We start from the raw sequence: 288358 nt of genomic DNA on the forward strand, positions 1-288358 counted from the left end.
CTAAAAAAATGAACGTTCAAATCAGTTTTTTTGAAATAGCATAAAATACAATTTTATACATTTAAGATTACACATATAGGCTTTATTAATGCATCAATTTTTAAAACACAACCTCCAACCTAGGCTAGATTCTAGTTCATAATTACATTCCCATTGGAGATGCATAAAAGGAGATAGTTATGCTTGTATTCTCAAACATATTATGATAATTTGTAATCTTATAGGTGTGTTACATGTGTGTTATATATTGTGATTGTGAGTTATAATTGTGAGTTTCTAGATTACTATCTTTAGCTAATCAAATCCACTTTCTTAGAGCATGAATAGGCCTAATGGTTAAGAGCATGTGTTTCCTCCTAAGAGGCCACAGGTTCAAAAACTAGAAGGGGTTAGAGTAGGTATGCCTTCGTAGACAATAATCAAATCATTGCATGGAGGTGGGTCTCTTGTCCCACAAACAAGGGGGGCCTCATTCACCAATTTGGTGTATGGCTTGGCTATGACCTTAAAATTGGATAATAATAATAATTAGGATATAGATTGTTAGAAATTCATAATCTATAAGGGTGAAAGCATGGAGCTGGCTTGCACTTTTTGGCAAGAGATGGCACGTTTGGGTGGAAAAAATGATTGCTCGATTGAGCCCTTTTTAAGCGATCAATCGAGCCGTTTGAGCACTTAAACAATGTAACCCAATGTTATTTAGGAGCTCGATTTAGCCATGTCTTTGTGGCAATCAAATGAAGGAGATTGGGTTCTGGATTTATTTTCTGGCTCAGTTAAGTTTTATTATATGGAATTGAATTTTCAATATGTTATTTATTGATTTATATGTCATTGTACTAATTTACTTCATTATTTATTTTGTGCTTAATAATTATGTACAACACTAACATGTTGCCTTCAAAAAGGAAGAAATTGCATTGCCATTGAAAAAGATCCAATATAGTGCAATTTTATTTAGCAAAGAATTGATGCTCTTCAATTTCTTCCAGATTCAATGAAAGAAATTGGGTTGAAGAAAGGGGACTTTAGTGAATCACGTGTTGTGAAAAAGGCAAAGGAACCCCAACCACCATTACACAGAATGATTGGAAAGGCATACATTGGGATATTAGCAGACATCAAAGATCCATTAGAGGAGGAAAATGAGCAAAAAGAAGCAGAAAATATTGTGGAAAAAGACAATGATGAAACTCCAGAGGACTAAGAGTTTGGATTATGTGACATTGTTGATTCAATTTAAGTTATGCTTGGAAATGAAGCTCATTTTTGGAAACTATTAATTAGTTATACTTGTAATGTTTTGACTTTGACATTTTATGAGAAGAATAAGCACTCAATTAAGGTTGTTATGTGTTCAATATTTGTATTATATGATTTTCGCATTCATTTTTATGTTAATCATTATTTTTTGAAAGAGAACAGTGATTATTATTATTTTTTGACATGAAATTCGTAAAAAAAAACTATTATTTAACCATTTTTAGTTAAAATTTTCCTATAAAAATTGTGATTTTGACATGTCATCTCTAGCAAAAAATTATCAAAACGTGTAGTTTTTTAGTTATATTTATGTTAAAAATGGTTTTTTTTTGTCAATTGTTAAAAATTATTGTTTTTTGAGACAATTATTTAATTTGAATTGAAATATTAATTAACGATGTATAAATATGTAGAATATCGAAAATTCAAAATATTGACCTTCTTCTTTAAAGAAAAACAATAAAACCTCATTACAAAAAAAAAAAAAAATGAAAACAAGAATATATGAAGAAGACCACTTCAAAAACTATTAAATTTAGAAAATAATTATTTACATTTCATACATTAGAAAATTTAAAGTCAAAAAATAGGTCTTTTAAAAAAATGGCCTGATGCAGAATTACCACTTTCTAAAATCAGCATGAAAATCACTACCATTCTAAAACGTAAAGTACATAAAAAAATTTAAAGTGCCAAAAACTATGCTCTAAAAAAGACGTGTGTTCTGCGTCACCCCTTTTCAAAATCGAGTCACTTTTTTGTTATCTCTACAAAACGAGTAACAGTATGAGTTCTCGTTTCAAAGTTTACATTGTTCCTCATCAATCCAAGGTTAAACGCCAGCTTTTAGGATTTCCTCCTTATGTCGTGACGCATCCACCTACTCCTTCAGTGCTTTAACCCGTTGCACCCTCGCAAGCCACTGGGTGAGGACCATTGTCTGCACAGTTCCTCGGACACTGTCATACTGTTATTGGATTTCTCATGCCTCTGTCTCTAAGCGCAGGATGTTGGGGTCCTCTTGCAGAGTTGTGAAGACCTCAAGTGATTCTTCCAACATGCTAGTGCAATCTCGCACTGCACCTCCGATTTCCTCCAATCCTATTGTGATAGCGCTAGCACATTGTTCTCTAACTTCCAAGGGAGTGGATGGTTGCGCCTTTAACCGCAGCTCGGTGATCTGAAGATTCAGCTCCAGCTGAACCTTTCTCGTTTCTTCCCTGGCCTCGTGGACTCCTGATACTAACTTTTGGATCATCACCTCCGCTGGTAGATCTGCTAGGATGGCCAGCTCTAGGACGCCTCGGTAAGTGTCGCCTATCACTTGCACCAGTTGTTCATTTTGCGACACCAATTCATCGCACTGCAAGTTGACTTATTCCATATTTATCTTTTTCTCACTAAGGACTTGGAGCACGTGGCTCTCCCTAGCACGCAGCTCTGTTGTTATCCCATCCTGCAATAGATATAATGTCTCGCAAGGAAGGGTATCTATGTTAACACTGAGCCCTTTCATCGTGCTAACAGAAAACCTGTCGGCCTCATTTGATGTCACTATAGCCCCTTCCGGTAACACTATTGTGTTCATCCGTGCGCGCAACATTTGCTCTACTGCCATGGATCCGACTGCGAGGTTGGTCGAAAGGGTACCAACCTGAGGGGGGCGCGCCTGTAATTCCTACAACTCCACTCTGAAGGCCCCCAACACAATCTGGTGCTCCTTCATGAAATCATGGAGAGCCTCATTTGTGACATCGGACACCATCTCGCCGATGTCATGCAGATCACCCTTGGTTAGGGTGATCGAGTCAATGGAAAATTTCCAACCCTGACCTTATTCTGCGATCCTGTCCGTTTTGCTGAGTGTTGAGCTGTGTGGACATGGTTCATAGATCCATGCCTCCTTCTTCTATTTATGCTTCCTCTGCTGCGTTTGGTGTACAGTCGTGACGAGCTTATTTTCCCTCTATTGGAAAATTCGGCTCTTTGCGGTCCCGAGCTGGGAGGCTGCAACAACTGTTGTGGGCATGCCCATCCACAACACTCATCTAAATCACAGTTAAAATCTCCAAAAAACAAAGATACATTCTATCTGAAAATGCAGGAAAAAGATGTGGTGCCTACCTGGAACAAACGGATTCACAAACAAGCTCCTGAATCTCCTCTAATCGATCGCCGAAAATCGCAAGTCCATAAGGGTGAAATTTCTTCACTCCAAGGTAAAAGTAAAAGGTGACTTGTTTTTTACCAATTGGCCCTTTTATAAGCTCTTTTTTTGGCAAATTAGGGTTTTAGGTTAGGGGTTTAGGTCTATTTTTTAAATATTTTATGCCTATTTATGTCAAAAACAGATATTACACTTATTTTTTGTGCAGCGACAGGTTCCAAATCCTCTGGTGATGATGATTTACGAGTTGTATTTTATACTTTTTCGGACTCGGTACATACATGAAAAAGTCACTTTTGGAGTCATCTTTAAGCTCTTTTCTCACTCTCGAAACATGAAAATATTATCGAGTTCTTGTCACTTTGAACTCATTAAAGGCTGCAAAGCGTCATCTACCCAGTATAAGTTTACCCCTTGTACAGACTACGATAGATTACTTACAAAAAATGTATACGTTGATTAATCATGGTCAATAGGTTCCCTTGCGTATTATTTTCTACCTTTTCAGATTCGAGGGACAAATTTACGAAAAGGGACCTTTGGAGTTTTCTTCTCCATGTCTTTTTCAAACTCTCTAAATATGAAAAAGACTTCAAGTTTTACCTATGTCGGACTTGTTAAACCTTGACGACATTGGACTTGTCATCATGACGAAACCGAGATTCTCCTTCCTAGGGCTCGTTAAAATTTACTAGGTTGGATTTATCAGAAGGACAAACTTATATTACAAGCATATGCTATCCCCTTCAAGCTTATGTTTCAAAAATAATTGGGGTACTCGCTAGAAATGGTGGGGGAAAATTTGGAAGTATTTCTTTGGTTGTATTAATTATTACGGAAACTTGTCGCTCTTGAACATCAACACTCTTTCTACTTTGTGTCAAGTTTGGATATCCTCACTTTATCATTGGCCTTCTGGGTTTTGGGTTATCCATTTTGCCTCATTCCATTTGATCCTTGATGTATCATCATGACCTTTGATCCCTTGGTACCAAAAAGCTACCAAACTCCGAAGTCGTGTCGCCAATATGTTCAAGAGCTTAATCCTTCTCTAATTTGTATCCTTACACACCTTCCTCAGATTCTCTATCTCATCCACATTCATCTTGTTCCTTTGTCTTGCTTTGATGATGTGGGAAAACATTATGGCCCTCCTTAGACTGATCACTTCCTGTTGACTTCAGCTCATTATCCAGGAAGTTGATCTAGAGACTCCTTTTTGGTACCTTGGAGCTTGCCTGCCTTAATGGCAAGTTATTCACATTCGACAACAGGATTTCATTATAGGCCTTCGATCAGGTGATTTCACGGGTGTTCAACTTCATATCATTCTTCACACTTTGTAGATTGTACTAGCAGTACCTTGAGAACCATTGACATTACTAGTGGTCTCTCTTACGCTTGTTAATGATTTACATCATTGACCAGTAATCAAGCAATTTTCTAGTATGCTCAACTTCAGCACATCTATTCGCATATTATAATTTGTACCGTGATCGGATTGAGATTCAAGACCCTGGGCTCAGATTACACAAGTACAAGTTGCGCGGATTGATTCATGATTGTATACATGACTCTTTTGATCGGATGATTGCGACCATACCTGAGTCTTTTATATGGTCCATCTGATTGGATGGTTGTGTCCATACCACAAAACGTTTATGCTTATCTTCTGGATAGCTACGCCCATGCCTTATGCACATGTATTTCCTTTCACTATGTACTCATGTATTAGAGATATCAATTGTACTTGTGTTTGCAGGTTCTCTGTGATGGTGTTATGTTTCAGTGATTCTACCTCAGGTTCCTCTTCTATTGAAATCAAACCAGGTGGAAGAATTTCACCGTCTAGTCTATAAAAGATTTCTAGTTGTTGTTGAGGTAAAGAGGAGGTCTCGACAGTTACGGATGTCTGAGGATCTACCGGTCAATCTTCTTCCGGTAAGGTAACAACTTCTGATTGTTCCACCTCAAGATCCGAATGCTCTGGTAAAAGAACAAGTTCAGGTTGGGCTTCGTGAACAACTTCTGGTTCAAAAGTAACTTCTAATGGAACAGTGATGGTTTCAGGATCCAGTTTTGGTTGAACAGATTTAGGTTCACAATTAATTTCTTGTTGAACAACTTCGGATTAAGAATCAACTTGTTTTTGAACAACTTGGGTTACTGTTTCACTAGATTTAGTTCTAGTTTCCTCAGGAAATTGTGGAGATTCCACTTCAGTAACATATGTAATAGTAACCATAGGAGTAATTGGGGTCACAGTACTTACTGATATAGGTGTTTTCAGTAATTCAGATAAAGAACCAGATGCTTGTGAAGTATTGGATCTATTCAAATGAGATTGCTTTGACTGAATAGGTGTAGCTTCGGGTGGTAAAGGCGATTTACTTGCTGCTCTCTGTGAATGACGGGGTAAGGGTTGATTTTCCTCCATGATTTCTGATTGATTTTATTAGCACCCATTAGATTTTTAGAATGGGTATCCAATCTTGTTTCCACAAGGAAGAAAACAGGGGAGATTAGACTATGTGTGGACTTAAGAAATATGAACCAAGTCTCCCTTAAAGATCACTACCCACTGCCAAAAATGGACCACATTCTACAAAGAGTAGTGGGGTCTTCAAGAATTTCTTTGCTAGATGGCTTTTCAGGTTTTAATCAAATACTTGTTCACCCGGATGACCAAGACAAGACAGCCTTTACAACACCGTGGGGAACATTTAAGTATGTGAAGATGCCTTTCGGACTAAAGAATGCAGGTGCTACCTTTCAAAGAGCCATGGACATTGCATTTGCCAAGGAAATCCATGATTTCCTAGTGTTTTACCTTGATGACCTTACTCCTTTCTCAAAATCTGATCAAGAACATCTAAAACATTTGAGGCAAATGTTCCTAACATGTAGGAAATATGGCATTTCCTTGAACCCCAAGAAGTCTTTCTTTGGCCTTGAAGAAGGAAAGTTACTAGTCCATATCATTTCAAAAGATGGGATTAGAATTTATCCTAAAAGAATTCAAGCCATCCTTCAAATCCCTTATCCAAGAAACATCAAAGAGTTGCAAGCATTCCTAGGAAAGATCAATTTCCTAAGGAGATTTATCCCAAAATTGGCCGAGCTGATAAGAATGCTAAATAAAATGTTAAAGAAGGATTCGAAGGTAAAATGGACTTTAGAGGCCAAGTAAGCCTTTGAGGGCATAAAATCTGCCTTAACACAAGCCCCGGTCCTCACAAGTCCTCAATTTGATAAAGATTTCATCATTTTTCATTTGCATCTGAACACACCATTGTTGTTGTCCTTTTGCAGAAAGATAATCAAGGAAATGAAAATCCAATTGCATTTTTCAGCCGAGCCCTTAGAGATGCACCCTTGAAGTACCAAATTATGGAGAAGCAAGCATATGCCCTTGTTAAAGCAATCAAAGATTTTAGAATTTACATTTTATATTCACATGTGATTGCTTATGTACCAAATGTTGTTGTAAAAGACATATTAACTCAAGAGGGCATAGAAGGCAAAAGGGGCAAATGGATTGCCAATATCCTTGAGTATGACATTGAGATAAAACCCATCAAGCTGATAAAGGGACAAGGTTTATCCAAACTGATGTCCGAAACTAATTTTCAAGCCTTAGACATTAATCAACTGGACAATGAACAGGAGCTGGCGACTCCATAGACCAGTCAAGCTTTTTTGCAATCCCCATGGTATGCTGATATGTGTTTTATATTGTTAAACATGTGTGCTCCTCCAGGGTTGTCCAGAACCAAAAAAAGATTTTTAAAGATGAAAGCATCAAAGTTTTGTGTCTTATATAGTGCCCTATTTTGGAAAAATCATGAAGGAATATTGCTGAATTGTCTAACTATGAATGAAACTGACAGTGTCATGAAAGAATTCCATGCAGGGGACTGTGGAGGGCACTTATATTGGAAGTCCACTGCTGATAAGATACTAAGGGGTGGTTTCTATTGGCCCTCCTTGTTTGCTGATGTGAGAAAGTTTGTTGTTTCATGCCACAAATGCCAAATCTTTGAAGGCAAAAGAAAGCTCCTGCCCTTGCCCCTTAAGCCCATGTCAACCAAGAAGCCTTTTCAACAATAGGGTCTTGACTTCATTGGAGAAATCCATCCATCCTCTTCTGGCCAACATAAGTGGATTATAACAGCCACAGATTACTTTACCAAGTGGATTGAAGCCATCCCATGTAGGCAAGTCGATGACTCCACCATCATCCAATTCCTTGAAACCAACATTTTGCCCAGATTTGGTTGTCCTGAGAAAATCATTACAGATAACGCTGCTGCCTTCAAATCCAAGAAAATGATCAGTTTTTGCCACAAATTCCACATTACCTTAGGTCACTCCATAGCCTATTACCCTCAAGGTAATGGCTTGGCCGAATCATCCAACAAGAGTCTGATTAACATCATTAAGAAAGTCTTGGAGGAGAACAAGAAGAACTGGCACAAAAAGATTGTAAATGCCCTTTGGGCAAACAGATTGTCAACCAAGAGGTCCATAGGGATGAGCCCATATGAGTTAATCTATGGCATGGAGGCCAAATTCCCTTCATCTATGGGAATCCCTGTTATCAAATTGCTATAAGAGATGCAGGCAGAGCCAAATGATATCCAAAGAAGAATAAAACAAACCATCCATTTGCAGCAAACAAGAGAGCAAGTGTACGACAGAGCTCAGATTTTACAAGAGAAGCTTAAGAAAATGTTTGACAAAAGAACCAAGGCTGAAGATTTCTACATAGGCAACAAAGTCTTAAGATGGGATTCAAGAAGAGAGGACAAAGGAAATCATGGAAAGTTTGATTTCCTATGGAAAGGCCCCTTTATTATTTCTGTTGTTCAAGGCAATAACACATATTTTCTGAAGAGTTTGGATGGCAGCATAGCTGAAGAAGGCCCTGTCAATGGCCGAATGCTAAAGCACTCTCATGATCCCATTTGTTGAATACAACACAGTTCTGTATACTATCTGTACATTAATATTAATATTTTCAGCACTTTTTCTTATAAACAGGCCAATAAGAGGGAATAATGTAGCAAATTTTGAAGGAAAGATCAAAGAAAGTTCTATTTCAGATCTTTGTTTTTGAAATAATTACAAAGAAGTGCTCAAGCGGATTTCAATATGATTACAAGCACCCAAAAGGCAAGAAGCGGAGCTGGAATTTTTCTGCAATTCAGCTCAAAAGAATACTGCATATCAGCTTATGACAATTCAGTCAAAGGCATTGACAAGAAGGAAATTTTCAGTTTACAGCAACAAGTAAAGATCAAGGCATTCTAACCTGTTGTTCTTGGCTTTTCATCTTGAAAAACCATCCCCAAGTGGAGCCATTGTTAGCCTCCTATTGCAAATAGGTTTCATATTTCATGATTGACTATTTTACATGCCAAATATGTCATCTTCTCATACTGCAAGGTTCCATATTTCCAAGAAGTTCCATTTTGAAGAATCATACCATTTTTGAAGAGTTTTACAGATAAGGGAAAGCCAAACAGCTTAATCTTGGCTTCCCTAGGTTTAAATTGCTTGTTTCAGAAGATAGAGAATGAATATTTGTCCAAACAGCTTAAATTTGGCAGATGAGTAGCTAGGTAGAGAAATGAAGGAGCCCAACTGCTTAATCTGGGCCCTTGGAAGAGATAAGGGTACATTTAGATAGAAGGGCAGTCAAAAGAAAAGAAGATAATCAGGGTCTGCAAGTCCAGGTGCACCCATGCAAAAAGAAGAAAAAATGCTAGGTAAGTAGGCTGGGTAAGTAGTTTTATGGTTGTAGAATCAAGCTATGTGATCCATTTCATGTTTTCAAGTGTTATATCTATTCAGATCACAGTTGTGAGGCAATTTTTCATTTGGAGGAACTCAAGCGAGGCATGTCTAACTCCCCCTTCTTCTTATTCCCCAAATCACTCACTAACATCCCCTTGAGGACCTTGGGATCTGCCCAACCAATCCTGTTACCACTTCATTTTTTGTAAAATACTAAGTCAAGCTTTGACTTTCTTCAGTGAAAAGAAGCCACATTTCTTGTGTAAAAATCACTTCTCCATAGTCCATTCACTTCCTATGTCTAAAAGTTTCAGTTCACAAACTTAGCCTCTCCCCTACACTTCACCTCACAAATTCATATTAACTTCTAACATTATTATGTAAATCCCTATCTATTTTCCCTTCTCCTTACTAAAAATCACTAAATAGCTCCCCTATGTACATATCCCCTCCCTCTGGTTGAAAGATAACCTTGACTATGCTTGGGAATCGCTAAGTTTGCCTGAAACTTAGCCAGAACCCTCAGGTTGCCTCTCAAACCATCTTCTAAAAATGCATTAGGACTCATTCCTATGCATAAAATTCCCCTCCAAATGTATAAAATCCATCTTTGGCCATGTTTTACCTTTCCCAAGGCATAAACCCCTTTTTTGGCCATAAACCCTTCTCAAAACACATAAAACCCTTCTCAAGTGCCTTTGAACTCCTCCAAAGCGTGAAATTCCTTTTTAGGTTATCGGACCCCTTCCGAGGCCTCAAAAAACTCGTATTTCCCAAAGTTTTGACCCCCCCGCACATAAATATTAATTTAATATTCACGTGGGCCCCCGCACATAAACCTGCCGCCACCTCCGCACTCCGTCAGCCCTCCGATCCGCCCTCCCAGATCCGACGGCTCTCGGCGATTTCGGAACCGCCCTGACATCCGACGGTTAGCCTCCGATGGGCTAGCGGTTTTCCCCACCGTACAGAAGACAGGTGTCCGCCCTTGATTGCATCGGAGCTCCTCTGACATTTACCACCCTCGTACAGAAGGCGGTCCGACGAAACCACAAACCGCCTTCTGTCTATCCGCCCCTGATGTCAGCGCTACGTCACCTCTGCGTCAACCCTCCACTGCTACGTGTCACTGCCACTGCATCACCCTAGCGTACTGCCACGTCACCCGGCCACGTCACCCTGCCACGTCACTACCGTACCGGGACCCACCGCTGACGTCATCACCAAAAAAGGCGCGAAGCGCGAAAATCGCAGCACAGGATGCCCGGAATGAAAAATTGAGGCAGTTTTTGATGCGCGATTAGCGTATCGCTAAGAAAAAATGATCAAAATGGAAGGCTACCTATTGCTCGGCTACCAGCAGGCCCAAAAATTAGCAAATTGACAGGATTTCTTCATGCAGGTTCATAAAAGGGGCGATTTGACAATTTCAAGAGTATCAGAGGAAAGATGAAGCCCAGATTAAATTAAAGAGTATCAGTGAAGCGGTAAAGAGTATCAGATTGGCAATACTAAAGCAGGTGAACATTAAAGGCCCCCAGGCAAAGTCAAAGAAAGCGGTGAAGCCATTTAAGGCTTTCAGATCACAGTTAATGCACATCAAAGCCACTCAAGAGCAGGGGATCAAAGCCCAAAGCACAGTTATGGCTAAATGAACAGCACAGAGCCATAAGGACACCATATTAACTCATTTTGATACAACTGCCTCCAGCGCAGCTCAAAGATATTTTCTTGCATTAATTTCAGGACAAGATTAGGTTAAAGAACTCATTTCCCTCAGACCTGTTTAAGGTCTGCTGTAATAGATATTTTTAGATATTTTCCCTATATAAACCACCCTAATTCATTGTTTAAAGGGTTGGTTGGTTGATATTCCTCATTCTGGACTTGCGCTGTATTTTTGAGAAGCTCTGTAATCAAAGACTGCTGGAATGCTTTGGATGAAGAACTGATTGTTGTGTTATTAATGGTTAAAGAGTGACTGTGGAATTCCTGTGCTACTACATGGCTCAATAAGTTTTCCTACCTCTGTTTACAGTTTTCATATGTTTATGCACCATTGTGTTACCATCTAAATAGCAAGAAAAAAGAATAGCTTAGGTTTTGCTTGACTGCACCCTATGCTCAGTTTTTGTTATTTCTATATGTTTTCTTCAGAAAGGGTTATGAATATGCATACTTAAATGATCATGTTCACCATGTTTCTTTCACATATGATTGTTTTTTAGGAATTCTTAACTGCTCCTAGACAAACTGTCATCCACCTTCCCTCTCTGTTAGCTAATGAAAGATTCTTAATTGCCTTTCATTTCTGACCTTCATCCCATCTTTATTCCAGCCTGATATTGTTCTATGTGTAGCTATCCTACTCTATATTCCTCTTGTGACCAAGAAAACGCAACAGCAAGCCCTAATCCATGACTCCATGCCCAATGGTTTGAACTTCTCTCACTATGCATCCCAACTCTGCTTGAAAACATCTCCTTCCCACCAAAATCAAAACAAAACCCTTGTACACCATAACTAGCCTAAAATCAACCCAAAACAAAGTTAAATCATAAAGAGAGAGCCCTCTCTGACTGCAGGTAGGCTAAGGCCTGCAGCCCAAATATTGGTTTGTGGTTACCTCGGCCGTATCCCTTAAGGAGCCAAGGGACAACCTGAGTGATAACATAATCATCAAAAGCAATCTAAATAACAAAGCAAGATTTAAATCTAAATAGCAGATTTTATTCTAAGAATGCAGCAAAAACACATAAAGATAAACAAAGGAGGTATTGGGCACTTGAGATGGGCCCAACCCCAAGAGCTACAGCCCCCTAAGAGAGATTTAGAGCTGGTACAAAGTTGGATTCATCTTTATTGAACAAGAAATAATAGTTACATCAAAAACTGTCCACAAGGGAAAGCTTACAAATGTGCTGAAATGCAGAGCTAAACTAGTGCCTAAAAAATGACTAAAATCGAACTACAAACTAGCTAACTTCTGCCTACAAAGTGACTAATTGAGATGAGGCCCTAAGCCCTCTTATTTATACAAATTGAGGACCCCAACAGCCCTCCTAAACTTTAGGAACTCGGCTGCCAAAACTTGTAGTTAACAACACTTTTACTAGCACTTGCTCGGCTGCCTTTGTGATAATTGATTTGGTGGCCCTTGAACTCCGAGCTGATGGTGGAGAATTCGAGGTAAGGGCCCATAAATGAAGGGGACACCTTCCTATAAATCCTCTCCCTTGTTCTTCCACGAATTTGGCTGCCAAGTGCTCATTAAAACCTTTGATTTTGTCTCAAAATGGACTAAAAATCTGCACAAAGCACCCATTAGACTTGTTGGCATAATGACTAACCCAATTCACTCTATTAAACTTGTTACTGCTCCTCTTATAAACTTGTTACTGCTCCTGGAATGTTCGTGTTTTTCACAACAACAACTTTCAATTTTTTCTCTCTTCAAACTTTTCCAACCTGAATTTGCTTCTTAGTTTTTTGAAAAGAAATCAATTTTTTTTTTTTTTTTTTACAGATCAGAGAACAAATAACATAGTTTTTTCTTTCAGAAAGTGGACAGTGTTGCAAATTCATTCTTTCACATAGGCCTAGTTCTGATGGTTGCATCTCTCTTTTCAGAAGAATGTGAGAAAGAAAAAAACATATTTTGGATGCAGAGCAGGAAAACGGAGAGACTATGAATAACCCAAAGAAGGAAAAAAACACGAGCAGTCTTTTAAGCTTCACTTCCTTTCTTTCAACCCAATATTGTGTCTTTAATCCTCCACCTTATATAAATATCATATGCAGAGCAGTTTCCTGAGCCTCCCTCTTTTCAAGCTCCAAACTTGATGAAGAAAAACTCGGGCTTCTCTGCTTCGGAAGGATATACCGTACTTCCTGTAGAACGCCTATGCGCCCCTGAGCGAGCCTAATACGCAGCAGAATCTCGAAGACAGGTGGAAAAAACCGATGGAGGATGACTAGTTAATCATTTGGTGCATACTTCAGTTGAGGATGTTGCAAGCGCAAATGAACAACAGTTTGTGAGTTTCAACCGAGCATTTAATTGCTGCGTGATTTGTGGTGAGGTGGCAAAAATGTGTGTTGGCCCATGCAGACGACAATGTTGTCACGAAACATCCTGTTTCCTACCTGTGATCACTCCAGCGATTATGTTCAAGGTCAAACAGTCACCATTACCTGTTTCCCGATTTCCTCCTGAGATGGCTGAGCGCACGTGTCTCATTCACCCATCGAGTGTTGTTGAACTGGGTTAGGATGGCCAGTTAGCTGGCCACCGATTTTTTAATCCCAACCATCTCATTGCTCATGCAGTTTCCAAATTACATTCATGCAATCAGAGGAATGAGTTTTAGTCACGTACCTGGAAGTCGAATGGTTGTTGTGAGGTGTTGTGGCCTTTCATTTGCTGCATGCACTGGTTTTTGTGGTTCCATGGTGGCTTGGTTGTTGATTCATGGCTATTTTTTCTTGTGCAGGTATCCTCTGGCCGGATCCATGCTGTAGGAGCTGGCTTCACGTTCAGATCTGCACCCTTAAGCTGTTGCTGCTGAATTTTCACAGGACCGAAACTTGTTTTCGCCATTGCTCCCGAACGATAGATTGGATCGATTTGAAACTTGCTGAGCATGTTCCTATCATCATTATGCACCTCCCTTAGCAAAATTGCGATCAACAGATGCACAGATTTCGAGAAAAATGGAAAATGGCTGAAAATTACAAAGATCAATTTCCTGGAAACCGTGCATCGGAATCGGCTGAAACTGCTTGGGTAGGCTACTATCACCCATGTGCACCTCCCCATGAAACAGGTTTTGAAACGGATGCACAGATATGGAGAAAATGCAAAAATGGTTGAAGGTGATGGAGGCTGGTTTCTTGGAAATCGTGCACTGGAATTGGCTGAAATTGCTCGGGCATGTTGCCATTGTCCCTATAGAACTCCCCCTATAACAATTTTGCAAATGGATGCATGGTTTTCAAGCTAGGGAAAAAAACAAATTCTGTTCTATGTATTTTTTCTCCAAAGCATTCTGCAAGTTTTTGCATGGTAGAAAAAATGAGTTTGGGCTGTGATGCAGGCATGGAGACGATGGAGGAGGAGTTTGAAGATAGCAGGAGGACTTCTGAACCCTTGAGGAAGCTAGCATGTTCGCCAAACTACCTTTTTGAAATCCATTTCTAACTTCCTTTAATTTCTACAAGAACTTCCTATAGAAGCACAATGAGGTGGAAAAAATGATGGAGAAAGGTGAGGGATGGAAACAGGGGTGCTTGCAGGCCTAACCAACAGATTCCAACCATCAGATTCCCTTTTAAAATTGAATTTGGTTCGTTCGAAGGTTCTACATGATGTTTCAGAACTTCCTGTAGAAACGCTTGGAACTTCCTGTAGAAAAGCCTGGAACTTCCTGTAGAAAGCCAAATCCTGACCTAAATGTGACCAAATCCTAGGAGAGGTGAGTGGCCATGTAGGGAGTGCCTGAAGGGATGTCCTAAAACCTGGTACAGACTCCTGTCCTCGTTTTTCACGCCCCTCTTTTCCTACAAAGTATTCACTGCAACCTGCAATTTTTCACAGAGATTAGTCCTGCTTTCTTTTTTCTTTTTTCCTTTTTCTTTTTTTTTTTCTTTTTTTTTTTGAAAACAACTAGGGCGCCTCATGGAGGTTTTAACCATAATTACCTGCCTTGGGCGCCTCCAATGGAGGTTTTCACCCAGGGATCTTATTCTCTTTTTCTTTTCTCTTTTTTTCTTCTTTTTTTCAACCCATTGACTGCCTCATGGAGGTTTTCAATCAATGATCCAATCTAAGGCGCCTCCGAGGAGGTTTTCACCTTAGATTTTTCCTCTTATTTCCATTTTTTCATTTTTTCTTTTTTTCTATTTTTTCTACCCTACCCTACTTGAAAAACAAAATTCTTTTCAAGTATAAGAATACTTCCAATGGAGCCATCTGCACATCGAGATTAGAGACAAGATGATGTGGAGGCTCAAAATGCATGCTTTGATAGCTATTAAAATTTCAGAGACCAAATGATTTGACTTTGAAGGGATCAAACATAGCTGAAGAAGAGAGTACTGCTGCAACTTAGTGACCGTCTGAAACCATATCTCAATATAGCTATGATATCCTTGGTCCTTTTGCTGATCTGGATCATGTTTCATGTCACCTTCTACCATGACTTTCTCATCTTCCTCTTTTTGTTGATCTTTCTCTTGAATACATGGAAGATTTGATGGTAACCATGAGGAAACTCTCTCGATCTCTGATTCTGATGTCTTCTCTTCATCAAGTGCAGCCCATGGTGCTTTGATCTCCTCTTTTGAATCTTCTTTTGCCTTTGGTCCTTCAATGTTGTCAATATAATCTCTGCTTTGCAACACTCTTCCTGAGCTATGGTGAAGATCATTGAGCTCAAGAGGAGTCATTTGGACATGTTGTGTTTCAGCATTGCAATTGTGTTGAGTTGCTCCAATGGGCAGGTTTGGGAATGGTGGTACGGGTAGTTGAGTGGGGGTGTATATTTGAGATGGATGCGGATGGGGTTGTGTTTGGGCAGGTGGTGGAGTAGGAGGCGATGGTTGTGGTTGAGCAGGTGGTGGAGGCAAAGGAGCAGGATGAGAGTTGTATTGGGGCCTCCACCCCTGATGAGGTGCACTCCACTGAGGCTGTGGCTGAGCATAAGAGTGAAATGAATGAGCAACTGGTTGGGCATAATATGGAGATGGATCCGACCAAGGAGGGGGTGTGGACCAGGAAGGATGAGCAGGGGGACCCCAAGAAGGCATGGAAGTGGCAGGATAGGGGTCGTAATAGGTCTGGGATGTCCTTTGCATTCCCTGCTGGTGAGGTATGGGTCCATGTGGCCTCCTTTGGTTCAGATAATAGAGTGGTTCAATGGCTCCTTTTGCCCTCTGATATACAGCTTTAAGTCCAGGTAAGGAAGGGCACTGATTCGTAGGATGGTATTCTTCAGAGACAAAACACACTTCTAGGGAGTGCATTGGACATTCGTCCCTAGGATGCTTTCTAGTGCACCTAGGACAAAAGATGTCCAAAGCCCTGTTGGCTTCCTCTTGCTTCCTTTGGATCTGCAAGGTATCCAGTTGCATGGAAAAAAACTGCCTCATCTCGCTCTTGAAATATTCCATCTGATTTGAAAACTCGTTTTTGGATAAGGTACTGCTCCCAACATTTATGTTTGCAGTGATTTGCTCCAGAGGAATGTTTTCTTCTTCTTCTCTCCTAGAGGTTCTTCAAATATGTCTTGTTGTCCACCTAGGGGTTCTTCTTAATCACAACCATCGAAGAAGAGAGAAGGTTGGCTGTGTGAAGCAGTGGGGGTGTTGTGCAAACATTTTTCTGACTTATCTCTAGTCCTACAAGGCATAAAATGAAATCTTTCTGGTTGATTTTTGTTTTTTTTTCTGTTTGTACCTACAAAAACTAAAATAGATTGAATTGCAACTAACTATCTTGCTGAAATGAAAATGCGGAATTGAAATGAAAGCAGGAAAGGACTAATCTATTTTGCTCAAATGAAATTGCAGGAATGAAATGCTAGTCTACGCTTACAGAATCGAAATGTTAATCTACGCTTGCAGAAATGAAATTGCAGAATTGAAATGCTAATCTATGAAAGCGGGAAATGCTAATCTACGTTTGCATAAACGAAATTGCATAATGGAAATGAAATAAACTACTTAGCAGAAGGTTGTAGTAGAAAATATAAGAAAAGCAGCAATCACCAATACTCTGACGCTTCTCGGCAACAGCGCCAAAAAGAGTGGTGAGCCCCAGCATTGCAGCAATAATGTTGGAACTCTCTTCTTTAATTTTATCAACCCGGTAGTTTGTAACAAACTTGGAAGCGACGGTGCTATATGCACAAGTACTAGCTCTTGCCGCGGCTGTCACTTGATTAGCTGGCACAAGCCCGCTAGGAGCTTAAGCCAACTTCTATGAGCTCTTAGAAGAAGCTTTTTAACTGATGGACGAAATCTAACTCAAAGAAGGCTAATCTACTTGCAGAAAGAAACTGGAAAGCTGAAAGGAAATGTAAACCCTAGCAAACCCTAATTTTACCAACTAGCCCTACTGATGCAAGAAAGATGATGCAAGCTACTGAAAGAGATGTCATTGACTTCTAGCAAGGTAAGATGCATGTGTCTAAGCTACTTCTACAGTAACATCTGAACTGAAAGAAAAAAACAAAAAAAAAAAAAACAAAAACAAAAACAAAAACAAAAACAAAAAACAAAAAACAAAAACAAAAAACAAAAAAAAAAAAAAAAACAAAAAACAAAAAACAAAAAAAAAAACAAAAAAAAACAAAAAAAACAAAAAAAAAAAAAACAAAAAACAAAAAACAAAAAACAAAACAAAAAAACAAAACAAAACTTTTTGTATTTTTGAATAAGTTGTCAGAATTATCATGCATGTGCTTTAATTGTTTTTTATTGTGCAGAGGTGGATTGGCGAGAGGAAATGCTTGGAGGAGGTCAGGAAGGTTCAGAGAGGGCCTAAAGAGTCCCTAACACCCTTCCAGAGAGTTTCACAGAGTTTGGCTATCAAGAAACCTTATTCGTGAGCTTCTACAAGAAGTCTGCAGGGGTTCTACTGGATGTTCTGAACTTTCTACACAATGTTCTGTAATTTTCCACAAGATATTCAGAAATGGGATTTTAGAGGATGGATGGAGGAAGAAAGATGAAGGAGTGGGTATGGAGGTGAGATAGGGGTGTGAGGATGTCCAGGACTTGGTGAATGAGGCTGAAGAGTGGCAAGGATGGTTGGAGTTGGTTCAAAGATAAGAGAAGCAATGTTGTGTGAGAGTATAGGAACTAGGGCAGAGTGTGAAAACGTACCAAATGAGAGGCAAGAATCTAAGTTAGGGGATGGAGCAGATGGGATTGATGGAGTACAGGTGAATGGAGAGGTATTACAGGCGCTCTGCACGTTATCTTTCTAATTAGACAAATGAAGACTTGGAAAATCAAGAAGCTAATTACTTTGACCTAATCTGACCTAGATAACAGCAAATAAATGGAACAGAAGTTTATTTGCACTGAAACCATGTATACCAACTATGCAGCAAAGCAATCAAGACTCTGAACATGTAACCAACTCCTACAAATAAAAATCGAACACTAATACTTGCATGGCGAAGCAAATACTGTGTTTTTGTTGGCAGCAAGGTCACCTTGATCCCAACTCTTGATCCCACTGAGGGAGAGGTGAAATCAGAGGTGCTTGATGGCATTTTTCTGAAGCTCTTCCCTGTTAATAACCTATCAACTCAATCTAAACATAAAAAGCCTTTTTAATCATCAAAAGCAATCTAAATAACAAAGCAAGATTTAAATCTAAATAGCATATTTTATTCTAAGAATGCAACAAAAACACATAAAGATAAACAAAGGAGGTATTGGGCACTTGAGATGGGCCCAACCCCAAGAGCTACAGCCCCCTAAGAGAGATTTCGGGCTGGTGCAAAGCTGGATTCATCTTTATTGAACAAGAAATAATAGTTACATCAAAAACTGTCCACAAGGAAAAGCTTACAAATGTGTTGAAATGCAGAGCTAAACTAGTGCCTAAAAAATGACTAAAATCGAACTACAAACTAGCTAACTTCTGCCTATAAAGTGACTAACTGAAATGAGGCCCTAAGCCCTCTTATTTATACACATTGAGGACCACAACAGCCCTCCTAAACTTTAGGAATTCGGCTACCAAAACTTGTAGTTAACAGCACTTTTACTAGCACTTGATCGGCTGCCCTTGTGATAATTGATTTGGTGGCCCTTGAACTCCGAGCTGATGGTGGAGAATTCGAGGTAAGGGCCCATAAATAAACGGGACACCTTCCTACAAATCCTCTCCCTTTTTCTTCCATGAATTTGGTTGCCAAGTGCTCATTAAAACCTTTGATTTTGTCTCAAAATGGACTAAAAATCTTCACAAAGCACCCATTAGACTTGTTGGCATAAGGACTAACCCAATTCACTATATTAGCATAAATATAATCAAAAACGTGCAATAAACTAATGAGAATGGTGGATTAAGTCGAATTAGGAGGTTGAATGAGCCCATATAATTATCCATTTTTGGGACTCATCACCAATATCAGACAGTTAATGGGTTTCACCCATAGTAATCATTCCTAAGAAAAATGGAAAATAGAGAGTATGCATTGATTACTGGGAATTGAATAAAGCAACTTTGGAAGATCACTTTCCACTTCCTTTCATAGATCAAGTTTTAGATATATTAGTAGGGAAGAAATATTTCTCATTTTTGGATGGTTTTAGTGGGTATAATCAGATTCAAGTAGCACCTGAAGATCAAGACAAAACCACATTTACTTGTCCATGGGGGACTTATTCTTATCGAACTTCCTTTTGGATTATGCAATGCTCCAAGAACATTCCAAAAAGCAGTACTAGGAATTTTCTCTAGTCTTTTTCATGATTGTGTGGAAGTATATATGGATGATTTCACAGTTTATGGAGATTCTTTTGAAGAAGCACTTAAAATTTTAAAAAAAGTTCACATAAGATGCAAAGAAGAAAATCTTTCATTAAGTCATGAAAAGTGTTTTATGATTTTTGATGATGGAATTGTTTTAGGTCACCATATTTCAGGAAATGGAATTAAGGTAGACTCATCTAAGGTAGAAGTTATTTCCAAATTATCAATCCCTAGTTGTCAATGAGATGTTATAAGTTTTCTTGGTTTTATTGGATATTATAGAAGATTCATAGAAAACTTCACAAAGATTTCATCTCCACGCTTCAAATTACTCACCAACAACTGTGAATTTAGTTGGAACTCTGATTGTGAGAAGGCTTTTGAAACTTTGAAAAAGAAGATCTCTAAAGCACCTATCTTAAAAATAACTAATTGGAAATTTCCCTTTTATATATCAATTGATGCTTCAGATACAGCTTTAGGAGTTGTGTCAGGACAAAAATACCTCACTCCTTATGTCATTTATTATACCAGTAAAAATTTAACTCCTATAGAGTTAAATTATACTTTAACTGAGAAGGAGGTTTTAGTTGTCATTCATGTCATTAATAAATTTAGACATTGCATTACTGGCTATCAATCTTTCGTTCATACAAACCATTCTTCCATTAGACATTTAATGAATAAACCAGTTACTACTGGTAGAGAAACAAGATGGCTATTACTATTACAATATTTCAATATCACCATTCTGGACCGACCTGGAAAACAAAACACAATTGTTGACTTTTTATCTAGAATAAAAAATGATAACAATGATATACCTGTAGAGGATAAGTTTCCTAATGAATATATTTTTGCAGAGTCTACTAAATCACCTTGGTTTGTGGATATTACCAATTATTTAGTTTCAAGAAAGTTACCCTTCTATTTGTTTCCTAGAGAAATGAGAAGAATAATCCAATCAAGTGCATCGTATTCATGGATAAATGAAGAATTATACAAGACAGGACTAGATCTCATCATCTGAAGGTGTGTAAGAGAAGATGAAATACCTAAAATACTTAAAGCATGCCATGATGAACCATGTGGGGGTCATTTTGCTGACAAAAGAATTGCTTATAAAGTCCTTCTCTTAGGATATTATTGGCCTTCCCTTTTTAAGGATGCCAATGAATATGTTAAGAGGTGTGATAGTTGTCAAAGAATGGGGAAACATGTTCCTTTAGACGAAATGCCACTACAACCTCAGGTACTCATCGAACCTTTTGAAAAATGGGCTTTGTATTTTTTTGGACCAATTAATCCATCTTCAAAACAATATATATATATATATATATATATATATTCTTGTATGTAGTGATTATGTTACTAAATGGGTAGAAGCTAAACCACTTTATTTTGTTACTAAAAATGTTGTAGTTTCATTTCTTTTTGAGGATATTTTTACTCGTTTTGGTGTCCCAAGAGAAATTGTAACAGACCAAGGAAAGCAATTTACATCGATAGTAGTGCAAAAGATAGTGGAAGAATATAAAATCAAGCATCAGAAGTCTACTCCATATCATCCACAAGCAAATGGACAAGTAGAGTCTACCAATAAAGTGAGTGAAGCAATCCTTACCAAGACAGTTCACTTGCATAGAAAAGAATAGGAAGAAAATATTCCAGAAGCTTTATGGGCCTACCGTACCACATGGAGAAACACTACAGGACATACTCCCTATGAACTTGTTTATGGGAAGCAGGTTCTATTTCCAATTGAGGTCCACATTTAGACCTACAAAACAACAGTAAAGTTGGGACTTGACTTATCAGAAGCACAAAAGCAAAGAATGGGACAAATCAATGAGATTGATTAAATAAGGCATGATGCTATCCAGAAGACTAGTTTAGTCCAACAACATAGATCCAGATGGCATGATAAATACATCAAAGAAAGAAAATTTCAGCCAGGAGACTGGGCATTACTCTTTGATTCAAAGTTCAAAAGTTCCCAAGGAAATTTTAAACTCACTAGCTTGGGCATTATGAGATTGAAAATGTTGTTGATAATTGCGCAGTCAGAATTAGGACTATTGATGAAGAAAAAGTTCCTCTCCTAGTGAATGGGCATCGACTCAAGATCTATCACAAGCCAATGACAAAAGAGGAATTTGTAAATATTTTCCAAGACAACTCTGATTTGAAGTTGGTTAAGAAGAATTCTTCTTCTTCTCCACCTTAGAATTTTCTTTTTCATATATATATTAAAAATAAAAAATAATAATAATAATAAAATAAATATGTATAAACATGAAAACCAACAATTGTTGGCATGTTTATGCAGAAAATTCAAGATGAAAACCAAGAATTCTTGGCATCTTAAATTTTCTTTGTATTCCATTTTCTAGAATCCCATTTTCTTTTATCCCTCTCTTTTCAAAAAGAATAAATAGCTACAGAATCATTGATTTTCTGCAGCTCTGATGACTTTCTGCAGCCAATGTGACAGACACCTATGATCATGCAATTGAAGGAATGATTGACTCCCTCCACTGCAAGGTACCTAAAGACAGAATAAAAAGCAACCAAAGGTTAGCAAGCAAATAACTCAAAGGTATGCATTTCTTTAATTTAATAATAGGGATTAAAACATTACATATATGAATTATAAGACATAGTACTACCGAAAAATCAAAATCATTATTGTAAGGAGTTGGTTGTGTGATGTCAAATATTGCATAAATTTCCATTCACTTACAGTCATCATCACTCATATCCTGATCCATTGAATTGGTCGCCCAAAACATAAGCATAAATAATCTTAACGGTTAGATTATGCTTCATTCCATTATATCCTCACTAGCTACAATTTCATTGTTCCATCACTCACACTCTTGACCTCTCCGCTCTAAAAACCCTACCAAGCTATCCAACCCTACTAAGCCATCCTACCTTGTCAAACAAAGCAGTTGTAAAACAAAGCTTCTCAACCATGGGTGTGATAGCCAGAACAGGGCCGACAGGAAAGAAATTTTTAGAAGGGTATCCACAAACAAAAGAATTACTGTAGAAAGCACAGTGGCTCGAATTTATAGAGAAATTTGATGGCTTTTATAGATAATTGACCAAATCCTTCGCAATAAAATTCACAATGACACAGTCATTTATTGCTGAAGCCACTAGACTGTCACAGATTGGAGAGAAATGGTTCAAGAACAGAGTTATAGAAACAGAGGACTAGAAGGTTTTCCTAAAGAAACCAAGCATGGACACCACCATTTTTAAGAAGAGCATCCCAAGAACAACATTAAAAATTAAGTGGAGAAACCTACTTCTAATAATTCAAAAATTTGTTACCTACGAAGGAAGGTTTGGGTGTATGTTTTTCAATCATATTCGGATGCTAACGGATTTCCTTGAAGAAAATGAGATAAACCTTCCATACTTCTTGCTAAATAGTCTTAGAAAGATGTTAGGAAATGTACATAGGAGAATTTAGTTTATAGATAATACAATGTATCACCATGGTCTGGTCAAAATACTTGTTGAATTTCATCTCCAAAACATAGGTGATAATTGGGAGAGCCTTTTAGTTAGAAATCACTTTCAAGAAAAATCTCAAGGGCAGCTAAATAGCAGCGGACCTAAAAGGGGAAGGAGAAGAAAAATTAATAAGACACAGGAACAAGAACCACAACAGCGACAAAAATTGTCAGAAGATGACATTCCACTTGCAGAAGTTTTAGAGAAAATAAACAAAATGAATGTTAGAAGAAAGAAAGCCAGAAAAGAAACTAAGGTTTCATCATAGGCAAAGAAGCCTAAAACATAAAGGAAGAAAACACAAAAGACCCCTAGCATAGCCTTAAGAAGGCGTACCAGATTCAACTCAGCAAAAGGACTACCCTCAAAGAGCACAGAGCATGCCAGTATAGAAATAGAAGAAAACTCAAAAGTCGAAGAAGAAGATATAGGAACTCCTCCAAGAGTTTCATCTCCAAGGTTTTGTCACCAAGGGTTTCACCACTGAGGGTTTCATCACCAACTGTCACATCACCTCCTTAGAGTCCAAGACGAAGAACGCCAGAGATTGATCCGGTGCAGCAGGAGATCTATGATTATATTGAATCCTTGGAGAAAAGGGACACAGCAAGAACATCAATTCCAAATAAAGAGGAAGAAGAAAGCCAGTTTAATGAGCCATAAGAACCTCCAGTAGTCAATATATTGAAACAATAAATCTTTGAACTGGAGACATTAATTAGATATATCAAAAATGAAAATCAAGCCTTGAAAGCACAAAACAAAATTCAAATAGCCAAAAGTGACAATCGCCTCTTACATCTAAGTTTGTGGTTTACTAAGAACAAGAAACTGAAGAAGAAAAACAAGGCTTTAAAGAAACAGGTTATCAATTTGAAGTACAAGATCCTCATGAGGAAACCAAGGATGGCAATTACTCGAAAGAAAGTGAAAATGATGAAGTTGGATGTACTGGCAAATGTGTCCAAGCAAATATAGTAGTTCAAGATATCAATTTTATAATTTGTATGAGGACATACAAAATCTTCAGTGTGGGGGAATGTAGAGTTCCATGATTGTTTTGTTTTGACACTCTTTTTCCACCATTTTCCTCTTTTTCATCATCACTATCAACTCAATAAGGCAGTAAATCATAGATTTTGATAAGGTAATAACTCTTACATGTCTTATTTCTCATATGCGTTAATGTTCTTGATTGTTATAATAAAGAGTGCATTAGCTACATAATTAACATGATTCTGCAAGCATTTTGTAAATCTGCAGCTACCTCCATGGTTCGCGGGGTTCTGGTGCGCTAATGAAACAATTAAGCATATGGATAGTTGAGGATTGATCCCCTCATGGATCTCCTCCTACTCGCTCGAGCCAGTTCATCAAAGGGACCGCACAACAACACAGTCAAAGATACAGGTCAACACGTAGTAGCAAAGTGTCCAAGCACAACACGTTTTCTCAATTTGCTTTCGAAATAGAAAATTGACGAATAACGCTTTTCTTATTTAAGTTTCATATTTGAATTAGGATTGAACATCGAACCTGTAGGCATAGAAGTATCAACAGATTGAGCATGCATTTTATATAAATATGTATCCTCTGTAAACGATAACGGAGAGGAAGTATTAAGTTAATTACTGAATAAATTGTGAACCAGACCTTCGCTTTTGCATTAATTTGAAGTTACTTTTCTGATTCAATGCATATGTGATTGTGAATCCTACCTACTGGATGCGGAGGGCCCCTACAAACAGTCAAGTTTTTTAATTTATTTTCATTTCGTTGCTTTATGTTTGTTTCGTTCATCACTGCATTTTAGTTTAATTACTTCATTGTTTTCATTATTTTGTATAAACTCAGTCATCTCGTTTATCATTTTGCATTTCGTTTGTATTTATAGTGTTTCAAATAGTCTAGTTCTTCAATGCTTTTTCGCTTCATTACATTCAATCTCTTCATGCTTTTTAGAGTTAGAATTTATATCACTCTGCAATTTGTAATTAGAAATTTCCTTCATGCTCTTTAAACTCATAATTGTATATATTTCATAGACAAGCTTTTGGATTTCAATACTTTGTTTTCATAGCAGCAAAGTGTTTATATAGATTCATAATTTTAGGATGAATAACATAAGACATTTTAGAATGATAACCAATTAGATAATATTTGATATATTGATCTAACAATAGCTTAACTCTCATTCATTCTAACAGTAGCTTAACTTTCAAGTATTAATTTGTAGAAATATAACTCTAATGGAAATCTAGATAAACAATGAAAATCTCAAAACAAACATAACCATCATCTTACTAAATGAAAGAATAGGCTTCTAGCATATATAGTGCACCTGCACTTCATAAGTTTACCAACTCCGGTCGATAATTTATGCTTGCAATTTAAGAACATTAAATTGACCAAACACACCTTGGAGGCCTTTGATGGCAGAGGCTCCCGTCCTTATGGTATTCTCACAAGTTTGCCCATTACCTTGGAAGGGAAGACCATCGAGTTAGAAGTAGAAGTTGTAGATGCCAATATGAATTACAACCTTCTGCTTGGGCAAAGTTGGACCCATGCCATGTTTTGTGTGGTCTCCTCTTTGTTTCAGGTACTCCATTTTCCTCATGAAGTAAAAATTGTCACCGTTGATCAATTGTCCTTTTTCTTTTCTGGTGCTTCATATGGCAATGTCCCATATGTGGGAAATATCGATATTCCATATGGGAGTGCGGAGGGAGTTCTTTTCAAAGATTCTACTTTAATGGGAACTTTTTCTCTCCCACCTCTGCATGTCGCCTCGATCAACATGATGTCTATCTCCAATGACGCGGGGATCATCCCTACTCCGGATCAGGTTGATTATTTTGGTGATGTTATGCCACTAATTCCTTTAGAACAAGCTTATCAAGAAATTGTATTTGCTTCAGCGACTACTTCATAAAGTAATACCATTCTCAGCATGCACCTGGATACGTATTCACAATCTCCTTGGCTTGGTTCTTGGGATTCTCCGGAACCCTTGAACAAGATATTCCCCACCGAAGAGAGCATTTTTGAGGTTATGTCTCTTGACGAAACTCTTTGGAATGATGCCCATCACCGTTCCTCATTTCTTCCAAGTCTAAATGAGATTCCTTCGTGTCTTGAAGCTTTTGTTTCTCATAACCCAACGCATGCACTTCAAACACCTATTCTGGTGCATGAAGTTTTGTTCGAAGGTAATATGGGAAATATTAATGCAACCATGCCCATTGACATTTCAATTAACCCCGGAATTGTTGAGAACATTCACATTGGGGTTTCATGTTCTCTTGATGAGATCAAGGTTTACACTGACCTTTTTAAATAATTTTGCAACTTCGCTTGGTCGTGTGAGGAAATGCCTGGTATTGATCCAGTTATTGTGGTGCACGAAATACCCACCTATCCTGATGCGAAGCCCGTTCATCAACGGCTCCGTCCCGTGCATCCCAAAATGGTTGTTGCTATTAAGGGAGAAGTTGAAAAACTTCTAAAGGCTAGTTTCATTTACCCTGTCCCATTGATAGATTGGGTCTCTAATATCATACATGTTACTAAAAAGCAGGGAACAACCTGAGTTTGTGTTGATTACCGTAACATCAATCGCGCGTGCCCTAAAGATAACTATCCCACTCCTTTTATTGATCAAATCATTGATGAGTGCACTGGGAGTGAGATATTCTCTTTTATGGATGGTTTTTCTGGATACAACCAGATTAATATATTACCCGCTAATCAGCACAAGACTGCTTTCATATGTCCATGGGGGACTTTTGCTTATAACAAGCTCCCTTTCAGTCTCAAAAACGTTGGTGCTACCTTCTAGAGAGCAATGTCATATGCCTTTCATGATATTAAGCACACAGTTCAACCTTATCTAGACGACTTACCCGCTCCAATGATAATTTTAGGGGCGAATGTTCGCCCTTTGGCGAAATTAAGGGGTTTTAAATTTTTAGTGGGCGAATATTTTGTATCATAGTACATTTTTACAAATCACCTCAAATAGCCCACCTTATTTTAAGGGAGAGGGTAAAAAAGGTAAATTTAGCCCTTGAAATTAGGACTTACAACCTTCCATTCGCCCATTTTCAAGAATAGGTTTTATTTAAGTGAATCCATTTGCCCATTTTCAAGAATAGGTTTTATTTAAGTGAATCCTATGGGCCAAATACCATATTTATAAAAGAGGTATGGTAAATTAAAAAAAATATAAATAAATGAGAGGTATGGTAAATAAATAAAACATTTTTTATATTTACTCCATAAGTCACCTTCTATACATGTAAGGGTGTAAACAAATAAAAATATAAGTAAAGTGGAGGTATGGTAAATAAATAAAACGTTTTTTTATACTTACTCAAAAGGTATGGTAAATAAATAAAAATATAAATAAACTAGACGTATCGTAAATAAATAAAACCTCTTTTATATTTAGTCCATAACCCTCGTTCTATTTATGAAGGCTCAAGAAAGAGGTTTTATTTAAGTGAATCCTATGGGCCAAATACCATATTTGTAAAAGAGGTATGGTAAATTAATAAAAATATAAATAAACGAGAGGTATGGTAAACAAATAAAACATTTTTTTATATTTACTCCATAAGTCACCTTATATTTACGAACACTCAAAAAATGGGTTATATTTAGGTGAAACCTATGGCCAAAATACCATGGGACAAATACCATGGACTAATTGTTATTAATACAATGCAAAAAACCATTATTAACCCTAATATTAGAATTAATAAAAATAAATATGGCACATGGTATTGACCCATGGTATTCACCAAAATGGCACATGGTATTGACCCATGGTATTCACCTGGAATGTAGCCTATTTAAATGGGGGAATTAAACCAACATGTAGCCTATGCTAAGATTCACTAGGACGTTACAAAGTTTTATTATTTAGTGAAAGACTCGCCAAGATCTTACAAGATTTTATAATTGAGTAAAATATTCGCCATGCCTGGTGAGAGATTCGCCAAAAAATTATATATACATATTATATTATTGATAAAATCGCCTTCCATTTTTCCTATATACCATGGAGATTCGCCCATTTATTATATTTATAAATTTAGGGGGGGTTCTTAAAATTTTCCCTGACCCGCTCATTCTGTTGAGCATAGTGACCATCTAGACCACCTTTCGAGCGATTTTTCTGCGTTGTCAACACTATAATATCCATTTCAATCCGCATAAATGTGTCTTCTGCGTAAAATCTGGTAACTCTTGGGTTTTGTTGTGTCAAAATAAGGCATATGAATAGATCCCCTAAAAGTTGAGGCTATTTTAAATTTATCACCTCCTTCATCACTTCATCACTGCATCGATTGCAGAGTTTGCAAGGGAAGGCCAATTTTCTTCATCGCTTTGTCCCTAATTATGCTAAGCTTGCCAAAGGTTTACTCACTTTCTTAAGAAGGGGATCCCATTCATTTGGGATGAAATTGCCCAGAAGTATTTCGATGCTCTAAAGCAAACGCTCATCGGTGCTCCTTTATTGCATCCCCTTGACTACCACCGCGATTATTTCTTGTACTTGGCCACAGTTGAAAGTACCAATGCTATGGTGTTGGTCAAGGAAAATGATGATGGCAATGAACATGTGGTTTATTATTTGAGTCAAAATATTATTGACACATAAACTCAATATGCTCATGTCGAGAAACTTACCTTGGCAGCAATCCATGTTGTTCAACAATTTCACCATTAAATTCTTCTACGAAAGACCACGGTGATTTATAAATCTAACCCCATAACTTATTTTCTGACTTGTCAATTGCTTGGGGGAAAATACTCTAAATGGATTTTTATCTTGCAAGAGTTTGATTTGGAGTTCACTACCGCCAAATCAAAGAAATCACTCATTTTTTTTCGAATTGATTTATGCCCTTCCTTCTGTAAACACCTCCACTGATTTTACTGAGCAGATTCCTGATGAAACTTTGTTTCTCATCAGCACTCTCAACCCGTGGTATGGAGATATCATTGTTTATCTTTAGACCCAAACTTTCTGATCCAAGTTGTCTCGATCTCACCGACGCTGCATCCAGCATCAATCTCAACCTTATCGGATTATTGGTGATACGTTGTACTGAGTTGGTGTTGATTCTGTTCTTCACAGATGTCTAACACTTGAAGAGGTTGAATGAGTCTTGAATGACTGCCACTCTGGGGAATGTGGTGGTCACATTCCCGGCTATGACACTGCTCAGAAGATCCTTCCCGCCGATTATTTATGGCCTTCTATCTTCAAAGATTGCATTTTAGCAGTTCAAAAGTGCCATGAATGCCAGATTTATAACCACAAATAGTGCCCCCCGCTAGCACCCTTACACCTAGTCATTACCATTGGCCCATTCGCTAAACGGGGAATCAATTTCATGACATGTAACCCTCGCTTGGCCATGGGGCATGGATATATCATCGTCTTCGTCGACTATTTTACTAAATTGGCTGAGGAAATGCCCACATATAATGTTGACGGTATCACTGTTGTTCAGTTCCTCTTTAGCCATTTCATAGCCTGTTTTGGCGTCCCTTAAGCCATTATCACTAACCATGGATCACATTTTCGTTAGTACATAATGGCATGACTTACTGCTCAGTTGGGTCGTCACCATGATAACTCAACTCCTTACTACCCACAGGCCAATGGCCAAGTTGAAGCGATTAATAAAGTCTTGATTACTATGCTTCAACGTACCATTGGGAAGCATAAAAAGGATTGGCATCTCATGTTATTCTCGGCTCTTTGGGCTTACCGAACTTCAGCTAAGACAACCACTGGTTTCACTCCATTTCAGTTGGTATATGGTTTAGAGGTGACACTCCCGATCGAGTGTGAAATTCCTTCGTTAAAACTAGCTATCGAGTTACTCCCCGATACCTCACCTGAAGAGGAGCGGTTACTTTATCTCGAGAGGCTTGATGAGACCCGTCATATTGTTGCGATGGTGATCAAAGCACAAAAAAAACGAGTTAAAGCTCATTATGATCAAATTATTTCTCCACAAGTTTTTGCTGAAGGTGACTTGGTCTTATTGTATGACCAAGCCAATGATAAGTTGGGAGTTGGGAAGTTCGAACCTATGTGGCATGGGTCATACATCGTTAAACGTGTCTTGCAAAAAGGCGCATATGAGATGGTTGACTACGAAGGTAATGCGTTATCACAGCCCTGCAACAAGATTTATCTAAAAAAGTATTATGCATGAGTTTCTTGTAATTACTTTTGTAAATTAGTGTGTGAATTCATTGGCCTGAAGTTTTGATTTTTTTGGTGTGATTGTTTGCTTTGTAGACATGTTTCCTCCGCTTACCTTGTGTTCCACTTAGTTTGCAGATGTCGTCAAACCATTATGTTGGTTTTACTCATGGTGCTTATAGTAGCACACAGAACTTATCTTTTGCAGCTTGAGCACAATTCGCCCCTGATGGCGAGTTGATCGATTTACAAGGTATTTCCCTGGGATGAACAACTAATAATATTGTCGAGTACAATGCACTTATTGAACTGTGATCAGAAGCAGTTGCTCTCGGTATTAAAAATTTGGTTGTCAAGTTGGATTCACAACTCATTGTGCTACAATTGAATAGTCATTACTTAGTAATAAATCCACAAATTTTGCGTATCTACCTACGTGTTCAATTACTGGAAAGAAATTTTGTTTATATCACATATCAACACATTCCACGAAATTTGAATACATTAACACATGCATTAGCAACTTATGTTCTAGATGGACATTTGCGTAACTTATGAAACCGATCACATGAACACATAAGTAAAAGATAGAAACACACACACACACACACACAAATATATATATCGAGTCTATCAAAGTTTGTTCATCAAAATCTCAAAAAATAAGTGTTCTAGGACACATGGCTTTCAAAGCCTACAAATAGTGTAGAACAACATGAATAGAAAAGGTTTTTCGCCCACATGGTGCTCGTGATAGCATGAAACCACTTTGATCACTTGACCTAATAGCCGACACAATCTCGCAGACACTCCTACTATATTCCTCTGGTATCGAAATGGCACATCATCTATAGTCGCATATTCTGGGATCCCTCAAGTAATCACTTCCAGATTTCGTTCCATTTCTACCATAGTCCTTCCTCGTATGGACCGTCTTCTATCTGACGTGTTACTTGTCGTGCTATTGGTGACATGCCAGGAGGCCTTTACGGTCCTACATCTGCATAATTATCACAAGTAAAATCTCATATACACTTTAAACAAACAAAAAAAATCATAAAACTTGAAAAAAATCCAAGAAATGAGTTTTACCTACATCAGTCCATTGTTCACCCAGTGGTAGAGGTAGATTTGGATCTCCTCTGGATTATGTGCCTACATAGTTATAGTCATCCATGATTATCAGTTGTTGGTGCAGCCAACCAAAGAACGATGGAGGGAAATGCATCCGCTGGCCTCCTCCTCGAGGCATGATCTCACTCCATCTAAGCAACCTCGAATCTTACGAAGCTGGATCTGCCACCTCTACCCATTGGAATTGAAATAGGCGCACACGCTCCAAAAAGAAAGTGACCAAAATAGATTCAAATCCAAACTGCTTCAAGTTTCCCAACTTGTCTTTGGTCAGTGTCTCTTCATGTTGACCAGCAGTCCGTCGCACCAATTGAATAATGTTGGAGCAAGGTAATCCACTGCGTACTGGAATTGTGATTTCGAGATCTCGTGCAAATCCTGCACCCCAAATATACAAGCCATGGTGTGTAGAATTGCCCTCAAGGGAAGATTGTTGATGGTTGTTATCTTCACCTTCCCGCTCACAGTTGTCTCTGCACCTGGGCAATGCCTTCTGATTAACGTATTGGTGCTCTCCCCTCTAGCACAGGCTCCAAAGGGTTGGACCCTCTCCCCTCTTCTAGACAATCCAGTAATGAAGTAGATGTCAGCTACTTCCAACTCTAGTTTTTGATCTCCAATGATGAAGATCTACCGGTCAACATCCCATAGACTTATCAGATAGTGTAGCAGCTCATTTTGAGCTATGAGTCCTGGGGTTCAAAAGAATTTCAATAAACCACATTCCCTCAAAGCATTGACACATTCAACGCTTTGGCCAGCTTGGTGATCTTCTGCCTCGTGGCCCCTTTCCTTCCATTCAATGACCATGTTGTCGAAATCTCCTGCAAACATACCATAAACAATGATTAGATGCCTTTTCAAGTATTAAAATCTAAAAAAAAATTGATCAAAAGAAAGGATTTCCCTTTCGATTTTCTGCCATGCATCTAGCGTGACTGTTTTAATTATTTTCAAGAGCCTTTTCGATTCAGGGGCAATCATTGCAGATCCGATGAGGAGACTCGCATTGGTCACCCCCAATTTAAAAAAATTGAAATCCTCCCCTTGACCAACAAAAAATCCTATGAAATGGCATGAAATTAGAATGAAAAGAAAGAGAAAAGGAATATCTCTTACCTGCAACTAACGGTTCGTGAAATGGTGCCCTGGATCTCCCACATTGCTTGCCCGAAGAATCAAGGAAAATAGGGTAAAATGCACTCTCCATTTTACTCCAAGTGAAATGGTGAAAATGTTTTTTACTTTTGGTCCTTTTATAAGTTTCTAAACACATTTTTTCTTATATTTTATTATTTTCCTCGATAGCAGTGATGTGTGGTTGTCTTTGTGCAGTTACAAGCACTTTTTGGTGGTTACAGTAATCATTTTTTACCGATTCAACGTGTTTTTCTTTTTATAAGTTTCTAAACACATTTTTGCATATATTTTATTATTTTCCTCGATATCAGCAATGTGTGGTTGCCTTTGTGAAGTTATAGGCTATTTTTGGTGGTTATAGTGATCATTTTTTTACCGATTCAACGAGTTTGTGTTTTATCTCTTTTTTCGGATTCGTTAAAAATAAACGAAAAAGGAAATCCCCTCGAGTCATCTTTAAGCTCTTTTCTAACTCTTGAAATATGAAAAGATCGTTGAGTACTTGTCTTTTCGAACTTATTAAATTAAATGAATTGACATCGTCTCAGTATATGTTAACCCCTTTCTCGAGCTGAGATTGACTATTTATGAAAAAGGCACACCTTGGTTGACATGGTCAAGAGGTTCTCTCGAATATTTTTTTTTACCTTTTCAGGTTCGAGATACAAATTATGAAAAGGGACATGATGGAGTTTTCTTTTTTGTCTCTTTTCCAAACTCTCTAAATATGAAAAAGACACTGAGTTATTTTTCCATCGGACTCGTAAAATTAGACGATGAAAGACTTTTCACCATGACGAGATGAGTTTCTCCTTCCTAGGACTTGTAAAATTTATTAGGATGGATTCATTCGAAGAATGAACTTATATTACAAGCATATGTTATCCCCTTCAAGCTTGTGATCAAAATAATTGGGGTACTCACTAGAAATAGTGGGGAAAAATGAAAGTCAAACATCTATTGTATAGGTAGCATGTCGCTCTTAAACATGACACTCATTTGTTTTTTGTGTTAGGTTTGGGATATCCTCACTTAGTCACTTGTCTTTTCGGGTTTGGATGATCCATTTTGCCTCTCATCTGACTATTCCATTTCATCATCATGACCCTTGGTCTTATGTTGAGTCAAATGCTGCCACACTCCAGAGTCGCGTCGTCGATATGTTTAAGAGAAGTCCTATCTGCAGTTTGTTACCTATACATTATCTGAACTTTTGCTACAGTCTTGGTTCATATTCATTCATTCCACTTTATTCCTTGTTTCGTGTTGATGATGGGGGAATCATCATGGCCCTCCTTCGACGGGTCACTTCCCGACGACTTCAGCCCATTATCCAGGAAGATGACTTAGGGACCCCCTTTTAGTACCTTAGAGCTTGCATCCCTTAATGGAAATTTCTTCGCACCCGACGACAGGTTTTCATCATTGGCCTTTGATCGGATGATTCCACGAGTGTTTGACTTCAGCTTCATTTTTACATTCATGAATTGTACTATCGTACCTTGAGAGCCATTGTCATTATTGGTGGTTTCTCTCGTGCCTGTTAATGGTCCACATCATTGGCCGGTAATCAGGTGGTTTTCTAGCATGTTCGACTTCGACACATTCATTCGCATGTTAGAATTCGTACTTTGATCAGGTTGGGATGGAGCGCAAAAACCTAAGTTTTGTCTGATATAACTCAAGTTACATGGAGTTATGCATTATTCATGATTGTACACATGTTTCATCTATACGGATGGCTACAACCATACCATGGGACTTTATATATATGATGATGATGATCCTTTTATATCGGGTGGCTGCTTCCATACCTTGGATCTTAGACTTCCAGACTATCATTTTCATTCAGATGGTTGCGCCCATGCCATGGATATTTTCACATAGTCCTTTCAATTTGAGTGGTTGCGTCCATACCGTAGATACATGTTTTGATATCAAATATGTATATGTATATGCATCCTTGATTTACAAGTCTCCTGACAGTGTTTGTTCTCGTCCTTACAAAAGCTCGTAAAGCATCTCAACCATCACTCCATGTTCTGCCTTCATGCTTTAGGGGGCATTTGTTACACAATTTTGTCACGGCTCCTGCACTTCCTTGTGTCATACCCTGAAGTTCCTAAAACTTGGCAATTATTAAGTGTACCCATCCTGATATGCAGTCAAGATCCTCCCTAAAACGTTGATGGAAACATGCCTTGAGCCTTCCCTAAGGAAGTGAGCTCTAAAATCTTAATTTCAAGACCAACGCGACTGTGACACCGGTAACTAGTGTTGATGGCGAGTTGCACTATACTAGCCTCGCATTGCCAACACTCTCTTTACTTGGATACTCACGCTGACCCCTAAAAGGCAAGTTTTCCCAAAGAGGACAAGAAGCTTCGTGATCTAAAGGCTTCCAGAGCGAGGAGTTGGAGTTTGTTCATTGAGGATGTGGTCTAATTTCCCAATATTTCCCTTTTATCTTATCCCTATGAGCTACCTCCTTGAGATGAGGGCCTTCCCCTATCTTTGGAGAGATCCTGACTCCCTCTCCCTACCTATATATTCATCCTCTCCCATTCCCAAATGGTTAGTCTCTAATTATTTTCACCCTTATGCTGAGATAGTGCCTACAAGCTACTCATTTGCCTTGGAGAATGAGTGATTGGAGAGCTTGAGCTTGGACTTGGACATTCACTCAAGGAGAGCTTATTGACATCAAGGCTTGGTTGTATGCTTCCTCCTTTCTTTCATTAATATAGACAATTGTTGGTCCACTTTCCATAAATGTTTGTGTTAGTGCATCATTTATATTAATTCTCCTTGACCTGTTAGGTGCATTACTTTCAATTATTCTTGTTGCACTTTTATGTTTCTTGTGTCTTTGATCTCTTGTGTAGGTATCAAACTCTGTGAGAAGTAGAGTTGAACCTGAGGAGCGAGCGATCGAGATATTCAACAAAGGAGTGTGTTATAGCATCAGATCACGATAGGTTTCCTTCCTCTTCTCTCATTTCAATTGTAATTTAGGAAAGTGTCTTGTAGATTGTCACATAGGTTTCTAGTCCCACTCATTGGGCTAGAGGGATCATCTCCGTCTGCATAGAGGATTTGCCTAGACAATAATGCCTTTTTGCTTAAGAAACATGTTCATGATGCTAATCATGTTGTTGATTGGTTTGTGATACTATTGGAACCTGAGAGAGAGTTCCAACCCTAGCCACTATGCATTCTAGACCAGAGGTAGACCACGCTTTGAAATTGAGCAATAGAGCAGGTTAAGGTGTGGTGGAGGTACTTTGGACCTAAAAAGCTACCTAGGAGATGGAAGAGAAAATGAGGGTGTTGTACCCATTTTTATTTAATGCATAAGTGTATGTAAGAGTTGTATATAAAGCTTGTATTTATTTTTTTTATTTTTTATAACAAATAAGTGTTCCCCTTAAGGGGGTGAGGTTTGTAACACCCTTCTCATACATCCCTAACATTTTCAATGTATAAAAATATAAATAATTTTTTTATTGTCTACAACTAATGGACAAGGGACATGGATCCACGGTCTGAGGGGAGGGTGGAGTGGTGTTGGGCTGACATAACCTCCCACACACCTCTGGTGTAGGACATTGTCTAGCCTCCATAGATTTTATAGAGTTAGATTGAATTTTTCCATTGTTTGATTCTTGCTTAATTATGGAAAAAGGAAATGTTTTTCTCCCCAACTAATAGCCATGGACATCTTGATTTGAGTCACCACTCAACTTCTTGGTTGTGTATCACTTTTCGGTGCATGAAGTATCCCTCTCTTTCTCGATGGATCATATGGGAAGTGACTTGATCAATTTCAATTTGTATTTGAATGTATTTTAAGGATTCCTTGTAGGAAATTAACTATTTTTGAGAGGGGGCGGTTGGCAATGCTTTGTCCATGATTTGAGGATGATTTTGGTGAGTTTGTTTTTTTGCTCCCATATATAGGTGGGGGATCCTTTAATGCAGGTGGATCAAACCTAGTTTATCACACTTATCAATTCCTCATTTTAAATCTAGAGAGGTTTAAAATCGAAGTGGATTTGCCCATGATTTTGTTTTTACAAAATTTCCAGAGTGATGGATCAATGATTAAAGGTTAACTAAGGAATAATATCAGAGGAAACAAGAATCAAATCAAGGAGGAAGGAATGATGAACAAGAAATTAGTCCAACCCATCTACAATACTTCTCGAGTTGAGCCTTTTATTAGACCACATGTATATCTCAACTTGAGGATTGACATCAAGAAGAGCCCCGTTGGATATGATGTCTTCCATTTATTCATGGAAAGAGACATGAACTCTAGAACCCACGTTTTTCTAACTGGTGTAGAGTTATTTTGAAGTCACTTCGAATGATTTTCCTCTCAGAAGGGAGTTCCAACACATTTGATCTTCTATATAACACCAGAAGAAATATAATTTTCACGTAGCAAGACTCTTTTAATGAATGTGTGGAGCTTGAAGCGTGCAATTTATTGTGTGGACCAGAAGTTTGAACGCCTGAGGAAGAGAATTTTGCATATAGAGTTGAGAGAGAGAAAATATTCATAGAGAGCGTGAAGAGAAGCAATATGTTTGTGTTTTTATTGCTGCAGATGGGAGACATGAGTGATTTTTTGCAATATGTTTGTGTTTTTATTGCTGCAGATGGGAGACATGAGTGATTTTTAAAAAGTGTAGATATGTTGAGATTGACAATCTATTGTCTAAAGTCAGCAATTCCAGAAGATTCAAGGAGCGTGGTAGGAAATGGAGACTAGAGAGCGAGTTAATTATTAAATCTAGAAAACCTTCGTAACACCGGATCTGATTGAGGTTGATTTGTTGGGTTTAAGCTGCAGCGAGATGTTCGAGAATGATTGGTTGTGGAATATGGATTGAGTTGTGCATGGATGGATCTGCGCATATAACTAATGCCACCTGCATGCAACCTTTAAGTGATGAAGAAGGGTTTCCTATGTTGACATTTTTTTATGATCTTTCCATTTTATCAAGAAGCGGTCTACTGATGTGTTGCTATTGAAGACCTTTGATCGAATATTTGCAAAGAGCTACAAATTCAGGTTCCAATTTTATGGAAACAACTGGAGCAGCGTAAGAGCGCAGAGACATCATCCCTCTTTGAAGAACTGTAATGTTGTAGGAGCGTGGTGATATAAGAAGGTCATCCTTTCTCGATCCCACATTAGTCCTTTGTTTATAGGCGACTCTACAAGAAGTCCAATTTGACTTTTATATTATCTTTGGTTTAAGGGAATCAGCGTTGGCCGTAAATTGTTGGATATCCCTTCTGGTGCTTTCGATCTCCCACCTGAGTTCTCATAAAATCTGGAACCGCACTCACAATCCTCAAACACGTTGGATATGATGTTGTGATTGACGCACTGAGTCCTCTATTAACAACTAGTATCCGGAAGACCAAAATTCCCTTGGGGACTGGACCTCTATTTCAACAACTGACTGGCTCTTCAAATGTAACGTTCCACCAAAATTCCCTTGGGGACTGGACCTCTATTTCAACAACTGACTGGCTCTTCAAATGTAACATTCCACCAAAATTCCCTTGGGGACTGGACCTCTATTTCAACAACTGACTGGCTCTTCAAATGTAACATTCCACTTTGATGGAGCAGATTGGGATTCAGTTGTCTATAATGAGACTTTTTGGAAGCCTTTCGGATGGGTTTTTCCGGTCAAAATCCGGCAGCAATTTATTGGAATCGCAAGAATCGCAAGTTTGATAGTTAGTTTCTGCACAATCAAAGCGTCCCAGGGGTTTTCAGGGTGCTGAATCCAAATATACAGTTAAAAAATCATTTTAACTGCAACAAATCAAGATTTAACGTTAATTTCTTCAGCCGGATTCCATCACCGGAATCTCCAAAAAATAGCATTATAGACAACTCCTCCTATTGGGATTTGCCAACAGAATCTACGGTGATGGGAGTGGCACAATCTGTGGAGTGAATCGCAATCAATAATTGGTAATATTCAGCAGCAGAACTTCCAAATACTCCATGATAATTGGTATCACTCTATGTTTTAAATCTACATAAGCATATGTGAATTTTCATTTATTATTTTCAATTTGAATTTTCGTTGAGGCAAACACCAGTAACTAGAACCTCAAGCGTGAGGCAAACTCTGTGTGAAGAGATTTGAAAGGTTGTGTGAAGAGCCCATCTGCCATGGCACTGTAGGAGAACAACGATTGTAGGGAGAATCATTTATTGTTGTTTCAACAACCCACCTTCCTCTTTCCGGAACCAATTCAGAACTTCGTTGAAAGAGTGGTTTGAGTTTTTTCCTCCATGGTTCAGTCCATTGAGATTATAAAGTCAAGGGATATAATTCGTTGCATAAGTTCTTAAATGATTTTTTTTTCACATATGAAGTTTAGATTTGGAGGTATATGACTTAAATATTTGCTTTAGTGGGAGACATAGTGAAAAGTGCTTTTTAATATTTTTTATTACTTTGAACACTTTTATGAATTACAATATATTTACCTTGGAGTGATAAGGTATATTTTTTGATATTTGGAGTGATAATTGATTTGTCATATGGAGTGATAAGTGAGGAAGATCATTGTTTTTTTTCTCTTGGAAAAATTGCAATTTTCATTAATAACAGAAAATTACATATTGTAGATGCATTCTACATATGTTGTATGAGTGGTTGTTGCCTGTCAACAAAGAGAGTATAAAAAATGTGGATCTATGTTCTCCATGCAGGGAGAATAAAGCTTCTGTAGTGTTCAAAATAAAGATAAAAAAAGCTCCACGCAGGGAGTATTTATATCGGTCATGTATGTACATCTGATAACTTAATACAAATACTATAAACAAGTAAATAAAATGGCTCCTTCAGAGCCAGTTATGCAGTAAAATCCATGTATGGACAATGATAGTACTGGTAATGTACACTGTCCCTCTGCTCCAGGATCAGCCATGAGCCACGAGGCTGGTTCGCCGCTTCCTTGGAAAGCTGGTCGGCAGTTTGGTTCCTTTCCCTGTAGATATGGTGACAAACAAAGTGGTCAAAGTGTGTAATGAGTCTATGAGCTTCTTCCAGAATGGGCCTCAAAGAGTATGCAGTGCAGATTGATTTATTGTTTATCCAATTGCATACAATTTTTGAATCCCCAAAAATTTGGATGTTCCTGCAATGTTTTTCCAGAGCAAAGTGTATGAGATGTTTTAGAGTGAGCGGTTTGGCAAAATTGTTGGTTCCCCATCCGAGTCCCATTTGTATTTTATAAAAATGAGAGTCTGTAAGGTATAGTAATCCTAAGTGAGGAAGATCATTGTTGTAATTTGAAGTAATGCTTTTACTTTGAGGGGGTCTGAAAAGTCATTTTGTTAGTTGAAGCAAGTCCAATTTATGAATAGTTTAATTGAGTGAAGTCCACAATTTTTAAAATAAATGTAAGAGTCCAAATTTGTGTCTATTTAAAGTTGAGAATCATTGAGAGAAGATAAGTTGAGAGTTCAATAAATGTTTGTAAGGGTGCATTCTTGGTTGAACCTAGCACCCAAACCTTGATTGAATCATTAAGTCGGAATTGATAGGGGCTTGAGTTCTTTCAAAGTCAGATAGTAAGTCATTTGAACTTGTCATTACATTTTAAAATCATTAACTTGGGTGCATTTTAGGTAGTATCCAACACCCTAAACTTGTCAAGTAAGCATCAAATTGAAAGAAGCAAAGTTCAAATCTAAGATCAAGCGAGTGTGAAAATCAAGCAAGTTTTAAAATCAAGTGAGAGTGAGTTCAAGTGAGCGATTTCAAATGGAACAAAGTATCTAATTGTTAGAGTTTCAGAACAATCTAATACTATCCATTGTTGAGGAAACAATGAAAATCAACAAAGCAACTCTTGTTGATATTAAGAGGCATCTAAATCAAGCACATGAGACAATTGAGTTTCTTCGACTAGAGTCACAACCACAACGTGATGAGTTATTGCAGAAGAGTCATGTTTTTAAGCCATTCAACAACACAACTTCAAATGATGAAGATGATTCCAAGCCACTAAGAGATACAACTTAAAGTGTAGAAGTTGTACATTATCAAGTTCAACCTTCTTGTTCCAAGGCAACCATCAAACCATGGGAGGAAATCCAATGCAACAAAAATCGACGTGGTTTAGGATATGACAAAGATGACAACAACTTGCATATTCCTAATTATTCAAAACCAATCAAGTTCATTAGTGGAGGATTTCTTGATTAAGAAACATCATAAATCAATGAGAAAGTTGAAGAAAAACCAAAATGTCAACATTGTCAAAGAACAAGTCATACGGAAAATCATTGTTTTGATCTCCATCCTTGTCACCATTGTGGTGAGAAGAATCACTCGTCAGAGAGATGTTGCAAACAAAACAAACCAACGAAATTGAAGATTCATTATGCATGGATTGATCCTTGGGGGGTGGATGTCAATAGTAAAACAATTTTATATGTTTTACCATAGAATTCAATATCACATGAAGACAATTATTACATCAATAGTGAAAAGATGGTACTCTCATGCACCTCAAAGGGGGAGTACAATAGTGAAACTCTGTTAAATCTGAAGGGGGGGGAGTTCAAAACAAATGCATATGGTTATGGTCTTTCCTTTTAGTTGACAAAGGGGGGAATTGATGATGAAATTGAAATTGAATTGATGATGATGGTTGTCAGACTGACAGTTTCTATGACAACACAATTTTCCAAGGGGAATTAAAATTTGTCAATGGACAAATGATTGGGATGTTGATTGAGATCAAATGTGGGCATTTCACTTGGATGGTCATTGGACCCAACAAAGGATAGATAGATCCTTTTTTAATTTAGCTTAGAATTAGATTGAGTTGTCAAGCATTTTCAGGGATGTGTCAAACTTGTAATTGATTCACTTCTTTTGGTTCGCTCTCTTCATATTGGAGTTTTCGACATCTAGTTTTGGTAGTTTTTAAGAAGGTTGTTTCATTGAGCCTCAACTCAGCAGTTTCAGCATGAAGACTTGGAGATGGTACCAGGTCTTACTCTAGACTTATGATTGAGGGGGGGAATGTTAGCCTCATACTCTCAATCAATAAGTCCAAAATAATAAAATTATGAAACTTAGAAAATATAATTCCTACTTGTCTTTGATGTGCTCATCAATTCTAAAATGAGTGTGTTCCTTATACTTGGGAGTTTGTTGAGGTCTAGTTGGTTGAGATATTCTCTCTAACTAATTATCCTCCTAGATGTTGTTAGTGTCAGTATCTTCATCCCTCCATCAGTGATCAAATTCTCTCGTTGCATTGCATGTTAGGTGTCTCATCTGATTAATTACATTCCATTAGGGTCATGGATCATTTGATGGTAGTGGCATTTTTTACATTTTTTCCCTCATGTTCTTTACCTGCTGGCCCATTTTCATACATCTAGATCATCTGCAATCATTTTTTGTCTTTAAATCTGCAAAAGTCATTTTTAGGGTTTTAGGTCTAGGGTTTCGTCAATAAGGTCTTGAAAATGCTTAATAATGGTCAGCAGGCACATGAGGAGGTCAAATAAAGTCTCAGCAACAATAGTTTCCATAATCACATGCTCAGTGATTGATTTTAATCTTTTTTATGTTTCATGTACTAAATTTCATGTAATTTCATTTTCTCTATATGTAATAATTTCATAGGCAGCCCTGGTCACCTTGCCAAGCCTATGCTACTCTAGTTCCTGCAAAAGAAACAAAATGCCAAAGTATTTAGTCCATCAAAGGCAAAAAGTAAAGCAAACTGTCCAAAATAGAGTTTTAAAAAACAAGTGAAAATCAAACATTAGCAAAGTGGGTTTTCTTGAGTGAAAAATTAAAAGCCATTGCTATATAAAGTGTATTCATGTCAAAGAGGTTCATTTGAATGCCAAAAGTGAAGGAGAGCAAGTCCATTTGTGTTTTCAAAAGCCAAGGGAGTGATTTTGCATTTAAAGGGTGAAAATAGCAGGCGCGGCGCACACAGAGCCCACTCCATGTTGAAATTTTGTATTGGCGCAACACACCGAGCCAACGCGGTGCACAGGTCTACAACGCCCGAACTTCACACACAGCTTCCTCCAAACTCTCAAAATCGCTAATTCCTCATGGCACAAGTAAGTTGACACTTAAATATGCCTAATACATGAGTTTGCTTCAGCCTTCTTGGTGATTCAATAGGGACATATTGGAACCCTAGTTACTTGCACTCCTTGTTAAAAAAAAAAAAAAAAAAAAAAAAAAAAAAAAAAACACTACCTAGGGTTTACAAATTGTTGTTTTTGCTGCTAAATCCCACCTCTATCATTCTTACTCCCTCACTCCCTCACTTCATTTTCTCCCCGCCTTTTCATTCATATTTACCTATTCCCTATTCCCCATATCCCTAAAACTACTAACCCTAATCCCTAACCTCATTACCCCAAACCCTAATTGCTATCCCTAAACCCTAAATACCATTCCTGAAACCCTTTCATTTCCCAAAAAACCCTACCAGTAGCATCCCCAACCCCTCATACACAGTCCCCTCGCAGTCTCTCATCAAATCATATCTTTAGCAGCAAATTCCTATTGTCACTCTAAAATCTCTTCATACTCATCTAAGAAAACTCAAGCATTGGCAAACATGGAGTCAGATTCTTCCTATGACAGAAATGAGGAAACAGTCAATGACTCTTCTAGAGAAATTCATGCACCAAGGAGACCTCATAAGAGTGGAAAACATAACCGGGAGGAGCCTACTTCACTTGCTGAGCTGTTGGCTTGTCCTCTTGCTATCACATGCTTCCAACACCAATCTTGTTATCAGTTTTGTGAGATGGTGGAAAGAGTCAAATACCACCATGAGCTTGCCAGATTGTTTGTACTCCATCTTCACAATGGCCAAGTCAATTTGGCAGGTGTGACATTCACCTTGACACCTAAGACTATAGCTCAAGCAACTGGTATTCCAAATGTAGGTGAGCAGTGGAATAAGGGGCAGCTGGTAGACAGAGATCATTATGAGCCTTATATCAAGGTTGGTTTTCAGAGACATGTCAGTAGGCATTCAGGTACCTACATGACACATATGCTCCCTTGATGAAACTCGTAATCACTTATTTCAGCTGTGAGGGCATATTTTCTCGTCTGTACACCTATCATATCAGATTGTTGATGCACTTCACTAGGGTGAGGATGATGAACCTCCCCTATTTCATTTGCCGGAATATTGAGAAGATGACCACACTAGTGCAAAGGAAGCCTCCTCATCAGCAGTATAACAGCATCTATCACTTTGCACTAATCAAAATTGTGGTTTTGCATCAGCTCAGTTTACTGAATGTTTCATGGGAGGATTTCATTTCACATGAGGTCTTCACAGGTCCACAAGTGCCCCCATCAGTTTTTCATGAGGCAGGAGAGCCTTCACATCAGCAAGAGGTGCATGAGACACAAACCACCAGTGTGCCAGTGTTTGTCACTTACCAAAAGGGCACAAGAAGATTGTTTGCAGCAGCAAAACGAGTACTATCTCCACCAGGGGTGGAAGGGGTCTCATTTCCTCCATCAGTAAAGCAGGTACAGGACAAGGGTAAGCAGCCATTACATGATGAGGGACCTTCAGAAGGTCAAGAGGCAGATTTCATTCTTATTCAGGATGATGACACTGATTTGAGCTCAAAGCTCAAAGAGATCATTCGGGAGCAGCAAGATGACATTCATGACTTGTCTCTCAACCTGGAAAGAGCCAAGTGGATAATCAACTATTTGAAGTAGAGAAACAAATAGTTAGAGGATCATCAAACCATCATGGAGCTCCAAAACATAAGGACAAACCGACAAGCTGCCAAGACGAGGAAAACCAAGTTGACACCACTGGAACAAGAAATTGAAGCTGATCGTGAATGGCTTGAGAGGATAAACATACACTTGGAAAAGATGCTAGAGAAGGCCAACAAAGAGAAAAACATGTTAAGGCACATGGCCTATCACTACTTGGCGAGAAACAAAAGTTGCAAAGCAAGAATCAGGACTTTAAAGGCCAAGTTGAGGAAAGCATTGAGGAAGAGAAAAGAGCAAGATAGATTTCAGATCTTGGCTGAGGCTTCCTTAGCCCAACACAACACTTGATGAAGGAAACTCAGCCCAAATTTCAAGAAATTTGGGAAAATTTTTGCAAATTTTGAATTTTTGGACTAAAAAACAGGTTTTTCTGCCTAGTGTGTCGCGCCACGTGGCCCGCGCTTTTGCTAGGAACCTCATTTCAAGGAAAACTCAGCATTTTTGGATTCCTCGGGCAAAAATATGAATGCCCTCACATGGCCAAGAAATTTTGACAAGTTTTGAGATTCCAAAAGGTTCAAAAACACCTCAAAAGTGACCTTTCTACCCCTTTTTGGCCACACGGGAAGCAATGTTGGGAGAACTCATTTTTGGAGGAGCAAATGGAGACCAAATTCAGAAATTCGACTTGTTCTGGAAAGTAGACAGGTGGACCGTTCCAACAAGCCCACTTGGAGTAAATTTGGTGCACGAGAAGGCCTCCAAAATCAGTTGCAAAGTAGCGCAGCGCACAAGGTTAGGAGCGCGAAGCACAGGATGAAATTTTGTCATTTTGGCCAAAAAACTCTGTTTTTCGCCTAGTTTTTTCTCAGTTTGACTTTTCTCTCTCTAATAGTCAAACTAATTATTTAATTTGATAAATTATGTAAATATTCTAAAATTTCACTCATGGAGGTAGATACATCATGAAAAGGTAGTTTGCAACTGAATGAATCAGTTTCCTAGGTTTTAGAGGCAAGTTGTTCCATTGCCTACTTTTCAGTTCTTAGTTTAGATCTTGTTGAAACAGCTCCTAAACTCATGAATTTGACCCCTAAAGCCTAGCATGAGTTGTTTGTTGCCTATATCTAGTAGTTTTTCAGTCATTGGTAAAGGTTGGACTCTTATGAATGCTTTGAGCATTATTGTACATTCATTTCAGCAGTTTGGCAAAGGAATAGACCAGGGTTTGTAGCACTTTATGGGATTCTTGTGGCAACTTGATTTGGTATTGTGTTTCCTTCTGTAATTGCAAGTTTAAATGTGTTTATGTATGCCATCATCTCTCTCTGTTCATCTTAACTAAATGAATCAAGGATAAAGGTATAATTCATTGATGTTGCAGTGCTCTACCTAGGTTTTGTTTAGTTATTTATGTTTTCAGCTGTTTGAAGAGGATCCCTAAGACTTTCATGCCCTCTCCAACTCCTCACCAGTCTACAAGCTCTCCATCTCACTCAATTTGAAGTGCTAAACCATTTGCCTATCTCGCCCCATAGAGATCTCTGCAAGACTATGTCCATTCCTCGAACCCAAATCTGCCTTTCACATTTGAGCCAACAAACCAACATCAAATTCAATCAAACTTTTCTGAGCATATACTTAGCCTAAAATCAGTCTTTACATTAGTCATCTCAAACCTCATTGATCATATTTTCCTGAGATTGACAAGGAGAGAGCCCTCTCCCAACCTGGTAGGGCTAGCTGCCAGGTTAAGCGTGGTTTGATGTTACCTTAGATCCTGCCTTTCTCAGCCTGAGGTAGATTTAGGCCCTAACAGATGTGTGGTTGAGATATTCACTCAACTAAGAGATTGCATGTCCAATATATATTAATTATCTCGAGACATAGCTTGATGTATTTATATTGTATCATCATTCTTTGTGAATATACATTCAGGCTTACGACCTTTTCCGCCAAAGTTTTTGTCCCTTTGATATTTTTTTCTTTTTCTTTTAAAGACTTTTTTTTTTGTTCTGATCCTGATCCCTGCCCATTCTAGGAGACAATATTTATTAAATCTCGTGGGTGGGACGAGATCCTCCCTTAGAGGAGGTCCTATTGGTTTGGGTCTTCGATCTGGTTCCAGATCCAAAGGTGTATATGGTGCTCTGTTTACCTAGATCTTTCTCTTGTTTTTTCGAGTGTTCCCTATTGACTCTCGATGAAGGGAAACCTCTTCTCTTGGACATTGTGGAAGAGTTGACCCTAGAATCAGAAGATGAGTGAGGGTTATGTAGAAATTGTGGAGTAGATTTTAAAATTATCATGAACTTTTAATCAAAATCACAAGACAAAATCCTACTCTACTACTCCGCGAAAGTCAATTCACAATTTAGAACATCAATCACAAACATGCAATGAGAAAGAACACACATGCACACAATATTTTTCCAGTGGAAAGCAATATGCTAAAAACCCCTATGCCTACTTGCATTAATCTGATGAATAGATATGTATTACAATTGCTTTGCTCAACTGAGCACGACCTACAAGTGGATAACCTATCTCTCTACTAACTGAAAAACTATGATCTAGACTTAGTCAATTTCTGCCTCTGCTTTAGCTCCTATTTCCTTAAAGCAGTTCCTTGAGAAATTAGTCCCCTATTATTTAGGAAATTCCTCAAATTGATTGCGCAATTCCCAAGATTGATAATTTGACTCCATGCAACACCTGTACACTCAAAACTAGTCTATAATTGATGTTACATTGCCTTGGAATATCCACCACAACATGGAAACTCGAATTCTCTGCATGCACTTGCTATTTTGGGCTAATTGATCAGTTAACTAGATGATCATTGAGTTAGACTGAAGTCTCATTGCACAACTGACCTTCCACTAGTTCTCCCTGTTAGGGTCCTATAATTTATAGGATCACAAGGTGATTCAAGATTTTTCCCATTTATTCCAATATGTAAATAATATTGCATTTGCAAGTAATTTCTGATATATATATATATATATATATATGAAAAGAAGATATATATAAAAAAAAAAAATAACAAAAGAAAAGAAAGACAAAAATAGAATAAAAAATGATAATAAAAGAACCCCAGACAAAAAAAAATGTGGAAGTGATGCTAGCTGAAGTGCCACTAATAGTACAATAATTTTTTAACAATAAATTCATAAGGTTGTGTGTAGCGTGTTCAACATGCCACAATCATTTTTCTTGTTTGAAACATACTGCTTAATCATGTTCAAGCAATTTTCAATTTATGTCAATTAGATTAGAATGAATAATTTAGTCAAACAGTGTAATATTGGCTAAGATTAGATTAGGTAAGTTAGATGAAGAAATTAATCCAATAGTCTAATCTAGATTAATAGAAATTGTTAGGTTAGGTTAGGAAGAAGATTGAAAGTTGATGAAATCAAAGTTACTTGTATATGGCTAAGATGTCAACATTGGGTATGATTTGTCCAAAGTTCGAAACCTTATTGTAAAAATTATGTGCATGACAAGACATTTTGTTGTTGGTATTTAAAGGTGTGCATCTCCCCGATCCATATCACAACGCCTTTTGATCGGACGGTTGTCGCGTCTTTTCGTCCCCTCCCCCCCCCACCATGTCTCCCTTTATTGGCAAGGGGGTCTGAAAAAGCGGTTTCCCCATTGGGCCCCATCGCTACGCGTCCCTCTCAGACTATCTCGCATCCCTCCCTCACTTACCGCTTACTGCTCATACCCCCCTCTGAAAACCACTCATCCTCAAACCCTCTTCCGCCAATGGTCCCATGTCCTTTTCCACCTATCGCTTGGCTCCACATCGACTGACCGTTACAACACTCTCGTTGTGACTTCCTCCCATTGCTATTTCTTTCCATTGCAAAGTAATTGCTTCCCTAAACAACTGTTTCATTTAACGGTCCCACTCCATGCAAACTTATAAATCCATGCACTCACCCTCGATCACTTTCTTTCCTAATTCTCACATTCTCTCAGTAGTATTAATTTGATCTTTGTTTTCCCTCATCCACAATCCATTGCTTAGAGAGTAATAACCTGCAATTTATTTTTCCCGGGAAATTAGCGCTGTCATCCTCTGCAATTAAACCTTGTTATCACAATGGCCCCCAAAACCAAAATTGATGCCACTTGTTGGAATTAATGCTTCCATGTCATGTGTAATTGTCATTGTGAGTCCCTAGGCGTCAGTCTAGAAGCTGTTGATTCTTATGTAATGAGTTGGAGTCATTATCTAGAGGTGTGGAAATAAGTGTGTAATTTCCTATATATGTAACTGTTGTAATGAATAATAAGACAGTGTGAGATTTTTATTGTGCAAAATCACTCTTTGTGCTATTTTTCTAACATGGTATAAGAGCCTGTTTTGGCCTAACTCCCTCAAGGGAGGGCCAGGAAAATGTGGGAGAATCTAGAGCATTATTTTTCATGTGTGTGTATTAGTATAGATCTGTGTGTTGTGCAAGTATAGTTTGTTATGTGGAGTGATTGTTGTGCTCTACCTGTCAGTGACCAATTGGATCCCAAACCATCGCGGAATTTCTGATGATAAGAAGTAAAGACATAAGCAAATTATGTGTGTAATAGTCACTAACAAGAAGAAGACAAAGGACGAGAGAGGGTGTAATATGGGTTTGTCAGTGTTGATCAGTTCTTTATCGGCACGACTGGGTTAGCTGGTGCATAGAAGATTGTGAAGACTCTTATCATAGCCAGATCCAGTTGCTTCACAAATATCATTCCAATGCTTGTTCCTAGTAGACAAGTAATGCAGGCGAATCTAGTTTTAGGATTTTTTTAAGTCCGAGTGTGATGGTGGATATTCAATGAATCATGTATGGATTTATGTAGAGGAGAAATACGCATATGACCAGAAGGTTCAACAGGATATGAGCTATACAGTAAAATCTAATTGTGTTTTGTTGCATGTGAATTCTGTGAACTGTGTGACCGAGAGTGGCAGCGCTTCAAAGTGCAATGTTGGTTGAATACTATGATTAAAGAAAATTCTTGGTCATCTACACAAGCGATTGGTGAGGTTCCCACAAATTCATCAAGTGTTTGTTTGATCAGTTGAGTTTCAGGAGCATAATATCCTCTGGTCCCTCTTATGAAACCCAAACATGTTGAAATGTGATGCTATGTTGTCGCAGAGCCAGAAGATTCTCAATTGCCTAAGAAAAACCCCCCTTATCCCTCTTTTATTTTCCCCCAAAGAACCAGACAGGTCATCTCTGTCTTGTCTTGTCTACCTGGATATTTCTCAGATGAATGGGTAGATGAGACTATTTTAGGTTTTCTATCCATCCTTTCTTCAAAAGAAGGACCTTCAATCATCTTTGACTATAGTCTCTTTCTTGCTGATATCATACATGAACAATTCCTTTAGTTTTTAACTGAAGGAATCTTCAGATATTCTTCTATTCTCATGCATATGTTTCTTTTCTTCCAGACAGACAGGTTTCCTTTTGCAGTCTAGAAACTCAATCAGCAAGGCGAGCCTCAGTCCATAATCTTTTGGACTTCAATTATCAGAAATAATTCACAGGAGTATAGGTTTAAAGACTTTATTGACTAGTTCATATATCCAACAACTTGTTTGCTAAGCAACCAACAAATTCTCAGGATCAATGAAGACATTCAAAAGGTGTTGCATCTCAGTGAGCAGGTGAAAACAGGTGATTGGTATTTATACCAAAATTATACAAAGATCAGGGTTTATGGCTCTGAGCTACCACCCTATAAACTACCAAAATACCTTCCTATGAGGATATTTTCCTTAGAATACATCAAGCAAATAATCCAATCAGATAACATTCACTTTGTGGCAGCCAAGAAGAAGTCACAGTTCAGAATCAAAACACAGATAGGGCCATTTATCTGTAATAGTAGAGTAGCAGGATGGGAAGCAGACCTCCTTCTAAAACATATGAAATTTCCCCTCAGTTTCACATGGTCTTAGGACCCCTTTGGGATAATTTCTAAGTTGAGGGTGGAGCAGAAGACAACCCTTATGTACATACCCAGAGACCAGAAATTGAGAAATATATGAATCAATAGGATTGGGAAGAGAACACATTGCAGGAGGCCGAGGAGTAGGTGTTCTCAGGAACCACTTCAGGGACTCCTATCCCTAAATAGAAAATTAAGAAAAGACACAAAGAAGATGATTCTTCTCCAGTCACAGAAGTCTCAGCAAAGGAGTGCAAGATTTATTCCAAGAAAACAAAGACAAGCTCCAAGGTAGATTCACACCAGGGGAGGAAACACAAGGTACTATTATACTCATTGGCCCTCATATTTTAAAGTTTGGCAACATCACCACTGATTCTCCATCATCCTCAACCACTAAAGAGAATCCAACCACAACACCTCATACAACTGGGTCATTTGCAGAACAGAGACAACTGGACATATTTCAAAGGTAAAAAGAAATCAAACAGAGGAATGAAACCCTCAATGACAACATTTATAATCAATTCAGGAAGCAGCCTTTCTCAATTCAACACAGGCTCATTTCAGCCTATGATATAGAGAAAGGGAGAATGCATATGGCATTCTTGCAAGCTCAAGTACCTCAACCTAAATCAACAATCGATTTCAAGTAGACCACCTTCGAATTTGAGGCAAAATATGTCCATCCTTTGGACCAGATGGACATGCATAGGAAAACAGGAGAGATGGTGTATTCAACATTCACACGAACTTCAATTATTGCTTCTAAGCTGCAGGTATCTTTGAGAAATGTTCAATCACAGCTCATATTAGAAAAAAAAATCCTCTCTAGCCAAAGATAAAAGAACCAAATATTTAGAGGAGATGGTGATTAAAGCGGGTTATGATCCTAGTAATTCAAAGGTTATTGAAGAGATCATTAACAAGAAGAACAATGATATATCATCCCTGAGGAAGCAATTGAAGTTGCCTGCCACTGAAGATCCTCACGCAAAGAAATTAGGAGAAACAAAGATACAAAAAGAGGAAATGATGAAGATATTGGTGGAACAGAGTGCACAGATTAAAGAGATGGAGGCAGAGATGGATAAACTGATCAAGGAAAAGATGAAGAATGCAGTTGGGGGAACACAACCTTTGGAGGCTATACCCCTCATAGTCTCAATGCTAGCTACAACATCTTCATCAACTGTCCCTACAACTGGATCCAGAGATGCATCAGAAAAGATGGTTAGAGCTATGGAGGACATGAAAATAAGAGACAAGGAGATTGAAAGTCTGAGAGCACAGGTACAACTTCTACAGGAACATCAACGCAAATCAAATGATTCTCTAATAGCATAAGTGTAGAAGTCAAATTTATTAACTGTCAAGTTACAAAGATTAGAGCAGTAGAATCAGATTGGCAAGACTTTGGGTGAAGCCAAAGAAATAATATGGAAGGACATTCAACAATCAATAAATCAAATGTGGCCTAGCATTTAAATCATTTTTGAACAACAGGAACTAATTCAGAAGTCAATGGAAGCCATTGTAGAGACTAAGAATGAGTTAGGTGATAAGCCGAAAGAAGCAAATGATATTATAAAATTCCTCAATTCAAAGAATAAATACGAGTTGGAAGAATTGCTGATTGAGGATAGAACAGAGACAATTTTGGAAGTTAAGAAAGTTTTGGTCAAAAGGAATCTTATGCAGCAGCTTGAAAAGAAGTCCTCGGTACTATAGATTGGTGTCCATAGGTTTCTCAAAAAAATTGAAACACTACAAAACAAAGGAATGCCACGACTACTAGTTTTAAATGATAAATTAATAACTCTATCATATTATAGCCAGAAATTGTTAGAGAAGGTTAAAGACATTGCAAAATTTGCATCGATACAGGGAACTCTTATAGGCAAAGCATTGTTGGAAGCATTAGGACATGATCTGGAGATTCAACATGAGGTGAAACACCTTTTCCTCACCAAACCTACCTTTCCAAATATACTGAGGTAGATGAAGTTTACAAAAAAATGTTACAAGTATCTATCCCAGGCGAAGAAATATGAGAGCATTTGTTCGATTTACTGGGTAACAAATATGCTTCATTGTAGAGCTCAACATCAACAACACAACAAGATTTGAAGGGCCAGATGTTCAGAATTTACACAAAGACAGTGCCAACACTTCAAGCAGTTTCAATTTTCCTAAATGATTGTAACAGTTAGATAGATTCTGTTTAGGAAGTCCTTAAATATATCCTGGTCAATTATGACATGATTTTTTTTAAATATTTTTATAAATACCCCTCATTTCAAATGAGAATGGGCTGGTAATTGTGGATTATTATTGTTTTGTACTCAAACGAAAAGCTATTGTAGTTTATGGAATATCAATGGACCTTTTTAGTAATAAAGGAAGCTATTCACAGGATTCTTGCTTTTAGTTGTTTGGTGAAGTGCATCTACCGTCCATTGTTCATTTTCTTTGTCTTTCATGCTTATGTCTTCTTATTCTTAATTGTTAAACAGAAAGTATAAGTACAAAATTTGTCTCTCGTCACTCTGTACTCGGTGTTAACAATTCTTAATGTTTCTCAGCTGATGCTAAGTAAAGGAATTATTCGTTGCTCTTTTACTTGATTGAATATTTTCTTTTCTTCTTTCCATCTCATTCATATTAAAGATCCAATAGGTGGGCTACCTTGACCTAAGAACACTTCCCTTAAAAGTTGTTTTAGATCCATCATTAAACAGATGACTCCATAGCCCAATGGTGATCTGACCAATTTATCAACCAAACCCTCATTTAAAACAACCAAGTCAGCACCTTAATAACTAGCCTAAAATCCTTAATCAAAACAAAGTTTAAATTGACACAAAGAGCCCCCTCTGAAGCTCGTAGGGCTAGATCCCAACTTCCAAAGTCGACGGTAGTTACCTCTGTGATTTTCTTTTGCAACCTCGGAAATACAGAGTGATAACATAGTGGCGACCATACTAGGGAGATCTGAACATTTCTTGATTAAAAAAATATTTCCCCTAGTAAAAGAAACATTATTTCAAAATTTAAAGATTTATATTTATGAAATGAATGTTTCGAGGTTGTAGGTTTGTAAATATTTCTTTGAGTTTTTGGTTTGTAATCATATTAGTTTGGTCTAAATATTTGTCTTAGCTTTGGATTGAAATTATATTAGTTTTGTGTGATATAAGAGTTGGCTCCTAAATGAGTTTTTACTAGAGCACACCCAAATCCTAACCCTGCTGAGTTTATAGATGACCCAGAAAATTTGGTGAGAAAGAGAAGTTTTGCAAAAAGTGCAGGTAGTAACAACCCTATGCCTAGGGTTAATTCACTGCATGAGAAATTGATTGCTATACGGGATGTTGAATTTGATATACCTTTTGAACTTAGTTTGTTTAGGACAAAGTCTGAAAGTTTTACAGATGAAACTGTAATTGACCACTCTATCTTACAACCATATATTCCTGAAACTCAGCCTGCTGAACCTGACCTTGATCAACAAACTCTCCAGAATTTTGACAAATTGCAAGGCTTAGTACCAATACTTGATCAAGCTATTGGTGAAGCTTATGTTCAACAATCAGTAGAACTCTCTGCTTTGATTGTTGTTGCCTCATCAATATCTTCTCAATATGTTCATCATCTTCTCAATCTGTTCATCTTGACTCTACCAACCCTATTATTTATGTAGTTTCCACCACCTTACCATCACTTCACAAACAATCACTCATTCTATTTAAGGAATTCCTACATCCAAATCTCCTATAAGTTCTTCTATTATACAACCTCCCAAACAAATCATGGCAAGTCGATATGCTCCTTTGGTTTTACCAGGACAATTGAATGTTATGCCCCAAGACTATCAAAATAAAATTCCTCAATTTGATTCCACTGGTGCAATTACTGCCCAACAACATGTAGATAGAATGAATGATATTTTTGATCTGCAAGAAGTAGATGATTCTGATGTTAAAATGAGACTTTTTTCCCAAAGTTTAGGTGGTGAGGTTAAAAAATGGTTTAAAGGTTTAACTACAGGAAGTATAGCTGATCTTGATGCCTTTCATCAATCTTTTCTAAACAGATGGGAAATTAAGAAAAATCCCCTTCAACTTTTGAATGAATACAAAAGAATGAAAAGAAAACCTAATGAAATTGTTGAGGAATATTGTGAGAGGTTTAACAAGGTCTACAATGCAATTCCCAATGCTATTAGACCTTCACCTGGTCTAGCCCTTATTGATTTCCCTGAAGGATTTGATGTGGATATGGAATATCAATTGAGAGAGAGAGATCCAACCACCTTAGAATAAATGCAAGCCATTGCCATCAAGGTTGAAGCTAATTTATTAGCCAAAAAGGAAAAACTTAAATCTGAACGAAGAGTCACTATCAAGGAAGAACCTTCTTCCTCTTCATCTGATCATAAAATTGACAATTTAGTTAGAACAATGGAAAGAATGATGGAAAGGGTGAGCATAGCTGACAAAACTCCTCCAAGAGATAATCAACCTGGTCCACAAATCAGAAATCCCAACTTTAGAAGAAATACACCTCAAATTAAACATAGAGAACAAAGGGGTACATACCAAGAAATCATACCTCCTTTTCAAGAAAATTATACAGATGGTGAAGGAGAAATACTTGGAGACCCTGATGAAGCCCAGATTAATTTGATGGGAGTAAATGATAATGATTCTATGTTTTTCACTCAAGAGGAACAAGACCTTTTTCAATTTCCTGAACATAAAGTAGATCTAGATGAATCAGAAGAATACAAGTTAGGTTTTGAAAATGCAATCATGGAAGTCCATAGGCAGTACAACTTGAGAAATAGAAAAACCAATGATAGTACTACTAAAAAGGCCACTTTTTTTAGGTAGAAAATAAACTGATATTTCTGCTCAAGGAAATTTTGAGAATTTATTGAAAAAGAATGCAGAAACCCAGACACAAAAGATACCACCCATTGTTTCTAGAGTAACTCAAATTGATACTCCTACTACCAGCCAACAAAGGGATCCTTTTCAAAAGGATACAACTGAAAAACAAGATTTAAACAAAATTAGAACATCATTTAGTCTTGAGCACGAGTTGACAAAACTGAAGGTATCCATACCTCTAAAAGAATTAATGAATAAGGATTCATATATATCACAAGTGCTAAAGGTTTTCAATGTAGGAGAAGGTTCAGACATAGTTAATGTTTCAGATGATCAACCAGAAATATTGTTTGGGCCTGAAGTTGATGGGAAACCTCAAGAAGGAGTTGTACCTCCCTTCTACATCAGCTTAAACATACATGATAAAACTCTACACAATGCAATGCTTGACTCAAGGGCTTCCCACAATCTTATGCCTAGAGTTATTATGGAGAAATTAGGGTTGGACATAACTAGACCATATAAAGATCTGTATTCTTTTGATTCCAGCAGAGTAAAGTGCCTAGGTCTCATCAAGGACTTGTGTGTCAATTTAGCACAAATACCAGCCAAGAGTTTGGTAATGGATATAGTGGTTGCTAACATACCTCCCAAATACAACATGTTACTTTCTCGCTCATGGGGAGCCAAACTGCAAGGAACTCTTCAAATGGATATGACCTATGCTACTATCCCAGTGTTTGGTCAACCAAGAAGATTATATAAGGAAACCCTCATGAAATTCATGTTAGCAGTCAGGATAAACCACACAATTATCCTCTGTATTCAGTACACTCAGATCTAGATTCTTTCATTATGTATAATGATGGAGACATAAATGAACAAAATGCAAATTCACAAACTGATTTATGCAAAATTGAGGAATCTAATTATGAGGCGCTAGAAGATAAAAAATCAGATGAACCCATATGGAATTTAGATTTTGATGGAGCTATTAGTAAAGAAGGTTTTGGAGCAGGTGTCTGGATTTCAAACTTCAATATCAATTATATTGAGGGTCATTCATATAAACTTAACTTTCAATGCACAAACAATATAGCTAAATATGAAGCCCTCCTCCTAGGCTTGCAATTGTTGAAGAAGTTAGGTGCTCGGAGAATTTTCATTCGTGGAGATTCATAATTAATAATAAAACAGATTAAAGGGGAATACTCAGCTAAACACCCCAGATTAAGGGCTTACAGAAATGTTGTCCTTGATTTTTTATAGATTTTTCTAGAGTGTGACTTGTCTTTGATCCCTAGAGGGCAGAACATCCTAGTTGATGGTCTGGCTACGTCAGCCAGCACCTGCAAAATGCCTTATCGTCCCAGCCATCAATACACGGTGCAGGTAAAAAACAGACCAGTTGTTCCAGATAATATCAGATACTGGTAGGTTTTTGGAAACGATAAACAGATTGAAAATTTTCTTCAATCAAAAGAGGAATTTGAGTGTGCAAACATAGAAGTAGACCTTGAAGTAGATAAAAATGTAGATAAATGAATTAGATCATGAACTAGATGAGCTAGAAATATTGAAATTAAAATGCAATGTTTTTCCTAGAGGCTTAGTTCCCTTAGAAGAATTGTTTGATTTCAATGATGTAGCCAAAAAAACCAAAAATAGAACCCACGGGAGCTGAGGTTGAAGACTGTAATATAGGAACTGAGAAAGAACCAAGAATTGTAAAATTGTCCAAATCTTTGCCTCCTGCTGAAAAGCATAAATATATAGACTTGTTCAGAGAATTTAGTGATGTGTTTGCATGGAGTTATGAAGACCTTAAATCTTATGACACTAGCATAATACAACATAAAATTCCTGTAAAAGAAGATCATAAACCTTTCAAACAAAACTGAGGAAGATAAACCTAGTATTGATGCCTTTAATTGAGAAAGAATTCAAAAAGATGTATGATGCTAAGATCGTAATTCCCCTAAGGTACTCTAACCGGGTGTCAAACTTAGTTCCAACTAGAAAGAAAACAGGAGAAATCAGACTCTGTGTGGATTTTAGAAACATTAATAAAGTTTCACTTAAAGACAACTACTGGTCAACGTTGTGAGTCCTCAAATTCTGCTTGCTTCACAAGAGTATTTGATGAAGACATGAAGCAAGACTTGTTCACCATTATGGATATGGTGAGAGAAATGTATGAGGATGGAAGGAAGAGCAACATACTTAGAGAGCAATTGAATTTTGTGGAGGAAGAGAAGCAGTTGCTTTCTGACAAATTGCAGGAAATGGAGAGGCAACTTCATATTGCAAATATGAACCTAAAAAGGATGCATGAGTTGGAGTCACAACTCTTTGTTGCCAAATAAACCTTAGTCAAGTATAAGCTTGAAGAAGAGGTAGATAGTTCCTGTTTGTCTTCAAATTCTTCTAAGAATGCTTGTATTGGTTCTTTTGAAAAACATACCAAAGGCATAGATTCCAAGCTAATGTCTAAGATGGGCTATGAAGGAAAGGGCTTGGGCAAACATGCGCAAGGTGTTGTTGAGCCAATAATGTTTGAGGAAAGGCCTAAGTATTTGGGTCTTGGCTATGGACAGTCTTATGGAGAAAGTTCCAAAGCTACCACGAAGGCCATTGAAACAACTCCAAGAAGGAGTTGCATTGCAGGTCTTCTACATCAAGAGTGTGAAGATTGTATTCAAGAGGAATGCAATAGCTTGAAACATCATTTGCAGGATGTAGGTGTTCAGAAGCACACACTTGAACCAGAGAGTTGTGGAAACTTTAAAAACCTTGAAGAGATTGATGGTGTTCCAAAGGGAGCCACTTCTTCATTTGATTCACCTCCTCATGAAGGCAATAAAGGTGAAAGAGAAAGGTATAAATATGGTTCTAGACATATTCCTTTTGATTATGTTTAGCATGATAAATTTCCATGTAAGCATTGGAAAAGTGTTGCATGTTCCTTTTGTGGTTTAGATAACCATAATGTTTCTAGATGTGGGAAGAGAATGGCCACATACAGGAAAATTTTGAAGGAAAGGAAGCAAGAAGCCAAAGGTCCATTGGACAAGGCAAATCATGTTGTCAAGAGGATGCACATGCAGTGCACTCACTGCCATAAGCAAGGGCATCTTGCTGCAAAGTGTTGGACTCTGAATCTAGCAATGCTTCGACGAAACTTGAAGAAGGTGGAAAGAGAAGATGGCAGAAATGGAAAGGAAGTTTCCATGGATGATGTGTTTCAGGATGATTCACATGTTGATGTTGATGTGTAGACAAAGGAAAGACCTTTGAAGTGGGTTGGTAAGAAATGGTTAGAGTTCTTATCCAATTAAGATTGCATGTCTTTTGAAAAAGCATCTATTTGCATTTCTTTGTTAATGGAATGCAAGTTGCAATATTTTACCAAGAAGGTGAATGGAAAAAGGTTGAGTAGGAGATTCACTTTATTGCTACAACATTATATTTCATTTCAGCTTCGAAAGTACAGTGTGCTTAAGAGAAAGTTGAAGGATGAAATGCATGCATAAGCTTGATGTGCATGAACACAGGGATGTTGATGATTTCCTTGTATTTGAACATGTATGTGTAATTAACTTGCAGGGTTGATTGCTTTGTTGTAAACATGCATGTAATATTGACTTGAGAAAAGTTAACTTGGTCTCCAAGATGGAGATGATGATGAAGTGTTTCATCTTTTGAAAAAGAGTACTAGAGGTATTTTTCTACATGCTTGACTTGAAGAGTCATTTGTTTTAAAGGCATGTGTTTGTGGGCTTGTTATCTAGTCCATCATTTGTATGCAGATGTAAGACATGGAGGTGTTCACAAGATGTGAGATCTATTTTTTTTGTTGAAACAAGAGTTTTAGGCCATCGAGTTGTTGTCTGTATTTTTGTTGTTGTTGACAACTTGTCAAACATGTACAAACAAAAATTCTGTGAAGCAGATGTCACTTCACATTTGTTTGAGCCAACTTGGATCAATGATCAAGGCAGAGAAGTTCAAACTACCTCATGTGACCATCTCAATAGGAGTTCTGCATGAAGTTAAGGAGGAAAACGGTTCTTCCCAAGAGGGCTAGCACATCCAGGAAGGAGAGTGGTCAAAGGCTTTAGTTCAAAGGCACTATGAAAGGCAAGTGTATGGAGGCTAAAAGAAGAGAGTGTTGTTACTCTCATTTACTGTTCATATCAGTATGTCAGTCTTTTGGAGACCAAAAGTTCTTTTAGTGGGAAGGCATGATCCAAAATGGATCTTGGATCGACTTCTAAGTCTAAAGTGTTCCTCACTGAGGAAAATGAAAGTCCAAAGATGCTCTTGGAAATAGCCCCATTGTGTATATCTTTTCATTCTGAATCTATTGCAACTTGAATGGGCTAAAATGGACTTCAGATGAAGAAGTTATCGCAAAAATAAGTTTGTCTTTGTCCTTTGAAAAGGAGGCAAATTCTTATATAAATGGGACTTAAGGGAAAATGTGTTTTTTAACATTAAAACCCTTAGAACCCATCGCATCGCATTCTTCATTGCATCACAATAAACAAAGGGAAAGGACTTAAAACAGATGCAAAGGCCTTCGGCGGACCGGACGGATTTATAAATCAAATAGGCAAACCTTTTGAGTTCCGAAAGGAAGGGGCTGTAAGCGGTATTTCAGGCAGGCCTCAAGCGGTACGCAGTATTGGATGGGTTTCACTTGAATCCATATATTGGCCGACGCATGGCACGGCGCGGAGAGAGTAAACCGCTTTTTCGGGCGATTAATCCCCATGCAAGTTACGCACCCGAAACAGACTGTCAGCTGTTGGATTAGCGGTCGCGGATTAATGGTCAAGATCTGATCAGCGGATCGACGATCGGCATGACCAAAGGAAAGAACCCCCGGGCCGTTACCAATATGATATGTCTATTGAGATATAGTGAAGGGGCCAATAGTGATCGGCAATATCGGCGAACCCCCGATACAAAGGCCAATGCACTGCAATATGCGACTTGCGATAAAGGGCGGACCCAATGGAATTTATAAGCGATATTCCATAATATTTGAAATCCTGAAATTCAGATTTTCAATGTATTTCCCATCTAAATGGGTTTTTGGCCATTTGGACATGCGACGATGTGATTGCAATATTGCGATGGATGGCAGACTCGAAAGGGATTATAGACCCGATTTCATAGATTTTGAAATCCGAGAATTCGAGATTTCTGTGTATTCCCATGTATTGAGGTTTTTAGACCTCCCACCTAAGCGATAGCGATAAGCGATATTTGGACGGACCCGATAGGTTTATAGGGCCGATTCCATAATATTTGAAGTCTGGGCTAAAGGCCCATGATGTGTTTTACGTGCGTTTCCTGTGTATTTCCATTATTTGGCTGACACGACCAAAGGAAGGCAAAACAATCAGATTCCCCCATCTCGACGATTCTTTTCCATTTGTAAACAGATTCTTGTGAGGAAATAGTTGGGTTCTTCAATGATGGAGGACTGTAACCTACGCATGATAAAAACACAAAGAGCACAGTGAAGAAGGTAGCTGAAGGTTGCTGAGGGAGCTCGAGGACTGAAAAGGGTCGCTGGAAGGTTGCCGAAGAGTCGCTTGGAGGTCAAGTGAATTACAGAGGCACGCAAAGGCCGAGAGAGTGCTCAGAGAAGCTAGAGAGCCAGAACCGAGAACCAGAGCCACAAGCCAGAGCCAGAGCCGAGAGCCAGAGCTAGAGCCAGAAAGCCGGAGAGCTTCATATCCAGGGATAAGATGGTGTTCTAAGCCCATTGTGTTTAGTGTAAACCAGTGGAGTTGAGCATGGAGCTTGTAAAAGGACTTTGCCATAATCTTAGAGAGCCTAGTCGAGTTGACTAGAGCTCAAGGAGACGTAGCCCAAGAGTTTTGGGTGAACTCCATATTATATTGTTGTTATGTGTGATTGCTTGTTGCTGCATTGTATTTGTTGCTTTATTTGTTGTTATATGTTTTATATCAGTTCAAGCAAATAAACTTAAGGCACATAAACAATTTAAAGACAAACACAAGCATACACCTATTTTCAAGCACTTTTTAATTCCACAATTGGTTAATCATGAGTCTTGGGAATATATAAGCTTTGGAAGTGGGAGAGGTTCTTGTACGCCTGCTAAGACGCCTTTAGGCCCCATTTTCAGATCAGGTGGTATCGGAGCCTGAGATTGATTAACCCCACCTTCAAAGAAGGTTATATCAGAATGCTTGATTGACAGAGCAAATATTGTTTGTCTAAAAGGTGTTTGGGCAGTCAAGGATTGATTGTATGCTTGGTTGCAGACTGACTATTGTTTGAGTTTACAGAGGCGAAGGGAAAGCTATTGAGAGCTCAGTCCAGGAGAGGACAAAAAGGAAGAAGGGTTGAAGGCATTCTTCTTATCCCAAAGGACCTCAAGGCAATCCTTGAAGCACAAGAGGTTTGTTGCAAAAGGTTGATGAATAAGCTCTTTGTTAATCTTGTTTGAAGTTCTTTTGTTCATTGGCATAATGAAAACTTCTACAAGTGAGTCCTCAAATTATGCTTGCTTCACAAGAGTCTTTGATGAAGACACGAAGCAAGAATTGTTCACCATGATGGATATGATGAGAGAAATGTATGAATATGGAAGGAAGAGTAGCATACTTAGAGAGCAGTTGAATTCCGTGGAGGAAGAGAAGCAATTGCTTTCTGACAAATTGTAGGAAATGGAGAGGCAACTTCATATTGCAAATATGAACTTGAAAAGGATGCATGAGTTGAAGTCACAGCTCTTTGTTGCCAAAGGAGCCTTATTCAAGTATCAACTTGAAGAAGAGGTAAATAGTTCTTGTCTGTCTTCAAATTATTCTAAGAATGCTTGTATTGGTTCTTTTGAAAAACATACCAGAGGCATAGGTTCCAAGCTAATGTCTAAGATGGGCTATGAAGGAAAGGGCCTGGGCAAACATGCACAAGGTATTGTTGAACCAATAATGGTTGAGGAAAGGCCTAAGTATTTGGGTCTTGGCTATGGACAGTCTTATGGAGAAAGTTCCAAAGCTGCCATGAAGGCCATTGAAACAGCTCCAAGAAGAAGTTTCATTGCAGGTCTTCTACCTCAAGAGTGTGAATATTGTATTCAGGAGGAATGCAATAGCTTGAAACATCATTTGCAGGATGTAGGTGTTCAGAAGCACACACTTGAACCAGAGAGTTGTGGAAACTCTTACAGACTTGAAGAGATTGATGGTGTTCCAAAGGGAGCCACTTCTTCATTTGATTCACCTCCTCAAGAAGGCTATAAAGGTGAAAGAGAAAGGTATAAATCTGGTTCTTATCATATTCCTTTTGATTATGTAAAGCATAATAAATTTCCATGTAAGCATTGGAAAAGAGTTGCGTGTTCCTTTTGTGGTTTGGATAACCATAACATTTCTAGATGTGGGAATAGAATGGCCATATACAGGAAAATTTTGAAGGAAAGGAAGCAAGAAGCCAAAGGTCCATTGGACAAGGCAAATCATGCTGTCAAGAGGATGCACATGCAGTGCACTTATTGGCATAAGGAGGGGCATATTGCTGCAAAGTGTTGGACTCTGAATCCAGCAATGCTTCCATGAAACTTGAAGAAGGTGGAAAGAGAAGATGGTAGAAATGGAAAGGAAGTTTCCATGGATGATGTGTTTCAGGATGATTCACATGTTGATGCTGATGTGCAAACAAAGGAAAGACCTTTGAAGTGGGTTGGTAAGAAATGGTTAGAGTTCTTATCCAATTAAGACTGCATGTCTTTTGAAAAAGCATCTATTTGCATTTCTTTGTTAATGGAATGCAAGTTCCAGGATTTTACCAAGAAGGTGAATGGAAAAAGGTTGAGTAGGAGACTCACTTTATTGTTGCAACATTATATTTCATTTCAGCTTCGAAAGTACAGTGTGCTTAAGCGAAAGTTGAAGGATGAAATGCATGCATAAGCTTGATGTGCATGAACACATGGACGCTGATGATTTCCTTGTATTTGAACATGTATGTGTAATTAACTTGCAGCGTTGATTGCTTTGTTGTAAACATGCATGTAATATTGACTTGCGAAAAGTTGATGTGGTCTCCCAAATGGAGATGACGATGAAGTGTTTCATCTTTTGAAAAGAATCCTTGAGATCTTTTCCACATGCTTGACTTGAAGGGTCATTGTTTTAAAGGCATGTTTTGTGGGCTTGTTATCTAGTCCATCATTTTTATGCAGATTTAGGACATGGACGTGTTCACAAGATGTGAAAATCTATTTCTTTTGTTGAAGCAGGAGTTTAGGCCATCGAGTTGTTGTTTGTATTTCTGTTGTTGTTAACAGTTGTTGTTGACAACTTGTCAAACAGGTACAAATGAAAATTTTGTGAAGCAGATGTAGCTTCACATTTGTTTGAGCCACCTTGGATCAATGATCAAGGCAGAGAAGTTCAAAATACCTTATGTGACCATCTCAGCAGGAGTTTCGCATGAAGTCAAGGAGGAAAACAATTCTTCCCAAGAGGGCCAGCACATCCAGGAAGGAGAGTGGTCAAAGGCTTTGGTTCAAAGGCACTATGCAAGGCAAGTGTATGGAGGCTTAAAGAAGAGGGTGTTGTTACTCTAATTTACTGTTCATATTAGTATGTCAGTCTTTTGGAGACCAAAAGTTCTTTTAGTGGGAAGGCGTGATCCAAAATGGATGTTGGATAGACTTCTAAGTCTAAAGTGTTCCTCACAGAGGAAAATGAAAGTCCAAGGATGCTCTTGGAAATAGCCCCATTGCGTAGATCTTTTCATTCTGAATCTACTGCAACTTGAATGGGCTAAAATGGACTTCGGATGAAGAAGTTATCGCAAAAAGAAGTTTGTCTTTGTCCTTTAAAAAGGAGGCAAATTCTTATATAAATGGGACTTAAGGGAAAATGTGTTTTTTAACATAAAAACCCTTAGAACCCATCACATCGCATTCTTCATCGCATCGCAATAAACAAAGGGAAAGGACTTAAAATAGGCGCAAAGGCCTTCGGCGGACCTGACAGATTTATAAATCAAACAGGCAAACCTTTTGAGTTCCGAAAGGAAGGGGCAGTAAGCGGTATTTCGGGTGGGCCTCAGGCGGTAAGCGGTATTGGACGGGCTCCACCCAAATCCATACATTGGCCGACACGTGGCACGACAGAGGAGAGAGGAAACCGCTTTTTCGGGTGGTTAATCCCCATGCAAGTTACGCACCCAAAACAGACTATCAGCCGTTGGATTAGTGGTCGCGGATCAATGATCAGGATCTGATCGGCAGATCGGCGATCGGCATGACCAAAGGAAAGAACCCCCGGGCCGTTACCAATGTGATATGTCGATTGCGATATAGCGACGAGGTCGATAGTGATCGGCGATATCGGCGATCGGCGAACCCCTGATACAAAGGGCCAATGCACTGCGATATGCCGATATGCGACTTGCGATAAAGGGCGAACCTGATGGAATTTATAAGTGCGATTCCATGCGACAATGCGATTGCGATATTGTGATGGATGGCGGACCCGAAAGGGATTGTAGACCCGATTTCATAGATTTTGAAATCCGAGAATTCAGGATTTCTGTGTATTCCCGTGTATTTAGGTTTTTAGACCTCCTGCCTAAGCGATATTTAGACGGATCCGATAGGTTCATAGGGTCAATTACATAGTATTTAAAGTCTGGGCTAAAGGCCCATGATGTGTTTTGCGTGTGTTTCTTGTGTATTTCCGTTATTTGGCTGGCACGACGAGAGGAAGGCAAAACGATCTGATTCCCCTACGCCGACGATTCTTTTCCATTTGTAAAAGGATTCTTGTGAGGAAACAGTCGGATTCTTCAATGATGGAGGACTGTAACCAATGCATGATAAAAACAAAAAGAGCACAGGTGTTGAAGGGAGTTGAAGGTTGCTGAGGGAGATGGAGGACTGAAAAGGGTCGCTGGAAGGTTGTCAAAGAGTCACTTGGAGGTCAAGCGAATTACAGAGGCACACAGAGGCCGAGAGAGAGCTTAGAGAGGCCAGAGAGCCAGAGCCGAGAGCCAGAGCCAAAGCCACGATCCAGAGCCAAGAGCGAGAGCCAGAAAGCCGGAGAGCTTCAGAGCTAGGGATAAGATGGTGTTCTAAGCCCATTGTGTTTAGTGTAAACCAGTGGAGCTGAGCGTGGAGCTTGTAAAAGGACTTTGCCATAATCCTAGAGAGCCTAGTCGAGTTGACTAGAGCTCAAGGAGACGTAGCCCAAAAGTTTTGGGTGAACTCCATATTATATTGTTGTTATGTGTGATTTCTTGTTGCTGCATTGTATTTGCTGCTTTATTTGTTGTTATATGTTTAATATTAGTTCAAGCAAATAAACTTAAGGCACATAAACAGTTTAAAGGCAGACACAAGCATACACCTATTTTCAAGCACTTTTTAATTCCGCAATTGGTTAATGATAAGGCCTTGGGAATATATAAGCTTTGGAAGTGGGAGAGGTTCTTGTAAGCCTGACAATAAGCTTTTAGGCCCCATTTTCAGTTCAGTCAACGATGTTCTTGGTATCTCAAGGAGAATGCCATCCCCAGCTAAAGCCTATGTTAGGGTCCTATAATTTATAGGATGACAAGGTGATTCAAGATTTTTCCCATTTATTCCATTATGTAAATAATATTACATTTGCAAATAATTTCCATATATATATATATATATATATATGAAAAGAGGGTATAAATAAAATAACAAAAGAAAAGAAAGACAAAAATAGAATAAAAAGATGATGATAAAAGAACCCCACAAAATAAATAAATGTGAAAGTGATGCTAGTTGAAGTGCCACTGATAATACAATATTTTTTGAAGAATAAATTCATAAGGTTGTGTGCAGCTTGTTCAACATGCCACAATCCTTTTTCTTGTTTGAAACATACCACTTAATCATTTTCAAACAATTTTCAATTTATGTCAATTAGATTAGAATGAATAATTTACCAAATAGTGTAATCTTGGCTAAAATTAGATGAGGTAAGTTAGATGAAGAAATTAATCCAACAGTCTAATTTGGATTAATACAAATTGTTAGGTTAGTTTAGGTAGAAGATTGAAAGTTGATGAAATCAAAGTTACTTGCAGATGGCTAAGTTGTCAACATTGGGTATGATTTTTCCAAGGTTCAAAACCTTATTGTAAAAATTATGTGCACGACAAGATATTTTATCAATTGTATTTAAAGGTGCAAATCTCCTTGATCCAGATCATAATGCCTTTTGATCGGACGACTCCCACGCCTTTTCGCCACCCCCCCCATGTCTCCCTTTATCGGCGAGGGGTGGCGGGGTGTGGGTCCAAAAAAGCGATTTCCCTGCATAGCCCCGCTGCTACGTGTCCCTCTCACACTATTTCACACCCCTCCCTCGCTTACCGCTCATACCCCCTTCAAAAACCACTCATCCTCACACCCGCTCCCGCCAACGATCTCGTGTCCTTTTCCACCTATCACTCAGCTCCACATTGACTAACCGTTACAACACTCTCGTTGCCACTTCCTCAAGTTGCCATTTCTTTCCGTTGCAGAGTAATTGCTCCCCTAAACAATCGTTTCATCTAACGGTCCCGCTCCATGCAAACCCATAAATATGCGCACTCGCCCTCGATCACTTTATTTCCTAATTCTCACATTCTCTTAGCAATATTAATCTGATCTTTGTTTTCCCTCATCCACAATCCATTGCCAAGAGAGTAATAACCCACAAGTTATTTTTCCCGGGAAATTAACGTTGTCATCCTCTACAATTTTACCCTGTTATCACAATGGCCCCCAAAACGAAAATTGATGCCACTGTGGTAAATCATGTGTTAGGATATTCCGACACATAGGAAATAGTTAAGTTCAACTTGGTCTAGTATAGAGTTAGGTAAAGTGTGTTTCTTTACCATTGTACATTTTGTAACTTACAATCCGACGGTCACAATATGTAGTGATCCGACGGTTCACTCTCTCCTCGGTATTACCGACACTTGATCCGTGGCTTGACACCCGATTGGTCCATGAGTTCTATTTAAAGTGCATGGAGGGTCATTGTTCGGGTAATCCGTGCATGAGAGAAGCTTATGTAAATTTTCATTCTTTGATTAATAAATTGCCTGTAGTAGCCACGTTGGCATAGGCCGTGGACTGTTTCCCTCTTTGAGGGTTTTAACCACGTCAAAAATATTGGTGTATTGATCCGTGATCTGGTTGTGAGCGGTGTCCTTTTGGTGTTCTTTCTGAGGAACTTACCCTGTAAGTTCCTACATGGTATAGGAGCTATTTGAGGGCCGCGTCCGTTGGTGATCCAAATCTGAAGCCGGTAGAACTACATCCGACTGTCGTTTCTTAGATCTGTTGTTTCTGACTGCTTTCGGGCCGAGAGGACTGCTCTGTTGCGTTCAGAGCATTTGTTCTAGTGAGGAACCCCTTTCGTTTCACGCGAAAAGGTTTCCGGTAGCCCTAGCTGCGTCATTTTTCAGATCGGGAGGTATACAGTGTTTTTTTTGCAGTTTACTGTTATTTTCTCTCTGCTTATTTCGGTTTCGGTTTATTTAGCTTTTTTTTAACCGGATCTATACCTTTTGATTTTTGCGTATGCTCTTTGCCCTTCGACTCTGTGTGATCTGGGCCAATCAGAAACAGAAAGGAAGGATTTTTCTCATGCGTATGCTCTTTTCCCTGCACCTTAGTGTGATCTCGGAAAATTAGAAACATTGAGAAAAATATTTAGTTTTTCGGCTAAAGCTAACTTTGAGCCGCTAAGGTTCATTTTTTAAAATATCTAGTTTTTTGGCTAAAGCTAACTTCGAGCCATAAGGTTCGTTTTCTTTGCATGTCCGTGTTGGGTTTTGTGTTTTGGGTTTTGTAGGGAAAAAGAGCATTCTCAAGGCAAGCACGCAAACCAAGGCCCCCCCCCCCTCTCTCTCTCTCTCTCTCTTTTTCAAAAAGCCATAACTTCTTCATCCGGAAGCCTTTTTCAGAGCCGTTTTTTTTTAAACCGCCTAATTTTTCGAGATCTATCCATTGGCACACTTACTTTCAGAATCTTCAGCTTCAGTTTTTTTAAAATGGAAAGTCCATGCCAAGTCATTCTTGACAGCACTAACTACTTCCAATGGATATCCTACATGGAAGATTTACTTAGAAGTAAAGGTCTCTACAGAATAGCCACAGTCCAAGAGAAGAAACCAAAAGATGAAGACAAGGCTGCAAAATGGGAAAATAGACAAGATCAAGCACGTGGTTTGATAGGGATGTCTATTTCTCCTGATCTTAGATTCCATATTGCAGAACTTGAAACTCCTCATGAAGCATTGGAACAAATCACTAAAGTTTTTGGGATTAAAAATGAAATTAGAGCCCATCAACTTGAAAATGAGTTGTTTACATTGGATCCTAATAATTTTTCTTGCATTGAAGATTTCTTGTCCAAATTCAAGACCCTTAGATATCTCTTGGAAGGTGTTAAGGTTAAGAAAGAAGATAGTAACCTTATTTATTCCATCCTTACTAAGTTGGGACCAGCCTACTCTGTATTTGTTTCCACTTTCCATTCTACAAGGGAAGCTTTCATTTGTCAAGGAAAAGACTACAAGGCCCCTTCCTTTGACTCTTTTTGTGATTCTTTAATAAGAGAACAAGAAAAACTCTTACACCTTGGTCTTCTTAATCTTGGAAACTCTTCCAAGAAAGCGTTAGCCGCCCAGCAGCAACCAAATTCAAAGAATCCTAAGAAGTCATATCCTAAAAAGAATGGTCCTAAACCAAACAAGGGTCCTAAGCAAACTCAGCCTCAAAATGAAAGATCATTTCAGCAAAATGATAAGACCAATAAAAACAAATGGAAGAAGACTGATAGACATTGTAACTTTTGTAATCGAGATGGCCACTTAGAATCTAAATGCTTTAAGAAGATGGAAGCCTTGGAAGCCGCAATGAAGAAACATAACATCCATGTGGAGCATACTTCAACTTCAACTTCAGGAATGGCACTTTCTGCATGTCGTTGTCAATCATCTCAGTCTGGTTATGCATTAAATGTATCTTCTTCTTCTCATTCTCATGAGTGGCTCATTGATTCTGGAGCCTCTTATCACATGGCCAAAAACCAAGCCATGTTTTCTTCTTTAAATGATTGTAACACCAAAAATATATATGTTGGTGATGATAGATCTCTTAATGTTGTAGGGACTGGAACTGTTCATCTAGACAATGGTCAGTTTAATGATGTATTATGTGTTCCAACCTTATCCTGCAACCTTCTATCTGTATATCAGATAACTCATTCAGGTGAAGGTAAAATTGTTGAATTTTCACCTCATGATGTTGTAATCAAGGATCTGAGAGATCCTAAACAGATTCTAGCTACTGGTATTGCTGATGATTCCACAAGGTTGTATAAGTTTCACAACTTTGGGTCATCAAATCTTCTCTCAGTATTTGTTGCTCATAATGATGAAGTGAGCAAACTTTTGCATGAGCGATTTGGTCACTTAAACTATCGCTCCCTTCAGCATTTATGTAAAGAAAATATGGTGGCAGGTCTTCCTATGGTATCTTGTAGAGATGGTGTTTGTTCCGGATGTGTACTCGGAAAACATCATCGGGACAGTTTTGAAAAACGTGCCTCTTGGCACGCCTCAGCCCCTTTACAGCTTGTGCACAGTGATTTATGTGGTCCACTTCCTGTTGCTTCATTCTCTGGCTGCAAGTATTTCTTAACTTTCATTGATGATTTCTCCAGACGCACTTGGGTATACTTCTTAAAACTCAAGAGCGAAGTATTTAACACATTTTTGGCCTTCAAAGCCTTTGTTGAAAAACAATTTGGACATCAAATTCTTAAGCTAAGAACTGATAATGGTGGAGAATATGTTAAAAACACATTCATCAACTTTTGCACCGAAAATGGAATTCAAATGCAACATACTGTTCCATACACTCCACAAAAAAATGGTGTAGCTGAAAGGAAAAATCGCACCTTAAAGGAAATGGCTAATTGTATGCTGCAATCTAAAGGACTCAGTCTTAGTTTTTGGGCCGAAGCAATTAATTGTGCAAATTATATAATAAATCGCACTCCTACTAAGGTTCTAAAGAATATCACTCCAGAAGAAGCTTGGAGTTCCATTAAACCAGATGTAAGTCACTTTCGTGTTTTTGGAAGTGAAGCATGGGCCCATATTCCAGATGAAAAGCATAAAGCTTTAGAACCTAAGAGTGAGAAATGTACTTTTGTTGGATATTCTGAAGATGTAAAAGGTTATAGACTTATTCCATTTAAGTCCAAAAATGTTATCATTAGAAGAGATGTAAAATTTGATGAAAATCAATCGGCCTACGAGCCTAGTCCGGCGGATGTGCCACCTCTTCCTATCTCTTCTACTTTTGAAAACATTTCTTCTTCAGATGATGAAATTGAGGATGATAATCCTCCCCCACCTTCTCAGGATCCTCAACTTCCAAGATGGGTCCGTGCTACTCGGGATGCAGCAGGTGATCTTGCCGGTGATCCTACAGATCAGCGATGTACACGTTCTCAGTTTGAAAGAGCATCTTCTTTACTGGCTCAAGCTCCAGTAAATCATGATCCTGACACTTTTGCAGAAGCTTCAGGCCATCCACATTGGGAAGCAGCTATGAATGAAGAATATCATTCATTGTTGGCAAATGATACATGGGATCTTGTTCCTCTACCAAAGGGACGCAAACTTGTTAGATGTAAATGGGTTTACAGAACCAAGTATGGACCAGATGGGAAAGTTGATAAACATAAAGCTCGTCTTGTTGCTAAGGGCTTTTCACAAGTTGAAGGCATTGACTACACTGAAACCTTCTCCCCTGTTGCCAAAATGAACTCTATCCGCCTTGTTCTTTCCCTTGCTGCCTCTTTAAAATGGGAAGTCCATCAGATGGATGTTAAATCTGCCTTCTTGCATGGGGACTTGCATGAAGAAATCTATATGGAACAACCCATTGGCTTCATCCAAACAGACTCCAACCTTGTATGTCAACTTAAGAAATCTCTTTATGGTCTCAAGCAAGCTCCTCGGGCTTGGTATGCCAAAATGGATAGCTTTCTTTTAGAATCTGGCTTTTCTAGGTGTTATTCTGACAATACTGTCTACACCAAGAAAGTGGGCAACTCTCTTATCATCCTTGTTCTTTATGTTGATGATCTTATTCTTACTGGTAGTGATCCCAACCTTATAAACCATGTGAAGTCCAGCCTTAAAAAGAAATTTGAAATGACAGACTTAGGACACTTACACTATTTTCTCGGTCTTCAAGTCTTGCAATCCAAGGAGGGTATTTCCCTTTCCCAGTCCAAGTATGCTTGTGATATTCTTCGTCATTTTCACATGGAAGACTGTAAACCAGCCCCTTCTCCCTTTCAGTCTGGAGTCAAACTTTCAGTCTCTTGTACTTCTCCTGAAGTTGATGCTACCTTATACCGTCAACTTGTAGGAAAACTTTTGTATTTAACCCATACTCGTCCTGACCTTTCCTTTGTTGTTGGCCTTGTTGCTCGTTTTATGCAAAACCCCCGTGAAAGTCATTGGAAAGCAGCTAAAAGAATACTCTGTAATGTTCGAGGTACAGTACAGTTTGGGATTCATTACAGTGCCAAAGCAGCTCCTCTATTAGTTGGTTTCACTGATTCTGATTGGGCTGGTGACCCTGATGATCGGAAGTCTACTGCCGGTTATGTCTTCACTCTTGGTTCAGGACCTATTACATGGGCTTGTAAGAAACCGGCTGCCATTTCTCTTTCGTCAGCAGAAGCAGAGTATCGTGGTGTCGTGGAAGCTAGTAAGGAAACCTTGTGGCTTCGTCAGATCCTATCAGAGTTTGGCTTTGAGAAGCAGCATCCAACCACACTTTGGTATGATAATCAAAGTGCCATTCAGCTATGCAAAGATCCAGTCCAGCATCAGCGCAGCAAACACATTGAACTACACATGCACTTCATCAGAAAGCTCATTCATGACCATGTTCTTGAAGTGCAATATTGTTCAACAGATGATCAGGTTGCAGACATCTTCACAAAGGCTCTCACAGAGGCGAAGTTCACTAAACTTCGATATATGCTTGGAGTTCAGGAAGTTGTCACTAAGGGGGGATAGGCTCTAGTGCCTCCTTCCTTCTCCTATTGTGTCATATTTGTAAATCCTTCAATCCTATCCCAAGTTGTTCTTAAGGGGGGATGTTAGGATATTCCGACACATAGGAAATAGTTAAGTTCAACTTGGTCTAGTATAGAGTTAGGTGTAGAGTTAGGTAAAGTGTGTTTCTTTACCGTTGTACATTTTGCAACTTACAATCCGATGGTCACGATATGTAGTGATCCGACGGTTCACTCTCTCCTCGGTATTACCGACACTTGATCCGTGGCTTGACACCCGATTGGTCCATGAGTTCTATTTAAAGCGCATGGAGGGTCATTGTTCGGGTAATCCTTGCATGAGAGAAGCTTATGTAAATTTTCATTCTTTGATTAATAAATTGCCTGTAGTAGCCACGTTGGCGCAGGCCGTGGACTGTTTCCCTCTTTGAGGGTTTTAACCACGTCAAAAATACTGGTGTATTGATCTGTGATCTGGTTGTGAGCGGTGTCCTTTTGGTGTTCTTTCTGAGGAACTTACCCTGTAAATTCCTACATCATGTGCTTTCTCCCTCCATGTATTTAGACCATATTCCCTTAGCCGACAGAGATTACAAAATTGTCGAAACACAGTGTGAATTCGACCTCTTTGAATTACACTGTTGGTTTCGAGACACCTATCTAGACAAGTCTGATGAAATTGGGCTTTGGCAGTCCAGATTACCCTTATTCATTTTTCCCCAATCCTATTATTTCCCTGAATTTTTCCTGAAATGCCAAGCCTCTTACCTCCCAAGTAAAAGAGCCATTCTATCACCTAGTGGTGAAATTATTTTCACCATTACCCCTGAGAGTATAAGCCAAATGTTGCAAATCCCACACACTGAATCCCTGACCCCTTTCTCAATTGATGCTCTCAAAGAGATTTACCAAAAGCTTACTTTTCCCCAAAGAGCTAGGATTTTTGAAGTCTTCCTGCCAAAAGATTCTCAATTTCCTAAGAAAACCCCCCTTATCCCTCTTCTATTTTCCCCCAAAGGACCAAACAGATCATCTCTGTCTTGTCTTGTCTACTTGGATATTTCTCAGATGAATGGGTAGATGAGCCTATTTTAGGTTTTGTATCCATCCTTTCTTCATAAGAAGGACCTTCAGTCAACTTTGCTATATGCTCTTTCTTGCTTATATCATTCATGAATGTTAAGATATTCTTCTATTCTCATGCATGTGTTTCTTTTCTTTTAGACATACACGTTTCCTTTTGCTATCCAGAAATTCAGTCAGCAAGGCGAGCCTTGGTCCATACTATTTTGGACTTTAATTCAGAAAGCATTCATAGGAGTACAGGTTTAAAGACTTTATTGACCAGTTCATATATCCAACAACTTGTTTGCTAAATAGCCAACAAATTTCTAGGATCAATGAAGACATTCAAAAGGTGTTACATCTAAATGAGCAGGTGAAAACAGGTGATTGGTATTTATACCACAATTATACAGAGATCAGGGTTTATGCCTTCGAGCTGCCACCCTATAAACTACCAAAATACCTTCCTACGAGGATATTTTCCTTAGAATACACCAGGAAAATAATCCAATCAGATAACATTCACTTTGTGGCATCCAAGAAGAAGTCGCAGTTCAGAATCAAAACATAGATAGGGCCATTTAGCTATAATAGTAGAGTAGTAGGAGGGGAAGCAAACCTCCTTCTAAAACAAATGAAATTTCCCGTCAGTTTCACATGGTCTTATGACCCCTTTTGGATAATTTATAAGCTGAGGGTGGAGCAATAGGCAACCCCTTATGTACATACCCAAAGACCAGAAATTGAGAAATATATGAATCAACAGGACTGGGAAGAGAACACATTGCAGGAGGTCAAGGACCAGGTGCTATCAGGAACCACTTCAGGGACTCCTATCCTTAAATCGAAAACTGAGAAAATACACAAAGAGGAGGATTCTTTTCCAGTCACAAAAGTCTCAGCAAAGGAGTTCAAGATTTATTCCAAGAAAACAAAGACAAGCTCCAAGGCAGATTTCACACCAAGGGAGGAAACACAGGGTACTATTTTACTCACTGGCCCTCATATTTTAAAGTTTGGTAGCAACACCACTAATTCTCCATCATCCTCAACCACTAAAGAGAATCCAGCCACAACACCTCATACAACAGGGTCATTTGTAGAATAGAGGTAGTTGGACATATTTCAAAGGTACAAAGAAATCAAACAGAGGAATGAAGCCCTCCATGACAACATTTATACTCAATTCAGGAAGCAATCTTCCTCAATTCAACACAGGCTCATTTCAGCCTATGATACAAAGAAAGGGAGAATGCATATGGCATATTGCAAGCTCAAGTACCTCAACCTAAATCAACAGTTGATTTCAAGCAGACCACCTTCGAATTTGAGGCAAAATATGTCCATCATTTGGACCATATGGACATGCACAGGCAAACATGAGAGATGGTGTATTCAACTTTCACACATACTGCCATTACTGCTTCTAAGCTGCAGGTATCTTTGAGAAATGTTCAATCGCAACTTAAATTAGAACAAAAAATTCTTCTTTGGCCAAAGAGAACCGAATCAAATATTTAGAGGAGATGGTGATTAAAGCAGGTTATTATCCAAGTAATTCAAAGGCTATTGAAGAGATCATTAAGAAGAAGAACAATGATATAACATCCCTGAGGAAGTAGTTGAAGCTGCTTGACACTGAAGATCCTCAGGCAAAGGAATTAGGAGAAATAAAGATACAAATAGAGGAAATGATGAAGCTACTGATGGAAAACAGTGAACAGATTAAAGAGGAGTCAAAGATGGATAAACTGATAAAGGAAAAGGAGCAGAATGCAGCTGGGGCAACACAGCCTTTAGAGGCTATACCCCTCACTGTCTTAGTGCCAACTACAAAATCTTGATCAACTGTCCCTACAACTGGATCCACGGATGCATCCGAAAAGTTTGTTAGAGCTATGGAGGACATGGAATTAAGAGACAGGAGATTGAAAGTCTGAGAGCACATGTACAACTTCTACAAGAACAACAACGCAAATCAGATGATTCTCTAATAGCAGAAGTGTAGAAGTCAAATTTATTGACTGCCAAGTTACAAAGATTAGTGTAGCAGAATCAGATTGGCAAGACTTTAGGTGAAGCCAAAGAAAGAATATGGAAGGACATTCAACAATCAATAAATGAGATGTGGCCTAGCATTTAAATCATTTTTGAACAACAGGAACTAGTTCAGAAGTCAATGAAAGCCATTGTAGAGACTAAGAATGAATTAGGTGATATGTCGAAAGAAGCAAATGATATTATAAAATTCCTCAATTCAAAGAATAAATACGAGTTGGAAGAATTGCAGATTGAGGTCAGAACAAAGACAATTTTGGAAGTCAAGAAAGTTTTGGTCAAAAGGAATCTTATGCAGCAGCTTGAAAAGAAGTCCGAGGTACTACAGATTGGTGTCCACAGGTTTCTCAACAAATTTGAAACACTAAAGAACAAAGGAATGCCAGGACTACTGGTTTTAAATGGAAAATTAATATCTCTCTTAGATTATAAACAGAAATTGTTAGAGAAGGCTAAAGACACTGCAAAATTTGCATCGATACAGGGAACTCTTATAGGTAAAGAATTGTTGGAAGCATTAGGACATGATCTGGAGGTTCAGCATGAGGTGAAACACCTTTTCCTCAACAAACCTACCTTTTCCAAATATACTGAGGTAGATGAAGTTTACAGAAAAATGTTACAAGTATCTATCCGAGGTGAAGAAAGATGGGAGAAGTTGTTCGATTTACTGGGGCAACAAAGATGCTTCATTGTACAGCTCAACGTCAACAACATAGCAAGATTCGAGGGGCCAGATGTTCAGAATTTCCACAAAGACAGTGCCAACACTTCAAGCAGTTTCAATTTTCCTAAATTATTGTAACAATTAGATAGATTCTGTTTAGGAACTCTTTAAATATATCCTAGTCAATTATGACATGATTTTTTGTAAATATTTTTATAAATACCCCTCATTTCAAATGAGAATGGGTTGGTAATTGTGGATTATTATTGTTTTGTACTTAAACGAAAAGCTATTGTAGTTTATGGAATATCAATGGACCTTTTCAGTAACAAAGGAAGTTATTCATAGGATTCTCGCGTTCAGTTGTCTGATGAAGTGCATCTACTTCCCATTGTTCATTTTCTCTGTCTTTCATGCTTATGTTTTCTTATTCTTAATTGTTAACAGAAAGTACAAGTACATAATTTGTTTCTCATCACTCTGTACTCAGTGTTAATAATTCTTAATGTTTCTCGACTAATATTAAGTAAAGGAATTCTTCATTGCTCTTTTACTTGATTGAATCTTTTCTTTTCTTCTTTCCATATCATTCAGATTAAAGAATCTAACAGGTGGGCTACCTTGCTCTGTGAACACTTCCCTTAAAAGTTGTTTTAGATCCATGATTAAACAGAGGACTCCATAGCCCAATGGTGATCTTACCAATTTATCAACCAAAACCTCATTTAAAACAACCAAGTAAGCACCTTAATAACTAGCCTAAAATCCTTAATCAAAACAAAGTTAAATTTGACAAAGAGAGCCCTCTCTGAAGTTGGTAGGGCTAGATCCCAGCTTCCAAAGTGGTTGGTAGTTACCTCTGTGATTTTCTTTTGCAACCTCGGAAATTACAGAGTGATAACATCTCCAACAATTGAAACTAGTTTAATTGAAAACAACTTGAAATAACTGACCTTAATTGCTACAAATTAGTAATCACACATGCTTAAGTGAACTCCAACTCGAATTTACCGGTAAACTAGGTGACACAAGTCATGCCACACAAGTTAATTGCATCCAAGTTATCTGTTGATGTGGAAATTCGAATTTTATCAATTTATTCAAGGCATAATCAAATCGAGAATTTCTTGTTGCATTCTTCAATAGGTTGTTTAGATCTAATTCCTTGTGAGAAATGAAAGTGGATGATATTTTAAGAAAGAGAGGGCATTGAGAAGTAGCTTCGACATAAGATCCAAGATCTCCTTGTCTGGTACTTGGATAGGGAATGATTTAGGTGATAGGAAGGATGTCTTGGAAAGAGGGGGTAGGGAGTGGATCCTCTAGATTTGGAAATATAATGAAGCTATTGTTGGATTCGGGAATGAAGGATTGAGGCGAGCCACAATTTCCTTTTGAAAGCTCAAATCTATTTGGTTTGTCGTTTCCATTGTTTTTTGAAGTGTTTGGGTTCAAAGAAGAGGAATTATTGTCTTCTCGAGTTGTTCTAAGTATATTAAAGACAACATTATTTGATGAAAGGTTTTTCTCTTGAGGCATGAGACCATTTACTATGATCATTTGCTTGGTCTTTTCCCTTCTTCACTTGGCTACTTGCCATTGATAAAGGTTCAGTGAAGGGTCCTTCTCTAGAGGACTGAGCCTGGGCCATGATTGTGTGAAGTGTTCGTATTCATTGCAGTGCCTGCAATTGAACGAGCATTATTCATAATCAACTTTATGAACTTGCTTCCAATCACCCAATTTGATGGCTTCTTGGGGGCCTTTCTCTAGATCCACTTCTACATAGATGCAGGTGCATGAGAATATATGATCTTTGGAGATAACATAGTCAATATACTTGCTTAGGGAATTTCCAATGGTTTTCTGGGTTCGCTCATCCCAAAAATGGAGGGTAAGGTGCGAAAGACAAACCCAAACCATCATTGCAGAAGGAGTGCCATTTTTAGGGTTAAAATTAGGGTTCCATCAGTTCAGATACATATGTTGGGTGCCATGAAAATAAGGCTTGTTGTGAAAGATCAGGTTGTGGTCCTCTTGAGTTGGAATAAAAAGGAGAAATATCCATGGTCACATATATGAAATGGGAGTTTGTCTTGCATGAGAGGTTCCTAATTCTTTTGGACCTATACGACCATGGCCTTTAGGGAAGGCCATAGTTCGGTGAAAGTCGATTAGTCCCTTGTTTGCTAGAGTTATGGCCATTTGACATGATTTTAATGATAATGGGATGGTAGGAAGCTCATTAAAATTTTCAATGAAGCGAGCTAGATTATGCTTTGTAGTCATGTCTAATGTAGCTGCAAAATCTTGAAAAGTTGTTAGATCCAAATGACCTCCCCCTGTGGAGGTGATGACCATTAGCTAAGAGGAGCCGAGGGTAGAGTGCTAGGGTTTTCACAGGATAACATAATACATGTAGAATGATAAAAAACATTAAATAATAAGAAATATTTTCTTATGATTATAATTACACTAATAATACTATATAAAATGCAAAAATATACTTAGATTTAAATATTATTTTATTTTATTTTATTGGGTTGCTTTACAAGTTAGTATGAGGGAAATGTTGTATGTTAAATGAAAAAATAATAATAATAAAACATAGTGTCAACTCAATTAGAAAAATAATAAAAATATTAAATTGATTCAATTCAATTTTTTTATATTGTAATTTTGTTTATATTAATAAAATTATAAACAATTTTTTCAATAAAAAGATCATAATATACATATTAAATTAAAATAAATTAAAGTAATTTAATGATTCATATTCATAACCATTATATATATATATATATATAGAGAGAGAGAGAGAGAGAGAGAGAGAGAGAAACTAGATCAGTCTCGTACTCACAATGGGTTCGCTTCCAACCACTACCACTATAACCTCTAGGCTTGTACTTATGCCCCCCTCCCTCACTTTTTGTGTTCGTATGTTCATTCCCCATTTCTCTATTTCGACACCCAATCACCCATCTCGTTCTGCTCCTCAGTTCTCCTTCCCTCACCCTCGATATTTCCTTTCTCCATTGCGCCCCCTCTTGAATGTTCTTAGTGTAATCTTCTCAGAAAAGACCAGGGATTGATAAACAGTTTTAGGATAAAAGGAATAGCTAAAGCTTATCATAAATTGGTTTGCTATATCATCAATCAACAACATTCAAAGAAAAGCTCGACAACATCAATAATTAATGTACCCATTTGGAATAGGAAGTGCCCTCCTTGTGGGAAATGGTGGAGAAGAAAACTGCAAATTCCCCCAACCCCATCATCCGTAGCGACTCTCTCAATTAGAAGAAAGAGACAATTCTCAATCAAGAACTCAAAGGATAGCAGGTACATCTCAACAAGAATCAATGAGTGCGCTTCTTAAACAAACCAATGGAATCATTTAGTTGTTGTTGCATATTAATAAACATCTGATGAATTGTAAATATATTAATCTCTTGCAACAATACATTAGAGTTTACACAATCAATGTAATAGGATATGTAGGATATAGTTCAACATTTGTAGTAGAAGGAAGTATATGCTGAGAGGATCCAACCAAGGAATCCTCTTACTATCATCCAGAAGCAATGTATCAAGGCATATAACCATTTTTTTCGAAGGAATATAAGATAACCGACTCTATTAAAAAAAATTAATTTAATTTTAAAGTGATATTTAAATTAAACAATGTTTATAGATTTAAATTTATAATAAAAAAACATATAATTTTAATCATTAAACCTATCCAAACTTTATGTAATTCATCTATAATATTTAAATTATAAATACATTTTAAAACAGTACAAAAAACTTATCTTAACTTAATTGTCGAACCAAAAGTGAGCACAATCATCAATGACTGCTATATTCAAATGCATGATGACTCATCACTATTATTCCACTTGGAATTGGAATTACCCACTAGTTTTTAGCAAGATCAAACTTTCACTCTTACCAAATATCTTCGATGACTTGTTTCTTTCCGATAAAAAATCAAACACTTAAACAAACAAAAACAATTATTTCAACTATTATATATATATATATATATATAAAGTGAAGGAAAAAAAACTTATATAACTAATTTATAAATAATAATTAATAAAAAATAATAATAACAATTAATAAAATAAAATGAAATGGGAGAAGCCTAACACAATGTTAATGTGCAACGAAATGAAATAATATTTTAAGGTCCACGAGACTAAAAATAGTCTATGAGATCATTAGTTCCTTGTTTTTGCTTTTTGCAATTCAATACTTTTTCTATTCAAATTGATGATGATTTGACCCAAATTTCCAACAATCCCCTCCCTAAAAAGACAATGCCAAGAAATTGATGCTAACATGTTCTCATAACTTTCTCTGATGTCTTTGAATGCATCACATTCCAAAATGAAATGTTTTTCCGATTCCACAACCCCAATGTGCAAAATGTACACACCCGTTCTTCCCAAGCTTCTTTAGGCCTTTTCCACTGTTCCGTTTCACATCGAAGTTGATGAGAGTTGGTCCTTAATTGATCGATAAGAACCTTTGCCCTCCACGAAATGCTAGCTCCAATGAACCCTTTTTGTTGTAAATCACAAGTAGGGTTGAATTCCTCAATGCATTATTTCTTCTTTCTACCCAACTCTCTTCCCCATACCTTTTTACGAAACTTCTCCATAACAAAATCCTTTAGCTCCTTGTTATTGTGGGACAGGCATTGATGTAGGTATTCCATTTTTGCATCCATGTGTAGTTTTCTTTCATCCATGTTATCTTTCTTTCACTAATGCCTTCATTAAGCTATCTACCTACTCTCATTTGTTCAATTCTTTTTAGGTATCTTATGCGTTGCACCATAGCAATTGCTTCAATGGAAGTTGCTCCTGTTTCACTTAATATTATCTCATAAGGTACCAAACTTTTTATTTTAAACTTGCTCATGATCAAATGTTTTTGGATTTTCTCAATTTATTTCCATTTTGAGACGGGAGTGCTGCTAGCGCACAATTCACACACATATAGCATCACTAAACAAACTAAAAATCCAAAAAACACTTTAATCATTTTCCAATCCCATCCATAACTCACTTCGGAAACAAAAAGACTTAACTCACTTAGGAAACGAAAAGACTTATTTATTGTAATTAAAGACGCTACCCAGCCACTTTTTTATGTGTTTTACGTTCCTCTTACGTGGATATCTTTTGCCGGGTTTTTGAAGAAATGAACCATCGCAGACGCGTAGATTGGAGAGCACATGGATCGAGTCCAGCTCGACACAAACACACTGCTTTCATAGCCAACCTGTTTGGTGGGTGGTGGCATTAGGTAGTTCTGACCTTGGCTTGGGCTAGCCTTGCCCGGCCTCCCTCCTCTCCCTTGGACTGGCAGGTAAGATCTAATCTCTCTTTCCCTCCCTACACAACAACAGTGATTACATTTTAATGACCTCCTTACTGGCTTGCTTGAATGTGTTCAATAAATATTAAGTACTGCCCAAGAATTTTCGAGACGGTACACTTTTCGATTTCGTATTGTGGGTAGTTTGTTCATGGATCTGGCGCTCATTAAGTGATGATTTTTGATTTGGTTCTGGGAATTTTTGTCCATTCTGAAGACCCATGAATGAAACTTACTAATTGATTACTATGGACCATTGGGAATTCTGCTTCGATCTGGCTTGTGGATGAAATTCAGATGTGGACTTGCCCTGCCCGATGGAAAGTAGAGATACCCAATTTAGTATTTTGTATGAATGAGATTGTAGCATATGTGGCTTGCTTTGGGTACAATAATAGTGGGTATTTGTTACAGTCAATATGTTCAGTTGATGCAGAGTTTGATAAGGTATTGATTGTATTTCTATTCTGAACCTTGGGTATCAGAGAAAACGCAGAACTAGGTATCAAAGACCCGGGAGTGTAGTGGCATGCAACGCGGAGATTGATTATTGACCCAGTTGGAAAGAATCCAGCCCTGATTGAAGGCTAAAGTCTGTTATGGCCCTGAAAACTACGACTCAGAAATAGACGTTGGAAGGTCAAATCACAAAGTTTGATTTTTGTAATGGTTACGGCAGAAGAAATTTGAGTCCAATTAACTGCGTTCTCCGGCTCCTGCTCGGATTGCAGACTTCTTAGATTAGCAGGGATCTAAGAACAGTCAGCGGTAGGTATTGGATGTACAATCTTTTGAATTCGATTCAAGGCTGAGATTTTGCAGGTGGCATACTAACTCAGGGTGTAATTTTTAGTTTAATTTTTGCCAAGATGGGAGTCCTAGTGCAAAGACTAAGAGGAATCGAGAGCGGATTGTCGTCAAGCAATCTTAAAGGATGTCTGCTTGCCCTTGTATCCAGTGCTTTCATAGGGGCAAGCTTTATAATTAAGAAGAAAGGCCTGAAGCGTGCTGGAGCAACGGGAGCTCGAGCGGGTAAGTTCTAAATAACTGTCCAAAAGCATGCTACAATGCCCTGGTCGATTAATACTCAGGCATACCTAAGAATGTCTATGCTCTTGGGCATTCATGTACATGGTTGTCTGTTGACACAGGCGGGTAATATTTTTATATTGGGATAGGTTCAAGTTTGAATATGATTTCCTGCTCTTTGTACAGGTGTAGGTGGTTACACATATCTTCTAGAACCTCTCTGGTGGGCAGGAATGATCACTAGTAAGTTTGTAACCTTTTAGCGTTACGTTGAATGTTGTGAGATATCAACATATGACATATGCATAACACAAAAAATTTGACCTGTCGTAGGTACTTGCCATCATTTTATTTTGTTGAAGCAATTAGATAATATGTTTGGTGACCTGATAACAGTGATTATGGGTGAGGCTGCGAACTTTGTAGCTTATGTCTTTGCTCCGGCTGTTCTGGTTACACCTCTAGGTGCCATAACTATCATTGTCAGGTGAGTAAAGTCCAGCACTGCACCTCTGTCAATTTTGTAAGACCACAACTTGCATGCTAGATTCTAAGATTTACTTGTGCTATTGTAATACAGTGCTGTATTGGCACACTTTATCTTGAAAGAGACCTTGCATAAGATGGGTATGCTAGGATGCCTCATGTGCATAGTTGGTTCTACAATTATTGTAATTCATTCACCCCAGGAGCGTTCCATTGATTCAGTCACAGAAATTTGGCATCTGGCTACTCAACCTGGTAATCATCTTCTCTTACATTCTCTTGAGAAGACATCCTTCTCAAATATCACTCTTTTTGTCTCTTTGCGTTTTCTGGAGCTTAGATTGCTTCAAGATGAAAAGGGACACATCTTTGCTGTTTTGAATAGACATCTGATTTATTCTTCCTTTCATCTGCCAGCATTTTTGTTATACATGGTAGCCGTGATAGCTGTAGTTCTGGTGCTAATCTTGCACTTTGTACCACGCTATGGACACACAAACATATTAGTGTATACGGGCATTTGTTCTCTAATGGGCTCAATAACGGTAAAAATACTTTATATCCTCAGCTTCTATTTTTTCTTCCTATTCAAACAAGTCTTTCTTTCAGCTTTGGCATGTCCAAAGTAAAGACAAATTCAGGCAAACAAAAAGTCTCTCTTTGGATTTCCTTCAGTATTATGCTGCCATAAAATGCTGTGATGTTTTTTGCAGGTCATGAGTATAAAAGCCATGGGAATTGCCATAAAGCTTACCATAGAGGGAACAAATCAACTAGTTTACCCTGCAACATGGTTCTTTACTATGATGGCAATTACATGTGTTGTAATGCAACTGAATTATTTAAACAAGGTGAGGTACAGTTTTTCTGTATTTTGAAATGTCCGAAATATAATGTTTATAGTATGCCATTATCCGCCCCCATTTCACATCTTCAATGGATGGAAAACCTTCTAGGGCGCCTTTCTGTCTAGGTTAAAGATCTGTTTTAAGGCAAATTTCAAATCTTGGAAAATATCAAGGAGTTGAGTTGTCTCACCATATCACACATAGATAATCAACTGCAGAAATACATTGAACTTTACCATGCTTGATTGCTTATATTCATGCTTGCTTTGTTTCCCTTTCTTGATTGTGTGGTTACGTATATTTTGTTGGAATGTTCACATGCTTGTATACATGCTCCAGTCCATCCACTTTCTGTGCACTTTCCTTGCAAATGTATGCACCATGAACTAATTAATACCATGATAATGAACAAATAATTCAAAATTACGTTAATTCTGAATAATGTTAATATTATTATTATTATTATTTTTTTAAATTCTAACGTTAGTATTATTATTATTTTTTAAAATTCCGTGGATTTTTTTTAGTGTTTGCATCAATAAAAAAGATATTGCATTCTGTAAATGCTAAATAGTATTTCGTGGTATCTGCAAAGATCATACTATTCTCTCTGAAGATCCTAAATACAGGTTCTATAATCACCTGAACAGATCATCCAAAAATATCTCCCAAAATGTACTCTGACAATCAATACTCTTAAAGAAAAGCGATTTTTCACATTATAATAGATTACTTTTGTTTGTAAATTTAGCTACTAATATATTAATTAGTATACGAAAAGGACATTTTTGCTAGGTTATCTATCAAACCTCTGATGATTGTACCTGTGCTGGTTTCCAATATTAACAGATTTATGCATAATACTAGTTTTTTTTTTGTTATACTCGGAATGAAAGCATGGGAAATGCCATAGTACTTCTCCACATTTCATGGATGGTAAACCGGGTAAACCGTTGGCCCTTATTACGGGGCCTCACTCCAAGGGAATCAAAGAGAGTTGAACCTGTGATCAACAACTAGCAACAATATCAAAGAACTTCACATTTGGTTCTAGACCACTTGAGCTAACCCTTGGGGCTAATACTAGTTTATTTTTCTAGTCTATGAGATTTAATTATAGCAGTGGGAATATAACAAAAGTTGTTTTTTCTATCCTTTTCTGCGCTTCCACATTTCCACATGCAGAATGCCAAGTCCAGAGAGCATTACAACAAAGCCTAGCATCCACAAACATGTAAAGTTTTAAGTACTAAGGTGTTAGCTTTGTGCAACTTGGGAAGTCTACACATTGTCACCTCAGTAGTTCTTCCTCTCTGTTTAGGTTGGCACTTCTCCAACACAAGGGGGGTATCCCAAAGTAGGATTGATAAGGCTATGTAGTAGAATCTCTAGGTGATGCATGGAGAGTAAGACTTAACAAAACATAGGTTGTAGCATATGAAAAAAGATGGAAATGGGGAAAAGGATATGGGATTGAATTGAAAGGAAGAATAGGGGGTGAGGAAAGGGGATGATATGGGACTAGTGTCTATCAATCTATTGGCTATTAGAGTCATGAAATATTGCATGAATGAAGGAATTGGTGTGTCACAATCAAGTTATGAACTACTTTGGATGGCTATATGGTAGAAAGGGCTAGTTTGCCACATTCAACCTTTGGGATGAAAGAACTTGTTGATACATTCATCATTTGGGTGTGTACTTAAGGTAAAAGGAACTAATTTGATGCAATTCAACCTTAAGTGTTTGCTGGAAATTAATGTGTGAAAACTTAATCTTGGAGAGCTAGAGGTGCTACTCATCAAAGAAATTTGAAGGTTCTGTCATATTAGGTTGAATTATAATTCCATTTCAACAACTAGTTTATTAGTTGAAGGGACTAAAACATAATTGTAATAGTAAGAAAAGCAAGAGGGGACACTACTCACATTGTGTTACTCCTAAATGAAAAATATTTCATTAATAGGCCTTCAAATTAGAATGATAGCAAGTGGTTTTCTACACATAATTAACAACAAAATTGAAGAGCATGTACATAACCATACAACAAAGTAGATCAATACCTCATTTCTTCATTAGTTTTCAAGAATTTGATGTACAAAGGAGCTCCTCATCAATCATCTTCAAGCTCTACAATCTCTAACCGCTTGTCTCTTTCACAAGCCTCTGATTCCTATTCCAAATGAAATGGAGAGAAACTCCTCTTTATATAGAGGGAAAGTCACCTCTCTTACAATAAAATACAACATTTGCTAACTCACTCCATGAAGAGTCAAACAATAATAAAATAATGGAGTAGTTAAAGCAAGATCCTCTAAAAATAGCACAAAAAGATGGGGTGCCTCTTCAAAATGAGTGGTTGACCATGTCAAGTGCTCCATCAAATGGTAAATAATTCCTCAATATTGTGACCCTCTAAGATGCATGCATGCAAATACAATAAAATATGCTTGACATGGGATAATGCTCCATAATCACCATCCCAAAATGGTAAGTGGTCTACAAGATGCATGAGCAAGTGTGAAAGATGCCAACTTGATGGATTGCTTCACAAGAAAGGCTTGGTCAAGCCTCCAACAACTCATGTGTGGCCATCTTAATAAATAAATAAATAAATAATCTCCAAGGTAGATGCATCTCCCCAAGATTTTGTGTAAGGAAAGAGTCAACAAGAATAGGTTTATTAATCTCCAACCAACTCTACACAAGTAAATCCCAAGGCAACCAACTCCATGGATGAATGTGCAAGATGTAGTCAAACCTCAAAAAGTAACTGAGCAACCTCCAACAGAACAAATCCAAGGAGAATAGAGAGAAGTGGGGTTTTGACCATGCCAAAATTCCATGAAATAAATAAATATACATCTCCAAGAATAACAAGAAGTGTCTCCACAAGTTTGTCCTCCAATGATATGCCCAAATATAGAATATGACCAAGTAAATGCATGCAATGTGCCACCTTTCCCCTTCAAGTGTGAAAAGGAAGCCAATAAAGTAGGGCACCCAAGTTGTCAACCTTAATCTAGATAAATTAGATTAAGTTAATCATTGAACAATTAAATCAACGTCAACATTTGTGCATAAAGGTTAATGCTCAAACATAACCACAACCCCCCTCCAATTTGTTGAGAAATCAAGAAGCTTATGAATTAGGGTTGATTTCTTTGTCATGATAATTTCTTGTGAATTTGTTGGCTTGTTTATTAAATTTATGTTTTCTTGTTTCATCAAGCAATTACCAAAAGTACATAACATGAAGATCACAAAAGACAAAATAACTCAATGACGTAGGCTCTCCAAGGCAGGGCCAAAACCCCACAAGGAGGAAAACCCAGAAAAATTCCTCTTCTTATAGAATCAAATCAAAGTGAGAAATCCAAGACTCAAGGCCATGACAAAATTCCAATCCTTTAAGAAGCCAAGTCAATCCCTCTCAATCACAGAAGATAGCATCTATTTCAGCTATAGTAGCACATATTATCTGCCACAGAACTTGCAATTTCCTCAGATAACCTCCCACAGAAAAACTTGCATCATCTTAGATCCAGGAAGCTCACATTTCTTTTGCAGATGCACGATCTTAGAAACTCACAAATCCGTACAAGAACATAGCCTCTGAACGTCGCATGTTTCTACCTCAGAACCCATCACAGAAAGCACCGAATTGCTTGCTAAATTGGAGGTGGACGTATGCCAATATATAGCTGTTCTCATATGCGAAAAGACACGTCCTTTGAGTGAGCCGACTTGGTTTCTTGAGATGAGCTGATCCAAAAAATACATTTTTAAAAGTTCTTTTTCCTTTTTCTTTACAAGAAGTCCAAATAGGACTTTGACTCAATAAATCCTAGAAGCATGAAGAACATGCTTATCTAATGAAATATTATTATTTTTTTTTACATCAAATACATAATGATACAAGTACATGAATAATTGTGAAGACCGAACCTAGTTACATTTTCCAACACAATTAGTCATCAACAAAATAAATCACCATGAACATGTGTGCCATGAAGTATTTTACCATGTAAATAAAAGTTGTTCTCTACAACGAAACTCCACAATGATAACAACAAATCATAAATCCCAACCTAAGTTACACCACCACTAATGGATTATTACATCAAAATTAATTAGTACCCCTGGCTCCTTCTAACACAAACTTAGCAAGTAACACATCAACAAGGGTACTAACATCATGAAACACATTTCCCCATATGTGATGTCTAACAAATATTACGTCATAAAGTTAAACCACCTAGGAAAATCCCACAAAGGTAACATGAACCATTCCACCATAGCAACATGATAATAGAAGGGAACATAATGAATTGTTAACCTATCTAATCATCAATTATGTTGCCCATCACAGATCCAATCCAAAAAGACCATGTAGAACACCCCATCCTAGTGACACCAACATCATACAATAACCCGCCAAGTCTTGGGAAATATCAATAACAATGACATAAAACATCTACCTCCTACCACCTTCATCATCAAAGATAAGCATATATACCAAACTACCATAATGAAATAGTATGCTCCACATCCATAAAAAGTGCAAACAAGAGGTGATCAACAAGGCAAGCACATGTGGGAATACTAGAATACCGAGTAGTAAGCATAATCATCCAACTAAGCAGAAGTGAGACTCCCCCAAACCAAAGACCTCCATCAAATGATATGATGCCATGAAGATAAGGGGCTTCATGAAGATGAATCCCCACAAGTTGGTCCAATAGCTCCAAGGAACCAACAACAAATTTACATCATTTTGTTGAAAATCACAATGTGGAACTCCATACAATGTGAGGCGTAACCAAGAGTATTGTTGCTCTTTTTCCCCATGGTAGAGTCTCTACCTTGCATTGCAACATCTGGTGTCGAGTGCAGGGTTGAGTTTCCTAATTGTTCTCTCATTTTCTTCATTCCCACATTCCGCTGTTGCTCTTTTTCCCCATGGCAGAGTCTCTACCTTGCATTGCAGCATCTGGTGTCGAGTGCAGGGTTGAGTTTCCTAATTGTTCTCTCATTTTCTTCATTCCCACATTCCATGTGGAATGTGACATGCAAAGATCCTTGTTGCTCTTTCTCCCCATGGTTGTGTGTCTCCTCCTTGCATTGTTGCATCTATTGCCAAGCGTGGAGATGAGTTTTCAAGTTGTTCTTTACTTCTTTTGCATGTCTATTCATTCCTTTGTTTGCATGTCCACATTTCTATATTCTATATGTAGAATGTGGAGCCTTGATGCTCTCTCTCCTCACGTCGAAGTCCTTGCATTCCTGCATCACTACATCCAAGGGCCAAGTTGATCTACCCTTTTCTACATTTTTGCATTTCCACATTTTGCATACAAGATGTGGAGTACAGAAAGTCTTGTTGCCCTTTCCTACCATGTCCAAGTCTCTACGTTTCTACTTTGTTGCATCCTATATAGAATGTTGAAGCCTTCCCTTCCACTCTATCTTCATCAAAATGTAGAAACCTCATTCATTGGTTGACTCTTCATTTCAAGTTTAGACCGCTTCTTTGCCCTCTCAGTTCCTTCATTGCTGCCTAGGGAAGATTGATGCTCATGGTGTGTGGAGATATGTTCGTTGGACTTGAAAAACCATAATGACCCCTCTCCTAGTTTGTTGCTTGCATATTATGAATGCACACTTCCACTTGCTCCTCTCATCAATATGCTTCCTTCCACCCTATACCAGGGTTTCCTTATCTGATTCGTGGCTAATCTATTCACCAAACAATTTTCTTTGAGCTTTACATGGAGGGGAATGATTAATGGGATGAGTGAAATGCTATTGGCTATTCCTTCTAGGTCTTATGAGAGTCTCTAGTTGTGCATGAGCTTGTCAACTTGGGTGCTATTCAACATTCATCTGAGGGCGTTCACCAATATGAGGGAGTCTCCTTCCACTATCAATTTGCTGCACCTATGATCAGAGGCAATGAGAGGCCTTTTTCTAAGACTACTAGTTTAGTTGCATTATTGGTTTCTTCCTTGAGAAACCTCACAAACACCCTAAGGATATGGCTAGAGGAGTCCCAAACAACTACTCCTAATCTTGATGGTCCCAGATTGCCTTTTGAGTGCCACCAAAATTGAGTTTTATGAAGTTCAAAGAAGGGGGAGACCATGCTTCAAGGGATGTGGCTTGAGGTATAGAAGAGGTTGTCTTCTCTAAAATTTTCTTAGGGTCAATGTTCCAAAGATAAAAAATTATTTGTTCCCTATCAGATCATTTTTGCTTGTAGTTGCCATGAGAAAGAATGGTTAGTTTCTTCTATTTTTGAGAAATTATTGCCCGTAATACCTCTCCTCCCATTTTTCATCTTTAAATATACATTGCTGTGTTCTTTCCAAATTCCCCACAAAAGAAATCTTGGAAGAATATTCCAAGATTTGTTTAGGATTTGTTTTTTGAAGGGGGAGGAGTGCCATTTTTCTATGGTTTTCGAAAAGTTATTCCTTCATTTCTTTGCTTGAAGGTAATGGAAAAAACGATTCCATAGAATTTCTGTTTCAGTGCATTGATTAAATTAATGTTCTTGTGACTTAGCCTCTTGATTGCACATGAAGTAGATGGGTGGTCCTTCAAATCCTCTTTTTTGAAGCTTATTCTAGGTTAAAACTTTCCTTTCGGCTAGTAACCAAAGGAAGGTGGAGACTTTTGGCATATTGCCAGAGTCGATATTTGTTTCAAGGTCATTCTCTTGCATTTCTATATCCTTTGTTGACTCCTTTGAGTTAGAATTGTACCCCTCATCTTCTACGATTTCCAAGTTCCAATATCATATCTCCTCCTGGAAATTTAATAGCTGTTTCTTTTTCCGTTCTTTTTTGCTCCCCTAGATTAGGTTTGGGAGGAGGCATGACTATACCTTCAATTGTAGCTTCTACTAATTTGCTTTTTGTCGGTTCCTGCTTTGATGCCTCTAGGGCCATTGGTGGTTGCTTGGTTGGGAATCGGGATGCTTCTTTACTAACATTATTTTGCTTGGAACCTTAACAAAGCCTTGTCTAAGCCCTCTTCCTGTTTTTTGGCATTGGCTACAACATTTAAAGGGTAGTCCCTGAACAAAGGTCAATGCCATGGCATTTCCTACATCGGAACGGAATATCCGAATATGTTCTTAGTTTAGAGTTTGTGTCCACTCTGAATCTTGGAGACTCACGCAAACAGATTTAGGAAGGGTTCTCGAAACATTCATATAAACACATATTTGAGCATAAGCAATATAGTTACCTACTTTGGTGATTTCAAAGGTTTTGACGAAGCTTCTAATGTACTTTCGATTACCACAAATGTTTCATCCCAAAATTCTTGGGGTAGACTCGTAGAGAATACATTTGTATCCTTATTGGTGTTGCAATGAAATCCTCCTTTTTAGGGCTGAACTTTTCTGTCTAGAATCTCAGATGCAGACCTACGGAGTTGAAGTAGGGACTGTTCCCAACTATGTTGTAGGAAACATCCAACAAGGGCGTTTCGGGTCTTACTGCTACTGGAAACTCTGAAATATGGCCAAAACTTAGCCAAAACATGGGTAGCTGTATTGTACGACATCCCCCAAGTTGGGGATGTCGCACAGTGCGACGTCTCACATTTTGGCTGAGTTTCAGGCTTTTTGAGTAGTGTTTCGGCCATTTGTTTAGGCGTTTCGCGGGCCCCATAGGCGGCCAACCTATTTGTGGTACCCGCTTTCTAGCTAAAATAGACTTGAAAAGTCAATTATTAGTTGGACAAAAAATTCTTCCAATCCATGAAGTGGTTATGTTGAACAAGCATCTTCTATTTTTGATGATGAGGATGAGGATGATGATGATTGATTAGTGATATGTAATTTTATTTGTCTTTAGCTGATGTTTTATTTCAGTTTTAGCATATATAGACTCATGTATAAAGATTGGTTTTGGAATCTTGGATGTATAGCGTCATCCATAAAGGTTTAATTTTGGATACTGCATCATCTAATCATCTACAAGGGTTAATATAGACTTAGTTTTCCTTATAAATTATCTTTTTTTTTGATAAGTAGGAGACGAACCTTCTATTAATTTAACCAAAATACATAGTTTACAAAGTGTCCCAGTCAGTAGGGACGACAGAAAACTAGGGACCTAGGCCCACAAAAGCCCTACAGACAACCCACCAGGGGTCCACAAAAGGACCCATAGTGCACCCAACAAACGGACCCGACAACCATAGTTTTAAAATTCGGCCGATTCGAAACGGAAACGGCCGAGTTGATCCGTTTCATTGCCCAGAAATGTGACTCGGTGGAGGAAACGGTTCAGTAGGCCGAGTCAGCCATGACTCGGCCGAGTCATTCAATGACTCGGCCGAGTCATGGCTGACTCGGCCAACTCGGCCGTTTCCGTATTGACTCGGCCGAGTCATAACCAGTGGCTTGTAACCCCATCAAAACAACGATTTGACATTTTTTTAATGAAATTTTGAAGTGTTTGCTGATTGGTTTGGACTCCAATGTGTTTTATGAATTAGTTAAATGTTATTTGGGGTCCATTTCCCCCTCCCAAACCCTATTTAACACACTCACATGCTCTCTACTATTGATATGCTATTCAAATTTCATGGTAATGTTAAATTCTTAAAGTAAAAGTGACATTCTCCTTAATCTTCATTTTCATCCTTTTACTTAAATTTTTAACATTACCATGACTCAGGATGTTTGAGAGTGGTTTCGACCTTATTGGATTTCATATGGAGAAAGTAGAATTTTAGATTTCATTCAAAATCCAGCAGACTTGTCAGTTTTTCAGGATTTCAGGATTGGAGGATTGCAATGTTTCCATTGAATTTTGTCATGTATTAGGGTATGGAACTCGTATTTAATCAAGAGCACCAATCCCTCTATGTACCTTGATGTTAGTGACATTGGTTGTCGAACTCCTCTGGGATTCGCTCCCAAACCAGGAGCTTCTGAAAATATCACTCCCGCTCCCGTTTTCGCTCTCGCTCCCCACTTTCGCTCCTGCTCCCAACTTCCAAGTAACACTGAGCCAAATGATGTTGGAAACCCTAGCAGTAGCCAGTAGTATTGGTCACAAACTTTTGTTGTAGAGGCCATTTATAGCCTCCTTGGTTATGTGTTTTTGTTTTGATCTCTATATCATCATCGTGTATGTATTGGACAATGCATTGGGTGCCATTTTGATGTAATGGATATATTCATGAGCCTACTTTGATCATATGTTGTCGTCTATCTATATTCTAATGCTGTGTGTTTGGAAACATGAATGAAAAATCTTTAAAATTATGTGTTTTTATAAAAAAATAAATATTTAATGTATTTTTTACAACGACCGAGTCACTAAAATCGAGCTGGCCGAGTCGATACCGAGTCAGAGTCGGAGTCGACCCTTGGCCGAGTCAGAGTCGGAGTCGACCCTTGGCCGAGTCAGAGTCGGAGTCGACCCTCGGCCGAGTTTTAAAACATTGCCGACAACAACTGTAGATTGAGTCCACTAAACAAAATCGGGTCTGAAACCCTTAAGCAACAAGCCCGAACCAATCCCCGTTGTTGATTACACAACCCCAATCCAACGACCATCGTGGATATCGCGTGGACGAGAAGCACGGAGGTCATCGGGTGGTTTTCTCTCACCTCTCGATGCAACGTGTCACACAATGAGTGGAATCGGAGGCACATTACAAAAAACCAGATACCATTCTTGTCCCGTGCGATATACCATTTATGGTTTTGTATTCGAGGTTTCGCGGAAAAAACCAGAACGCTCAGTCGCCAAGCGAAGACCGTCCGACCATTCCCGCAGACATTTCTGAGCCTTCCGCCTGGAGTCTCCATCAAAAACCCGTTGAGCCAAATGCACATAGGCAGCCAGATCTGTGGCGCTGCCCGATTCGTAACCTTCATCATTCAACTGAAAGTGAACAGAGTTGTGGAGAGCAGCCAAAACCAAAAATTGTAGACGAATTAGGTGATACCATCCTCCCGCCTGTCTCTTGAATCCCTTCGATCAGTTCTATTCATCCACAGTTCCATATCTTTGGTTGCCAGGTAGAAACAGTCCTCTCACAGTTTTCCAGCAGGTAACGACTCCCAGGCATGCCGAGAATCCCTGTCCTTATTGGTCACTCCTTCGTTGGCCAACCGATCCGCTAACATATTTGCCTTCCTTCTAACATGAACAAATCTTATCGTTTTAAGGGTTTGCAAGTGAGAGTGGATACGGTAAAAAACCTGCAGTAGCTTCGACACTTTATTTGGCGAAGTTCCATTGTGAATTTTCTTGGCTGCTCTAATGATCAATTCCGAATTTGCTTCAATGATAACATTCTGTAAATTTTCCTCCACCAGGAACTCCAAGCATTGTTCTAATGCGAGGAGTTCAGCCATGTTATTGGTGCCTTTTCCTAAGTGGCAATGGAAGATGTATTTTGTTTGCCCCTGATGATCTCTTATGGCACCCCCAAAGCCAACTACCCCTGGATTGCCCTTAGAAGCTCCATCAATGTTTACCTTGAAGAAGCCTTGTGGAGGGGGCTTCCAACTACTGGCCCCTGTTTTTTATTGTTCTCACTCCCTTTATTATTCCTTGAGGATCGATGGATTGAAGTCCCAAATTTAGTATAATATTCTCCTCGTGAGGCAGAGGAGGATCCTTGGGAATTGACCTCAAAAGGCTTTTAACTGTTTCTTTAAGCTGTTTTAGAATTTGATTGATTATGTGCTGGGGCTCGCTAGCTTTATTTTTGAAGATCCGCCTATTGCGCTCTTTCCAAACATTCCAAATGACAAAGCCTGGTACTAGCATCCAAGCTTTGTTGATGATCTCATTCTCTGAGAAGTTCTTCCTCCAGTTTTTCAATGTGTTGGATATGCTGAGACTGTCCCTGTCGGTTTGTTTGAAGATTGAGGCCACCCAGTTCCACACCTTAGCAGAGAAAGGGCAGAGGTTGAGAAGGTGTTCAATTGTTTCCTCATGTGAGCCATAGAGGTGACATTTGGAAGGGCCAATGAAGCCTTTCTTTAGTAGGTTTTCCCAAGTTAGGATCTTTCTTTGATGCACAAGCCAAATGAATAACTTTATTTTCATCCAGTGAGGAGTTTGCCAAAGCTCCTTCCAGACTTGTTCTGTATTCACAAAGTTAAAACCTGTGATTGCCTGTTTTGCTTCTTTGAGGTTAAAGTTACCTTCATTGTTCTTCCCCCATCTTAGTTGGTCAGGTGAGGAGGAAACCAGAATCCGCCTATGCTCTAAATCTTGGGTAAGAGCATCTGCCTTGGCCTTCAAAGGACTCTCATCACTGTAACCTAGGTCCTTCCATTTTCTCCATTTTACATTATTACTTCCCTGGTCCCAGAAATCTTTTACCAATAACAGACCTTTGCTCTCTGTGTCTCTCTTAAGGGCTGCTAGGTCATTCCTGTTCAGGATGGGTTCCTGTTGCCAGCTGTCCTCCCAAAATCGAGCACGGTCCCCTGCTCGGATTTCCCAGAAACAGTGTTGCTGAACAATGCCTTTATTCTCCCAAGCAAGTTTCCAAATGTGTGAGCCCCTAATCTGTCCTGACATTCTGATATGATCCTTCTCCTGCCAATCCTTGGCATACTTTTGTTTCCAAAGTTTGGCCCAGGGGGCATTCGGCTCCTTGATCCATCTCCACCAGAGCTTAGCTCCCGAAACTTTGCTGAGAGTTTTCGGGTCATGCAGCCCCAAGCCGCCATGGCTTTTGGGCCTGCAGAGCTTGTCCCAGGCCACTAAAGCCCACTTCTTCTTCTCCTCCCCTTTGCCCCATAGAAAGTCCCTTTGTATGCTCCTTATCTGTTGCTTAATACCTTGAGGAGCAGGGAGAGCTGCAAACATGAAAATGGGAATGGCCTGTAGGACTGCCTGTGTGAGCACAAGTCGCCCTGCTAGGTTTAAGGATCTGCATGTCCATTTTCTGATCTTGTCCTGAAGTTTATTTAAAATTGATTCCCATATTTTCTTGCTTAGAGGTTTGTCAGTAAGAGGAATGCCAAGATATTTGGACGGTAACTGTTCCCTTTGAAAACCAAGAATTCTGGTAATGTTTCTTTGTATAGCAATATTGGTATTAAAGAAAAAAACTTTTGACTTGTTGAGGCTTACCTCTGTTCCTGCTGCCATAGCAAAGTCGTTTAGTATGTTTTTGATTGCTCTTGCTTCCCTAACTGTGGGTATGCCCTGCAACATAGTATCATCCACAAATTGTTGATGAGTGTTAGCCTCTCCATCCGGGGTGAGCTTGATACCCTAAATTCGACCTTCAACATTTGCCATTTTGATTGCCCTACCTAGCCCTTCCATCATGAGGACGAAGAGGAAAGGTGAGAGCGGATCTCCTTGTCTGAGCCCTCTAGAAGGTGAGAAGGGACTTGAAGGAGCTCCATTAAGCAGAATGGAGAAGCTGGTTGTGGTAACTAGTGCCATAACCCATCTAATCCAGTTTTGGTCAAAGCCATAGGCTTTTAGAATAGCTCTAATATAAGACCAGCTAAGTTTGTCATAGGCTTTCGCAAGGTCCAACTAGATGATCATGCTTGCTTGTTGCATTTAAGAGAGTGTACCACCTCATGTGCTTGGATGATGTTGTTGAGAATTTGTCTTCCTTCCACATAGCCTGTTTGCTCTTTCGAGATGAGGGAAGGTAGCAGGGGCTTGAGTCTATTAGCTATCACTTTGGAGATGATTTTATACACCACATTGCATAATGCTATGGGTCGAAATCCATCCGGAGTCATAGCATTTTCCTTTTTGGGGATTAAAGCTATGAAGGAGGCGTTCAGTGCTTTCAGAACCTTTTTGGAATTTCTCGAGTCTTCCACAACCTCAAGGATGTCTTGCTTGACTGTATCCCAGCAGGTTTTGAAGAAGTCTACATTGAATCCATCCGGGCTTGGTGCTTTTCCACTTTGCATTTCCTTAATCACCTCACTGACCTCCTCTTCCGAGACCGGTCTATTGAGATTGTGGTTGTCCTCTCTGGTGACCAACTTGGGAATATACTGGGTGAATTGATCAATGAACCTAGATCTATCCTCCAGTGGCTCCTTTGCAATATTGGAGAAGTGTTGAACTAGACTCGATTCCATGTCCATGTGAGATACAAGCTCAATACCTTGAGAATCCTTAATCTTTGTGATTCTATTGTGTGCCCTGTGTGCCATAGTGGATTTGTGAAAGAACTTTGTGTTTCTTTCTCCCTCTTTGATCCATTGAATTCTAGATTTTTGTCTCCAGAAAATTTCCTCTTGCAGACAGTGATCCTCCCAATCTTCCTGCAGAGAGTTAGTTAGTTTTTGCCTCTCTTCATTGAAGCCCTCTGTGATATTGATCTGATTGATTTCCTGTAATTTCTGCTCAGTTTCTATTCTGGCCTTGAGGATATCACCAAATTCCTTTTTGTTCCAAGCTTTAAGTTTGGATTTAATATGTTTGAGTCTCTGCTGGAGCATGAACATTTTGGTACCCTGAATATTTAACTCCTCTTTCCACCATTTGTCAATGTTACTGATGAATTTGGGGTGAGAGAGCCAGGCATTTTCGAATCTGAAGGGCTTGTTTCTCGGAGTGCCCATAAAGGTAGCTTCTAGCTGAACTGGCCAGTGATCCAAACCTCCAAAGGGCATAATGGAAGCGGTGATGGCTGGTCCAGTGAGGAGGAGATCCTCAGAAATAATAAATCTGTCAAGTTTGGAAGCCACTTGAGAAGCCCCTCCCCTTTTATTGTTCCAAGTGAAGGTTCCATTTATAGTCTCAGTGTCCACTAGTCCCATGTTCCTAATGAAATCTTGAAAGGCTTTAGAGTCTCTGCCTAGCTGTCTAGTGCCTCCTTTTTTTTTTTTTCTCCGAAAGAGATCTTATCATATTGAAATCACCTGCAACTATCTAGGGCATATTGGGATGTCTTGCTCTTAGACCTTCCAGAGAGGTAAGAAGCTTGAGTTTATCTACTTGCTTCTGAGGTCCATAAACATTTGTTATCATGTAAGTCTCCTTATCACCTACAGGACTACACACCAAAGATAGATAGTTCCTGGATGCTTCAGCCTCCAGGATTCCAAATTTCTGTGGATCCCACATCGTTAGAATCCCCCCTGCCGAGTTATTTGCCTTAACCTCTAAGTACTCATACTTGATTAACCATTTATTATGAATTTCTCTTATTTTATCCATTGAACATTTAGTCTCCTGAATAAAGACCATATCTGGTTTTTCTTCTTTTATTCTGTTACTCAGATTCCTTTGTTTCCTTCTACTACCTAAACCTCTAATGTTCCATGTTGTAAGCTTCATTAAGAAAGGTTAGTAAAGGAGTAGTTGGTAAGATCACTCATCTTACTTGAGTTAATCAGTAGTTTTCCACATTCCTTGAGCAGTTCATTCTGTCTTTTCCTTCCTCTTTTCCTTCTTGAGTTCTTTGGAGATTGTGCTTGTGATTTCTCCATCATTTTGACCCCACTTTGCTCCTGGCTTTCGTGGTTTCTCTTGACACCAGTTCCCTTCGATTGTGCCCTCCATAGAAAGAGCTGTTGAACTCGATCATAGTCTTCTTTTGGCAAGGAGTCCACTCCTTTGTTCCTGCCTTGTTCCAGAAATAGTTCTAGATCCAGATTTTCCCTGTCTAGAATCTCCTGTAGTTCATGGTCCTCTGTTCCTGCCTCACTTGGAGTCATCTCATAGTCTTTACTGATCTCCATGCAACTTGGTAGATCCTCCTTCTGCTGGTTGTTTACTGTGATATCCTCCATTTCAGCTTCCGTTTCTTGCTCCTTAGATGCATTCTCCTTGTCCTGGACTGTCTCCACGTTCTCCTCTACTTCCTTTAGGATTTTGAAACTATTGTGTCTTGTATTTCTGTCTTCACTGCTTTTCTTGTGTGGCCGTTTACCCCCTTTCCCTTTGGCCCCAACCTTGGTAAAACCCTCGTGATCTCTATCCAAAGAGGTTTTCCCATTGCCTTCCATATTGTTTGTTGGGCAGTCTCTAAATAGATGGCCGTGTTCATGACATTTGCGGCACCTGAAAGGTATGTGCTCATAGTCCACCGTTTGCACCCAATCTTCATCATATACCTCTAAAATTATTGCTTCCGGAAGGGCTCCAGATAGATCCATTTCCACACATATTCGGGCAAAGGAGGTATATTTACCTTTGAGAGTTGCCTCTGATATCTTCAGAAAATGCCCTAGCTTGTTGCCTATGGTTTTCAAAGATTCTGGTAGCCAGTAATCCAGAGGTAGTGAATATAGTCTGATCCAAACCGGTACAGATGTAAACGTTTCATGTTCCGGGACAAAATTCATCATCCATGGCCGCATGTAGAGTCCTTCCACCGCAGAGAAATAAGGCCCCCCCTCAAACACTCTGTCTTTGTCCTCTAGGTTTGCGAACACCACTGTGAAGAAGCCCTTAGAACCTAGATGTAAATGTATTTCTCCCTTTGGCTTCCAATGGCTCCTAATCCAGATGTGTAATGCCCTCTCTGTTGGCCATAACCCCATGAACTTGCAGATGATCGCATGTTCTTTCATATGGTCCCTGTGCGCTTGAATCGCTAGATCACTCAATATGACCCGGGGAATGATGCTCGATTTGGGTTTGCAGACTCCCATAGTTCTTGTGGAAGTCATTTTTCCACTGCCGCCTCCCTTCTCCTTTTCTTTACTTGTTTCCTATTGATTCCCTTCCTGATCCTGGGATTCGTTTCTTCCAACTGTCTCCTTGCCTCTTGCTTCTGAAATCTTTTTCGACGGTTTTTTGAAATGCTTCCCTCCTGCTTCCTTGCCTCCTTCTGTGACTACTTGACTGTAGGAGGGAGCGGCGCTCCCCCCTGTGCGTCCTGCCATGGAACCCTAATGCAAAACCCTAGTGTCAACTTCGATCCTCGTTCAAGTTGCAGAGCCTAATGTAATTCACATATGAATTGAAAAATCTCCTTCTAAATTATCATCTATGGTTCTTATTCCTTTTTTTCTTGCAAGATAATGTGTTATTCATTCACACACACACACACACACACACACGATGTTTTGGCTGACGTTTCCATTTTTCGAAGGTGATGTTTCTAAACGTATCCTTTTCAGAAACTCCGAAACGTTTCGTTGTTTCATGCAACATAGGTTCTCAAAGACGCGTTCTATATCCTCTATGCTTGCAAAGATTGCTGTAAAAAAGCACTTGGAGCCAAGCTGCAGATCTAGTTGGCCCTTGTGCTTCCGTTATGAATTTATCCTCCACATTAATGCTTTACTTGAGGGCCAAATCCCTTGAACTTCCCTATCACCATATGATCCTTCATGTACTGTATGTAGCTTCCAATTTTCAGTGAGGTAGCTTCATATCTTGGGTTTTGAAGTGTTTTGGCTAGGCAACCTCCAGGGCAATTTTCTTTAGATCTGCAGATTGGAAAGTGCTTTTCTGCCTTCTGCTTCTGTACAAGGCTTTGGGATTCCTTTTCCTTCACCACTCATTTGCTTGGTCTTACTCAATTCCCTAACAGTACATCCTTGAAAGAGGGTATCTTCATGTGGCTTCTGTCATTAGTATCCTATGAACCAGTGGCTAATGCTAATTCTGTGAACCAATGCCATTTATGAACCCTACCTCTCGCGCTTCCACCATGTTTCACTCTACCCTTCTACACCAATACAAATTTATCTTATAATAGCTTATTACATAATACATACCATAGTAAATCCAGATAAGAAATACAGCCCAACCTATTGGAAACTAAAAGAAAGAAGGATGGACTATTCTGAAGCTTGTCCTTCCACCTCCTCACAAATCTGTCATCTACCTGATCTAACAGTTATCCTTCTTTTGACAAACCATTGGCCTGTTCATTCCTTTCACTGTATGTATGACAAAAAGACATAGAAATGAAATCTGATTTTAAGGGACTGATCTCATCAAATATAGGGCGAAAAAGGAATTTGTCACAAGAAAAAATGTCCTCTATCCACTTGATAACCACTTTTGAATGCCCAGAAACTTGATTTCTGTGAACCCCTTTTTCAACTGCAAAAATAAGTGCAAGCTTCAGAGCTATAAGTTCTGTGACATTGTTAGACCCCCTTCCCTGGCCCACTTTAAATTTCAACCAATGAGAGTCTGACAGGTGCACTGTTCCCCACACCCCCTCCACCTGCCCATCTCCACAGATCTGTGGGCCCTCTTGAGCTGTTCCCTTAATCAATTATTATGTCATATTTGCAAATATTTGCCTTGGGTTCATACTGATTTTATGCAATTATATTTGATTGGAAAATCTGTTTTCATGTTCAAGTTGAATACAAAATAGATGTCCATATTAATTTATAGAATTTTGGTGATTGAAGTAAAATATCATTTTATGAAGCCCAATCAAATTGATGATATTTTTAGAGTTGGGGCTTCCTCTGTTTATGCCCCAATGATTCTGGTAGCAGAATGCAATTGGTGGGAACATAGTGATACTGTTGAGTTAATACTATGCGCCTCTGGTTTTTGGGACGGGAACTGTGGGGATGGGGAAACACATTGCTGGGATGGCTAGAGTGCAGCCCAAACTTTTCAGGGGACAACGGGTTGGGGATGGCAATGATATATATATATATATATATATATTAAAACTTCAGAATTCACTATAAAAATTTGTAGTTGCATGTAAGCATAGCACACTATCCTATATAGTATAATGCACAGTGCATGCACTTGCCAGTTCAGAAAAAGCTGAAGCAATTTAAAAAAGGGCCAAGTGACATTCGATTATTGGCCCCTACACACGAGTAAAATGTAGTTTAACTTCGACAATTTAAGTTTAATTATTTTCAATCTACAATAAGGTTCATGCGGGTCTATATGGCAAAGAACTGTCTCTATAGCAGATTTTCTTCTTCATATTTTTTGTTTATGAAATTTTTGTTAAAACTTAAATGACATTCCATTCTGAATAGTTTAATGATGATTATGTTAAAACTTAAAAGACATTCCATTCTGAATAGGTTATGCAGATTTTTACAGCTGTTTTGAAAACCACTACAAAACACTTTGGTTCTGTAAAGAGATTAGATACACAGTTCTTATTAAGAAGAGCGTTGAATAAGAATTTATTTAGAATTTAGTACCCAATCTGAGTCATTACGATCCGATTGTTTTCACAATTTTTGAGTTGGGACGGTGGAAGAAATGGATTTGAATGACTTTTGGAAACCTATAAACAATATGTAAAAGCTAAGTCACCTGACACGGGGATTCGGGATTCGTAGGATTCGGGATTCGTAGTATCGGGTTCAGACACGTTGACCCCCCGGAACAGGACACGTAAGATTTGTTATATATTATTTTTTTATATATATATATATATATATATATTAAAAATTTGATATTTCTTACACAAATTTTAATTAATAATACAAATTTATTGATTTCAAACATAGATCTTCATCTATAGCATGCATAGTACATACAAAATTCAAATACGTGTCGATGGTCACATAAATCATGATTCATAATTCATAACTGAAAGACAACTTACAACTACAAGATAGTAAGATAAACACACTGACAATTTTAGTTTTCTCATTAAGTCATCAAATCAAAATGTGTTACATAGGTAGTGCTGGTGCAATGCCAATGGCAAATAGAAATAGAAAATATAAAACAACTACAGGTATACAAGCCTCAAGGCATCAATCCTCATCATCAGCATCAGAATCAGCATCAATGTCCTCATCATCATGGTCCCCACTGCTCTCCTTTGCATCCTCCTCCTCCCCTGTATCCATAGTCGCCTCTGCATCTGTTGCTGTGGAGGATGACCCCTCTAAGTCATCAAATCTAACAGGTTCTAGCATTGGATCATTGAGATCCATGTTGGCCAATGCCAACTCAACACTGGTGTACAGACCCATATCATCAGGAAAGACATCCCACATCTTTGTTTTTCCCCTCAACCACTCTTCCCTCTACCTGTAAATAAGACGAAGGTTGGTGTGCACATACACCATTGTCTCTGCCCTAGACTGCTCAAGCCTGCTCTTCTTCACACTATACAAATTCCCATATGTGCTCCAATTCCTCTCGCAACAAGAGGATGAAGTCACTTGAGAGAGGAGCCTCATGGCTAACTGTTGAAGAGGAGGAATTGTTGCCCCATGATTTGCCCACCAAGAATAGGGCTTCTTAGCCCCCCTGTTTCTAATCACATCATAACCTCCAAATCGACCACTGCCAGTGGAAAACTCTGCAAAGGCATCCTCCACCTCATCAAGCAATGCAGTATCCTGAAAATTCCACCTGAATGCCTCTTTCCTCCCCTGTGAGATTTCACCATCCATGTGAGGAGGGAATTTGCGGGAAGGTCCACCATTCAGCCACTCATGGCTGTAGTATTTGGGGTTCAATGAGTGAGCCAAACAATGTGAAGGTGTACAATTCTTGTCCCATTTGCTGACAAGAATATTCTGTATAGTATCACAGAAGGCCTCTGGTGATGTCTCATACTTGGGGCACTCACTCTGTAGAATAATGCTCCTCATAGACTCCATCATGGAATCCCATCCCTCATAAACCTCTCCTAGGATGGGTTTGTCTGTATCTGCAAATCGAAGCAAAGAAATGATAGGGTCCATGATCCGAATAATTAGATCTACCCTCTCCCACCAAGCATCATCTAGCACTGTGTCCTTCACTCTTTTAGAGGCTACCTGATCTGTCTTTCTCCAAAAAGACCAAAACTCATAAATAACCATGGACCCAAGAGTGGCCTTGACCTTCCTCAACCTCTTCAACATCATGAATGAAGAGGCAAACTGTGTATCAACAATCTTCAACAATGATAGATTGGTGTACTCCTTGTAGATAGTGAGGGCATTTGTATGATTTTGCACAAAGTTACGGATATGTCTTGCATCCTCAATAATGCTTCCAATCCAAAGCACATCAGAAGCAATGGATTTCAGTGTTAAGTTCAATGAATGGACAATGCAAGGTGTCCAAAACACTTGTGGATATTTATCTTCCACAATCATGCCAGCAGCCTTACAAACAGGTGCATTATCTGTAATGATTTGCACACAAGAATCAACACCTACATCTTCAATAACTTTAATAAATAACTCACCAATAAATTGTGCATCCTTGTATTCTCCAAGTGTATCCACTGCTTTCATGAAAACTGGACCACTCAAGGAAGACACCATGAAGTTGATGATTGGGTGTCGTGCTGGATCTATCCATCCATCAGAAACAATGCTAACCCTAGATGTTGGCCATGATGCTACAATAGGCTCAAGCATTTTTTGCACCTCTTTTTTTGCCTTCGTCAACAATGTGGTTCTCAGCTTCTCTGACCCAGGAGGCACATACCCTGTTGGAGCCCCTTGAGTTAGAGCTTGGCACATCTCAATAAATAGAGGTGAGCGTGCAACATTAAATGATATGAAGTTTTGATAGAAGAAGAAGGCAATGGTGAGATCAAACTCTTCCCGTCTCTCTTTTTGGAAAATCTTGTCCATTGGACCAAGTGCAATTGCTCTTCTTTTTGCTGCTTGTCCCCTAGTAGAAGTAGAACTCTCAAATGGAAATTTGGTGGTGGCTTTTCTCAAAAATGGAAGGGGGTCTTCATTCTTGGGTTTTCTTGATTTTGAAGCCACATTTTCCATACCAACAGTGGACTCCTTTTCCAATTCTTTTATCTTTTGTAAAGAAACAACTTTACAAGCTCCAATCCGACAACCTGGTAAAGCCAACAAATGTGTTTTCACACAGAAATATGTGCTTTAGAAAGCAATGTGACAAAACTTGCATCTCCATTGCACATTGCCTCCTCCCTTACCCTTGGTGTTTTTCCCATCCTCTCTTGTGACATATTTTCACAATGGATATTTATCAATGTTGTCTTTAGGTCCTCTTCCATCAACATTACTTGCAGCAGACTCTGATGATATTGGGGGAGGAGGGGCATCTCCAATGGAGACATTCTTGCCCTTCCTTTGCCCCCTAACTGCTGCCTTTGATTGAGCAATGAATACTGTAAAAGAAATGAACAAAACTTGCACAAATTTGTAAACAAACAAACATATACAAACTGCTGTAATAGAATAAGAAATGCAAAAAAATGGAGCTGAAATGCACTTACCTGGTGCTTGAATCTCCTAGCTGAACGCTCTACTCCCTTAGCTCCTTGCTCCAAACCCTTCTCTCCTTGCAAACAACTGAAACAATACAAGCCAAATGATAAACAACGTGACTGAAATGAGGAAATGCGGCCTTTTTTAACCCGCGGGAGTCCCTTTTTGGCGAAACGAATCCTGGAAATTGGGACACGCAGGCAAAATTCGGGATTCGTTTAGGATTCAAAGAATCCGATTTTAGGATTCATCTTTTGGCCGAATCGTACCTGACACGCCGGATTCCGGTTCGCCAGGCCATTTGGACGAATCCAGTTACTTAGTGTAAAAGCTGAGATGACCCCAAGAATGAGAAGAACAAGAGAAATAACGACAAGGATCAGCCTTTTGAAATGTTGCATTTCTTATTTTTTTGACACGGAGACATTGCTTGCTGTAATGCTGTTGCTGAAAAGACTATAATTAAGTCACCACGCATCCAAATCAAAATCCATCTTACAAAACCCATGTTTTGAGCTGCAACTTGTACATTAGTTCTACATTTTGTGCAATACCAAAAAAATGGTTGGGAAAAATGATCATATTATCCAAGCGTCAGTGTCGATTGTTGAAACTGAAGATATATGCCCAGAATATCCCTGAAATCTGCCCAGAACATCCTCAAATACTGTTCGGATTCTGGAATGTTCCTGAAATCTGCTTGGAATGTCTTGGGGATGGCCAGCTGATGAAGTCCTCAAGAGTTTGGGGATGTTTCTTCAGCAAGTCCCCCAGATCCTGATGAAGTCCTCAAGAGTTTGGGGATGTTTCTCCAGCAAGTCCCCCAGATCCTGATGAAGCCCCCGTTAGTTTGGGGATGTTTCTTAGTATTCCCCCACTCCCTGAAATGTTGGAATGACAGTATAGGGATTTTTGTGGGGGGTGGGCGTGATGAGTTCCCATGCAACATAGGTTAATACTCTTGGGCCTGTAGGAAGGCAGATTTGGTTACATATTAAGTTGTTTCTTTGCATTTCAGGCATCAACCTTAGGGGGAAATGACTGCAGAGTGGCAGAGGGTACTCTTAGTCCAATCGGCAAAATGACCCTGCTGAACTCATGCACACGTGGACAGATTGTATCTGAACCTTGCATAAGGCCACTTATACTCGCATTTCTCAACAGGCAGTTCAGTAGTTGATTTTACTACTGTTTCAGGTACTTTACCTATCAGGCCACTTTTTTCTACTGGAGGGGCAGTATCATGTCTACTTTGCCTTGCTCATTATTACCCTATTGGAATGTCAAGAATGTATTCAAGATGCCTCTTGGATCTGCAATCATGTTCCCAGGCTGAAGGATAATTCAGGCTGGATTTTACACTGAGAAGCTGTTGTTTAACATACATGCAAGTTTCTTAGAGGCCAGGAGAGAGTGATTGCATGGAGCCATAAAAGATCTGGAGGAAGAACCTTTCAAATCTTACAAAGCAAACTTATGTTGGGATATTGGATATTGACCTTCTAGTTTTTCTGAATACCGTGTCAGGCGGGTCTAGATCTGTTAATTTTCTAACCCTAGCAACATGGCCAATTGCTACCTAGCAGATTCCTTGCAGTGACATGTAGTTCTACTGAATAAAAGATACAATTGGGATTTTAACACATAAAACAAATATAACAGAGGAAGCAAAGTGATCACATTCACACCAATCTTATAGACATGCACACAAGATTTCTGCACTTCAAAATCTGCTGTTTCATTAAATAAAATTTACAGCATACAAGAGCTCCCTTGCTAGGATAATTGCCCTCCGAGGAAAAATACAAATACAACAATAAACCTAGAATTGATCCAGCTGATCAAACCCTTGATCTGTCCTTCGATCTGCTGGCTGATGTGGATTTTGTAATATTTCAAATGGGAAATTACGGGTAGTTTTCCTGAAATGCCTCTTGGACAAAATTTTCACAACCAAATTCTCATAAATTTAACAAAACATTGCCATGTAAGAATAAGAAATCGGCATGCAGCAAACAAGTACACAATAAACTGGAAAACAACTCAGCTTTTATTAATATATATAAACTGGGGTTTTACATGCTGAAACAACTGATATAGCTGAGATGATGGAACTGGCCTCAAGGATCTGCTCCAATGCTGCACGGGCTCTCCACCAAAACAAAGCTGAACTGCCACTGCTAAGCTCTCCTGTGAATTCTAGATGAATTCACCAAGGGAGATGGGTACTCACCCAATCTCACTGAATCACCCGAGGGTTTCTGTCGTGGGGCTACAAGGAAGTAGAGAACTAGGTTCTCAAACCTCTCATATAAGAAAGATCAAATCCAAGATGTCCCCTAATGGCCTCCTCCTCTTATTTTTATAAATTTGATGGATCCCTCTAGAACCTCCTATTTTATTATTATTTTAATCATGGAGCGCTTTTTCCTTTTTTTTTATTTCAATTAAAATATTCTTTTTAATGTGGGAAAAAGGTAAATTAATCACTAGACTCTCTTCGACCATTGAAAGCCACTTCTCAGCATCCCATCTTGTAGATCTTCTCGTTCCGGTTCCAACGAGCTATTACACTGAGGTGTTCCATCAATTAATCCTCTTGGAATGCCACCTCGAGCATAATTAATTAAGTTAGGCCCCATAATAATGCAATTTTTTGAAAGTTGTCGGAATGCAATGGAATGAAAGGCAAATTGTGCGGGTGATGGAATATGCCAAGCGAATGCCATCGAATCCCATAAAAACTCCTCAAAACTCCCTTGGAACCCTTGATGACATAAACCTGCTCCCATGATCTGGCCATCCCATGCCCTGGAAATCCACCCTGGCTGTACTATGGAGGAAAATAAAAATGGGGATATGACAAATCCTCCCACCCCAAGATTGCTTGCCCTCAAGCAATCCACACTTGTCCACTGTAGAGGCATTTGCAAACTGATACCAGGATCCCATATGAACTGCTGGTCCACTTCACGCCTCCAAGCAATCCAAACATGATTGGATCCCACAATACTTGGATCCCATGCCCATCTTTGCCTTAGCCTCCTACCAATAGACCCACCTGGATCCCATTGCCACCATGGCCAATCATCGCCCAAGTCCCATGGCTCGGACCGTGCTTTGTCTTCGACTATAACTACTGCTCCATCAAGCGAATACCAACTCATCACTTCTCTCCAATCCAACCTCTGGCATAGGCTGAGGTTAACCCCACTCTATTGATGCTGGGCTAGTGCTACGGAAAAACTGATGAACCGTTGGTACATATCACACTGCCCACTGAAACATGTAGTAACCCTCTCATCGAAGGGTTCTCGCTATACTGTGCCCTGGACTAAGGTTGATACTCCATCAAAAGGATACCTATTACCAACTTATGATCTCTCGCCAATCCATCCTATGGGAAGGATCGGATGCATAGGCACCTGTATATGTTGCACAGTGTCCCACTTATGCAACCCATATCCATCGAGAAAACCATGCCTCTCTCCCTGTAATGGGTACAAGTGGCCAAACTGTGCTGCAAGCCCTATTTGTATACTCCTGGAGAGGGCTGCTCCCTGAAAGTACTGCAACTCTACCAGCTGCCTATGCATCTACCTGCACCTCATCAGTGGGTCGGCCCAAAGATGGATGCACCACCATCTCCAACAGCTCCTCCCTCCTCTGATCAGAAACTCCACGCTCCTGTTGTCTACTAGCCTCCTGCAAAACTACCCTGTCAACCTCCAACACCTCCTGAGGACAAGTGTCTGCAAACACTGCCACCCTGCTAACTGTCTGTACATCTGTCTGCTCCTCATCAATGGTTGACCCCAAGGGTGGCTGCTCATCCTCCTCCATCACAGGCTCAATATGAACCTCCAACTGGCTCTCCCCAAAAGGCTCATCATGCATACTGTGCACATCCTCCTCCTAAGCTGGCTCATTCTTAAGGTCCCTTGCAGTCCCCAAGGTCCCTTGCAAATGAAGCAAAGTCCCTTCCTCCTTAGCTCATTCTTGCTGCATGATCCACCAAACCTGAGCAACTCCTCCCTAGTCAACTGTCTTCTGAACAACCCAATGTTCTGCTTAACCAACCTTTTGGTTAGTTCATAAGTAGCAAGTGAGACCAATTGTTCTCTCCTCCAAATGGCCAACAATCTAGTCTGCAATCTTCTGCAAATGGCATCATGGCCTCCCATACATGAGGACAAAATGGACTGCATGTGTGCTATGACTGTGTCAAGATGATGTTTCCTAATGCTGAAGAAGCATTGGAACATCTGCAAGATCAGGTCATCACACTCCAAATCAAGCATGATGTCATAAGATCTAACCAGGGCCATGGCTTCTAGAATCTCAAGCTTCTTCCCAAAAGTAGGACCCTCACTGTTATCCAAATCCTGAAAGGTCTCTACTATCAGTTTGAAGACTCTCCTCATTATGTCATCACTGTAAGGAGGTATAGGTGCGGTCAACATTATGATACTGCTGAGACAAGAGGCAACTGGAAGTGTGACCCCTTCACAAGGGTACTCCAAGAACTTGTTTTGTATTAGGGCAAGCATAGCTGGTTTTAGGGCCCAAATTAGTTTCTTCCCCTCTAACTGGTGTACTTTGGAAAGAAGTGCATCTAGTTCTTCTAGTTTGAGAAGAGCTTTGACCATGACCCTCATGTGTTTCAGATCTGTCCCAAGTTTTAAAGATTTTGTGTCCCAACTCATGTTTTCTTTGTGACTGCTCTTGCTGTAACATAGAAAGTATTCCCTTGGAAAGTGTTCTGTTGATTATTGCCGCTAGTTTATTAAGAGAGTTTATGAAGGTTTGATCCATGTTAGCTGAAGATTGACAAGTACAATACTTTGACTGACATCACAACAATATTATGACCAACTGACTCAATATACAGACCTTTCACATGGCACTAGTAGCATACGTGGCATAGAAACCCAATGAAACAAACAACCCACTTCATCAATGCATCATGGACAGTCATATATAATAACTCAAATGCTCATAGCAACCCACGACTCACAGATAGTCAACTTTAGTTTATCAACACAATGATCAGTTATAATCATGATGGTTGAAGATGAAAATTCCACCACCAGTATAATCAACTTCCCACAGTGTAACATGCATAGCCAACAAAGTAGAAAATTCCTTTGCACGATACTACTATTATGTCAATGAATTTCTAGGATTAATTGATACAATGTTTAAGAGGTTCTCCACAAATAATGAGTTGACATGCATGCTGTGAGTGGATCTCTCTAATTTGTTTCCAGAATGGCTTATACAACATTCAACATGTACTGAATAGATTTCGAAAGAGACTCACACTACTTTTACTAGGCCCAAAGAAAAGTGTACAACTGGTACATAATAGTATGGAAATAACACCAATACAACAGAGTTTTCTTCCGTGGAATATGAATGTAAAATGAGAACAAATGCACATGGTGGTCGCTCCAGCAAGTATTTGGGCACAATAATTTATTTGGTGGGAGATATCAGCTTCCAGTGGTCAGGTACAAACCCAGAAATTAATTCTTGAGGCTTCATTTGGCTAAGTCGAGCTACAGGACCATCATTCGAAGGCTCCAACGTCTACCCTCCTTTAGCATGGAAAATATCAGCTCTCAAAGACTTAAAGACATCCCAGAAATGGATACTTCAGGCATTAATACATGCACGACAGTGGAAGTTATGATCTCTGATTCGAACACTCGACTTTGTAGTGTAGTGCTTGCATCAAACTTTGAGTGGAATGAATGCGACCTTCTTACAAAATTCAAGCACTCAACGTGAACTTCAAATTTTACAATGTTTCGGCCTTCAATACATCTCGATTTAACTTAACGACTTCATTTCCAACGCACAGGAATTGGGCCTCAATGTCACTCGTTCCTTGACTGATAATTCAGAATGAACTCGTGGCGGGATGGCTTGAAGGCTTACGTCCCACCAAAATGGAGAAACGGGCTCCACTTATGCTCAATGTCTCTGCACACAGGCTGAAGCAACTCCGCAAATATATATGACTCGATGCTCTCAGGAAATCCGTCTAGCGGGGAAAAGAGAAACTCAGACCCTGAATTTGCTTTATTAACTCGTCCAACAACACAATAAAATTTGCTCTCCAATAAGAATCTCGTGCCTCTGATTCAAATTAACTTGGCCACTGAAAATTGTGCTTCCCAAATGATAAAACAAGCTGTTGAAATTGCTTGCAGTTGCCTCTGCTATCACAAGTAGATTCGACCACTATTGCTTCTTCATATTGTCTGCGAGATCGGTGGCTTAGTCATGGATATTCATGCCACTCAAAGAAGGGAATTCGACCTTTCCTTCCAGCAAATAAATTTTATGCACCATTTGCTAACAGGAGAAGGTTCTCGGCTCACTGGAATCGTCCTTCGACCTTTGATAATTTGTTTCTTGTGGTTAAATCTGCTATCCCTTGGCAATTTCCATGTACAGTGCAATCGAACTCACTACCCATCAGCCACCACAATACAGAATGCTTCTAATTGCGCTCTTGTCTTATTAGGAAATCGAATCACGTACTCAATCCACGAGGATTCAATGATTTGCCTAGCAATTCCATGGGGAAAGGTTAATTTCTCAACTCCTCTGGGCTTCGACAACTTTTGATTTTCCGTGACCTCCCAAAAATATGAGAGTGGGCCTTTAATTTGCAAAACTTTGGCCTTTAATCAAAGCCCGTTCTAAAAATTAACAATTTGTCCCCTTTAATAATATTCCATGCCAAAATTTAATTCCCCTTTTCTTTTAAAAGAAAATAATCTGCCCTTTCTAAAATATTCAATGATCCACACAATTTTCTCAACAATTTGTCGGGCATTCGTTAAAGATGCAACAATTTGGGTAACTGAATAAAATAAAAGTGTTTTTCAGTGTGTTCTGGCTTCTTCGACAAAGAGATATTTTTTGCAGTAAAACCAGCTTTGGCAAATGGAATCTGGCACCTTCAAAATAAAAGCCTCGAACAATCTACAAACATAATTGAAACTCTCCAGGCTGGCAGGAACACCAACTCTGATACCACTGTAATATTCCGAATGAGAAATTATGGGAATTTTTCCTGAAATGCCTCTTGAACAAAATTTTAACAACCAAATTCTCATAAATTTAACAGAACATTGTCATGTAAAAATAAACAATCAACATGCGACAAACAAGTACACAATAAACTGGAAAACAATCTCAACTTTTATTAATATATATAAACTGGGGTTTTACATGCTGAAACAACTGATATAACTGAGATAGAACTGGCCTCAAGGATCTACTCCAATGCTGCATGGGCCCTCCACCAAAACAAAGCTGAATTGCCACTGCTAAGCTCTCCTGTGAATTCTGGATGAATTCACCAAGGGAGATGGGTACTCACCCAATCTCACTAAATCCTCTGAGGGTTTCCGTCCTGGGGCTACAAGGAAGTAGAGAACCAGGTTCTCAAACCTCATACAAGAAGAAAGATCAAATCCAAGATGTCCCCTAATGGCCTCCTCCTCTTTTTATAAATCTGATGGACCCCTCTAGAACCTCTTATTTTATTATTATTTTAATCATGGAGCACTTTTCCCTCTTTTTATTTCAATTAAAATATTCTTTTTAATTAGGGAAAATGGTAAATTGGCCACCATACTCTCTCCGACCATCAAAAGCCGCTTCTCGGCATCAAATCTTGTAGATATTTTCGTTTCGGTTCCAACGAGCTATTACACTAAGGTTTTCCATCTATTGATCCTCCCAGGAATGCACTTCGAGCATAATTAATTAAGTTAGACCCCATAATAATGCAATTTTTGGGAAGTTGTCAGAATGCAACAAAACGAAAGGCAAATTGTGTGGGTGATGGAATATGCCAAGCGAATGCCATAAGATCCCATAAAAACTCCTCATAACTCCCTCAAAAACCCTGATGACATAAATCTGCGCCCATGATTTGGCCATCCTGTGCCGTGGAAATCCACCCTGGCTGTTCTATGGAGGAAAATAAAAATGGGGATATGACAGATTCTTCCCTTGCTGCCCCTTACACTCTTCCTTGAACCCTGTAGACTTGGATGAAAGTCCTTCACCGAATCACTGAGATCTCACTATCATCGTTGTTAGGTAAATTTGACTTAGAGAAAGAGTCAAAGTTGACTAGGTCATTAGCAATGGTTTTGGGCCCATGGTTTTGTGCCTATGGATTGCATGTAATGGAGTCTTTAAAATGCTGGGAAGAACTCTATTGTAATGGGCCAAGGAGGTGAGTGGTGAAGGCTCACTTGGCTTGAGTTTTGGAAAAGGATCTAATGGAATTTTGTTAACTGGGTTTTTTCCTAGAGTTGGGGTTTTCCTATAATAAACACTATGTGCATTGTGTTTATGTTTCATGTTTGTTGCTAGTTTATTGTTAATTCTCTTAGTAAGTATTCTTTTTCTCTTTGGTAATTCAGCTAGGGGAGCTGCTGGCTCGTGTTCAGGCTTGGGTAGATCAAACAATAATGGAAATCAATCACATATTTAGCTATGGGGAGTCATTGCGTAGGTGACTAGTAAGGATTTGTTCACAAGCCTCCGTGGTGGCTTATGTGGTATTGTCACTACAGATGAAGCATTTGATTCTCTATCTCCCTTGAGGAGGTGCGGGCGTGCTGACCCGGTTAAAGATAGATGAAGTAAGAACTGAGGCCAATGTCATGTTTGAGTTTAGTGAATGGAAGCAACCTAGGACACTGCTTGTGGTGCATCAGGACCAAGGTGCGTGTAGAACACGAAGGTGAGAGGATGGGTCAGGATAACAACAATGAAAGAATAAGAATAAAAAAATATTATTATAAGGGAGTCAAAATTATTTCATTTAAATGGGCATTATGCTTTAAGACCTGGTAAGGCATGCTTACCCTTGGGAAATTGCTGGTAAGTCTGGTGTTAGACCTATGTGATAGGGGGCATGTCGAGTTAATAGATACCCTTGGTATAAACTTTGAGGGGGTTAAGGGCTAGAGTGAGCGAGGCTGACTCACTTCGTTGGTTGGGCTGGATTTGGTCAAAGAAACCCAAGTCAAGGTTTAAGGGGGGATTGTTAGGTAAACTTGACTCGGGGAAAGAGTTAAAGTTGACTGTGTCATTAGTAGTGGTTTTGGGCCCGTGTTCTTTTGGTTGCCCATGGTTTTGTGCCCGTGGATTGCATGTAATGGAGTCTTTAAAGGGTTTAGAAGAACTCTATTTTAATCGGCCAAGGAGATGGGTGATGAAGGCTCACTTGGCCGGCTTAGTCGGGTTTCGACCAAGGATCTAATGGAATCCGTTAGCTTGGTTTTTCCCTAGGGTTGGGGTTTTCCTAGGATAAGCACTGTGTGCACTGTGTTTATGTTTCATGTTTGTTGCTTGTTTATTTTTAATTCTCTCGGCAAATATTTTTTCTGTCCAGTAATTTTTGCAACTGTGTTGTGCTCAAGATGTGTCTTCTCCCTAAGCTTGACCCTCCTTTTATAAGTTCGAGTTATTGATCAAATCCACAACCCGAAGCTCCAAAGTGATTGACGGTTGAGATTAGATCTCAACATCACTTGAGATTAATGGTTGAGATGCATCTAATTCACTAATGCAAATAACTTTTCCATTTCCTTAGATTAACTCACTTTATCTTATCAAAGTCAATTACTTTGATAATTAAAGTAATTGCTAAGGTTAAAAGTCAATTAGGAAACTACACACGCCTAGACACATAGGCCTATGCAAAAATTCCTGCCCAAGCAACAAACATTAACACTCCCTCATAGCAAGGAATGCCCTTCCTAAAGAGCCACTGGGAATTGGTTGTCCCCTTGGTCCTTGCACAATGTCCTATGCATCATCCTTCACCATGGCATTCCTCCAAACCTCCTGGTCTGTTGCCTCTTTAGTGATGTTAGTTACCAGTGCCATGTAGTTCAAAAATTTCTTTAGAGGCTTGTTCTCCCTGAATGTGCCCCTAGGAGCGTCCACATGCTCCTAAGCATCCCTCAATGTTTGCTCAAACCACATAGGTTTCTTGACAAAATTGGAAAGAGCTAATGGGTGCTTCGCACTTGAAGGATGACTCTGAATTGGAAGCCTCTGCATATTCCTTTGCTATTGGCAACTAATGAGACTTCCTTGATGCCAAGTTCTTGAACTTAACATCCCTGCTCACGATTGTCTTCCTCTGTGTTGGTATGAAAGTCTTGTAAGCTTTTGAGGTCTCTTTATATCCAACAAACATCCCTTTCTATTCCGAAGGTTCCATCCTCATCCTCTTCTCTATAGGAACATGGATGTACACTGGACAACTAAAGATCCTCAAGTGTCCTATATTAGTGTTCACTCCTATGAATGCATTCTTAGGAGTCTTGTCCCCTAATATCATATGAGGACTTATGTTCTGCACATATACTACAACATTACATGCCTCTACCTAAAGAGACATAGGTAGTTCCTAGTCACGATGATGGACCGATTCTCTTTGCAACCCCATTTTTTCAAGGGTTGTATGAGATTGTCATGTCCCTCTTAATCCCTGCCTCCCTATAGAAATCCTTGAAGTCATTGGAGGTGTATTCCCCCCAATTTTTTGACCTCAAGGCCTTGATCTTCTTGCCTATCTAGTTCTCTTCCTGGGCCTTGAACTCTTGGAACCGATTAAAGATCGTATCGTTGGTCTTCATGAAGAAGATCCAGGGTTTCCTGGAGTAGTCATCAATAAACGTGAGAGCACTGTGCTCCTTATATTGATGCCACTGACATTGCCCCACATTTGAGTGAATGAGATCCAAGATTCCTTGGACCTAATCTTTCTCTTAGAATAGTAGCCTTGGCATTCTTTCCAAGTGCACACCCTTTGCACACGCCCTGCTACTCAATGTCGAACCTTGGGAGACCAATGACAGTGTCCCTCAAGATCGGTAATGCCTTGTAGTGCAGGTGTCCCATTCTCTTGTTGCATAGCTCACATAGGTTGTCACTATCATGCATCAATGCCTAAATAGGTTTTCCCATCAACCTGTACAAGTTGCTATCTCTAACCTTGATGGCCATTGTTGTGTTTGCGTTAGACTCCTCTAGATGAACGAACACTTGCCCATTCCTGAACATAACTTCATATCCTTTGTCTTCTATCACTAAGACTATGAGCAAGTTCTTCTTTAGTCCTAGTACAAAGAGCATACCCTTGGCTTCCAACATTCCTCTTGACTTGAATTGGAACTTAATGGTTCCTGTTGGCCACTTAGTGTCAACAACCCCATAGCAGTACAATTCCGCAAAAGGGATCCATCATGTTCGAGTGTCTGTGCCATTCAGACTTCATCATCAGTCGACAATTTTATGAATATGTCAGCCCATTCTGCATATGTAAAATGTAAACAATCTCAGTATGACTGCATTTGTATCTAACAGCCTAGGTGAACCTATGGTTTTGGTGACGATCTCCATGCTAGGAGGTTTTTTGTTTTACTGATTCATTTGTGTCTCTAGACACAAATGATCAACATAGTTTTTTCCTCCAGTCTTATCCAAAAACTAGAGTGGATTTTGTCGCTAAGATGTTAGGCGAGCCCTAGTGTTTTAGATCGAGTTTATGTAAAAGTGATTTGGGAATAATCCTAGCTAATTGTATAGATTATTTTATTACAAGTCACTTGGTCTACTGGATTATATTTTGTGTCGCAGAAATGGGTATTTTTTGAGGGTCTATAACGAACGAGTGTTCCCCCTTCTTGTATTAAATTGTAAAATCTTCATGTAAAAAAATTTAGTCCATGGTCTTTCATAATTAGACACCATGGTCAAATATTAGAGGGTTGGAAAAATTATTAATCTCTTTATTAGTCAATTAATTAATTTTTCTGGCAAAATTAAATTAAATCTTAAGCCAAAAGTTTAATTAATTTTGTGTCATAGGTAAAATTAAATTCTCCAATGGTGAAATTCATGGGTTTTAAAGAAGTTAATTTTTGGAGGTCCTCGACCAAGGGAATATTGAAGAAATCAAGAATTTTTGGACCCTTGGCCTTGGTGGTTAAGTCAAAGTCAATTTTTGATGAAATTAACTCAAAATAATTAATTTTGAGTTAATTAAAAATCAATTAAATGAAAAACTTGATTTTTCCTCAAAAAATAAATAATTTCGACGGTGATGATCAAAGATTAATTAAATCTTTATGAATGATCGAGATTAATTTGACAGGGATCAAGCCAACAAGATGTTGGAGATTTTATCTATAAATTAGAGGTAGGTTTCAGTTTATTTTTTCATTCGATATTTGAATCGTGTACTAAGTTCTCAAGCTACCATGTATATTTTTTGGAATTAATGCAAAAGTCCTTGGGGTTTCAATTTGCAGTGGTGTTCCTCTTCATGAATCTATGGTAACATTGTTTTAATTTTTGCTTAGTAATATGTGAAAACTATCAATCAATAGCTCTCTTAGAATAATCTGAATACATGTATCTTATTCAGTTTGTTGGATCTAGGGTAACATTTTTAATTTTGATTGAATTAGCAGGCATCTCTATTTCTTCAGAATTTTATTGTGATTCTATTTCTCTACTTGGTTTGATGGTTGATCTAGTGTTTGCAGAAGATTTTTTAGGCTTGCATTGAGAGTTTGGGGATTGTCCTCTGTTGGACCAGCCAAATCTCAACACATATTTTTGAAGAGCCTACCTCATATAAGCTTCAGGATTTATCTAACGATAATTTTTTTTTTGCAGGGTGTTTTTGGGCTAGTACCTCTCTAAAAAATCAAAATCTTTTAAATATTTTGTGGAAAATTTGATAGATCTGGCTAGTAAGAGTCTTAGATCTTAAGATCTGGGAGCGGAGTTGGACTCATACTCCTCATATCTTACAAATCCGTAACTCTTGTGCATAGATCTGTAGATATTTTGTATAGATTTGAGATTTTTTTTCTAATTTGGGGTCTTGGGGTCTTATTTATGTTTTGTATATTGGGATTTGGGTATTTTTGTTTTCCATTTTGTAGGTGCTGATCTGAAGATTTTTTCAAGGAATTTTTTCAAGATCTGAGACAGATCTAGGCCCTGGAGGGCAAGATCTTGTCTCAGAAAGTATTTGTTTGTAGGGATTATTCATTTCAAATCATTCAGCAAAAACTTTAGATTTAGGGTTTTCATAATTTCTCTGAGATAAATTTTAATAAAAAATATATGAGGTGGAGCTTTTGTTTTGTTTTTTTCTTCGGGCCAGAGATAGCCCTCATTTCCTCCTGCAGCTTCGCTTCTCTTTGCTGCGTTTTTTCCCCTCTGCAAAATTTGATTTTCTTTGTAAACCCTTTGCCCGTGCTGCCCCTTTTCTTTGTGTATTTCTAGCTCCCATCTCCCTGCTAACTTGCGTCCCTTCCGCTGCCTGCAAACCACCATGTGCCCTCCTCTTTGCATCTCCTCCTTACCCTGTCGCAGTCTTCTTTCCTGCACTCAAAAAAACTGGGCTCCCTTATCCCTCCGCGTGAACCCTTCCTCCCTCGTCCTTTCCTCCCATTCTTTTCTTCCCTCGCGTTGTCATCCCTGCGTCCCGATCCTTCCTTCATCTTGCTCTCCTTCGTAGCCACCTGTTCCTCCTCCTCCATTTCTCCCTTGTTGCCCAAGCTCACTCTACTCCCACTCGATTTCCTTTGGTGTTTTGTCTTTCATTTTTTCTTTAGGGTAAGTTTCATAAACTAAAATAAACCTTTTTTTTAAAATTCATTTCCATTATTTTTTGATTTTGATTTTGTTTTGAAAGATTTAAAATCTAAATAAATAAATAAATTTAAGCTCTCAAAATTTTGAATTAAAATTTTTATGTGGCCTTTGGCCCATTAAAAATTAAATTAAACCTTCTTGATTTTCACATTTGCCACATTAAAATTTTATTCATAAACCTTGTCACATTAAATTTGCCAAAGGAATAATATAAATTTTTAAATCTAAAGTTCTTTTTTGGTTTTTTTTGTTAGGGGGAAATTTTTTGGTGTTAAAATTTTAAATTTCACTATCGTCAAGGCACGTTTAAATATTTTTATATTATCTCTAAAAGTTTGACTATAGGAAAATAAGAAATTTTTCTGGATTGGAGCACTTAAGAAATTTATTTTAATTTGGAATCATTTGAAGTGTTTAGCATTTGAATTTCATGGTTCTCCATGGTAATCAATTTTCGAAATTTATTTGCTTAAGCCTTTTGCATGCGAAGGGTTTTGAAATTTTTATGCTTGACATCCATTGAGATTGCTCGTCGTTTAATTAACTTAAGTGTGGTTTTAATTACTTGAATTACTGGATATTTATTGTATATTATTTTTTTATAGAAATTTTCAAGTAATTGTTAAGTATTCTTTCATGGAATTGTGGTAAATTGCATATCTTTTTGTTTCCTAAATTGAGTATTGGCATTGATATTAAAGAATCGTGAAGAGGTTTTTGTTTTGTTTGAGCTATAATTGCATTGGAAAAAATCTAGATAATTGACGTAATAAGCTTGTGATTTAATTGGGCATTAATTTTGTGATATTTTAAGCATATTGCTGAGAAGTTGATCTTTCAGTCTAGTAAAGTGAATATTTATTTCGGCGATTAAAGGCTTTGACATATAACTCATAAATAAGTCGTGACATAAGCGCTTTCAATCTTTGAATCTAGCTTCACCTTGCTCCATCTTCTAATCGTCTCGTGCATTTGGATATTAGGTTAGCCTTGTATAATTAAAATTTACTTCCAAGCATAAGCTTGGCCAATAGAAAGATAGGTACCCATCCATCTTTGCTTGAGAAACCTGCTTTAAATAGTACTTAAAACAGTGACCTTGCAGTGATCAGAGCCACAACTCTCTACAGTGCTGGGGGCACCGGGTATGTTAGATTTTCAAGAGAGATATCGTTAATCACAACTTAGTGTGCTTCACCTTATCTTTTCTCTGCCATTTACTATGGAATCAGGCTCAATATAGAAAGGATTGAAGGGTATTAACCAAGATTCCTGCATCTCACATTATTTTTAGGATCTGCATTTCATATAAAATAGTTATTCATCCAAGCAACAGTTGTTCATTAATTACTTGAACCTAAATTTCCTAGCAAGATTGTTGACTCCATAAGGCACCAGTATCAATCATGTAAATCTAATCGAATCCTATAAGTCTTGTTAAATCTAAAACAAGTACTTGGTTGCTTAACTGTGTTTCTCGAACTGGTTGGTTCCCAACTAGTTCTCCTTCATTCCATTTCTATAAGGTCTATCCCCCTTAGCCTGCTGTTGGGAGACAACTTAAACAGAGAGATTGGGGATTAGGGTGACAACCCCCGATTTGAGCCGTTGTCATGGTGCTTAGACATTCTGTGTGACAACAATTCCCTAATACTTCACTGCATACTTGGCATCATGAGCAAGCTCCACATGTAAATATGATTCTCTCTCTATTAGACTGCTAAATAGCTCTCGTGCTTCTATCATTTAACGTGATGCACCACTATCTAGGTACCAAGCATTCCTTGTGATGGTGCTAGTAGATATGTTAGTTTTTGGTAGCATCGGAAGTGCTCTAGCCTTGAAAATTAGTGGAGAGGCTAAGGCACATGAGTTCTAAAAAACCCAAAAACCATTTGGTAAAATTCCACCTAGATTGTATTCTATTAAAATAATTAATATTTTTAATAGGGCTCCTAAGTCTAAACTTAGGAAAATTAAAATATTAATGGGTATTAATAAAAATATGGGTGAGAATGATCTAGAAGGCGGCTCAAGTCATGTTTTAATCCTTAGCTATTGATTAGAGACTTAATCTCAGCCATTGAAGACTTAACAAGAAAAGTATAAATGGAGGCTTGGGGTTCATTTGGAAACACACACGGAGAGAACGAATTGATCTGGAGTTCGATTTCTGGGGCTAGGAAGTTGAGAAATTCGAACTAAGTGATTATTCAACAACAGAGGGGCAGTGAGAATCCGAGAGGACTTTCCGGAGAATACTGACATAGAGGCGGAGAGCGCTTGCAGAGAGATAGCGCAGGCGCCGGGAGAGTTGACGTTGGGCCAGTTTGGGCCCACACAACATTTATGCAAAGCCAAAAAGGCTAGTGCAGAGCAGAAAAGCTGCTTGTCACGCAGAATCCAGAACTGCGAGGAATAGCCGGGAACTGCCGGGATAGTTGACGCAAAGGGTAGAAGAGGTGACGCAGGGCCTACGCAGAAGTAGTCGGGGTTAGCCAGTCTTGTGCCAGATCAACTGGAATTCTACTGTGTGAAGTGAGGTAAAATTCACTCAGATTTTCCTCCAATATTTTTCTCTGTAAAGGATTGCTAGATGAGCATTCTAGATTTTTATTCAGATATTTCTCCTGCATAATAATAAACCCTCGGAACTGTTGCACTGACTTTCCTGCATTGGGTTTTTCCGGGGACTATTATGTCCAAAAATAAGTGTGTCCTATGTATCTTGTTCTTTGCTCAGTTTTCTGTTTCATGAGATCAAATATTTAATAGGTGTAGGTTGCAAAAGTAATTTTCTTCAGTATTTAGAAGAATAACTTGATGAATGTAATTTAAAAATCAAGTAGGTGAAGTAGATTTAGATTTGCTGCAGTAGGGGTTCCTTTAGTGTAGGAATTTTCACATGGTATCCAAGCATTGATTTTGAAATAGGGAGAGCAGATCCAGTGCTATGCGGTGAGGCGGAAAACTGCACTTGGTAGCAATTCGAATTCCCTTGAAGGGATTGCGTAGTCCTTGTCGGGAAGCAGATCCGAGGAAATCTCTCTCTGAGTGAGGCGACAAAGAGGTACGATTTCCAGTTAGTGAGTTTGCAGAGGCAGAGGGAGTGACGAGAGCCTCAACGTAGTGCTTGAAGGACACAGTTTCTGCCTGGGTAGAAATCCGCTTGAAAAGAACTAAGAGACATAGAAGGGGAATTTTCTCCTCAGAGAACTTTCTGCCAGAAAGTTTGAATTTCTCACTTGCTGAGCTGTGCGAAGCAGTGACTAGAGGAGTCAGTTCGATAGTTGGGTAAGAGGGCATCACATGGGCTTAGAGATCATGATAGGTTGGAAGGAGCTTCCAACTATGTCATATGGAAGACCAGAATCTTAGTTGTTTTGGAGGAATATGATCTCGAGGCCTACGTCAATAGTGTTGTAGTTGTTCCTGCTGACAACGATCAAAAGAAGAAGTACAAGGCTGAGCAGGGGAAGGCAAAGAGGCTCATTCTCGATGGAGTTCGAGATCATGTGGTCTCACACTTGCAGGGCAAGGATACAACTTTAGAGATGTGTGAAGCTTTGTCTTCTCTCTATGAAGGCTCTTTCGAACAACGAAAAATGTATTTAGAGCAGAAGTTTCAACGGACTTTGATGCAAAAAGGAGAAGGGGTGAACCTCTATCTTCAATGTCTTCAGGACACTAGAGACCAACTTGTTGCAGTGGGGTCCACTCCTCAGCCAACTGCGATGGTGAGGATAGCCCTGAATGGAGTCTTGGATGAATGGCAAGTTTTCGTCCAAAGCATATTGGACAGAAAAAAACTACCTTCATGGGAGTAGATGTGGGCGACTCTTCAATAGGAGGAGTTAAGGAGGGACCTAGTAAAGGTCAACCTCAATGGCAGTAGTGGGAGTGGCACAAAGACCAAGGAGGAGGAGGAAATGCATCTTTAGCATCGAAGGGACAACAAAAGCAGAAACGAAAGGAGGACATTTCAAAGGTGAAATGTTTCAGATGTGGCGAGATGGGTCACTTTGCATGTCAGTGTCCTTTGAAGCAAAAGGACAAGGACGAGAAGCATGATCCAAAGGTTGCAACCGCGAAGATAGTCTAGAAAGAGTATGCCATGAGTGCCCACGCATCTCCAGGAGGGAGATGGGGTGATATTGAGCTGTAGTCGGGAAGACCACATGTGGGCATGATCCTTGAGGAGTCCACCTCTTGGATCAATTCTTTGCTATGGGAGCCCAAGATTCAGCAGTAGCGAGATGGACTTAGTGTCAGATGATGCAGTGGAGTGTTTGGAGTACTGATGCAATGGCTTGGAACTAGAAACTGATCAACGTAGAGCAAGGTCTGCAACAGTGCAGAGGTCAACAATAGCGCAGAAGATTCAAAGGGTCAACAACAGTTAGATTCCAACATTCATTGTATTATGTTGAACACAGTTAAGTTCAACTAATTTTGGATGTTTTTCAGTTGCTTCTCTTAGCAACTGAGTTGCAGTACGAATGCAGTGTTAGCAGTGGCAGTGTTAGCAGTATAGCAGATGCAACGTTTGAGAGGGAGCTGTAGTACAGATGTAGTAGTGGCAGTGGCAGTGTCATGGGCAGCAGCAACACAGTATTGGTGGCAACAATAGTGCAAAAATGAGGCGCTTTAGAAACAGAGCAACATGCAGGGGGGACATTATCGCTAGAGCACTTTCTTCGCTAAGAGGGAGTGTTAGTTTTTGGTAGCATTGGAAGTGCTCTAGCCTTGAAAATTGGTGGAGAGGCTAAGGCACATGAGTTCTAAAGAATCGAGAAACTGTTTGGTGAAATTCCACTCGGATTGTATTTTACTAAAATAATTAATATTTTTAATGGGGTTCTTAAGTCTAAACTTAGGAAAATTAAAATATTAATGGGTATTAATCAAAATATGGGTGAGAATGATCTAGAAGGCGGATCAAGTCATGTTTTAATCTTAGTCGCTGATTAGAGATTTAATCTCGGTGGTTGAAGACTCAACAGGAAAAGTATAAAATGGAGGTTTGGGGTTCATTTGGAAACACTAACGGAGATAACGAATTGATTTGGAGTTCGATTTTTGGGGCTAGGAAGCTGAGAAATTCGAACTAAGTGATCATTCAGCAGCAGGGAGGCAGTGAGAATTCGGGGGTAGGACTTTCCGAAGAAAACTGACAGAGAGGCAACACAGTAGTTGGGAGAGTTGACACTGGGCTAGTTTGGGCCCACGTAGCCCTGACGCAGAGCCAAAAGGGCCAGCACAGAGCAGAAAAATTGCCTGTCACGCAAAATCCAGAACTACTTAGAACAATCGGAACTGCTGGGATAGCTGACGCAGAGGGCAGAAGAGGTGATGTAGACCCTGAAAGGCTAACGCAGGGCCAACGCAAAAGTAGTCGGGTTAGCCAGTCTTGTGCCGAATCAACTGGAATTATGCTGGGTGAAGTGAGGTAAAACTCACTCAAATTTTCCTCTAGTATTTTTCTCTGTAAAGGATTTTTAGATGAGCATCCTAGATTTGTATTCAGATATTTCTCCTGCATAATAATAAACCCTCAGAACTGCGGCACTAGTTTTCCTGCATTGGGTTTTTCCGTGGACTATTGTGTCCTATGTATTTTGTTCTTTGCTCAGTTTTTTGTTTCATGAGATTAAATATTTAATAAGTGTAGGTTGTAGAAGTAATTTGCTTCAGTATTCAGAGAAATAACTTGATGAATGTAATTTAAAAATCAAGTAAGTGAAGTAGATTCAGATTTGCTGCAGTAGGGGTTCCTTCAGTGTAAGAATTTTCACAACATAGATAAGAGACAAATGATAATTATTTCTCGAACTTCGTTGCAAACTCATCAAGCTGGATCTTTCGTTGATGTTCTACTTGCTATGACTTCCCCTCCCCCTTCTTTTCTAGACATTGTGATGCATAGTCTCCATTCTTATGGTGAATGAAGCACTTGAGTTTACTTGAGTCCTTCCTTGGTTGAGAGGTTTTTCCGGCGACTATTGTGTCCAAAAATAAGTGTGTCCTATGTATCTTGTTTTTTGCTCAGTTTTTTGTTTCATGAGATCAAATATTTTATAAGTTTCTGTTGCAGAAGTAATTTGCTTCAGTATTAAGAAGAATAACTTGATGAATGTAATTTAAAAATCAAGCAAGTGAAGTAGATTCAGATTTGCTGTAGTAAGGGTTCTTTCAGAGTAGCAATTTTCACAAGATAGACAAGAGACAAATGAGAAGTCTTTCTCGAACTTCGCTGCAAACTCATCAAGCTGAACCTTTCGTTGATGTTTCTATTTGCTATGACTTCCCCTCCCCCTTCTTCTCTAGACGTTGTGATGCATAGTCTCCATTCTTGTGGCGAATGAAGCACTTGAGTTTACTTAAGTCCTTCTTCCTTGGCTGAGAGGTTGCCCCCTCATTGTTTGTTACCCTTGGAACCCTTCTATCTTCCTGTTCATGCTGTCACTTTGGAACAAGTCCACTAGAGCATTCAGCATCTCCCTAGCTGTCTTCTTCTCTGCCAAGTGAGGGATTAGGTGATCATTCACGATATCCATGATGACATGTTGAACTTTAATGTCCTTTTTATGGGCTGCCAACTGCATTGGATTTGTTGGCGATTGAATCTCCTCGTCAATAATCTTCCAAAGTTCATTTTCTTTTAGTAGCATGGTAACCTTTGCCTTCCAAGGTGGGAAGTTAGATGCTGCATCCAAGCTATCCTATCCTCAAATCTCAAATTGTGCTACCATCTCTAGATCTGATAATGGTTATACCTTGTGCTAACTCCCTCTAGCACCCATAAGAAAAAAATGTCACTGGATTTTATAGATTTAAAGGATCCCCTATGGATCTGTGTTTTGGTCCTTTGAAACAACCACAAAAAGTAGTTTTCTGAGTGGTATGGTCTCCCTCTCTTCCTCTGAAGAGGGATTTCTACCAATCAATTCAATCTGCATATTGATGGTACTGTTGTTTGTACCTGCTGTCACCACATTGCTACAACAACTATCCTGCTTATTGCATACCTTGTATGACTTATCTGTCACCTGTGCTGGCTATATGACTGTATGATTTTTGATAGCTATTGTGGTTCCTATACCTGTATGACCACGTACGATCTGTATAGTGGCCGCTGTAGAAAATTTGAATGATTTGTAGCCCAACTCAGTTTTCAAGTCCTGCAAAGTTTAATGCCCAAACCCACATAAAACATATGGCTATCATAAAATCAGATTTGCATTTACATGAGAACATATGAGCTACTCTACAACATTTAGACTTCCAGTTGATATAAAAATTAAATGAGCAAGCAACACCCAATTACACACACAGGTACACAGAGTTTTTGGTCAAACTTGACCCTGGAAAAACCCCACTGCTTGGGGAAAACCAGTCTTCTAAGGAGGAGTTTTATTTTACTTTTGAGGAGCATTTTTTTTTACAACAAAATACAAAGAGATTAACTTATCTCATCCCTTTAAGCTTCTTCTCAGAGGCCTGTTTTACACTGAAATTTCTGGGCTGATATCTTCTCACAGTCCTTTTCTTCCAGCTAAAATGCAGCCTCCTTTGAGCTTACAATACACAGAGAATTTAATGTTTGGAGCAAACAACCCTTTCAGATTTAAAACTTGTGTTTCCCAACTAAAAGTAAACTCCTGTAGCAGGCTGTTACACCCAAAATAGCCCACAGACGCCTCATGAAATTTGCGCTGTACATCCACAGACTGGCCCGAGAATTGCACTGCTCAGGCCTGAGATTCTTGGCCTCCTTTTGGCTGACTGTTGGGTGAGAAATGTTGTCTGTACATTGCCTCTAGCTCAAAGAAACAATACAACCTAGGGCTGAAGGATATATGGTTGCTCCTTAGAGATTCGAGCCTCCTCCTTCAAGGCTTAAGCTCAGCCTCTTGAGATTCGAACCACTGACTCTCTTGTGTTCTTTGCTGTACACAGACCTCCTCTTATTAGCAATCTCGTCATCCCTACAACTGCTCTCTTCCTCCAAGCAATCTCGAGCTCCTCTTCTTTGGACTCCTTCCAAAATCAAGCTCCTTGCAGCCATCATACTCTTCTCCAATGCTACTCAAGCTCCCCTCAAGCTGCCTCCTCGCTTTCCTCTTTCCTTTGAGAAGAAAAATGATAAATGAAAATTCCTTTTCCCTCCCTTTTGTCTCTTGAGAAAAGATTGGAACCCTATTCCTAGGATCTAATGGCTGAGACTAATCTCAAGCCATTAGATCAATGGCTAGGATCAATTCTCCACTTGACCCCTCATACATGTGGTTCCCTTCTTTTTAAAAAGACTTTCTAGTACTTTTAATGTTATTGTGCACCATGGTCATTTTCCCCATAAAGTAACTTATAAAACATAAGTCAATTTAATATTATAAAGTGAACTTTAGAATTTACCCATAAAGTCACTTTTAGACATGTGACTTTAATAATTTAAAATACATGGTACAACTCCACTTAAAAAATACTTTAGTCCTCCTTGACATTAATAATCCCATAATGTCGCTTAGACAAAAGGATATTAAGTGTATTCCTAGCCCAAAAGGATAAACCTAGGAAACACTTCCTTGGTACCATTTTTTCAACACTCCCTCTTACTGAGGAATTTGTTTCCCACCACTCCATTTTTATTTTTCAAGTGGATATGCTCACACCTTGGTACCATCATGTCACTTGCTACTCCCGCCACATCATGAACCAACCTCTTAGGTGATCTACTCTCCCTCACTGACTCATGTGCTTCCTTCAAGGAACCATAAACCTTCCCGACTTCCTCATCCCTAAAGAAGTCTCCTACACAAGTCTGGAAGCATCATCTCTATCACCTCACACCTGTGGTCCTAATGAAGATACCCCTGTGGCATCTAGTGATCTTGCACTCAGAGTTCCTACACTTTGAGATCCTCCACTTGGTGATCCTACACCTTGTAAACCTGTCACCCCAGAAGCCAGTAATCCTGGCCTCTGTGAACTTGTACCAATGGTCCCTGAAACCTGTAGTGTGCTCCCCTGCCCAGGAGCCTGCTGCTCTACACGGTCAACCTCCTGTGACCTTATCACGGTCCTAGAAGGCTGAAACATGAACCTGTAGAGTCTCCCATCACAGACAGAATCACCTGACACCTGTGGTCTTAATGAAGATGCCCCTGTGGCATCTAGTGATGTTGCACTCAAAGTTCCTACACTCTGAGATCCTCCACTTGGTGATCCTACACCTTGTAAACCTGTCACCCCAGAATCCAGTAATCCTGGCCTCTGTGAACCTGTACCAATGGTCCTTGAAACCTGTAGTGTGCTCCCTTGCCCAGGACCCTGCTGCTCTACACGGTCACCCTCTTGTGACCTTATCACGGTCCTAGAAGGCTGAAACATGAACCTGTAGAGTCTCCCATCACAGACAGAAATCACCTCAGCGAATGTTGCGCTAGATCCTACAGGATACATCAACACCTGTCCATCATGGAATAACACGACATATCCTCTGTCCTCAATACCTAAAACCGATATAAGGTTCCTCCTCAGCCCCGGTACATAAAGAACATCCGTCAATGTTGGAGAAGGTAATGACCAGTGATGCGAAAATCGCGATTAAATCAGATTTTCGCGATTTTTATTTTTTCCCGATTTAATTGCTCGATTATTACGCCGATTTTATTTTATTTTTATTTATTTATTTATTTATTTTTTCGCGATTTTTTCTGACAAAAATCACGATTTTTTGAAATACTCGCGATAACAAACCAAAAAATCGCGATTCGATTGGTAAAAACCGTTGGACCGGCGGACAACGACTTTATATTAGCAAAAATGCTTTTTTTTGATTCATTTTGACAGACAGGGGCAATGGTGGATTGGGAGTGACCTAGGAGAAAAAACTTGTCGATTAGGAGCTAATTCGAGGAGAAAAACGAGTCAAAAACTCTGGTGGATTGAGAGCTGAGGAGAAGAGGATCAATTTCTCCAGCAAACTGGTATGGGCACCAAATTTATGTGTTTTGTTTTGGTTTTTTTTTTTATGTTTTTGGTTGGGTTTGGATAACCCATTGTTTATCAAATATTTTTGAATTGATTTGATGGGGTTTTTGTTTGTTAAATTGTCAAAAATTCCATGTGTTTTATGTTACTCATATATGTAATTTTATTTATTTATTGTAACTTACAATCATTATTTTGCCATAGGTTCACCATTCAACTTCAAAGTTCAAAGTTCAACTTCAAAATTTATCTTACAAATTAAAACTCAAGAGTCAAGAGTTCAACCAAGTTACAAACATGCCAAGGAAATTGGACCCTCTGTGGGAATTCGGTGAACCTAATGGAGGGTTTGGTAGAATGAACTTGAGTTTCAAGTTGTGTGGGCATCGTATGTCGGGGGGTTTATAGATTGAAGTATCACCTTGCACAAATCCGGAAATCATCCAAAGAGCCATGAGATCATTGGAAGAATTAGAGCACGACAGAGAGGCCAAAGCAGAAATGAAGAGGCAACTAGCAAAGAGGGTGTTAGGCTCAGGTGAAGGAAGTGGCACTGGTTCTACTTCAGCATCAATATCTACAACCAACCCGGTAGCTGCCTCATCATTTTTTGTTCCTAGAACCACGCCTGGTTCACAACCATCTATCACTTCAATGCTTAAAAAAATTGAGAAAGAACAAGCTGACAAGTTGTTGGCCAAATTTCTCCTTTGGAGTGATATTCCTTTCAGTGTTGCAAGGAATAATCCATTTTTCTAGCCTGTTGTTGATGCTATTGCAACTGTTGACCCAGGGTACAAAATCTCTTCTTATGATGACTTTAAAGGCCGAATTCTTCAAAATGAAAAGGTTCACTGCACCAAGAGATTGGAGGAGTTTAGGGCGTCATGGGCACAAACAGGATGCACTGTGATGTCAGATAGTTAGACTGACCAAAAGGGGAGAACCCTTATAAACTTCTTGGTTAGTTGTTCCAAGGGGACAATGTTCATGAAATCTATTGATGCATCTTCACATATCAAAGATGCAAAAACTTTATGTGATTTGCTGGATGTGTTTATTTTGGAGGTGGGTGCAGAACATGTTGTCCAAGTCATAACGGACAATGCTGCAAATTATGTTGCTGCTGGTAGGATGCTTATGGAGAGGCATCTTACTTTATTTTGGACACCTTGTGCTGCACATTGTATTGATTTGATGTTGGAGGACATGGGAAAAATTTCCTTTGTCAAAGATATTGTTGAGTCATCAAAAAGCATTACAAAATTTATATATAATCGTACATCTATGACAACTTGATGAGAAAATTCACCAACAATGAAGAGTTGGTGCGCCCCGCCATTACACGGTTTGCCACCAGTTTCATATCTCTTCAATCCCTCTTGAATTCTATGTGGGATGTGAAGAGAATGTTTCTTTCAGAGGAGTGGCGTGCTTTGATAATGAGTTGCAATACAAAGGGAGAGGGCATATGCATATTAGTTTCATACTAGGAAAACTTCTGGGCGGGAGTGCAGGAGGTTTGCATTGTTACTGAACCTTTGGTAAAGGTTCTTTGATTAGTTGATGGTGAGAAGCCCGCAATGGGCTATTTGTATGAGGCCATGGACAGGGCCAAAGAATCCATTCGGGCCTACTATGATGATAAGGGAGATGAGGGGTTTCAGAAACAACTCCTCCTATGGGAAGTGATTGATGAACGATGGAACAACACACTCCATCGTCCCATTCATGCTGTAGGGATCTACCCGAACCCCACATTTTCTTACCCATGTGGGTTTGTATTTGATGCTGAGATCATGGATGGATTCTTAGCCCGTGTTCAGAGGATGGTGCGATCTCCTGCAGAACGTACAAAAGTCTCCAAAGAAATGGAGACATACAGGATGGCATGTGGCACATTTGGCTTTGAGATGACTGTGACTAATAGGACGACTAAAATGCTAGGTATTTTTTAGTTTATTTCAAATTTCATTGTCTCTTCAAGTTCATAACTTCATACTTTGCTTCAAATTTCAAATTTCATTTTTTTCTTATGTTTATTTAAAATTTTATTTGTAGTGTTGTTGTAGATGCATGGTGGAGAATGTATGGTGCTAGGGTACCCCATTTGCAAAATCTTGCCATTTGAATCCTCAGCCAAACATGTAGCTCCTCAGGATGTGAGCGCAATTGGAGTGTATTTGAAAAAATACACAACAAGAAGCGCAACAGGTTAAACTTAAAACTTAAAAGATTGCAAATTTCCAAATATTTTTTTGAATTCATTAAACAATATTTTTTTATAATTATTATTTCATGATCTTTGTACATGTTGGAGTCCTAGCGACTTAATGACATGGTTTACGTCTACTACAATCTTCGATTGTGGGTGAGGCAACTTGAGAGAACACCTGATATGGAGGCCATCTCATTGGATGGGATTGACACCGTTGCTGCATGGAGGGTTGAGGTCGAGAGGCCTTTCATGGAGTCTGTCGATGATTGGCTAGAGCAAGAGGTAGTGGAAGGCGTAGAGGGGGAGGAGGAGGAGAAGGAGGAGCAACAGGAGGAGGAGGTGACACCACCTACCCGGGCTACCTCTGCTACTGTAGCATAAAAACTATGGCTGAAACAAGAAAACTGATAGCTTATAGATTTAATTGTAAAAATACACATAGGTATTTAATAATAATAATTTATTAATATATATAAAATTTATAAGATGATATAAGATGATTTGAATGTTACAATGAGGCCCTGCTTTTATTCTTCAGCAGGTGACTTTTCGTGAATGGGCATGTCTTTTAGACATGCCTTTTTACCCAACTTAATGACTATTTAACCTAATTAATATTTAATTATTTAATATTTATATTTATTTTATTTATTTAATTGTTATGAATTATATTCATAACATAGCCTCTTCCTTCGGAAGCTTTGTCCTCAAAGCTTTAACGCTGGGGTTTTCTTCACTTAGTGTCTGTCGTCTTGTCATCGATTCGTCATGTAGCTTATTAATACTATTTCCTTGTATATTTTTTTATTTTATTTATTTATTTTTTTTAACACTAATTTTTATTTTATTTTTTTGTTAAATTAAAATATATTAATTAATTAACTATAACATACGTTATATTATTAATTAATCATACGTTATCATATATAATTAATCATATAATTATGTTATATATAATTAACTATAACGTATATATATATATATATATATATATATATATATATATATATTGATATAGATATAAGTTGCAGGAAATGTGGGTCCAAGGTCCGTTTTCGTACGGAAACAGGGAAACCCGTACGGTACTGGCACGTTTCTCGAGGAGGAAATGTGGCCAGTACGGCCGGAAACGAGTGTCCGGGCCATACGTAAGAGTTTCCTCTTGTAAGTTGACTTTTTCTTGTATTTTTTTTTTTTAATTTTTCGCTTTTAATTTTTTATCGGGCGACTCAAATATCCTCTAGATGCTTCTAGATGTCTCTCAAGTTATAAAAAAAGGATTTCTTTGAGTGGGGCAGTCGAATGTTCAAGCCTATGGCCCTAGTGTTGATATGCAGTTCATGGTAATGTTAAATTCTTCAAGTAAAAGTGATATTCTCCTTTATTTTTCATTTTTATCGTTTTACTTAAATTTTTAACATTACCATGAAATGACTCAAGATGTTTGAGAGTGGTTTCGCCCTCATTGGATTTCATATGGAGAAAGTAGAATTTTAGATCTCACTCAAAATCCAACAAACTTATCTGTTTTTCAGGATTTCAGGATTGGGGGGATTGCAATGTTTCCATTGGATTTTGTCATGTACTAGGGTATGGAACTTGTATTTAATCAAGAGGACCAAGCCCTCTATGCATGGGAGACTCCTAATAATCAAGAGCATGTAGGGTACTAGGGTATGAAACTTGTATTTAATCAAGAGCATTAAGGTCGTTCGACTATGTAGGAGGAGACTCCCAATCAAGCACGAGACAAGAAATTAGAAATTTTTCGTGGCTGATTTTGGATATTTCTATTTTCATTATGTGATCATTCATGAGTAAATGTGATGTAAATTTAGAGACTTATAGTTTATGCATTGACAATTTAATCATAATGTAATAAATTAGAATGTATCATATATGCTTTATGATTGCACATATTTCTTAAATGTCCTAATATATATATATATATATATATTGCGTTTTCCCGTTTCCAAAATTTGAGGGGGTCACGTTTCGTACCCGTGCCCATTTCGGAAACTCGTACCCGTTTCCCCGTTTCGTGAAACTTATATATATATATATATGAACCAAAAACACCAACGGAACGGTTTGCTTTTGACACGCCTACTGAGCAAGACGCTTGTTGATCGCAGGGTAAGAGCCGATATATTCTCTACAGGGAGAGTCTGCAAATCGCTGTCTTTCAAACCGATGATTGACGACATCAATTATCTTGGCCACTTCTTTGCCCGCCTCTTTGGTGTCTTCAAGGGCAGAGTGTTATAATCCTTGCATCTGGGCAGGTTAGAAGATCACAGGGTGGCTGTATGCAACCTTGACTGGCAAGGTATTTTATTTGTTCATCGTTTCCACTAGAAGTTGCTTTTGAAACTGCCCACGCTGCCTCTTTCTTTATATCGAATTTGGCATTTGCTAGTAGGAATATAAACCGAGGAAATATTTTGGCATTGATCACAGCCTGAACTTAGGATCTTGTCCCTTTTAAATAATTCCTTACCAAAGAAATTTTTCCAGCTTTCAATAACCCTCCACAAGACTCCAACAACATATATTCTATGTCTAGAAAGGGGAAATATTTCTCTTGGAAACACTGCATATCATGCCACATAGTTGCCCATTCATTATTTGATCTCCCTGGTTGACGACGCCCAAACTTGGAAAGAACTAAATGAAGTAGCTGTTTCACTCCCTTCCGATCCTCACAGGCTTTAAGAAAAAATCCAATTGGTTTTGACACTTGATAGTGTGTCAATAGCCTTCCTGCTTCAACATACCCCTCAGCCAGTCTTAACCTTTTGCCTAAGTTTTCCAGAATGCTAGCTTGTTTCTCTTGACCATCAAAAGCATCATTGCTTCCGTTGACAGATAATTGACTATAATCCTCCTCATCCAAGAACAATGGACTCATGGTGAGCCTTGAATTTGAAGAAACACCACTTTGAAAGTTTCGGGGCACTCTTTCCAAGCCCTTTCTTTGAATAAAATCCTCAGAACCACCAGTAGAATGTCTACTCTTGAAGCTTTTCTGTGGAAGCTTAGATAAGATAGAGGCCATCAGACCCCATCTATCAGTGAGTGTACAGGCATATATACAGTGCAAACCTACCTCTATTATTTCCACTTCATCCTTGAAAAGCCAAATCCCTTCTGAATTTTTGCATCCCTCCTCTAAAATCACAGAGCACAATTCCAAATTATTGTCCTTTGCTTTCTCTTTCAACCATTTAACTAAAAATGTCTCTGAACAGTCTATAGACATGACTGGCTGATTCCTTGAAGAATCTCCCTCCTCAAGTGTGCCTGTTGTGCCATATTTCCTATGCATAAAAGGAACAACCAGCTCCCTCAATCTTTCCACAACTGTAGCCTCAGTCACTCCATCGAGCATTGCATTAAATTTTTCATAATCACAAAGAAGTTTCCAGGCACTGAGACTTAAAACATCTCTGTCTGCCGTACCTCCACCAGAAAAAACAAGATGACACAAATCAGAGATATCATCAAAGAAAGTTCTCAACTCTGTGACTCCTTTGTTATGATAGCCAATGTCCAATAAAAAAAATGAATTCTCCAGTTTCCCACTCAGTTTGTCTATATTCCTTGCTCGTTCTTTGTACCACTCAATCACTTCCATAGTAGATGGCCACAGCAGTCCACTATGTAGTTTAACCATATGCTTTGTACTCATTCTAAGATCAATTTCCTCACCTCTGTCTTGCGAATGACTGTCAATGAAAGCCATAACTTCTTCATTCTCAAGATAGTCTTCTTCTTCTGCTTCACTTTGTTTTGTTCCTTTACTGTCACTATTCTCTTCCTTATTATTGATTTCCTTTTGACATGCTTTAATTTCTGCAAATGATTTTTCTAAACGCTGAAATGCTTCTTGAATACTAAACTGTTCAACATAATCAGGATATGAACGTAATGGCACATTGTGCGGCGAACTACGTTCAAAGGCCTGCATGATTATATCGTGTGCCATGGCTCTGATACCACTGTAGCATAAAAACTATGGTTGAAACAAGAAAACTGATAGCTTGTAGATTTAATTGTAAAAATACACACATGTATTTAATAATAATAATTTATTAATATATATAAAATCTATAAGATGATATAAGATGATTTGAATGTTACAATGAGGCCCTGCTTTTATACTTCAGCAGGGGACCTTTCGTGAATGGGCATGTCTTTTAGACATGCCTTTTCACCTAACTTAATGACTATTTAACCTAATTAATATTTAATTATTTACTATTTATATTTATTTTATTTATTTAATTGTTATGAATTATATTCATAACAACCACCAGTAGAGGACGTGGTATACCTCCTATAGCTCCTAGTTCTTCAGCTTCTAGAGCACAACAGAGTCCACTGCCAACTCCACCGACAACTACATCCAGAGGGAAAGGGAAAGCTATTGCATTTTCTCGCAAGAGGGGCAGAGGAAATCAGTAGTATTAGTCTATTAGACTTTAGTTATTTTGTTCATTTCATTGTATATGACATTATGAATCATGATATGAGATACATTATTATATTTTTTGTTGATATTTTGAAGCTGAGTTGGGACTTAGGAGTCAGGAGTCAGGACTTACTATTCAAGAAATGATTCACGGTTATGTGTGATGTAGCACTAGAAATGATATTACACATCTTATATATTAGTTCTTTTATCATATTTATGTGTCAATGTATTTATTTTATGTTGTAGATGCTTTAGATATTAAAAAAATTGAAAAAAAATGAATATTTGTATTTTACGATTTTTTCCCGATTTTGTCCCTTGCCGATAATATCTCGATAACGATAACTGCAACATTGGTAATGACTCCCTCTGAAATGATATTGTCCCGACTCCTGCTGCTCTGACCCTGGTGTCATTTCCAAGTACCACCCCGGAGTCTACTCCCTTTGTAAAACTCATAAAGTTCTCCCTCACTCTGATCAAATGGCAAGATACTTCATTGTTTATGAACTAGACACTCGTGGATGTAGCACTAGTGGCTAAGCTCACCACCAACGCAAACTTTGACTCAAACATCGAGGTGAACTCTTCCACCTCGGATGATGCTGCCCGCTTCTCTTTCTTCTCGGGGCACTTAGAAGCATAGTGACCCATCTTCCCACAAGCAAAGCATCTCACTTTGCTCATGTCCTTCTCGGACTTCTCTTCCTCCTTTTGCTGCTTGCTCCCATTGGTGGGCCCCTTCTTCTTCTTGCCCTTAGTTGCAAGGGTGACATTCTCCTCCTCACCTCCCCCACCTCTCTGGCTGCTCACCTTGGCACTCCTCTTGGTCTCCTCCTAGATGAAATCATCTCACATCCTCCTCCACTTTGGAAAGTGCTCTCTAGCACAAATGCCATGAATGAATCCATCCCACTTATCTGAGAAACCATCTTGTGCAATCCTAACCAACTGGTTCACTGGGATAGCCTCTCCCATGTCAGCCAACTCATCCTACAGCTGTTAGATCTTGGTGAGGTATAAGGTCAAATTGTCAGTGTTGGTCATTCTGGTGCTTCTTAGCTTCTGCCTCAACACCATTTTCCTATTCTCATTGGGACTCTGGTGTAATGTGACAAGAGACTCCCACATCGTGTAGGCAAATCTCATCCAGGTCACATGAGGAAATAGGTGGTCTCTGATGGCATCGAGAATGATTCTCTTTGCTTTCACGTTTTTCTTGTTGAACTCACTCAACTGAACAGGATTTGTAGGAGGTTGCACAAGACTCCACAATGTTTCATATCGCCAACTCCTCAAACAAAAGCGTCATTTTCTCCTTCTAGGGGCCAAAATTTTTCTGCCTTTAACAATCTGTCCTCCACCCTTATACCAGTGACCATGACCCTCAACCAACACAAAAATCTCAGATCTGTGAGTTAGCAAACTGCCTCCCTCTCAACCACTGAACTCTGGGTATCTGAAGGTAATTTTTGTGTAGCTGTACACAGTTTTAAAGACTTGTAGTAGAAGGTTTGCTTGCTGGTTATTATATCAGCTGATTTCTCCTCAGATCTGAAGAGTCCTTTCTTAGGTCTAGAGCTTAGGAAGCTCTGATACCATGTAAAAAAATTGAATGATTTGTAGCCCAGCCCAGTTTTCAAGTCTTGCAAAGTTTAATGCCCAAACCCACATAAAACATATGGCTATCATAAAATCAGATTTGCATTTACATAAGAACATATGAGCTACTCTACAACATTTAGACTTCCAGCTGATATAAAAATTAAATGAGTAAGCAACAGCCAATTATACACGCAGGTACACAGTGTTTTTGCTCAAACTTGACTGTGGAAGAACCTCACTGCTTGGGGAAAATCAGTCTTCTAAGGAGGAGTATAATTTTGCTTTTGAGGAGAATTTGTTTTTTTACAACAAAATACAAAAGATTGAACTTATCTCATCCCGTTAAGCTTCTTCTCAGAGGTCTGTTTTACACTGAAATTTCTGGGTTGATATCTTCTCACAGTCCTTTTCTTCCAGCTAAAATGCAGCCTCCTTTGAGCTCACAATACACACGGAATTTAATGTTTGGGGCAGACAAACCTTTCAGATTTAAAACTTGTGTCTCTCAGCTAAAAGTCGAACTCCTGTAGCAGGCTGTTAAACCCAAAATAGCCCACAGATGCCTCACGAAGTTTTCGCTGTACATGCACAAACTGGCCTGAGAATTGAACTGCTCAGGCCTGAGATTCTCAGCCTCCTTTTGGCTGACTGTTCGGTCAGAAATGTTGACTGTACACTGTCTCTAGCTCAGAGAAACAATATGACCTGGGGCTGAAGGATATATGGCTGCTCCTTAGAGATTTGAGCCTCCTCCTTCAAGGTTTAAGCTCAGCCTCTTGAGATTCAAACCACCAACTCTCTTGTGTTCTTTGTTGTATGCCGACCTCCTCTTCTTAGCAATCTCATCCTCCCTACAACTGCTCTCTTCCTGCAAGCAATCTCGAGCTCCTCTCCTTTGGACTCCTTCCAAAATCGAGCTCCTTCTTGCAACTGTCATACTCTTCTCCAATGCTACTCGAGCTCCCCTCAAGCTGCCTCCTCGCTCTTCTCTTTCCTTTGAGAAGAAAAATCATTAATGAAAATTCCTTTTCCCTCCCTTTTGTCTCTTGAGAAAATATTGGAACCCTATCCCTAGCATATAATGGCTGAGATTTAATCTCAAGCCATTAGATCAATTCTCCATTTGACCCCTCATACATTTGGACCTTTTCTTTTTAAAAAGACTTCCTAGTACTTTTAATGTTATTTTGCACCATGGTCACTTAAGTAACTTATAAAACCTAAGTCACTTTAATACTATAAAGTGAACTTTAGACTTTACCCATAGTCACTTTTAGACATGTGACTTTAATAATTTAAAATACATGGTACAACTCCACATAAAAAATACTTTAGTCCCCCTTGACATTGATAATCCCATAATGTCACTTAGACACAACGATATTAAGTGTATTCCTAGGCCAAAAGGATAAACCTAGGAAACACTTCCTTGGTACCATTTTCTCAACAACTGCTGTCTGGTGGTTCGGTTGTTGTATGGCCCTGAACTGTCCCTGTGATGTCGGTGGCTCGTATGCACCCCCGCGCGACTCTTCCTGACAGTTGTTGATGACCATGTCTCCTGTATGACCCTGCATGTCATTCTTGGTGGCTAGTGTGTGGGATTTTTTTTCCAACTGCTCACTCTGGGAGCTTGATTACTTGACCTGGAAACTTTGTGGTTGTCCCTTGGTTGTTGGCTGCTGTGTTTTTTAGCAACCCACTTTATATATTTTCTTTTGTCTTAACTTTTTTATGTTAGCCTTCGTTTGCTCGTGCGTGTGTTTCTTTTTTATAATTGTTTTAACTCACCTTTTCTCCTTAGTCGTACAACCTCTATACAAAAAAAAATGCTTTTTTGCTGATGATTGCCCTGTGTATGATTGACCTTTTCAGCTGCACGTACGATCTTGGCTCCCTTGCGCCCTTCCTCACTTGACTACGTATGGATTTTTTATTATTATTCTTACTTTGTACAATCACTTCACCTGCTGTTTGTATGGCGCTGCAGTGTATGGTCACTGGTCCATGCTCACGTTTCTCATGTGCGTCTATGAACTTGGCCCCTGCAACTCTTGTAAGGACCTGGATTTTGTGCCTATGTGCAATACTTAAAGATCGGTCGTTGGAGATGTAGCTTTGATACCATGTTAATTCTAATGCCAACAACTTGGCCAATTACTACCTAGCAGATTCCTGGCAGCAACATGTAGATCTACTGAATAAGGGACACAACTGAGATTTTAACACGTAAAACATATATAACAATGGAAGCAAAATGATCACACCAATCTCATACACATGCACACAAGATTTTTGCCCTTCAAAATTTGTTGTTTCATTAAATATAATCTACAACACACTAGGGTTCCCTTCCTGGGATAATGGCCTTTTGAGGAAAAAGATAAATACAATAATAAACTTGGAATTGATCTAGCTGATCAAACCTTTGATCTTTCGTTAGATCTACATGCTAATCTAGATTCTTCCCTTGTTACCCCTTGCACTCTTCCTTGAACCCTACACACTTGGATGAAAGTCCTTTACCTGATCACTGGGATCTCACTCACTGTGTCTTGTGCTCAAGATGTGTCTTCTCCCTTAGCCTATCCTTCCTTTTATAAGTTTGAGTTATTGACCCAAATCCACAACTCTAATCTCTAAAGTGATTGATGGTTGAGATTAGATCTCAACATCACTTGAGATCAATGATTGAGATTCGTCTAATTCACTAATGCAAATAATCTTTACATTGCAGTAGATTAACTCACTTTATTTTATACATGTCAATTACTTTAATGATTACAGTAATTGCTAAGGTTAAAGGTCAATTAGGCGACTTCCACTTCAACACGCCTAGAGACTATGATCTGAGTGGAAGTAGCTACTCGAGCTACAAACATCAACAAGATCAAGGCATGGAATGCTTGGGATAAAGATGGATATGATGCTATGGAGATGTATTTTAAAATTTAAAAATAAATTAGGCTTCAAAGAAAATTATAGTATTGAAAGATGCAAATGGGCCTAATTTAGGATCATGGCATAATAAAAGACATTTTATGCATATTTTCGAAGCATCATTTCCTCTCAGGATTTTGATGTCGATTGTCTACTACTAAGTAGATTGTCCATTGTATCGTTCTTTCTAAAATGCCAAATTATGAACAATGCTTTGTATCTCGGCTTTTAGACAAAGATGGAATTTGAAGACTTTCTGTTAAAATTGGCAACTAGGGCCAAACTCCACATGGGTCATCTTATTTATGACAACTAATATTTTTCTTGGGTTCCTCTCTCCGAGAGGTGTAGGATTGATCTAAAGATCATCCGACTCCGACATGTACAAATAAAGGTATGAATTTATTTATATTATGGACAAATTGTCAAGGTCGACCAACGATCGAAACAAGTATTCAAATCCCCAGCTTATCCTCAACGTTGCATAGAAAAGGAAGAGACCTCAAGTCATTTTATCATCATCTCATCTTCTCACATCTCTCTCTCCTCACTTGATTGGGTATGCAAATCTGGCAGCTCTCTCACATGTGCGAAGGAAGGAGGATTTGTTTCATTGTTTGACTGCGTTGACCTCCTCTTGACTGCGGATTTGGGTGAGGAACTTCTCCTTGGCAGGCCGCAGATATGGGCATTGAAATCGAGGTGATTTGACCTCCCATTTGACCAATGTTGACTGCCCTAGGGCTGGTTGTAGTTTGACTTTCGTTCACCAGCTTTTGACTGGACTTTTTTCGGACTGTTTTGGGCTGTTTGGGCTTGTTGTTGGAGGCCGAAGTTGACTGGGTTTGACCAAGTTTCTTAGAGGAAGAATTTTGCCCTGTTTGACTAGCATTGATTTTTCTAGTTAGGGCTTTTCTGCTGCTGCCATAAATGATCAGATTTGTAAATTTGTACCATCTCTCTCCCTGCTGAACTATTGAAGAATATAAGAAGAATTGATCAAGGGTTTCCCCACATTGGGGTTTGTCCCTCGCTGGTGCCACACCTTGTGTCCTCTTGTCTTGGCTTGTCTTCTACTGTTTATGTTTATGCTCTATCTGCATTTTACTATCATGATGATGTGATTGCTAAACTGGATATTATTATTGGGCTAATAAAGAAATTGAAGTAAATTGCTCTTAAGCATAGAACATACCATTGTTACCTAAAATTAACATGGTATTAGAGTTGAGGTGAAGACAAAGCCCAAGCAAGAGTGAAAGAGCAATCACTGAAGATAGTTGGACAAGAACAAAAGGCTCAACGGGTTCCTCATCCCACTTCTTGGCTGAAGATAAGCTCCGTGAAAAGTTTGACTATCATGGATGGAAGTTGTCTCTTGATCTGACCTTGGAAGAACAAGAAGTGCTGGATTATGTGAAGGGTAAAATCCTCGAGACTCCCTCAAATGCACCGATTGCTATAATAAGGTTGAAGTCAAAGCGAAGAATATTATCAAAGATTCCATTAACAAGCGTCCGGTGGCCTACATCTCCGATTTGAACACCTCCAAGGAGATCTACGACAGGTTGGTCAACATGTTCAAGGTTAGTGATGCAAATCAAGTTTTATTTCTCAAAAATAAGTTGAAGGATATTAAGAAGGTCAAGGACGAGGATATTCAATCCTACTTCTTAAGGATCATTGAGATCAAGAATGATCTACTTTCGATTGGAGAGGTCATTCCTGAGAGGGAACTTACTATCACTACCCTTGGAGGACTCCCACCTGAATGGTATATATTTAGAATCACTATTCACAATAATGATTGAATTCTAGGGTTTGAAGAATTGATGTCGAGATGCATTCAAGAAGAAACAAGAATGGTGGAGCAAAAAATGCCTTTTAATAGAGGCCACCCCACTGCTTTCTCCGCTCATGCCAAAAGGAGAAATAATGCAGGGTATACAGGTTATTTCAATGGAAAGCCTGGATCTAAGGGTGGAAGGAAGGGCAGGTGCTTTGTTTGCAATAAATTTGGCCACTATGCAAGGGAGTGTCCAAATAGAAGGGACACATCACATGATGATGATCACAATCATTCCAGGGGTAACTTCAACAACAACAATCAAAGGAATGGCAGGTTCAATGGCAAAGGAAAAAGGAATGCGAGACATCAAGGAAATGGCCAACCCTCCAAGAAAGCAAGGAACTCCAGGTATGAAGAATCAAATGTTGTTAACAATAAGCAAAAAGAGTACTATCTTATATTGGATCTCTCCACTACCTCTCCTCTATACACTTTGGGGTATCGGCTAATTGATAGTGGTGCCTCAAGGCACTTCACTGGATATAAGGAAGCTCTCTCTAATCTAATAGAGAAGGAGACAAACTTGGAGATTATTCTTGGAGACGATGCCACGTATCTCGTGAAGGGAGTAGGGAATGTTACCCTTCAATTGAATCAAGGTAACACGATTCATTTACAAGAAGTTCTATATGTACTTGATCTCAAGAAGAACGTGGTGTCCATTTTGGCAATGGAAGACAAAGTATACAAGGTGGCATTCATCGATGGAAAGGTACGTGTTTGGAAAAGGAATTTTAAAGATGCTTTTACTCTTGGGTTCAAGGTTGACAGTTTGTATCAAGTTGGAGGAAGTCCATTGGGAGCCATGTCTTGCACACATCTTTACAATCTGAACTATGGCACTAGAGGTTTGCCCATCTTCATTATAAGGCTCTTCTTGATGTGAGACAGATGGTGACAAGTATGCCCGAGTTCAAAGTAGAGCATGAAGGTGTATGTCCGGGATGTGCCGAAGGAAAATTTACAAGGGGACCATTTCCCTCAAGTAATAGCAAGACCACAGATATATTGCAGTTGATCCACTCTGACATATCTGGTATGATGCCCGTAAACCCATTGGGAGGATACTTATATTATCTCTCCTTTATGGATGATTATTGTCGCAAGACTTGGATCTACTTCTTGAAAAAGAAGGATGAAGTGTTCACTTGGTTTCGTCACTTCAAAGTCATGATCGAAATCCAATCTGAGAAGAGAATCAAGATAATGAGGATTGATAATGGGATTGAGTACAAATCAAATGAATTCCATGATTATTGCAGAGAAGCTGGCATTAAGAGGGAGACCACAACACCATACACTCCCGAGCAGAATGGTGTGGTTGAAAGGAAGAATCGTACTATTGTAGAGGCTGTTCATGCCATGCTTCATGATCAAGGGCTTTCGAAGTTTTTATGGGCTGACGCTGCAAATATCGCGGTGTATGTTCAAAACCGATGCCCTCATCAAGCATTAGACTCCAAGACTCCGAAGAAATGTTCACTGGTAAGAAACTCGATGTCTCTCATTTTAGAAGTTTTGGAAGTCTTGTATATTTTCATGTGCTGAAAGAGAAAAGAAGCAAATTGGGTGCATTAGGGAAGATAGGAATCTTTGTGGGCTATAACGAAAACTCTAAGGGCTATAGAATTTATGTGGTTGGTCAAAGGGAATCATGATGTCACCTTTGACGAAGATATGGCCCTTGGCAATATCAACAACCTTCCTATCCCAAGGAAGGACAAAGAAGCTGACACCGGAAAACAGGGTGAAAAAGAGGACGAGACGATGCCTGATGTTGATGAACCTATGGATCCTATTGATCCTCCTCCCCAAGAGCCATCCTCCTCCAAGAGGAGACCCTCATGGCTTAGGGAGACTCTCAAAGATGTCGAGAGACATATTGCACCAATGGGGACTTTCCGTGAGAGCAAGAAGACGAACATGTATCAAGGATACTTGACTGTCATGAGCACTATCATTCAAAATGAGCCTTCATCATTTGAAGAAACCGTGAAGCAACAAGTATGGAAGGATGCTATGAATGAAGAATACGAGTCAATCATGAAGAATGATGTCTGGGATGTGGTCCCTAGACCCCAAGACAAATTGGTCGTCACCTCTAAGTTGCTCTACAAAATCAAGTATGGAGCTGATGGAAGTGCTGAAAAGTTTGATCAAAGAGGAAGTCTATGTGGAACAACTCGAGGGGTTTGAGGTTCATGATCAGGAATCTATTGTATGCAGGTTGAAGAAATCTCTCTATGGCTTGAAGCAAGCACCCCAGGTTTGGTATGAAAGGATTGATAGCTATCTGATGAAGTTGAGATTCATTAGAAGTGAAGCCAATCCAAACCTTTACTTTAAGGTTGAAAATGATAAACCTCTCATACTGGTACTTTATGTGGACGACCTCTTTCTGACAGGTGCAGACCCTCTCATTCACAAATGTAAAAGGGAGTTGGCTTCTGAATTTGAGATGAAGGACCTAGGACTGATGCACTACATCCTAGGGTCGAGGTTTGGCAAAAACCATGAGAAATTTTCCTATCTCAAGAAAGTATGTTGTGAATATATTGGAAAGATTTGGGATGGTGGACTGCAAGCCTGTGACTACCCCGATGGAACTTAACTTCAAGAAGTTATGTGGTAGTTCTGCCAGACCTAAATTGGGAAATGCTTCTGAGTATCGTCAACTCATAGGAGTGCTGATGCTCTTGGTGAACTCCTGTCCGAACATATGTTTTGCAGTTAATACGTTGAGCCAATATATGGTTGAGCCTCATCATATAGATTGGATTGGTGCCAAGAATCTTTTGAGATATCTTCGGGGCACAATCACTCATGGACTGAGATACACTGTCGGAGATGTGAGGTTGCGTGGTTATTTTGATGCTGATTGGGTCGACAGTGTGGTGGATTGCAAGAGCACTTCTGGGTGTTGTTTTTTCTTTGGGTTCTGCTTCGCTATCCTGGATGAGTAGGAAGCAGAAATCGGTTGCCTTGAGCACTGCTGAGGCTGAATACATAGTTGCTAGTATGGTGATCCAAATGGATCCTAAAACCCTCTAAGTCTTCACATAGTTAAAAATTATCGCATGAGAACCTTTAAAAAAGGCGGATTACACTATCGGGAGGCAAAAACATAAAGAAAACAATGAAATAAGGCCTATCAGAGGTCAAAGGAATGACGCACAGGAGCCGTTGGATCTGGCCGATCAACGGTCTAGATCCGATCGGCATATCGCAATCGGCGGTGGCAGGCGGAGGATATCGGAGCCTATCATATGACAATTGCGATCGCGATCAGTGCGGGTCAACAAGGACCGTCGATCAAGCGCGCAGATCGACGACCCAGGTTAACTCGCGATATCGCAATCGGCGATTACAGAGGAGTGCTTACAAATGGCCCGGGGGTCTATGCGATATGTGATTGCGATCAATCGCATCGCAATATCGCATTGGAGCTACACAAAGGAGCGGGGCCGATACAAATATGGCTTGTGACAGCCAGACCCGATAGGGTTATAGGCGATATTTTATATATTTTGAAATCCAAAAAATGGCATTTTCCTTTGTATTTCGCATTTCCGCCAAATAAATGAATTGCAAAGGAAATGTGCCCGATGCGATGAAACCGGACCTGAAAGGGTTTATGAATGCATATGTATAACATTTCAAGTCCGCCATAAAGCCATTTTGCGAGATTTTCAATGTTTTAATGTATTTTTCAAATACAAAGGGAAACCACGAAACGAGTGAGATTTCAGGCGGGCCGTAGGCAGTAAGTGGTTTTGGCCGGGCTCCGCTCGAGCCCATATATTCGCTGCCACGTGGCTAAGCATCGGAGAGAGAAAACCACAGTTTTCGGGCAGTTAACCCCCGTATACCTGAGCTGCCCGAAATGGATCTCAACCGTTGGATCAAGATCACTCAGATCAATGGTGGATATGCGATAACGATATACAGGCAGATCCGATAGGAGTATAGAGCGGATTTAAGGACATTTGAAGTCCGATAAATGAAAATTTGGTGGATTTTCCTGTGTTTTTAGTGTATTTCTCTGTGTAAACAGAGAACACAATTTTTGGGGATTTCAAAGGCCCGATGGTTCCTTCCGTTGCAGAATAGGTGGCCACCTTCCCTGAAGATGTTATGCCATGATTGCTAACGCTCAGAAGGGGATTCGAGCGGACAGAGGCTGGGAGCCAGAGAGCTCGAGAAGGGGAAACGAACAGACAGCGCCGATTGGCTTTAAAGCCATAGATTGACAGAAGACAGGGACAGGCAGTGCTGAGACAAAGCAAAGACAAAAATAGAGAGGGAGAAAACGTGTTTGTGTACTTAGAGGGGCTTGAGGGATTCAAGAAAAACTCCCGCTGTTTCGTATCTGTGTGTTGAGTCTCAATTTGAGCTCATCTTTGTAAAACTCTGCTCTTGAAGACATAATAGAGAGGTCACCACTGAAGGCTGGACCGAGAGACGTAGCCCAAGAGTTTTGGGTGAACTCCATATTAAACTTGCTGTGTTTATGCGTGTTTGTCTATTATGTTTCCTTAACTGCTTCATTGCCTATATTATTCGCAATCTTATTGATCTGTTGCACTAAGTAATGTAGGTAAATCCATGCACATGAGTCTGTAATACTTTAATAATTGTCTAAGATGTCATTTTCAGATCAAGTGGTATTAGTGCTTTAGGTTTGCTAAGGTTAGACAAGCTTGTGCTGGATTGTTGAATGCTAACTAGGTCAAAGCTCAAACTAGGAGAAGGAGAACTTGTTGAGGCTAATCCAGAAATTGGAAGAGTCTATCCTAGGAGGAGGATGGCAGAACAAACCTCATCGGAATCAGACTCTCAGTTCATGGACAGTTTCATGACCATGAGAGCCATGGTGGAAGAGATGTATCGAGAATTTAAGAAAGGTTGAGGTGAAAGTACTTTAACCTCCAAACAAGACAAAGGAACAAAGGAACCTCTTCTAGATGCCCATTCAGAAGGCAAAGGGAAAGGGGAAGAGCCTCCTCCATCAACACCTACTTCTAGCCCTGAAAATAGAAAGAAGAAAACATCTTTGATTAAATTAGATGTAAAGTTTGATTTGCCAATCTATGATGGAGAATTAAATGCAGAAAAGCTAGATAACTGGATTAGACAAATTGATGTATATTGCAGGGTGCAGAACATCGATTCAGAAAGGAGAAAAATTCAGCTGGCTAGCCTTCGCCTTGGAGGAACTGCCCTAGTGTGGTGGGAAGGCAAGACATAAGCTGATTTGAAGAAGCATGGTAAAATTCTTTCTACCTGGAGTGAATTTGTTTTTGCCATTAAAAAACAATTCTATCCACTAGCTTATATGCAGCAAGCAATGATGAGTTGGCAAACTCTTCGCCAATTAAAGGGGCAAAGTGTACAAAGCTATACCCAGGAATTTAGAAAAAGAGCTTTAATTCTAGGCATTTCTCTAGACTCACCTGAAACTTTGTTGAAGTATATAGGTGGTCTGCATAGCTATTTGAGGCACACCATTCTCATGTTGAACCCTACTAGCATAGATGAGGCATCAGTTCAGGCTACACATCTAGAGGCTAGAGGCAAGAGGCAAGAATGTGAACCCAGAGATTGGGGGATCATCAAAACCCACTGCAATCAAGAACAAGGAAAAGAGGAAGCAGAAATGGAAGGAGAGGAAGCAAATGTTGTACAGAAAGACAAACCTTCATGCATTCACTGCAAGAAGGATGGACACGATAATGAACATTGTTGGTCTTTGCATCCATAGCTGAAACCAAAGAAGTTCGGTGGTAAGAAGAAGAAGACTGCTGTTGCTATTCAGAAAGACTTGGGGTCAGACTCAGGTGATGAAACAATAGTCACAACCACAGGTATAAAAGGTAAAAATTCTGAAGCATCTACTAGTAATTCTGCACAATCTATTGATAATGAAGAAAATGAGAGGAAAAGACATGAGCTTTTTCATATTAGAGTTATTTCCAAGCATCAAAAGATTGATACTTTATTTGATAGTGGATCACAAGTAAACTTGATTTCTGAAGCAATTGTAAAGAAGTTGGGACTACTAACCACACCTCACAAGAAGCCATATCCATTAGGTTGGGTATGTGATAAAGCAAAGCTACAAGTGACTAGACAATGTAAACTTAGGTTTGCTTTTGGGTCAACATTTGTAGATGAGGTTGAGTTAGATATAGTTCCCTTGGATATGTGGTATTGTTTTAGGAAGTCCTTACTTGTATGATAGAAAAGCCATTTTCTATTGAGCTGAAAATAAGTATCAACTCACAAAAGATGGAATAGAATACATTGTAAGAGCTCATCAGCGCCAAAATAACTACACTCTCATAAACTCAGGGCAGATGAAAAGAATTGTAAACTCATGCAATCAATTTTTACTAATGGTTGTAAAGGAAGAGAACCTTGATAAAACCAATGTATTTGAAGGCTGTGATGCTAAATAGAAAGCTGATTTAGAAAAAGTTGTTTCAGAATATGATATCCTATTTTAAGAACCTAAAGGTCTGCCACCTAAAAGGGAAATAGTACATGATATTCATTTGCAGCAAGATGCTCCATTGCCTAACATCGGAATATACAGGTTATCCGCTTTAGAGAATGCAGAGATCAAGAAGCAGGTACAGGAGCTGCTCGATATAGGGTTCATAAGACCAAGCACATCACCATGCAGATCTCCAATCGTGTTGGTGAGACAGAAAGATGGTTCGTGGAGGATGTGCATTGATTACAAAGCATTGAATAAAATAACGATCAAGAATCGTTATCCTCTTCCTCGCATTGATGATGTATTAGATTAGCTGAAAGAAGCTGTTTACTTTTCCAAGTTGGACTTGCGTAGTGGCTATCATCCGGTCAGGACTTGAAGTCATTGTGAACTGGCCTAAACTCAAATCTGTTACAGATGTTAGGAGTTTTCTAAGAGCAGCGCAATATTGGAGAAAGTTTATTGCTAACTTTTCCTTGATTGCAGCGCCCTTACATGCTTTGACAGGATTGAACAAGGTGTTTCAATGGGGAGGCAAACAGCAGAAAGCCTTCAACACCTTGAAAGAAAAAAATTAGTACAACACCAGTACTAGCATTGCCAGATCTTCGAAGACCATTTGAGATTGAAACAAATGCCAGTGACTATACCATGGGAGCAGTGTTGATCCAACACGGTAAACCCATATATTATCATTCTAAGACATTTACTTCTGCAGTAGTTAATTATCCCACATATGATAAAGAATTGTATGCATTAGTGCAAAGTGTGAAAAAGTGGAAACATTACCTAATGGGTAAAGAAACAATTATATATACAGATCATCGACCACTTCAATATTTGCACTCACAAACTAAATTGCAGCAATCAAGACACTATAGGTGGATGGGTTTTCTACAATAGTTTCATCTTGTCATTAGATATAAGAAGGGCATACACAATAAAGTTGCAGATATGTTATCAAGACCAATCATAAATGCATCCACTATACTTAAGCATAACTCAGTATTGCATGAAAGCTACATTGAACAATATGCTCAAGATGTAGATTTTAAAGATGTATATGCAACTTTAAGTCAGGGCAAACAAGTAGAAGAATTGGATTATCATGTTAAGGACCAACTCTTATATCATTTGAGAAAGTTATGCATTCCTCAAACTGAAAGAGTTCATATAATCCGAGAAGCACACACTTCTCTAGTATCAGATCATTTTGGTGTTAGTAAAATAGTTGCACAGTTGCAAAGGTTCTGTTATTGGCCAAGAATGCATGAAAAAGTTTCTAGATATATTAAAGGGTGTCCCATGTGTGCTACAAGCAAGCCCAGTAATAGAAAATTAGGCTTGTACACTCCACTCCTAGTCCCTTCTCGTCCTTGGAAAAGTGTTTCCATGGAATTTGTTGGGGGATTGCCAAAATCTAGAAAAGGTCATGATTATTTATATGTTATTGTGGACAGGTTCAGCAAAATGTGTATTTTAATACCTTGTAACAAGCAGATTACAGCTAAACAAACAACAAAGTTGTTCTTTTAGCACGTATGGGTTCATTTTGGGTTACCCAATTCCATTGTATCTGATTGAGATTCGCGATTTGTTGGGAAGTTTTGGTCAAGTCTATGGGAGTTAATGGACACCAGATTGAAGAAGAGCACAACATTTCATCCACAAACAAATGGTCAAACAGAGGTGGTCAACATGACAGTGATCCAGTTGCTCAGAGGCTATTGCAGCAAGCATCCCAAGCTTTGGGATGAACATTTGTGTTATGTGCAACATGCTTACAACCGTGCCAAGCACTCTTCTACACAGAGATCTCCTTTTGAGACTTGTTTTGGTTTTATACCAAGGTCTCCCTTGGATTTTGTCTTTAGTAAAGACATAGCAGTTGATGGACACAGTGATGTGGACAAAGCAACCAAGTTCATTGAACAAATCCAAGAAATTCACCAGGCAGTGCAGGAACAGCTGGAACAGAGCCAGGCCAAGTACAAGGCAAGGCATGATAAGCATCGAATTGAGCATAGCTTCCAAGTTGGTGATCAAGTCTGGTTGTACATCAGCAAAGACAAAATGCAAGGTGAAGGTAAGAAGTTGAAGCCAATAAGGTATGGGCCTTTCAAGATACTTGAGAAAATTGGTGAGAACGCTTTTCGCCTTGATTTGCCAGCTTATATGCATATCTATTCAGTCATTAATACAAAGAACTTGAGACTATATGAACCTTCATTGATTGAGGATCCTGAAGAGCAAAGTCAATTTCCTTTTATTGATGATCTGTTGCCTGAATATCTCAATGAGTTGTAGGAAGATATAGTTTTGGAAAGAAAGGTGAGAACTACGCGCAGAGGGGATGTTGAGTACCTCAGAATAAGACTCAAAGGTTCAAACCAAGCAGTGTAAGATGGATAGAGATTGGACAAGTGAGGAAGTTGTATCCTTGATTGATGCTTAAAAAACCAACTTTTGGTGGTCCAAAAGCTTTTTCAGTGGGAAGGCGTGATCCAGATGGATCCTAAAACCCTCTAAGTCTTCACATAGTTAAAAACTATCGCATGAGAATAACCTTTAGAAAAGGCAGATTATACTATAGGGAGGCAAAAACATGAGGAAAACAGTGAAATAAGGCCTATTGGAGGTCAAAGGAATGACGCACAGGAGTCGTCGGATTTGGCCGATCAACGGTGCAGATCCGATCGACATATCGCAATCGGCGGTGGCAGGCGGAGGATATCGGAGCCTATGATATGACAATTGCGATCGCGATCAACGTGGTCAACGATGACTGTCGATCAAGCGCGTAGATGGACGACCCAGGTTAACTCGCGATATCGTAATCGGTGATTACAGAGGAGTGCTTACAAACGGCCCGGGGGTCTATGCGATATGCGATTGCGATCAATCGCATCGCAATATCACATCAGAGCTACACAAAGGAGCGGGGCCGATACAAATATGGCTTGCGATAGCCGGACCTGATAGGGTTATAGGCGATATTTTATATATTTTGAAATCTGAAAAATGGCATTTTCCTTTGTATTTTGCATTTCTGCCAAATAAATGAATTGCAAAGGAAATGTGCCCGATGCGATGAAACCGGACCCGAAAGGGTTTATGAATGCATATGTATAACATTTCAAGTTCGCCATAAAGCCATTCTGCGAGTTTTTCAATGTTTTAATGTATTTTTTAAATACAAAGGGAAACCACGAAACGAGCGGGATTTCGGGCGGGTAGTAGCCGAGCCCATACACTAGTTGCCATGTGGCCAGGCGCCGGAGAGAGAAAACCACCCTTTTCGGGCGGTTAACCTCGGTGTGCCTGAGACGCCCGAAATGGATCTCAACCGTTGGATCAAGATCACTCAGATCAACGATGGATATGTGATAGCGATATACAGGCGGACTCGATAGGAGTATAAAGCGGATTTAAGGATATTTGAAGTCCGATAAACGACAGTTTGATGAATTTTCCTGTATTTTTAGTGTATTTCTCTATGTAAACAAAGAACACTATTTTTGGGGATTTCAAAGGCCCGATGGTCCCTTCCATTGCAGAATAGGTGGCCACCTTGCTTGAAGACGTTATGCCATGATTGCTAACGCTCAGAAGGGGATTCGAGCGGGCAAAGTCCGGGAGCCAGAGAGCTCGAGAAGGGAAAACGAACAGACAACGCCAATTGGCTTTAAAGCCACAAACTGACAGAACACTGGGACAGGCAGTGCTGAGACAGAGCAAAGACAGAAACAGAGAGGGAGAAAACGAGTCTGTGTACTCAGAGGGGCTTGAGGGATTCAAGCAAAACTCCTGCTGTTTTGTATCTGTGTGTTGAGTCTCAATTTGAGGTCATTTTTGTAAAACTCTGCTCTTGAAGACATAATAGAGAGGTCACCGCTGAAGGCTAGACCAGGAGATGTAGCCCAAGAGTTTTGGGTGAACTCCATATTAAACTTTCTGTGTTTATGTGTGTTTGCCTATTATGTTTCTTTAACTGCTTCATTGCCTATATTATTCGCAATCTTATCGATTCGTTGCACTAAGTAATGTAGGTAAATCCATGCACATGAGTCTGTAATACCTTAATAATTGTCTAAGATCTCATTTTCATATCATATGGCCTCTTGTGAAGCTGTCTGGTTGAGGAAGCTCTTCAGTGAGCTGTTTGGACATGTGCTGGATACCACAGTGATCCTCTACGACAATTAAAGTGGGATTCGATTATCAGAGAATTCCGTATTTCATGATCGCTCCAAGCACATAGATATCAGGTACCGCTTTATCTGGGTTATGGTACAACGAGGAGCAATAAGGCTCGATCACATTGGGATTGATGAGTGGGTTGCCGATATTTTGACAAAGCCCCTAGTGAAGGTCAAGTTCTTAGCCTTCCGAGAACGACTTGGAGTCGTGGAGAGACTCTCTTCTGAGGGTCTTGTATGATATGGACATTGAGCTCTGGGAGCTCCGGGGGGCTTGAGGTACTTCTTGGAACAGTGAGCAACCATAGGGTGAATGGTTCAGCCTTCCCCTAGTGTTTTGCTGTGTATAGGGTGAGTGGTTCAACCTTCTCTTGTGGTACCCTGTGGCGACATTTAGGTAGGATGAGTGGTTCATCCTTCTCCTATTGAGACATCCTATCCATGCAGTCTGGGACCCATGGGAAGTACCTCTCATCTGGCCAATGAGTAGGGAAATGAGGATAGGGACCATAGTACTAGTGATGGATGCATTGTGTACTACCGTACTCCCTATGCTAGGATGTCCGATATTGATCTGGGATCAATTGGAACTGACTTTGGGTCAATAAGAGTGGTACGAGACACTCTCTTTTATCTGGGATTGACTACAGGTCAGTACAAGTGGTATGAGACACTATCTTTTATCTGGGATTGACTCCGGGTTAGTAGAGAATGGTATGATACATTCTCGATCACTTCTTCTTCTTCATAGTTCAACAGAGCAGTGCATTGATGGCAAAGATAGTACCGACTGGTAGATGGATTAGTAGATTGAGTTCTCCCTAGTTGAGGGGGAGTGTTAAAATTGGAAACTAGGGTCAAACTCCACATGGGTCATCTCATTTATGACAACTGATATTTTTCTTGGATTCTTCTCTCCAAGAGGTGTAGGATTGATATAAAGATTATCTGATTCCGACATGTACAAAAAAAGATATCAAATTATTTATATTATGGACAAATTTACAAGGTCGGCCAACAAGCAAAACATGCATTCAAACCCCGAGCTCATCCTCAACGTTGCATATAAAAGGAAGAGACCTCAAGTCATTTTATCATCATCTCATCTTCTCACATCTTTCTCTCCTCACTTGATTGGGGATGCAAATTTGGCAGTTGTCTCTCACACGTGCGAAGGAAGGAGGATTTTTTTGACTATTTGACTGCGTTGACCAATTTGACTGAATTGTAGACGCTGTTTTTTGGGTTGCGTTGACTAGCATTGACCTCCTCTTTACTGCGGATTTGGGTGAGGAACTTCTCCTTGGTAGGCCGCAGATCTGGGCACTGAAATCTAGGTGATTTGACCTCCCATTTGACCAACGTTGACTACCCTAGGGCTGGCTGCAGTTTGACTTTCGTTGACTAGCTTTTGATTGGACTTTTTTGGACTGTTTTGGGCTTGCTGTTGGAGGCCAAAGTTGACTGGGTTTGACCAAGCTGCTTAGAGGAAGAATTCTGCCCTGTTTGACCAGCGTTGACTTTTCTGGTTAGGGCTTTTCTGCTGCTGTCATAAATTATCAGATTTGTAAATTTGTACTATCTCTCTCCTTGTTGAACTATTGAAGAATATAAGAAGAATTGATCAAGGGTTTCCCCACATTGGGGTTTGTCCCTGGCTGGTGCCACATCTTGTGTCCTCTCATCTTGGCCTGTCTTCTACTATTTATGTTTATGTTCTATCTGCATTTTACTATCATGCTGATGTGATTGCTAAACTTGGTATTAATATTGGGCTAATAAAGAAATTGAAGTAAATTGTGTTAGCCTCACTCTCTTAAAAAACAATAATAAATCCAATTATTAAATTAAATAAATAAAATCATGAGAATTCCTCAAACCAAGGATTCTAGTTTGGATGAGAGATTCTCTCCAACTAGCTCTCCTAAATTAGTGTGTAAGTTGAGAAATAGTCTCAACCAAGTGAGTCTAAGATAGACGCACTATCTTAAGACCACTTGCTCATGTATTTAAATGTATTATTAAATTATTTGAATAAGAGAGATACATGAGCATGAGAGACCACATGATGGCTCTCTGCCTTTTTTGCCAGTTTAATGTTTGTGTGTTAATTTGCTGTGCATATGGTTATACGGCTGTGTGATTCTTCTTCATGTGGTATCGGAGCCATGAGAGGATGTCTCTATTTGCAGTGAAGGAGGAATCATATCATACCTCTGAGAGGGTAAGCAAAACTGAGTTAAAACTCTCTTTTGTTGGTGCATCGCATTTCTGGAAATCTCTGGACTTAGCAAAGTCCAAATATTTGTAAAATCCTGTGGACGGAATAAGGGTTTCAAAGAATTCTAGGCATAACAGGCTCAACATCGATTATGCCCACGACATGTATTTCTTCCTCTTTGCATGTTGCCATGTTCCACCTCCTGTGTTGCAAATCTGATTATAATTCACAGTTATAGTCATAGTATGTAGTATATATTTCCTTTGAGATTCGAACTTGCAATCTCGAGCTCTTGGAATTACTAGCATACAGTTGAAGCAGCCGTATGGATTATGCTGAGAGTTGTTTCCTGTGGATTGTGGATAAAAATTGTGTTTTGTTGCAAGATTACTAGTTGAATTGCAAGCTCGTACATATGTTGTTTGAAGGAGGTTGTTTGTTCAACAGGGCATCATTGTTGTTGCTTGCAGCGGAATTGTATGAGAAAGAATATGCTTTGAACACTTGTGTGGAAGTGACCTACGTCTAAGTCAAAAAAAAAATTGGAAAACGGTTATTCTCTTGGCAAGTCTCTGGAGCAGAGCCACATTGTGTCTCTGGTAGAGAGGGCAATTACTTAGAAAGCACTGTCGGAGAATGGAAATTTCGTGTATTTGGTTCTCAAATCTGATGACGTTCCCGGGAGGGCTCTGCAACCTTCAGGAAAATGTGTCTTTCCTTCAGATTCACTAGAAGATCGACAGGTATAACTACTTCAATCCTTGTCAATCATTATCGAGCCTCAAGGGTTTCAACGGTATGCTCTCGAGGCACAATTTGGCTCCGTTACACCAACAACTGGCTCTCTCGTCATACCAGTGACTCGACGAGAAAGTCATGAATTATTTTTATTGTCCAATGGCTGTACTTTTCGGCTTGCTGCGACTGTTATACTGCAATTTCTGGCAAATGCTAAACGTGGAATTGGAAGTTTTGTTTTGTAATGTTAACTTAATTATTAGCTATACATAATTTCTGCATTTTAGGCTGTTAAAACGATTTTCCCCAAATTAGTTTATGCGCTCGATAGAGAAGCGACCTCACTTAAATAAGGTTACTTCTCTGCCCACTTAAATAAGGTTACTTCTCTCCCCACGCGGTGCTGGGTATCTTTGCACTATCGAACTGGTCCATTCCTAGACATATTCCTAGTTGTCCTCATGGAATCAACCAGATTCATTGTTATTAGGAAACTTACAATATTTTAATTGGTTAGAGCATTTCATTATATTTAACATTTGATGTATTCGACGGTGTCTCCAATCTGCATTGGAGTAAGATTCGTACCGGAAACCGAGAGGCAATGACAATGCCTTTGTGAGCAGGTTTTAATTTTGCTCCATGGAACTTCTACGAATATGCCCAATGTTGTATTCATCACACAGCGAGACAATATTCGTCACATAAGTGTTTGCGGATACATAGATCCAAAGACAGAAAAATACTACCTCAAGGGGTTTTGATGTATCTAGCTGCAGGTCCTTGGTGCTTCCTGCATAATAAAGCGATCAAATACGAAAAGTATCTCACAGTGGCGAATACTAAAGATCTAGATCCGCCGACAAATCCAAAAGGAGGTGGCAACCCCGATTTGCTGTGAGGTGGCAACCCCACAACGAAAGGCTGGCAGTGTGAACCGTAAAGGTGAGTTTTTATTTTTAGTGGAGAGGTAGTAATTTTTTTTGAAATAATTTGTTTTTTATTGGAGTGATAAGATTGTGGAGTGATAAATGCCTTTGGAAGGAGTGATTGGTAATATGGAATGATGAGTGATTTTTTCCTAAGGGCAGCTTATTATTGAAATCCAAAAGTAGTATTTTACTTTGAGGTAGCTTAAATTCATTTCAAAGTCAAAGTCAAGGTTAAATTGTAATTGAGAAGTCACAATGACAAGTGAGAAAAGTGAGGGTTGATGTGAAAGAGAGGTAAAACAGATATTAAAGTTAACTTTGACGCTAGAGCTTGGCATTATCATTGTTTTAGAGTCAGTTTTTGAAGACAATTTGATGCCAAGGAGTTTTCAGTGTGTGCTTGAGACGCCTCATTGAAGACATTGTCATGATGATGTATCTTGAAGGTTAATAAAAACATATCTTTTTGTGGTGATCGTGTCCTAGATCCACCCGAAATTGAATAAGGGGATCATAGGTACACTCTGTGTCGTGAATGTGCTTGCATGATTTGGGTCAAATTTGTAAAACACTCTCTTTATTATGCTCAAACAAAACAACTACATGCATATAAGCAAGCTTAAGTATAAGAATGCTTATTCAAGCTCCTGTTATCAAGATTAAGTTCATAAGCACAAAGCGTCACATAATCGACTTGATAAAAGTAATAGTCTGCAACAACATTTCACAACAGCTAATTTACGCCATCAAGTTAAGGACACTACAAATCAAGCACTTCAAGCCTAACGACATCAATAACGACATCAACGACGATATCAACAACACTTTTGTTTCACTTGCAAATAAACCCATTTTAAACTAAATTGTAAGGGTGCATTCTCGGTTGAAACCGACACCCATGCTTTGAATTGAGAGGAAATCAATTAAACCAAGTGAATCCATTGTTTTTTAACTGAGTCATTCAAATCATTGTAAGTGTTTCTCTTGGGTGCATTTTTGATAGTATTCGACGCCCTTCTTTTGATCAATCAAGAGTGTGAGTTCAAGCAAGTGCAAATCTCACAAACATCAAGCGAGCCTAAAACTGATTGAAGCAAGCATCAAGCGAGCGTGAAAGCAAGCAAGTGTGAATTCAAACAATCAATTGTTAAAACAAGTTCAAGCGAGCATGCAACAATCAACCAAACATCAATCGAGTGAGTTCTAAAAATCCAGCAAGTATTAAAAGCAAGCGAGCGTGAGTTTCAACAAGTTCACATGGCGAAAAACATTCAATTATTAAAGATTCTTAACAATTTGATCCTCTCAACTGCTGAAGATATGGTACAAATCAACAAAGCAACTCTTGCTGACATTCAAGTGCATATTCAACATGCACATGAAATGATTGAGTTCCTTCAACTGGAGTCGCAACTGCAGAGAAATGAGTTGCAAGAGAAGCGTGTTGCTTCCAAGTCCTTTCCAGATATAGTTGATCATTCGAACTCATTCATCCAACCAGCTTCAAGTGTTGAAGTTGTTCCAGTGCAACTTTCTTCCAAACCCATCATCAAGCCATGGGAAGAAATCCAAAGTAATCGAAATCGACGCGGCTTAGGATATGTCGAAGATGACGACAACTTACATATCCCTAATTATTCAAAGCCCATTCAGTTCGTCAGTGCCAGATTACTTGAACATATCACCTCAGCAAGTTCTCCGCAAGTTGCAGACAGACATCAATGCACACAAACTGAAAGTGCAGACAAACAAAAATGCATGCAAACTCAAGTTGCAGACAAACCGAAATGTTCTCATTGTCAAAGAACCGGTCATCTGGAAGATCAGTGTTTTGATCTCCATCCTTGTAGCCATTGTGGCAAGTCCAATCATACATCAGAGAAATGCTGCAACCAACGATAGTCAGCCAGATTGAAGATAAATTATTCATGGATTGATCCTTGGGAATGGTCATCCACAACCAAAAGATTGTACAAGTTTTACAATCGGATTCACTCATAGATATTGCAGCCAACAGTGAAATGATGATGGTACTCTCGTGCAGTTGAATGAGGGAGTACAACAGTGAAACTCTCCTACATCTGAAGGGGGGGAGTTTAGATATCAAATGTAGATGATTGTCTCTCCTTTCAGCTGACAAAGAGGGGAAATTGTCAATGAAATCGACAAGTGGTTGTCAAACTGAAAGTCTCAACAACATCAGCGAAGTAACTAGTGGGCATTAACAACAAAAGCTGCGGTGAGCAGTTTTTCAAACACAACAAAAGAAACAGTGAGTTGTTTTTCAAAGTCATCAGCCAGTGGGCGATCATCATCAGCAGATACGCCAGTGGGCGTTCATCAAATTGTGTCAGTGGACACCGGATGCTGTTTTCAAGCAAAGGACAGTTGGATCCTTTTGTGGCTTGGCACATGATGGAGTTGTCAAGCAACATTCAGAGATGAATCAGACATGCAGCTGATTCATGTTCTCTTAAGATTTGAGTTTTTTCAGCATCCAGCTTTGGCGGTTTTTCAGGCAAATGTTTTTTGAGGATCAACTTGAGAACTTGGAAGATGGTTCCTTGTTCATTTTGGATTTATCATTGAGGGGGGGAATGTTAGCCTCACTCTCTTAAAAATCAATAATAAATCCAATTATTAAATTAAATAAATAAAATCATGAGAATTCCTCAAACCAAGGGTTCTAGTTTTGATGATAGATTCTCTCCAACTAACTCTCCTAAATTAGTGTGTAAGTCGAGAAATTGTCTCAACCAGGTGAGTCTAAGATAGACACACTATCTTAAGACCACTTGCTCATATATTTAAATGTATTATTAAATTATTTGAACAAGAGAGAATTACATGAGCATGAGAGACCACATGATGGCTCTCTGCCTTTTCCGCCAGTTTAATGTTTGTGTGTTAATTTGCTGTGCATATGGTTATATGGCTGTGTGATTCTTCTTCAAATTGCTCTTAAGCATAGAACATACCGTTGTTACCTAAAATTAACACTTTCGCTATTGGTTCTATGTGGGAAAGCAAGTTCATTTAGGTCTTGTTATCACCCAAAATTTTAATTTCTTGTTTAAAGTCCTAAAATGCAAGTAATGCCATGGAGGAACTAAGAGGGGCTACCCATTGTTACCACATGAGCATCTTCTCTCACTTTAGGCCAACTCTCCACTGGCACAAGGGGTTTCCGCCTAGGGTAGGATTGCGAAGGATATACAACGGAAGATCAATTTGAAATGAAGAGTTAATATTTCACATAACATAATTTGTAATATGGTTTTATGAATAGGGTGATGGCGGAGCAATATTAGTGTCAACCCATTGGGCAAGTGGATTCGAGGACAAATTAGGAAGAGTAGTAACTATGAGCTTCTTTTAAATGAGAATAGGAGTGGATGTTTAGAATTAGCAACCCACAAACAGCCCTATATATTTGTCCACTAGTACAGAAAATAACTTGTGAAAACTCAAATTATGGAGAGATTCTAAATATGCATGAGGGTGCATTTACCAATAGAGAATGTAATGCCAGCCAATTATAAATTAGGAATAAAGATGCTCATTGATATTTCCAGCAATAAACACACAGATTTCAAAGGGGGAATGAAATTCAATTAAACTCTTCTAAAGAAAGGAACAAGGTTACCCATATTCATTCATTTATGATAGATTGGATGCAAGCAATATCCAGTGTCTGTCTTTAGCAATTTAAATCCAAGCATATATTACACAAGAAGAGAAGCCCTTAAGTTTTTGTGCCTTCAAAATATTCAACTAAGCTCCAAAGGGAAAAATCTCCAAATTTAACCATGACAAACAAATGGGAGGAACTACTCTTCATATAGCGTCCAGCTCAACTTACCTTACAATAAAATATGATTTAGATGGATTTAGATCCACCAATCTCTCCAAGGGATAACAATAAAATATTGATAACCATATTTTCCTCAAGGAAAAAACAAAAATACTAATATTCCATAACTGTCTCCTAATGACAAGTCAAACAAATTATAAGCTATGACAAATGATAAGTGGGAACACCACATGTCATGATCTTTAATTAGGATGCCTCCTCAAGCAAGTGTTTGACCAATCAAATACTCCAACATTCCTCCTAGGATCTGACCAAGGAAAGTGCTATGTCAAATGTGATGAGTATGCATGACAAAATGGTCCCAATTGATGGGATGTCTCCTTAACTACCTCCATAAATTCGTCCCCCAAGGTGCAAATCAATCAATGAACATGTCTAAGTCTAGGATGTTGAAAATTGGCAGCATGGGATGAATTTCCTTGAATAAAATTTCATTTTTCACCTTTCTAAAGTGACTTTCTAAAAATAGAAAGCCATGTTTACTTTGCAACCATGACTTCCCCAAAATACTAAATCACCTCCCATCAATTCGTAATCTCACACACACACACACACACACACATATATGATGGAAACTCACTTAACTTGTCCTTAATCAATCTCAATTGTCTAATTTTTAACTTAATCGTCAATATTATTATTATTACTATTATCCTCTTTATGATATTATTATATTATTATTTAAAAGAAATTCAAGTCTCTCAATCACGTCATATGTAACTCCCCTCAATTAATGCATTTGTTTCTCTCTCTCTCTCTCTCTTAATGGATTCATTCCTCTCTCTCTTTAATGCTCTTACGCACCTCTTACACTCTTACACTCTTTAATGACTTGTCATAAAACGATTCCTCTTACACCTCTTTAGTGCATAAGTTACATTTCTCTCCTAAATGCATAGGTTACACTCCTCTCCTTTATGGCATAAGTTACACTCCTACTTTGGCATATCTAACTCCTCCTCAAGGCATAGCAGTTACTCCCTAATGAATTCGACCTCCATGCTTTTCCTATATATTTGTGCCTCTCATCCTCACTTGATACACTTACTTGTGCTTGTGGATGGAGAATTCAAACTTGAGAGAGAGAGAGAGTCTTGAAGAGCAAGAGCAGATATTGGAGAGCTAAAGTGATTCAATGTTTGCTTCAACTACTGCTATCAGAGATCTTCTTCAAATTTGGGTGAACTTCTTCATTCTCTCATTATACTTTGTATCTCTGCTGAACAATTGATTTATAATAGAAAAAGAATCTGGTTGAGTTTTCCCTTTGTGATTTTTGCCCTAGTCATTGACCTAACTTCTCTGTGTCTCATTGAGTTCATGGCTGTCTTCCATTATGCATATGGTTTATGTTTTATCTACAATTACTTAACTTATTTTGCAACGTAAAGATGTTTTGGATTTAAGTGATTGTAACAACATAAAACATCATAATTTCAACATGGTATCAAACCTTTGGTGAAGACAAGCTCCATTTCCAGCTCTCTTTTTGTTGGAATATTTCTTGCTGTCTGCTCTAATTGTAGCTCTCGTTTTGCTGAAATATAGTTTGTTGTCCGCTCCATTTGTAGCTCTCTTTTTGCTAAAATATAACTTACTGTCTGCTCCATTTGCAACTCTCTTTCTGCTGAAATATAGCTTGTTGTCTGCCCTATTTGCAACTCTCTTTCTGTTGAAATATCTCCTGCTGTTCCTTCTACTTGTTGCTTATTTTCTATTGAAATTTCTCTTCCCTTTTGCCGCCCCTTTCTATTTGCTGCTAAAATTTTGAGCTGATCAAGGTGCCTTCCTCCTACTTTAAGAATGAAGAGAAGTTGGTTGATGCTTCAAACTTCTTCCCTTGGAAGGCCAGATTGGATATTACTCTTGAGGAACATGATGTTCTAGAGTATGTTGAAGGAGAGGTAGCAGAACCAGCTGAAAACTCCAATGCTGCTATCAAAGCCAGATACAAGAAAGGAGAAGTCAAGGCTAAAAAGATTATCCTTGACTCTCTTGGAGACCACCTCATCACTTATGTCTCCAATTTGAAGAAAGCCAAAGAAATGTATGACAAGCTGATTGGAATGTATCAAGTGAACAACTTGAGTCAAATTATTGCTTTGAAGAATCAACTCAAGGATGTTAAGATGAACAAAGGAGAAACCATTCAAGCATACTTCATGAGGATATAAAAAATAAAAGATCACTGTCAACTTTTGGTGACGTTGTTTTCGATAAAGAGCTGGTACTGATTACGCTTGGAGGTATTCCTTCTTCTTGGGAAACTTTTATTACTACCATCAGTAAATGACAAGTTTCCTACATTTAATGAGCCCCTGGGAAAGTGCAGTCAAGAAGAAACCAGAGTGATTTCCAGAGGGAGAATTCCCAAGCGTGAGGAGGGAGAACCTGCAACCTTTGTTCTACAAGACAAGAAGAAGAAAGGAAGAAGATGAATACACTATTTGAGAAAGTCTGCTCCCAACAACTCCTCTCAATGGACCGGAGACTTATCAAAAGTCCAATGCTACAACTGTCGCAAGCATGGCCACTATGCTCGCAACTGTTTAGAAAACAAAAGAGCATCAAAATCCAACTTCAATAATCGTTCCAACAAATTTGATTAAAGAAGAAGAGAAGCTTCTCTTTCTTGCAAACGAAACTATCGTTCCTCAAGGAATCAAAGGTATGATAATAATGCAGTTGAGACTCAATCATAGTACTTTCTTGTTCATCTCTTGCAGATTCTTGTGATAGCTGGTTGGTTGATAGTGGTGCTTCAAGACATTTCACTGGTTACAAATAAGTACTCTCAAATCTGGTTGAGAGGGAGACAATTTTGAAGATAATTTTGGGAATAACTCTACATATCCCATAAAGGGATCCGGTTTTGTTTCTTTCCATCTGGATCAAGTTAAAACTTTGACTCTTCTAGAAGTTTTATATATACCTGGTTTAAAGAAGAATCTTGTGTACATATCAACTTTAGAAGATAAATGAATGAAAGTTGCTTTCATAAATGGTAAAGTTCTCACTTGGCCATCAAAATCGAACATGAGAGATACCCTCACTCTGGGATCTAGATGTGAAATTCTATACTAAATGAATGGAAGACCTATTCATGCACAAATTCATGACATCAATCATCAAAGTGAACATTGGCACTGAAGGTTCGCTCACTTGCACTACAAAGCATTACCTCATGTGAGAAAGATGATTTTCAGAATACCAGAAATCAGATCTGATCATGACGGCGTTTGCCAAGGATGCGCAAGCGGAAAGAAAGTGAAGGGACTATTCCCTTCAAGCAAAAGTAGAACCAGTTAGGGTTTGCATCCTGTACATTATGATGTATGTGAATCAATGCCTATAACTTGTCTTGGTGGTTACTTGTATTATATTATTTTTATGGATGATTTTTCTCGCAAAACATGGATTTATTTTCTAAAAAATAAGTGTTAAGCTTTTAACATGTTTAAAGATTACAAAGCTCTAGTAGAAAAACAAACTGGAAAGCAGATAAAAATTTTCAGATTTGACAATGGAGGGGAGTTCACTTCCAGTGGTTTCTGTTGGAAATACTGAGAGGGGGGGGGTGAATCAATATTTCTTTTTCCTACTATTGTTTTACCAGTTAAAACATATATATTCAGAACACAAGATGAACAACAAGAATAAATGCTTTTATTAATATAAACTATGCAATAAAATAGATACAATATATAGATGGTTACAATCAGTTGCCAAGCTCCAACTTGGACTTTGGTGAGGCTCCAACCTCCCTATTTCGCCAAGACACCAATCTTGGACTTAGGAGCACAAACTCCCAAGGACTTCAATCCTTCCTACTTTTGAGGCATCACCCACAAGGACTCCAATCCTACTTACTTCTGAGGCACCAGCGCCAAGGACTCCTATCCTTCTTGCTTCTGAGGCACCAGCCCCAAGGACTCCAATCCTTCTCACTTCTGAGGCACTAACCCCAAGGGTTCCAACCCAATCTTGTCAAGGCATGTTTGATATTAATCTTTTGCTCTCAAAACTCTTCTCTGTTGAGTTCTGTCTATTTATAGCTTCACTGTAGTCTCCAAACTACAGTATCAATGACAACCAATCTTCTTATGAATGAGTCTTTACAACTCTGCACACTGCCCACGCATAGTCTCCAATAGCCTTCATGCTCTCTGATAATGTCTTCACACAGCTCTAGTCAGTCTACTGTTAGTTGCACTAAGCTTTGCATAAAGAACAACTTCTTGTTCAAGCTTATGTTCTTTGCTGGCTACTTCTCCCCTTCGACTGTCTGCTGTCCTGTTAGCCCTACGACCCTCTTTCTGTTATTCTGGACCCTCTTTTTGTTCTGTTGTTTTCTCCAACTGCTTCAACAATGTTCAACAACTGCAGCAACGTTCCCTAGCATTCACCAACAACTTCATACAATGCTTAACCACCTCTGCTACTTTTGCTATCTCATATTCTGGTTCTTCGCAACACCAACAGCCATCACAGTCCTCTGTTTTTACTGTTTTATGCATTCCCATGCCTCTATCCATTCGTTTCCTCTTACACCGCCTCTTAGACTTCCTCAACGCTTGTTGTCATTTCCTCTGTGCTCGCTTGTTTCTTCAACTTCCCATCTTTCGGTTTCCTCTGTCTATTCATGCTCACAGGACACGTTGAATCAATGGCCAGGTCCAAACGATCCACGAAGAACCCATCTTCCCTGTTTACCGTAACAGTGCTCCGTTTGGCAATGATGTCGGGAATACACAAAGTTTTATGTTTAACGGACCTGCCACGTCCTATCGCAATTGCAATCGGCTTGAATCAGCCCATTTAACTGACGTTCAACTTCCTGAACCATCGGAACAATTATCATAAGCCTTTCGGCCTAAAGCAGTCTGCGCAAGCCAAATATTTAATTACACAGAGAATATGATAAAACCAATCCAAAAGACTAAGGGGCGGACTTCAAGCAATATTACACCCGCATCTAAAGTATATCGGGTCTGCACCTAAAATCGCAATCGGCGATTTGCGACTCCCGGTGGTCCTTTATATGTCGGGCTCATGACACCGCCGATGGCCGAAGACTGATCCACCACTGGATGCGATATTATATTAAGCCATGGTTTATATGCCCGTCGGGTCCACAGCCTTATCGCAATCGACACTTTCATGTGGCAAGGCTTCTTGGCTTGCGATCTGCGATGGATGTGATGACAGGTTAAGTTATATTGTAATGTAACGGCGGGTCCGCATATATATGTATCGCTATCGACGATCGCAAAGGGGCCGCTTAACATATTGTAGCGCCCGCTTCCGAAGTGCCGATGCGATAATCGCTATCGGCGATCGCAAGTCACACAGGGTCAAGACTCATCGTTAACATAGACCCCTCATAGCGATGCGATGTGCTGGACTCGATAGGATCCCAAATCTCCCGTGCATATATTTTCAAGTCCGCTTTCCGCCTCCGATAGTGTTAAAGCATGCATACATGGGTTTTATAGGCCCGATAACGTAACTGGATATATCTATATGAGTTCTGCCCCCGATGGCTCCCGATAACTCTGTCTGCTTCCTCTGTGGCTCTGATGGCTTTGTTTGCTGTTAAATGCATCCATTGCTCCTCCGATGGCTCCCGATAGTGCAGTTGTGTTATGTAAAAAATTAGTTAATTTTAGGTTTATTGTTTAATTTTAGGTTTAGTTAGACGAAAGGGCACGATCATAAGATTATGCCCTTTCCCAAAGGGTGCCATGGCGGTATATAAGTCAGAAACCCCATTGTAATCAATCATCATCTGTAATTTCATCTTATTAATAAAATATTTATATATCTATTCTGCGTATTAAAGTTTTCTGCTTCATCTAGTATCATAGCACATTCGCTCCTCGGCTCTATTGTTCTGCTGGGCATCAGGCCCCACGGGCTTTCCATAAAACAGCAGTGCGGTGGCTGTGTGTATTTTGCCTGGGTGATACGCTGATACATCAGCAGAAGACTGCGGAGGGTGAGGTCTGCGTTGTTTTTTTTCTTAACCTGCGGTTCCATTGCGTAGGCTCTACGGTAATACACTGAACCATCGGTGAAGTCCGTAAGTTCTTTTCCATTACAGTGGGCTCTGCATTGATATCCGCACAAGGTCGATGGTCGTGCGGTCAACAATAACGTGTCTTTAATTGACGTCACTGTTCATACATTCGAACGTGACTTTTCATACCAAACCGTTTATTAAACATTTATTATGACGTTAATTTATATATATTATATATAACATATATATATATATATATATTATATTTTATATATAAACATTTATATAACGTTAATTTTATATATATTATATATAACATATATATATATATATAATTATATTTTATGTTATATATAATACATAATTTAATTTAGTTATAAGTTTTATATATATATATATAAAGTTAATTTAATTAATTAAAATTATTTTAATTAATTAAAAATTTATATATATATATAATTAAATTAAATTAAAAGTTATATATATATATGTGTTAATTTAATTTATTTTAATTAATTAAAATTTATATGTATAAAATTTATTTTGAGCTAATAAAAAAAAAGAAGAGGAAAAATATTTTCGCTGGCAAATAAATACACGCCCCCGCAAACCCGCTCAATGTCGACAATGACAATGGCGGATTTCCAAAAAAAAATTGTTGGATGTAGAGCATAAGATAAATAGCAACCACGATGAGGTCAATAAAAGATTAAATGAATTCCAGATCAAGCTTGGGGAGCAAGCTAATGAAATCAAAAATCTTCACGATACGACAAATCAAATAGAAATAAAGATGGAAAATTACCATGTTCAGATAGAAGCCGGCATCAGAGAGGTCTTAGCAATGTTGAAAATTCTGTGTAAAAGGTCGAATTGTACATCGAACAACTACTAAAAGAAGGTGAAGAGAATCAAGAACACATCTCGTCAGATTCAACAAAGTCAATAGACTCTCATGAAAAAGTTGAATCCCCAAAAAAATCAGCGACACCCCACCAAGAAGCAAGTAACACAACTTTTACAAAGAAGCAACTCTGGGATAACTTTACCAATCAACACCCTTTTTTTCGCTCAACCATTAGCAACATACCAGTGAAGGGCCAAAGTTGAGATGCCTAAATTCGATGGAAACGAAAAAAACAATGTTGCATGGATAAATAAAGCAGAAGAATACTTTGAGATATATGACATCAATGACGATGACGAAAAGCTCAGGCATGCATCCATGAAAATGGAGGGAGAAGCATATAACAGGTATATGTGGTGGAAAAAGACAACACACATCATTAGCTGGAGGAAATTTAAAGATGCATTCTTCAAAAGATTCCAAGGTGTAAAGGAAGAAGAATTCTTTTCAAAACTCATCAAGTTACGACAAAAAGGAAGTGTGGACGAATACACTCAAGAATGGGAGACCTTACTAACACGAGTACCTGGGTTATTAGAATCTCGTCTAATTCAGTCATACATCTCGGGACTCAAAACCCATTTACAAGCAGAACTTGAGATGCATGACATTACATCTATAGAAGTAGCAAGACGAAAAGCAAAAACAACCGAAAAGAAATCCGAACCAATATTTTGGTCAAAAGCGGAAAAAACTTATGCAAGACGAAGGATACCCCAGTATGTGGACTCATATAATACAAGATATGTTCCACCGCATCGTCGTGAAGATGAAAAATCTAATGTGGAAATGCAAAGAATAAAAGAGGGTAAATGTAAACGCTGTGGTGAGAAATGGGACCCCAAACATAGATGTGCTAAAGGAAAAGAACCAAAGAACCTATATAATTGTGAAGCAACCAATGATTCAAACAGTGAAGATTATGACATAGAAGACACAGAAGACGCCCCAGAATTCTCACCAGAATTAGATGACGGAAGTATTCCGCAAGTGTCATTATCAGCTATGACAGGTATATCACAACCTCAGACTTTAAAGTTAAAAGGACACATAAAGAAGAACAACGTAGTGGTTCTCATTGAATCTGGAAGCACACACAATTTTTTAGATGCAAGCGTGGCAAAGAGACTCAATATCTTTTCATTTCCCTTACCAAACATGAAAGTGATGGTAGTTAATGGTAAGAAGATTGAAAAGGTAGGGAAATGCCATAAGGTCAATTTGCAGATTCAAGACTTTAATCTAGAGTCTCCATTCTTCACAGTACCGTTAGGAGGAGTAGATGTAGTCTTAGGTATCCAATGGTTACGAACTTTAGGTACTTATGCCGCCAACCATCTAGTACAATTTATAAAATTCAAATGGGGAGGTCAGAAGTACAAGCTACACGGATTCCAAGCACCAGAAAATCAAGTTGTATCATCATCTCAGATGATGAAGCTAAGTCGAGAAGAGTCACCAGAGATACAAGATCTGATTCGGAAGCATGAAAAAGTATTTCAAGACCTACCTATGAAGATGCCGCCTAATAGGGAAATTGAGCATACAATAGAAGTCAAGGCAAGATCAGACCCCGTCAACATCAAGCCATACCGATATTCACATCACCAGAAAATGGAAATTGAGAGATTAATCCAAGACCTTTTAAAGTGTGGGACCTTGATCATCTTGGAATATATAATCAAGTGGAAGGACTTACCCAAGAAGACGCTTCTTGGGAGAATGAAGCATTTTGTCAACAACATCCGTCGTTGTGCATGCTTTGAGGACAAAGCATTCTTTCGAGAGGAAGGCAATGTTATGTAAAAAATTAGTTAATTTTAGGTTTAGTTAGACGAAAGGGCACGATCATAAGATCATGCCCTTTCCCAAAGGGTGCCATGGCGCTATATAAGCCAGAAACCCCATTGTAATCAATCATCAATTGTAATTTCATCTTATTAATAAAATATTTATATATCTATTCTGCGTATCAAAGTTTTCTGCTTCAAGTTGCACGCATACATGTGATTTCTGCTCCCGATAGTTGTTAAATGCATGCGTATAAGCTCTCTGATCGCTCTGTTTCTGTGTTATCTCCGTTTGCTCTGTTTGCTCCTCTTCATTGGCATATATATCTGACATATACATATATATGGCTCCTCCAGCTGTTTGCGTCCTCTGTTGCTCTGATATGCCTGTGTGCTGCCTCCCATGGCTCTATTCTTCTTTGGCATATATATGGCATATATATGCTCTGTTCTACTCTTTTAGTTTGCTCCTGTAGCTCTGCTAACTCTATTTTGGCATATATATATATATATTATATGTGTGGCTCCTCTTGTAGCTCGTCTTGTTCCAATGTGGCTCCTCTGGCTTGGCAGTGTCTTTCAAAGACCTCCTTGCATATATGAATGCCTCTCTTGCTCTGATATCCTGTAATATGCTTTGATATGCCTCCTTTGGTAACTCCTCTTGCTTATGGCTTGGCTATCCTGATGGCCTTGCTCCTGTCTCTTCATGGATCGCTCGGCTTCCCCTTGGCTTCATGTCATCCTCTAGTATCTAGAATATTGCCATATTGACATCAATGACAACCTAGGACAACAATCTCCCCCTTTGTTATTGATGGCAATATTCTTCTTCTCTCCCCCTTTGACATCAATGGCAAAGGAGTGCTCTGGGACTCCCCCTATCAAGCTGCTTTTGTTCTTCATGAATGGTAGATCTTCATGGGTCTGTGACTCCCCCTGTCATAGTGCTCTTCTTCTTTTTACTCAAGATAGAAGGATTGATGCTTTATCATCAATTAACACATTATTCCCTCTTCATGTCTCAGAACTGCTTTATCATGGCTTCAACAATGCTTAAAGATGCTCTACTTTAATGCTTTCATTCAGATTGCAAACGACCATACACCAAGTGTCCAAGTCCAAGCTTTTATGCTTCAATCCATATTGCTGTCTCCACAGGTAACATTGAGAGGCCTTCATAGTCCGAATCAAGAGAAAATGCCCCTGAGATTGTCTTTCTTGCTATATTTCTTAAGTGATCTGTATCAGCTTAAGTTATGCTTGACTGCACAACATTCTCCTTCCTATGAGCCATCTTTTCCTTGTGTTCTTGTACATATCTCTGCAGATTCAGATATCCAATCTGTGACTGTCCTTTAAATTTATTCTGCTGATTTGCATCTTCATGCAATGCTTCAGTTTTGTTATATGCTGCCAGCTGCTCTTACTTCAAACTCCATTCCAGATGTATCTGTTTGTTTGAAGACTGCCTCTATTAGTGTCCAGAATTTATCTGTTCTCACATTAAATTCCTGAGTTAAGACATAAACTTCTGTGATAATAGCACCATGGTTGTTTGCCCTATTTCTTTAACAACAGTCCAAAGAATGGTTACAGGATCATATGCTTCAATGGAGTGCTCCTGAGACATGATCTTCATCAAAGAATGATTGTTAATATAGCTCAACAAGGATTTCATCAGGACCCTTTTTCACTAATAGCTTCTGCAATAGTGATCAAGACTTATAGGCTCCCCCTAACTGTATGCATCATCTCTTTTGGGTAGAGTCTGCCCATCTAATGCTTAGATTGTCAAAATTCAGGCCAATGACATATGCTGTTGGCTGAAGAACTCAAGGGACTTTCGGATTGTATTTCCTTCCTTCTCCATACTTGTGTAACTTTCTTCTTTTGCATGGTTCTAGCTTGTGTAAGAGCCCATGTTAAGTTACAATCACGTGCCATATGACCAATGTTATGACACTTGAAGCATTCTACATTGTTCATGAATAAGAATTCATGATTTCTTCCTGCAAAATTGTTTCTTGGAGGTTGTCGGAGACTATAACATCTATCTCTATGAGATGGCTGGGGACCATAACATCTATCTTTATGATATGCTTTACAGTCTTTTGCCATGTGACCAAAGTTTGTACAAGAATAACAATAACCAAAAAATGAACTTTGGTACCTGGGAGATGGAGATTTCCTTGATGTACTTCTGAAGCCTTTCTGCCTTGAGATCCTTTGATGATAACCATTGCCTCTCGCATCTTTGTCATCATCTGCATTTCTTCTTGGAGCAGGATTTCTTCTTGGAATAGGATTTCTTCTATTGTAGCCTTGATTTTTCTCCTTGCCTTTGCTGGAACTGGGAGCATCACCATTTATTTCTGGCTTCTTCACATCTCTTTTGTTTAAAGCATTTTCATTCTTGTTTGAGGGTTCACCTGCATACCCGAGACCTGATTTATCAGATGGACATCTGTGATAGCTGAGCATGTCATCCAAGGCTTGAGAGCTCTTCAAGATTTTGTTCATCCCTTCAACCTTTGTTCTGAGGAAGACAATCTCTTATTCCAATCTTTCACACTCATTATTCTTCTTGGCAAGTTGTTTCTCAGTTTCTTCCTTGATACGAGTAGCTTCATCTACTTCTATTTTGAGGGAGATGATATCTGACTTCATTTTGAAGATTTCTTCGTTCTTTGCTTGACTGCTCTCCATTTCTTCCTTGATCGTTGTAGCTTTACATGTTTCAGCCTTGAGAAGCTTGATGTTAGATTTTAATTTGAAGATTTCTTCATCCTTTGCTTTCAATTGATTCTCAAACTTGACAAGCTCTTCATTCCTTGTTTGATCTTGGTTACCAACTAGTGCTCTCTTCTTAAGTTCCTCATTTTCCTCTTTCAAATTGTTAATTTCTTCCATGGCAGACATAAGTTTAGCGAGGAGTTCTTCTACGGAATCTTTTTCATTCTCTTCATCTTCTAAGTCTGATTTAGCCTTGACATCATCATTCTCATGTTCAGCTTCCATTATGGGTTCTAGATTTCCATCATCTTCTTGACTTATGGTCATGGTCAATGCTCCTTTTGAGTGAAGGTCATGAAGTTTGTCCCATATACCCTTTGCTGATGAACATTGTCCTAGATTGTTCTTTACAGAATTAGGGAGCCCATGCAAGATTGCCTTTACTGCTTTTGCATTGTACTCCTTGGGTTCTCTATCCATCCTGCTATCATCAATCACTGATTTCCAGATTTCAATGCCTTGAGTTGTAAGAAATTCCTCATTCTTGCTTCCCATATATTAAAGTTCCCATTGAGCCTTGGAGCCTCCTCAAATTGATTGTCTTCTATTTTAGTAGTAGAGGGAGACACATCCTTAGGGGGATTGGAGACTTTCTTCCTTGACTTTGCCATTTGTGTTCTAAGGTTCAACCTTTTAGCTATTAGGCGTTGAATGAAGGTACTGGCTCTGATACCAATTGTTGGAAATATTGAGGGGGGGTGAATCAGTGTTTCTTTTTCCCACTACTGTTTTACCAGTTAAAACATATATATTCAAGAACACAAGATGAACAACAAGAATAAATGCTTTTATTAATATAAACTATGCAGTAAAATAGATACAATATATAGATGGTTACAATCAGTTGCCAAACTCCAACGTGGACTTTGGTGAGGCTCCAACCTCCAGAGCACCAACTCTATTTCGCCAAGACACCAATCTTGGACTTAGGAGCACAAACTCCCAAGGACTTCAATCCTTCCTACTTCTGAGGCATCAACCCCAAGGACTCCAATCCTACTTACTTCTGAGGCACCAGCCCCAAGGACTCCTATCCTTCTTGCTTCTGAGGCACCAGCCCCAAGGACTCCAATCCTTCTCACTTCTGAGGCACTAACCCCAAGGGTTCCAACCCAATCTTGTCAAGGCATGTTTGATAGTAATCTTTTGCTCTCAGAACTCTTCTCTGTTGAGTTATGTCTATTTACAGCTTCATTGTAGTCTCCAAACTACAGTATCAATGACAACCAATCTTCTTATGAATGAGTCTTTACAACTCTGCACACTTCCCACGCATAGTCTCCAATAGCCTTCATGCTCTCTGATAATGTCTTCACACAACTCTAGTCAGTCTACTGTTAGCTACACTAAGCTCTGCATAAAGAACAACTTCTTGTTCAAGATTATGTTCTCTACTGGCTACTTCTCCCCTTCGACTGTTTGCTATCCTGTTAGCCCTGCGACCCTCTTTCTGTTATTCTGGACCCTCTTTGTATTCTGTTGTTTTCTCCAATTGCTTCAACAATGTTCAACAGCTGCAGCAACCTTCACCAACATTCACCAGCAACTTCATACAATGCTTAACCACCTCTGCTACTTCTGCTACCTCATATTCTGGTTCTTCGCAATACCAACAGCCACCACAGTCCTCTGTTTTTACTGTTTTATGCATTCCCATGCCTCTGTCCATTCGTTTCCTCTTACACTGCCTCTTAGACTTCCTCAACGCTCGCTGTCATTTCCTCTGTGCTCGCTTGCTTCTTCAACTTCCCATCTTTCGGTTTCCTCTGTCTATTCATGCTCACAGGACACGTTGAATCAATGGCCAGGTCCAAACGATACATGAAGAACCCATCTTCCTTGTTTACCGTAACAGTGCTCCATTTGGCAATGATGTCGGGCATACACAGAGTTTTACGTTTAACGGACTTGCCACGTCCTATCGCAATCGCAATCGGCTTGAATCAGCCCATTTAACTGACGTTCAACCTCCTGAACCATCAGAACAATTATCATAAGCCTTTTGGCCTAAAACAACCCGCGCAATCCAAATATTTAATTACACAGAGAATATGTTAAAACCAGTCCAAAAGACTAAGGGGCGGACTTCAAGCAATATTACACCCGCATCTAAATTATATCGGGTCCGCAGCTTAAATCGCAATCGGCGATTTGCGACTCTTGGTGTTCCTTTATATGTCGGGCTCATGACACCGCCGATGGCCGACGACCGATCCACCACTGGATGCGATATTATATTAAGCCATGGTTTCTATGCCCGTCGGGTCCACAACCTTATCGTAATCGGCACTTTCATGTGGCAATGCTTCTCGGCTTGCGATCTGCGTCGGGTGCGATGACAGGTTAAGTCATATTGTAATGTAGCGACGGGTCCGCATATATATGTGTCGCTATCGGCGATCCCAAAGGGGCTGCTTAACATATTGTAGCGCTCGCTTCCGAAGTGCCGATGCAATAATCGTTATCGACGATCGCAAGTCGCACAGGGTCAAGACTCATCGTTAACATAGACCCCTCATAGCGATGCGATGTACCGGACCCGATAGGATCCCAAATCTCCTGTGCATATATTTTCAAGTCCACTTTCCGCCTCCGATAGTGTTAAAGCATGCATACATGAGTTTTACAGGCCCGATAACGTAACTGGATATATCTATATGAGTTCTGCCCCCGATGGCTCCCGATAACTCTGTCTGCTTCCTTTGTGGCTCTGATGGCTCTGTTTGCTGTTAAATGCATCCATTGCTCCTCCGATGGCTCCCGATAGTGCAGTTGCATGCATACATGTGATTTCTGCTCCCGATAGTTGTTAAATGCATGCGTATAAGCTCTCTGATCGCTCTGTTTCTGTGTTTCCTCCATTTGCTCTGTGTGCTCCTCTTCATTGGCATATATATCTGACATATACATATATATGGCTCCTCCAGTTGTTTGCGTCCTTTGTTGCTCGAATATGCCTGTGTGCTGCCTCCCATGGCTCTATTCTTCTTTGGCATATATATGGCATATATATGCTCTGTTCTACTCTTTTAGTTTGCTCCTGTAGCTCCGCTAACTCTGTTTTGGCATATATATATATATATTATATGTGTGGCTCCTCTTGTAGCTCGTCTTGTTCCAATGTGGCTCCTCTGGCTTGGCAGTGTCTTTCAAAGACCTCCTTGCATATATGAACGCCTCTCTTGCTCTGATATCTTGTAATATGCTTTGATATGCCTCCTTTGGTAACTCCTCTTGCTTATGGCTTGACTATCCTGATGGCCTTGCTCCTGTTTCTTCATGGATTGCTCGGCTTCCCCTTGGCTGCATGTCATCCTCTAGTATCTAGAATATTGCCATATTGACATCAATGACAACCTAGGACAATAGTTTCATTGACTTCTGCAAAGAAGTTGGAATTAGAAAAGAGACCACTGTACCATATAACCCAGAACAAAATGGTGTGGCTGAGAGAAAGAATAGAATTGTCATGGAAGTGGTCAAAGCTATGTTGCATGATCAGAAATTACCAAAGTTTCTATGGGGAGAAGCTGCGAACATCGCTGTCTATGTCCAAAATAGATCTCTTCCCCGTGCCCTAAACAACAAGAATCCTTGAGAAGTCTTCACTGGTGAGAAGCGTGAAGTTGGGCACCTGAGGATCTTTGGTTGTCTTGTCTACTTCCATGTCCCAAAAGAGAAAAGGAACAAGTTGGAAGCTTCAGGTAAGAAAGGTACGTTTGTTGGTTATTGTGAGAATTCTAAAGCTTACAAAATATACATACCTGGTCAAAGAAATATAGAATTTAGTAGGGATGTAACATTTGATGAAGATGCAACTCTTGGAAAAGCAAGAGACGCTCGTCTTCTTCTTGCTATTGTTGATAGTCAAGATGATGTATTTGAATATAAGAAGATCTTGAAGCTAAAACTGATCTTGTTGATGAACCCATGGATCCTTTGGATTCTCCTCCATGTGATCCTTCTTCTAAAAGGAGACCTTTATGGCTTTGTGACACTCTTCAAAATGCTGATAAACATGCTGCCCCCAGAGGAACTTTTAGAGAAAGCATGAAACATTGGCAATTCCAAGGATATGTTGTAGCCACGAGCAACATTAGTCATGCCGAACTGTGCACTTTTGAAGAAGTTGTAAAGGCCCAAGTGTGGAAAGATGCAATGGGTGAAGAATATGAATCCATCATTCATAATGATGTATGGGAAGTGGTTCCAAGACCCCAAGGTAAATTTGTTGTATCATCTAAATGGTTGTATGAAATTAAACATGGTGCTGATGGTAGTATTGAAAAACATAAAGCTAGATTTATGGCTAGAGGTTTCTCTTAGAAAGAGGGAATAGACTATGAAGAAATATTTGCACCTGTTGCTTGTTACACGACTATCCGATTTATTGTAGCTCTAGCTGCTAGCCAAGGATGGTCTCTTCATTAAATGGATGTGAAGATTGCTTTTCTGCACGACTACCTTCAAGAAGAAGTATTTGTGGGGCAACCACAAGGCTTTGAAGTACACGATCCAACAAACTCATGTGTAGGCTAAAGAAAGCCCTTTATGGTTTGAATCAAGCTCTAAGAGCTTGGTATGTTCGCATAGATAGCTTCTTGATGAAGCTTGGTTTTACCAAAAGCAATGTAGATCCAAATCTTTACTTTAAGACAGTCCAAGGTATGCCTTTGATTTTGGTATTGTATGTTGATTTATTTTTGATTGGTAGTGAACCTCTTATTCTCCACTGTAAGAGTGAGTTAGCTTTTGAATTTGAAATGAAAGATCTTGGTTTGATGAATACTTTCTGGGCCTAGAGGTATGGTAGAAATTTGGCGAGATTTTCCTTTCTCAAGGAAAATATGTTGTCAAACTACTAGAAAGGTTTGGCATGACTGAGTGTAAGTCCATGAATACTCCAATGGAAATGAATTTCAAGAAGCTTTGTGGTAAAGCTGTAGGACCTGATTTGGCTAATCCTTCTGAGTACCATCAACTAATTGGGGCATTGATGTTCTTAGTGAACATTATACCAGATATATGCTTTGCAGTCAATACTCTGAGTCAATACATGATTAAGCTTGCTCATGCACACTGGGTTGTTGCAAAGCATGTGTTGAGGTACCTGCATGGGACCATCAATCTTGGATTGAGATATACTGCTGAAGATGTAAGGCTACATGGATACTCTGATGCTGATTGGGTTGGTAACTCTACTGACAGAAAGAGCACATTAGGGTGCTGCTTCAGCTTAGGATTTGCCATGATATCTTGGATGAGCAAAAAGCAAAAGTCTGTTTCCCTTAGCACGATTGAAGCATAATACATTGCTGCTAGCACGGCTAGTTGTGAAGCAGTATGGCTAAGGACTGACAGATTTACTACAGTAATTTACTTTTCCCACTTGCTCAAAATTTTATGTTCCATGACAAGTCCAAACACCTTGAGATCAAATATCACTATATCCAGGTTATGGTGCAAAGAGGAGTAGTAAGACTTCATCATATAGTGACTGATGAGCAGATCACTGACATTCTTACCTAGCGTTTGCTGAAAGGAAAGTTCTTGGTTTTTAGAGAGCAGCTTGGACTGACAGATGCGACTCTTCCTATAGAAGGTGGTCATGGATGATAAACTTTGGATGTGCGAGATCTTTGTCATGTGTTGACAAGTGGACCCCCCAAGTTGTGATGAGCCTTGGATGAGTGAGATCCTTGTCATGTGTTGACAAGTGGATCTGAGCCTTGGATGTGTGAGATCCTTGTCATGTACAAGTGGATCCCCCTAAACAGTGATGAGCCTTGGATGTGCAGATCCTTGTTATGTGCTGACAAGTGGGTCCCCCCAAGTGTGTATGGGGTGATGGATGTATCTTCCATTTGATGATTTTTCTTCATTAGATTGTAACATCATTGTTCCAAAGCGGAGATAGCTGGGATCCTTGTATCAGAAAAAATACCTCCCTAGCTGAGAGGGAGTGTTGAAAATTGGCAGCTATGAGATGAATTTCTTTGAATAAAATTTCATTTCTGACCTTTTTATAGTAACTTTCTAAAAATAGAAAGTCATGTCTATCTTTGAAACCATGGATTTCCAAAAATAGTAAATCACCTTGCATCAATTCATAATCATATATATATGATGGAAAATCACTTAACTTAACTTGTCCTTGATCAATCTCAGTTGTTTAATTTTTAACTTAATCATCAATATTGTTATTACTATTACGATATTATCTTCTTTATAATATTATTCTATTATTATTAAAAAGAAATTCAAGTCTCTCAATCTTGAGACTCAATCGTGTCATATGTAACTCCCCTCAGTTAATGCATATGTTACTCTCTCTCTCTCTTTAATGCTCTTACACACCTCTTACACTCTCTTACACACTTCAATGACTCGTCATAAAAAGATTCCTCTTACACCTCTTTAATGCATAAATTACAGTTCTCTCATAAATGCATAAGTTAGACTCCTTTCCTTTATGGCATAAGTTACACTCCTATTTTGGCATATGTAACTCTTCCTCAAGGCACATGAGTTACTCTCTCATGAATTCGACCTCTTTGCTCTTCCTATACATTTGTGCCTCTCATCCTCACTCGATACACTTAGTTATGCTTGTGAAAAGAGAATTCAAACTTGAGAGAGAGAGAGTTGGAGAGTCTAGAGAGAGAGAGAGAGAGAGAGAGAGAGAGAGAGAGTCTTGAAGAGCAAGAGCAAATTTTGGAGAGCCAAAGTGATTCAGTGTTTGCATCAACTATTGCTATCAGAGGTCTTCTTCAGATTTGGGTGAACTTCTTCATTCTCTCATTGTATTTTGTATCTCTGTTGAACAATTGATTTCTAATAGAAGAAGAATCTGGTTGGGTTTTCCCCTTGTGAGTTTTGCCTTGGTCATTGACCTAACTTCTCTATGTCTCATTGAGTTGTTGGCTATCTTCCATTGTGCATATGGTTTATATGGTTCATGTTTTATCTACAATTACTTAACTTATTTTGTAGTGTAAAGAAGTTTTGGATGGGGAATGTTGACGATGTGCCATCATAGGTCCAAGTCAAATATCATAAAAATAAGTTCTAGATCCAAACATGAAGGGGATGGCCCCATCAAATCTGTAATATGTGGAAGCCAAAACATTAAAATAAGCAGCATGAAGCAAGTAATGAGGGAAAGCTTCAATAGGATAGTGGACAATTCAAAGTGAAATAACCATCATATGCCACTAGGAATAACTCCAAATTGTTCTCTCCAACGAACCAACGACTGCATAGGGATATGTGACAAAGGAAGACTATAACCACCTCTTCATGTCAAGGAAGCCTCAAATCATGTGAAAAGGTGGAGATTCATATGCACATAACTCAAGACACCAATTAAATCCATATAATAAATTAGACACTGAAGTAATGTGTGCACAACAATGCCACATATTCAATCAAGAGCTCAAAAAGGCATATGACTTAGTACAATTTGCATAGATGATGGCGCATCCTTGAAGATAATCTTAGTGCGTCCTCAAAGCATGAACCACCACATGAAAGAACTTGCATATACCATCAAACTTGTTATGAACATAAATAACATAAAATAATGTAATTAATAATTAATAATTAGTATTAACCAAAAGGACATGTCTTGAAGGGCACGACTCTATGGAAGGGCACTCTCGCCTAGGTATATATATGGTGCCCTCCTCTGCAATTCACATTGTATCACTTTTGTACATTCAAGCATTTATATATAAATATTATTTATCCTATGATGAATATTCTCATATTCCAGATATTTTGAATATTTTGTGTGATAACGAACTTTGTTCATATCATTTGGTATCAGAGCCATGTCTAATCTCATCTTTCAGCTACACAATCACTAGAGTTTTTGTTATTTGGGTCTTTTGACCATACTCAGGATTTTGGCTATTTTAAATGAAAAATTTAGTTGAAGATAATTGTCATTCTGCTGCAAATTAAAAAAAAAGGGTAAAAAAGAAGAAGCGAAAGAGACAATGAGAAATCAGGCAAATTGATCATATATCTAGTTCTTGCAAGTTGAAATCACTAAAATTGATCCAAATTAGTAAGAATTTTCATAACCGTCAATATTCTAAACATGAAAATGTGTTATTGAGATTTTGGTTTATCAAAGAACTTAGTTGCCACCTAGCAAGATGTACACACAACTACACATTCGCAGTCGTCATCCAATCCGTTGTCCACCGTATAGCTGCCACACCTCAACCAACCACCAATATGTAGACTGTCGCAATGCGCCATTTGAGTGTCCTGCCACATTTGTACCACCACCACTGTACAATTTTTGCCAACCGCCCATCGACTACTTACCAACTTCTCTACTCAACCTTACAAACACATGTTTAACATCCAATTCACATTGTACAATCGTAATCTTCATCAGTATAGCCATCACAATCGACATCCACCTGCCTTCCATCATACAATTCTGCGATTAGTGAAATAAATAAATAGATTTGACTTCCATACAGTCTATCCACCTTAATTCTCCACATGAAAACCCATTTGTATGAAGCCTTTCCTCGCCGGTATAGACACTACCAGTCAAGTGCAAGTGCATCTATTCAATTAAAGGTTAAGGCTTAAAAAATGTAAAAGGTAATAAATAGGTTGGAGATATAATTTTTTTATCAGGAGCTTTAGGTGGTATACCAGGGTTAGGAGGATCACCTACTTCTTGGGTGTCAGGTTCACAGATTCCATGATCACCGAGCATAGGATCTCAGAGCACACATTCACCACAGACAATAGGAGGGACTTCCTCATCAGGAGGAGAGGCTCTATGGGTGGATTTTCCTATACTAGTAGAGGAGACTACTGCAAGGAAGAGGAAGCCAAAATGGATTCATGAGACCTTGAAGGAAGCACAAGAGATGGTGGGGAAACCCAAGTGGTCAGTTAGGGAGAGCAGACCACCAGAGAGGTTGGGTGGCGATGTGGCAGATGTTGTGGAGATTGAGCTAGCTAGATAAGAGGAGGCTGCGAGTCAGCAAATCTGGAGGGATGCCATGGTGGAGTACGCCTCCATCATGAAGAATGATGTGTGGGAGATAGTGCTGAGGTTTGAGGGGAAGTAAGGCTACATATAACAACGTGGAGAAGTTCAAAGCTCATTTTTTGGCATGGGGGTTCTCATAGGTAGAGGGAATTGACTATGAGGAAACCTTCACACCAGTGGCTCCTTATACCTCTATTTGAGCAGTGAACTCCATAGCAGCTGAGATGGGTTGGAAGATTCACTAGATGAATGTTAAGACTGCCTTTCTCAATGCGGTCATACAGGAGGAAATTTACATTGAGCAGCCACAGGGCTTTGATGTGCATGGGAAAGAGTCTCATATGTGTAAGCTTAAGAAAACCTTATATGGACTGAAGCAAGCATTTAGAGCATGGTACGAGAGGATTGATGCTTACTTGCAGCAGATGGGTTCCCAGAAGAGTGATGCAGATCCGACCCTATATTTATTCATGGTTGGTGCGATCCACTCATTCTAGTTCTGTATGTGGATGATTTTTTTATTACATGAGATGCGAGATTTATTCAGCACTGCAAGAGGGACCTTGCTTCAGAGTTTGACATGACCGGTATGGGATTGATGCACTACTTTTTGGGGTTGGAGGTTTGGTAGGAGGATGGGCATATCTTTGTGGGCTAGGGTAGATATACAGGGTACACATTGAGGATATTTCGTATGGAGGATTGGGGGCCTATGGCTACTCCAATGATCATCAACTGGAAAAAACTGCATGCTTCAGATTCCGAGTTGGTGATCCCCACTTGGTATCGTTAGTTGATTGGTTCGTTGATGTATCTGGTCAACACTAGACCAAATATGTATTTCACAGTCAACACATTGAGTCAGTGCATTGGGTGGCTGAGAAACATGTGTTATGGTACCTACATGGCACAATAGACTAGGTCTGTAGTATATCTGAGGAGATAGATTCAGGTTGACAAGTTGTAGAGACTGGGAAGGCGGTGCTAGTGGCCGGAAGAGTACTTCTAGATGTTGTTTTATGTTGGGTTTGTGTAATGTTCCCAACTAAGATATTCCCAATTTGCAGTCAATTTTTTTGAGTTTTTAATTGAGTGTCAATGAATCTTTAAGTGTGGTATTTTGTCAAACTCAAGGTGACGAACTACTGTAGTTTAAATTGTTGTTTTACTAATAAAATGAGTGCACAAGACCAAGTAAATGCTCACAAAAAAAACCCAATTCAAAATATAACAACCATAGGAAACCCCACATAATATTTCTCACTGAAAATGAATGCTACAGCCATTAACATCACTGTTTCTTCTATGAGAATGACCAAGTAATACATATCAACAAGATTGTGAGCATCACATTGTCATTTTAAGCAAATTCAGTGCAGCAAATTAATGTTAATCAACACATTCCAGCTTAGGTACAATGGTCCATGGGACCCAACACAATATTACTTGCTGATATGAGGATAGTGCAGCCTTATAAACCACATTTACCTCAATGTAAATTACTCAGAATTTTATATCAGCAGAGTAGCATAAGAGGAAATACACCTGGAAAATTGGACCGACTGATTGCATCTGCTACTGGAGACAACTAGGCCTTGAATGGGAAGGTTGCTACAGGGATAATATTAATTTGTCCTCTCCAAAATGAGCTGCTACTGGTCTGATATCAATTCGGCCTCTTTGGAAATAGCTGCTATGGGCATAAGGTATGGCCTCCAGATCTGAATATAGACAAACAGTTCGATCTCCTTTTTGCTGTGACTTAGCACCGATGTTCTTCAAGTAATGCTACTCAGCTCCTTCAAGAAGATAATGCTTGGAATTCTGATCATTAATCCCTTCCCTTATAGGCAGTGATAGGAAGGTCATGAACAACTTGATACCCCGTTGAATCAACAAGTCTGCTACCACAAAACCAAACGAACCAATGAGATGCTAATTCTGGAGCAAGTGTATCAGTCACAAAGTATTTGGCCCTCCTAGAAAATAATAGCACTCGGTCATTGGTGTAGGAAGATTAGCCCTGCAAACTGAGTCACAATGCCAATAATCTCCTGCAAATAAAATCACATTGGATCTTTAAGAGATGAATCAAACCACCCAAACTAATAAAGCACCAATGGAAGATCTGAAATAATCTTCCCTAAAAGCTAACTAGGGTGGCACTCAAAGTCCACTGGAATTAGCTATTGAGTTGCGCTTGAAACTCACTTGAGCTTCTTCTCAATGTCAAATAGAAATGATAGAATAGAATGAATTTCCATTGGGCCCTTCCTCATATAATTATTCATGGAGCCTCCCCTTAGCTTCTAGATTCTCCTTTTTTCCTTGTTATTTTATTGGTGGGGGCCATTTTCCACTTTTTTCCGCCATTTGAATAAAATAATAATTTGCCGCCATTCCAATAAAATAATATTTGCCTCCCTTCTCCAATAAAATATTATTTTGCCGCCATTCCATTAAAATAATGATTTGCCTTTCTCCTCCAATAAAATATTATTTTGTTGCCATCCCATTAAAATAATAATTTCTCCCTTCTCTCACAAAATAATATTTTCCCCTTTTTAATATTATCCAAAAATTTGCAAAACTCCTAAGTGATTTTTGCATGCACAAAAATTGGGGATATCACAGTTCGACAGTTGTGTCTTGGTTCAGTAGGAAATAGAGATCAATGGCATTGAGCTCAGTTTATTGCAGATAGTCAGGCCAGTTGCGAGGCTATTTGGCTTCGCAAGATGATGTGTATCTTATTTGGTCAGAGGCTAAGACCAACTACGTTATACTGTAATAATCAAAGTTGCTTAAACTCACGGAGAATCCAGTATTTCATGACTCGGCAAAGCACATAGAGATCAAGTACCACTTCATTAGGGATTGCGTTAAGACAGGAGCAATGAAGCTTGAGTATATATTCACTATGGACCAGGCTACAGATATTCTCACCAAGTCACTGCCAAGGGGCAAGCATGTATATTTCAAAGATAAAATGGGAGTGGTGAGAAACACCTTCCTCGGTAAGAGGGAGTGTTGAAGAAAAGGGTACCAAGGAGGTGTTTCCTAGTGCATTTGCCTTTTTGCGTAGGAAAACACTTTCTAACTCCTTTTCAGGAAGGGACTTTGAGTTAAATTAAAGTCATGTTATAAAGTCACTTTATAAGGTCTATGTACTATGTACTTTTTAATATTAAAGCCACTTTGTGATTTTAAGTTGACTTAATGTGGAGAAAAAGTACAAGGTACAAAAATAACTTAAAGTGACTAAGGAATTCATTAATGAGGGGGACCACATGAAAAAGGGGGTCAAGTGAGGGAATGATCTCCACCATTGATCTAGAGGATTGAACTCTAATCTCAACCCTTGATCAAAAGGTCTAGAGTTCTCCTAACTTATTGAGGCTAAGAATGGGAGATCTCAGCGCTTGATCAAAAGGGTTAGGGTTCTCCTAACTTAATGAAGCTGAAAAGGGAGAAAAAGCCTAGGGCTCTTTTTCATTCTACTTGTGAAGCATTGAAGAGAAGAGTTGGAGAAGAGGAGTATGTTATGAGAGAGCAGTGGTTGCTGGAAGAGAAATACGTTACAACTGCAAGAGAAATCACCCCTAGGGCTCGAGTTCCAAGTAGAGAGTAACTAGCACTAAACTCGAGATTTGTAGTAGGTTCAACGCAAATTTTGGGGCAAGTTCCTAGGGAGCCCATGCTCGCATGTCAAGGTGATTCCAGTTTGCAAGTTCCGGATATTTAAATTAAAGTCATGTTATAAAGTCACTTTATGAGGTCTATGTACTATGTACTTTTTAATAATAAAGCCACTTTATGTGGAGAAAAAGTACAAAAACAACTTAAAATCACTGGGGAGTTCATTAATGAGGGGGACCACATGAAAAAGGTGGTAAAGTGAGGGAATGATCTTCACCATTGATCTAGAGGGTTGAGATCTAATCTTAGCCCTTGATCAAAAAGGTTAGGGTTCTCCTAACTTAATGAAGCTAAAAAGGGAGAAAAACGCTAGGGCTCTTTCTCATTCTACATGTGAAGTGTTGAAGAGAAGCGCTGGAGAAAAGGAGTACGCTGTGAGAGAGCAGTGGTTGCTAGAAGAGAAATACATTACAACTGCAAGAGAAATCACTCCTAGGGCTTGAGTTCCAAGTAGAGAGTAACTAGCATTGAACCCGAGATCTGTAGTAGGTTTAATGCAAATTTCGGGGCAAGTTTCTAGGGAGCCTAGGCCCTTATTTCAAGGTGATTCCGGTCTACAAGTTATGGAGATTTAAGTTAAAGTCATGTTATAAAGTCACTTTATGAGCTCTATGTACTATGTACTTTTTAATATTAAAGCCACTTTATGTTTTTAAGATGACTTTATGTGGAGAAAAAGTACAAGTTACAAAAACAACTTAAAGTGACTAGGGAGTTCATTAATGAAGGGGACCACACGAAAAAGGGGGTCAAGTGAAGGAATGATCTCCACCATTGATCTAGAGGGTTGAGATCTAATCTCAACCCTTGATCAAAAGGGTTAGGGTTCTCCCAACTTAATGAAGCTAAAATGGGAGAAAAAGGCTAGGGCTCTTTTTCATTCTACATGTGAAGTGTTGAAGTGAAGAGCTAGAGAAGAGGAGTACGTTATGAGAGAGAAGTGGTCGCTGGAAGAGAAATACATGTTGAGAAATCTAGGGCTTTCATTAGGGTAAATTAATTACATGATTTCTCTTAAACAATGACATTTATTTATGACATATAGTTACTTCATTATCATCATTATTGTGTTATTTTCATCAAATAAATTCCGAATATAGAAGATCACAAAACAACAAGAGAACACCAGAGATAGGCTCCAAGCCAAGGAAAAACCCCTCCATAGGGGAAAACCTAGAGAACTTCTTATAGAATCATTGTCAAAAGAGACTTCCAAGACCATAGACCCAAAGACAGATTCCCCAAGACCAGGCCAACCACCAACAAGAAATTTGTTCTTCAAATTGCTTCTGTTCTTCTTCAGACCTATGGAAACCCTAGTATCCACAGAAAAACTCGCACCTGAGAGCAACATCAAGAACAATTTCGGATGTAGACGTCCTCTTTTTCGCTGGTCTTTTTCTCTCATCTCCAAGACTCTCGGACTTCCTAGCCGCAAATCAATTCAGATATCCATATGCTATCTGTGTGTCTAATAGAGGTCGAAGTCTCCTCTTTATATAGGCTTCACAAGTGTTGGAAGGGTCTCTCTAGGCCGACATGAAGGGGCTAGCTGACTTGGTCTTAGGGACTCTTTAGAGACTTCTAGACATCAAATAATATTTCTTTTTCTTGATACAAATGCCCAATGGGTCTTTTACATCATTGACTTTGACTCAAGACTAAATCCCTAGAGCACTCAATGGGTGTTGGACCTAGGACCAATGACCATGGGCAAGAAACCCATTCTAAAAATAAATAATTTTTCTTTTACAAAAATATTTTCTTTTTCTTTCTTTTGGCAAGTACAACAATAATTACATCAAGTCATGAGCCAAATACAATTATGAAGACTGAAACTAGTTACAACTTTCAACACTCCCTCTTAACTAGGGAGGTATTCATAATTGACTACCGGTACATGGACAATACTTCCTTTGACAAGTTCTCGTAAGAAGAGTGTTAAAATTGGCAACTAGGGCCAAACTCCACATGGGTCATCTTATTTATGACAACTGATATTTTTATTAGATTCCTCTCTCAGAGTGGTGTAGGATTGATCTAAAGATCATCCGATTTTGACATGTACGAATGAATATATGAATTTATTTATATTATGGACAAATTGTCAAGGTTGGACAGCAAGCAAAACATGGACACAAGCCCCCAATTCATCCTCAAAGTTGCATATAAAAAGGAGACCTCAAGTCATTTTGACCATCATCTCATCACACATATCTCTCTCGCCTCTTGTGATTGGGCACGCTATCCGAGGCAGTCTTCTCTCTCTCCATACGTGTGAACTAGGGTTTTTGTTGGCTGCATTGACCAGTGTTGACCGAGCTGCTGGGACGCTGTTTGATTGCGTTGACTTGTTCTGACTTCGGTTTGGGTGAGGAATCTTTGTTTAAGCAGGCCGCAATTTTGGGCACGAAAATCAAGGAGTTTTGACCCTTCCGTAGGTTGACTATTTGACTAGACTTTGACTGGGCATAATTCGACTGTTTCGAGGGTTGCTTCATCTTGTTGTTTGGAGGCCGAAGTTGACTGAAGTTCACCGAATCTTTGAGGGTCAAATCTTCCCTGTTGACCAACGTTGACTTTTCTGGTTAGGGTTGTTTTGCTGCTGTTATAAATTATCAGAATTTGTAAATTGTACTATCTCTCTATGCTGAACTATTGAAGACTAAAAGAAGATTTGATCAAGGATTTCCCCACATTGGGGTTTGTCCTTGGCTGGTGCCACATCTTGTGTCCTTGCCTTGGCTTGTCTTCTACTGTTTATGTTTATGTTCTATCAACATTTTACTTACATGTTTATGTGATTGCTAAACTGAAATTGATATTGGGCTCATAAAGAAATTGAAGTAAAATTGCTCTAAAGCATAGAACATACCATTGTTGCCTAAAATTAACATGGTATCAGAGGTGAGGTGAAGACAAAGCCCAAGCAAGAGTGAAAGAGCAATCACCAAAGACAGTTGGACAAGGACAAAAGACTCAATGGGTTCCTCATCCTACTTCTTGGCTGAAGACAAGCTCCATGATAAATCTGACTATCATGGATGGAAGATGTTTCTTGATTTGACCTTGGAAGAGAAGGAAGGGATGGATTATGTGCGGGGTAAAATCCCTGAGCCTCCTTCAAATGGACTGTCTGTTGCGAAGACCAAGTACAATAAGGTTGAAGTCAAAGCGAAGAAGATTATTAGGGATTCCATTGACAAGCACTTGGTTGCCTATATCTCCAAATTGAAGACCTCCAAGGAGATATATGATAGGTTGGTCGGCATGTTCGAGGTTAGTAATGCTAATCAAATTCTTTTTCTCAAGAATAAGTTGGATATTAAGAAGGGCAAGGACGAGGACATTCAATCCTATTTCTTGAGGATTACTGAGATCAAGAATGATCTACTCTTGATTGGAGAAGTCATTCTTGACAGGGAACTTACTCTCACCACCCTTGGAGGACTCCCACTTGAGTGGTATGTATTTAGAACCACTATACTCAACAATGATCGAATTCCAGGGTTTGAAGAATTGATGTCGAGATTCATTGTTATGTAAAAATTAGTTAGGATAATGTAAATTTGATTAGCTGTAGTATTTAGGCAAAAGGGCACGACCAAATATCATGCCCTTTCACCAAGAGGCACCTAAGGTTGTATATAACCGGGCCTCTCTCTAAAATTGTAATCATCATTTCTAGTATTCAATTATTAATAAAATATTTATATATACATATTTCTGTTTGCCATTGAAGTTTGTTACTTCATCTGGTATCAGAGCTCGTTGAATCTTATCGCCTGTGCTGGTTTCACGCATCTGTCCGTTGCCATACTTCACTGTACGTATCACCATTCTATCCGTTGCATTCCACCGTCCCTTTCCGCCCATCGTCTGCTGTCCCTGATGACACGTTTGCTGTTTTACCACCCCCGTTCCCCCGCTGCGTCCGTCCTCTACACCTCCAAACCTCCGTCCACAATCCTCTGCACTTGTCCGCAGTCTTTTGCATACCTGTCCCCATCCTCCGCACCACAATCCGTCCGCTGTCCAGACTTACCCCGTCCGCTTCCGCCCTTCCGCCAGTCGCTTTTTTTCTTGGAGCCGTCGTGTTCCTGGTGAACGCCGAATTATGTGTAGTCCATCATAAATCTGCGGTAAAATTCTAGTTTTTTTGAATAGTAAAAAAGATACGACGTGACTGTTCGTAGTGGTAGTGACGCATATGATATATATATATATATAAACATTAATTTAATTATAATATATAATATAATTATATGTAAGTTATATATATATATATATAAGGTTAATTTAATTAATTAATTAATTTAAAAAAAATTTAAACTAGCAGATAGATACATGTCCCCACATACTCGTTCAATGTCAATGACAATGGCTGATTTCTAGAAAAAATTGATTGACAACAACAATGATGAGGTCAATAAAAGATTAGATGAATTCCAGATCAAGCTTGAGGGGCAGGCTGACAATATCAAAAAGCAGGTTGACAATATCAAAAATCTTCAGGATACGACAAATCGAATGGAAATAAAGATGGAAAATCAACATGTCCAAACAGAAGTAGATCTTAGAGAGTCCTTAACATTGCTGAAACTTCTATGTAAAAAGATGAATTGTACACCTGCACAACTACTACAAGAGAATGAAGAGAATCAGGAGCACGACTCATCAGATTCAACAAAGTCAATAGACTCTCATGAAATAGTTGAATCTCCAAAAAAATCAGCGACACTGCACCAAGAAGTGAGTAACGCGACTCTTACAAACAAGCAACTCTGGGATACCTTTACCAATCAACACCTCTTTTTCGCTCAACCATTAGCGACATACCAGTGAAGGGCAAAAGTCGAGATGCCTAAATTCGACGGAAACGAAAAAAATAATGTTGCATGGATAAATAAAGCAGAAGAATACTTTGAGATATATGACATCAATGATGATGATGAAAAGCTCAGGCACGCATCTATGAAAGTGGAAGGGGAAGCATATAATTGGTATATGTGGTGGAAAAAGACAACACACGTCATTAGCTGGAGAAAATTTAAGGATGCATTCTTTAAAAGATTCCACGATGTAAAGGAAGAAGAATTTTTTTCAAAACTCATCAAATTACAACAAAAAGGAAGTGTGGACGAATACACTCAAGAATGGGAGACCTTAGTAACACGAGTACCTGGGTTATCAAAATCTCGTCTAATTCAATCATACGTTTCGGAACTCAAAACCCATTTACAAGTAGAAGTTGAGATGCATGACATTTCATCAATAGAAGTAGCAAGACAAAAAGCAAAAATAGCCGAAAAGAAATTCGAACAAATATTTTGGTCAAAATCCGAAAAAACATATTCAAGATGAAGAATACCCCAGTATGCGGACGCAAACAATACAAGATATGTTCCACCACATCGTCGTGAAGATGAAAAATCTAATGTGGAAACGCAAAGGATAAAAGAGGGTAAATGCAAACGCTGTGGTGAGAAGTGGGACCCCAAACATAGATGTGCTAAAGGAAAAGAACCAAAGAACCTATATAATTGTGAAGCAACCAATGATTCAAACAGTGAAGATTCTGACATAGAAGAAACAGAAGATGCCCCAGAATTCTCACCAGAATTAGATGACGAAAGTATTCCGCAAGTGTCATTATCAGCGATGACAGGTATATCACAACCTCAGACTTTAAAGTTAAAATGACACATAAAAAGAAGAACAACGTAGTGGTTCTCATCGACTCTGGGAGCACACACAACTTTTTAGATGCAATTGTGGCGAAGAGACTCAATATCTTTTCATTTCCCTTACCAAACATGAAAGTGATGGTAACTAACGGTAAGAAGATTGAAAAGGTGGGGAAATGCCATAAGGTTAAATTGCAGATTCAAGACTTCAATTTAGAGTCTCTGTTCTTCACGGTACCATTAGGAGGAGTAGATGTAGTCTTGGGTATCCAATGGCTATGAACCTTAGGTACTTATGCCGCCAACCACCAAGTGCAATTTATAAAATTCAAATGGGGAGGTCAGAAGTACAAATTACACGGATTCCAAGCACCAGAGAATCAAATTGTGTCATCATCTCAGATGATGAAGATGATTCGAAAAGGAGCACCTACTTATGTAGTACAATGTCACCAATTAGAAATATTATCTGCAAATATGACTAGTGAAGAGTCACCAGAGATACAGGATCTAATTAGGAAGCATGAAAAAGTATTTCAAGATCTACCTATGAAGATGCCGCCTAATAGGGAAATTGAGCATACAATAGAAGTCAAGGCAGGATCAGACCCTGTCAACATCAAGCCATACCAATATCCACATCACCAAAAAACGAAAATTGAGAGATTAATCCAAGACCTTTTAAAGTGTGGGATCATCTCGAAAAGTAAAAGTCCCTACGCTGCTCCAGTGGTATTGGTAAGGAAGAAAGATGGTTTATTCATGCTATGCATTGATTATAGAGGATTAAACAAAATAACAATCAAGAACAAGTTCCAAATCCCCTTTATCGACGAAATGTTGGATGAGCTACATGGTGCAAAGTATTTCTCAAAATTGGACTTAAGATTAGGCTACTATCAAATTAGAATCAGATTAGAGGACATACCAAAAACGACATTCTGAACACACGAAGGTCACTATGAATTTAAAGTAATGCTATTTGGATTAACCAATGCACCAACAACATTTCAAGCAACCATGAACGAATTATTTCGTCCACATCTTAGGAAGTTTGTATTAGTATTCTTTGACGATATTCTAATTTACAGTAAAACTTGGAAGGAGCACTTGCATCATTTGGACAAAGTTCTTACACTACTTAAAGAACACCAATTTTACGCAAAAAAATCGAAATGCACCTTCGGAAAGGAAGAAGTAGAATACCTTGGACACATTATATCCCATGAAGGTGTAAAGGTGGACCCTAATAAAATCAAAGCTATAAAAGAATGGACCAAACCTGTCAATATATCCAAGCTAAGAGGGTTCTTAGGTTTGATTGGATATTATCGAAGGTTTATTAAAAACTATCACATATAACTACACCTCTGACAAAACTTTTAAAGAAGAATTCGTTTCTATGGGATGAGGAAGCAAGAAGGTGTTTTGAAAAATTAAAGGAAATTATGTCTAATGCTCCCGTATTAGCAACACCAGATTTTTCTAAACCATTTATCATTGAGTGTGATGCTTTCGGTTTCGGTATAGGTGCAGTACTAATGCAACAAGGACATCCAATAGCTTTTGAAAGTAGGAAGCTCAACAAAATAGAATGCCTCAAATCCACATACAACAAAGAAATGCTCGCTATCATGCACGCACTAGCTAAGTGGAAGCAATATCTTTTGGGAAGTAAGTTTTCCATTCGAACAGACCACAACAGTCTCCAGCATCTCCTTCAACAAAAAACACTTTCTGAAGAACAAAAAAAATGGATTGAAAAAATTGTCGCTTTTGACTTGGAAATACTACATAAAAGAGGTAAAGACAATGTAGTAGCAGATGCCTTATCCAGGAAATATGAAGAACCAACACTACTTGCAATTTTGGTTGTTGTTCCTGAGTAGCTTAACGAAATTCGAAGTGAGTATGCCAAGGATCCAGAAACAACGACAATAATCAATAACCTTCCCAATAACTCAAAATTTGAGTGGAAGAATGATATCCTATGGTACAAGGGAAGAATCTATCTAAATACAAATTCCAAGTTTAAATTTAAGATACTCAAGGAATCACATGACTCACTGTCAGTGGGACATGTAGGATTCTTTAAGACTTACTACAATGCACGTCAATCCTTCTTTTGGAAGGGAATGAATCGCGATATTCAGAAGTATGTTGCAGAATGTGCCACGTGTCAAAGGAATAAAAGCGAAAATATTACGACACCGGGATTACTTCACCCTTTAAACATTCCAAATTAGAAATGGGAAGAAATCTCGATGGACTTTATCGAAGGATTACCAGTATCTGAAGGCAAGGACAAGATTTTCGTAGTAGTCGACAGACTCACCAAATATGCTCACTTTATGGCAATAAAGAAATCATACTCAGCAAAAGAAATCGCTGAAATATTTTGCAAAAATATATATAAGTTACATGGTTTTCCGAAAGTCATTGTGAGTGATAGAGATGCCAAGTTCAAGGGTGATTTCTGGAAGGAATTGTTCAACCATATAGGAACCTACCTAAATATGAGTTCCGCTTATCACCCTCAAACAGATGGCCAAACAGAGGTTGTCAATAAATGTTTGGAGGCCTACCTACGTTGCTATGCTACAGAAAAACAAAATAAATGGGCTCAATGGTTACATCTTGTTGAGTGGTGGTATAATTCCACTTATCATACATCAGCAAAAATGACGCCATTTCAAGCTTTATATGGGTATGAACCCCCGAAATGGAAGGATCTAGCTATTGTCCAGACAAATCTACCTGTTGTTAAAGATCAACTAGAAGAAACCCAAAAAATTGTCCAAATATTAAAAGAAAACTTGAATAATGCAAGGAATCGTATGAAGCAACAAGCAGACCGTAACAAAACTGAAAGAGAGTTTGAAGTTGGAGAATGGGTGTTTGTTAAGCTCCAACCAGACAAACAATTATCCTTAAAATAGAAAGGAAAAAACAAATTGGCACCAAAGTTTTATGGACCTTATCAGATCAACAAAAAGATTAGCCAAGTTGCGTATGGTTTAAGCCTTCCAGAGACAAGTCGTGTTCACAACGTCTTCCACGTATCTTGCCTTAAAAGGGCACTAGGTAACAATCAAACAACGCAAACAATGCTTCCATCCCTAGATGATGAGGGAAGAGTCATTCTAGAACCAGAAGGTATTTTGTCTACTAGAGAAAGAAAGCTTCGATATCGTACTATCAAGGAATATCTGATCAAGTGGAAGGACTTACCCGAAGAAGAAGCTTCTTGGGAGAATGAATCATTTTGTCAACAACATCCGTCGTTACGTATGCTTTGAGGACAAAGCATTCTTTCGAGAGGAAGGCAATGTTATGTAAAAATTAGTTAGGATTATGTAAATTTGATTAGCTGTAGTATTTAGGCAAAAGGGCATGACCAAAGATCATGCCCTTTCACCAAGAGGCACCTAAGGTTGTATATAACCGGGCCTCTCTCTAAAATTGGAATCATCATTTTCAGCATTCAATTATTAATAAAATATTTATATATAAATATTTCTGTTTGCCATTGAAGTTTGTTACTTCATTCATTCAAGAAGAAACAAGAATGGTGGAGCAAGAAATGCCTTTTAATAGAAGCAACCCCACTGCATTCTCCGCTCATGCCAAAAGGAGGAATAATGGAGGGTCTAAAGGTCATTTCCATGGAAAGCCTGGATCTAAGGGAGGAAGGAAGGGCAGGTGCTTTGTTTGCAATAAGTTTGGTCACTATGCAAGGGAGTGTCCTAATAAAAGGTATACACCTCGAGATGGTGACTATCATAACAACTCTAGGGGCAACTTCATCAACAACAACAACAACGATCAAAGGAATGGCAGGTCCAATGGAAAAGGAAAAAGGAATGCGGGACATCAAGGAAATGGACGACCCTCCAAGGAATCAAGGAACTCCAGGTATGGTGAATTCAACGTTGTTAACAAGAAGCAAAAAAAGTTCTATCTTATATCGATCCTCTCCACTGCCTCTCCTCCAAACACTTTGGGAAATTGGTTGATTGATAGTGGTGCCTCAAGGCACTTCGTCGGATATAAGGAAGTCCTCTCTAATTTGATGGAAAAGGAGACAAAATTAGAGATCATCCTTGGAGATGATGCCACCTATCTCGTGAAGGGAGTAGGGAATGTTACCCTTCAATTGAATCAAGGTAGCACTATTCATTTGCGAGAAGTACTAAATGTACCCGATCTCAACAAGAACCTGGTGTCCATTTCAGCAATGGAAGATAAAGGATTCAAGGTGGATTTTATCGATGGAAAGGTTCGTGTTTGGAAAAGAAATTTCAAGGATGCTTTTACTCTTGGGTTCAGGGTTGACAGTTTGTATCAAGTTGGAGGAAGTCCATTGGGAGCCATGTCTTGCAACACATCTCTACAATCTGAACTATGACACCGGAGGTTCGCCCATCTTCATTATAAGGTCCTACCCAATGTGAGACAGATGGTGACAGGTATGCCCGAGTTCAAAGTAGAGCATGAACGTGTATGTCTGGGATGTGCCGAAGGAAAATTTACAAGGGGACCATTCCCCTCAAGTAATAGCAAGACCACAAACATATTGCTATTGATCCACTTCGATATATCTGGTATGATGCCCATAAACTCCTTGGGAGGATACTTATATTATCTAACCTTTGTGGATGGTTATTTTCGCAAGACCTGGATCTACTTCTTGAAGAAGAAGGATGAAGTGTTCACCTGGTTCCGACATTTGAAAACCTTTATCGAAAACCAATCTGGGAAGAAAATCAAGATATTGAGGACTGATAATGGGACTGAGTATCAATCCAATGAATTCTAAGATTATTGCAGAGAAGTTGACATTAATAGGGAGACTACAACGCCATACATTGTTGAGCAGAATGGTGTGGCTGAAAGGAAGAATCTCTCTATTGTGGACGTTGTCTGTGCCATGCTTCATGATCAAGGCCTTCTAAAGTTTCTATGGGGTGAAGCTGCAAATACCGCCGTGTTTGTTCAAAATCGATGCCCTCATCAAGCATTGGACTCCAAGACTCCCGAAGAAATGTTCACTGGTAAGAAACCCAATGTCTCTAATTTTAGAATTTTTGGAAGCCCTGTATATTTTCATGTGCCGAAAGAGAAAAGAAGCAAATTGGGTGCATCTGGGAAGAAATGAATCTTTGTGGGCTATAATGAAAATTCTAAGGGATATAGAATTTATGTGGTTGGTCAAAAGGAAGTTGAGATAAGTCATGATGTCACCTTCGACGAAGATATGGCTCTCAGGAAGATCAACAACCTTCCTATCCTAAGGAAGGACAAAGAAGCTGACACAGGAAATCAGGGTGAAAAATAGGACGAAACAATGCTTGATGTTGATGAACCCACGGATCTTATTGATCCACTCCTTCATGAGCCTTCCTCCTCCAAGAGGAGACCCTCATGGCTTAGGGATACTCTCGAAGATGCTGAGAGGCACATTGCACCAAGGGGGACTTTCTGTGAAAGCAAGAAGCCGAACAAGTACCAAGGATATGTGACCGCCATGAGCTCTATCATTCAAAATGAGCCTTCATCATTCGAAGAAGTCGTGAAGCAACAAGTATGGAAGGATGCTATGAATGAAGAATACAAGTCAATTACGAAGAATGATGTCTGGGATGTTGTCCATAGACCCTAGGACAAATCGATTGTCACTTCTAAGTGGCTCTACAAAATCAAGCATGGGGCTGATGGAAGTGCAGAAAAGTTCAAGGCTCGCTTTGTTGCTTGAGGCTTCTCTCAAAAGGAAGGTGTAGATTATGATGAGATATTTGCACCTGTTGCCCGATACACCACCATCCACTCGATCATAGCCCTTGCTGCCTCGCAAGGATGGAACCTACATTAGATGGATGTCAAGACCGCCTTCGTGCACGTTTCAATCAGAGGAGTCTATGTGGAACAACCAGAGGGGTTGGAAGTTCATGATCGAGAATATCATGTATGCAGGTTGAAGAAAGCTCTCTATTGATTGAAGCAAGCACCCCGGGCTTGGTATGAGAGGATCGATAGCTATCTGATGAAGCTGGGATTCACTAGAAGTGACGCTGATTCGAACCTTTACTTTAAGGTTGAAAATGATAAACCTCTCATTATGGTACTTTATGTGGACGCCTTTTTTTGATAGGTGCAGACCCTCTCATTCACAAATGTAAGAGGGAGTTGGCTTCTAAATTTGAGATGAAGGACCTAGGACTGATGCACTATTTCTTAGGGTTGGAGGTTTGGCAAAAGCCATGTGAAATTTTCCTCTCTCAAGGAAAATATGTTGTGAAGGTATTGGAAAGATTTGGGATGGTGGACTGCAACCTTGTGACTACTCCGATGGAACTTAACTTTAAGAAGCTATGTGGTAGTGCTGCTAGACCTGAATTGTGAAATGCTTTTGAGTATTGTCAACTCATAGGAGCACTAATGTTCTTGGTGAACTCCCCTTCGGACATATGTTTTGCAGTTAACACATTGAGCCAATACATGGTTGAGCCTCATCATATACATTGGATTGCCACCAAGAATCTTTTGAGATATCTTCGGGGCACAATCACTCATGGATTGAGATACACTGATGGAAATGTGAGGCTGCATGGTTATTCTGATGCTGATTGGGTTGGTAGTGTGGTGGATTGCAAGAGCACTTTTGGATGCTGTTTTTCTTTGGGTTTTGCTTTGATATCCTGGATGAGCAGGAAGCAGAAATTGGTTGCCTTGAGCACTGCTGAGGCCAAATACATAGCTGCTAGTATGGTCTTCTATGAAGCTGTCTGGTTGAGGAAGCTCTTCAGTGAGCTATTTTGACTTGTGCTGGATACCACCGTGATCTTCTGCGACAACCAGAGTGGGATTCGATTATCAAAGAATCCCATGTTTCATGATCGCTCCAAGCATATAGATATCATGTACCAGTTTATCTGGGATATGGTACAACGAGGAGCAATAAAGCTCCATCACATTGGGACTGATGAGCAGGTCACCGATATTTTGACAAAGCTTGTGGGGAAGGTCAAATTCCTGGCCTTCCGAGAACGACTTGGAGTTGTGGAGAGACCCTCTTATGAGGGTCTTGTATGAGATGGACATTGAGCTCTGGGAGCTCTAGGAGGCTTGGGGTACTTCTTGGAGCAGTGAGCAACCATAGGGTGAGTGGTTCAACCTTCCCCTAGTGGTTTGTTGTGTATAGGGTGAGTGGTTCATCCTTCCCTTTGTGATAGCCCTTGGTGACATGTGAGCAGGATGAGTGGTTCATCCTTCTCCTGTCGAGACATGCTACCCATGCAGTCTGGGAGTCATGGGAAGTACCTCTCATTTGGCCAATGATTAGGGGAGTGAGTATAGGGACCATAGTACTACCGATGGGCGCATCGTGTACTACCGTACTCCCTATTTTAGGATGTCCGACAATGATCTGGGATCAATGGGAACTGACTTCGGGTTAGTAAGAGTGGTATGAGACACTCTTTTTTGATTGGCACTGACGTTGGGTTAGTAGAGAATGGTATGATACATTCTCGATCACTTCTTCTTCTTCGTAGTTCAACATAACAGTGCATGGATGGTAGAAACGGTACAGATCGATAGATGGATTAGCAGGTGGAGTTCTCCCTAGTTAAGAGGGAGTGTTAAAATTGGCAACTAGGGCCAAACTCTACATGGGCCATCTTATTTATGACAACTGATATTTTTATTAGATTCCTCTCTTGGAGAGGCGTAGGATTGATCTAAAGATCATCCGATTCTGACATGTACAAATGAAGATATGAATTTATTTATATTATGGACAAATTGTCAAGGTCGACCAACAAGCAAAACAGGCACACAAGCCCCCAATTCATCCTCAACGTTGCATATAAAAAGGAGACCTCAAGTCATTTTGGCCATCATCTCATCACACATATCTCTCTCTCCTTTTATGATTGGGCACACTATCCGAGGCAGTGTTCTCTCTCTCCACACGTGTGAACTAGGGTTTTTGTTTGCTGCGTTGACCGAGTTGATGGGTGGCTGTTTGACTACGTTGACCTGTTTTGACTTCGGTTTTAGTCTAAGCAAGCTGCAATTCTGGGCACGAAAATTGAGGAGTTTTGACCAGTGTTGACTATGGTTAGGGCTGACCATCTGCCTTGTTGACTAGCATTGACTTTTCTGGTTAGGGCTCTTTTGCTGTTGTTATAAATTATCAGAATTTGTAAATTGTGCTATCTCTCTCTACTGAACTATTGAAGACTAAAAGAAGATTTGATCAAGGGTTTCCCCACATTGGGGTTTGTACCTCGCTGGTGCTACATCTTGTGTCCTCTTGTCTTGGCTTGTCTTATACTGTTTATGTTTATGTTCGATCGACATTTTACTTACATGTTTATGTGATTGCTAAACTAAAATTGATATTGGGCTCATAAAGAAATTGAAGTAAAATTGCTCTAAAGTATAGAACATACCATTGTTGCCTAAAATTAACGAAGAGTCAGATTGGTAAGCCATCTCTTTGCGTCATATCGATCAACATTGTTACATAGCAAGGCCTTGACTAACAACTCCATCTCTCCACAAGATCAGAGCACAATGTTGGCGAGACCAATGATTGATAGACACCATCATCATTGTCTCTTAAGGCACATACCCCACCTGGGTGTTCACAAGGTATGTTCTTCCAGGACTCTTCTTATCCTGGATTCCCAATCCTCAAAGAATATCGATCCTCTACGACTACTCTTATCTTAGATGCCATACCTCATCCTGAAAGAGTATCAGATGCCAGATGCTTACCCAATCATCTATTCTTTCTTCACGATATGAAGACAAGAATGATGTGTTTATCTCTCCCTCTTAACTAGGGAGGATATACCCATTCCTATAAAGTAATGTACCCAAGCTTCCTCTTATCAAGGGACTTGTCCAAGCTCCCTCTTAACTAGGGACTTGCTTCCAAGCTCCCTCTTAACTAGGGACTTGCTTCCAATAACTCTCTGCTTTTTGGTGGAGATCATGGTACCTTTCACTGTTTGTTGAGCTCCTTCTTTCGATGTCATGAATTTCATCTTCATCATTACAGAGCCTTCATCTTCTAGTTCTTTTTTGTAGGGCATTGACCATCCATCACTTTCCTTCAACGAACCATAGGATTGAACCAATTGTCATGTCATCCTTCTTTTCATCAAAAAGTGATCTTCTAGTCCACATCTGGCTTTTCTTCATACATCTACCTCTTCCAAGTCATGTTTCCTTCAAGATCTTCCATCTAATCACATGAATGCTAGTTGTAGGTGCCATCTACAACTCTTTTTCGGTAGCCCTGTAGCAACCCATCCAGATGTTGTTCAGAAATAAAAAATGAACATCAAATCAATGTTACCTTTTGTGATGGCCTTTCATCATGACATTTGCTTCTTGCAACATCCTGCACATAAATATATCTCCAAGTCTTTCAATGTCAAGGGTTTCCTTTCTTTACAGGCTTTATCAAAGTCTTCATGTCCTTTCTATGGAGATATCATAGTCAATTTTTCTAGTCATCAGATGTTGATTCCCTTTTCTTACATGACCATAGTTGCATCTTTCACAATCTCTTCTTTCTTTCTTCACATATTCTTCCCAGGAACTTCCATCCATAGTCGCTTCATCTTTGTTAGCCACTTCAAGTTCATATTCCATATGAGGACATATTACGCTGATTTCATCTTGTTAATATGTGAACCATGCCTTCATGCCTAAGTTGCAGGAAACGTGGGTCTAGGGTTCGTTTCCGTACAAAAACGAAACGGAAATGGGGAAACCCGTACCGTATAGCCCGGAAACTCGTTTTCGGCCATACTGGCCCGTTTCTCGAGGAGGAAACATGGCCAGTACGGGTGGAAACAAGTTTCCGGGCCGTACGATGGAGTTTCCTCATGCAAATTGACTTTTTTCTTATGTTTTTATTATTATTTTGTTTTCTATTGTTTTATTGGGCGACTAAAGTGGCTTCTAAATTTAATCATAATGTTTAAATGTAATAAATTATAATGTATCATGTATGCTTTATGATTGCACATAACATTTCTTAAATGTCCTAAATTCTAATTAATATATATATATATATTCGCGTTTCATACCCGTGCCCGTTTCGGAAACTCGTACCAGTTTCCCCGTTTCGTGCAACTTAGCTTCATGCATCTTTTCGAAGGAAGAGATCCCTTTTCTTTGATTGTGCTCATGAGGTAGAGCTTTTACCCAAACTGTCTGCAACCATATGATGACATGACTTAATCTATTAAACATATGCATACCTCTTTTCTCCTTTTTGGTCAACTTAGACTTCCTTTGGCAGCATCCTTTCCTTGATTGAAAGTACTTCAACCATCTTGACATGCTGCACTCCTTTGTCACCATACCATCATCCTTCTAACCAATGGATTCCACACAAGGTGAAATGATCAGCGAGACAGTTGCTTCTTCCAACAGAGGTGAACCTTCTATTGAAGATTCCAATAGAGGATCTTGATTATCCTCATCTTGCAAATGCTCCTTCCTAAGGATGATGATGTATGATAAACTCTATGCTAGATGACTTTCTTCTACCCATATGCACTATATATGCTTTCACTGAGGTTACCAAGAGCTACTTAGATTAGATGACTGCTACATCTATGTAGACTTCTACTTCAGCTATTCTTTCAAACTTCTCTAAAGATGTCATTAGCTCTTGCTTCAACGATATGCTTTTAATGTGATGTCGTCTTCTTTTAACCATGGTGGAGGTCTCTGCTTTTCCTTGCTATGTATTAGGCATCCACAGTTTCATAATTATATCATGAATCTTTCTAGGGATCAAAGGTCTTCACAGTTCCCTCCTTCCATCATGCTTCCCAAAGCAGAGGATCAACCCATAGAGATAGAGTTTCTATGAGGGAACAAGCAAATTAGGGTTAGGGTTTCTCATGAACTATCTAGGGTTTATAATCCTAGACATTAATAAATGAAAAAACAACACACCCTAGAATCATATAAGTAACTAATCCTAACCATTTCTTGATAGACCCTTAACAAATAGATATACCATACACACCTCATGGTTATGTACCTTTGTACTTTATTGCTACAAGGTTTGCTGCTGGATGCCATACTTTTCCAACTGTTCTCTAAGTGTTATGCTAAAGTTGTAGCTTCTTCCAATGCTGTAGCTTTTAGGAGTATGCTGATTCTTTTCTGCTACAGGTCTTCAATATGTTGTGGCTTCTCCTATCACTGTATAGACGATTTTAAGGGGATTGCTCCTTCTCAGAGATGCCTTTCTTATCACTGATAAGAATCACAATTGCTTTTACTGGAAGATGCCTGAAGATTCTCCTTTAGTGGATGAATACTCTGTAAAACTTGTTCTTTGGTTAGGATTCTCCTCAAAATGATGGTGTATACTAGATATGCTCAGAATGTCTTCAGAAGTGTTGCACTTCAGTGTAAATTCTTCAAGAACACTTGTATGCCTTAATTTCTGAAGAGTCTTCTTGACATATAGTCCAGACCTTGGAAAAATATATGCTTACAGGTCTACGAATTTCTCTTTCTGTAAGGTGACCATTGCTTTAGGAGTATATACTTCACAAGTCAACTTCTCCTCTTACTGTTCTGGCTTGCATAGAATATATATATAAACTCCATAACTGAGCTTCCTTTTCACAAATTCTTAGTCTCCATATCATAGTACAGGACTGCGAGATTTTTCTTCAAGATTGATGATTATATATGAGAGACGAATCCACCAAAGCTACTTGATCTTGGGTAGATCATATAGCATGTACAGTACTGCTATGATCTTCTTCGAGAGGCATACATGACTTCGATTCCTTTTATAGGATGACATCGATGACAAGCCTTAAACAATTCGTTGTTTAGTCTCTTTTAATGTACAAATCTGGAACAGGTCTCGGTCCTTTCACAAGATGAGTATGTTTATACCTAAACACTTCAACAATACACCTGAGCTTGATGAGGAGTCTCAGATCCATTTCAAATGACTAAAGCCATCTGAAATTTATTATAGAACTTCAATTTAGGAAACTCGGTTCCTCTTATTCAAAGTGACTGAGATTGTGATAGATGTTATGCCCAAAGCTTTCAATCCTATGATGATGCTTAACACTTTTTACCAATGTTGCACAAAGCGCGAGCGGGATTTAATCGGCGCCGGGAAAAAAGCGGAAAAAATTGTTAAAAGCGGGAAAAAAGCGGGAAAAAAGCGTTTGGCACAAAAATATTAATTTTTTTTCATTTTTTTTCAATTTTTTTAATATCTAAACCATCTACAACATAAAATAAATACATTGACACATAAATATGATAAAAAAACTAATATATAAGATGTTTAATATCATTTCTAGCGCTAAAATCACACATAACATTGAATCATGTCCTGAATAGTAAGTCCTGAGTCCCAACTCAGCCTCAAAATATCAACAAAAAATATGATAATGTATCTCATCATGTCATAATGTCATATACAATAAAATGAAAGTCTAATCCTATTGATTTCCTCTGCCCCTCTTGCGAGAAAATGGCACAACTTTCTCTTTCCCTCTAGATGTAGAAGCTGGTGCCTGTGCTGGTGGAAATGGCAGTGGAGTCTGACGTGCTCTAGAAGCTGAAGAACTAGTAGTAGCAGCTACAGGAGGCTGAGGTGGACGGAGACCACGTCCTCTACTGGTGGTAGTGGTAGCCCGGGTAGGCGGTGTCACCTCCTCCTCCTGCTCCTCCTCCTCCACCTGCTCCTCCTCTTGCTCCTGCTCCTGCTCCTGCTCCTCCTCCTCCTCCTCCTCCCCCTCATCCTGCACTAACCAATCCTCAGTGGCATCCATGAGAGGCCTCTCGGTCTCAACCCTCCATTCAGCAGTGGTGTGAATCCCATCCAATGAGATGGCTTCCGTATCAGGTGTCTTCTCTAGTTGTCTCACCCACAATCGAAGATTGTAGTAGACATAGACCATGTCATTAAGTCTATGGGATTCCAACCTGTACAAAGTTCATGAAATAATAATTAATAATTAATATTATAAAAAAAATATTGTTTAAAACTTTAATGAATTCAAAAATTTATTTGGAAATTTGCAATATTTTAAATGTTTAAGTGTTAACCTATTGCGCTTCTTGTTGTGTGTTTTTTCAAATACACTCCAATTGCGCTCACATCCTGAGGAGCTGCATGTTTGGCTGAGGATGCGTACGGCAAGCTTTTGCAAAAGGGGTACTCTGACACCATACATCTTCCACCATGCGTCTACAACAAAATTACAAATAAAATTTTAAATAAACATAAGAAAAAAATGGAATTTGAAGAGACAATGAAATTTGAAACAAAGTTACAAAGTACAAACTAAAAAATACCTGGCATTTTAATCGTCCTATCAATGACAGCCATCTCAAAGCCAAATGTGCCACCTGACAACTTATATTGCTCAATTTGTCTAGAGACCTCCATACGTTCTTCTGGAGTTCTCACCATCTTCTGGACACAGGTTAATAATCCTTCCACGACCTCAACATCAAAATTAAACCCACATGCATAAGAAAATGCAGGGTTCAGAAAAAGCCCAGCAACATGAATGGGACGATGGAGTGTGTTGTTCCATCGCTCATCAATGACTGCCCATAGAAGGAGTTGTCTCTGAAACCCATCATCTCCCTTATCATCATAGTAGGACCGAATGGCTTCTTTGGCCCTGTCCATGGCTTCATACAAATAGCCCATTGCGGGCTTCTCACCATCAACCAACCGAAGAACCTTTACCAAAGGTTCAGTAACAGCGCACACCTCCTGCACTCCCGCCCAGAAGTCTTCCTGGTATGAAACTAGTCTGCACACGGCTTCTCCTTCTGGTTTGCGGCTCATTGGCGAATCACGCCACTTCTCTGAAAGAAACATTCTTTTCAAATCCCACATAGAATTCAAGAGGGATTGAAGAGATATGAAACTCGTCGCAAACCGTGTAATGGCGGGGCGCACCAACTCTTTGTTGTTGGTGCATTTTCTCATCAAGCTAAGCATAGATGTGTGGTTGTAAATAAATTTTGTGATGCTTTTTGATGAGTCAACAACCTCTTTGACAAAGGGAATTTTCCCTATGTCCTCTAACATCAAATCAATACAATGGGCAGCACAAGGTGTCCAAAATAAAGTAGGATGCCTGTCCATAAGCATTCTACCAGCAGCAACATAATTTGCAGCATTGTCCGTTATGACTTGGACAACATTTTCTGCACCCACCTCCAAAATAAACACATCCAGCAAATCACATAAAGTTCTTGCATCTTTGATTTGATGAGTTGCATCAATAGATTTGATAAACATAGTCCCCTTGGGACAACTAACCAAGAAGTTTATAAGGGTTCTCCCCTTTTGGTCAGTCCAACCATCTGACATAACAGTGCATCCTGTTTGTGCCCATGATGCCCTAAAATCCTCCAATCTTTGGGTGCAGTCACGCTTTTCATCTTGAAGAAGCCGGCCTCTGAAATCATGAAGAGAAGGGATTTTGTACCCCGGGCCAACACTGGCAATAGCATCAACAGTAGGTTGGAAAAATGGATTATTCCTTACAATGCTGAAAGGAATATCACTCCAGAGGAGAAATTTTGTCATCAACTTGTCAGCTTGTTCTTTTTCAGTTCTTTTTAGCATTGAACCAATAGTTGGTTGTGAACCAGGTGTGGTTCGAGGAACAAAATATGATGATGCAGCTACCGGATTGACTGACGCTGCAGTAGAACCAGTGCCACTTGGCCCACTTCCTTCAGCTGACCTTTTTAGTTGCCGTTTGAGTTCTTCTTTGGCCTCTCTAGTGTGCTCTAATTCTCCCAATGCTCTCATGGCTTTTTGGATAATTTCAGCAGTTGTATTTACACAGGGCCCCACATCATGTCCAGGGATTTGTGCAAGGTGGAACTTCAACCTGTACACCCCCCCGAATATTTCCTTTCCACACAACTTGCAATACAAGTTTTGTCTATCATTCGGAGTTTTAGGGTCACCATATTCCCAGAAAGGATCCAATTTCCTTGGCATGTTTGTTTTTGAATTTTGAATTTGCAAACCTATGGAAAAATAAGGATTAGGAAATAGGAATTTAGGATTACATAATACAAATTACAATTTAGCATTTACAAAATTACAAGTTAATTATTTCCAAAATCTCAATTTCTAAACACAAGTTACCCAACCAAATGCCAAAAAACAATGAAAATTCAAAAAAAATAAACAATGTTTAAAAAAAATGAGAAAATAAAAATAAAAAATTGGTTCTCATAGTCATAACAAATTACCCATCCCAAATCAATGAAAAATTACAAAAAATTCTTTAAAAACAATGAAAAACAAAGTTTTTATAGAAGCAAAACAAAAAAAAATTAATCTACATACCTTTTTTATGGACAAATTGGTGATCTTGTCTTGGATTTCTCCTAAAACCACTTGGATTCGCTCCCAAATTCGACGGAAACCCTCCAGCTCCTCTCCCTCACCTCTTCTCCTCCTCCTCCGCGCGCAAACAGCAAAATGAATAAAAAAAAAATCGATTTTGCATATAAAAAGCCCGCTGCCCGCGCCTCTGCCGATTTTTTCATTAAAAATCGCGATTTTTTGGAAAAAATCGTTATAAAAAAAAGTTGGCGATTTTTTGGTATAAAAATCGCGATTTAATCGGGCAGACGAAAAAATCGCGATTTTCCGATAAAATCGCGATTTTAACAACACTGCTTTTTACACTCCTTTGCTGGCCATTAGGACTGAAGTTTTTCCACAAACATATACTTATAAAAATTCGTCTCTGAGGCACTACAGAGATTTCAAACTTCTAGTTATCTCAGATATTTTCGAGTCTAGAGGTTCAATCTTTGGCTTGATGGATTTGACCTTCCATGGGTTATAAGACAGGCCTCTTGTACCTAAAGAGCAGAAGCTTTAAACCTTCCAAGAACCCTCTCTTTGCTTGAAGAGGACTTCAGTCTTTTCTCTGTGATTAGAGTTTCAGAATTCTGATCTTTTATTTTAGGAGCTCGGTCCTAGTTACTAGACTTCCCTTGACTGTCTTGAAGCCTTTAATGATGTTCTTTTGCCCTCATGTAGATGAACCATAACTCTGATACCATGTTGAGAAATCTAGGGCTTTCATTAGGGTAAATTAATTACATGATTTGTCTTAAACAATGACATTTATTTGTGACATATAATTACTTCATTATCATCATTATTGTGTTCTTTTCGTCATCAAATAAATGCCGAATATAGAAGATCAAATAACAACAAGAGAACATCAGAGATAGGCTCCAAGCCAGGGAAAAACCCATCCATAGGGGAAAACCCAAAGAGTTTTCTACAGAATCATTGTCAAAACTTAAAAGAGGCTTCCAAGACCATAGATCCAAAGACAGATTCCCCAAGACCAGGCTAGCCACCTACAAGAAATTTGTTCTTCAACTTGCTTCTGTTCTTCTTCAGACCTGCGGAAAGTTGAAACCCTAGTATCCACAGAAAAACTCGACCCTGACAGCAGCATCAGACAGATTTCAGATGTAGACGTCCTCCTCTTTTTCACTAGCCTTCTCCTCTCATATCCAAGACTCTTGCACTTGTTTTCAGCTGCAGATCACTTCAGATATCCGTGTGCTATCTGTGTGTCTAATAGAGGTCGAAGTATCCTCTTTATATAGGCTTCAAAAGTGTTGGAAGGGTCTCTCTAGGCCTACATAAAGGGGCTAGCTGACCTGGTCTTAGGGTTTCTTTAGAGACTTCTAGACATCAAATAATATTTCTTCTTCTTGATACAAATGCCCAATGGGTCTTTTGCATCATTGACTTTGATTCAAGACTAAATCCCTAGAGCACTCAATGGGTGCTGGACCTAGGACCAACGACCATGGGCAAGAAACCCATTCTAAAAATAAATAATTTTTCTTTTACAAAAATATTTTCTTTTTTCTTTTTGGCAAGTACAACAATAATTCCATCAAGTCATGAGTCAAATACAATTATGAAGACTGAAACTAGTTACAACTTTCAACAATACGTTACAACTGCAAGAGAAATCACCCCTATGGCTCGAATTCCAAGCAGAGAGTAACTAGCATTGAACCTGAGATCTGTAGCAGGTTTAGAGAAAATTTCAGGGCAAGTTTCTAGGGAGCCCAGGCTTGCATTTCAAGGTGATTCCAGTTTGCAAGTTTTGGAGATTTCAACTTGAGTTTGGCAGTGAGGAAACAGGCCGAAATGCAAGGAGATACAATCAGTCTGAGGCTGCAAACTCAATGCTGAAGTGTGCTACCAGTGGGACTGTATTAAAGGTATTTAATGTTGTGCAGTGGCTCGAATAACAAGGAGCTAGCAGAGATAAACAACACTGAAATTAAGGGCAGAAGTTTCACTCTAGAGGCTCAATTTCTGAGCATAGAAACCTGAGCAAAGAATGCTCTGATAACACAGTGGACAGTGGCCCGAGTTACAAGGCAGAAGTCTAGACCTATTGCAAACTGTGGCTCGAATTTCTAGGGATACAAGTATCTCATATTTTTGTATTTCATACTGTACAAATTTCTCTGAGAATTGAAGCAAATAAAATCCTTTTTATCAGTGGTTTTCCCCTTGTGGGTTTTTGCAGGGTCAAGTTGACCAAAAATAATTGTCTCATTTCTTGTGTGAATGCTTGTTAAAATTTTCTATCAGCTGAAAACCAAACGAGTAGTGTTTCCTTTGAAATTTTCATTAAGTTTTATATATCAACTAAAGTGTGGGGCTATGGGCATTAAACTATATGTAAAGTTAATTGAAATTGGGCAGGGCTACAGGAAAATTCAAATTTCTACACGATTTTACAAGGAAATCAAACAGCAGAAAAAGGGACTGTTGGCACGATTTTGAGGGGGGAAATATGATCATTTAATGTAGAGGCTGCACTGTACCTTCAACATAAATTTCAGGGCTGTTGAGCGATATTTTCGGGTTGAGTTTTGGGCACAAAAGTTGAGGATATTGTACATCATTTAATGCTGTTACAGATCATTGATTTCTGAGCAGATTGGCATGCAAATCGAGGCTATTAAGGCATGGATTTTGAGCATAGTTTTAAAACCAGGCCAGTCCGAATTGGATTCGGCTTGGTAGATCGAGCTAGACCCCTGCCCAGGCTGGCTCGGTCAAAAAACCGGTCCGGCGGCCAGTTCGGTAATGGACCGACCGGTTTGGCTGAGCCTGTCTTAAACTGACCGGGCTAGTCTCCGGGGAAAAGTGGCGGCAACTAGGTATTATATATATATATATATATATATAATTTTTTTTTTTATTATCTGTTAATGCCTCCAATCCTCTCCCAAGCTTATAAAAGTGATCCAATCCCCTTACATTTCTTCACAGCTATCTCATTGCATTTGTGTGAGCATTTGTGAAGAGTTGGAGTTGGTTTTTGGAGCAGCAGTGAGGAGGTGAGGAGGTTCTTGAGCAATCATTGGAGCAACATTGAGGAGTTGGTTTTTGGAGCAGCATTGAGGAGGCTAGAGGTTTTTTTTTTTTTTTTTTCACTTCTCAAATTTGCCCTTGTTTTTTTGTTTTTGTTTTTTGTTTTTGCAAATCTAGAAATTGAAAAGAGTAGTTTTTCTAGAAGAAATGAACATTGAAGTGTTGTTGTTTTTTTTTCATTTTAAGACTTTTGTCCTTTTATAGCCAGTTCCAAATATCAGAAAATGGCTCCTAGAATGAAAGATGTTGCTTGGGCATATGATGAGATGATTGATAATAAAATGTATTGCAAATTTTGTCATAAAAGAATAAAGGAAGGTGGAGGGGGCAATCACAGGCTGAAACAACATTTGGCTAGTATTAGAGGCCAAATTGTCCCATGGGAAATTAGGAAGTACTTGCTAGAAAAAATTGAGAAGTTTGGGGAAGAAAAAACTAGGCAAAAAGAAAGACGCTGAATAGGGAGGAAGAGGACTATAAAACACATGATGGATGCTAACCCCAATTTTGATTATGAAGGCTCTTCATCTAACCCTTGCATTGATGTATTCAACCCCTTTCATTATGTTCCTCCCTCTTTGGAGTCTATTCAAGAAAAAGTTAAGGGTAAAATTAAAAAGAAGGGTGATATCAAAAGTCATTTCACAGTCACACCCTCCTCTCCCTCTGATAGTGCACATGGTCCTCAAGCTAATAGAGGCCAAATCCAACCTACCTTAGATGACAATTAGAAGAGAGAATTGAGACAAACTGCCTATGATTACATAGCATAGCTAGGTGGTGCTATGATGTTGATGTCCCCTTCAATGTTGCCCGTTCACTATATTGTGAACCTATGATTGATGCCATATTTGCTGCTGGTAAGGGCTTCAAAGGCCTTCCTATGCAATAATTAAGGGTATCTCTTTTGTAAAAAGAAGTTATGTCCATTGACGAATATTTGAAATATTTCAAAAGCTCATGGGTGAAAACATGATGTACCATCATGTTAGATGGATGCACTGATCAAAGGAACCATACCATTATAAATTTTCTTATCTTTCGTCCATAGGAACCATGTTTCTAAAATCAGTTGATGCATCTGATAAGGTGAAAGATGCAAACTTGTTGTTTCAACTTTTGAATGAAGTTGTTGAAGAGGTGGGGGTAGCTAATGGTGTTCAGATCATCACAGATAATGCCTCTAACTATGTTCTTGCTGGTAAAATGTTTGAGGAAAAACACAAAACCATCTATTGGATCCTGTGTGCTGCATATTGCATAGACCTCATGCTTGAGAATATTGGTAAAATAGATTGGATCAAGAACACTATAGAGCATGCCAAAAGCATAACCAAGTATATCTACAATCACTCATCGATTTTGAACCTGATGAGGAAAAACACTGGGGGCAAGGATCTTGTTAGGTTTGCCATCACTAGTTTTGCAACTCATTTTTTGACATTGAAATCTATGCTTTCCCAACATAAAAACTTGCAGAGGATGTTTTCTAGTGATGATTGGAATGGATGTCAATGGGCTCACAAACAGGATGGCAAAGATGTAAGAAAAAAAGTTATTGAAGACATATTTTGGTAAAAGGAAACAAAGATTGTGAAATTTGTTGAGCCATTAGTTAAGGTGTTGCAATTGATGGATGGGGAAGGATTGTCTATAGGTTTCGTTTATGAGGCTATGGATCAGGCAAAGGAGCAAATAAAGGAAACATACAAGGATAGAGTAGCTAAGTATGGGCCCATTTGGGAAATCATTGATCAAAGATGGAACAATCAACTCCATCGCCCTATACATGGAGCTGGGTTTTTTCTAAACCTAAGGTATCATTATAAAGCTCTGGTGGGAGAAGCTTTGATTGGGGAGGTGAGAGATGGATTGATTGAGTGCCTTGAGTGCATGGTCCCTGATGAAAGTGAGCAGCTGTAGATACACCGACAAATCACTTGTTTCAGTAGAGCCACAAGTACATTTGGCAAGAACCTAACAAAGATTGCAAGGGAAGCAGATGAGCCAGCGTAACAATTTCAATTTTCAAATTCTTATTTTGTTAAATTGTTTATAATTTGAAAGTTGGATATAATTTGTTGAACTAACTCATTACACATCTATGTTTTTTGCAGCACAACGGTGGGAGGTATTTGTTAGCCAGTGTCCTCAATTGCAGAAGTTTGCAACTCGTATTTTGAGTCAAACTCGCAGTGCTTCTGGGTATGGGCGCAATTGCTCTATCTTTGAGAGGATTCACACAAAGAAGAGAAACAATTTAGAACAAAAATGGTTAAATTATCTAGTCTACGTCCAATACAACGTTCGACTAAGACGTAACCAATTGCTAAACAAAAGCCCTGATACAGATCCCATTGTGTTGGAAGACATTGATTCATCCTTAGATTGGGTAGTGGAGACACAAGCAATAGATTTTGACCCTGATGAGGATGTTGGTGTTGATTTTGATTTAGAGATGGATGCATTACAGATTGTTCAGTTAAATGTAGATCCACTATTACTAGTTCCAACTCCTCCAGCTGCAGGCACTTTCTCTACTCAACCACGACGCAGGTGCATAGCTCGTGTATCCCAGCGTGCAACTATTGCTACTAGTTCTACAATTGCAGTTGGAGATATTGATGAAGATGAGGAGCCATGGGTTTCCCTGTCTGACTCTGATTCAGAGTCTGAGCCAGATGATCTTGCCTTGTCTAGCAGTAGTGACTAGTGATGTTTTGTTGTAGAGGCCATTTATAGCTTCCTTGGTTATGTGTTTTTGTTCTAATCTCTATATATTACATGTATTGGACAGTGCACTGGGTGCCATTTTGATATAATAGATATATTCATGAGCATGCTTTGATCATATGTTGTCTTCTCTCTATATTCTAATGCTTTGAGTTAGGAAACATGAATTAAAAATCTTTAAAATTATGTTTCTCGTAAAAAAAAAAAAATATTTAATGTATTTTTTACAATGATCGAGTCACTGAAATCAACTAGGTCGAGTCGATACTAAGTCGGAGTCGACCCTCGGCTGGTTCCGAATCCGAGTTTGAGTTTTAAAACTATGACTTTGAGGCAGTGGCAACACAATAATCAAGGACAACTACAACAGTGTTTTCAAGGCAATGTGCGGTAGATCTAAAAGAAGTTTGTGTTGTATTAATTGCTCATTGTACTGCTATATAAAAAATTCTCGAATCTGAAGTAAAATCTCCCTTCATTGGTTTTCTCTTCGGGGCTTTTTTAGGGTTAGTTTGACCAAAATTTTGGTGTCCAAATTTCATGCATGCATGTGTAATTTCCCAGCAAATGGGAAAGTAGAGTAGATCTGTTGTGTTTCATTTTGAGATCAAAATTCAAGTTTATATTAGCTTCTAATTATGATGAGAAGGGCATTAAACTTGATGTAAAGACCAAACTCGAAATCAGAGAGGGATCTACAGGTGAAAAATTTCTACATTCTACCCATTAGAGTATCACGAGGATCAACAAATAAAATGACAACAAGTGCATAAGAGTTGTGATAAGTCAATTGAAGTCTTTGTGAATGAAATCTGTTCATTCATGGCTCATTTGAACATCGTAGAGGAAGAGTCTAATCTTGTTGTCATGTACCTTGACAAATTGTACTAGTATATCAATGACAAGCTTGAGTTCTTGCTAGTGAATATAATTTGGGATGCGTAGAGATTTGCCTAGAAGATTGAATGGAAACAAAGGTCAAAAGCCATGTTGGTGATCAATTTGACCAATGGTGTAATGCCAACACCAACAAAAAATGAAACCACATTTAGAAGAACATTGAGTCTTAAAAGAAACTTAAACAAAAGAAGGCCACATGGGTTGTTGTCATGGACACAAACAACAAAAGAAATTATGCAAGTCATGTAACATACACAAATTGATCTCACACTTTTATAAAGAGTTTTGTATTGCATTCCGAACCATAGTTTTTTATATTGTTATCAAAACACATACAAACTCTCTCTGTCAAGTGTAGTTGAATTGGAGGAAGGATGTGGATAAATGAATGACCTCTTCCTTTCATTGTTGATAATGGAGTCATAAGAACCTAGTCTGCTTGATGACGACATTCTGACTCAAAGCTTGCTATACACATCTCTTCAAATTTCAATGGCTTAGTATTAGGTGTTACACAACAATGTTTATTCCACTATACCCTTTATCCATGGAAGGATGAAGTCACTTGCAACATTTTTGCCTCTAGCAATCTCCATTGTGTTGTTGGGACAATCATATTTATGGGAGAACCATGACTTTGATGAGTCATTCCCTCAGAGTCTTAAGGTCGACATCAAGGGAAGACTGTTTTGTATTGTCGAGATAAAGCTTAAGGCTCAAACTTTCCTTGTTTTTTGCTAAGTAGTGCCCAAATGAATTAACCAGGCACAAAAGTCTACCACGTTGACAATTAGGCATTAGTAGCACAAAAAAATGTTGTGCTAATTTAGAGCTCCTCTATTGCACAATCTGCACAATGGTAACAAATGAGCGTTTTTGGAGGAATATTGTGACATTTTCAAGGATGCTACAAGTGCTCCACATTACTATTAGGTCCAACACCATATTGATCTACTCCTTGGCACACTATTTGATGAGATTTAGTCTATTGAACGTGTATTATATTTGTATTTTTCTATATTGTACTTTGTCCTAATCCTTTTTGAAGTTTGGGGTGAGTTGGTGTAAATTGATCACTCACTAGACTAAGTCACATCAACCTGCCACCATATCTTGTGATGTTCACTGTTGTGTTATTTTGGCTTTATAGTTCTCCACTTCTTGAGTAGAGCATTGTGCAACCCAAACTTCTAGTTAACATAGAGCCCGTGTTCAATGTGTCTATAGGATTTAATTAAATAATTGACAAGACAATGGGCACACTCACAACAACGATACTCAACTATTTAGGTTATTGTTAATGCAAACCAGTTCTTGACATAAGTAACTCTTAAGTTTGTTAAAGTGGGTCAGTTCCTGACATAGGTTTAAGTGCTTAACACTTAAACAAGTGTGGTAGAGGTTTCCTCATTTGTTTGGGTAGCACCATGGAGACCAATTCTTTATTTGAGCCTTTTGATGCAATGGGGACAAACACTTCTACACATGACATAGTGGGACCATTGTGAGCTTGGTGGGAATGTGGGGCTGTGATGGTGGGGGACAACTAGAACGAGGAAACATGTCTAGAGAATGTGTGGAGAGACCCCCCAAATTTTAGGGAATGTCATGGTGGAAGTCTCTAGGGACACAATTTGAAATCCTAGAAAACTAAAAGTTTGAGCATATGAAAAACACTGACATTCATAATTTCAAATTTGAATCTTTCACAAACATGAATGATGAAAACATGAAATAAATGTTCACATTTGCATATATGTTGTAACTTTTTTGATTCGTCAAACACCATTATATGTCTCTTTGTATTTATTATATTCAAAATATATTGTTCAATGATATGCGAACATCAAAGTGTCAAATAAAAAAATGAAATACAATGGTTAAATACTATAGCACTAGGTAAATTGTAGAAAGTCAATGATCAAGTCATCAAGTTCTAACTTTAAAGAATCAAAGTATATCATGATTCATAAAATAAACTTGTAAATAACCAAAAAATAAGATCAAATGAGCATTAATGCTCAAGCCACTAGTTCTCTACATCCATTTGTTGTAGGAAGGTATCGACACCATCCATGTGAACGTTAATTGCACTGTCTGAATCGGAGTTGCTCTTAGTAGCAATAAATGGCATACTAGCCAAGCCTCGCTGCACCTCATAGGGTCCTTGGTTCCTTCTAAGTTCTATATTTTTGGTGTCTTCATATGCTCAAGCTGTAGGGCACTATGCACTACAACTAGTTTCTCCTCTCTCTTGAAGGTAAGTCTAGCCCTATTGATAGAGTGGATTAAGCTATATGTGGATCAATTTCTCTTTGTTGTAGAGAAAATAGCAATTTGAAACAATAGCCAAGTACCAAGATATGGGAGCTTTTGAGCATCATCCCCATGCATCCTCAATCAACCAATTTGCTCATCCTAGCCTAAGTCCCTACAATCTTCCATCTCATTGGGCTTGTTGAAGGGGCTTGTTAGACTTGCAAATGGAATAAATTACATTTGAAGTTGTACCCTCTTCTATAGTGTACATATTTGTAATGACAATTCAAAACATATTCTTTGCCTTGGGATCATCAATGGGTGGAACTTGACCAAGCCATTCCCACATCACATTTTGGATTAAGCCCATATGCCATCAAGTGATCCGACATCTGATGAAGAAAGGGTTGAATATGGTTGGCATAGAACTCTAATGAGGTTTCTTTGTGATGAATGGTTATCTTTACTCGACCTAACCCTCACAAAAATTTGAAACCTTTCCCTTTTTAGGTGAAATGTTTCACTGTGTTATGCTGCACCCATTGAAAAGGGATCATCTTGAAGGTATCGACACCATCCATGTGAACGTTAATTGCACTGTTTGAATCAGAGTTTCTCTTAGTAGCAATAAATGGCATACTAGCCAAGCCTCATTGCACCTCATAGGGTCATTGGTTCCTTCTAATTTCTAGTTTTTTGGTGTCTTCCTATGCTCTAGATGTAGGGCACTATGCACTACAACTAGTTTTTCCTCTCTCCCAAAGGTAATACTAGTCCTATTGATAGAGTGGATTAAGCTATGTGTGGATCAATTTCTCTTTGCTGTAGAGGAAATAGCAATTTGAAACCATAGGCAAATAACAAGATATGGGAGCTTTTGAGCATCATCCCCATGCATCCTCAATCAACCAATTTGCTCATCCTTGCCCAAGTCTCTACAATCTTCCATCTCATTGGGCTTGTTGAAGGGGCTCGTGAGACCTGCAAATGGAATAAATTGCATTTGAAGTTGTACCCTCTTCTATAATGTACATCTTTGTAATGACAATTCAAAATACATTCTTTGCTTTGGGATCATCAATGGGAAGAACTTGACCAAGCCATTCCCACATTACATTTTGGATTAAGCCCATATGCCATCAAGTGATCCCACTTGATGAAGAAAGTGTTGAATATGGTTTGCATAGAACTCTAATGAGGTTTCTTTGTGATGAATGGCCGTATTTACTCGGCCTAACCCTCACAAAAAGTTGAAACAATTCCCTTTTTAGGTGAAATGTTTCACTTTGTGTTATGCTGCACCCCTTGAAAAGGGATCATCTTGAAATGTTTCAATATTATTTTCTTGTTTCTAGAAGTGTGGGGAGCATGGGGGGGCATGTCCCCACCCATGGGAATGCATCCTCATGTACCAGTGGTTAGCACATTGAAATAAACCTATGTTGAGCATTTGACAATGCTTATTGCACTAGATTGGGTTTGTGGGGGTGTGACCAAACAACAAATCTTCATTGCGCTAGTGCTTCAACACTAGTGTTTTGTCTATTCATTGCTAAATTAGTAGCCAACATACCATGCCATCTTACTATCTTAGTAATAGCACCCACTACATCAAAAACCTCATCATAACCCCAGAAGAGTCATATATGATAACATTGGGGGATCAAAGTGTTGAACATGTGTAGTCATTGATGTCAAACGAAGCTGAACAATTATTGGTGAGCAAGCACTTGTTGAACTTTAGTTACACCAAACCTTCATTGCGCTAGTGCTTCAACACTAGTGTTTGGTCTATTCATCGCTAAATTAGTAGCCAACATACCATGCCATCTTACTATCTTAGTAATAGCTAGACCCACTACATCAAACACCTCATCATAACCCCAAAAGAGTCTTGTCTGATGACATTGGGGGATCAAAGTGTTGAACAATGTTGTCATTGATGTCAAATGAAGCTCAAAAAGTATTGGTGTGCAAGCACTTGTTGAACTTTAGTTGCTATGCTGTGAATGTTGAAGTTGTGGATTCCTTTAACTGTGCTAATGGGTTTGCATATTGTCCTTGAAGGGTCTAGTGGAACTATAGTGCTGAAGCAATGCCATTAGTTGCAATTGGGGTGGTAAATCCATGTGGACGAATCAATGTTTGCATGGTTGGGAAGGATACAATCTATCTATATGGTGGCATGCTGGAAATTGGTGATCGGGAATCAACCTTGGATGATCTTTACAGTGTTGATCTCAACAAACTTGATGAGTGGAAAGGCATCACAGAGGCTTCAAACACTGAATGGGTAGAAGTTAGTGATGATGAAGGTGATGAAAGTAATGAAGATGGAGATGTCAATCGAGGTGATAATGAGGAGGAAGAGGAGGATGGAAATGAGAAAGAGAATGAATCCAACAAGGACATTTTGTTAGTAAAAGATTTTTCCACTATCCTAAGAGAAGCTAGAAAGCTTCGCAAAAAGGAAAGGCGGTAAAAAATAGATCAGATACGAACTGGGCTGGGCCTTGTTGATTCACAACGTACACCATTGGTTTTGTACAAGCACAAAATTATTTTCTTTGGTGGTTTCTATAATACCTTAAGAGAAGTGAGATATTACAATGATTTGCATGTTTTTGATCTTGATGAGTTTAAGTGGCAAGAAATCAAGCCAAAACTCAGAAGCTTATTGCCTTGTCCAAGGAGCCGTTTCCAATTCTTTTTGTTTACCAAGATAAGGTCTTTTTATATGGTGGATACATTAAGGACCATACCTTTGATAAATATTACTTTGATAAGGGAATTTTTCATGGGGACATCTGGGTCCTTGATTTGAGGACTGGAGAGTGGAATAAGGTGAAGAGGTTGGGATTACCTCCTGGACCACTTGATGGATTTTCTCTGTGTTCATAAAGAGTGTGCTCTTCTATTTGGAGTTGTGGTGGATATGGAGGTTCAAGGTGATGTTCTTCACAGTTTGTCCTTGAATGAGCTTTATGATTTCCAGTTGGAAAATTAGCGCTGGTATCCTTTGGAGTTACATAAGGGGAAAGCAACTAAAGATAAGACACGGGGTTAGGCAAAGATAGACCTACAATCTGGATGACTGTCTACAAAAAGAAAAGATAATGAAAATGCTCCAAGTGAGATTAAAGAAACATAGGCTTTTTAAGCATTTGACCTTGAAGATGTGCATCATAATAGTAGCCTTGAAGAGGTGCGTCATAATTGTAGCCTTGAAATGGTAGAGGTGGATGAAGATGATTGTTGACAACTGCACAGGCTTACTTGATTGTAGATGCATTAAAGCCAGTGGTTGAATTCTTGGCACCCAAGGAAACGTTTGTCTCCAATGTATTTCAATCACAAGATTACAATGCAATACTTTATTGCTTCAAACAATTGTTTAAAAAAGTAGAAGTGACAAAGCCAATTGCCAATCAATTGGCATCTGCGGAAATATATGTTGTTGGTTTGAGATATAAAGCACCTGCTAAGATTGATCCATGCCTTCTTGATACTAAACATATTTTCCAACAAGTTGCTGATCCACTAAAGGTTGTGGATGTTCTCAGAGTAACTAAACAAAAGTAAAATCGTGAAGGATATGAAGAAGGACTTGCAACAATAAGGAAGATAGGCCTTGCTTCATATCTTGTTTGGTCAGACAAGACTTTGGAAGTCGGCTCAGTTACTTCAATTTCAGTTGAGAATCTAGTAGGTTCTGTCATAAGGGATCATTCTCTTATTTCTTTCAATACTTCTTGCTACCGAGAGTGTTTTTTTTTTCTTTTTCTTACATTGGTTCTGCCCTTATTGGTATGGCATATGGCGCATACTGGAGAGTTGTTCTATCAGAAATATTTGGAATGAAACCCTTTGCAATACTGTACAAGGTATTTGGGATATGTCCAACTATTGGTTCATATGTACTTTCTGCAAAGATTCTACGAGTTCTTTATGGCAAATAGGCTGCTTTGTATCACCACAATACTACAAAGGAAATTGTGCAAGGAGAGGAGAATACATGCTATAGTCCATAACATGGGTCGATTTAAACCATGGGCAACAAACCATTGTAAAGGTTGGACTGGAGAAACCAAAATTATAAAAATAAATACATGGTCAACCAAATTAAGGAGTTAGAGAGTTGTTGTGAGTGTTGAATGACTGATGGAATAAAGAATACTGTTTGGACTATGTAGAGCAGAAGCAAAATAAAGAGATAACAGAATAGAGAGCTAGAAGGTGTTGAAACTAATTAAGATTGGAGATCTAAAAGGGGATTATAGTCTCTTGCAGGTGGGTGCCTGCAAAACTTTGAAAGGAGATTGGTGTCTCTAGCAGGTCGGTGCTTACAAATTTGAAAGGGGATTGATGTCTCTAGTAGGTCAATGCTTGCAAATTTGAAAGGAGATTGGTGTCTCTTGTAAGTTAGTACTTCAATGATTTTAATACTAAGTTGGTGGCTATAACCATTAATAGAAACAAAGCAATTTTGTGATTTTCTCCTGTATGGGTTTCCACGTAAAATTCAGAGTATTGTGTTCTGTGTTAAAGCTTGATGTTGTATGGTTTGTGTATGCTTAAGATTGTGTAACTGGTTTAATTCACTGAGAACAAGTGTGTTAAATAAGGAAATGATTGAATAATACTGATTCACCGACCCCCACTCCCCCGTTTCTCAGTATTCAACACAAAGTTGACTAGGTCAACTTGCGAAATGTCTTTGTGATCAATTTTGACCAAGGCAATGCTGAAAAATGTGTAACTAGGTTCAATATTCATTAGTATGAAATGTATTCTTGTAAATGTAAAATGAAAAAGAAATTGTTATTATTATTGAAGCATGGGTTTCATGCTCAAGCTCTTTTATTTTATAGGTGAAGCACCCATTGAGTGCTTCTAGGATTTGTCCTAGGTATAAAGTCATTGTCATATATGGAAGACCCTATGGGCACATTGTAAATTGAAAAGAAATTTATTTTGTCTTGAAAGTGTCAAAATACGTCCAAGATCAAGTCGGCCTAATGAGCTGACAAGTCAGCCTACATGAAGAGCCACACCCACCCTTGAGGAAGCCTATATATAAGAGGAACTCGTCCTTCATTTGGATCATTCACTCTCTCATCTGTTATGCCAAGAAGGCAGAAGAAAAAGAAGACGAAGAAGGAAGTGCGAAGGAAAGAAGGTCAAAGAAGTCGAAGTGTTTGGGTATTTCTCTATTCTTCTAGAAGTGCGAAGTTAGGGTTTCTGTGTTGGGATCTACTAGGGTTCGATTTTGGAAGCAAAAGAGAAGGGATGGCAAGTGGAGGTCTCTTAGAGCATCTTACTAGCCCTAGGGCTCAAGTCAAGGCAAGCGAAGTCAAGAGGAAGGCTATTAGAGGGAGATTGAAGTCTCCTAGAGAAGAAGCAACAGTTACAACGACTACTGGGGAGCAAAATTTCGGATCTACTGGGAGGTCGAAGATATTGTAGCTAGAGGTCGTGGTAAACTTGATCTTGGAGGGTATTTGTTTGAGTCTAGGTCATGGTATTTGCCAATTGAAAGATCTGAAAGATAAGAAGAGATTTTCGGGTTTTCCCCTCAAGAGGGAGGGGTTTTGGTCTTGGCTTGCAACATATATACTATCTCACTGTTCTTATTGTTTTGGTAGTTATTTGATGTATTGCACAGTGGAATGATAACGAACAAAGCTAATAAGTAAAAGATAACACAAGCAATTATCAAGTTAAGAGAATTAACAGATTCATTGCCCTATTGAATTCTCAACATGGTATCAGAGCTTTGGTTCTTTAAGGGCATCATGAAGATCTCCTCTTCTGTGAAGAAAGTCATCAAGAAGATTGCAAGCCATCTCAAGAAAGGTGGAGTTTTTTATTCTCTTCAAAGAAGGTATCATTCAAAGAAAGGAATGAAGGTCTCTTCTCAGCTCTCTCGGGACATTCCAAGACGAAGACATCTAGGTAATTGATAGTGGTACATCAAGGCACATGACTGGCCACTCCAACCAATTGAAGACCTTATCTAAAGGAAAATCTGCTTACTCTGTTGAACTCGGTGACAAAAAAAGCTATCCTGTGAAAGGCATTGGATCAACTTCAATAAAGCTCGAAGATGGAAGCAACATTCACCTCAACAACATTCTATTGTTCCCAAGTTTGCACAAAAACTTACTTTCTATTTCAAGTTTAGAAGACAAAGGAGATAGAGTAGCCTTCATTGATGGAGAGTAGTTGTTTGGGGAAAAGACTTAAGCATAGATCAAGCTAAGGTTATTGGTATCTGAAAAAGAAGGTTTTACAGATTAATATCTCCTGTAAACCATGCCCTAGTTCATATTAAGATTAGTCCATGTGAACTTTGGCATCGAAGGTTTGGTCATATTCACTTCAAAATACTTCCAACTTTAAGTTTCATAGTAGATGGAATCCCGAATCTAAAGGAGGATCATGAAGGTGTCTGCAAAGGATGTGCATTGGGCAAACATACCAAGAGACCATTTGGAAGCAGTTTTTCGCAGTTGGAGGAAATCTTGGATCTTATACATTCTGATGTATGTGGCCCTGTGACTCCAAAATCACTTGGAGGCCATCTATACTATGTCACATTTATAGACGACCATTAAAGAAAAACCTGGGTTTACTTAATGAAAACCAAGGATGAAGTATTCACTAAATTCCAAGAATTCAAAGTTGAAGTGGAGAACCTTACAGAAAGAAGAATCAAGATATTGAGATTGATAATGGAGGAATATACATCCAAAGAGATTATAGCATTCTGTAAGGAGTTTGGGATTAAGAGGGAGCTGATAGTCCCATATAATCTCGAACAAAATGGAGTTGCAGAAAGAAAGAATAGATCCATTGAAGAAAGTGTAAAAGCAATGTTACACGATCAAGATCTACCAAAATTTCTGTGGGGAGAAGCAACAAATACAACGGTCTATATTTAGAACCGATGTCCTCACAGATCTCTAGATAACAAGACCTTGGAAGAAGTGTTCATTGGAAAGAAGCCATTTGTAGACCATCTTCGATATTTGGGTGTCCTGTGTATATTCATATACCTAAGGACAAAAGAAAGAAGCTGGATCCTTCCGGTGTGAAGGGTACATTTTTGGGGTATAGTAACTCATCCAAAGCTTATAGAATCTATATGAAAGATGGACATCACATTGACGTTAGTCGTGATATATTTGATGAGAGTATAAAGTTCAAGAAGTCAAAAGAACTTTCCATAGATTCTGATGATGAAGAACTTCCGATATTTGAGGAGGAAGTGGACAAGAACGGAGAAGAATCACACTATGAAGAAGGAGGGCCTAGTGAACCTGTTCAACACGTGGTCATTCCAGAATCGAGAAAAAGACCTAATTGGTTGAAGTCCACACTACTTGATGCAGAAGGTCATGGAGCAATGCAAGGATCATTTAGGGAAAGTTAGAGACCCAAAAGATATTTTGGGTATGCCGCATACATGACAAAATTAATAGAAGCAAAACCATCCAACTTTGAAGAGGCAATAGAGCATCGAGAATGGAAGGATGCCATGAATGAAGAATATCAATCTATAATGAAGAATGGAGTTTGGGAAATCATACCTAGGCCCGAAGACAAATCTGTGATCACTTCCAAGTGGATCTATAAGATCAAGCATGCAATTGATGAAAGTATCGATAAACATAAAGCAAGATTTGTGGCTAGAGGATTCTCTCAACTTGAAGGCATCGACTATGAAGAGACATTTGCTCCAACAACAAGATATACAACGATTCGACCATTGGTCTCTTTGGTAGCATCGATGGGATGGAACACCCACCAAATGGATGTCAAAACTGTGTTTCTGAATGGCACTATAGATGAAAAAGTCTATATAAAACAACCCTTGGGATTTGAAGTCAAAGATAGGAAGGCATATGTTTGCAGATTGAAGAAAGCATTATATGGCCTCAAGCAAGCACTAAGGGCATGGTATGCTAGAATGGATGCATACCTACAGAGAATAGGCTTCACAAAAGTTTCTGCTGACTCGAACCTTTATATTAAGGTTGTAAACAATGAACCAGTAATTATTCTTCTATATGTAGATGATTTTCTCTTGATAGGTGTAGAGAGTCGAATTGAAGAATGTAAGAAGCAACTAGCAGCAAAATTTGATATGAAGGACCTTGGGCTGATCCATTACTATTTGGGACTAGAAGTCTGGGAAGGACCGAATAAAGTCTATTTGGGTCAAGGAAAGTATGTGATCGAGATACTAAAGAAGTTCAACATGATGGACTGTAAACCTATGATCACTCCGATGATCACAAACTTGAAGAGACTAAGGAGTTCTGAATCAAGCCTCGTGGATCCTTCCAGATATAGACAACTTATTGGCTCATTGATGTACTTGGTGAATGCTCGACCAAATAAATGTTTTGAAGTGAATGTACTCATTCAATTCCAAGTGGAACCGAAGTATGATCATTGGATAACAACAAAACATATTATGAGATATCTACAAGGAACCATCAACTATTGTCTGAAATATGATAGAAGGAATGATGTCTAATCGATTTGATATACAGATTCCAACTGGGGAGGCAGTGAACAAGATGGTTGGAGCACTACAGGAGGATGTTTCAGTTTAGGATCCTCTAGCATCTCATGGATGAGCATAAAGCAAGACACTGTTGATTTGACTAGTGCTGTGGCTGAATATGTTGCAACATGTGAAGTAAGCAGAGAAGCAGTTTGGTTAAGAACGCTGCTATCCGACCTGTTTGAAGGAACGATGAACCCTACAATGATACTTTGTGATAACACAAGTTGCATTCGTTTGTCTGAGGATCCAGTGTTTCATGGAAAGACAAAGCATATCAACAAAAAGTATCACTATATTCGAGAGCTAGTACAAAATGGTGTGTTGCAGCTTCATTATATCTCCACTAATGAACATATAGCTGATATATTGACAAAATCACTTCCGAACAAGAAGCTTGTATACTTAAGAGACACACTTGGTTTGGTCCTCCCTAATTGAGAGGAAGAGATAGACACTATATTCTTGTCTTCAGTTGGGAAGAAAGAATGGAGGATTGGGTACCTATATGACATTCGATACTCTTTAAGAATGTGGTGGGGCATTCAAGACAAGAGTAGTCGTGGACCGATATTCTTTGAGGATTAGCTACCCAAGATAAGAGTAGTCCAATGGAAGGTCATACTCTGTGAACACCCGGGTGGAGTATGTACCTTGGAGACAATGATGATGGTGTTTATACATCATTGGTCTCACCAACTTTGTGCCTTGATCTTGTGGAGAGATAGAGCTGTTAGTCAAGGCCTTGCTATGTGAAAATACTGGTTAATATGATGCTAGACAGATGGGTTACCAATCCGACTCTTCTTAATGAGATCTCTTCAGATTGAGAATGACCATGTACCTCTTATGAATACCTCTCTAGTTAAGAGGGAGTGTTGAAAATGTGTAACTAGGTTCAAACTTTATTAGTATGAAATGTATTATTGTAAATGTAAGATGAAAAATAAATTATTATTATTATTGAAGCATGGGTTTCATGCTCAAGTTCTTTTATTTTATAGGTCAAGCACCCATTGAGTGCTTCTAGGGTTTGCCCTAGGTATAAGAGTCATTGTCATATATGGAAGACCCTATGGGGACATTGTAAATTGAAAAGAAAAAAATATTTTGTCTTGAAAGTGTCAAAATACCTCCAAGATCAAGTCGGCCTAATGAGGTGACAAGTCGACCTACATGAAGAGCCACGTCCACCCTTGAGGAAGCCTATATATAAGAGGAACTCATCCTCCATTTGGATAATTCACTCTCTCATCTCTTATGCCAAGAAGGCAGAAGAAAAAGAAGACGAAGAAGGAAGTGCGAAGGAAAGAAGGTCAAAGAAGTCGAAGTGTTTGGGTCTTTCTCTATTCTTCTGTAAGTGCAAAGTTAGGGTTTCTGCATTGGGATCTAGTAGGGTTTGATTTTGGAAGCAAAAGAGAAGGGAAGGCAAGCGAAGGTCTCTTAGGGCATCTTACTGGCCCTAGGACTCAAGTCAAGGCAAACAAAGTCGAGAAGAAGGCTATTAGAAGGAGATCGAAGTCTCCTACAGTTGAAGCAATAGTTATAGCAGCTATTGGGGAGCAAAATTTTGGATCTACTAGGAGGTCAAAGATCTTGTAGCTAGAGGTCGTGGTCAACTTGATCTTGGAGGGTATTTGTCTGAGTCTAGGTTATGGTATTTGTCAATTGAAAGGTTTGAAAGATAAGGAGATGTTTGGGTTTTCCCCTCAAGAGGAGGGGTTTTGGCCCTGGCTTGCAACCGATATACTATGTCACTGTTCTTATTGTTTTGGTAGTTGTTTGATGTATTGCACATTGGAATGATAACGAACAAAGCTAATAAGTAAAAGATAACACAAATAGTTATTGAGTTAAGAGAATTAACAGATTCATTGCCCTATTGAATTCTCAACAGGCAGTGCACTCCATGGCTGACCTAATTTCAAGAGATGAGCTAGTGATCATCCTCATTCATTGTGCATAAGGCTGACCATTAGGGTTTGCATCAATCATTTGGTCATCCATTCTTGCATAAATTATAAATATGAATCATGTACTCTCGTAATGTTTCTTCAGATAGAATCTTAGATGGAAGTTTGTGGGTTATTTGTTATTGGTACCTTTGTGGGATGAAGTCCACAATTTTACCCCATGCACGACTCGAGCATACAATTCTACAATCTTTGCTTAGATTTTGTATTAGTTTATGTACAGTGTATTGCTAATCTCTGCAGATTTTGTACTAGTTTTTTTATCGACTTTAGACTGTATAGATGGAGCAATCCTCTTGTGACGTTAATGTTTGCATGGTGAATGGTTCTTATATTGGTTGAAAGTTTTTTGCTAAAACTCACACTCATGCAGATAAATATATCATCTGTTCATTCATTTATCGGGTTTAGTGCTAATCTAATGTTTATGATTTTGCTCTGCAATTGTAATGTCACCCCTTGCATGAATACCGTTAATTAATTCTGCACCCATTGGTTCATCTCCATAAGCTTCCACAACCACACTAGTAATAGTTGACAACAATGGTTTATGTGCTACACCATTGCCACTAGCTATCACCTTGCCGCAGTGCAACTGACAATTTGGAAGCTTACAGTCCCTTGCAGTGGGCCATAGTACAGTTAAGAAGACTTGACATTCTTGACCCGCCTAGACCCTGTTCAAGATACTTTGAACAAGTAAAATCCAGTGCACCATGTTAAGAAAGTTGTGGTTGAATGTAAATATTTCTTGAGATCTAGAATAAAATTTCCTCTAAATTGCAAAAGAAATACACCAAAGAAATGATTATAGAAGGATTAAATGCCATGAAACCTTGTAGGCACCCTCATAGTTGTAAGATGAAACAACGATGGGCTAGGATTTATTGGACATAAGAGTATTGACGCTAAACAAATGCAAATAAAAATGATAACAACGTGAAGGTCTGCATGGTTTTAACACGCACAACGAAACATTACATTAAATTCTTTTACAATTGCCATGATGTACGAAGAAAGTGTGTCATGTCCCTTCTCAAATATAGTTGTAACAGGGTGTTGCTACACAATTTTGCACAATTTTGGTTAAGGAAAAGAACCCAACATTTTCGACTTAGGGACTTCAGAGGAAATTTGACTTTATTTGGTTGCTAGTGGAATGTGGGGGCCACCCACATGTGAATTCGAACTAGGCCATTCGAATGGCTTGGAGGGAATTCGAAGCGCTGGATGGAGGGGCCCACATGAGGCAAGGAAGGCCCACGAAGATAAAAGGAGGAAGCTCTCATTTGGATTCATTCATTCACCTTGGAAATCGAAATTACTTGATTGTTCGCTCTGCTGTTTAGCTGAGTCAATCGATTGTTTAGCCACGAATCTCTCAAGCGGGAGATTCAACCTTACCTTCGGGGGACCTTGAGTGCCCGCCCTAGGAAGGCATTTCCATCAGCGTTTTAGGAGATCCAGGAGTGTGTTACATCACTACCATTCAGTGACATACTGGGAGTGTGTATTTCTGGGCTATCTGGAGAATAGGCAGGAGGAGTTTGAGCCATCATTGATCAACCATTTGCTGGGAGAGTTAGGGGACTTGTAGAGCAGTAGCAGGCCAACATTTCTTGAGAGTTTTGGAGCCAGCAGGGCCAACAACCCAGCAATTCGAATCACTGGGCTTGGGGACAACGTAGAGGGCTAGTCGATCATTTTTGTGGGGCTTAGGAGCAAGTGCTACAACCCGGAAGCTCATCCTGAAATTTAGGGGATTTACAGTAGGGGTCAATCCCGAACTTTGGGACATTTTCCTGGAGGATTTACAGGCAGAATCCAGCAGTCCGAGTTTTGCAATTGCAGCTGAAGTTGGGCTCCTTGGGGGTTGAATTTCAGAAGTCTAAACCAGCTAAATTCCTTCGTGGGTTTTTCTAGGTTTAGGCCAAGGAGTTAGGAGCTCAAATCTTATAATTTTCTGAGCACGGGAAGTGGTGTTTCCAGCCATTTGAAGTTAGCAGAAAGAGCAATTTTCAACTTTTCTGGGCAGCGCAGTGTAGATTGGTGCAACAGTTGAGGCAACCATCGATTCAACCATTTCTCACCTGGGTTTGGTCATGCTTGTCTATTGAGACAAGCCCAGGTGCACCATTCTATTATCTATTGTATTTTTCCCTCAAAGAAGTAATAAAATGGCTCAACAGCGCATTATGTCCAACATTTCCATGGGTGCTTAATATATATTTCGTTTTTATATTTTGCTGAATAGATTGTGTGCTTTATATCATTTGTATTCCTATTTAGGAACATTACAGTGGTATCAGAGCCTAGTTCTTGGCTCAGCTGTGGGGATTTTCTCCTATGAGAAAGGGGACTAGCAGAGCATCAAATACAGAAGGCAGAGGTACCGGAGCAGAGAAAGAGAGTTGGAGATTACTCTAGACACGAAGGACAAAGGGAAAGCATTGGTAGAAGAGGAGGACATGATGGAATCCAAGCGCAAGGAAGAGATGGCTTTCAACAGCCTCTTGAGAGCCTTGAATGACTTAACCAAGGGCCAAAAAGATATGCTGGAAGAGATTAAGTTGCAGAACAGAGAGAGGACCACTCCTAGAGGGTTTCTATTTGGGGAATCTTCTGGAGCCTCTTAGCCATTCGATCACCCCTCACCAGCGGCACAACACCCATCGGCTAATGGGCCAACTCGTGCCACATTGCCCTCTTTCGTACTAGTGGTACAAATCGAACTAGCAAGGGATGAGGACCCCATTCAAATGGGGGAAATTTTAGAGAGTGGCAATCTATGGATGCAGACTTTAGGGAAGCACTCTCTTTCAGAGATTTCTGCAAGCTCAAGCAGAGTGAGAAGAACAAGGGTTATGGAGGATAGGGAACCCAGAATTATGAGCTGCAAAGGACCATAGGGAGGATGTACTTCCCTACTTTTGATGGCACTGCCAAGTGCACGACTAGGGCTTGGGTTGAGAAGATGGACACCTACTTCCAGCTCAGCTGGATGACAAAACATGAAGCCGTCAAGATGGTCACGCTGCATATGGAGGGGGAAGCTCATGAGCGGTGGTTCCATGGCTTGGCCACCCTAGGGCATCCCAATGTTGCTTCTTATGAGGATTTCACCAGGAGGGTGGTGGAGCATTTTGACCAGAGAGATCCAAAGGCCCATTTCAGAGAGCTAACCCAACTGCACTAGACAGGGAACCCAGAGCAGTACATCTCCGAGTTTCTGCGAGTATCAGTGATGGTTCCGGACTTATCAGAGGCTAGGAGGTTTTACACCTTCATTGAGGACTTACTTGAGCCCCTGCGTGGACTAGTAAAGTTATGTAGACCCTCCACACTGCAATAGGTAGTTTTGTGCACTAGAGATCTACAGGAGGCCATCCTCAAGACTAGAGCGCCTTTCCTTGCACGAATCCCTTTCCCATAGAAGGGGCATGAGACTAGACCTCCACCTCAGAGGATCACACAGGGGCGGGGGCAGCTAGATGATGAGACAAGAAAGGACCTCAGGAGGAGGAAGTTGTGCTTCACATGCAGGGAGCCTTGGGCACCAGGCCATCAGTGCATGGCCAACAAAGCACACTATATTGAGGTCTTTTCAGACAATGACCAGGCGGACGAGGTGGAGCAGGAGTGTGGTATGGGAGATGGTGAGAGTCCAGTAGATAGAGGGCCACCACCACCACCTCCACATGGAGGGTTATCCCTTGCCCCATCTTGGGGAGTCCTTGCTTCCTTATGCGGGGTTCCCAAATTCTTGACATTAAGGATCAGAGGCATCATACAGGGGCAAAGGGTGTCACACCTAGTTGACAGTGGGGCTACCCACAATTTCATAGATGCCCAGTTGGTTCACAGGAGTGGCCTCACCACGACTGAGTTTGAGGGCTTTTCAGTCCTTGTACCAGGTGACTGCACCATACAGTGCACTCAGTATGTGCCTGCTTTGACAGTAGTGATGGGGAACTACTCAATGATGGACCATTTCTTTGTGGTCAATATGTCAGACACCATCGTGGTGATGGGTGTCTAGTGGATATACTCCCTTGGGTGAGTCACTACAGATTGGATGAAGCCAAAGATGGAGTTCATCGGGCCGGATGGAAAACTTGTAGTTCTGAGAGGCATGTAGTCTTATCCACCTCAGACAGTCTTGACCCACAGGATGGAGGAAGATTTGCGACATGGGGACATTGCATGGGTAGTGGAGCTGAGGATTTCGGAGGTTGGGGGATAGGCCCAACCACCACCACCAGACATACAAGCCTTGCTGGACATATACGCAGTGGTGTTTGGGGACATTCCACCAGGGCAGCCACCAGACAGGGGATTCGAGAACACTATTGAGTTGGAGTCGAGTGTGAAGGCAGTGATCACCACCCCTTACATGCATCCCAAGGCCTACAAGGATGAGATAGAGAAGGCCATTCAGGAGCTGTTAGCATTGGGCCATATCAGGCCAAGTTCCAGTCCGTTCGCTTCTTCAGTAGTTATTGTTAAGAAGAAGGATGGAACCCTATGCATGTGCATTGACTACCGGGCCCTCAACCGGAAGACATTGAAGAACCGATACCCCACTCCCTGCATAGATGAGCTGATGGATGAGCTTAGAGGAGCCAACTACTTCTCTAAGATTGCTTTGCGTTCAGGGTACCACCAGATCAGGGTGAGGGATTAGGATATCCCTAAGACAACTTTCTGGTGCCACTATGGGCACTTCGAGTTCCTGGTCAAGCCATTTGCGCTGACCAACGCTCCGACCACTTTCCAGTCATGCATGAACCATGTCTTCCGGGGATAATTGAGGAGGTTTGTGCCAATGTTCCACCAAGATTCCGGGACGAGGGGGCGCGGGAGCGGCCTATGCAAAAGCTCCCTACCATGTTTTAGGAAACGTGGGAGCGTCAGGGTCTTAAAAATTTATAAATATAAAATATAATTTATTAATTGAGTCCACTATGACAATTTGGTTTGAATTGAAAAGCTGCAAAGCATGATCATTGATATGAATATCATTTGACATTATCCAAATTTACAAATATCATATAAAATAATAAATTTAAAATTCTAATTCAGCTTGGTCAAATTCTAATTTAGATTTTGGTCAGACAGAGGGAGAGCTTCAGCTTGATAAGGTAGCCACTGAATTATGTGAAAAGGTAAATGAACAGATCAGGAACACTGCATTGGCAGTAGAAGGGGCAACTACAATGGGTTGTCCAGCTGTATTGGATCCAACAGCTAGAAAGTTTGTTATATTATATATGATATAGACAATACATCATATGCTGAAAGAAGAGTTTTAGTTCCAGGAGAGATGAGAAGATCACATGAAAGAGTTTCTGACAGTTTACTATCAAATGACATTGATTGCAGGATGACCATCTGCGAACCAACTTGGGTGACCAACGATGGCATGGATAATTTGTCTACCTTATTAGAGCAATGTCGTGCAATTCAAACTTCAAACTAGCAGTGTATTTCAGGGGTGAAAATAATTTCAGACCTGAGAATTCAAGCTGAGCAACTGTGGTCTGTGTAAATTTTGTAACTGTATAAATTCATATATAACGACAGTTCCTGAGATGTCTTGCTGCCCATAGTATTTTGTCATGCTTGCAGTAAACGCATGTTAGTCTATAGTCCACGCAATTATTTCCCACATGACATAGGTGCTGCTTCCATAGTTTGTATGTCAAATGTCATGCAAATTAAAAACACAAACTGAATGTCTCATATTCTTTGCCTGTCACTCCGGTTATCTCCCCACTGTAATCCAGCCATCACTTGAGAAAAAAATGAGAAGTTTTAAAAGGGAAAATTCATGTATGTGCTATATGGTCCAACAAATTTCCATGATACTGACCCTCTAAAATAACGCTCTTTGAAACCAAAAGACAGCACAAGACGTTATCCCCATACAGAACATGAGTAGCTTTGTACCACTTTAGGTCTATTAAATCATAAACTATAAGCAAGGCCATTTTTTTTGGGAGCATGGGGAAACGTCCCCTCAGGGAAGGGAAACGTTTCCCTGGCACGTCCCCCTGAGTTTCCTCCATTTTGGGAGCGTGGGGAAACGTCCCCTACTCGTCCCCAAGTCCCCGGAGCGTGGGGGAGTGAGGAAACTAGACCCCTAAGGGGGGGGGGCGAGTCCCCGTGGAACACTGGTTTGTGCTGGTTTTCTTCAATGACATTTTGATTTATAGCCGGACATGGGACTCATGCATGCATTGGCCAAATTTCAACAGTACTTAGTGGGCAACAGGTTTCAGGTGAACACTGATCACAATAGTCTTCACCACTTCATGGGGCAGCAGGGCCTCAATGACAAGCAGCAAAGATGGGTCAACAAGGTGCAGGCCTATGACTTCGATATAGAGTATGTGTAAGGAAAGCATAATGTGGTGGCTGATGCTCTATCTCGGAGACCCGCTGGTCTATCACTCATGAGCATCTGCCATGATTGGAAGGCTCAACTATTGGTGGAGTACTCCAAGGACAGGAGGGCATGCGAGGTCTTGGAGGGTACCCACACAGATGAGCGTTATCGAGTGATGGATGAGGTCATCTATTAGAAGGGGCGCATTTTCTTGGTACCCAACTCATAGTTGAGAGAGAGAGTGTTCCAGGAAGCACATAACTCACCATTATCCGGGCACCAGGGGTTCTAGAAGACATATATGGCAGTCAAGGAGAGATTCACGTGGAAGGGCCTCAAGGGGGATGTGCTGAAGCACGTACAGGAGTGTGAGGCATGTCAGCGGAACAAGGGGGAGCTGATTCACCTTGCAGGATTGCTACAACTGCTTCCCATCCCCGAGGGGAAATGGGAAAGTATATCTATGGATTTCATCACAGGGCTCCCCACAGTGCAGGGGAAGGACTACATTTATGTAGTGGTCGATAGGTTGACCAAATATGCCCACTTTTTCGCCATCCCCACTAGGTACACGATTGCACAGGTTGCAGAATTGTTCTTTCGGGAGATCTTCCGGTTGCACGGGCTCCCCAAGAACATTGTGAGTGACAGGGACAACAGGTTCATGGGAGGTTTTTGGCAGGAACTTTTCAGATTGGTCGGGACTGAGCTCACTCCTAGCACCAGCTACCACCCTCAGACAGATGGCCAGACTAAGAGAGTTAATCAGTGGCTAGAGGGGTACTTGAGGAACTACGTGACAGGTCAGCAGAGGGCTTGGATCCGGTGGCTGCATCTGAGCGAGTACTGCTACAACACCACCCACCACATGTCCATTGGTATGACCCCTTAAAGTGCTTTGTATGGATATGATGCATTATCTTTTGCTGATGTTGTTTTTGGAGACAGTCGGGCCCCAAAGGCCAAAGATTGGATCCAAGAGAGCCAAGACATCCTCAAGGCTCTCAAGGATAACTTGGTGACAACCCAAAACCAACAGAAGGTGTATGCAAACCGACACAAGAGAGAGAGGCATTTCGAGGAGGGGGACTTGGTGTACCTCCGACTATAACCTTACAGGGAATCCACGCTGAAGCAGAAGGGGGCCGAGAAGCTACAACCCCGTTTCTATGGGCCATAACGAGTGATAAGATGAGTTGGGGAAGTGGCCTATGAGTTGGAGCTACCTCTGGGGAGAAGGATCCACAATGTATTTCATGTCTCGTGCCTTAAAAAGGTGCTGGGGCAACAGGTGACAACAACAACGGAGTTACCCCCATTGGATGATGAAGGCCACTTGGTTTTGGAACCCGAGGCTATCTTGGAGAGCAGGGAAAGGAAACTGAGGAGCAAGACCATCAAGGAGCTCTTGGTGCGTTGGAAGAACTTGCCAGATGAGGATGCCACTTGGGAGGGTGAGCATATTTTGGAGCACCCAACTTTGAGGTTGCTTGAGGGCAAGCAACATTTGGGAGGGGAGGACTATCATGACCCTTTTCAAATACATTTGTAACAGGGTGTTGCTACACAATTTTGCACAATTTTGGCTAAGGAAACGAACCCAACATTTTCGATTTAGGGACTTTGGAGGAAATTCAACTTTATTTGGTTGCTAGTGGAATGTGGGGGCCACCCACATGTGAATTCGAACTAGGCCATTTGAATGGCTTAGAGGGAATTTGAAAAGCTGGATGGAGGGGCCCACATGAGGCAAGGAAGGCCCACGAAGATAAAAGGAGGAGGAAGCTCTCATTTGGATTCATTCATTCACCTTGCAAATCGAAATTACTTGACTGTTCGCTTTGCTATTTAGCCGAGTCAACCGGTTGTTTAGCCACGAATCTCTCAAGCGGGAGATTCAACCTTACCTTCGGGGGACCTTGAGTGCCCGCCCTAGGAAGGTAGTTCCATCAACATTTCAGGAGATCCGGGAGTGTGTTACAACACTACCATTCAGTCACATACAGGGAGTGCGTATTTTTGGGCTATCTGGAGAATACGCAGGAGGAGTTTGAGCCACCATTGATCAGCCATTTGCCGGGAGAGTTAGGGGACTTGGAGAGCAGTAGCAGGCGAACATTTCTTGAGAGTTTTGGAGCCAGCAGGGCCAACAACCAACAATTCAAATTACTGGGCTTGGGGACAGCGTAGAGGGCAAATCCATCATTTTCGTGGGGCTTAGGAGCAAGTGCTACAGCCCGGAAGCTCATCCGGGAAGTCAGGGGATTTACAGGCAGAATCCAACAGGCCGAGTTTTGTAGTTGCAGCTGAAGTTGGGCTCCTTGGGGGTCGAATTTCAGAAGTCTAAACCAACTAAACTCCTTCGAGGTTTTTTCTAGGTTTAGGCCAAGGAGTTAGGAGCTCAAATCTTATAATTTTTTGAGCACGAGAAGTGGTGTTTCCAGCCATTCGAAGTTAGCAGAAAGGGCAGTTTTCTGGGCAGCGCAGTGCAGATTGGTGCAGCAGTTGAGACAACCATCGATTCAGCGATTTCTCGCCTAGGTTTGGTCATGCTTGTCCATTGAGACAAGCCCAGGTGCACCATTCTATTATCTATTGTATTTTTCCCTCAAAGAAGTAATAAAATGGCTCAGCAGTTCATTATTTCCAGCATTTCCTTGGGTGCTTAATATATATTTCGTTTTTATATTTTGCTGAACAGATTGTATGCTTTATATCACTTGTATTCCTATTTAGGAAGATTACAAAGTGACCTGATAGGATAATTACAAGTACAATGGAAAGCATTGCGCGCACGCACATGATTGAAAATGTTGCAGATATCATGGATATATCAGAAATATTGCAATATTACTGACAATTCCATTGCAGATGATATATACCCCCACATTGTGAAGTCCTGATATATTAGAAAAATTCCAAGTTGATATGAAATTATTGCCCAATGCAGGGAACAATCCCAATAAAAGAAGGAAAAGTTAAAACTTAAGCCAATTTTGTATTTTTTAATGCTTGCTGATTTTTACAGTTTGTTGAGTTTCATGCTTGGCTTTTCCATATAAGATACTTAACTGATGTGTCTTTGTACTTTACTACATTGTATTGACTTATTTTTTATTTGCCATTATTAGTAATTGCTTGTATGCATGGATTTGCATGCTTCCTTCTCGGTTGATTATCAATCTAATCGTTGTATGCTGGGGTCCTGGCTGTAGAGCAAACATAGCAAACATAGTAGGTATGATATATTTGTTAAGGAATGATGATTTAAGTATCATGATAGCCAATCCCAAGCCCCAAATACTTTTAGAATTTTTGTTGCATGTTAGGTAGACCTAATATCAAGAATTGTTCTCAGAATTTTGAAATTTCAAATCTTATTTTACCAGCATATTGTCAATCAATACCATAGCTATATAAAGGAGATAAATGTATGAAGATGATTTCAGATGAAAATTGGAAGATTAATGAAGAAAGAAATATTGAAAATTTAAATGGTCAAATTATCTGGTATCTGGAAATCGCAGCGGACTCTAAGTTTTCGGTTTCTTCAAATGCAGATTTATATTAACATTTTTACAAATTTGCACCATTATACTAGAGTTCAGCTTTGCATGCTAGCATTTTGTTCTAATTATGACTCTTTCCTATTTCAGGCTCTTGATACTTTCAATACTGCAGTGGTATCTCCTATCTACTATGTTATGTTCACAACATTGACCATACTTGCAAGTGTTATCATGTTTAAGGTATCCATGGGTTCTAGACAACTACTATGGATTTTGGTTACGTTTGCTTTTAGTATGTTTTACATGCATTTCTACTTGCAGGATTGGGCTGGTCAAAGCGCAAGCAGCATAGTGTCAGAGATTTGTGGTTTAATTACTATCCTTTCAGGAACAATCATATTGCATGTAACAAAGGACTCTGACAAAAGCTCATCAACAAGTATGTGTGACCAACTCTATCATGCTGCTTAGAAAAAAATATACTGCACGTTTGCTTGTGTTTGAAATCTATAGTAAAACATGTATTGAATGTTTTTCATATACTAAGGAAATATCCAACAAAGGTAGGATAAACAGTTAAAATCCATGTAGGATAAGATAATATATTGTAATATGAATATTTTATCATTTATGGATTTTAATTTGTTACCTTACTTGTATTGGATATTTCTTAGTAGATGGATTGATTGATTCATTACACAACAGCATACTTGAATCTAACTACTCTGTTCCTTTTCTTTTGTGACAATTGTTTTGGTATTCTGGTCATTATCTGCAGATGTCTATGCACCACTCTCACCTTCGTTGCCTACATGTCACTGCCAAGAAAACGAGGAGTTGATTAAGTGCACAGAGGATAATTGTATATCTACAGAAGAGATAACTTTCCGAAGAACAGATTTATGATGCTAGCTAGCACCAAAGTGATGCATGTTTGGAGTTGGTAGAATACACGGATATGCAGGAAATGTCAAGTCATAGCACTTGCACCTTATCTGTACGGCACACTACGTTGGTTTCTATCGGGGACAAAAGCAAACACTGCATATTCATCAGCTGTATTTTGGGTGACAAGGCTTTTCATGGGTGACTGAATGCGGTTATTTCTACACTCTTTGCTCTGCTAATACACACTTGATGTGATTGTCTCTTTGAAAAAAGTATTGGATCTAAGGATTGCTTTATGCCGAGTCCCTCACCTGCATTGTAAGAGCAAGGAGAGCTAAATATGTTAATACCAGACAAGGGAAGCCCAAGTCTTGTCATCAATCATTCTGCAAAAGATTTGCGACTGATGACGGCCTTTAAGTTGTCCATGTTAGGGTGAATTAACCCAGTTTCTTTGCAACCCTCAGATTAAAAGTGAGGCAAATACCTTCAGTGTCTCTCTCCTTCATTGTTATTTAGTGCTATATGCAATCATCCCACTAAGATGCAGGTGCCCTTAATATGAAAAAGGGCAAAGCAATAGTGATTTCCCACTAGGATGCAGGTGCCCTTAATATGAAAAAGAGCAAAGAAATAGTGATTCGAGGATCAACAAGCAACACACTGCTTCGATTTGGAATGCCACTTACTGAAGAGATCTTAGCTTGCATGGTCAAGTGGGATGCCATTGCAAATATTATAGTTGAGATAAAATGGTATTTCTCATGGTAGCGATATTTTGTTTCCCAAGTATCATTATATTAATATTATCATTCTTTTTTAAATGTGAAAGTCTGCCACCCGTTACATCTAAATATAAATTAGCAGATGCATCGAGAGAAAAACATCGATGCCCCCATAAAGGTCACGTTGGAAGGGTATAACCTGCTTTGGGCATACGGGTTGTTTTGGCCCAGCCCAGGCTTGTTGCTTTCCTGTCTAATTAGTAATTAGAATATTGATTAAGATTCAGTTACACCTAATTTCTAATCTGATTTGCTCCTTCTTAATATTGGTTGCAACACCATCATCACTTGAAAATATCAATATATGAGCACTCTAATGAGGTTCCATTCTGCTATAAATTTGAGGGTTTGAAGTAAGACCATCTACTTTATACTTGTTTATTCCTAAAACTGGGTAAAATTAACGTTATACTTGTTTATTCCCAACACTGAGGATGCTGGACACTTAGGCCTTTTTAGAGTTCTTCATGAAAAATGATCAACTGACTTTTTTCTTCCAAATATGATTCATCATTGCCTTGTAAAGAGAATAGCCATAACATTGTTGTCTTGTAATTTTTTCTAATGGTAAAGTATTTTACACAACTTGTTTAAGTGATTGTTATTTTCTAATATTTTTAAAAACTGTTACATCCTGCCAAAATCAAACCTACCTCTTAAATCCAAAATAGTATAATACAAGCAGCTATCAAGGAGACATCAAAACTAATCTAACTATCAAAAGTTTCGTAAAATTTATGATAAATGATCAAAACATCTTTAATGGATAATATTAATGGATTTTTCATTTTTCCTTAAAATTTTGTTTATGTTTCCATTCATAAAGATATTATGAAGGTAGAGACTTGTAATTTTAATGTTTTCGATCAGGGGGACAACTCAATTGATGATATTGAATTGATGAAAATTGTTCAGAATGAGAATTTTAATTTTTAAAACTTATAATTTTTCAGTCTAACTCCAAAGTCCACCATCATTCTGAAAAATAGTGTTATTTATTATTTTTTTTGGTTGGATTAAAATTACTATCTTTTGCGACTATTGCCTTGACAATGCTTTACATATTGATGAGAAAAACCTTAAAATCAACCATTGATTCAAAAAATGACATTTTCTTGAAACTACTTTTTCTTTAAAATACTCGGACTTGACGATTGGAACCATTGTAAAATCAACCATTGAATCAAAAAGTCTTGCTCCCAATAGTTCCTCCCTCTTTTAAAGGATAACATTACGATTCTTTTCTGAATTTGTGGTCTTTACAACTAATACCCTTGAAACCAAGATTTTAAAACCAAACGAAAAATAAAAAGAGATGTTATTAGTGTACACTATTTTCTTTCTTTCTTTATTTTTTATGTTGAGTTTAAAACCCTAATATTTTATAAACGATGACTGAAAAGTCTAGTATTTTTGTAAATAAAATCACAAAGAAGAAAAAGAAAAGAGGAAAAAAAGTTGAAAAACTTGAAGTAAAATCATAAAATCTTCAAACTGGAAAATTAATGATTAAAATAAAATAAATATTTTGATATGTTTGGGGAGTGATGCTAGGCATCACACTTTCACCCCCTACGCCTTATTTAGTTGTGAGAGGGAGAACCACTAATGCAAAATTTTTGTGATGTCTAGGGGAAAGAGTGATAAACTTCAAAAATGTGATTGAAGGAGTCATTGTCAATGCAACAATTTGGTGATGGGAGGGAGTCTTACCAATGCAAAACTTCTATAATGTATGAGGAAAGGGGTGATGTGCTCCAAATGAATGATGAGGGGTCACCATTGCAAAATTATTGTGATGTTTTGAGGGAGGGAAAGTAGGTGTGCATGATGCACCCCAAAAGAATGGAGAGAGGTGGAGCTTCTATCGCAAAAGTCGTGTGATGTTTAGGGCATGAAGGGCCAATGCTCCCCCACCCACCTTCCAACCAACATATCATAATTTTTTTTTAATATTTATTTTGATTATATATATATATATATATATATATATATATATATATATTAACAGTAATGAGTGCATTCCACTAGTCACAATTGGTAACTTAGTAGAAATCACTATCACTATTCCACCTTTAGTAGAACTATTTCATAAATGTCACACAGACCAACATGTCTCTTGAGACTTAAACCCACGTTACTTGAGACACAAATCATGAACCATACCACTTGAGCTAAGTTTCTGTGACATTTTTAGAATTTTTTTTTTAATGTTTGTTTTTTGTTTTAAATAATTTATTTCAATTGTTTTTTTATATGTTTATTTTTTAAAGGAGTGAGTATTGTAATTTTTTTATTAAATTAATTGGCTTCTATTACATCATAATTTACATATACATAACATATCAATCAATGTCCTCACTATTAAGGCTTTCCATAAGAGAAACCAAACCAATGGCCATGAAGGCGTTGCGTCAGTCTTTTGTCCAACAAAATGAGCAAAAAAAAATCTAGTTGTTGTTCATCCCTACACCAAGACAAATGTCTAGCACCTTTGACAAAAATATTACATATTGTTTACTAAATAACACTGACATACCACAGTTGTAAATTATATGAGAAAATAAAATAAAAGCCCATGATTATAAACCAAACATACAACACATGCATGCATCAATCATTGGAAGTTTTTATTGGGGCAGGGTCTTGCGCATTTGGGCTTGCTGGAGAGTGATGCCCACATTGAGAGGCAGCACATTGAAGATGCCCCTCAATGTGGGCTAGCTAAGCATCCACGTTGACCAAACAAGAGCGCTGATGTCTTTGACCCTGTTGGATGTTGTTGAGGAAGGCTATAATTTCATTGTGATCTTAATGTTTCTCTTTGACGACACAATCCAATAGAGTTTTCATTTGCCAGTGAAGGGTGATGTAATGGAGAAACTGGCTCCTATGCCCCTTGGTATGTCTAGGGTTTGGAACCCATCCAGAGCCATTAACTTGAATTTTAGAATCAAAATGTGTTGAAATGTGTAGCTTGGGAAGTACTCGCACAACCCTTGCGGTACTGGGTAATCTTTGTGACAACCAAGTTAATATCTATGTGATAAAGGAGGGTCGAGATCCCTGTTGATGGTGGAAGACAAGACCGAGTGAGCGCTGAGTCCCCTCAAAGAACGACACATGAGATTGTAGTTCTGTAAGGAAGGTTATCACATGTTTAGTGACTAACGTGGCCGCAGGTTTTGAGGTGGCTGTAAAATCCTGTCATCTAGGCCAAGAATATTAGTCAAGCAAATGCCCAGAACCGTGGACTCTTAGGGGTTGTGCTGAGTTCTTAAAGAGGTATGTTTTGTGCTCTTATGTTTGTTGAATTGCTAAGTGTAGAAGGCTATTCATAAGGGTTTTGGACAAATATAGATTCCCTAGTGATTGTGATTTGGTGTGATAAAATCACTATTGTGTGGGTTGCCTAGTGTGCCCTAGTTGTGATTTTGAATGACAAGTCACTGCTGAGTGGGCTGTCCAAGTAAGCCCTAAGTACAATAATCTTGGTGGAGCAAGATGGTTATTGTGAGGGTTGTTAGTGGAAGCCCTAATTTTGGTAATCTCGGAGCAACAAGGACTAATAGAGGGCAGACTCTGAAGACCCTAAGAGCAGGCATTCTTGGAACAACAAGAGGGTTACTAGAGGGCATATTGTTGAGCATAAGTATAGTCACCCTTGGTGGAGCAAGTACATTATTAGAGGCAAAAGTATTGAAGCTAAAGATACAAGTAATTCTAGAGCAACAAAAGTACTTGTGAGCAACAGTGGCAGAGGCATTGGAGCGTCAATACCCTTTGCAAGTATAGGTGGTAAAGGACCTGCTAGGTGTTCAAGGTACGCGGACTGAAAGGGCTAGTGTGAGATCTCCTTCAACAAGTAAGTCAAGTGTATCTTTTTTAAGGGCAGATTGAGTGTCATAAATTGTTGACATCAATCCCTAGTTTTCCTTGTATGAGGGCTAATTGTAAAGGCCATGATCCCTGGTACAAGAGCCCTATGTTTGTTGTATTAAAGTTGTAATATAACAAGTTTTTGGTTTGCAAAAATTCTTGTGCAATTCATTGATTCATTGTTGTATATTTTTCACTTTGCAAAGTGCTTGTGTTGTGGCATTTTAGTGTGTTTATGATCGTGTCTTAGACATAGACTTGATCTTGAATTTCCAAGGAAAAAATCAACATGGCATTAAAGAAACTTTGAAGGGACAATTGAATTAGGTGTGCACAACAAAGCAACTTAAGAGGGAGTTGTGAAATTTCCTAGAACATGGAACGAAGGTTCAATTGAGAACATGGAAATGTGGTCTTGACTGACTAGGTTATGAGATAGGCTGGGAGTTTTGGTGGTGAACTTGGTGAACAACAATTTATTGTGTAGCAAATCGCAATCATAGACTTCTGATGACTTGTCAAAGATTGTTGGGACTGCTCAAGGGGTGCTTTGACATGAAAGAGTTAGCTTCGTGTGAAGGACGAGATCATGGAAAAGCTAGTATCTTCATTGGGTTGTGAAGTTGTACATATGACATTGGAGTCATGTCACATGAGGTATTTGACCCAGGAGAATGAGATCACTTGCTAAGTTGAATTGCGGTGGTCTAGAGTTATTCGATCCAGTGTTAAACGACAACTCAGACTGACCCTGGAAGGACACACATTCAGTAGTAGAGCTTTCCATGAGGGAAAGCAAAGTGATTCAGTGGAGGTTGTGTAGACTCAGAGGGAGTCTAGCTTCAAAGGGAGACTGTGAAGGATTGTCATCTTCCCTATGGAAGCTTGAATCTTTAGGTTATGACGAGATCGAGGCAAGGACACTATCGAGGATAGTGTGATTCATTCTATAGGGTGCGCTGTAGTGGTGAATGCCAAATATTGGGCTAGTGTCGTTGATGATGACGAGTTCCAAGTGGTGGAAGAACCTCCCTTGCTAAGGAGTGTTGAAATCTGTAGCTTGGGAGGTACTCCCACAACCCCTGGGGTACTGGGTTTGTGAAGAGTTGACCCACAAAATGTGGTTTGTGGGTAGTGCACCCAAGTGGTGGGATTTGTACCCAAATTCATGGGTGAAATACCCAAGGAGAAAATTGTTGTTTATTCATTGGATGCATGAGGGACACCCTTGATGCGGTAAGGGGCACCCATGGATTTAATGGAGTGATGAAAAACAAATGAAAATATTTTTTTTCTTACGATTAGTGGGGTTTTTATGTGTAGGCCCATGTCGACTTGGCCTATAAGATATGAACCTTGGGGTTTAATGTTATCCCCTAAGATCATTATAAGAAGATATGAATGTGAGATCATTTGGTATCATCCACAAGTGCAATTCATCAAGAGAAGAAGCACGGAGAAGCCACAGACCTCAAGGAGCTGAGTTAGCAAGGAGAAGGATGAGTTTGTCTCTTAGCTTGTGATCTGGATATCCGAGTTCAAGGAGGACTGCCATGGTGTTTTGGGCATAGTTCTGGTTCATATCTTTCTATGGTAATCTCTATGACAACCGAGTTAATATTTGTGTCATAAAGGAGGGTTGAGATCCCTGTTGATGGTGGAAAACAAGGCCGAGTGAGGGCTGCCTCCCCCCAAGGAACAACACAGGAGATCGCTGGTTTGTAAGGAAGGTTATCACATGTTTTAGTGATTGAAGTGGCCGCAAAAAATTTTCATCTAGGTCGAGAATATTAGTCAAGCGGATCCCCAAAACTGTGGACTGTTTGGGGCTATGCCGAGTTCTTATTTGGTGCTCTTAAGTTTGTTGAATTGCTAAGTGTGGAGGGGTGTTCATAAGGGTTTTGGAAAACAAGTGTATATGCCTTAGAGACTGTGATTTGGTGTGATAAAGTTACTATTGTGTGGCTTGCCAAGTGTACCCTAGTTGTTTTTATTTTGTATGACAAGTCACTACTGACTGGGATGTCCTAGTAAGCCCTAACTACTATAATGTTGGTGGAGTAAGAAGGTTGTTGTGAGAGTTGTTTGTGGAAGCCCTAAGTTCAGTAATCTTGGAGCAACAAGGAATGATAGAGGGCATAATTGGAAGACCCTAAGAGCAGACATTCTTGGAGTAGTAAGAGCATCGCGTGAGTGCAAATTGTTGAGCCTATTTATAGTGACCCTTGGTGGAGCAAGTGTACTGTTAGAGGCAAAAGTATTGAAGTTGAAGATACAAGCAATTCTGGAGCAACAGAAGTACTTGTGAGCAACAGTGGCAGAGACATTGGAGCAATAATACCCTCTACAAGTATAAGTGGCAAAGGATCTGTTAGGTGTTCAAGGTACATGGACTGAAAGGACTAGAGTGAGATCTCCTTCAACGAGTAAGTCAAGCATGTTTTGTTCAAGGGTAGATTGAGTGTCATAAGTTTTTGATATCAAGCCCTAGTTTTCCTTGTATAAGGGCTAATTGTAAGGGCCATGATCCATGGTACGAGAGCCATATGTTTGTTGTATTAAAGTTGTAATATAACAAGTTTTGGGTTTGCAAAAGTTCTTGTGTACTTCATTAATTCACTCTTGTACATTTTCCGTTGTGCAAAGTGATTGTGTTGTGGCATCTGTGTGTTTATGATCATGTTTAGACATAGCCCTGTATTTGAATTTCCAAGGAAAAAAGCAACAAAATGAACTTGTTGGTCAGTAGCAATTAAGGCTTCAATATGTTGGATTTCCTCTCGAACTTCAGGGGTAACTAAGAGATAAATTTTAGCAGTTGATCGAGCTTGTGTTTGGGATCTGGGTTTTCCCGAAGAATCACGACCCCCAAATTTTCACCTTGGGTGCATTCTCTGCCTTGGCATGACGCTTGGAAAGGACTAAAACTCAGTGTTAGGGGCTTTCAGAGAAGGGTGTATGGGAAAGGAAAGGCTATGGGGAGGTTGGAGCGAAGCAAACTAGAGGGTAGAGCATTGAGATGAGGCTAACCAGAGGAGCTAGGATTAAAGCAACAAGAAAGGTAATTGCATAGGGAAAGAGTTTTGAATAAAGGTGAGAACCATCAAGATGAAAATAACAACAAAAACCATAGAGAAGATAACTACAATGATGCAACTTAGAATCCTAGGCTCGAAAATCGGAAACACAACATTGTATTGACAATACCAGCGAGAAGCTATGGCCAATAGATATTTTACCAACTTAGGGCTTGCATGCTCGCTCGATACATTATTTAAAGGTTCTTGGTGACAATGTTCCCGTCAGAAGTCATTCAATCTTCTCACCTGCACCCTAGAGACCATAAGTGGGCATCGAATTAACTGAGCGACCACGTAGAAAGAGAAAAGTAGGCACATGCTAGGGGGCTTGGGCCTTCCTCCACCAAAAAATTGAGGAGCCAAACGCCAAGGGGAAAAAATCCCACATGCGACCCGACGAAAGAGACGAATTAGTAGAAAATGGTAGAGCAGGCTCAAACAAGATAAGAAAACATGGAGGGCATGGCAGTTGCCATATTAATTTACAATGGTGTCTTGAATTGTATCATGTGTGATTGCATGGGGGAGTTGGCCATGACCTCCCCCTCTTTAATGCCTTGAGAGGCAGTGGGGTGGTGAGCCTTCTTTACCCCCTTCGCTGGTTCATTTTCCAACACCCCCATTAGGGTTGTAAGATTTGACGAGATGAAACTTTGTAATTGATCTCTTCACTTAGCCCAGGCTTCATTGTGCTAAGGGAGGGCCAAGTTAGAATCTCGATTCATGCACCCTAAATTAGTGAAGTAATTTGCCACCTTATTTCAAGATCGGTTAGAGTGTGAGGGAATAATGGTAGGGGATTCTTGGATTAGGGAGTTAATACAAGAAACAAAATTTTATAGTAATTTAAATTGGTTTCACTGGTTTTTAAATTTTAATTTTTAATTTGGTGTTGGTTACAAGTTTTTATTTTTAATCCGTGTTTCCTTATATATTATTATTATTTTTTTAAAATTAAATGTTTGAATTGTGGTTTATTCTTTAATTTTACTTTAAAAAAAAATCATTTTTTTTTCTCTTATCAGGGTTTTTATTTTTCTCTATTGTTTATTTTTACAATTTCAATTAACATCGTACCAAGCTTTCAGATCATGGAAATGTTACAATTTAAAACTCGAAAAAATATAATGCAATTGATAGTGCATATTTTCAATTCCATAGATAGTCTTTAGGATTTTGATTCCAAAAGTACTGGTTGTTAGGGTCATGATTTCAAAAAATTTGCAAGTTTATCCCTAAAAAAAAATTGGTGTTGCTATTGGGAGCACCATTGTTTGATTTGTGGATATTTTAAGGCTTTTGTTGCAACGTTACTAATTGTTAACTAGTCCAAAGGTTTCAAAGAAGCAATTTCAACCTTTAAATTAAACATTGGTGCTATTATTAGTGCCACTCTCAATTTGAGGGTTGATTTTGATGTTTTTTCTCGATGACATTAAGTTTATGGTTGCAAAATATGGTAATTTTGACCCTTGAAAAGGGTGATACTGGTAACACCACTTTTTGAAATTGGATAATAATAGCCATGGAATGTGACTTCTGAAAAAAATAGAACTCTTGTCAAGTTCATAACTTTATCGAAAATTAAATAATCAAATTTTGAATGGGTGTCTGTTGGACACAATTATGGTTAAGTGGTCAATTATGTCATGTAGTTTTGATTTATAATTTAGATGTTTGGATTTCCACCTTTTTTCAATTATGCTTTATTGTAGGGCAATATTTAAGCATGAAACCCTACTCATCTCCGTAGGGTGAGAACCATCTTGAACTTGTTTGTTAGGTTTTTGATCTAATAGAAGTTTGTTGCTCCTCATAATGAATGGAAAGATCAATGTTTGCTATTCTCTATTGTATTTACTTATCTATGATGGATGAATGAATGTAGTTCTTTCTATTTCAATAACCAATCTCTTTCTACTTGTTTTTCCTTACAACTTTACTTATTTTGCTCTTGTGGCACACTTCCCCTACCAAGTATCCAACCTATAGACTTTTATTTGTTTCCATTGTTGTGTGTCCTTACCGTCTTAGGTTTTCCTTAATTTTTCTTTATTTATTTGTTTTTTTAATAAATTTATTGTTAGTATTTAGTTTTCTTTTTCTTATGTCTTAGGCTTGCATTACCACCTTCACTTTGAGCCTTAGATTTGATGCATAACACATTTTCCTTTACATTACAAATTATGCAAATCTTTTCTACAAGTTTCTTAGGGAGGGGTTCAATTATATGCCCTCTTTAAATGTTTCAAGAATTATCTCTCATGCTTCAGTGGGTCATATTCCTAACAAAGAAATGTAGAGTCTTGTGCACAATATTGGTGCAGTGCATATCCTTTATAGAAAATTTTTGATACCATTGTGGGGTAGAACAATCCTCTCACGAAAAACCCTTTGCAGAGACATTCTGGAACAATGTAGCTAAATGGATCTAAGATTTATATAGAATGTCATATTTCAATGGTCAAAGTGGTCATGGTTCACATCACATGACATCTTCTAAAGTATCAGCATAACTAAAGTTGCATATAGAAAAACATCTATTTTACAGATCTATGCTAGGGAGTAATCCATATTCCTATAACAAATGTGAGCCAATGATGTAAAATTGGTCAATCAATTAATTTTGGTTCCGTGATGAATATTAATATTCAAAGTTGTGCTCATACAAAACGAAGCATAAAATAATATGTGACATAGAAAGGCCATTAAGAAAAAGAACAAGGTAAAACAATAATGGATGACACAAATTCTCACCGCAAAGGATATCAAGGGAACCTTTTAGAAAGCTACAATGTCTTGCCCCCTTGAAGAGAGCTCAAATGAATAACTTTATCACAAAATTTGAAGATTCCCTTGTCAAGCCATCAACAAAGTTTAGAGGATTTCCATTGAGTAGAAAGTGGTGCTCAAATCCAAGAAGATGAATAATGCACTATTTCATTAGATGAAATGATTAGAATTTGAACAGAGACAAAGGAACATTACACAACTATTTTTTTCCTGTTTTGCTTTGTACAAGATGGAGTACCCACCACAAGATCTAATCTTTATTTTGTATAAAAATTTCAAGTTTAATGAATTAATATCAATAATAATATCATGGATATTGATATTAATGAGTATTATTTCCAATAAGCTTTGAGAAAAAATTACCAAACCATTGCTGAGGTTGAATGCCATAAGTTTAAAAGCAATGGACAATAATTTCAAGACCATTTATTGTACCCTTAAAGATGTCATCTTGCAAATTGGAGAAACCAAAATTCGTCTTGACTTTTAAGGAATGCATTTGATTGAAAACTATGATAGTTGTGATGCACTTTTGGGTTATGAGATTAAATCCCAACAGATCATCAATGAAGCAAAGAACCCATAAAATTTATTTCTAAATAAACAAGTGCTACATAGTAGCTAGTCCCCATCGCTTAGTTTAAATATAGCTAAATTAAAGTAAAAAATACTGAAAGGTTAGAATCCAGTCAATTTAAGTTTTATTGATTGGTAAATTGAAATATTTTGTTAATTGTAATTATGCATTGTTTGCATATAGGAACAACTTTGTTGCTAATTTCATTTGTTGAAATATGAATTCATCCATCATAACCCCTTCTCAAAAGGGTAATTTCGTCAAAAGTTTAACCTAAGAGTCTCATGCTAAATTTACACTTTCTTTAGTTTATATACTTTATTATAGTGTTCTAAAATACCTATATACTTTATTATAGTATTCTAAATGATTTTTTAGTGACTAAAATACCTTGTAAATGATGCGGGGCTACTTAATTTCTTGAAATTAGTTGAATAGAAAACATACATCATTATATATAGTAAAAAAGTTATATATATAGATGTATTTGATTATTCACTATATGTGTATAGGTTAAGAAGGTAAAAAAGTTTGTTTGGTATACAAATACATTTATTTATGAAATTATTTTTTCCTTGAAATATTTTTTCCTAATGGTTTAAAATTGATATATAATTTATATTTAATTAAAAAAAATTATATCAAAATTCAAAAGCGTAAAATACCTTCACCATATTTTTCATTTTCATTAAATAAATTAATGTATTTGTTTATTAATATATACAAAACATGTTAGTATGAGAATATATCTATGACATGTGGATTTTCAAGAAAATAATAATAGAGTTCAATATATCTATGACATGTGGATGATAAGAGAAACTTTTATTGATTAGAAAAATGCTCTATAATATTTTTCATGTCATATGCATTTACTTTATAAAAAACTGTATTTACATTGAATATTAATGTTAACTTTGATTATAAAAGATTTATAAGCTGTTATCTCCTCTTCATCATGGACACCTGTTAATTCATTTTGACATAAATAACGATGTCTACCTCAAATATAATAATCCCTACAATTAAATAAGACAATAAACCCTATTAAATTGCGAAGATATGAATTAATTAAATTATAAATTATATACCTTCCATCAATAAAATAAATTACCCCGTGAAACCTAATAGTTGTTGTCAACACATATATTGGAACAAAACAAAATAAAATTCAATTTATTAGCATCTCTAGAACAAATAAAAAACAATATTAATAAAACGAATTTTTTGCATAAGAGGTAAAATAAATAATGACTTAGTTAAGAGGAAGTTGGCCGAGTCCGTGTGAATGAAAGAGCCCATTCAGACATATTAAAAGGAAAAAAAAATTATGCACTAAACATTTATTTATAGAGCACTCTTGAAATAAAATTTATTGTGTGGAGCACTCTCAAAATAAAATATATTGTCTATAAATCTGGTGAATGACAATTTAAAGCAATATATTAAATGCAGAGGTTCTTGTTCAATGGCTAAGGGACCACAAACTCTTTCAATATGGCAAACATGCCCTAGCAGTTGCTAGAAGTGGGGAAATATGCAATTTTCCATCAACATCTTTTTTGCCAACTTAGAAGTACATTCAACGTCGTCATCATGTTTATTAGGATGAACATCTGTATATTTGAAATTACAGTTTCCAGTACTGATTGTCAGCAACGTACATTGCATTATGGCACATAGATAACATAAATAGTTCAAACTTAATAAAACACCAAATTGTCATTTATGAAAGCCTTAAAAAGGCATTAATTTTTCATATATCATTCATGAATCACCATTTAATGCAAAATAAAGCAAAGTCATCTATCACAGATGCAAATTTTTGTAAATTATTAAGCGACCTTTCACAATCACTACACAATGTGAATATGCACATTGCTTTTCCATGAGCTGGTAGGGTTTTGATAGATAACCGAATCATATCTTGGTTCTGATTGTTAGGATGTTGTCACCATTGTACCTATTTATTTAAGTGATTACTTACATGTCAGATTGTACATTGTAACTAACCTGACTCACATGTTAGTCTGTACTTTACAATCATCACATAATAAGAGTTTAAGTGGGTAAGCTAATCAGAACCTAAAAAGACAAAATTAAAATATGGAAAAAAATAAATTAATTTCATTTGATAAGGTTAACATTATATATTTTGATTAAATTTTCAGTCAAAAATAATATTAATCGATGGTCAACCTTGAACCTAATGTGTTATCACCTGCGTTGTGGAAGAGATAATAACTATATATCAATAAAAAAATGATATGGAATGGTATGTTTGAGTTACAATGACTTGCATATAAATAGATAGTTGAGTGATGTCACATCATTTGGAAAAATAAAAAACGTATTATTATTACAAAATAAATGGACATTATGACTTTTAGTATTATTACATAATAATTGTTTATAACATTATGATAGACTTTAAGCTTCTGTGGTCATCTTTTAGAAAGATATGACTCGGATTATCCACAGTACTATGATCATCATGTCGACGTTTCAAATCCTAAAGGGGATCCATCATTAGTACAAAAAATAAGTCATAGATTGAGAGAATAATTTACCGACCAAAATAGATAAATAAATACCTAATGAATAGTAAATTAAAATAGAAGCCAACTAATTCATAAAACTAAATTATATAAATTATTCTATTTTTATTTTAATTTTTAACCTAATATGAATTACTAATTTTTATATATTTATATAAAATAAATAATAAATCTAATTGATTTTTATTGAAATAACAAATAAATTAAATCTAATTAGCTTATTTTTATTTTAACTCTTATTGAACCTAATATGAATTACTAAATATAATTAGTTTATTTTAATTTTTACCTAATATGAATTATTAATTTTTTTATATATTTATATAAAATAAATAATACATCTAATTAATTTTTATTGAAATAACAAATAAATTTAATATAACTAGTTTAGTTTAATCCATTATATACGTAACTAATATATTTAGATTTATAAATTATTTTTAATTACATTTATAAATTAATTTTATTTATAAAAACATTTAAAATTTAAAATATTAAAATTTCTGTTTTTAATATTAATGTTAAAACCTACTATCACTAAGAATTAATAATTTATTTATTTGTTAATAAATTTTAATAATTATTCACCTATATTTAACTGAAATTAATCCTAATAATTATTTATTATTTAGTAATAATAATCATTTATTTATTTATTCGTAACAAATAAATGGTTATTATATCAAATAAATAATTATTAATAATAATTCTTTCAACCATTAATAACTAATAAATTAAAATAACTAACTAACTAATTAATTAATTAAGATAATTAATTAACTAAGAAAAATGCTAGTAATTAAGGAAGGGAGAGGGAAATACCTGGGATACTACACCTCGAAAGATCTCGAAGCATTGATATGCCTGATCAGGGGAAGCTAGTTTCCACTAATCTCATTCTCATTGTCCCTGTTGAGGTTATGTGGAAACTTCATAATTTAAAGAGGCTCTATGATTTTCCTCTTTTGATAATGATCTTCCCTAGCAATAATTTTGGCGCTCTCCAAACAAACACCATGCTTGGTTTTGGAGGAGTGTTCCGCAAGGGCTTATGTGAGTGATCTCCCATTCTTAATATCAGGTTTGTGCTCTTTAAGTCTTGTTTCAAAGACCGCACTGTCTCTCCAATATAACTTTTACCACAAGAACGATCAATCTTATACACACCCTTGAGCTGTTGATGATCGATGTTATCCTTGATAGACCTCATTCTCTGCCTAATTGTTCCACATGTTGTACATTGGGTGAATATGTCCTTCTTTCTTAAAATATTAGCAATTTTATCTGTAACTCCTTGAATGAATGGAAGGTACACTTTCTCGCAATTTTCTTTCCCACAGTTTTCTTGGGGACCCTTGGAGAGGACCTTCCCTTGAGCTCTTTTTATAGCTTTCTTAATATTAAACTCCTTTTATCATATACCCTTAAAAACAGAGGTTAAGTGCTTAATTTCTTCATTTAGGTGATCAGAGCCAGAAATTCTAAGAGCCCTAACAACAAGAGTGTTTAAGACACCAAATTTTTGGGATGGATGATGGTACGAATCAACATGAAGATAGCTTTCCGTATGTGTTTTATTCCTAAAGACCTGGTGTCCCAAAGTACCATCCTCCTTTCTAATGACCAAGACATCTAGAAAAGGAATTTTACAATTTTCTTCAAGCTCCATAGTAAACTTGATTTCAGATGATATAGAGTTAAGATGATTAAAAAACCTCTCAAGCTCAGCCTTACCATGAGTCCATTTTAAGTTGGTGTCGTCAACAAATCTTTTCCACCATGTTGGTTTGAAAGGGTATGAGTCAAGGGATTTTATCTCAAAATATTCCATGTATAAATTGGCGAAAATAGGTGATAGAGAGGATCCCATGGCGACTCCCAATATCTATTCATAATAATTGCCTTGAAAACTGAAAAAAATGGAATGCAAACAAATTTCCGCAAGTTTAGTTGTTTCTAGATCAATGACTTCTTTTATAACATGAACAGCCTCATCGAGAGGAATATTTGTAAATAAAGAAACAACGTCAAAACTAACCAAAATATCATCCTTATCAACCCTTTCGTTCTTGATAAGCTTTACAAAATCATTACAGTCCTTTATAAAGGAGTCAATGTTCCCAACCAAAGGCTTCAAGATCTTAGCAACATATTTAGCTAATTCATAGCTGGCAAAACCAATGGTGTTGACTATTGGTCTAAGAGGGACCCTTTCCTTATGAATTTTTGGTAACCCATAAATTCTAGGGATAACCTCACAAGATGGAATTAACCTCTTTTTCAATTTATCATCAAGGTTCGATCCCATGATAGCCTTCTTGACCTCTTTTATAACCTTAGGAATGGGGTTGGAGTTAAGTCTTCTATAACTACTGCAATTTAGATGTTAATTCATTTTATGAATGTAATTATCCTTACCTAAAACAACAATTGCTTCTCCTTTATCAGCCTTAAGCACCACTATCTTGTCATTATTACAAAGAGACCTAAGAGCAACCTGCCCCTCCTTATTTAAATTACTCTTTGGAGGCTTAGCTTTCCTCATTATAAGGGAACACTCCTGTCTTAATACTTTTTTGTCATCCAGTGAAATACCTTGAGTCTTTATCTTAATGTTGCAATTGATGCTTTCAAATGGAATGTTCTTGGGAGAAATCGCAAATCCCAAGCCTTTGATAAGAATATTAATTTCTCCAGGACTGATCACTATGGAGGAAACATTAATATTGGTGGTAATATCCTCTAGGCATATTGCAAATACCTCTTAAAATGATTCTTCCTCAAAGCTTGGGGAGAGATCACTTTATTTTTGAATGATCAATCCTCTAATAGCATTTTCGTATTTGACAAAGTTGAGGGAAAAAGTCAATATGATTTATGAAACTTTTTACAATATTTTTGCATCAAAAGAGGATCAATCCATCATAGGTGGATTCTTTTTGGAGTTCTATGTTGATAAATTATTAATTAAAGTTTTTGGTTTTAGACTTCGAGTTGTATGGAAAATTTGATTCTTTGGTATGTAAGAAGAATGTTGACTTTGGTTTGGTAGTTGTAGTTGTTGATACATTGATTCATGCATGCCACAACTTTTGTGATTAGGGTGATAATGTGGTGATTTTGTAACTTGATTATCCTTAATCTTTGTTAGGGTCCAACCCTTACCCCCTTATTTATGTAATAGGGTTGAGTCATAGTTATAGTTAAGTAAAGAGTCAATAAAGCCCATATTAATAATTGTAAGTGGTTGACCCGCATTTAAAGAAGGGACCACAATTAGTTGCAAATGGGCCATGGTATTAGATAGATGGTATTAATAAGAACCATGGTATTGACCCATGGTATTGCATGTATGAATCCTATATAAAGGATAGAGACTCCCCTCGAGGAGCATCATGTCTTATGTTGTAATTGAGCCCAACTCTATTGGAGGTTGCCTCCTCGAAGAGGCAAGTGAACATTGCTTTCATTTCTGAATAATAAAATACTTGCTGTTATTTCTTATTGTTCTGTGTTCTGGGTATATTTCTTCGCATATTTGGTATTCTGGTATCTTCTTGCAGGTCAAGAGCATAACAATCTTAGATTTATTATTCCCCTGATTTATTTAGATATTATACTTTTGCCACAAACTTCTGTCACCATGTTGATAATTGATAGTTAAGAATTCATTAGTGATAATTGATGGAACTTCAACTATAATTGAATATCCATGCCATTGAATTGTTTTTCTATCAGAATTTTTGGATGCTCTTTGTCTAAGATTATTTTTGTTGGTGATGACATTAGGATTTTCCACTTTAATTATGTGTGTGAGGTTTCCTTATCCATGGTTTAGATAATAACCTTTATTAATTTTTTCAATTCAACTAGGTCAATGAAGATTTCTTCATCAATGAGATGTTTCTTGATTTTCTGTTGCATTTTCTTTACATTTTTAAACTTATTTACTTTTGCAAACATAGTTTTACTATGATTATTTCATGGAAATTACTTCATTATTTTTATATAGGACTTTATTAATATTTTTAATCTCTTCCTTGTGAGTTTCTTTCATGTTGTTGAAATTGACAAACTTTCACATCTTGGCAGTCTAATTTCTTTTGGGTTTGACCATTTTTTTCATATTTCTTGACAAAGAATTTGGTAAAATTTCTTAATGATTCTTCTAAATCCTTTGTGCTTTTATTGTTGATTCTTATTTGAGTTAGACAAGAGGAAAATATATCTTGAATTAATGTCCCGAAATGCTATTTCTTAGTTAGTTTCTCAAACGTTATGTAATTTTTATCCAAATAATCAAAGTACTAAAATATTTTAACCAAGAGTTTCCAAGAATTACATTAATTTCATAGGCATGTATGACTTTAAATTTGAGTTTTCGGGAATACTTATTTGTACCTAATAATAAATGATTAATCTCACCAATATCCTTTTTTCTTTGCAATTTGAAATCTATTTTCCAACTTCACATCATTGAAATTTTCTTCTAAAGAGGGGTCAATGGTGATGCTCCCATGTTTATCCTAGATCATAACATGCAAATACATAATTGTTAGGGTCAATTATGAACATGGAGATGAATTTAATTTCCATATGTATACCACTTGAATCATTAAATTATCTCTAACCATTTCACCTTATATCATGTTGTTCACCTTTGCATATTAAGCTTCTCTCTATGATACTTTTACTTATTGGCTATAACTATGGAAAAAAATAGTCATAGGTGAGATGATATTTCATCGATTGCATAGGGATACCATGAATATCAAGAATGGTTGTGTGAATTCCTTAGAGACAAGAAAATTATTTGTTGGACAAGACGATTTTCCTTGACTTTGAATGACCATTATTTTTTTTTACCTCTTTTTATTGATGCCTGTGATATATACCTACTACATGGCAATAGTAGATTATGTTAGGTAAGATTGACTCGGGAGTCAAAGTTTATTGGGTCAATGGTAGTGGTTTTGGGCCCATGTTTTTTTTGGTTTCCATTGTAATTTTCTTGTGGATTACATGTGATGGAGCCTTTAAAAAGTTGGGAAGACTTCATTGTAATGGTGCCAAGGAGGTGAGTGGTGAAGGCTCACTTGGTCAGATTGGCCATGGTTTTGGCAAAGGATTAATGGAATTCCATTGCTTAGGTTTTTCCCCGGATTTGGGGTTTTCCCAAGGTAAAAACTGTGTTAATGTTTGCATATTTTATTATTTTTGCTGGTTATTGTTAACATTCCTCTCAGAGAATTTATGTTCCTTTCGATAATTATATTTTTTTTCTCTTCAGTAATTTTAACAATTGGTGTCAAAGCCGAAGGTGGATGTGTTTTGGCTTTAGAGGGACACTTTTATTACCAAGGATTTATTTTGCCTAGTGGATGGAGAGATTTGATTGCAAATCAGGAAAGAAACATGGCCGATTTGAAGTGTGGAAGGAAGCACTGAGTTCATAGTGCGTGGTTGAGTTTCCCTTGTATTATAGATTTGACAGGATTTTGAATTTGTGGCAGTAGGAAGGAAGTTGGGTTGTATTTTTTGATGTTAAAAGAGGCCATATCTATTGGTATAGAGTGTGCATTTGAAGCTAAAACACAATGAGTAATGGGTAAGTTTCTCATGTTGGCAGTTAGATCGATGAGTATCAATGGTGCCTATGGAAATGGCCTAGGGGATGGTCATGGAGGGAGAACATGCAAGAGGATAGCATCGGGTGAGAGGATGGAAAAGGAAAGAAATATATATATATATATATATATATATATATATATATATATATATATATATATATATATATATATATATATATATATATCTATATCTATATCTATATCTATATCTATCTCTCTCTCTCTCTCTATATATATATATATATATATATATATATATATATACATATATTATATACATATATATATATATATTTATTATGATGGAGTTAAAATGTATTGCATGTAAATGGACATACTATTGCAAAACTTAGTAAGGAATGTGTACCCTTGAAAAATTTCCAATAACTTTGGTGTTAGACCTAGGTGATAGGGGACATGTTAGGTTAACATATACACTTGGTATAAAATTTGAGGGGGTTAAGGGCTAGAATGAGCGGGCTTGAATCACTTGGATGATTTGGCTGGATTTAGTCAAGGAAACCCCAAGTCAAGGTTTAAGTGGGGGATTATTAGGTAAACTTGACTTGGGGAAGAGTAAAATTTGATTGGGTACATAGTAGTGGTTTTGAGGAGTGGCAAGAGTGGGAGGGGATATTTTTCTCCTTGATGAAAAAATAGAGACACAATATGATTGGGGTTTGGGTGATGCATCTAACAATAAAGTTGGATATCTTGCACTATGACAGGGTTTGGAATTAGAAATAACAAGGAAAATCTCCAAGATCTTAGTGTTTGGAGATCCAATGATTGTAATGCAGCAGGTGTGGAAAGCAAAGGGGTTGATTTTTTATTTTTATTTTTTATCTTCCCCTACATCGCAAAGGATAATTTTACAAACTCAGTACTTTGAACAAATATAATTTTTTCATGTGTATAGACAATTGAATGCAATAATTGATTCATTACAAAAAAAGGAACAATGTTGGAATAGGGGTCCTTAGAATTGGATCAAAGGTTGATAATAAATACACCTTTACCATGACATCAATGATCGAGTTCTTTGACAAAAATAATGCATATAAAGCTCTTATAGCCGAATAAATGATTAAGCATGGCAAGAGGAAGACATTCATTCCGTTTAATCCCCAAGTGATCAGAATTTGGTCTATAATCCAATGTTAAAAAGAATGGAACAATGACCCCTATTAACTCTTCAATCTTGAAGACCAACGAAGGCATACCCTTTTCCATATTATTGTAACATCTAGTGAAAGGAAGAAGTCATGTGCGTCCACAAGTTTCAATGAGTCAAAGATGGAACATGTATATAATGATGAGGGGTGCTTTTGACCTGCTAATGCATTACATTTTGTTCAGTTTAGAGTTAATTGTATTCTACCTCTGCATCATACAATGGTGATTTTGGGGAAGAAACTGCGATTTAGACATGGATTTGGAAACCTTGCAATTTAATGCTCCTGTTAGCACTGGAATCCGCCTTAGGCTGAGGGAAGGCGAGACTCAAGGCCACATCAAACCAAGCTCAACCTCGTAGCTAGCCCTACGAGGACAGGAGAGGGCTCTCTCCAGGTCTATCTTGGCAAAAAGTCTTCAAAGGAGTTGAGATGACTTGTAATGGATATTGATTTTAGGCTAGTAAATGGATAGGTAGGTTTGATTTAAAATTTTTGGGGTTTTGTTGGAAAAAAGGGAAAAAACAAATTTGGGCTCGGGGATGAGACCAGATCTTTGCAGAATTCGAGTTGGGGCAAGGTAGGTAATAGCTTTAATGCTTTTTGATCATATGTATGGATGGATCAGAATGACAAGGAGCTGAAAAGGGCAAGGGGAAATAGGAATCCTCTCCAGACTGATGAAAACATATAAAACTAAACAAATTTAAAGGCAGAGCACTGAAATCAATGGATTCAACCTCACTTACTAATTCATTTAGTTTCGGAAGCAAAAAAAGGGAATGGCATATATTAAAACAGTAAAGAACTTACAAATAACTGAGAGAACACACCATCAAAACTGAAAACCACATGAATCCCAACAGGTGCTGCAAAACCTCTGATCTTTCCTTAGCCAAAATGCAGAAGATATGTACAATAGTGTGCCAAAACTTTCCCAATAGTCCAACCCTTGCTACTGACTGAAAATATCCATAATATAGACCATGCCAACCTATCTCCTAGCCTCTAGGGGTCGAGCTCCTCCTTCTAGGAGCAGTTTGAACTAATTCCAAACATAGAGCAAGAATCTAGGTGACCAAAACAACCTACCTCTAAAAAGAAGGAAACTGATTCATTACATTAAATTTTTGCTATTTTGTGAATGAATCATCTAGAAATGGTAAATAAGTGCCAAGTTACATCATACACATCAAATTACATCAAAATAAGTCACATACTACATCAGAAGGTGAAACTGGTGAAAACTGGCCGAATTCCTGAGCTGGAGGATGAAAATTTGACCAAAAACCTCTATGCATAGCGCGCCTTTCAGCCTGTTTTTGGGGCACTTCCTGACATCGAAATCAAGCTCACAATAGCTGGTTGGAAATCCCTGGATGTCTGCTATCCAGCCCAAGTGGAATTTCCCAATTTGGAGCTCATTTTCCCCTTCAAAATTTCATTCTCCCACAAGTACTTCCTGTTGGTGCAAAAGGTGGCAGAAAGGTGATTTTCATGGTGTTTTTGACCCTTTTGATCATCTAGAACTTGATGAAATGCCTCGGCCATACTAGAGCATGCATAAATTACCATGAAAAATCCAAAACTATAAAGTTTTCCTCCAGCAAGTGTCCCAATCATAAGCGAGCGCGTCGACGCGCTACGCGTTGGGCTGAAAAACCTGTTTTGCAAGCCAAAAATTTCAAAATGACAAAAATTTCTCCGAATTTGCTCAAATTCGGAGTGAAGACCCTCCATCATGTATCATGCTCAGCCACCGAAGCCTCAGCCAAAATCCGAAGTGGATTAGGCCTCTTTCGCCGTTTTAGTGCTCTGCTCAACCTCCTTTTCAAAATATTTATTTTTGCTTTGGGTTTTACATTTCACACTTTTTTCTCCACATTCCACACACCATAACCATGTCTAAAATTCACTAAGCAATCATAAAGGACCTACTTGCACACAGTTGGAGGCGATTTGGCGTGAATCCGGATGAAGGAGAAAATTTTTTTGGCTCTGAATTTGTATGCGTAGCGCGCTTACCCAATGCGTAGCGCGCTCCCAATGCGTAGCGCACATGTAATTTTACACAGGCCTGTGAAGCCCAGTGCGTAGCGCGCTCCCAATGCGTAGCGCGCCTTCTCTGTGTGTAGCGTGCACTTCCTCTTCAACTCCACGACCTTGAAACGCTTCCACTTTGTCTTCAACACTCTGATTTGGTTTTGCTTTGGGAAACTTGTGAAAATGATTTGTTTTCCATGCTTTATATGGGTCATAAAATATCTCATTAAACCATAACCCACTTTAATAATGTTTGGCTTTTGGAAGCCTTCCTGGTGTCGAAATTGGGCGCAGAATAACTCGTTGGAAAGGTATTTGAGTCTACTTTCCAAACCAATTGGAAGTTTTCAATTTGGAGTTCATTTTCCCTGTCAAAAATCAAATCTCCCAAGACTGGTCAAAATGTGCCAAATGAGGCTGCCCAAAGGCAGAGTGCTGTTACAGTCAACGTTTGAATGCCTTTCTCAACTCCAAATTGAGCTCATGATAGTTCATTGGAAAAATATTTTTGTCTAGTTATCCTTTGACTCATCAATAAATTTATTTGGCCAACCAAGCTAGGAAAAAACTTTATTTTCCCAAGGTCACTTCAGAGGTGCATTCAATTCTCCTAAGGCAACAATATTTTTGACATTTCTCTAAAACCATGATACCTGTGTAAAAAGTGAAGGAGGTGTTTCTTCCTTGACCTGTTTTGGACAAAAACCTCTCTCAATTTTCCCAAATTCATCTTTGATTGCTCAGAAACATCATTTGCATAAAACCTACCCCGATGTGCGGAACAAGAGATTTGTCGAAATGAAGCGAAATGAAGGGGATAGGGAGCTTCTAAATTCTTGAGGAAATTTTGGGAAGTAGGGAGGGATGTGAGGAAGCAGGGGAAAGTGGAATCAAAAAGATTTAGTGAGGGGAAGGGGTCCAAAAGGGCAAAACACAGGCCCAACCTAGAAAATTGCCAGGTTGTAGCAAGAAACTAGGGTTTGTGCGAAAATGAGGAATTTGGGGGATCTCAGTGATGGGAAGTGTTTGATAAGGTACTTTAAGGATAGGGGAAGGTGTATGAACATATGGATACAAGTTTTTCTAATGATTTGACCATTCAAGAGAAATTGACTTCAAAACCCTAGGAGAGGGAAATGAACTTTGCTTAGGCGCAACTGAAGCATGAACAAGGTGTAAAATGACCCAATGGTACTTGCCATGATGATGAAAACCCTATGAATGATGATAGACTCAGCTGAATAGTGACATAGACTGACATTTGGGCAAATTTGAAAGGAGTGAAAGCAAACCTTAGACCTAATGCCTAGTGACCAAATTTTGCTTGAAGACTCACTGAAATGACAAAATTTGACTTTGACACCTTAAAATCACTTTGGAAGAGCATATTTGATCACTGGAGGAAGGCTGGAAAGACTGACACTAACATTGGCTCTAGTGGGGATGGTAGCTCCTTGGAGGTGCCTAGAACGACAGATCTCTGGAAGAGTTAGAGAGTGCCTTCATCCATTGGGCAATGGAGTCAAAACTCAAGCTAAAATGCATGACTAAAAATTGAGACAAACTAACTTCACAACAAGATTGAAAATTGATTCACAAATGACTCATGACTGACTTAACTAAAACAAGAACTTACAAAACTTATTGAAGGGCAGCAGTCCATCAAGATTTCAAATCATGATGACAACCACCTGCATACTAATGAAACATGTACAATCATGTGTAATGAGATTTCCAATGTAACCAATCCAGTAGATGGCTACATACCAAACTTCTTCTCTCACTTTTCTCAAGCACGCGGAACGATGAACCTGTAGACAACTCAAAATAACCACTAAAACCAAAGCTTATGATAATGAACCAGGTAATATTTATCTTTTCTAATGCTTTCAGAAGAATGCCGAAGGGATCTTGAAAATCTTGAAGCACTGGCTTATCTTGAGATTCAGCTGCAAAAATACAAGTACTCCCTCCATTTTGATATGAAAGAAAAATTGATTTCCGAGGGATAGGAATGCACAGAGTGGTATGTGCTTCTGCCATCTGAGTGTTAGCTATAGGTTCCTTGACCATGAGAAATCCTGTCATATTGTCTCTCTCAAACTCATATTCCTCAACTTCATAGTCTAGGTTATTCGTAAACAAAAAACAATCTTCAAGATTATCAAACATGACAGGCTTATCATCTTTGTGAAAGAAAATATTATCTATTTGCTGATCTATAAAACTAATTACAAGATTGTCATCATTTTCAAAAGAGGAAGAAGTTTCACCAACACTTTCTTGACCATGTGTGCACTGCAAATCTGCTTTAGCTTGGGTTGTAACATGACCTTTCAAGAGTTGATCTATCTCATCTTCAGACAAAGGAGATAATGCTTTTTGTTTTCTTTTTCTCAAACAGTAATTGTCTTCATATGACATGGCAATCAAATTATCATTTATCACTGAATTATTGAAAGAAGACTTATCACTTACTCGAACAAAGATCTCATTCTGTTTTTCATGAACTGACTGGATTACCTCCTCATGAAGGTTGTGTTCTAATGAACTGAGAACGATCTCAACGGCAGAGCTCTCCTTCATGGGATTCAACACAAGGTATTCTTGATCGTCACTATCTGAATCTAGATCTGAAATAGCTGTCTTGATTTTATCACCTTCTGAAATCGAAACTTGACTTTCCTGCATATCGTCTTCTTCTATGGACAGATCTGAAACAAAACCTTCACTTTCATTATTTTCCATTGTACCAAGATCTTGATCCTGCTGCAAAGTTTCCTGAGCATCTTGATGGGAATCCTCTAGGTTGTCTTCATGTTGCTAAAGAGGATTCTCGTACAGAGCCTCCATGATTTCTCCGTCGATCAATTCATTATCCCCATAAAAATTCTCAAGATTTTCAATAAAACTATGAACATGGCTACAACAATTCTGAACTAAAATCAAGGATGGATAAGATTCTTTATACTTTTCAAAGAACATGGTATGAAAATCCTTTAAACAGTAAATAGAAGCAGATGGCAAACTTTCATACCAAGATCGGGCTTCATCTTCCAGAGTATCCATAAACATCTTCATCAAACAGTCTTCAGGAAAGTCAATATTTAATTTATGCACATGAATGTGAAATTTCACCAGATGAAGAGAAGCGTCATTACCTCCCACATTTCTGAACACAGGCAAATTCTTTGACCAATCTACCTTGGGCATTTTATTTGGAAAGCCTGGAATGTGATCTCGGCTCATGGGAGTGTATCTTCTTGCATCCCGATCCATCTTGAAAAGCTCAAAGCTACTAATCTTCCTGCAATGGAGTCACCATGAAGCATTGATCTTTGGATTTTTCAGTGAATGAAGTCGCCAGGTGAATGATTTCAGCCTTGCCAGTGTCTGATCGTTGTCCACCATCAAAAATCAGATCTGAACTTGATACATTACTGGGGAAATTAACAATTTAGATGTCATGATTACAAGCTAGACTGGAGATTGATTGAAGTAGCGTTTATCTACTTGTGCTAATGCAAAGAAAAGGCATTTCGAAGGCTACCTGGCTAATCTTCAGGATCCGTCTGTAGCTTATAAAACAAATGGCATTAACAAACAAGCCATTTTATCCCCAGTATGGTCGCCACTATGTTAGTGCTGGAATCTACCTTAGGCTGAGGGAAGGCGAGACTCAAGGCCACATCAAACCAAGCTCAGCCTCGTAGCTAGCCCTACGAGGACAGGAGAGGGCTCTCTCCGGGTCTATCTCGGAAAAAAGTCTTCAAAGGAGCTGAGATGACTTGTAATGGATATTGATTTTAGGCTAGTAAATGGATAGGTAGGTTTGATTTAAAATTTTTGGGGTTTTGTTGGAAAAAAGGGAAAAAACAAATTTGGGCTCGAGGATGAGACCAAATCTTTGCAGAATTCGAGTTGGGGAAAGGTAGGTAATAGCTTTAATGATTTTTTATCATATGTATGGATGGATCAGAATGAAAAGGAGCTGAAAAGGGCAATGGGAAACATGAATCCTCTCTAGACTGATGAAAACATATAAAACTAAACAAATTTAAAGGCAGAGCACTGAAATCAATGGATTCAACCTCACTTACTAATTCATTTAGTTTCGGAAGCAAATGAAGGGAATGGCATACATTAAAAACAGTAAAGAACTTACAAATAACCGAGAGAACACACCATAAAACTGAAAACCACATGAATCCCAATAGGTGCTGCAAAACCTCTGATCTTTCCTTAGCCAAAATGCAGAAGATATGTACAATAGTGTGCCAAAACTTTCCCAATAGTCAAACCCTTGCTAATAACTGAAAATCTCCATAATATAGACCATGCCAACCTATCTCCTAGCCTCTAGGGGTCGAGCTCCTCCTTCTAGGAGTAGTTTGAACTAATTCCAAACATAGAGCAAGAATCTAGTTGACCAAAACAACCTGCCTCTAAAAAGAAGGAAACTGATTCATTACATTAAATTTTTGCTATTTTGTGAATGAATAATATAGAATATGGTAAATAAGTGCCAAGTTACATCATACACATCAAATTACATCAAAATAAGTCACATACTACATCAGAAGGTGAAACTGGTGAAAACTGGCCGAATTCCTGAGTTGGAGGATGAAAATTTGACCAAAAACCTCTATCCATAGCGCGCCTTTCGTCCTATTTTTTGGGCACTTCCTGACATCGAAATCAAGCTCACAATAGCTGGTTGGAAAGCCCTGGATGTATGCTATCCAGCCCAAGTGGAATTTCCCAATTTGGCGCTCATTTGCCCCTTCAAAATTTCATTCTCCCACAAGTACTTCCTGCTGGTGCAAAAGGTGGCAGAAAGGTGATTTTCATGGTGTTTTTGACCCTTTTGATCATCCAGAACTTGATGAAATGCCTCGGCCATACTAGAGCATGCATAACTTACCATGAAAAATCCAAAACTGTAAAGTTTTCCTCCAGAAAGTGTCCCAATCATAAGCGAGCGCGTCGACGCGCTACGCGTTGGGCTGAAAAACCTGTTTTGCAAGCCAAAAATTTCAAAATGACAAAAATTTCTCCGAATTTGCTCAAATTCGGAGTGAAGACCCTCCATCATGTATCATGTTTAGCCACCAAAGCCTCAGCCAAAATCCGAAGTGGATTAGGCCTCTTTCGCCGTTTTAGTGCTCTGCTCAACCTCCTTTTCAAAATCTTTATTTTTGCTTTGGGTTTGACATTTCACACTTTTTTCTCCACATTCCACACACCATAACCATGTTTAAATTCACTGAGCAATCATAAAGGACCTACTTGCACATAGTTGGAGGCGATTTGGCATGAATTCGGACGAAGGAGCAAAAATTTTTGGCTCTGAATTTGTATGCGTAGCGCGCTTACCCAATGCGTAGTGCGCATGTAATTTTAAACAGGCTTGTGAAGCCCAGTGCGTAGCGCGCCTTATCTATGCGTAGAGCGCACTTCCTCTTCAACTCCACGACCTTGAAACACTTCCACTTTGTCTTCAACACTCTGATTTGGTTTTGCTTTGGGAAACGTGTGAAAATGATTTGTTTTCCATGCTTTATATGGGTTATAAAATATCTCATATAAAATATCTCATTAAACCATAAACCACTTTAATAATGTTTGGCTTTTGGAAGCCTTCCCGGTGTCAAAATCGGGCGCAGGATAGCTTTTTGGAAAGGTATTTGAGTCTAATTTCCAAAAAAATTGGAATTATGCAATTTGGAGTTCATTTTCACTATCAAAAATCAAATCTCCCAAGACTGGTCAAAATGTGCCAAATGAGGCTGCCCAAAGGCAGGGTGCTGTTACATTCAACTTTTGAATGCCTTTCTCAACTCCAAATTGAGCTCATGATAGTTCATTGGAAAGATAGTTTTGTCTAGTTATCCTTTTACTCATCAAGAAAGTTATTTGGCCAACCAAGCTAGGAGAAAACGTTATTTTCCCAAGGTCACTTCAGAGGTGCATTCAATTCTCCTAAGGCAACGACATTTTTGACATTTCTCTAAAAACATAACACCTGTGTAAAAAGTGAAGGAGTTATTTCTTCCTTGACTGGTTTTGGACAAAAACCTCTCTCAATTTTCCAAAATTCATCTTTGATTGCTCAGAAACATCATTTGCGTAAAACCTACCCTGATGTGCGGAACAAGAGATTTGTCGAAATGAAGCGAAATGAAGGGGATAGGGAGCTTCTAAATTCTTGAGGAAATTTTTGGAAGTAGGGAGGGATGTTAGGAAGTAGGGGAAAGTGGAATCGTAGAGATTGAGTGAGGGGAAGGGGTCCAAAAGGGCAAAACAAAGGCCCAACCTAGAAAATTGCCAAGTTGTAGCAAGAAACTAGGGTTTGTGCGAAAATGAGGAATTTGGAGGATCTCAGTGATGGGAAGTGTTTGATAAGGTACTTTAAGGATAGGGGAAGGTGTATGAACATCTGAATACAAGTTTTGCTAATGATTTGACCATTCAAGAGAAATTGCCTTCAAAACCCTAGGAGAGGGAAATGAACTTTGCCTAGGCGCAACTGAAGCATGAACAAGGTGTAAGATGACCTAATGGAACCTGACATGATGATGAAAACCCTCTGAATGATGATAGAATCAGCTGAATAGTGACATAGACTGACATTTGTACAACTTTGAAAGGAGTGAAAGCAAACCTTAGACCTAATGCCTAGTGACCAAATTTTGCTTGAAGACTCACTGAAATGACAAAATTTGACTTTGACACCTTAAAATCACTTTGGAAGAGCATATTTGATCACTGGAGGAAGGCTGGAAAGATTGACACTAATAGCTCCAAGGTGGCAGAACAGAAACAATGGAGGATATATACAACTTAAAATTGTTCACTTTCAAATTAGATTTGTATTTATAATGAGTGTTTTTAAATGTGAGAATTGGAGGATCGCCAATACAATATACCAAAGAGTGGAGAATAACCGATCTCTCATGGCGGATCTAGAGACATCAACATGCGAGAGTGAGTAAGCCAAAATGAACTTGCTTTTGGAAAGATTGATGGAGTTAGTGGAAGGGTTGCTAAATACCTTGAAGTAAAGGAGTGCTATCGAGGAAAAGGAGTGAAGTACATACCAACTATTAATGGACACAAAGTTTGAATAGTTGTAGAGAAAATTGGAAAATTTACAAGCCGAGATAAGAAAGGAATTGGCAGCCATGGACATCCAAATATTAGAGGTTGAGGAATCCTTCGACAATAGAGTAAAGTTTTCCTTGGAAGAGGATGAAGCTAGCGAAGGACCAGCGAAGAAAAGTGATAAACAATTGTGGGGGAAGGAACAATAGAATAAGGATGAATATATTGTGTTGCAAGGAGAAGTTTCTGAAGTAGGACCATCAACTGATATATAAATTACCGTGCTTTTAATTTTTTTGATGTTATGTTGGTACAAGTTGTTATTAGGAGTATATTGTAAAGAATATAGTAGGCACTTATTTAGAATAGTCAATAAAAATTGTCATAATCATAGATTAGCAATATTTTGGATTTCTAAACACAATTTAATTGTATAACATGAAGAACTGTGTAAGGTTTATGGTCCGAAAACCTGATTTTCATTATAATACCAATATCCTATATATTCCTTTGAAAAAAAAAGAGTAGTGGTTTTGGGCCCATGGATTTTTGATTTTCCATGGTAATTTTCCCATGAATTTCATGTGACGGAGCCTTTATAAGTCCAGGGACACTTCATTGTAATAGTGCCAGGTAGGTGAGTGTTGAAGGCTCACTTGTTCGACTTAGCATGGGTTTTGGAAAATGATTAATGGAATTCCATTGACTGGGTTTTTCCTCAGAGTTAGGGTTTTCCCAGGGTAAAAAATGTGTTAATGTTTGCATATTTTATTACTATTGTTAGTTATTGTTAACATTCCTCTCAGAGTATTTATGTTCCTCTCGGTAATTATATTTTTTTTTTCTCTTTGGTAATTTTAATAGATCCTTTTTGTAATGAATGAGTAAGGGTTTTTATTAATAAATACTGACTTATGGGCCAAAACCATTATGACATATTTTGATAGAGAAAAGTTTTAACAATCCATACAAAATTAGAGCAAGCTTTCAAGCTTCATATTCTTCTTATACTATTTTTTTTCCTATGATTCAACAAAAAGATCTAACAAGAAAGATATATCAAGAAAAATTCTTCTGGATAGATCACATTAGTTTTTGGATCAGCGCATTTCGAACCTCTACTGAGGTTCATCATCAGGAAAATAATGGAAAGTAATATCAACAAACCACATGTTTATACTAGAGATGCAATGGTAAATTCAAATGGATAGGAAATTAAATAATAATTAAATAAATTGGAATGCTATATAATATATTAAAATAAAAACTAAAATTAAAAGAAAAAGTTTCCATTATTATTAATATATATAAATCAAATAGATAAGTTAGAAATCAAATAGATAAATTTATTTTAATTATTATTTAATTTCATAGCCGTTTGAATTTACCGTTGCATCTCTACTATAAACATGTGGTATGTAGATCTTATTTTCCATTCTTTTCCTGATGATGAACTTTAGTAGAGGTTCGAAACACGTTGATCCAAAAACTGATGTGATCTATCCAGAAGAATTTTGCTTGATAATTATGAATCACAGAAGCCTCAACACTGAGAAGAAATATATATTTACATCGTATCATTAAACTTCAAGGTGATGACAAAAACCAAAAACTAGACGATCGACAAAATGCCCAACCATCAATAACTACCATAGCGTGGGGGATCATACCTCCTTGAATGACATTGTTTTTTATTTCCAAAGGTGACACTGGAAACATTACCCGACTTGTTAGGTTAAGGGCTGACCATGAGATCCTCAAGGGATGTAATATGAATGCTGAGAGAGAGAAATTGCTCGTGTAGACCAGACAACGAAATCTCTAGACTCCTGAGAAGATGAAGAAATTTGGCTTCCAACAAAAGGAGGGAAGTATGCCTTTTCCTTTCCACCATGTAATCTTGGTGTTGCTTGGGAACCTGTAACGCTTCCATGAAATCCAAAAACTTGTATAACAATGAGACAACTTCCATATTCTCCAAATTTGGTAGAGGACCCAAAATATTAGAAAAAAACCTTGGAACACATCTAACTATCCAAATAGAAAATTTAATTTGCTCTTGAAGACCAACAAGAGAACACTTCACATGTAAATACAAAGGGACTAGGTAGTGCTTTAAAAAATCATGTTTGCAACCCTTCCACGAGCTAAGTTGAATCAAAATTTCCATAATTGAGACAAAATCCTCAGGAGGATAGTGAGGTGATGGCTAAGAGAGAACAGAGGATGACGAATTTAAAAACAACTCACTGCTCGATGCATGAAAAATCCATGTTGCGATGATCTCCAACCACATCCACCTTAAATGCCATAAATGCCAAATCCACTTTAAACAAAGAAGAGGGTGGGGCATATGGCACATAATAACAAACAAAGGACACCTAGAGAGAGACTTTATGGACCAACGTTACTAGACAAGAGGATGTCTAATCATGATGCCCATTATTCTCAATATGTGAGCTAGGGGCCATACACCACTAATGTTAGGTGATTTGTTCCTAACACAATTTGAATTTTCTATCATTTAAAACTTAATAATAAGGTTGGAGGGTTTTCATGACATGCTTAAGGATTTTGGGAATTTTTCAAAATTCCATTGTCCAGCTCTATTCTACCTTGCTCCATAGTAGAACCTTTTTATTCCAAGGAGTCTGCCATTGTATTTAGATGAATGTAAACATGAATAAAATCCAAACTCTTGAACTGAAAAATAATTAAGAATATCTTTTGGAGAATTGGAGGATGATTTGGGCATGGGTCCTTTGAGGTATTTATCACTTACTGAATAAAAATATTAGAATCACCAAAAATCATTAAATTGAAAACTTTCTTTGCCAAAGCTGTTTCCAAAACTTTCCATAGGGTGAGAAACTTCTCTTGATTATTGTTTGCATATCCAAGTCCCTAAGCAAATTTAGATACAATTTTCTCATTAAGGCTAAGCAATACCCCTCTAGCTCCTACCTCCCCCAGGTTGCCTTTCGAAGCCCCATCAAAGAATAAAGAGAATCAGTTTCTCTCTAGAAACCACCGAGTGAAATATCATTGATTGAGCTCAATACTAGAGAATAGATTCCTCACTAGATGATGGGAGGAATTTCCTGGAAGTCTGAGAAATTTTGACAATTTAATCCAATTGCACTCTATTGAAATTAAATCCTCCATATCTTTGTCTTTGAAACTCCTTGAGGAAATCATTTCAAAAAACATGTTTAATGCTTTGTATGCAACCTTCTGAGGATTCAAATCCACATTTTAAAAAGTGGTTTTGTTTCTTGCGATCCATATGGACCAACAATGGAACTTGGGAAGAGCTTCCCAACATCTTATTGGGAGAGAGGGGGCTTGACGATTTCAAGGATATTTGACTCTCCACAATTCAAACATTTTTTTTCCCAAGAACTAGGGAAGGATTAAATAAAGGAAACATGAGCAAACATTGCATGCTAGGACTCTAAAGAGAAGACATAATACATACCTTAATGGGCCAAATATATTCCTTTTCCATAGATTTTCAACTATGACAATTTTGTTGTAAAGATTGTCCAAAAAACATGTTCACTTTAGGAATTCCATCCTTATTCCATAATTTGGACCACAATCAACACAGAGGGGGATGAGGAAGGCACTTAACCAATTACAAGTATCCAATTATAGTTGTGTATGAGAGTTGAGAATGTAGATTCCAAGTTCAAAGATCCTTTTGAGATAAAGAGATTGAAGCTAAGCATTTTAGATTGGTGATTAAGAAATTCCATTGGATCCCAAGATGAATCAGGAACTCTGGTTTGTGCCACCCTTTCCAATGTCCTTTATCATTCCAAAGCGATATGTATTTTAATTTGATGAAACCATTTTTTTGTATACAATTAGATAGATATATGAGTTCTTCACATTCTCCCAGAGGGCCGTCAGAGGAAAATTAATCTTTCTAGATATTTATATGGGCACCGTTCCCCACATGCCATCCAAGATGGTCAATGATGAGGGGAGCGACCTTCTTACATAATTTCCAAAATTTTGAACTGGGGCCAGACCACCAAACTATTTCGACCCTAAGAAGACAATTTTTATTAAAACATTTTCACAAGAAAGCGACTTTTCACCATTCCTTAGAGTCTGAGATGAGCCTCCAAATGAGTTTTTCACCAAGGGAAAGGTTCATAAACAATGTATCTTTCACCTCCATACCTCCATTTTCCTCTAGAAAATGAATAATGTTTTAGTGCACTAAATGGAATTTATTTTCACTATTCTTCCCTCCTTGCCATAAGAATTTGTGGATCATAATAACTATTTGATTAAGAACATCTTTAGGAGCCAATAAACTAGAAAAAATATACAAAGGGAGAGAAGAAAGGATATATTTTACCAGAGTAACACGATCAACTGTGGTTAGCCACTGAGCTCCCTGACTTAGGATTTTCTTTTTGCACTTGGAAATAATGTCAACCCAACTATATTAATTGGAAGCTCCCAAGGATATTGGAATTGCAAGATATTCAAAAAAAGAACATTCAGACTCTAGATGAAAACCCAAAGTCTTAGAGATTTAAAAAAGAGTGGCAATAGGATTGTTCCAACCAAATATTAGGGTCTTATTTTTGTTGATGAGGCCTCTAGAAATATCTAAGTATTGATTGAACACTTTCTTAAATCTCATAGCAATTGGATTTGACACACTTCCCAAAAGGAGTGCATCGTCGACAAATTGTGAGTGGTTGATCTCCTTCGTATTCCTTGCTATGCTCGAGCCTAATAATTTCATTTCAACCTTGGCCAATTCCAAGTTCATGTTGAGACTTTCTGCAACTAATATGTATAAGAGAGGGGAAAGGGGACAACGTTTCCTCAATCCCCTCAAGGTTGAGAAGAAATTACAAGGGTGACCATTGAAAGGAGAAATCCATGGATTTCTAATACAGGATTTGACCCATTTAATGAACTCCTAGAAGAATCCCAATTTTTCCATAACTGAAAACAAAAATGAGTGGAAAACTCTATCAAATGCATCTTCCATTTAAAATTAAATAATCATACCTAGTTCGCTGCTTTGTTTACTGGAGTGGATGACCTCTTAAACTAAGATTACATTGTCCAGGATTTGTTTATGCTTCATGAAACCGCCCTGATTCTCTGAGATTATTGTTGGTAATAACTTACTGGGTCTGTTTGATGCCACTCTAGTCAAAATATTAGAGGAATAGTTGCATAACGAAATGGGTTTGAATCAAGAGAATGCCGCAGGTTTTGACTCTTTAGGAATTACAGCCAAGAAGGAGGAATTTGTATTTCTTCCTAGCTTCCCTTTGCTTCTTGGAGAGTTTAACATTTTCATGAGATCCTTCTTAATTAAGTTCCAAAAAAATATATAGAAGATTATGGAGAATCCATCCAGACTGAGATATTTATCTAGATATAGGGAACAAATAAACTCTATCACATATTCTTCCATGATCGGCTTCGATAAATGGATCTTTTCCTATTCCAAAAAATAGAGGAAAGGAATGAAACAAAGGATTACTATTCACCTAAATCATTAAATTTGATCTCCAAATACTTCTTGCTAAATTTATGGGAAGGAAGATATTTTGAACTGGCACTTTGGAGTGATTTATTTAACCCAGTTCCTAATTTCCCTAGCTTTGGATTTCTTATGAAAGAGAGAGGAATTTCTATCTCCAGCCCTGAGCCAAAGGATTCATGACTTTGGCTTCCAGGATTCCTCCTCTTACTTGTCTAGCTGAAGGATTTCTTTGCTTAATTGTTCCATCAGTTCTTGACAAGACTCGAGGAGCTTAATAGTGTCAAGTTTTTCCTGGCATGGAGGCTTGAAGTTAACATTAGCCCATGACCTAAGAACCTATTTCACCTTCTTCAATTTGGATTCCCACACAAAGGTAGGAGAACCCTTGACCGTGGAAGCCCAAGCTTGTTTGATTAAATTGATAGTTCCTTCCTTTTGTAATCACCTAGGATTAAACTGAAATGGGATTAATCTGAGGTCTTTAGGGGGGTCAACGAGAAAATCGATAGGCCTATGATTTGAATCAATCTGAGATAGAATCAATGAGGAACATTTGATTCCTTAACCAACCAATTTCCATGAATCAAGGAATGGTCTAACCTCACAGCTATGTCGTCAAAGCCACTTCTTCAATTAGTCCATGTGCATTTTTATTTATTTTTGGAATGACATCCAAAAGGCCCCAATTTCTCAATAGATCTCCATTCTTTCACATAATAGGTCCCTTATGACACTTTCTCCACATTTCTCTGATGAAAATAACACTGTGTTAAAATCACCACCAACAATACTGCCCATGTGTCATTGCTTCTATTTTAATATTAGTAAGGAGTCCCAAAATTTTCCCTTCTAATTATAATGAACTAGAGCATAAACGTTTAAAAGAGAGATTGCTTATTTAGAGTTCTTATCCTCTAATTTGACAACCACCCAATGCCGAGATTTAAAACTTGATTTCAAAATAAAATAATAATTTAACCAAAGTGTACATAAGCTTCCAGAAGCTCCTACTAAGCTCTTCACTATAAATGAGATATCTCTCCAAAATAATATTAAGAGGGGTAGAGTCTCTCTTTCTACAATTATTTTTCTTGCAAAAATAGAATTTGCAGTTTCCACATTCTAACTAGATCCTTTACTACTTGGGATTTAATGGGTGTCTTAGACCCTGTAGGTTACAAGATACAACTTTCATTTAATTTTATAGGTATTTGAATTACCTCCTCATGAATGGGTTCTCTCATAATCTTTAATTTCTCTTACTTGGGTTTGATTGCATAGATTGATGTTTTTATCTGCCTTTGATTCTCTTATGTCCTTTCTAGATGGCCTTCCTCCTTTTTTTTGGTTTTTTCTTTTTCTTTTGGCTGGTGGAGTCACTCCCCTAATCAATTCGATTCTTAGCACTTCTTGTTAGAACATTTCCAGCGCCCTCTACTGAACCACAAGGCTATGGGGATGCTTCTTCAGATCTTTTTTCTGGCCTTTCCGAGATTAAAGGAGTCGTGGAACTCTATTGAATATGAGGGTGGGCTATATTGGCTGAAACCACTTCTCTTAGAGGGTCTTCTTTTTGAAGCCCCCCTTCTTCATCTTCATCCATGATATATATAGAACCTGGGATTTTTTCACTTGCCGGAGGCTCCTCCTAAACATTCTCTTCCCGTGACAAGATTTCATATAGGTTGATCGAAGTTGAGGCGATATGTTGGTTTGGAGTTTTAGGATTCTTGGCACCACCTTTTCCCTGATTTAATCCCTTTTTCTAAGTGTGCCACTGCTCATCTTGGGAAGGAGTTGAGTCGTCCCTATTCCTTGATTGGGTTATTTTGCAGTCTCAAGAAAAACACGCATATTCATGGAATCTCTTACACTTAAAAAACAACTAATCTTAGTCTAAAGGTTGATTGTGTTTCCACTCACCTTGAGTCAAGATTATCTCATAGGAAAGACCCTTCTTGAGGTCTACTTCTACACAAATATTGGTGCATGCAAATTGTTGGCCCTTTGGCTCAATGTGATCAAGAAAACAACCAACCCCATTTACAATGGCCTTCAGACACTCGTCACTCCAATGGGATCATGGAAAACGAGGTAGCTTTAACCAAACTAGAACAACATGTTGGATGCACTCATATAGATTAAAATCTAGCGACCAAGCATTTAGGTAAATAACCTTGGAACTGAAAAATAAGGCCTATTTTGAAAAACAATGTCTTTGTGCTCCTTACATTCGAAGAGAAAATTGAAGAAACCATTACCCAAAAAAAAAAGTCCAAGGTTTCCCTTCATCATAGGTTTCCAAGTCTTGTCAGACCATTTCTTGATTGACATGGGAAAAGGCCACATGCCCATAAACTTTCCAACTAGAGCTCTATTAGAGAATATCAAAGAATTTTTCTGAAAGCCCAAAGGCAGGACAATCGACGATATATTCTCAACTTTTTTAACGAACTTAGTTTGTTGATATTTTGGTCTAAGACTACATTTGAGAGGTGAAATCATGACATGAAATGTAGATTCATCATCAGGATGAAGGGAATATGCCCTGTCGGGCCTGAAGCCATGGAGATTCATAGAGAGAACACCGACAACAACAAGAGATAGGTGATTAGAGCGTCGTGTTTCAGAGAAGTTTCAAATCTTCTTCAACAAAAGGAAAACATACAAAACCCTTTTAACGAATTATTAATGAGTAGGGTTATCACAAGTTTAAGGACAATGATTCCTAATTTTGACTATAGATGCAATTGTTTGTTATTTGTAGTGACCTAAGGTAAGACAATTATGAATTTCAATGCGTTGCCATTTTTTTGACAAGCTTGTAAGATTTAAACCTTAGTATTAATGTCCATGGCATCTACATTATGCCTTATTCACATTAAAATATTATGTTTTATTTTTTAATATAGTAAATGATAGTGGAACGAAAGTGTATTGAATGTGAAAACTTTGTGGGGATGGCAGATAAATGGCCATCAACCTTGAAATTTAACTATTGACAACATAAAATACACTTAGTCACATGCTATAGGAAAGGTTGATCCAATATTATTTGAAGCAAGTCTAACAATTCACTATATGAAATTATCGATGAAAGAGACAACTCACAAAAGGCCATAGTAAAATATGTAAGCATTTATTAGTATGGATATGATATGGAATAATAGTATTGAGTTATGATGGTAAGTATATAATGTTATGTTAAAAATTTATGGAGTGTTAATAAGTGGACAATGAGGATTTTTTTTTTCCTTTTTTAAGAGGGAAAATTTCTCCCTTAATCTACTTATTTTCCAAAATCATGATTATTGGCATCATCTTAAAATAGCGCAAGACCCATAAGGGAAAATTTATATGGTAAAAGTTCCTAACAATGAGGTGGAACTATAACTTTAGAAAATTTCACACCGAATTTGTGGAGGAATTTAAACATATAAGAGGTTGAGCTTCTCTAGTTATTAACTTGTTGAAAATTTTGTAATCTAAGTTTTATTGCAAAATAGAAAAAAATCACCTTTTTAACTAGAGGTTAACTAGATGTTAACCTTGTGAATTTTCAAATTTATGTTGTTATGAAATATGGTATAAATCAGTAGTGTAAAGAGTAATTTATGATGTCGTAATTTTCTAGAAAATCCAAGGAGGAAATATTTCAAACTATTTAAATAAGTTTCATTCCTCTTGGGAAACTTATTCCATGTAAACCAAATCTAAAAATTCACTTTTACAATAGTTATAACAACATTAGTGATCCAAAAATCTATGAATTTATTTGCAATTATTTAAAGTATGATTTCAAAACTTAATGAATAAATAAAAATGGCATAAAGGAAATGAAGAGCAAGAAGAGAGACACAACTTTACAATGAAGTCCATGAAATTTGAGCTATGTATCCAAGCCCGCTCAACTGAGAAACCATTCCATTATCATAATGTGAAGCATATCATATGATTTGTTAGATCACTATGAAACTCAATCTTGCAACACAATGTTTTCATCAAATATAGGAATGTTGTTGCATTGGCATCAAGCTCTTCTAGGTCTTGATCTGCTTGAAAAATGCTCGCAACTACCTTAGCTTTCCATTTTACACCTTTAGTGTCTTAGAACAAAACTGACTCAACTTGTGCTCTCTGTTGACATAGCACTCTAATATTCCTTAAAGTTGATTTTTCCACCTCTAGAAATATTTTTTCACTCTTATGATGCTCTTCATGTACTTGGCTTTTACAAATGGCTCAAATAGCCACATTCCCCAACTATGTGTTAATTTATGCAACTAGGTTCAAATTCCACATTGGACAACTCATATGACAAAGATTATGATTGCATTGGATTCCTCTTTGCGAGAGACCAAAATTGACCTAAGGATTACCCAATTTGGACAAGGAGAAGTTAGTTTTTGAATTTATGAACCCTCTCATATACATTGGGATAAGTTGGCCTCACACATATGTACAATTAGACAGGTCGGCCTCAACATCAAGTGGACCCTCATGGAAGCCTATAAATACAAGAGACCTCAAGCTCATTTGGACACCATCATCAAGAATTCTCTTCTCTTCTTATATTATTTGGTTCACATAGGTCTGGTAGAGGAAGTTTCACACAAATTATGAAATTACAGGTCTAAGGTTTGCACGTGTCTATGGTTTCTATTTTCTGATCACACACTCATCATAGGGAATATTTGACTACATTTGGTTGCTTGTATTGCTCCAGAGAAGGACTGGGAAGCTACATTTTCTCGCACAACTTCCTAAAGGAAGCGACCATGGTGCAAAGCCATTTTTGGGAGGTCTAGACCCTAGTCACTCACTTTCTACATTTCAGGGAGCGACTGGGAACTCAAAATTGCTCGCACATAGTGCCTCAGGGAGAAACTGGGTTTTGAGCTAGGGTTTCACAGTCCGGGGACCACAATCGCTCGCTTATAGTGTCTCAAGGAGCGATCAAGAAGGATCAGTCGCTCACAAATTATCTTCATGATTATGACCAAGGTTCTGAGCTAGGTTTTGACGGTTGACCACAATTGACCATAGGTGGCTACACGTTGGAAAGTTTCTCTCTGCTTTATAATAATTTTGGAAGTATTTTTCTGATATGTATTGGGTAAATATTTACTGATGATTATGTATTGGGATCATTGTACTCTCTACTGAAACATTTTATGAAAATCTAATAAGAAGAAGATTCGAAAGGGGTTTTCCATGGTCTATGACAAATCTGGTGTCTCTTGTGGTTTTGATATTGTCTCCTTTGTCATTGCATATATTTTTCTATATTTAGTTACTGCTTATGATTGGAAATATTGATGATAATTGGATGCATTACTAAATGAAGATTTTATTTGGGCTAAAGTAATTGAAACAACATAGAACAATCTAAAAAATTAACACTATGTAGACTTAAGCTCAACGTAAAAAAAGCTATTTGGACCCATCATTCCAAAACTGTGCACTATGGTGCACTAGTTAATGCATAGGGGTTACATTTAAGAGGTCTTTAGTTCCATTCCTTAGCTCTCCAACCTCAAAATTTGGCCTTTGAATCTATATAAAACAATAAACCGTGTGGCCTATTTCAACAAGCCAACCCTTCGTGCAATGGTTAAAATGCAAGTTTATAAAAACCAGGTCATAGGTTTGAGTACTGACCTCTCCATCCCTAGGCTTGGGATTCCCATTGTTAGGGATACACTCTTCAAAAAACCACATCTTGCGCATAGGGTTTTCATGCCACACACTCCTTGCATAATGGAAAAAAGTCTTGGTTATGTAATTGGATATTGCAAGGTCAAACCTTCATTTGTTGATATTTTTTAGGATGTACTGGTTACAATAAATTTCAAAGACAATATTTTTTATATAACCAAATGAAATTATTTGTGGTGCATTGGCTGGGACTCTCGACTTGTGGTGGGAAAGTTGCGGGTTCAAACCTGTCGGCTTCCATTTCTGGTCACTGAAGTTACAACAAAATTTGTAGACATGATCCTAGACTCAGAGGTTGCAATTTTAGGCTCACAAACCTCCACTTTTGGGCATTCAAGCTAGAAAGAAAATTTATATAGAAGTTGCTTCTCGAAGATAATAATGAACATTGTTGGTGTAGTGGTATGTTGTTGTATTTTTTCTAAGAAGGTCTAGGGTTTGATCCACCCGCTTGGTCCTTTTGCATTCGATAGCCAGGGGCTCGATCCACCTGCTTGGCCCTTTCACAGCTGATAAGGCCATTTTGGGAAAATCGGGGTTTCCACGTGGCAGTCTCTAATTGGTCTACATGGTAGCCACGTAATTTTCTCAATTGGCCATCCACGCCTTCAGCCACATCTACAAACTTGTTACATCAGGTCTACCACATTAGCCTTATGTAATGTCAACAGTGCCATGTTTCATCCTGTGGGGTTTCCACGTCATACACATTCAGCGTGCCATGTCGCACATGTCACAATTTCCTCATGTTGTACTATGGTACTACTACCTTTCGACATCAATAGTGGACCACGCCACATGTAACACTCTTTTCATGCCACCTATCAGTAGCTATACTATCTATATTTCCATGTGTCCTGTGGTGTTGCCATGTGGCACACCCACCAACTTTTTGCTTGTTTCTCAAAAACTTCAGAACACCATAAATTTTTCATCCAATGTTTGTTTGAATCCATTCAAGTGGTGTTGGAAAGGCCTTGACGAGATCTTCGACGTGGTGACCTTTTCATCCACATATCAAGGCATCAATTTTTATTGATCATGAGGATCCACCTAGATAAATTAGAAACATAGATATAACAATAGAAAAAATTAACCCTTATAATCTTCAATGTCGATGTCAAATCACTCATAAAATTTTCCCTTATGTCAAATCTTGAAGACATTATATAACTATAAGTGACAATACATGAAAAACATAAATGGTTGTAAATAAAATCTAAATTTTCACAAGTTTTAGATAGCCAAAAACTATGTTAATATTCTTAAGATGAAGTTCATGTGCATACCATAACTCACCCTCAAGGCAAGGTGAAACCCAAACCTTGGTTAGGGAAAACAATGAAAACTACAGAGCCTCCAAATTGTATTCAAAATATCACCCAATTTCACCCTTATCGCCACCATTTCACTCACATGTTGCAACTCCATGACCATATAACCTTTCATTAGCCTAAATTTTCATAATTATATGGGTTCCATTTGTGTTTTCTAAAAGCTAATTATTTCTAGTATTTTAAGTGAATTTATGGTTAAAACTTAGAAAAATGACATATACTTGCTAATACTTAAAAGTGGCTTGAATTTCATGACATGTGTAGGCCATTTGGAAGCTTCCAAGGCACCCTTATGTGGCCTCCAATGCTCAAATTCGAATTCCCTTAAAGATATGGAAGAAGATTTGGATAAAGATCAAAGAGGATATGTGTCTCATCATTAACTATTTGAGTTGTAACTCTATATGTGTCTCATCATTACATATTTGAGTTGTAACTCCATGAGATTTTCTAGGGATCTAGGGAGAGAATAATGGACCTCCATTAATGAGGTAGCTTCTTATGTTTTTGTATAAATAGGAGAGCTTTCGCCTTTCAAAGGCATGTGTAAAGTTGTATATACTCAGGTGTACAAGTTAATATTACTCATGTGTGAATGGAATTTAGATTTATCACCATGCTCATGAGTGATGTTCACCTCTTTCTGGTAATGCTTGCATTGGGAGCCTCTCAACTTGCCATCTCTCATACTTTTGGATTGGCCACCTATAATGTGTGAGATTTATTGTTTTTCATAGATTAAGATTTATTGCTTTCATATTTTAAGATTTATTGCTTTCATATCTTTTCCTGTGTGAGAGGTTAATAGTGATTGTTTTTATTTTCTTTCATATCTTTTGCTATGTGAGAGGTTAAGAATGATTGTTTTTGCTTTCATTTCATGTCATGTGTTTTTTATTATCCATTTCATAGGATCCTAATTTGATAATGCACACATGATCCCTTAGAGTAGATTTCATTTCATGCAATTACAATTCCTACAAGTGCGGTAGATTAAGATTTCATTCCTGCAAGTGTAGTAGATTAACATTTCAATTCCTGCAAGTGTGGTAGATTAAGATTTCAATTCCTGCAAGTGTGGTAGATTAAGATTTCAATTCTGCACGCTATACTATAATTTCTTTTGAATTGATTGTTGAATTAGAATAGGTGAGTTTTGTTTGTCGTAATTTGGTTTCGTAGTTAGATTGATCTAAATTGAAAGTTAATTTCTAGCATATACAATGCATGCACGCTTCGCAAGTTTTAATAAATCCTCGGGTTGACAATTAAATGCTAGGTAATTAATTTGCCTCAACAAAAACCCTAGCCCAACCAATGAGATACAACATGCAAGACTCGCTTTAATGATTATTCCAAGGAAATATTTCCTCTCCTCTTATTTTTGTCCACCAAATATATCCTAGGGTTTTATAACAAAACCCTAATATTAAACCTCTGAGGGTATATCCTAGGGTTTTATAAAAAAACCCTAATCTTAAACCTTTGAGGGATAAAATTGAGAGAGAGAGAGAGATAGAGAGAGAGAGAGATAGAGAGAGAGAGATAGAAAGAGAGAGAGAGAACTAATGGTCACATCTCAACACAAAAGTGAATATAGGTTGAGTGAATGATTTATGATTATCTCTATCATCTTCTTCTCATAAGGGTACTCTCCAACAAATACATCCTCCTTCCATCTATAAATTTTGCTAGAGTTTCCCCCAAAGCCCTACTGAATTACTTCAACAAGACATGTACAAAGAGAATGGTATGATGATAAGGATTGAAAATGATTTTCTTCTTCCTCTATTTATATGAGAGACAAGGGATGCCAACAATACAATATGGGCCCAAGACCTTACACAATGATCACTTGTAGCCCAACATAAATGAAGTGCTCCACTCCAAAGTACACTTGCCATGCTCTAGGTGGTGTTGTATAGAATAATGGATCCAACATGATGTAACTAAATAAGGTATGTCTACATCATTATCTCAAGGCTCTAGCAATTCCATCAATCCTCTTAAGTAATGTCCTCCACTAGGTCAACTACACTCTACAAGAACATTGCTGCCACTTAGGAGTCCTCAAGCCAACTTCAATACTCCAAATAGGAATCCAAGCTACCCCATGCTATTAAAGGTTTGATATGTGGCCACAATGAAGGGAATATTACCAAAATTTTAAGATAAATCCAACACCTTAGGGAAGAATATCAAGGTAGCACGTAACTAATATTATGTAAAAATCGAGAAAGTTGTCTCCAATGTGAAAACCCATCATGTACCATTTTTCATGTGTTGATCCATCTTAAACCATCCAAGGGATGAAAAAACAACATGTCCCCTAAATCTCACAAAGCACCCCAAACATAATGTAAACACTTTCAGATTAACCTTCATCAAAGTCACAAAGATAGAAATATACATAAGTTTGCTCCTCATTCCTAAAATAAAAGGTTCATGGTCTCTCTCTCTCTCTCTCTCTCTCTCTCTCTCTATATATATATATATATATATATATATATATATATATATATATATGTGCAAGTCCATCAATAATATACCACATAATATTTCTTTTTTTCTGTCTCCCTCTCTTGAACTTTGACAGTTCCCTTATGTTGAGAGAATATGGAAGCAAGAGTAACACCATGGGAAACTTCATTTGTATGGTATAATCCATCAATTATATTCCTGTACTAGACAATACTCCTATCAATTACAAACATATAATTAATCTCAACATCATCCACCATAAAGGTATTACACCTCTCCTCCTCTAAACAATTGGAAGACTCGTGGATGGAAATAAATAATGCAAGATGAGTAGAATATATCTTACAAGGTATGATTTACCTCATTAAATATCTAGTCACTTCTACATTCTCCTGAGCCTCCTAAAGACTATAAGACTCATTCAATATCTCACTATAATGTACATGTGTGAGTAGATAAGCAAGTAACTTGTAAACTTCACCCTCTCTCACCCCTTTAACTAAAGTCCTCAAACTATGTAGACTACAATAATTTGTGGTGAGTGAATTTGCCTAAAAACCAACTCTCCACTATACATCTATCATAAAGGAAATTGAAAATAGGTTCTTCCTTGAACTAGGTGTTATCACTCAGATTTTCCTTAGAATTTATTGAAAAGAAGGAAAGGATTCGAGGTAACCACAAACCAACTTTTAGACTTAGGTGCTAGCCCACCTAGTCCAGAGAGGGCTCTCTCTTTATGATTTAGCTATGTTTGAAAATATTTTAGGCTAGTATTAATGTTCAAGGAGGTTGTTTTGTTTGAGAAGGGTGGAGTTCTGAAACAAATGGGAAAACTAGGTTTTTAGGCCATTGGGCTATGGATTCAATCAAGGATAATTCACTGGATTAAGTCAAATTGCTGAGGTATGAGTTCAACAGGCAGTATAATAGAGTAAAACAAACTTTGGGGCTTGAATGGGTGATAGTTCTGCTAAAAAATAGAGGGCAATCAAGAATCCTCAAATTAAGATTAGAAAGAGGAAAGGAAGATAGGTCAACTAGCAGAGGGCGATTAAGAATCTTATAACATGGACTTATTAGAGAAAAACTATAGGGATAGAGGAGAAATTAAGAATTCCTTTATCAAAATAATTTTGAAGAAAACATATAAATGGTAGACTGTTGATAACAGAGAGAAATAAATCTAATTCTGATATAGTTTGAATATTTTACCATTTCGATTTCAGATGCATGAAACATTGAAACATATTGAAAACACATAAAATCACAAGGATAGAATACTTATTTGCAATTATATTGCACGAGAATCTGATGAAATGTCCTCAACTTTCATTCCTTTTCCAGCAAAAATCCAGATTTGAGTACAAAAGATTTCTCAGCTTGATAGCATAGATTTACAGAGATGTTATAGAATCCACCCTCAATACTTCGAATGGAGAATTATTTATACAAAAATTACATCAAAAATATCTCATAACTACATGAGATTTATTCTAGGGAATACAAAATATCTTTTACAAAAATATAGAGATAGATGTAAAACTGATTGCTGTTGTCCCTTTATTTATGGAAGAGCTAGAGGTTGAAACTTGAATTTGCCTCTTGCTGTTGCTTTAGTAATTGTGTGTTGGATCCTTGCTTACTTTTCCCTAATGATACTATTTACCTGTTCCTGATACTCTTTACCTGTTTACCAAACTTTACCTCAGTAAATATTTTCTATTTACCTCAGAGTTACCATAGTAAATTATAGGATATCAAGCATATTGGTCCACCATTCCTCATTTGGTATCTTCATCCTGATTAATTTCCTATACACTTCATCAACTTCAGTGTATTTTGCAAAATTAGGCTGGACTGTGAACAGGTGCTTAACTTCATGCTCAATATAGAAAATATTTTCCAAACCATCATACAACACTTTTCCTGTAGGTAGTGCTTTCACTGTGGAAGAGCTGGCTTGACTTCTGGCTTATTTGTGCAGTTTATCAATGTAGTCATCATGATTCATCAGTTTGTCATTTATGACTAGTGGGCTTGGAAGTCCTTTATCCCTTAGAATGTCATATTTTACCATAAAATCATTTATGTCCTCTTGAATACTTTGACATCTTCTTTCCAGGTTAAGCATTAAGTTCTTTTTAGTGAGAACTTTCTTAATTTCAAGGATAGTACCAGTTTGATCTTTGATATCCCATTGTTCCAGCTGTTGCCTATTTTGGTTATTCAAGAAGTTGATTAATTGGGTTGCCTCTTCAAGTTTCTCCCCCAATTCTTCCCTGGTCTTCTATATAGCCTCTGTAGCTAGTTTAACTAACTCAGTCTGTTAAAAAATGATCTGAATGGAAGACCAAATATCATTGATGGAATCAATGATATTGGTCCATAAAATTTCTCTAATGTCTCTTAAAGGCTTTTCCAATGTTAATTCCTTCTCTAATGTCTTGATTGTTTCAGTCATCCTTCTATTCTTTCTCTCTTCTTCAGTGTAATTGATCTGTGATATCTCACACTTGTTTTCCAAGCTGGTAACCATTTCTTTCAGTTTCTTTATTTTAGTTGCTTGGATTTTCATTTCCTCCATGGATTTTATTAAATCCTTTGTTTGCTTTGTTGAAGTTGTTGCTGCTTCTGATGTACTTGCTGTTGTTGTTACTGGCAGAGCTATTGTTGGAGGAATGTTGGGTGCCAAAGATGCTGCAATAGTAGATGGCACTACTGTAGAAATTATGGGTATTACAGTCTGAGGCATGGTGGTCGACTCACCCTGTTTGGACTGCAAAGATTTTTCTAGTTCCTGCTCTGTTTCTTTCAACTGCTCATTCAACTTAAGGATCAAGTCCATAAGTTCTTCCTCATTTTGCTTCTCAATTACTTATGCAGTTTGTGGATGTATGAGGGGAGGGAGTTTGAGTTGTTTCCTGAGTGCAACAATGTCATCATTCTTTTTCTTTATCAAACTTTCAGCTGCTTTAACATCTTTGGGATCATGTCCCAACTCAATCACTAAATCTTCTAGTGATTTTATCCTTGTGTCCTTAGCCTGAGAAGAGGCTTTTTCCAACTGTAACTGTGTTGTAGTATTACTCAAAGAATTTTGCAACTGATGTGCAATGATGGCTTTGCTGGTCAATGTGGAATAGACCATCTCACCCATTTTCTTATGGAGCTCAATCTGATCAATTGGGTGGATGTCTCTGGTAAGAACTTCAAAATCTGTTTTCAAATAATCAGCCATGGACTTTGGCTGTTGTACTGTTGGCTTCAAAAATCTCATCTGCATCTTTCCCTCTTTGATGTCAAAGGCTGACATCAACCTTGTCTGATTTGTAGGAGCCATTTTCATATATCTGGAATAGTTTTGAGCTTTGAGTTGCTCATTCCTAGCCTTAATCTCTTTGTACTTTTCTTTCAAATCCTGGCTTTGCTCTGAAACTGTCCTTAGTGATGACACTTCTACACTTGGCTGCCTGTTTAGTGCCTGTGTTTGAGAGGTAGATGGTGTCTCCCCTACTAGTGTTGTCTGCACTGTGTCACTTCTTGTCTCTTCATATTCCTGCTCAGACAAAGGATTCAATCTCTATCTCTTTACATATACCTGGTCCAATGGCAGTGTAGAGGGACTAGCCTCACTCCTACTTCTTTTTTTATTTCATTCCTCATTAAGAGGGGTCTGCAATACTAGAGGGTTTCCCATGTTTGTATCAGTCTGGGTCGACTCCTTAGAAATTCTCTGTGATCTTGAATCTTTTCTCTGTCCTGAGGTATCTGGTTGTTCTGATGTTTGTGCACTATGCTCCTGTGTTGGTCTCTGTGAAGATTCTCTAGGCACCTGTACAAAGGAATCCAGATCAAGTTGTCTTTCCAAATATTTCATCACATTTTCTACTTCAACTTGTGTACTATCTTATTCTATAAGTGCTCCTTCCACCCATTTATTTTGATTTGCATACTGTTCTATCTCTGGAATACTATGATGGATGTAGGGGGATAGCTTATGATTTTGCCTTCTGTCACAGATGAAGCTATGAGGATCATAAGGCCAGATGAAACTTTTTTTTAATCTCATTCTCTTAATGATTTCCTCTGCCTCTTTCCCTGCTCTTCTGTTGTTGCAAATAAATGGGCCTAGGAGATCCTTTATCCTTAACTGAGCTTTCTTCTTAGCTTTCATAAAGTGGATTTCATTAGAATTGATCATTTTCCTGTAGTACTCCAGGGCAAAAAATCTCATGGGGACGTATTTAGGCAGTTTAAAGGGAGGCAACTCACACCCATAAATCTTGATCTCGGTATGGTTTTGGTACAAGTACCAATCCCCAACCTTGTATTTATTGGATAACTGAAGAATTCTCTTAATATCATCACTAATTCTAGGAAGGGGACTTCCTATCAACATAGTAGTTACTGGATGCAAAAATTGATCAATAAAATGTGTATAAGGATGAAGAGAAGAATGAGAATAATGAAAAATGGAAGTCCAGAAGATGACTGACCTAGGGTTCCCTCTGGTGTCAAGCTTTTGTATAGAGAAAGGGAATTTATCAGCTTGGTAGTAAAGGAAAAGATGATACAGGACTGAAGAATATTTGAATACCCTCTCATTCTCTAATCTCATGAACTGGTCATGCATCTTATCAGCAATGAATGCAGCATAGTCATATTTGCATGCAGGAGGTTGGCCAGGGGTAAAAATATTCATGTAGGCAAAGGTCATTTCATCTACATACTCACTAGTGATAACATAATGCAAGAAAACATGGTGACAATATCCCTACCCAGACTATTAAAGGCACACGTCATGTAGGGAGGGGTGTCTTTTGATCTGTATTATTCTTCAATGAAAGTCTGACTGACTTGGTTGATTTCAGAACTGGACAACCTTGAAGATTTATCAAATAAATCAGCAATGGAAAGGGGAGTGAGGTTCTGGCTAGGCTGTAATTGCAACATTTCATTTATAGGCTCAACTGTAATGGTGAAAAGGACTTCTTAGTTAGGGGACATTACAACTCTCAGATTGGGGTTGTAATTTGCATGGCATTGGTGGACAATATCTGGGAAAATATGGATAGTGGGGAACTGATATTTAGGGAGATTTGACTCCCAAAGACCTATTTTATCAACATTGTTCAGATAATTGTCCCGATACCTTCAATACAGCTTAAAGGGGGTTTCATCAAAAGTAAGTTCCTTAATTTGAAAATCTTTATCGTCCAAGGGAAGGTAGTCGAAATCCTTGTGGGGAGTAGTGATTGGTGCGACATTTAGGGCGATAGGAGCTTCCATCCTTGGTTCTTCTGTATTCAAGGAAGAAAGTTGGGGTTTTCAAGGATTTTAGATAAAATAGGTAATTGTGGGAGCTTTGGGGCTCAGAAACAACTTAATTGTACTGAATTATTTGAGTTTATAGCAATTTAATGGAAGTTTAGTACAAAAAAAGGTTTCTGAGAAGGAAATGTGGTAAATACCTGTTTATGGTTGACTGTCAGGATAAATGTCTATGGTGAAGGTTTTTCAGGGTGCGCACAGTAGTATACAGTGGCCTGGAGTTCAGCAACTGATAGTGGTTGGAGGTTGGGAATAATTTGCTCGTCCGGATGTACTTTGTGCATGCATGGAAGCAAATCTTTCTTTTTTCGGTAAAAAGAGAAAACCATGAATATTTTTGTTTTATTTACAAAGTGAATGACTTTTTGGAATTTTGCGGGTGAATGGGAAAATGACAGTTGGTTTGATTAACCGATGGGGCACTTTGTCGTTTAGTGGAGGCGGTAAGCGGGATTCATCACACTGCTCTTGGGAGGTTGGTGGTTTTGGCGGAGGGTCGCGCGATGCCACAAATGGGATGACACGTAGCATCGGCGAAAAGTCAAAACAGCTTTCATCGCGTGGTTAACGTTCGACCAAAAGGCCCGCGCGATATGAGTGAGAGTCGTCAGATGAGGGAGGGCAGATCGAATGGCAATCGGTGGGAAGTGTTAGGGAGTTAATGGAGGGGGCCCGCTGCATAATTAAAATAATTAAAATGACTTAATTATATCGGGGATGATGGTATTGGTGGAGAGGTTATTTAATTAGTCCAGATGACTAATTAATCCCTTTTTTAATGTGTCAGGGGTTTGGCTCTTAATTAATCATGATTTGATTAACTAATCCAATTTAATTAACTTTATTTATGGTTTATTTTTCAAACCATTGGGAGGGGATATTTATTTATTTTGGGATTATTAGTAATAATACAGGAAAGGGTAATTTCTTTCAGGAGTTAAATAAATAATAAGAATTAAGAGTTAATATGACCATGGAAAGAAAATGCGCTAAGTAAATGTTTCCGAAAATACATTCATCATCCAACATTATAACTTAGGCTAAAATGTGTTTTGGGGGGTTTTTATAAAGAACCTTTATTTTTCCTAAGTAAAAGAGTGATTTTACCTTAGGAAAAGGATTTGAAGGAAATGAATGAGTTATAAAGGGGGTGACTTTTGATGAAGGGGTTTTAGCACTTAGGACTTACAAGTTATTGGGCCGAGGGTCTGGTCCTTCCAGAAGTCAGAGAAATGCTCTGAGCCCCTTTAACTTTTAGGTGGTTGGTGCGTTTAGTACTTATGGAAAATTAGTAAAATTTAGGGAAAAAATGAGTGAGGAAGTTAATTAGTTTGACTTTTTTCCATGATGTAAATGTCTTCATTGTCATCCATATCTTTAAGTGCTTTTGATGATGAAAGTATATGACTTGATATTTGGATAATCATTCATCATGCATAATTGTGCAACCAATCATCTACTTACCCTATCTACCTATCCTACCATTTTTTCTTCTTTATTGGGGTGCACTTAAATTGGCAAATCCTTATCAAACTTTTCTTTTCCTTTACAATGGAAATCTATCTAAGTCTATCCTTATTACATCCAAGGGCTCAGATTAAACTGTTGAGCTCCTTTTATTCACTCTACCTATCTACTTATCTGCCAAGATTAAACATTTTGGTCAGATTTTATTCTCTATCTCTAAGCATGAAATTGAAAACATGGAATAACCAAGATTAAACTGTTTGGTTACCATGGATTGTGGCATAAGTAACAAGTTGTACACAATTATTTATATAGAAAGTGAAATAGTAGTGGCATTTGGGCTTGCACACTTTCATGGTCTTTTTATTTTTCTTTGGGGTTCATTTTCTTTCATTTTTTGACCTTTTTCCTTCTTTTTGCCCTTTGATTTTTCTTTTAAGGCATACCATCTTTACATTTTTTAATTTTTTGTTTTTTTACAAATATGGAAAACATTTGCAACAAGCAAAGGTATATACATATTATAGAGCTAAACCAAGTCAATCATGATATATGACACCTATTGGTATAGGAACATAACAGTGGCTCCACTTAGGGATGGATTTTCCTGGTGGAAAGTCAAGAACTGTAGATCAATGGCCTTTGAAAGACTTTGATTGTGCTCTGTAAATCTCCTTGTCTCTGCTGCTTTATTAGTATATATGATAGTAATACTTCTGAAGCTTAGGGCCTTCTC

At 38.5% G+C, this 288358-nt stretch overlaps 1 protein-coding gene across 4 annotated transcripts; it reads left to right on the plus strand.

Annotated features, from left to right (window-relative positions):
* The first annotated feature begins 81520 nt into the window (after window positions 1-81520).
* On the plus strand, window positions 81521-236958 carry LOC149180524 (putative magnesium transporter NIPA6). 4 transcript variants are annotated; one of them, XM_089416160.1, is made up of 11 exons: window positions 81521-81715; window positions 82210-82492; window positions 82578-82756; window positions 82940-82996; window positions 83087-83240; window positions 83334-83494; window positions 83657-83784; window positions 83953-84090; window positions 235394-235486; window positions 235568-235685; window positions 236025-236958. In XM_089416160.1, the coding sequence occupies exons 3-11, from the start codon at window positions 82594-82596 to the stop codon at window positions 236150-236152; spliced, it is 1140 nt and encodes a 379-aa protein (XP_089272286.1). In that variant the 5' UTR covers window positions 81521-81715; window positions 82210-82492; window positions 82578-82593; the 3' UTR covers window positions 236153-236958. The 4 variants fall into 4 exon arrangements, with proteins under 4 accessions (XP_089272286.1, XP_089272288.1, XP_089272285.1 ...); XM_089416159.1 differs by lacking the exon at window positions 81521-81715 and having other exon boundaries at window positions 81747-82492; XM_089416161.1 differs by lacking the exon at window positions 81521-81715 and having other exon boundaries at window positions 81749-82492; window positions 83150-83240.
* Window positions 236959-288358: the final 51400 nt, after the last annotated feature.

This window comes from Pinus tabuliformis, chromosome 3_2 (genome assembly GCF_031772625.1).
Source record: "Pinus tabuliformis cultivar Carrire ecotype Pingquan chromosome 3_2, CPIR1, whole genome shotgun sequence".
Taxonomy (NCBI): domain Eukaryota; kingdom Viridiplantae; phylum Streptophyta; class Pinopsida; order Pinales; family Pinaceae; genus Pinus; species Pinus tabuliformis.

What these genes read in the sequence shown, in the direction of transcription:
- LOC149180524 (XM_089416160.1), top strand. Translation starts at nt 82,594, where the DNA reads ATGGGAGTCCTAGTGCAAAGACTAAGAGGAATCGAGAGCGGATTGTCG. An exon ending in GCCATAACTATCATTGTCAG is followed by an intron (nt 83,241 to 83,333) that starts GTGAGTAAAGTC and finishes ATTGTAATACAG; the next exon opens with TGCTGTATTGGCACACTTTA. An exon ending in GCATCTGGCTACTCAACCTG is followed by an intron (nt 83,495 to 83,656) that starts GTAATCATCTTC and finishes TTCATCTGCCAG; the next exon opens with CATTTTTGTTATACATGGTA.